This window comes from Mus caroli, unplaced genomic scaffold (assembly GCF_978045245.1).
Source record: "Mus caroli unplaced genomic scaffold, Mus_caroli_1 scaffold_13, whole genome shotgun sequence".
Classification (NCBI taxonomy): domain Eukaryota; kingdom Metazoa; phylum Chordata; class Mammalia; order Rodentia; family Muridae; genus Mus; species Mus caroli.
In genome coordinates, this window is record NW_028227268.1 from 46,704,987 (window position 1) to 46,953,879 (window position 248,893).

Below are 248,893 nucleotides of genomic sequence, written 5' to 3' on the forward strand. Positions count from 1 at the left end.
AGACAGACAGACAGACAGACATATGTGGAAGTATGTCCCCCTTCCCATTTAGTGGGCATGTGGGAATCACCAGTGAGGATGGGGCCATTTCACACAGGAACAGGACTGGAGGCCTAGGCTGTGTCTCCTCTCATATACGAGATGCCCCCATGTAAAAGCCAAACAAGAACAGTTGGTTGTATAAGGCTGGTTGTATTGCTGTGGTGGTGGGGGGTGGGGGAGGCCATGTGAGAGACCTAGGAAATAAAACTTTAAGGAAACTGGCAAGAAATCACTCCTTAGTACAACCCAAGTACCAGTTTGAAGTACCACCAGCACCCGATAGAAGCCTTGCATCTTGGAGGAGGAAAAACCTTTGCGGCTAAAGCACTGACTAAATTAAAGCAAGGCAATGGGGGTAATCAACCAATTTCTCACGGCCCATTTTCCAAAGAGAGGCTGGGCACCCCCAGAAACTAGTGCGCTGTAACAGGCTAGGCATGCTGTACTATGAGGGACTCCTAAAAGGGAGCTTGTGGGTGGACAGGTAGCCCTGAATCCTTGAGATCTGAGGATTAGGGAAATGACAGGATGGAGGCGATGACGGTTACTAACTCCCACTATTGACCCTTACAATGAGCCAGCTGTTAGGGGCTTCCCCCGCATTCGGTTCTCATTCTCTCCCTCCTCAAGAGAAGACAGAAGCTCGGGCTTCACCGCCTGATACAGAGTGGCAGTTTATATTAAGTCAAATTAAACGAAGTAACACATCCAGTCCCTTGTTCCTAGTGGCTAGGGCAGCCATGCAACATCTCTGTACTACAGGAAGTTTCCTGGCAGGTCGCACAGATTCACACAAGATCGCATTTCCCATAGGGGAAGATCTGAGTCCAGATGAAAGTCGATATGACCTAGGGACTAATCGGGGCTGCTGAGTTAACATGACAACCAGGAATCCCAGGCTTTTCACCTGGCTACTGATGTCTAAGGCCATCTCAGGATTTTTTTTTTTTTTTTCCTTAAACATTTAGTCTGAGGGGCTGGAGAGATATCTCCACTCCGCTTGGATGCATATGCACCATTCAGGCGTACAGCGGCTGGAAATGAATACAACTTGATTCATTTAGAACTGGCAGTCAAGACAAAGCAGACAAGAGCTTAGGCTCTGGGCGGCTGCTTCCTTTGCAGACTGTAGCATCCATTCGCCTCCTCCAGTCATTTATTCCACAAACACACACTGAGCACCAGCTAGTGTTAGGTTTCCAGAAGCCCTATCTTTTGCCTCCTGGGGTTGCTAAGAAGAGGCTTGAAGCTCCTTAAAGAAAAGACGGAGCTGTTCGTTATCTGTAACTAAAAGGAGCCCTCGAGATCCACTCCGTGCCAAGAAGAGCCATCGAAAGGGGGATGGCGCCTATCAGATGGCCTCAGGCCAGAGCTCTTCAGCTGGCAGGAACAGGTCCCAGGTCAGAGAGGGGCGGACCGGGGCGGGGCGCGCGCCGGGTACCTGAGGTGGCCGCCAGAGGGCAGCCAGGGAGCGCGCCCGGCCGGGGCGAAGCCCCAGGTAAGTGTAGCTAAAGTGGGGCCACCCCCCTTTTCTAGGGCCCAGTCTCTCGGGGCCCCGGTGTGTGTGTGTTTGGCTCCAAGATGGGGGCCAGAGCGCGTGCACGCGATGGTCCGGGAGCTAGGGCTCAGATCCTGTAGATGTTGGAACCTGGGGTGGGGACCGTTCCTGAGCACCGTTGGGGCTTGGGCAGGGCCTGGCGCCCAGCTGCCCTCCTGGGTTTGCCCGCCCTCTATCTCTCTCCGTTGCCGGAGACTCCGGGCTGCAGGAGAGCTGTCCCGGGACAGCGCCGCGGTCCGCTCCGCCGGCGCGCTCTTACTCCGGGATTTAGCCCACAGCCCGGAGCGGAGGTTGTACCTCGCGCGGCCCCGGGTGTGTCCCGGGCGCGGAGTGGCGCCGGGCGCGGGCGGCCGGTGGGGGAGGGGCGCGGGAGGTGCGGACGGCAGGCGGCGCTGGGGCGAGCGCGCCCGCGAGTGAGTCAACAAGTGCGGAGCCCAGCGAGCGCGCGCTGGCGGCGGGAGGGGCCTGCAGGTGGTGGCCGGTGTCCCGTCCCGGTCTCTCAGTGCCCGGCCGGGGTAGGGTGGACAATATCCAGTGTTTTCGGTGACTGGCGTTTGTGTGTGGGTTGTCCTTGGCCCTGGGCGCTGGGCTCAAACCGGCTGGCTGGCGTTCAGGAGTGGGAACTCGAAAGCACGTGGAGCCCTTGGGTGTGCAGGTGGAGGGTGTCCTCCGAGTCAGCCGGTTCTGCCCCTGGAAGACCCCTCCCCGCGGTCAGACAGGTTTGGGGAAGTGTTTCAATCCACTCGGGGCGCCGCCGGGAGCTCAGGATGGCGACCCTCCCTGCCTGCTCCCAGGGGTCTCCGGCCGTCTGCGAATTCCGAGGTGGAGCAGGGCAAAGCGATTCGATTTTCCACCTGTGTGTCTGATAAACCTTAGCGGTTCCCTTGGGGGAAAGGTGGGGGATGCTGAAAGTGGAAACCCGAGCTCAGTGAGACTTGAGTCAGTGGGATCCAGGTGAAAAGTCGCTGTCAGTCGGGTTGTGCAGCCCGCAAGCTCCGGGCAGCAGAGGGCAGGGGAGGGAAAGGGGCATCCCTGAGGCCCCAGAGCAACTCGAAAGTCTCCTGGAGAAGCCAGTCCCTATAGTTCAGGCTCTGTCTCGTCCCCACCGGGAGAGATTGCGCCTTCCATCGCTGCCTCTGGGGGCCACTTGGCTCCCAACTGAAAAAAAGCAGAAACACGAGGTGAGCTGTAAGCTTTGCTCACCGCCACATTTCCCACAAGTGCTCTGCACCTGCTGCTGTCCTCTTCCCTAACCCTGCAGCCCAGACTGCTGAACTGCCACTCAGCAGAGGCTAACTGGCTTTCCAGCGAGCCTCCCTCGCTCCCTCCTATACCCACTCCCTACCCATCGCGGAGGGGGAGGCGTCTATTTTTGCAGCCTTCCCTTCCAGGTGGTCTTTATTTCTAGCCAGGCCCCCTCCCTTTTGTTCTAACCCCAGTTGTTCCTTTCTCAGCCCCTCTTTTCTTGCTTCTGCTTTCTAGGCCCAGTTTATGGCTTCTCACGCAGTGGTCTTGGGTCACTCCTGTCCAGGCTTTCTTTGGGGTGCCCCATAGTCACTCAAAGATAGTCTGAGTCTGAACGGGTGTCTCAGTCAGGAGCCCTTCTCATTCTATAGACTACATTTGCCTCTGAGGGGTCTGGCATCTCCCCCCTGGGATCAGCTGGCCCTGACCTGGAACAGTGTAGGCTAGAATCAGACTCCTGCTGCAGCATACAATCTGACATGTCACCTCTAGAAGGAGTGGCTCTTGACCAAATAATTGACCCCTAAGAAATCCTTAGAGTCTTCGGTTTTCCTCAGGCCTTTCGGGGCCAGCTCCTTTGCTGGGTTCTCAGCCTTTCAGTCCTGGGCTATGTTCACACTGGTTTCCAAACCTGAATCTTCTCTCTCTCTCCTCAGGGTCAGTCACCCTTGTCCCTCCCTGTACTACTTGGCTCAGGTGCTGTTGCCTAAGAAAGCTTGATCCTCCTGCCTAGAATCCCACTGGTCCAGGACCTCTTTCCTAACTCTGCATCCTTAGCCACAACTGTCATGCTGATGGCATGCCTGATGGCAGCCTCTCAGTACCCCCCCCCCAATACTGCACATCCTGGAGGTGTTCAGTGAACTGCCCCCAAGTTTTTGAGAACTTCCCATCCCATGCCTGGAGCCCTGCTCAAACTAGATCTCTGAATGGCTTGGTTGCATTGTGTTCTATGCCAAGCTGAACATTCTCTGCTGTTGCCTTCTTAACCAAGAGTGGGCATTCTGTGTCCCGAGTTGGGCGGTGTTCCAAGGGGTTCAGGCCTTCACTGGTTTTTAGGTTCTTGAAGCACTCAGAGAGGTAGGCATCAAGATTATTGTCTCCACTCTGCCCATTGGGAAGCAAGCTCAGAGAGGGCCAGGGACCTGTCTGACTCACACAGCTTGTGTGCGGGTGGGCAGAGCAGAGGTGGAATTCAGTCCTGTGGGCTCCAAGCTGTCATTACATACAAAGATGTGTTGTTTGCCCTGAAGGTGTATGTGTCCCACATCTCCAGCGTCCCCTCAGTATTTGGCCCTGGTGTGCAGGGCATACTGGTGGTGTGGGACTCTTCTGGACTCTAGGGAAAGGACTTGATCAGACAGATGGGGAATAGGATCCTTGACTCGAGAGGTTGTAACATCAGTCAGGGAGGCCCTGGAAACAAGCTGTTTCTGATCTGGCTTTAGAAATGTGGAGTAAAGAGCTCTGCGGGGTGGGGGTGAGGGGGTGGAGGTCCTCAGGTCTGCCCTTCCAGCGTTCCCTAAGTGCCCATCCCTGAGGGACACTTTCAGTCCCCCTTTTGTGCCTTCAAATAAGTTTCTTTAGGAGGCCCCCTTCCCTTCTCTTGCAGGCCACTGTCAGAGGAAAATGAGCTCCTGCTGTGAAATCCTGTTACCATAGCAACCGGTAGTGTGAGGCCCAAGTCTCCTCCCTGCTCCTAGGTCTCCTGCGCTATGTGCTTGGAGGGGCTTTTTCTGTGTTTGCTGCCTGAAGAAATGAAATATTCCGCTTCGCTTTCCTTTTGTGTGGATATTAAATTCTTTTGTTTCTTCAAACCAGTGACTTCTGGGTACTGTTTGTGTCCCAGCAGGTTGTCGCCAGGCAGCTGGCGCACCATTAGTCATGACCCCAGGGTGATGACCCTGGTTTAGGTCACATTTATGAGTGACACCCAGTGCTCCATGGGTAAAAGCTATGCTGTCTTGAATGCTTGTCAGGAAAGAGGTGCAGCAAGCACTCCGGGGTGGGCAAGCCAGTTTCCTTCAGCTGCTGTCAATAGACCTTGTCCATGGACACCACCCAGAACAGGGCACAGAGGACGTGTGAGGAAGACAAGGATGCCATGGGCAGTGATCACAAGCTATTAATATGGGCCAGAGGTGGGTAGGGGTGGAGAGACAGCTCAGCGGTTAGAAGCACTGGATGCTCTTCCAGAGGTCCCTGGTTCAATTTCCAGCACGCATATGGGAGCTCACAACTGTCTGTAAATCCAGTTCCAGGGTGTGGCATACATACACACACACACACACACACACAGGCAAAACATCAATGCATAAAAAAATAAATAAGTCATAAAAAACTTTAAACAAACAAAAGAAAAGAAAAGAAAAAGAAGGAAAAGCAAGAAATATGGACCAAGTGCTCTCAGATCAGATGCAGTTTCCTTTTATTTAATTCTCTGCCAAGGGAAGTTAGAACTATTAGCGTTATCCCCATTTTGCAGGTAAGAAACTGATGCCCCAGAGAAGTTAAGCATTTGCCAGATAACACACAGCAAGTACCTGGAATGACTGTCCTTGTGGCTAAGACTCTATGTGCTGCCGTATGGTCAATGGAAGGGCTATGATTTAAGACTGAAATGGTGAACAGGGAGGCTGAACAGACCGGCTGCTCTAAGATTCAAGGTGTAGAGCAGTCATTTTCAACAGTGTATCAATGCCTCACAGTGGAAAGGCATGTTCTGAGAGGGTTCAGACTGACATTGGTAAATAACCAATTAAACCAGAAAGGACTCAGAGTCCTTAGAAACCAGGGCAACTGTAGACACTAGAACACCATTGCAGGTGAGAATGAGCAGTTAATGGCTGCATGAGTCACACAAGCAGAAATCAGAGCGAGCTACAAGCTAGTATAGTGCTACCCCAGAGGCAGGAGGATAGTATAGTGCTACCCCAGAGGCAGGGCCTGCTATGTAGTCCAGGCTGACCCTAAATTTGTGTTCAAGAGATCCCCCTGCCATGGCCTCATCAGACTTTTTTTTAAAATTTATTTGATTGGTCAAGCATTGTTTTTTTGTTTTTTTTTTTTTTTTTTTTTTTTTTTTTTGGTTTTTTCGAGACAGGGTTTCTCTGTGTAGCCCTGGCTGTCCTGGCACTCACTTTGTAGACCAGGCTGGCCTCGAACTCAGAAATCCGCCTGCCTCTGCCTCCCGAGTGCTGGGATCAAAGGCGTGCGCCACCACGCCCGGCTCCAAGCATTGTGTTTATACTGTTAGAATTTATTAATTCCCCACCCCGTTACTGAGGACAGAACTCAGGGTCTTATGCGTGGAAGCAAAGACTCAACAACCGAGCTATGCCCTAAACCCAGGATTCACTTGTGTGTCCTTTCGTGTATATAGTATACTTCAATAAAATAAAGCAGAAAAGGGGCCACAGTGAGTGTAACCTTAGGATGTGAGAGCACAACTCATACAGAAGAGCCAAGCCTTTCACCTCACTGACTTCACCTTCAACCTTGGCTTTTGGTGACACATAGGAGGTGATATGAGAGTGGACTTCCATCTTCTAGAAGGAGTTGGCTTGGGGATGGGGTGCAGGGAGAGCCAGGCTTAGCTCTGCTTGTACCCTTTGCACAGCACTGGCTCTGTCTATAGGGGAGATCACTTATCTAGCAGGTGGCTACTTGGCATGGACACTACCCCATCCTCCTCCCATGATGGGCCAGGGGCAAACGGGTGAGGGTGCATAGATCCACACTGGTTGGGTCTTCCTGGAGAAACTGCAGGATCTGGACGTTCTAGGGGCCCGCCCAGACCTCAATCCTCAGAGTGAGCTGTCAGCAAGAGAGCATTGCAAGGCCGGTGGCAGGCTGCAGAGCCCAGCTGTGCTTCAAGAGCGCCCCTCTGTTCACACTGCATTTCCACGCTGCTAAAAATACCCGAGTGTCTTATGTAAGACTGCAGGTACCATGTGGACGCCTTACGTAAAAGTACTCCCTAGACCCTGGACAGTCAGTCACATGTCCCCATGACCGTTGTGGCACAGTTATGAAGCTGCTGGTGTTTGCCTGTCAAGGAAGAGAGCTGTAGTTGGTGCCCTGTCTTGTCAATAGTGGTTTTTGCCTCCTTCACCTGTTAGTGTGGTTTCGTCTTCGGGCATGGCCCATCTGAGCAGTTGAGTTGATGCTAGGCTTTGTGAGACTTGCTCTTCTGCTGGTCCCAAGTCACTGACAATGGATTCTCTGCTTCACCAAGATGCAGCATCTCAGAGTTAAAGAGCCTCCTGCATCCTTCAGGAGTCCCCTGCTTCCTGACAAGGTGACCATTCGATTTGGCTTGAGTGCTCACGGTGATGGGACAGCCCATCTCATTGGTGGGCTACAATTTAATGGGAAAAATGAACAATGAAAATGAAGGCATACAGTACAGGCTGAAACCAAGGAGAAATTTCACAGGGACCTGGGCTGTACATCCGTGGGTTCTGAGGCTTAGAAAGGATGATCACTGTGGATGCGGTGTGTGTGTGTGTGTGTGTGTGTGTGTGTGTCTTTCTCTCTCTGTCTCTGTCTCTCTGTCTCTCTGTCTCTCTCTCTGTCTCTCTCTCTCTCTCTCCTCTGGTTATAAAGCAAACCCAGCACCTTGGGCATGCCAGGTAAGTACTCTATAATTGTCAGTCTCTGAGATAAATGTATTACAAAGTTCATTCTTTTTTTTTTTTAAGTAAAAGTTTATCCATTTTAAGAGCATGTCTTAGTTAGAGTTTCTATTGCTGTGAAGAGACACCATGACCATGGCAACTCTTATGAAGAAAAACATTTAACTGGGGCTGGCTTACCTTTCAGAGGTTGACCGTTCAGAGGTTTAGTCCATTATTGTCATGGCGGGGATCATGGCAGCTTGTAAGCAGATGTGGTGTTGGAGAGGTAGCTGAGAGTTCTACGTCCAGATCTGCAGGCAGCAGGAAGAGCAAGCCAATAAGCCTGGCTTGAGCTTCTGAAACCTCAAAGCCCCACCCCTAGTGACACACCTCCTCCAACAAAGCCACACCTATTCCAACAAGGCCAGTTTCCCAATAGTGCCACTCCTTATGACCCCATAGGGGCTGTTTTCATTCAAACCACAGCAGAGCATAATCTGTTTTAATTTTTTCCTCTTTTTGTAGCGCTAGGGATTACCTATAGGCTTCCCAGGCTAGGCAAGCACTGGACCATAGAGCTGTAATCCAGCCCTGTATTTTGTTTGTTGTTTTTGTTTTTGAGGCAGGGTCTTACTGTATATCCCTGGATGGCCCAGAACTCACTGTGTAGACCCTATCATAAGTCTTGCCTGTTCCACACAGAAAGATCTCATGGGTTCAGGATCCTTTCTGGAATTCAACTTTTCCATTCTTTTTTGAGTTCCTCTCCAGTCTTATCTGATTTTATTTTGGTTTAGGATGGGAGGTAAGATGCTTGATTTTATTAGTGGCCTAACTTTTAGTACTGGTTTTCTGTACCGATTACTTTTCTGGTTGCTTCAGTGAAATACCTACAAGGCAACCTAAGGAAGGAAGGACTTAATTGTCTCACAGTTTGAGTTTACAGTCCTCATTGGCAGGGAGGGCGTGGCCGAAGGAGCAGGAAGCAGATGGTCATGTGACATTTGCAAGCAGGAAACAAGATGACTGCTGGTACTCAGCTAGCTTTCTCTTATGCACCCCAGGAACAGAGCATGGGGAACGGCACTGCCCACGTTTAAGAAGGATCTTTTTACCTCAGTTAACCCAGTCAAGGTAATCTTTCACAGATGTGCCCAAACTACACAGCCATTATAGCCATAGTATTAAAAATTCAAGGGCTGGTGAGATGGCTCAGTGGGTAAGAGCACCCGACTGCTCTTCGAAGGTCCAGAGTTCAAATCCCAGCAACCACATGGTGGCTCACAACCATCCGCAACGAGATCTGGCGCCCTCTTCTGGAGTGTCTGAAGACAGCTACAGTGTACTTTGCATATAATATATAAATAAATCTTTTAAAAAAAAAATTCAAGTAAGGACTGGAGAGATGGCTCAGAGGTTAAGAGCACTGACTGCTCTTCCAGAGGTCCTGAGTTCAATTCCCAGCAACCACATGGTGGCTCACAACCATCTGTAATGGGATCTGATATTCTCTTCTGGTGTGTCTGAAGAGAGCAACAGTGTGCTCACATACACAAATATTTTTTTTAAAAAAATCAATTATAAAAAGCAGATGTTGAGAGCTCCCTCCCTCCCTCCCTCCCTCCCACACCTCTCAGCCGTCAGTCAGGTGCACTAACCAGAGTTACTAGATTTGATGGGTGCTTTCTTCCTTCTTTTGACGGATGTAGAATGCCAGCTTTGCTATAGTATACAAACATGCAAGATTCCAAGTTTTCTGGGTTTGGTTTTTTTTTTTTTTTTTTTTTTTTTTCCCTGAATCTATTGTTTTTCCTCCTCGGTTACTTTATCTTTTGTTGTTGGTTTTTTTTTTTTGTTTTGAGACAGTGCCTCACTATGTAGCCCAGGATGGCCTGGAATTCACTGTGTAACAGAGGATGGCTCTCAGCTCTTTATCCCCCTGGGTCCACCTCCTGTGCTGGGATCACAGACACACACCGCTATGTCTTGCTTAGCTCACATTTCCATCATGACTTTATGTTAATGTCTGGACGAGCAAGCCCTTGTTCCTAATTTCCTTGGTGATGCTTGCCTATGTCTTCATTACTCTTTATGAAGTCTATGATCATTTCATTGCGTTTTCTGCACGTGTCATTAACATTCCATTTGGGACTGCATTTATGCAGTAATAAATAGATGGAGTTTTCCAGCCTGAGATATGGTCTTCCTTGTGGTTCAGTTTTGATTTCTACCATCTCCTGTCAGAGCACCCAGTTAAGTTTCATGGTTGCCTTTTAAAGGGGGTGGTGCACATTTCCTCTTAGGTGTTTTGTGTTTTGAAGACAATTTTTAAAGTGTGTGTTCATTTAGTGTGTGAATATGGACGTGATTCTTTCCTTCTATCACATGGGTCCCGGGGACCCAGCTCGGGCTTGGTGGCTCATTGAGCCATCCTGCCAGCCTCGCGTTTATAGCTTTTGTTGCTCCTAGGAATACAGTCCTTTTCTCCAGCTAGCCCTCCATTTTTCCCTTCTTCTTGCTCTCTCTCCCTTCCCCCTCTCTCCCTCCTCCTCTCTCCCTTCTCCCTCTACTTTTTCCTCCCTCCCTCCCTCCCTCCCTCCTTCCCTCCCTCCTCCCCTTCTCATCTGAGAAACGGGAGGCCTCCCCTTGGTATCCTCCAACCCAGGCAGATCAGGTCACTGCAGACTAGGCGCATCCTTTCCCACTGAGGCAAGACAAGGCAGCCCAGTTAGAGGAATGGGATCCACAGTTAGGCAACAGATTCAGGGGTAGCCCTCACTCCAGTTGTTGGGGACCCACATGAAGACCAAGCTGTACAACTGCTACATATGTGTGGGAAGGGGGTACTGGATCCGACCCACACTTACTCTTTGGTGAGTGGTTTAGTTTCTGAGAACCCCCAAGGGTCCAGATTAGTTAATTCTGTTGGTCTTCCTATGGAGTTCCTATCCCCCTGGGTCCCGCAATCCTCCCCCCCCCAACTCTTTCACAAGACTCCCCAAGCTCCATCTAATATTTGGCTGTGGGTCTCTGCATCAACTGCTGAGTGGAGCCTCTTAGAGAACAATCATGCTAGCCAGGGTCCTATCGGTAAGTATAACAGAGTATCATTAATAGTGTCCGGTATTGGTTTTTGTCCATAGGATGGGTCCCAATTTGAGCCAGTCATTGGTTGGCCATTCCCTCAGTCTCTGCTCTATCTTTTTTCCCTGAGCATCTTGTAGGTAGGACACATTTTGGGTCGAAGGTTTCGTGAACGGGTTGCTGTTCTTATCCCTCTACTGGGCATCCTGTCTGCCTGCAGGATGTTGAGCCACTTAAGGGTCCATATCCCTCCACTGCTAGGAGTCTTAGCTGGAGTTACCCCACAGACTCCCTGCCCCCATACCCCGATCTCTGGCACATCCTAGAGATGCCTCCCCCCCCCCATCACCAGTTTTTGTCCCCTCTCCCCTGCTCTGCCTACACCTGATCCCCCTGCCCTGTTCCCATCCCCCTACCCTCTCCCATCCGGTTCCCTTCCTCCATTCACCTCTGATATCTATTTTATTTCCCCTTCTGAGAAAGATTCAAGCATCCTCCCTTAGACCCTCCTTGCTATTTGGCTTCTTTGGGTCTGTGGATTGTAGCATGGTTGTCCTAAGCTTTATGGCTAATATCCACTTAAGACTACATACTATGCATGCATGTCTTTTTGGGTCTAGGTTACCTCAGACAGGATGATATTTTCTAGTTCCATCCATTTGCCTGCCAAATTCATAATGTCTTTGTTTTTTAATAGCCGAGTAGTATTCCATTTACACACCGATTTTATGCCTCTCCTTAAACAGATCTATCCACCCTGCCCCCAGGGGACATGCTGACCAGAATGATATATATAATCATTAACTGCTCTTTACAGTTTAACTACATAGGTTTATAGCTTTAATGTAGTCTGGTTTTGCATGCATATGAGCTTTTGTAAGTAGAGTCAGATGTATTCCACTTATTTAACAGTCACCTTGCTGTGCGTGTGCGTGCGTACCTGCATGTATGTATGTATGTGTGTGTTCTATTCTTGCCTGTGGCTGTAGTCTCTTTTTTATGACTGTAAGTAAAACGCCCACCTCATTTGTCCCTCCCGTTTGCAGATGGGCTCTGGGCGTTTTGCATCTTCCTAGGCTGGGGCCAGCACCTTTCCAGGTACAAGTTTCTCTGGGTTGTTGTCCCCAAGAGTGGAAGAGCAGTCTGAAGCTCTGTGTGTTCCTTCCAGAGGGCCTGCTGCCCCCTCTCATGTCATCCACACTTTGAGTTTATGCCGCCTGGATAGAGTGCACGGATCTCTCGTTGTGGTTTATACTGGCAGTACATGGGTTTTCATGGCGTCGTGGTGTTTGGGGGGGGGTCAGCGTTTATGGGTTGCTTGCGTTTCCTCTTTTACTCTCCTGTACTTTCCTTTACCTCCTCCCTACCCGCTTTGGATTCTCACCGATTCACAGCAGATCTTCACGCATTCCTGTGGTGGCGATAATCTAACACCTCCTGGGTTGTGAATTCTTCTCTGGGATGTGGCTTTTCACTGTCTTAATAGCATCTTTTGAAGAATAAAATAGTTGGATTCCTCAGTGAGCCTGCACCAGCTAAAATCCAGTGTTTGTTTCCGGTCCTGTTCTTTTGCAGTTTGAGGCCCAGACCACCTCATTCATACGACGACGTACATCCGATGACTAGAACCAAAGACAGTGAAACTGTGCTTCTCACATGGCTAAGCACCAACTATAAATCAGTGTCCAATGGTTACTGCCACACCCAAGGTTTTTTATAGGATCCTTTTTAGTCTCTCTGTGTGGTTTCTGTCTGTTTTGCTGTTTTGATGCTAGGGAGTGAACCTAGGACCTTCTTCATGCTAGCTTAGTGCTCTGTCACTGAGCTGGATCTAGAGACCTGTGATGACTCTATTTAGACAGTTGTACTCTTGCTCTGACTAGCTAAACTCTCAAGGAGGCAATTAGTTAACTGGAAGGACTAGAGAGATTTTTCTGTGGTTAGGGCAGATGTTACTGTTGCAGAGGACCTGGGTTCAATTCCTAGCACATGGTGACTTGCAACTATTTGTAACTCAGTTCCAGGCCATTTGACACCCTCTTCTGACCTCTACGGATATTATATACACATGTGGTGCATAGACATACACAGAGACAAAACACTGATACACATAAAATAAAATAAATAAGAAAAGAGTTAACCGGCAGCTGGTTTTGAATGGCGGTACACACCTTTAATCCAGAGCACACCTTTAATCCAGGAGTAGAGAGGCAGAGGCAGGTGGATTTCTGAAAGACAGCCTGGTCCACACGGTGACTTTTCAGCCAGTTGGGGTTACCTAGAGAGACCCTGTCCCAGCTCCCAGGCCACCTGTAACTCCAATTCCAGAGACCTGACACCCTCTTCTTTCCTCTGTGGGCACCTGCACATACATACACAGGACAGACGCTCACACAGGCATTCAAATAAAATGAAATCTTTTTAAAAAGAACGTTAGCTGGAAAAATTTGCAACCAGCTAGGAATGAATTGGTGGATGTGCTTGTGTTGTGTGTACAAGCCCCTGGGTTTGATCTTAGTCTTTCTCCAGGGATTCCAAAAGTTAGTGGCAAGCCAGGCGTGGTGGCGCATGCCTTTAATCCCAGCACTTGGGAGGCAGACACAGGCAGGTTTCTGAGTTCGAGGTCAACCTGGTCTACAAAGTGAGTTCCAGGATAGCCAGGGTTATACAGCGAAACCCTGTCTCGAAAAACCAAAAGCAACAACAACAAAAAAAAAACCCCAAATGTTAGTGGCAAACTGTTTAAACTGCTTTAAACATCTGGTCTTGGTGGAGTCTTTTTTGTTTTTGTTTTTTGTTTTTTTCCTTACTTAGTTTAAATTCAGTTTTGAATTTTAAAACAATTTTCTCTCAGTCCCCCGTGGCAAGCTAATGAAGAACACTGGCTTAATTTAGAAGGAGACGTGCAGAAGTGACTGTCATCTCCCACAGTTCATTTTGGGAATCTAAATTCACCCTTCTCTCTCCTTAATGGACAGCATATCAGATGAGGGGGTGTTGGGGTCAGGGGTCAGAGCCAGGGTTCCAGCAAAAGCAGTCCTCCTGGGGATTGTGTGCTCTAGAAGACTCCTGTCTAAATCGCTGGGCTCTGAGCAGTGTCTTCTAAAAGTAAAAAAGGAAATGAATTCTCTTCTGGTTTCTTCCTTCCTTTTCTTTTTAATGTCATCAAATCACACGGGTTAGTGACAGGGAACGACCCAATTTCAACTGGTTTCTGACTTGTCACAGTGCTTGTCCTGGTTAATGTCAAGGTCCGGGAGAGTATTTGATCAAGAGCAAGGGACCGTGGGTGAGACTGGCAAAGGAAAGGTCAGAGATGAATATGAAATTATCCCAAGCCCCTGTGGTAAACCGCCGGGGTTGTCTTGTAGCTCACACAGATGGCCGTGTTGTTCCACTGTCCATTCATCAGATTCTCTGTCTGCTCTTCCAGAGTGTTCCCTGAGCCTTCTCTGAGTCTTCCCTGAGCCTTAGGTGGGGGAGTGTTGGAGCCGTATCTGCTAGGACTGGGATCCACAACTCAGCATTTGGATTGGTTGTGGTTTTCTACAAGTTTCCTTGATGGTGAGTGAAGACTACACTTATCTGTGGACATACAGACTAAATGCTTAGACTGTAGTTACGTTTAGTAAAGTAGTGGTTGTAGGTTCTTCTCCAGGATCCATGACTTATCTAGCCCTTTGAGGTTGAGCTAGGTTCCCAGTACTAGGCATGATTGAGCCTGTTGTAAAGTAGGTCTTTTTTTTTTTTTTTAAAGATTTATTTATTTATTTTGCATATCTGAATACACTGTCACTGTCTTCAGGCACACCAGAAGAGGGCATCAGGTCCCATTACAGATGGTTGTGAGCTACCATGTGGTTGCTGGGAATTGAACTTGGGACCTCTGGAAGAGCAGTCAGTGCTCTTAACCTCTGAGCCATCGCTCCAGCCTGTTGAGCAGGTCTTAAGTCCAATTGTAGAGTTGTTGCTTACCACCAAGGTACGTGCACCACTGCTGCACCCTTAGAGTTATCATGGGTTGTTGTGATTCGTATGAGTTAGAGCTGGGTGGGACGGTTGCTTGCTTCCCCGCTTTAGAAGCTTGCACGGCACCTACTTGTACCATGAAGCTAGTTTTAAGGTCAATTTCAGCTCAGGAAGCTCTGAAGCGTTGTATCTGAAGTCGCATGGTAGGGACTTAGCTTCCACTTCTGAGGGATAGCCAAGGGCAATAGCAATAGGTGATATAAGGAATCATACTACCAACCATCTAACTTAAAAAAAAAGCTATAATATATCTAATTCTATGTATATATATATATATATATATATATATATATATATATATATATAATTCAAATGAAATTTTCTCGTCTCGGCTGACAGTGTTCCTTCCACCTAACAGAACCCCCAATGCCAGGCGTAAGAAGCTGCCTTTTGAGTTGTTGGTTAGGTTGCCCAAGAGACTCTCCAAAATCTTAGTCTTGATATGGGGGTCTCTCGCTGAACCTGGAGCTTGTTGATTTTGCTAGACTATTGGCTAACAACTTCCAGCTATCCTCCTGTCTCTGCATTCGCCAGCAGAGGGATTATAGTTGGGCTCCACAACTCTCCTCTTTTCTTTCATGGGAGCTTGGGATCCAAATTCAGGTTATCATGCTTGCGGGCGGGGTGAGCACTTTGCCAGTTGAGTGTCTCCCTATCTCCTGGGGCATCTTTTATAGGATCATTAATCTCATCGATGAGGACCTGATCACTCCCCAAGACCCAATGTCACCTTAGGGGTTCGGATTTCAATGTTACCCAATCCTAGCTGTCCCTCAGGTACCACTGAATAGGTTTCTGCTGTGAACATCTTGCTTAGCTGTTGCTGGTTGTGGACATGGTGGGTTCATCAAAGTCCCTTCTATAGTTCATGCGGAAGACAGCTTTGGGCTGAGTGCTTTATGGTGGCAGTTTGCTAACAAAGGATGTAAAGCATTTTGTTTTAACTGTTCCAGTGTTCTGTGATGATAGATGGTTTCCCTTTTGTTTTGGGGAACCAGGATCTTGCTGTGAGTCAGGCTGGCCTGAAATTTATCATCTTCCTCAACCTCCCTAGTGCAGGGGTTATAGGGATCTGTTACCTGCCTGGATATTACTATGGTTTCTAAGTTGCTGGCAAGGAGATGTGCCCATTGAAACATCCTTTATGGTCATGTGCAGAGGTGCCCTGTGGGCTGGGCTGGCCTTAGACTTCTCTGACTTCATCCTCAGGTTCTGGTGTCAAGGGAAAGTGAGTCACCATTGGTAGATGGATCCAGAAATACTAATAGCTTAGCAGATTGGAATAGCTGGGAATTTAAAGGTTCCAGAGGAAATTGCAGCTGCCATTGCAGACTTGAAAGTCCTCATCCAGCTCTCACAGAGAGTTCAGGGTAGAAAGAATAGGCCAGGGACAGCTAGGATGTAACTGCGTGCCGACCCTGCACTTTGAGGACCTGATGTCCAGTGTGATATAGCTCAGGGAACAGTTAGAGACTTGCTCTATGGAGTCTATGGCCTTGAAGAAAGATCACTGTGTGATAGTCTCAGGTGTGAGCTCTAACAGATGCAGAGCAGGGACCCTTGGGGTGCTGGCTTTGGCCTGGGGAACAGACAGCACATGGAAATAAGTCAGGAGAAGGCTCAGCTGGAAGTGGAACTTGCTTGGGGTGTGCAAGTCAAGACAAGACTTGCTGTAAGTTGCAACCACGGCAGGTGGGAATCCCTGCAGGCTGTTCACAGCAGGCCACCAGAAGGTAACAGGATCCTGACCTATAGGCCAGTAATGGCCAACTCAGGATAGATCTTTAGGAGTGAAGAGAATTAAGCCTCTGTAGGGGGAGGGCTGGACCAGAGGGGGCCTGGTCCTCTGGTCTGAGGATGTGGGCCAGTGGGAGCATAGCTAAGCTAAGCTAAGCAGTTCACAGAAAGATGGCTCCGGCTGGAGATTTCATCCTGATTCTATTGCTTCCATTCTCAGGGGCCCTCCATGATAGTTTCATCTAATTTCCTCATCTGTAAACTGGCTATCTATGGTATTGGCACAGCCATCATGAGAAGTCATATACAACACAGTCAGAAGTGTCCTCTGCCCATGGGGATGGCTTATGTTCATATTAGGGTGTTCCCACTTTGCCCTAGGGGTATCCTTTTGCACCTGGAATCACTGTGAATGGGGTTCACATTCAGAACCACCATTGTCTGATTGTAAGTGGCATCTCATGGCCTCAGTGCTCACCTCATTTCTGGGGCAGCTGAGTGCCGAGTCAGACTTGATGTTCAACTTAATCATGGTGTCTTCGGAGACATCTCTTTGGCTTGGTCCCTGTTTTCTTTGATCCTTGTTTGTTTATTTTTTTTTTCATAGCATTTAGCCCCTGAATTGCTTCCAGCCCTCCTTGACGCGATATATACATAAGTGTCGTCTGCCTGGATCCTGTTACTCTGAGGTATAAGCAGAGGCAGTAAAAGGTCTGTCTTGACTGGATGAGGATGCAAAACACTCCCCAGCCACACAGCAGAACTGCAGGCAGTGTGTGTGTGTGTGTGTGTGTGTGCGTGTGTGTTCTGCGGTTCTGAGTTTCAAACCTTCAGTCTTGTGCATTCTGTGCAAACTTTCAACCACTGAGCTCTGTCCCCAGTGGTGGCCACCTTTCTGATGGAGAGACTGTCCATCAAAAGTCTTACATCCTGAAAGGCTGTCTTTCAGAAGGGGTTGGAGAGGTTGCTCAGTGGTTAGGGTTACTGACTGATCTTCCAGAGAACACTGATTCTAGTCCCAGACCCACGTGATGACTCACAACCATAAGTAACTCTGGATCCAGAGGATCTGACACCTTCTTCTGACCTCTGCTGGCACCAGATCCACATATGATACACAGACATTTGTGGAGGCAAAGCACCATCACATAAAATAAAAAATATAAATACGGAAATTAATGAAGGAGAAACAAAACATTTCAGATAAGTTATTTTCTTTTGAAAAAAGAATTGGCAGGGTGGTGGGGGCACACACCTTTAATCCTAGTACCTAGAGGCAGAAGCAGGCAGATCTCGGGGCCAGCCTGGGCTATAGAGCAAGTTCCAGGATAGTCAAGGCCTCACAGAGAAGCCCTACCTTTAAAAAACAAAAACAAAAAAGGGGAAATTTGGGGCTGGAGAGATGGCTTAGCGGTTAAGAGAATTGACTGCTCTTCCAGAGGTCCTGAGTTCAATTCCCAGCAACCACATGGTGGCTCACAACCATCTGTAATGGGATCTGATGACCTCTTCTGGTGTGTCTGAAGACAGCTATGGTGTACTCATATACATAAAAATAAATAAATGAATCTGTAAAAAAAAAAACAAGGGGGGAAATTTGTCAAGAGCAGATATTCTAAGAAATTCTGAAATGAATCTAGGACTATACTGTAAAGGATGCCACAGAGTGACTCACGCCCGAGTGAGAATTCAGAAGCACCTGGCAAGGCATACGTACGTTTTGTTTATGCTTCTTCTGATTAGTAAGGCTACTGTATAAAGAAGTAATTATAAAACTGCTACTAGACTTATGCCATACAAAGATAATTTATATGACAGTAATGGGCCAGAAGAGAGAGGAGGGAAGAAAGTTGAGTAACGTTTCACTTATCAGGTCAGGCTCTGAGAGGACCATAGTGTGACAGTTTATCACTTTCTGGACAGCATAGAGTGTACACAAGCTGAGGTCACTGTGCTCTTACTAGGGGATACAGTTTTAGGGGACTGCAGCTGCATATGGTCCCTGTGGACTGAAGCAACATTGTGGCGCACATGACTGTGTAGCAGAGCAAAGCTCTTGTATCTTATTGAGACTAAGTCAGTGTTAATCTCAGCTGCATGGTTTTAAATTAAAAAATTAATTGAGTGGGCTGGGGATGTGGCTCAGTGATAGAGAATTTGCCTAACACACGTACAGCCTGGGTTTGATCCCTACCATCACACACACACACACACACACACACACACACACACACACTGTGATTAACTTATAATCTGTAATTATAATCTCTGAGGTAACCAGTTAGGAATTAGCTTAAAATGTAATAGAAGATTAATGATGAATGAAAAGTTATATTAAAAATATTAACACAAGGGGCCCAGTTAGATGGCCACTGATAAAAGCACTCGCCTCAAAGGCTGACCACCTCAGTTAAGCCTCCACTGGTGGAAGGAGAGGAACAATTCCTGACAGATGTCCTCTGCCCAACTTCCACACACATGCCATGGGATGCACACATTCCTGTGCATACAGGTACACACATACACACACACGCACACTCATATATACAATAGTTGTAAAAGAGAGTGGAAATATCTATTAGATATCAGATAGAATAGACTTTAAGACAAACCTGTGCCTGGGAACGCAGTTCAGTGGTGGGGTGCTTGCCTGGTGCAAAGATGGGGGTTTGATTTCACTCCCCAGAACCCATGTAAAGGCTGGGCATGGCTATGCATGCCTATAACCCCAGTGCTGGGTGGCAGAGAAAGGAAGATCTTGGGAGTTTACTGCCCCTACATCCTCGCCTAAATGGGGTGTCAGGTTCGGTAAGAGACCTTCAGCCTCAAGGGTACAAAGTGGAGGACAGGAGAAGTTACCTGATGTCATCTATTAGACTCCCCATGTACGCACAGAGACTTGTGCACACACACACTTTATTGAAATGAGTGAGGACATTTGAGATGCTAAAGAGCCAACTCATCAGGAAATGATAACAATTATAAATATATTTACCTAGTAACAGACCCCCCAAACTACACAGAGCAAAACCTGCAGTAATGATGGGAAAGCTGGGATTCAGCAATGAGAGTTGCAGACTTCCCTCTTTTGCTTTATTTCTAATTATTTATTTTAATTTTGAGACAGGGTTTTTACTCGGTAGCCTTCACTGGCCTGGAACACCCCTAGTAGATCAAGTTGGACTCAAACTCACAGAGATCCACTTGCTTCTGACTTTAGAGGGCTGGGATTGAAGGTAGGATTAGTTTTTGGAACAAGGTCTTGTTGTGTGGCACAGGGCAGCCTTGGGGTTGCAATCCATGCCACCATTCCTGGATTCTAGGTCTCGTTTGCAATGATGGATGCATATGTAGGCAGGGGCTCAATAAGGAAATAAAAGACATGACATTATAAACCAATGAGGCTTAACAGACATCTATAAAGTATTCCACCTCAGGGCCCAGCCTGAGGGGAGAAAGGGGACAGAGGCAGAGAGCAACAGAATGACCTCTGGAGCTGCATTGAGATAGGGCTTCTTTATTGATTAAGAGATAGGGTATCTAAGGGCTCTTTTAGGAGTCCAGGTGGAAAGGGCTAATTGGTTATGGTGTCAAGTGAAGGAAGGCTAAGGAAGGGTGGATTGGTTATAGTACAGCACCTAATTATCATGGGGGCAGTAGCCAGAGTGGGACGTGTATGCTGAATCATGCAGCCTTGCAGAGAGCTCTGTACAAGGTCACTTTTCAGACAAGGCCAGCCACCTGTGTTCAGGGACACTCTCCAGACAAAGGCAGGCAGAGACAGGGAAGCCCTGCTAAGAAAAGGAGTCCCCCATTTTGCACAAAGCCCAGAAAGCCATTTGGTCATGGGGAGCTGTTACCTTAATAGTAAGGTTCCCCAGTGTCACCTGACAGCACGGACATGAAGCATTGTCCCCAAGAGACTACATGTGAGACTGGAAAACATGTCTCAATAAGTTTAAAGGGATTGAAGTCATACAAAGTATGTTCTTTAGCTATGCTGGAATGTAAGTTAGAACTCCAACGCTGCAGGAAAATGGGGGGAATTCACAAATAGATAGAAAGTCATTTCTTCCAAATACCAAAAGAAGAACTCCCAAGTGAAATTAGAAAGTGCTTTGAGACAAAGAAAGTGTAACATTTTAAAGCTTATGGAAGGCTGGAGAGGTGGCTCTGCAGTTTGGAGCGCTTGCTGCTCTTCCATGGGACTGGGGTTCAGTTCCTAGCACCCATGCTAGGCAGCGCACAAGTGCCTGGAACTCCAGCTCCAGGGGATCTGATGCTCCTGGCCTCCCTAGGCATCTGCACACACGTGCGAGCACGCGCGCGCGCGCGCACACACACACACACACACACAAACTTAAAAATGAAGAAGTCTTTAAGGCTTACAGAATGTATAATTGTGGGCATCTATATCAAAAACGAGGAAAGGCCTCAGGTCAATAATCTTCTGCTGTGAGAAACCAGGAAAGGAACAGAAATCTAAACCCAAAGCAAGCAAAGGAGAGAAGTCATAAAGATTAGGACAGGAAAAAAAAAATGAGAGAAGAATATAAAGGTCATGTATTGTATGACTCCATTTATATGCAGCACCTAGAATATGCAAATCTACAAGACAGAAAGTAGATCAGCCTTTTCCAGGGGCTGAGAAGGGAGACTGGAGTGACTGCTAATGCTTGCTTTCTGGGGCGCTGAAAATGCCCTGAAACCCAGCACTGGAGACATCTGCACAGCTCAGTGACTGTGCAGAAACCCACTGGGCTGTAAACTTCAAACGGGCGAGTTTTATGATTTGTGAATTGTATCTCCATAATGGTGCTAAAAACAACAACAAAAAATTAACAGAGATAATTAGGTGAACAAGATTGTATCAGGGACCCTGGAGGCCCAAGGGAGGAATGTGACGTTAAAGGACATACAGAGGCCCCAAGTGTGTAGGAAATTTTTGGTTTTATAGAAACAGCAATAGGAAGCGACTGGGGCCATTTCAAGCCCATAACTGCATGTTGGGACCAGCCTTTTGGGACGCTCATTGAGCCGGTAGCCAGGATGACTGGTTGGCTGCTGGGGGTGCAGAGGAGGATCTGGGGAGGCAGCTGCAGCCCAAACACTTTAAAAAGCTGCACTTCAGAAGGTTTGGTGTTCAAGGTCACCTTGCTAGTGGAGACAGACCTGCCTGGCAGCCGGCCTGGTACACAAATCCTCTGCTCCCTCTAGTGCTGGTCTGAACACCCCCAGGTCATCTTTACTCCGGGTTGCAGGGGCAGCAGGGAACAGTGTGTCATATGAAGCAGGCTGCTAGGTACCTGTGGCTGGCCTAGGCTGGTTACACATGGTGACAATTGAACAAAAAGAAGGATGGCAGGCACTGGAACAACTTACAAAGCTGAGGTTGCTCTGTACACCCAGACCATAGAGGACTGAATGGGGCATGTGTTCTAGAGAGAAGCCAGGTGTCTGCTTCCTGTCTGTTTCATCTCTGGATTGGCTCCCTTCCCTCTTAACCCTGCAGACCCTGTTTGTCATGGCTGAACATATGGTTCAGTGTCAACTCATCCCCCATAGCCCCAGGTCTTTGCTGCAGGAGATCTAACCTAGGACTTCATGCTCGCTCATAATGTGCTACCACTAAACTGCATCCTAGCCCCCACTGTCACCCCACAAGTTCTCAGGTTAATAAGGGAGGGACTTAGATATCTAATTTGGCCTGGGTATGGCCTGAGGGGGCTGGGTAGTCACAGTGTAAACTCAGAGCTTCTGAGGCTGTGCCTGGTGGTGGCTAAGCCATCAGACCCTATACGAGGTTCCCCCTTACCCCTACTTGATAAACTCAGCATTTCCTTTAGTCTTGCTCTGAGGGACTAACTACACAAGGTTCTGTCACTTGAATCCATTCGCAGACACAACCTTCCCTCTCCCCTTCTCCTCTTTTTGGCCCTTTACCGGGAAGGTAAGATTCTAGAAAGTCTGACTACCTCTGCAAATTGTTAGTTACTACAGAAAAGAAACGCCTGGCCTGTGTGTCCTCCTGAAAATTTTATTGAAAAGGCCCGCAGTCCGGCCATTGTCTCCTTTTCGCCTGCTGTTTGAAATGCAGAGCCCTGGTGATCTTGGAATAAAATAGGCTTATAACTGGGGACTGAAGGGGATGGGAACCGGCTGTGAAGTCTGTGGGAGGCTGTGTGAGGGGCACCTGCTGGCACTGCCCTGCTGCTTCCTGCCCTGGCTCATCCTCCTCTTTCAGCTGGCCCACCGGGGCCACACACTGTGGCACTCTTTCTGTGGGTACACCGGGGTCAGGAGGCTGCCAGGATGAGCCCATCATGCTGGGGGCCGAGTCTCTGGTCCTGAGCAGTGTGATTGATCTTAGCTGGGGTTTCCTTTCTCGCTGGGAGAAGCGAGGCACAGGAGTTCTCCAGTCTGTGGCTGCTCTCAGACATCAGAGGGGGACAGGGCCAGTCTGAATGCAGACGCAGGTTGGGGGCTCTCTTCACTTAGAATTCTGGCAGCATCTATAAGGAGTCTGCATAGTTTGCTGTCTCATTATTCATGGCCCGGTGCTGTTGTCTTTCTAGAATGTTGCTTCCAATACTAATTGTCAGCCCTGTGCAGGGAGCTGGTGCAGACTCGCAGTCACCAACCTCTGCATTTAATTTGCTGCCGCTGAGTGGAAGGGATGGGGGCAGGCTGTGTTAGAGGGTTGATAAAACCTCAGAGTGCCTGGGTGGGGAGGGGTGGCTATGTGGGTCGTTTCCTGCTCCCAGTAAAGTAGCTGACAAGCTCCTTATGACTAGCCTGGCATCTGACCACTGGTACCCTGTTCTTCCCTGAACCCAACTGCACTCTGACATTTTCAAGCAAAGACGGTGCCTTCTATTTTGCTGTTTTTCCCATTATCCATTTATATACATCTCTATCCACTCAGTACTCCATCATGTTGCATGTAAAAACTGAGAATGCCCAGAGAATATATGTTTTGTTTCTCCATGTGTCATATATAAGAAATATACAAATATGTATTTATAAAAAAAATAAGATAAAGTTGATGCTATGTATCAGACCTGGGTATAGAGTATAGATAATAGTATGCGCACAGACACATTTATATTATCTGATTCTGTGAGGTTATGTAATTAAATAGAAGCCCATAAAAATCAGAAAAAAATAGAGATTAACCAAATGTCAAAAGCAGGGGAGACTTAGAATATATATGTTTATATGTGTATATATGTGTGTGTGTGTGTGTGTGTGTATATATATATATATATATATATATATATATATACTGAGAGAAAGACAGAGACAGAGAGACAGAGAATCAGGCCATGGCATTTAATACATTTTACTATGAGTCAGACTTTTAACCCTGATGGGTAATCAAGGCAGGAAGAAAACATCCGTGATGCAGTTTGTGTGATCTGTAAGGAGAGAGACCCCAGACACATTAGATCTGAAGGCAATCTCTCACCTGGCCCTCAGTGAGGAGTGAAATGTGTGGCAGAAAACATGGAAAGCATGTGGTATGCAGGCGCCATGCTTTCCTCTGGCACCCACGGTGGACAACACTAACTGTCCATTTCCACTATGAAATAAGGGCTGCTCCACTGTCCTAAGCGTAACGCTCCAGGCAGACATTATTATTTATTTAGGATGTACATGCTACATGAAACCCTGTAGCTGATCTTCAACTCCTTTGTGGGTTCTTCTTTCGTCCTCCCTTTTCCATCCCTTTTCTTCCACCCTTTCTACCACCTAACACTAGATAAGAGAGAAACAAAGGATATGGAAGAAAGGGAAGACCCCCTGAATAAAGCCAGGGCCTGGGAAAGGGGACGACGTTATCCTTAGACTACATCCTGCTGATTAGAGATGTTGAGTTCCTTGGGGAAAGTTTGATATTTCACATCAGAACATCTAATTTCTTCTTCTTGTTTCTTCTTCGTGTACAATCACTTAAACTGTGACCAATAGTGACTAACCAACAACCCACCTTCTGGGGCCTTAGAATTTACAGACTCTCTGAAAAGTTCCCAGAATTTCAAATAGCAATCGCAGAAACTATCTACAGCTGGCAAAATCATAGACCCCCCCTTCCAGAGCACGAGGCCAAATCATAGCCGCTGTGGACAATCCGAGGCAGCCCCACACCCCACACCCCACACCCGGGATTAAAATGAAAACATATACTATATCTGTGTTTTTTTTAAGGAAAAAAACCCAAAATTCCTACTTGCTCTTCTAGTGTGAGCAATGGTGGCAGAATCAGGGATTGCCCCAGCAGAAGACACAGCATCTTGACCCCCCCCCCGTACCCACTGGCCTGAGGAGCAACCCCACCCACAGCAGCTCTAGCCCTGCCATGCCAACCACTGTCCCACTGACCCAGACTACCCCTAAGAAGGACATTGTACAAGTAAGTCACAGAGTAACACTGCATGTGTAACACAAGCGTGTGTTTGTAACATGCCTTCACCAAGGTTTCTTCTAATGCTTTTGTTTTGCAATTGTGGCTGTTTTCATTTCCCTCCTTGGATCTTTTTGTTTTCCTTTTATCTTCTCTCTCTTCCTCTTCCTTCCTCTCTCCCTCCCTTTCTTTCTACACAATAGAGTCTCATGTAGCCCAGGCTGGCTTTGAACTAACCCTGTAGCAAAGAATGACCTTTGAACTCCCAATCCTCATGCCTCTACCTCCCTAGTGCTGGGATTACAGGCGTGCACCACCACACTCGGTTCTCTTGGGCTTTTGTCTGTGTGCACACTCATTTGTGTGGCATGCATGTGGCGCTCACAGGGACAGCCTTGGGTATCAGACTTCACTCACTTTCTGCCTTGTTAGAAAAGGTCCTCTCTTGTCTTTCTGCTTCTACCCCAGGCTAGAGTGCACCAGGTTAGAGGACTTGTGAGCTTCCTGAGTTTGATGTTGAGTTGTGATTGTCAACTTGGCAAGATTTGGAATCACAGAAGAGACATACCTTCAGGCTCACCTGGGGGGAACTAGTTAGATTTAGTCTCTGACCATGCTTATGAGATTAGTTTATATAAATTTACATAGATTATAAATCTATATAAATTTATATATTAATTTAATTGAGATGGGAAGAACCCTCCAAGTAGTGAATAACACTATTCCATGGGCTTGGGTCCTGGATCATATAAAGAGAGCAGAGCTAACTGGAAGTTAGCCCTCATCCTTCTCCACTTCCTGACCATAGATGCAACATGACCAGGTGCCTCAAGTCCATGATGGTCTGTAACTGTCAACTGTGAGCCGGAAGAAATCTTTCCTTCTGTAAGTTGCTTTTTTGTCAGAATTTTAGTGTCCTGCTTTTCTACTGTGATAAGACTCCATGGCCAAGGCAACTTATAGAAGAAAGAGTTTATTGGGGCTTACAGTTTCAGAGGGTGAGTCTGTGGCCACTGTGGCTCAGAGCATGGCAGCAGGCAAGCAGGCATGGCCCTGGAGCACTAGCTGAGAGATTATATCCTTATCTGCAGGCAGGATGCAGAGAGAGAGAGAGAGAGAGAGAGAGAGAGAGAGAGAGAGAGAGAGAGAGAGAGCTAATTTGGAATGTCATGGGTTTTTGAAACCTCTGTTCCCTCCACCCCCACCAGGACACACTTTGTCTAATAAGGCCACACCTCCTAATTCTTCCCAAACAGTTCCACCAAACCAAAATCAGGCATCATCCCATATATGAGCCTTTGGGGGCTGTTCTCATTCAAAGTATCACAGGAATTTCATTGTAGCATTGAGATAAGTAACTAAGATTTGACAGGGGTTGGGTGGGGGTTGGGGGGAGGTCTCCCATCTCTGCTTCCCATTTCTCCTTAGAAGCTCTGAGGTTATAGATGGTTGCATTTCTGTATCTGGCCTTTACGTGGATTCTGGGGATTCAAACTCAGGTCCCCTTGCCGGCATGGTGAGTGATTTTCACTTCCTGAGCCATCTTCCAAGCATTTTCTTGAGCTTTTTAAAGTGTCATAGTCTATAAGTTAACAACTTCACTCCTTACGTGTATTAATTGTCAAATTAGTTTTTTTTTTCTATGTGAATTGCTGTTTATCATCTTTGCCTCCTTTTTGCAAACTTGGCGTGTTCGGGGATTAAGCATTTTAGCATTTGCTCTTCTATTTAGAGACTGAGCAAGCAGTGATGGTGGAGTCCTGTGCTGGTGATTGCATTTTGGGCTGGGAAGAGAATTCTACCTTTAGCAAAGCAAGGCCATGGCCTCTGCTGTCAGTATGTGATGGACGTCCATTCTGACTGTCTAGCTTCCTTCCTCAGGTGTAAGCAATCATGTCACCCTCCTGGAGAAGATAAATTGGCCCCTGCCTCCTCCTCAGGAAAGGACTGGCAGGTGCTTAAGCCAGTGTGTTAAGCCAGGAGCACTCAGAATCCTGTCAGCAACCCTGCTTCTTTGTCAAGATCATGCTAAGTGCACTTTCCGGAAGACGAGGGGTGGTCAGAGGGATGACACAGTCTCCACGTACAACCTTGGAGATAGGCCAGGGTCTGGGATGAGCCTGGGACAGGATCTCTCTTGGGGATCATTGGAGACATAGGTGTAATTTGAAGAGAGAGGGTCATACTATCCAGGAGCTGGAGCTCTCTTTGGGCCCCATAGCTACAGCAGAAGAGCAAAGTCAGCCAAAGAATGAGCACTGGAGATTGGAAGGCAGGTGATCTCTGCCATGGCATCTCAGAGGACAGTCAGCTGCAGGAGCAGACAGCTCTCCCCAGAGCTGAATCAATTTAGCATGTGTATGAGTTCTGCTGCCTTCTCAATTCTTCCTAGGTGATTTTCTCAGAGTTCATGATCAATCACAAATACGACTCCAGCTCAAACTACCTGAAGCAAAAATGGGACTCTGTGAGTCTGGCAACCAGGGAACCATAAAAGTGGGTCAGGCTTGGCTGCACCCAGTGACTGACAATATCTTCAGGCGTATTCGCCTCCTTCTGTTGACTTCTCTAAGCATTGTTTCCAGCCTGGCTGTTTCTGAGAGGCAGCAAGATGGCCGCAGGGTTTCCCACACCAGCACCATCAGCACTGTTTGCTTCCCACACTGCCACCTATCCACTGCTCACCTCCCACGTGGACACTACACACCAAGATGCTGTCTGTACCGCAGCTCACTGTCACAAAAGGTACACTTTCCAGTAACCCAGGGAAGACACACCTTGGCCTAGGTCACGTATACAGCCTTGAGCCAGCCACTCTCCAGGAAGTGGAGGAGGGTGATGGATATCTTAATAGGTCCCTCAGTCATGTCCACCCCCAAGGAGGAAGAAGCAGGGGACAGTTTCTCTTCTCCAGGAGGTCGACATGGTTACTTAAACCTAAAGAAGGAAGCTGGGCAGGCAAGATGGATCTCCATCACCTAGAGCTAGCAGAGGCCTCTGCCCTTTGCTCTGCTAAAGTAGAGTTGTCTTTCCAGCCTAAGATGCACACAGTTGTCTGGATCTTGGTGCTTGTCTTAGTCAGGGTTTCTATTCCTGCACAAACAATCATGACCAAGATGCAAGTTGGGGAGGAAAGGGTTTATTCAGCTTACACTTCCACACTGCTGTTCATCACCAAAAGATGTCAGGACTGGAACTCAAGCAGGTCAGTAAGCAGGAGCTGATGCAGAGGCCATGGAGGGGTGTTACTTACTGGCTTGCTTCCTCTGCCTTGCTCAGCTTGTTTTCTTATAGAACCCAAGACTGCTAGCCCAGGGATGGCACCACCCACAGTGGGCCTTGTGGGACTGAGCAACTGCTAGATCCTTGAACTTCCATTCACAGCTGCTGCTCACCATTGTTGGGGAGTTGGACTGTAACTCATCAACAAATTCCCTTACTATATAGAGACTACCCATAAATTCTGTGACTCTAGAGAACCCTGACTAATAAAGTGCTGTAGCATTAAATTAAGGTTGTCATCTGCTTAGCATTGCCACAGTTCTGGGGTATACAGTGTGAACCCTAGCAATCTTCAAGCCTTCTTGTGAGGGGCATCGTAGGCCTTCTCATGGAGGCTTCCCACCACCCTGTGTGGGCAATCCCTCACATGGAACCTTCACAAGCAGTAAGCAGCTATGCTTGGGGGAAATAGCTTTTCCCTAACATGCTTGTGTCCCAGGATGCTGGCCCCTAGCACCACTTGCTGTAACAAATACCCAAGAAAGACAAAGAGGGGGAGAGTCTATTTGTGCTCCTGGTTTCAGAGATTTCGGTGGGCCATTTGGCCCCATGGATGGAGCATCGTGGCAGGGGAAGCACATGGAAAAAGCTTTCTTTACACATGAGGGGAAGCTCTTTCTAAAGCACAGAGGGAAAGGTAATGTAGGAAGGGCTCAGGGAAAGATATAGCCCCCAGGACATAGCCTCTGTGAACTGCTTCCTCTAGTAAGGCCCCACCCTCCTACTTTGCCATCTTGCTATAATGCCATCGTATTTCGAATCTATGGAGGGATGAATCCGTCAGTAAGTGAGAAACCTGCAGATCTAAGCTCTCCAGGAAAGCCATCAGAGGCGCACCAGAGGAGGGAGGTGTGCCTTCCTAACCCTGCTTCTTAATCCACCGCTCAACAACTGAGACTATCACCATGCTTTCTGATTTTCTGTCTGGAAATGGAACTCGGAGTCTCTGTGTACCAGGGAAAGGCTCTGCCAGGAGCTACATCCCAACCCACTGAGATGCATTTTAAGATCTGGACTCTCTTCTTCGAGTGGAGTCTTATCTGGAAAGCTGAACTGGCTGGGTTGTTTCTTTGGTTTTTACTTTGTTTTATTTTTAGGACAAGGTCTCACTACACAGCCTGAAGACTCGGAGTGTATAACAGGATGACTTCAAACTCACAGAAATCTATCTGCTTTCTGTCTCTCAAGTGCTGGGATTGGACATGTACCACCATACATGGCCCCGCGGTTTGGTTGGGAAGCTGCCCACTCCCTTCACAGCACCCCCAGATCTTATCAGTGTCCCTGGGTTCTCTGTCTTAGTTAGGGTTTCTATTGTGATGAAACACCACGAACCAAAAGCAGGTTGGGGAGGAAAGGGTGTATTCAGCTTACACTTCCTCATTGCTGTTCATCACCAAAGGAAGTCAGGACAGGAATGCACACAGGGTAGGGACCTGGAGACGGGAAGCTGATACAGAGGCCATGGAGAGGTGCTGGTCACTGGCTTGACCATCATGGCTTGCTGAGTCTGCTTTCTTAAAGAAGCCAGGACAACCATCCCAGGGATGGCCCCACCCACCATGAGCTGGGCCCTCCCACACTGATCACCAATTGAGAGAATATCTTACAGCTGGATCTCAGGGAGGCATTTCCTCAACCAAGGCTGGTTTGTAGCTCCCTGATGACTCTAACTTGTGTCAAGTTGACACAAAGCCTGTCAGCACAGGCTCCCCGGAACCCCGATTGAGAAGCGCTGGGTGGCTATGCTCACTGGTCTCTCAGAATCGTTTTTACCTCCCTGGGGATAAGGTTGCTGGAAAACATTTTCTTCCTTCACTAGATTGTCTGTTATGAAAAGGTCAGTTGTGATCTCCTTGTCATCCTCCAGACTCAAACGTAGACATCACGGCAGGATCACACTCTGGCTGGAACAGGCTGCCTCGCTGCCCCTGTGCTGGGCTAGCTGCCTTTGGGGATTTATTCTTCTACTGTACTGCTCAAATGATCAGGGTCTCAGTTTCCCTTCTTCCCAAGAAGCCACAGCCAGAGGCTCCACTGCAGGCGACTCTGGGAAGCTCTGTGATGCTCACGACTTGGGCCCTGCCAGGACAGATAATAACTTTTGAGAAATGTCTAAAAGCTAAGTCCTTTCTAACAACAACAGACAAACCCTTCAGTGCTGGCAGGTCGCACATGTTTATAATTCCAATCACTGTGAAGGATGAAGCAGTAAGATCCTGGGTTCTAGGCCAGCCTGGGCTATTCAGCAAGATCCTGTCTCAAGAAATGACAAATGTTTCCAATTTGTATGTGTCCAGACTGAGAACACATCTGCCAGGGTATGTAAGCTGTCCTGGAAGGTCCTGCCTTGGGTAGGAAACACCCCACAATTGTCTGTTAGCTGCTGCCACTGTGGGACTTGGTCTCCAGTACAATAGTGCTGGGGTGGCTTGGCCCGGCTTCCCTGCACTAGGGAGAGAGAATCCAGGCCTGGGTTTGGCTCCAACTGGGCTTTGCAGGGCTGTTACTTATTGAGTTAAGTCAGAGTGGCTCAAATGTTGATGTGCAGCACCTGGGTCGCCCTTGGCAACCACCATACAAGGGAGGCCCTCCTTTGGCTGGGGCTCCCTGGAACCCTCTCTCAGCTGGGCCCATTGCTTCCTGGTAGGTGCTTCTGATTCTCCTAGTACTAAGGACCCTGAAGCTATCTTTGTGTGCCTGCCTGTCTAGTGCCTGCAGGGGCTTTTCCAGACTCTGCTGTGGGGAAGGGGTGTGCCAGGCTGGGAAAGTGTTTGGTAAATGGTTCACAGAGACTTGCCTGGCAGTCGAAAGGCGGTGGGCTGGAGGAGAGCCAGGAGCCTCCGCCTCAGACACTGTATTCTATCTGTCCCATCCTTTACACTCCCGTGGACAGGACAGATGTGAGGTCCTGGGTGGATGGCTTCTGAGTTCTGGTGGAAAGTTGAACAGCAGGTAGACCGAGGGCCAGGCGGAGAAGGGGGCTGTGCAGCTGGCAATCCAGACTCGTCTGTTGGATGCATGTTTGTGTGTGACAAGCTGAGCCCTGTGTAGGAGTGAGAGACGGGTTAGAATGTGTGTGCCTGGTGTTCACTTTTGAGGTCAGCTATCATAAAACTGAAGAAAAAAAACCAAACAACAACAACAACAACAACAACAAAAAACAACAACAAAAACACCTACGCCCAGAGAACCATGAGACAGGGCCAAGGGTCACAAAAACAAAAAGAAATATTCAAGGACAGCCGTGTTTATTACAATACAACTAAGTTTGAAGCACCAGGGAGATGGGCTGTTTGTTTTCGAGACAGGGTTTCTCTGTGTAGCCCTGGCTGTCCTGGAACTCACTCTCTAGACCAGGCTGGCCTCGAAGTCAGAAATCCGCCTGCCTCTGCCTGGGCTTTTAAGGTGTTTTACTGATCATTTGCCCCTGTGGGCATTTTGTTTTGCCCCGCTGAGATTTAAACCCAGGACCTTGTATTTTAATGGAATTAGAACCTTCTGATAGCCTTTTCTTTATGCAAATGATGTAGTTTTCTACTTATAGTGGAGAAGAAAAGTTTCCTTTGAAAAGTTTCACTCAAACAAATTTGAGTAAAAGTATGAATTGACTTAAAGGAAAATATGAAATGAAGAATAATAATAGCATTGGACCCTCCAAAGGCTTGGCAGCAGCCTTCTAGAACGAAGCAAAAAGCAAAGGGCCTGTGGAATAGTGAGGTGGCCCGAAGAGAGGCAGGACAATGAGGGGGAGCTGGTAGGGGAGAAAGACTGGGTTCCTAGGTCCAGAGAAGTGGCCACAGGTGTAGTCCATTTGAATTGTAATGGATAAGACTGGTAGGGACTGGAGGGTGAATTGACCTGTATTATAAAGAGCTACCGGTCTCTGGGTGTAGCCTCTCCAGGCGGCATCAGGAGCCACTGAAGGAGTTTGAAGAGAAGACTGGTTCATGATTATCCTTGAAGAGTCTCGTTGTGAGGACTTGGAGTCAGTCCTGGGTGACAGGCTGGGGTTCATGTAAAAAGTACTTTTATAAGGCCAAGCTAGGGCCGTATTCCCTCAGTTCATCTCCTGCTGACTCTGGCTTGCAGCCAGAAGTATTGGACAGAGTCAGGTCTGAGGCAGATGAGACCAGCCTTGGTCTGTGGGTTACAAAGCATGCTGAGCATGGTGGCAGACCAGAAGCCTGGGGCTGGGTGGGGGTGGGGGGGGCTGTCTGGGATGACCTGTTCTGGATGTCCAGGGAAAAGGATAGGGAAGGAGGGACCCAGTGACAGCTCCTGGTGCCTCCAGGCCTGGCACAGAATGTTCTGGAATGCTGTGAGGGAAGTGGGTGGGGTGAGCTGAAGGAAGCTTTTCTGTGGCTAGACCAGGAAGTGTGCAGTTTCCTGCCTGGGTTTGGTTCGGACGACAGCCCTGCCTGGCTCAGAGCCCAGGGTCAGGAGGATTTCATTCATCAGCAGGGCCTGTGTGCACCACGGTCACCTTTTATTTGTTCATTGCTGTCCCAGTTCTTCCTCTCCATGTGAGGAGTCCCTCAATTCAGGCACCAGCTTTAAAATCCCCTGGCGTTCACCCTTTCCCCTTGAGGGTCTTCTCTGTGCCAGGCAGCAAGGGGAGGCCTGCCTGGTCCTGGTGATAGTGTCGCCTGTGTCGTCCCTAGTAGCCAGACCATGGGCAAATCTTCTACCCGGGAACATAAATCGTTCTGTTCTTCTGTGAATGTGGGGGCTGCCACTGCAGGATGCAGGGCTGTGAGATGCAGGCACTGTCCGTCCCGGGTGGAAACTGTTTGGCGGGCTGACTTGACTGGTGCTGTAGGTAAAATGTAAGGGTGGTGCCAGCCTGGGCTCGCCTCAGGCCTGACTGGAAGATATTTCTGGGAGTGGATACGTTAGGGTGGGAAAACAGCAACATCATTATCAATCATCATTTTGGTTTTTCAAGATAGGGTTTCATTGTGTAGTTCTGGCTGTCCTAGAACTCACTCTGTAGACCAGACTCAGAGATCCACCTGCCTCTGCCACTGGAGTACTGGGGTTAAAGGCCTGTGCCCCCTCCATTTGGCTGGAAAAGCATTATTTTAATTTTTAAAATAATCCCAGCATCTAAGGGATTGGTGTAGACATTTGCCTTTTGTGATGGCTTGTGATGGAGCTGATGGCTTGGCCGCCCTCTGTGACCTGGATGTTGAAAAGAGTGCACGGTGGGCCGCATCTTCTCTTATGTGCAGCCTGACTTCTGGGGAAGCTTGAGAGTTGAGGTAGCCTTGCTGTTTTCATGGCTTTCTGGAGCCCCTGCTCTGCCCAGAGTTGGTGCCAAGAGCCTGGTGAACTCAGGCTGGTGCAGACACTCCCCTGCCAACAGGTTTTCCTCATCCCCGCCAGTCTAGTTCTCTGCATCCCTTTCTGGCTCACAAGCAAGCTCCAACCACCATCCTCCAGCCCCTGGGAAGCTAGCTACCTAACCCCCAGAAGGCCAGCCCACTGCCAGATGTCTAGCAGGCTCCTCCACTTTGAGAAAGCCCTCCTCCTCCCCTTCTCCCTCCTCCTCCTCTTCCTCCTCCTCATCTTCCTCCTCCTCTTCCTCCTCCTCCTCCTTTTCCTCCTCCTCCTCTTCTTCCTCCTCCCCTTCCTCCTCCCCACCCCTGTAGATCCTGGGACTGCAGCAAGGTGGGGTCTTCTGTCACTGTGCCTTCCCTGTGCCCTAGACCACACAGCCCCGGGCATTTATCCACATTATTGTCTAGTTCATTCCAGACTCATCCCGTGCTCCTTGGCACACATACTAATGTTCAGAGTGGACACAATAGAGGTGACCCTTCTCTCGGAGACCTTGTGGAACTTAGCAAGTAAGCAAAGAAATACATCTCTGCGTCCCCAGGGAGGACATGGTGGGGACTCAGAGGACTTTAGAGAAAGACACAAAGCACTCTGTGTCTAGGGTGATGAGGGCCCTTGTCCATCAACATAAAAGGTCTCAGAATGGGGTGACAGTGTGGAGATACGTGTTGACAGCAGACAGGACACTTCCCGATGGGGAAGATTTTTGTGTTTGTTGTTGTGGTTTGCAGTGGGGTTTTTGTTTTGTTTTGGTTTGGTTTCTGTTTTTTAATCTGTGGAGCAGGAAAAACAAGTTTTTGGTTAGCAAAGTTTAAAGTTTATTTGCTTTCTTAAGAACAGATTTCCTATAGGCCAAGCCGGCCTGGAAGTTACTAGGTATCCCAAGCTGGCCCTGAATTGTCGATCTTCCTGTTTCTGCCTCAGGACTGCTGGGATTACAGTCATATGTCACCATGCCTGACTGTATGATATGGTAAGATCCGTACAAGGACACCTGCTATATTGTTAAAAGTGGTTACTTAATAAAAAAAAATGACTTCCAGGAATAGAGTAAGTTAAAGTGAAAGATACATTGAAGATGGCAATCATCTCATTTTTCAAAAGCTTGGGACAGAGACCAGGTCACCCCGCTGGGAGAGCCTCAGAAGTTACAAATGTGTTCTAGCTCTAACATTTCACAAGGAACTGTTTTGCTAGCATGGAGGCTCCTGTCTGCGGAAGGCATGAGGTGTAGGTGGGCTTTGTAAGGGAAAAGGTAAACGCTATTAGGCTATCATCTGGCACACCCCCGCATGGGCTTGCCCAGTAGAGCCATGGCACTCAGCTCCTAAGGCTTGCCCAGTAGAGCCATGGCACTCAGCTCCTAAGGCTGTGCGCCTGATTTACTGACAAGCTTCCTAGGAAAACCTGTGCTAAAAGCAAGACAGGAGCCTGTAGGTTCTGATCCAGGAGCCCACAGGGTCTGATCCAGATCTAAGGCCTCTGACAGCATGGAAGGACTATGAGTGTCCATGGAAAGAGGAGCCTGTGACTCAGAAACAGACTGTGGCTCCCTTCCAGAGCAGGACTCAACCCTCTAGAGAGGATCACATGTAACATGGAGAGAAGTGGCTTGCTACTTCTCCCTAGGATGCTGCGGGATAAAGACCAAAGAGTAAAAACTAAAGACTTAGGGAATGATACTCAAGTGGACTTTGAGAGATAGGTGCACTACAGGTAGCCCTCCCAAATGTGATGGAGGCAGTGATTAGCATGTGTAGGGTTGCAGTGATTGGCATGTGGGGGGGGGAGTTGCAGTGACTGGCATGTCTGGGGGGTACAGTGATTGGCATGTGGGGGGGGAGTTGCAGTGACTGGCATGTCTGGGGGGTACAGTGATTGGCATGTGTAGGGGTTGCAGTGATTGGCATGTGTGGGGGTTGCAGTGATTGACATGTATGGCAGTTGAGAATGGGAGGTAGGAAAAATCTAGTGACCACTGCTGGACATGGATGAAGCAGCTGTCCTTAATCTTAGGGGGTTCAGATGAAACACATGTGGGCATGTTCAATTGAAGTGACCTGCTGTTCATTTCCAGGTAAAATTCTTGTTTGTGTGTGCTGCTTAGAGCATTTGTTTGGTATGTGTAGGGCCTTGAACATGCTAAGCAAATATTTTACCCTTGCCACATTTGGGTGGGGGGCAAACTTACTTTTGTTTGCAGAGCTGGGGATTGAATTCAGGGTGCTGACACGCTAGGCATGTCCTCTTTACCCCTTTAGCTTTCACTTAGAGGCAGGGTGTCTTGAAGCTGCTCAGGCTGGCCTTGAACTCAATGCATAACCCAGGTTGCCTCTGCTCATGCACTCTTTTATTTTTCTTTTTAATAGACAGGGTCTCTTTACATATAGCCCTGGTGGTCCTGGAACTAACTATGTAGACCAGGCTGGACGAGAACTCAGAGAGATCGACCCACCTCAGCCTCCCAAGTGCCAGAATCTCAAGTGTGTGCCACCATGCCTGACTAACTCTTTCAAATAAACTAGTCTGATCTGCATTTATGCTATGCTGAATCTCTTCCCACAAAGGTTTTTTTTCTCCGGTTGCTTCTGGTTGAACCCAGGGCCCTACACATACCAAACAAATGCTCTATCACTGGGGCACCTTGTACTTTGAAAACTATAAAAAAACATCCCTTACAATGAAAAAAAAATGTTGATTGCTACAGGAAGCGAACTGGTTACTTGCGTTTAATGTTCCCCATTTGGGAAGAAGGATTTTGCAGTAGGAGTTTCCGTGAATGATGGTTGTTCATTGTAGAGTCGGGGAAATGAGATGAAATCAGTACAGGGTGTAATGTTCCACGTTTCCCTTGGTGCCTTAGCTCCAGAGTGGCCGGGAGGGACGAAGAGGTCTGGTTTCCAGTCCCTGCACAGGAGATGCAGTGGCAGGTGGGCCTCAGCCAGTGTGGCCAGCTCCCCCTCCCACTTACAGCTCACTGGAGGGCTAGGCCATGGTTTATTTACCTATTTGAAGGCTATCTTGGTTGTTTTCAAATTCAGAGTAAAGCTTTTATATAGATCAGTGTGGTGTGGGCCTAATTTTCTATTTATTTGTATAAATACCACAAAGTACAATAAAGCTGTAACCTCCTAGTGTTGTCCACAGGCTGCCTCAGCATTCTCAGTTACCACTGGTGAACCAAAAGGGGAAGGAAAATATACCCTTTATTACATACATTATTATAATTTTATTTTAAAATATTTTAAGATTTATTTTTATTTGTGTGTGTGTGTGTGAGAGAGAGAGAGAGAGAGAGACAGACAGACAGACAGACAGACTTGTGCAAGTGCTTGTGAAGTCTAGAAGGGGATGTCCCATCTTCTGGAGAAGGAGGTACAGGCAGGTGTGAGGGCTGGGGACTGAATTTGGGTCCCCCCCGGAGTCCTCTGGAAGAGTAGCAAATGAATGTTCTTAGCCACTGAGCTGTCTCTTCAGCCTGTATTGTTTTTAAATGCCTGTGTCTGAGCAGTGTGCATGTGGAGGCTGGACATTGACATCAATGCCTTCCTCAACCACCTTTCCCTTTGGTTTACTGAGGCAGTTTCTCAATGAACTGAAAGTCCATCGGTTCTGATCGCCCTCCCTCAGGCAGCTCTCTGTCAGCTGAGAACTAGGCTAACAGGTGGCTCTCTGTACCCGGTTAGATTTTTACGTGGGCTCTCAGAATCTAAACTGCAGTCTTCATACATGCTTAGCAAACAGTTTATGTACTGCGCTACCTCCTCAGCCCAGGATGGTCTATGTATTGATAATAATTATGGTTAACCTTGCCCCCCTCCCCCAACATGGTTTCACTATGGAGTCCAGGCTGGCCTTGAACTTTCAAACCTCAGCCTCCCAGGTGCTGGGATTATAGATGTGTGTGACCTTACCTGGCTTGTTGTTAATCTCTTACTGGGCCTAATTTTTAAATAAACTTTATCATCAGTTGGTCTATCTAGGAATAAAAGCAGCACGTACAGAGTTTGACTCTGGATTCAGGCATTACCAAGGGTTGGGGAGTGTTTGATGCTGTCTGTGGGTTCAGGCGTCCGAGTCAGGACTGGAAACATTTCTCGTGCAGAGTAATTACTGTGTGTTTAATTTTGTAAGAAACACCTTTCCAAATTGGTTGTACCTGTGGGGAGCGGAGGATGCTCTGAGTGAATGAGTATTGTTAACACGGACACAGCCATGTCAAGGACCTGTGAGAGTTGCAAAGCCTCCCCCATCCTCCTATTTATCACCCGAAGGCTGCTCAGTAGAGACTTCTACTGAGCTTATCTAAGCCTGCCCCCTCGATCTACCTATGCACCATAAACTTCTCCTCCTTGTTCACCTGCACGTACTAGTCCTGCCGCCCGATGCATCTGTTCAACACTCTATGTGACGCTCCCAGGGTGCTGCAGTCACTCCATCAGAGGACTCAGGTCACCTGATTCCAGCTCTCTGTCCATGTTGTCTGACTTGCTGACTTCATTCCCCCAGCACCCCAGCAGGCCCGTCCCTGGAGCCTTGCTAAACAGCACATACAATCTAACAGTAAGTGAGAGAGTTGCTCAATCTCCTCGCTAGCATTTGGTGTCAATTTGGGGATTTTGGCTGTTCAAATGTCATCCTTGTGGTTGTGATTTGTAATTCTCTAACAAGATAATATGATGCTGAACATCTTTTCATGTGCTCATGGGTCATTGCACTGCTTTTTATAATCACTAACAGCTAGGTATGGTGATCCATGCCTTTAATCCCAGCACTCAGGAGGCAGAGGCAGGCAGATCTCTGAGTTTGAGGTCAGGCTGGTCTTCAGAGTGAGCCAGGGTTACACAGAGAAACCGTGTCTTGAAAAAAAAAAAAGAATAATTTTTAAAAATCATCTTTATTCTTGTAGAGTAGAGAGAGCAGGTGCGCCCTGTAGTGGGTGTATGTGGAAGTCAGAGGACAAACTTGGGAGTTGGCTCTCACCTTTCACTATTAGGGCTTTGGGGATCCAACTCAGGTGGCCAGGCTTGCCAGCTGCAACCTTTACTTGCTGAGCCATATCCCAAGCCCTTACTCTAATAATAATAATATAATTATGTATTAGATACTAAATATTATATAATTATATAATATTGCGTATATTAAATTATATAATATAAAATATATAAAGATATTTACTATTGTTATTACTATTATTATTATTGTATGTGTGTATGCACAATGTCAGGGCAGGGGCATGTGTGTCATGGTGCATATGTGAAAGTCGAAGGACAACCTTGTGGAGTCAGGTCTGTCTTCCTTTTTGTGAGCTGTGAGGATTGACCCACAAGCATCTTTTCACCCTCTGCACCATCCCAGGGCTCTCGGTCATACATTTTTTTAGGTGTTCAGATCTTTTCAGCATCTTTGCTTTGTTTTACTGGGGGTGAGGGGTGGTGGTTTCAACACCTCAAGGAAGCTAGCCCTGCTTAGATCTTATGCCCACTTTTAGCTGGGTTGTGTGTTCCTAATTTTTAAAAATTGTATTCTGCATTTAATATTTATAGAGTAAAAGAGAGAGAGAGAGAGAGAGAGAGAGAGTATGTGTGGGGTGAGTGGGTTGAGATAAGTCCCCAAAAGATATGTAGTTTTTTTTTTCAAGCTTACATTAATTGCTCTGTGTGTAATCCAAGTAGATTTTTGCTTGTGTTTCTACATTTACTTAATGTGTTCATGCACGTGGGGGTGTGTGCACACAGGCCCTCTAGCAGGTAGTGCTGAATTCCAATGCTCCCAATGGTTAAGAGGTTGAACTGAGAGTTCACATCTTGCCATTCACCACTGTGTGCCTTTGGTAAGCACTTGGCCTCTGAGCTCAGCTTGCCAAGCTATCAAGAGGAGATGCTGTAAGAGCCCATCTCAGAGGTTGCTTTAAAATGTAAAGGAGGTGTTTATCTAAAGCTCTTGGCCCTGAGCTTGGTACAGAGTAAGCATTGATGAATGGCAGGTTTTCTAGCCAATAGCAGGCACACCTTTGGTGCCCCTCCCTGTGATGTTCTGTGTTCTAGTTGTGTGCTAATCTTGGAGCCTCAGCCACTGTCTGGGGCAAGTGGGTGAGACACCCCTGCTCAACCTTGCACTGTCGTGATCCTCCAGGGCTGACTGCTCAGGACCAAGGGTTCACTGAGCAAACTTCTAGTGGTAGTGAGAGACTCAAGAGAAGCCAGAAAGTGACTAGGTAGACAGAGTCCTCTTCAAAATAGCTCTAGATGTTCCGATTCCTGGCACCTTTGGAGACAAGCCTAGAGATAGGCTTGATTGAGATAGGCTCTCACTAGGCCCAGGTTAGCCTAGACATTGCAGCCCCGTCACCTCAGCCTCCTGAATCCTTGAATTATACCTGTATCTCCCTGCCCACCCAGGGGTTTAATTTATTTTTTAACTCTGTTGTGTATATGTGGGGGTGGAGAGCACACATGAGTGCAGGTGCCAGTAGAGGCATCTGATCCCCTGGAACTGGAGTTATAGACAGTTGTGAGCCACGTGGGTGTCAGGGCTCAGAAGACTCAGGTCTTCCGTAAGAACCAGACAGACTCTCAACTGCTGAGCCATCATCTCTCCAGCTCCAACAATTGGCTTTTTGATGTGGCCTTGCATCAAATCCCTTGACCCTTTAAGGAAGGTCATATGGCCTGGCCTTTTAGCTAATTCCTCTTCCAGTATATATGAAATGCCCCTCTCTGGGAAACTCCTAAAAGTGGAAAGGGAAAGCCTAGGAACTGGGTGCTTGGAGCTGGGCACCCAGGTCACCCTGTGAAGTCCCTTGTGCGGTAGTCAGAGGTACAGCCCCAGCTGATGTTATATCTCCAGTTTGCAAATGTTTTTTCCCGTTCTGGGAGGTCGCTAGTCACCTTCGATACTGTTGCACAGGTTTTTCATTCTGATAAAGTTCAATCGTCTTTCTGCTAATGCGCATGTTCTCAGTGTCACATGTGAGGCAGTGAGTGTGGGGTAGTGGGAGGCACCGTCTGGGGCACAGGGCATGATGCCAGCTGTTCCTGTGTAGAGATAGGCACAGAGGGGGGTGGGGCCTAGGGGTGGCTGTGAACTCCCAGATGAGGACACTGGGCTTGATCCTAAACTGTCTGAGCATAGGGGAGGCCCTCCAGAGGCTGGCTGCAAAGGATAATTGGTTGACCCACGTCTAGAGAAGCGGTAGTCTGCTCAGACTTATTTCTGGGCCCAAGAGGGACAGCTACAGCATTGTTGCAAGCTCGCAAAGGTCCCTGCTGCCTGACTGGTGGGGCTGACTCCTCTCAGCCACTTGCAAGTTGAGACTGCCTACCTCCTCAGTAACATTTTCAGTCTGGCCTGGCCTTTGGCCACTTCCTGCCCCCACTTGGGTTCTGAGCACCCCTGGCAGAGCATTCGGACAGTGTTTGTCAAGTCCCTCCCTCCTCGCTCTCAGGTTTATTACCCTTGTTAGGAACCACCTGCCAGCAGGCAGGTCTTCCTGGAGCAGGGGTGTGGGGGAAGCCCCAGGGCTCAGCCTAGTTCAAATCAAATTAGACCACTGTGGCAGCTATGTGGAACTAAGCAGGTGGCGGCAGCTCTCTGGACTTGGTTTCTTTGTAAGAGAACAGTCACCTTGTCCTCCCCATGGGCATATGTGAGGGCCAGCTATCAGCCTGTGGCAAATGCCCAGTGGACAGGCAGCACCTGAAAGGCTGGCCGCCTTGCCTTCCTTCTTTGGTAGCTCAGGGTTGCGTTGAACCTGTGCATGTGGTTTTTACTTCGTGGGAGCTTGTTAAAAACCTCAAAGACTCCCGGCTAGGTGCCACTGGTTTTGTCTGGACCCTCCCTCTAACCATCCAAGTTCTATTCTGGGGTAGCCACCACTGTTGTATGGAGCCGAGGAGGCTGACCCTGCGGATGTCCGTGGCGGGCACCTTTGTTTATTTGGGGTCCTAGGTGACCCGCAAAGAGGTAGACAGCTGGCTCCTCGGCAGCATGGCACTTAACCTTGGATCTGGAACAGAGAAACATGTTTGTGTTTCCAGGAATGAGAGGGGACAGCTGGCCCCTGATAGCAGGCTAGGTCAGCTGAGGGTTGCCTTGGCGGCTGGCTTTAAGCAAACAGCCAGAGCCAGGAGCTTGGGCGGAAGAAGGATGGAGAAGTGCCTGGTGGGACTGAGAACAACGTGAGAGCTAGTTTCTAGCCTGGGCTCCTCAGAGGCTGCTCAGAAAGGTGTAGGTGAGGCTACTCAGGGACCTGGGAACCACCCAACAAGCTGCTGGCCTCCACCTGGCAGGTAAGGAGAGAGGGCTTTCTTTCAGGGGTTTTTGTCTCCTGCTGAGTTCTGTTTGGCTCCTTCAATAAGCAGTACCCAGGTGGGAACTAAAATCAGATTTCCTTTGCAGAAATTATGTTGGCCTGAGGGTTTCCAGGTCCCATAACTCACATAAGTGGAAGCAGGTTATATTTCTGCATGAAGAGTCCCAGGTGTGGTGGCTTATGTCTGCAATCCTAGTACCGAGGAAGATCAGGCAGGAGGATTGTAGAAAGTTTCAGACTCATAGATTACATGGTAAAACTGGAGATAGACACAGAGACAGAGACAGAGAGGAGACACATACACACAGAGGGGAAGATGCACACAGAGAGGGACACACAGAAGACACACACAGGACATACACACACAGAGAGAGAGAGAGAGAGAGAGAGAGAGAGAAGACAGATGGGATGGGAGGGACAGAGAGACACAGACATTACATACACAGAGACACACACTTACACAGAGACAGATACACACAAAAAGACACACAGACACACACATAGATAGAGACTTGTACAAACACACACACACAGACACACACACAACCAAAGACACACACACAGAGAGAAACACAGACACACACACACACAGCATTAGTACACTTCAGTGCATGTCTCAGGCCAGATTTTGGTAGCCCCTGGGAGGGCCTAGCATTTTCTGGACAGAGGCTTGCTTTCCCTGACAGCATGATGTTATTCCCATAACTGTTGAGCCAAATTCCAATTCCATTTACATATTTATGTATGCTACTTCTTGACTGTCTGGTTAATTAATGTTCTTACTTTGTTTACTGGGGCCTTTTCAAATTCTATTTGTTCATTCAGTGTGTGTGGGCATGCCACGGTACGTGGCTGGGTTAGAGGACAACCTACAGAAATATTTTCCCTCTCTGCATCATGTGAATCCCTGGGATTGAACCTAGGTCATCAGGCTTGGCCTCAAGTCACCTAACTCACTGGTCCATCATGCAGGCTGTGGTGTGTGTGTGTGTGGGTGTGTGTGTGTATAAACAGGTTTCTTTGTTCTTTTATCGTGAGAAAAAAATAGGAAATACTGGGATTTAGGAGTCTACCACTGCACCAGACTAAAATAATGGCTTATAGGCTCAGGAAGGAAAGTGGCTGTGTTAGCTTACAGATCAGAATGGGTGTGGAGCCTTGTGCTGTGGTGATCCGCAAGCTATTTTGCTGATGCATGAAGGAAACAGCTTTTCAGTGAGATCAAACCATTGTTGTAATGTGTATGTATGTGTGTTCAAATGAGTGTGTGTACATGTATGTTACGTGTGTGTGCCTGCAGAGCCCAGAATTCATCGTCCAGTGTCTTCCTTGTTTCTCCTTATTCTTTAAGGCAGGCAGGATGTTGGCTAGCCAGTGTGCTCTGGGGGGGTCGGTCGGCCCTCTCGCCTGCTCTGCCAGCACAGTGGCTATAGATCCGTGTGCTGCTATTGATGTCACACACCCTGCTTCCTAAGTGTGTGCTGGAGATGTGAAGTTGGGGCCTCCTGCTTCTGCAGCAGTCCCTGTACAGCCTTCCCCCAACCCCTGCAACTTCAAGCAACGCAGAGTGAGTGCATTTTGAGATATCCTGCAGCTCTCTATTGTGTTGGGAAAATACCTGAGTTTATGGTTAAGACACAGCAAATGTGGCGGTGACACGCCATCTACGTTCACAATGCAGGTTAATAGAACACTCGGTTGTAAGTTAATGAAACTTTTTTTTTTTCTAATTCAAATTCGCAGATCCTTCTTTAATGCTCAGGGGGATGCAATGACCGAAGGTGGTGGTTTCATGTTCCCTCCCTCCCTGTCCCTGCCTTTCTCCTCTTGTCAGATCCTCTCCCTGCATGGGACTTTCTTTCCTTTGGAGGCAGTGCTACTGAGTAGCCCAGGTTAGCTTCAAACTTGTCATCTCCCTGCTCCCGTCTCCTGAGGGCTGGGGTTATAGCTGTGTACCCTCTTTGTCCCAGAAGTCAGAGCCCTCCTTGGCCCTTAGTACTCCAGGAGATCAAGAGACACTGTAGAACACCTTCTACACATAGTCAAGAGGACCCATGGTACCCCGGGTCCTCACCCCCACAACAAGATTGAGATCTGTTATTCTAATGTGCTGTTGGTGGAACTGTGCCCCTCAAAAGGAGGCATTGATGTCCTACCTTTCAGTGCCTCTGAGTGTGGCTTGTTCCAGTTGTAATTACTAGACTGAAATCCTGGAGCAAGATGCTGATTCCACTGTACTGTAATCCCAGTACTCAGGAGATGTAAGGAAGGAGGAACGTGGGTTCTGGGCCATATGAGAGCAAGCTCCTGCCTCCAAAACAAGAACAAAACCAGAGTGCAGAAATAGGACAGCTGTATGAAGACAGGTGGGAGAGGCTGGACAGACAAGAGCCCCTTGCAGTGCAGACAGAACTCAGAGGCTTGCAGCTTCAGGCACCCGTAGGGGACATGTTCTGCCCCTGAGATTGCACACACACACACACACACACACACACACACACACACACACACTCTATAGCAGTGCTTTGACCTCACTGCAAAGCTGTTCCTCCATGCCTTAGCAAAGCAGCTTACAGAACATCACAGCACGTCTACGACCCATTCTGATCTATAAGCTAACTCAGCCCTACCCATACCCTGCTTTTAGACTTGCCGTAGCAACCCTAGGACACAGCTATGGTCTGATGCCAGCAGGAACAAGTGCGACTTTGGGGCTGGAAGGTGGCCTACACTGGCCAGCACTGGCCGGTACAGCTTCCCTCCTGTACCGTCACAGGTGATTCTTGCCCAAGGAGTGAGGTTATTGTGATTGCTGTGTTCCTTCCTACCTGCCCCATGTCAGGCTTTTTAGAAATGGCAAAAGTAAGCGGCACCTCTTGGGGTGGGGGGAGACACGCGGGCAGAGCTTGTGGCTTGAAAGGAGAAGGAAGAAGGAAATTTCCTCACATTTCACTCAGAGGAAGCTTTTCACTCTGGGAAGAAAGCGTTTGTTTCAAGTTAGACCAAGAGGAAGGCTAGGACTTAGGGTCACTGGCCTGGGCATCCCAGCTCCTTAGAGAATCCAAGGATTAAATAATAATAATAAAAAAAAACATATTAAGGTGCCTTGTGAGTACACCGTGGGAGGCTTGCGGGACTTCGAGAAAAGCCACCTTTGCCAGGCCCCCAGGAACTGAGCTGCTGCTGAGGCCTGGTGCATACTCAGCCTCAGGGAGTCGGTAGGGCAGGGCGGATGGTGCAGGGGCCACATGCAGCTCTGTATTGTTTGGGTGAGAGGACAGTGGTGGGCCCTTTGCTTTCTGACTAAGTAGGGATGGGTCCAGCACTTACTGCTCCCCAAAGGCCACAGGCAGAAAGGCACAGGAGCCCAGCCCTGGCTGAGGCAGGTAAGGAGTGTCTGCCTGAAAGACTCTGAGCAGGGCCCTTGAGGACAGGTAGGGCACTCTCATCTGTTTACCTGCCCTAAGTCTTCCTTCAGAGGTGATTGGAGAACCGAATTCCCTCTTGAGAAACCTGTGTCCAGGCTGGTATAGTCCGCCATCATTCTTGTATCTGTCTCCTCTCTTCATATCTGTGCTTAAATACATTAAAATATTTAAAGCCAGAAAATTTTTTTTTGTTTTTGAGGCAGTGTCTCACTGTGTGGCATTGGCTGACCTGGAACTCACAATGTAAACCAGGCTGTCCATGAATCCACAGAAATCTACCTGCCTTTGCCTGCCATGTCATAGCGTTAAAGTTGTGTATTATTGCACCTGGCCGTAAAATTTTTTTAAAAATCATACTTATTGCATGAGCACACAATGAGGCACATATTCAAGAGCATTTATGTGGCGGTCCTAGGGTAACATGAAGGAATCAGTCCTCTCCTTCCTGCATGTAGGGGTGGGGATCAAATTCAGGTCATCAGGCTTGACAGAAAGTGCCTCTACCCACTGATCCGTCTGGGCAGCCGATTAAACCCTTTCTTTTAAACGTTAGGAGTTAACTCATGCCTGTAAACCCAGTACTTGAGCGAGGAAGATTGCCATGAGTTTGAGGCTAGCTTGTATTGTAGCCTGAGCTATAGGGAGAGACCTTGTCTCAAAGAAAGGGGCTGGGGTAGGAAGGGAAGGCAAATTTTAAAAAAAGCAATAAGAAGTGTCCTTGTCTATAAACACCAACTTTTCTTCATTAGATTGAAAACAGGTCACTAATAATTCCAAATGGCACCTGCCGCTTTAACAGCGAGTGTTCCATGTCGCACCACACATACACACACACACCTCTGCCTGAGTTTGGTTTCTCTTCTGCCGCTAGCCTTTCTGTGTTCCCTTTTCCAGGTCATCTGTCATTTTGACATTAACTGTGACCTTGTGCCTGGATGTATTATTGATCATTCTTCAAGTGTCTGGGTCCTTTCTTCGTTTCTAGTTGGTGTGAACCACCTTGCCACGTGGCCAGAGGCAGGACAAGAGAGACCAGTTCAGAACTGAGTCTAAGCAGGGGGTGGGGTGAGGAAATACACAGACAGACAGACACAGACACACACACAGAGACAGACAGACACACACACACACACACAAACACGACTGGATGGATGGGAGGTGAAGTGTCTGTCCAGGCCTTGCTTGGTGGGCTGCAGTGTATTGGGTCTTTGATTGTGTGCCAAACACTCATTATGTTCGGATACTATGCTAGTCCAGGGACACTGAGGTCATCTCCAGAGATGTCTTCATAGGGACAGCAGAGACAAAGAACCTGGAGGAGACAGATGGCAAGATGGAGTCAGTACAAATGTCAGATAGAGAGAGGCTAAAGAATTCCCACTGGAGGCGGGGCTGGGTATCTGTAGGGACACAATAGGAAGACAGTGTCCCAGGGGAGGGTAAAGTTGAATACTGTACAGCTCAGGCAACTTTCAATCTCTGCCCACTCCACACAGAGAGAGAGAGACAGACTGACAGACAGACACACAGAGAAAGATATAAAAACTTTAAAACATGAGCCTGGGAGATGGCTCAGTGGCTAAGCACCTGCTATCTAAGTGTGTGATTTGAATTCAGATCCCCAGAACCCATATATATGCCAAATGGATACGGAGCCCCACCCACACCCCACACCCGTACTTCTAGCCTCTGAAGATGGAGACAGGTGGCCCCCAGAGCAAGTTGTCTAGAGAGACCAGGGATATTTGATGAGCTCTGGGCTTGAGGGATATAAGAGCAATAGAGTATGACTCCTAACACCAACCTTGGCCTCCACATGCATATACAGTTTCGTATACATCATTCACGCCTACCCACATACATGCATTCTCCATGTGCACACTACACCCACTAATTGAGGGGAAGAGGGCTGGTAAGAAGGCTTAGTAGGTAAAGGTGCTTGTTGCCAAGCCTGATGATCTGAGGTCAGACACACTGGGTGGAAGCAGACAGTTGACCACAAGTAGCCCTCTGACCTCCACAAGCGTACTGTGGCATATACACGAGCCCACATGTGTATGTGCACATATACTATAAATAAGTGAATATATTTTAAGTCTGGGTGTGGTGGCATATACTCTTATCCCGGCATTTGGGAGGTAGAGGCAGGCAGATCTCTGAGTTTGAAGTCAACCTAGTCTGACTGAGTGAGTTCTAAGCCAACCTTGTCTTGAAACAACAAAAAAAAGTTCCAGGTGAAAGATTGGGGGTGAGGGGGGTTGGGAGGCAGGGGACAAGTCTGAGCACCTGGAATGTGTCTGGATTCTAGTGTCTAAGATGTGATTTGGGGTTTTGGTTTTGATTTTGGAGGCAAGGTTTCTCTGTGTAGCCCTGGCTGTCCTGGAATTTGCTCTGTAGACCAGGCTGGACTCAAACTCTCAGAGATCTATCTGCCTCTGGCTCCCAAGTGAAGGGATTAAAGGCATGCACCACTACGCCCAGCTTAAATCTTGATTTTTTTTTTAAAAAGGTAAAACTGCAGGTGTATTCTGGCCTAGATCATGGAGACTTTTGCGTGCAGCTTGGGCTTTTTACCCTCTGGTAGTGTGGAGCCACAGAAGTTTTGATCACACTCTGTCCTATGCTACTAAGGAAGATCTTTGTGGTACAACGTGAAGGGTCTGGATGCGAGCTCCAGGAGGCCTAAAGTCTGATCAAACATTACTACAGTCTTAGCAAAAGGAGGGGGGTGGTGCATCTGAAGCTAGGAGGAAGAAGAGAGTTTACCGGAGTGAGCAGGCAGATCTGGCCGGAAGCATAATGATAGGGCACAGTTTAGGGGCTTTGGCCAGGTCAGACATCGGCCTCCCTGTGGCTTTTGCCTCATCTTGAATCTTTCCTGTTATTCCAGGGTGCTTGAGTGAGCAGCGCTTTGGGATTCAGGATGAGCCTTGGAGGCTACCTGTATGAATCTTCCTTCTACCCAGTGTAGCATGACAGGTGGGGATGCTGGTGTTTGAACTCACCTTATCTCAAACCTATTCCCATTTCCCGGTATCATAGTAACAGAGCAGATGTTAGGGCCAGTTGCTAAGGATTTCTGCCTATGTACAGCAATCTATCTTAGGGGTGACAGACTTGATAACAGCAAATGTGCTACCACTCTCCCTCCCACACCAGGGCAGACATGACTAATGGATCACAGCATTCTTCCTATGGGGGCTGGATGGGGTCTACAACAACTCTTCACCACGCAGCTCTCTGGGCTCTGATTTTGGACTCAGGATGAAGTCTCTTTCCCAGTCTTTCAAAAGCTACCACTTGGTCTCTAGCCCTCCTACCTACTTCTTAAGGTCAGTCCTTTGTCACGTAATGGGGATGGGCCTTTGTCTCACATTTACTTCCTGCACCCAGACCTTTGATTTTTCCACAAGTGGAAAATCAAACCTGACCTGGTAAGAGGTTTGGTTGATGGTCAAGATCAAGGTGAATGGTTTTATTTGCCAAATGCTACTTGTGTGAGTTATGACGCGTTGCCACGTTAATCTGCAAAATGACCATTCCTAGGTTCCGTGGTTCAACACAGCCAGACACAGCCTTCCCTGGACCTGTCATCTGGGTAGATCTACCACCCTTGGCCGGGTCACGTGTTTCATTTAAAGCATCACAATTCAGTTATTCAAACTTCTCTCTTTGTGAGGCTGTTAGGAGGCTGGGCCTGTGCTGGATGGTGACTTCCGACCAGCTTTTCTGTTTGAGTGTATAGGGTTTGCGTTCCTCTTCCCCCGTGCCTGCCTCTTTCTGGTTCCCCCTGTATAGTTTTCCTTTCTTCTCACATAGAGATGATAAGGCCCAATGTGGGGATATGTCTCTTCACTTGTGATGCCATCCGAGGCACAGATCCTGGCCAAGCATATCAGCTGGTCGTGGGCTCAGAGTCTGTCCCTTGCTAGAGTTTGCTGAACATTCTGGAATACATAAGTTTGATTGTGTCAGCTGAAAACCCCCTGGGAAGAAACCAAGGAGCTGAGCACTGCAGGTTGAGAGTGAGCATTCTGCCTCTGCTTGTCCTGTGACCTTCCCGGCCTGATAGGGCCGGGCCTCCGTGAGTGTGTCTTGCTTCTGGAAGGGCAGGCTGTCTTGCTCTCCAGGTATGATACGTGTCAGAGACAGCTGCTGATGGGTGGTTTCCACTCTGACCTAGCTCTAGTGAGTTAGGAGATTGAGGGGGTCATCAGAACCCCAGGACCAGTGGTGGGAAGGGCTTTTTTTAAGACAGGGTCAGCCCCCCCCCCTTTTATATGAGTTTTTTCCTCTTGGTCTGCCTGCTTGTTTTTATGGTGCTGGGAGTTAAACAAGGGTCTTATTCCTGTGTTTTACCATTGAGCCACACCCCTAGTCTGAACTCCTTTTTATAGACCACCCTTCTGGCTAGCTGTTACAGTACCTGCCAAGGCCCATTCAACCACGAAGATGCTCAAGCCAGCACTGGTACTGCCAACTCTGAGTGTAACAGACAGAAACCTTTATAGTAGATGCAAAGATTTTGCAGAGAGGACTTTGGGCCAGGGGGTAGTGTGATAAGTGATTGGAATTATATACTGTTGAACCCAACTAATTGAAGATCTATAGCTAGTTCTTTCAAAAACCACAACATTGACGTTAGGCTGACAGGACCCAGCTGCCTCCAACAGATATTTTTTTCCTGATGAACAATTCTAGACTCACTTTAGAGAGAGCAGGCAAGAGGCCCACAGCTCACAGCTTTGAGTGGCTGAGAACACTCCCGTAGCAGAGCTGACTCAAAATGTGTTTCCCAAAAATGCACACTCTACATCTCTTTTGAGAATTTCTCCTAAGGAAGTTACCAGAAATGGGTACCAAGAGGGATCTCGAAGGATAGCCATTTTTGTGTTGAGTATGTAAGAAAACTCAGAAGTACCGGTGATGAACTATGTGTACAATCCAATCCAATCCAATCATAAAGTCACAGCGCTAAGGAATTTGGGGAAGCACAGGATAATGGTAGCCCGAATAAGCCTGGAGGGCGGTAAGGACCCAGTTAACACCTGTGTGTAAGTCCCTAGGGAAACTCCTGACTCCGTTCAGATGTGAGCAGCATCCTGGGGGAGGGGTGACGATGGAGTTGGTGGTGCTGTAACTTTTGTGTGTTCTGAGGGGAGTGAGCCTGTTGTGGCATGCACATGCGATGGTCAGAGGACAACTTTTGGGAATTGGTGCTCTGCACTGTGTAAATCCTGGGTATCAAACTCAGGTTGTCAGAACTAGAGGCAAACACCTTTACCCACGGAACCAACTCTCTGGTGCTTGCTTTTCCCATGCAGTCCAGGGCATGAGGTTCTCCGTGGGGACTTGGGCAGTGAGCACCTGAGAGGGCCGGCTCTTTCACTTTGGAGAGAGCCTGATATCTCAGCAGCAAAGCATTTGCTCAGCCTTGCCAGGGGCTCATGAACATTCTGCCCCCTAGGAATCTTCTCAAGAAGTTGGCATAAGCCTCTCCTGCCCCTGCCTGCCTTCAGCACCCACAGCCTCCACTGAAGGGCCCCTCAGTGCGTCTACTAGACGCAGCCTCTGCTCAGCTTGTCTCTCCCAGCAGGGGATGAGAGACACCAGGTGGCAGCTGCTTCCCCACAAAGGGCCCCTGGGTGCTCCAACCCCTCCAGGGAAATCAGCTGAGCTGTCAGACAGAGGCACTCACTGCCACACAGATGACCTATGGGGGGCGGGGATCTTGAGGAACAAACTGCCTATGAACCAACCCGTCACAGAGCCTGGCCTGTCTGCTCTTGGCATATCTGATTTTCTGGTTAAAGGCCTTTTATTTGGGAAGAGCTGTCCCATAAAACACAGCTCAGCTTACCAGATAATCCCTACCCTGGGCAACAAGGTATAGAGAGGAGAGAACACAAGCCCCTCCCCAGGAGCCACAGTGTAGAGGGAACCAGGATAGAAATACCACTGTAAGGTCCAGCAAGGACCCCTGAGCTAATCTCCAGGGTTGAGGGGTATGCCCCACCCCAGCACTCTTGGCTTGGGTTCATCTAACATACACTGACTGCTACTATGCACGTGACACTCACTGAAACGTGCCTCTTGCCTGTCATAGCTAAGACGATCTTAGAGATCCTGTGTGCCACCTCTCTGGTTAATAGAGGAAGTGACCAGAGCCCCATACAGTCATCTTTCTGTGTACCCATAGGTGGGCTCACCTTCGTGTTTCCTCGTCTTCTATGAACATTTGTTCCCTCATAAATTATTAACAAATAGGCAAGGCACTCATTTAACACACACAGTACTGTTGATGGAAGCTGGGAGGCCCCAATTCCATGCTTGCATGCACGCGTATGTGTGTGTGTGTATGGGGGGTATGGTGTGGTATGTATATGTCTGTGTGTGTTTTTGAGATAGGGTCTTTCTAAAGTAGCTCAGACTTGTCTTTAACTCTTAAGATGTGTGGGCTGTAGCTCTCCCTCAATGGGGACCAAGGCAGGTATGTTGGGTGGTGTATATACAATTTCACTGAGGGACACTTAGATGGCGAATGAGTGGCATGGTGAGGCTCTAACCAGCTGCCAAGTCAGAGAGATGGCCGCCAGCTAAGCCCAAAGAGGTTTGGCAAACCCAAGCTGGCTCTGTGGCAGGTTCCTAAAGTGGGTCTCCTTGATGTCCCCCATCTGTCCTGAGGCTGCTCTGTGTGGAGGATGGACAGCTGTGCTTTCAGAGGTGCCAGCCACAGCTTCAGTTGGGAGCCATAGTCCCTGTGTTCTTGGCTCTGACCTTCATTCTGAGCACCTCTGTGGATACTCAGCTGTGGATTTACCATCCAAATGTCCCTGCCCAGTCCGTGCCATGATTCCAAGAGCCCCTCCCCAGGAGCCACAGTGGCCTAGAAATGACAGTCCTCCATCTCTCCTGATCTCCCCCCTAGTGTTTTATTTGATTATAGATGTCTGTCCTGCCGAGGGTCCCATCTCTTCATCCTGTAGACTGGAGAAACCCCTAGCCTTCCTCCCTTGGAAACAGAGCCCCAGGGAGGTTACTGGCTTGTCCTGGAAATTTAGTAAATTTGCACAAACAACCATTGTTTTTGGGTTTTAGGGGGTTTGTTCTTTTGTTTGGTTTTAGTTTTTGTTTGTTGTTTTTGGTTTTGTTTTTATTTTTTCCTTCTGTGAGCTTTTGGCCCTAACCTTCCTCACTGCCATGAAGGCTGCCTGCCCTCTGTGCTTAGATGGAAGGTGACAGGAGGCAGGGAAGCTGTGCTACCTGAGCACTGGCACACGAGCACAGGCAGCAGTGTGGTCCTTTCATAGCCTCTTAACCCATCTTCTAATGGAAAGAGTCATGAGTCTACGAGGAAGGACAGAACAGAATAGCCCAGACTGTGTAGACACGGGTCAGAGGACAGAGGACGCCAGTCTAAGGGTTCCCTGGCTTGTGACCTAAAACTGTGGCTCTAGGAAGTGACGTGGAGGGAGGCAGAGCATTTGTTCTTAGAGATGCTTTGGGGGTGGGCTGGCTTGAAGCTCTGAGGAGCGTCTTCACCTTCTCCTGACTCCCTTTCATTCTCTGCCATCATGGAGGTAAGGCTTCAATGCTAAGGCCCTTCCCCCTTTCCCCTGCTTCTCCTCCCACCTCAGCCTCTCACAGCCTTCAGTTTGGAAGCTTCTACAGAAGATAAGTGCATAGCCCCAACGTGCCCTGGCTTGTTCCTTGTCTTCCAGGGTCACCCCAATTACTATTCTGCTTCTGTAGAGTGGACAGCAGAGCACAGAGGCTACCTCCCTTCTGTATCCAGCCATAGAGGAACTGGGTTGTCAGGCTCAGGGCTTGCCACCCTGGACACATTGATCTGGGCACAGCACCCCCTGCAGGTCAGGGGCAGAATTGTACACAGGGCCCGTGTAGAACCTGTCTGCTGGGATCATACAGCCCTTCCATTTCTTGACACTCCCAGAACGTTAGAAAGGAAAAAGAGTGTATGAGTTGCATGTTTCAAATATTTACTTGGAGCAGAGTAACGCATTTCACACTCTGGTAGCAGTGTGACCACACTGTTCACAAGCTAGCAGAAACTGAAACGAAAACAAGCCCACAGTGCACCAGAGGCTGGGCACAAGTTTACGTTTTTAATGGACATGGCTCTCTTAATTTTGTATTTGATTGGCTTATTTGGGGCAGCAGCACATGCTGGGGCACACGTGTCAAGGTCAGAGGATAACCTGAAGGGGTTGGTTCTCTCCTCCCATCACATGATCGTGGGAACCAAACTCTGGCCGTCAGGCATGGCCATCGACACCTTGATGCAATAAGCCATGCCTTCATCCTTGAGCCAGTCGGTTTTGCATCTGCCTGGTTTTCACGACTATATTTGCATCCGTTGGGAGAAGGTACAGAGGTTCCTGGCTTGCCAACAGAGCCTCTGCGCCTGGCTGGTTGGGGGTTCTTTACCAAAGTGTGGAGCATGGTGGGAATGTCAAGTTCAGCTGGGAAGCTCAGCTCCCTGAATGTACCTGCGAGATGACAGTGGGGTCTGGGCTTGGACAGCATGGCCAGTTAGCTCCGGCCCACACACTGCCCCCTGGTGGTCATAATGGACATGGGCCACATTGGTCCGGAAGAGTTTCTTAAGCACGACTCAGGGATCCCTGAGACCCTCAGAGATCTCCAAAATCAAAACTGTTTTCCACAGTCTAAGACTCTTGGCCTCTTTCACAAACATGGAAACTGGAAAGTACTCAGATGTAGCTTCAGACGCTGTGCTGGAACTAGTTTTTAAGATAGTGCCATCTGTTGAGTTTTGGTGCAGAAAAACACACACCATTATCTGGGCAAGCTATTAGAATACTCCTCCGCCTTCCATCCATCCTCCACATCCGTGAGAGCCTGGACCCCTTCCACGTATTCACTGGAACAGCATCTCCAAAGGTCGAAAGAAAAGTCAGACAAGAACGCCCAGCTGTCTTCAGTTAACTCCCGAAGCAAATTGCAAAAATATAAAAACAATCCCGGGCCTCACATTGTCTTTGTTTTGAAAACACGTGTTTTTCTCATAAAAAAATATAAATTATGTGAATACTTAATAGGCCTAGTATCTGTAATGGGAGTTTTCAGATTTCTCAGCAAAATATCAATAGCTATAACGCATATATTTTGGAATGCTCACAATTGTCTTTCTCACCGTATGTGTAAGATGGTGATCCTATGTATGGCACATATGCGGTCAGAGGACAACTTGGGCGTTGCGTCTCTTCATCCACCTTTATGTAGGTCTTGGAAATGAACTTGGTTCGTAGGCTTGCAGAGGAAGCTCTTTACCTGCCAAGCCATCTGCCAACCCCAAAAGATTTTTTAATAACATCTAATGAGCTGGAACCCACATGTTGTTAGCATCACCCCTATCTAATTCCAGAATATTTCCATCAGTTCATAAAGAAACCCTAAAGCCATTAGCCGTCACTGTCGTCCTGTGCCAATTAATGGCCATTAGTCTACCTCTGTGGCTTTGCCATTCTGGACATTTCTATAGGCAGCATCAGATCATACGTGATCTGTACAAGCTTGGCTTTTTCTCTTAGTATAACATTTGGGCTATTGGGAATAACAGTGACTTAAGAATATTTGTACAGAGGTCTATGAGGACGTATGTTTTAGTCCTCTGGTGGTTGATACCTAGGACAACTGAGTTTCTGGGACATATGGCAAGTATGTGGTTAACATTTTGAGAGAATAGCAAACAAATTTCCAGCCTCAATGTTTTGTTGTTTTTTTTTTAAATTATTTTCATGTATATGTGTGTTTTGCTTGTGTGGATCTATGTGCATTTATGCAGTCCCTATGGAGACCAGAAGAGGGCACCAGAACCCCTGGGACTGGAATTCCAGGTGTCTGTAAACCACCTTGAGGGTGCTGGGAATCAAACCTGGGTCCTCTGGAAGCGCAGCCAATGCTTTTAACCACTGAATCATATCACCAGCTTTCTCCATCAATGTTCTTTTGTAGAATATAAAGAGGCTCTGAATTTTCAATCCACTGGACTGGATTGGATGAAATCAAAGGCTGTCCTTATGCACACTGACCCAAGTCTCTTTTTCTTCCCAACACATGTACACTGTACACATGTCACAAACATGCATGCACTCGTACCGCATGCACACACACACTCCATTTAGAAGGCACAAGCAGCGCCTTTGTAATAGGCAGCCTGAGGTAGCCCTTGGCTCAGTAACACACAGAAAGCCAGCTAAGCTGCACTACTTACGTTGAGCCATCAGGTTCTAAAGAAGGTCCCTTCCTGCAGGGTTTGCAAGATAGCCCTTGTGGACGATGACTTTTTAAAGTGCCTAGTGGAGGTACTGGCTGCCACCCCATGCCTTGTCCTCTGGAGAACACCCTAGGGTCTCTTATGGAGCAGAGCACAGGCCTGTAAGCTTCCACTCTGGTCCAGTGAAGGTTGAGGAGATTGAGGGGACTCATGAGCTTGTGTCTCTCTCTGGGATGTCCTCAGGGCAGTGGGGCTGTGTGGGGAAGGGCAGAGGCTGATGTTCTGCAGGGCTTGCCAGCTGAGTTGAAAGTTGCTGAGATGGTGCCTTCTCTCCCTTCTGATTCTCACCCTCTGATGTCATGTCTACTCTGGTCACTTAGCGATGTGATGCACCTAGCCACCTGTCCCAAGATCCCGAGCCTTTGGAAAAGGAGCTCTGAGTGAGGCTTTTGCTGGAGGAGTTAAGAGTGTAGCATCGCTGGGCAGTGGTGGTGCATGCCTTTAATCCCAGTACTTGGGAAACAGAGGCAGGAGGAATTCTGAGTTCAAGGCCAGCCTGGTTTACAGAGTGAGTTCCAGGACAGCCAGGGCTACACAGAGAAACCCTGTCTTGAAAAGCCTTAAAAAAAAAAAAAAAAAGAGTGTAGCATCAATGGTCAGCAGGGATCAGGATTCATGCCAACACCCCAGTCACTAACATGCGCTTCCCTTGTCCTCCTGCCTCAGATGTGACTCCTGCCCTGGGCTGTGCTCCCCGTCATGGCTGACACCATCTTCAGCAGTGGAAATGATCAGTGGGTTTGCCCCAACGATCGGCAGCTTGCTCTGAGAGCCAAGTAAGCACCTGTGGCCTGCTGGAGTGGCCCTTCCCTCCCTCTCCACCTGCTGCCCTCTTCCCCTCTTCCCAGGCTTTTGCAAGCTTTGCTCCCCAGGGAGGAATTTGGAGAGAGGCGGCTGTCAAATACACACCACTCTCGGCCCATGTTTATGTATTACTCACCATGAACTAACGTGTTCCTATTTCTCAGATTAGGAAAGTGAGGCCTGCACTCCTTGCCCGTGTCCCTTGTCAGGGCTGGAACCTACATCCAAGTCCAGCTGACTCCCACACCTGTGCTCTTTCACAACAACCCACAGGGAGCAAGGCTTCCCCGTTGGGCCTGCTCTTGTCCCTGAGCCTGGCATAGAGGGGCAATACAGAGCACAGGCCTGTTCCCTGAATGAACAGCTCCCTTCAGCAGAGACCACCACTGGCTACAGCATCTTTCCTACGCCCTTAGTGGGGTCTGTGTCCTTCTGTGGTTCCCTTGTGTCTTTGGAGGTCTTCATTTTCCTATTACCCCTCACACTAGTGACCCTTCAGTTTTGGTTGGGCCTGGCCTCCCCGCCCACCCCCCCCACACACACACACAGTGTCCTTGTGGCTGAGCCTCTCAGATGCCCCTCATGCCCTCTAATCTGTTCCAGCTCTCTGGTGGGTGCCATCCCTGGCTCTGATAGGACAGGAACATCCCTGCAGCTATCAGACGGTGTTGGCATCAGGAGCCAGCATTTCCCAACTGGGACCAAGCTTAAGAAACTTGCAATTAGACGTTAGAAGCCTGTGGGAGTCAGGGCTGAGACATCAAAGGTGGATAGAAAAATCCATCTGAAACGCTCGGGAAGAATGGCGTCTCATGTGACGTGTGAGCATCCTTGCTCCCTTCCATCTGGGTGCCTCAGCCCCCCCTCACCCCACCCCTGCAGGGAGAAAGACTCGGGATGAGATTGGTCCCACTCACCATCTCTGATGCCAGGCCAATGTGGTGCCCTCTCTGGCAGGGTGCACATTGCTGGGAGACCTCAGCTCTTGGACCTTGTCCAAGAGCCCAGCTGTCCCTTGACCTTCCAGCATCCCCTTCATTCCCAACTTTGTCTCTCATTCACCAGCTGCTGAAGCTGTCCTAGCCTCTCAGAAGAGCCAGTGTGTCTCCTCCCAGGTGTGTGTCTGAGAGACAGATGCCCGCTGCAGGGCTAGACATCGAGTCCAGTAGACTCCCTAGGAAACATGGAGAGTTTTCCAACCCACATTCTTCCTTCCAAGCACCCAGGTGTCTCTGGACATTCCTAAACTCAATTGGTCTTTCATATTAAAGCAGGGATGGGGAGAGGTCAAAGTTTTATGGATACTTAAAGATGTGAATTCTGTTGTTGATGATGACTGGCAGTGGGTAGGGGTGGGGTACTAACTGGGTCCGGGACCAAGACCTCCTTTTACATACGTATGATTCTTCTCTTGACCCAGAGAGGTAAATGTTACATGGAAATATGGAGAAAGTTCTAAGCATATGAAAAAGCATGTGCAAAGGTCCTGGGGTAGAAGGAACATGGCATACAGAGAGGCCTAACAAAAGGCTGGTATGGTTTAAGTGCAGAGTGTGAAGGGTACACAGTGTAAAAGGCCAAGAGAGGACCAGTCAGAGTAGGGCCTGGCTCTCCAAGACATTCCTCCTAGCCAGGAAAACTGTGGGTCCCACATTGCCCTCTAGCAATGACACTCAGTGATGGATACACACACAAACCATCTAGAAACGTTTATCATGGACTCCGGACCACAGTGTCCAGGCTGTGCCTGCAGCACTCTGACGAGGGTTTTGTGGGTACACTGGGTTACGGCTGTCGTGGGCTGTCGTCTCACCTGCAACCATACTACTCTCTCCCCAGGCTGCAGACGGGCTGGTCTGTGCACACGTACCAGACGGAGAAGCAGAGGAGGAGCCAGTGCCTGAGCCCCGGAGAGCTGGAGATCATCCTTCAGGTCATTCAGAGAGCAGAGAGGCTAGACATCCTGGAGCAGCAGAGGATCGGGTAAGCAGAGCCCAGGCACTGAGCAGGGAGTCTGCAGGGGGCCGGCCGGTCTGCAAAGAGTCCATCGCCGCCCCCTGGGATGTAGGCAGCTGTGAGCTGGGGACTGCATTGATTCAAGACCCCAGACAGGTGTGCAGGGAATAGTGAGCCCAGGAACATTTTGGATTTGGGCTCTGAGTACCCTCCTGCAGCTCAGGCAAGGAATGGACTCAAGAGGAGACCGACTGGTCAGTGAATTGGCCCCCCCACCTGAGGCCCCAACAGGAGGCGCCCTCCAGTGGGTTTTCAGCTTCTCTCCTGGTCTCTCACATCCAGGGCCGGGCCATCCAACATGATGGTGTGTGCCTTTTTCCTGTCGTAGGTTGATTTGGACAAGCTCAGATAGGGGAGCTTGGTTGTACTGGGTTCGGCTGCTTTGCGTAGGAACTCCGCTCGTTCTGATCTTGTTATTTTTCTGCTCGTCTTTTCCCATTAGTTCCAGGATCATTTTTTAAAAGTCAGACACAGCAGAAAGGCAGCTTTAGGAGGCGATGGCTCCACTAGAAAGATGACTGCTGCGCCAACGGCCTCTTGTATGAGCCTCAATCATACAGACAGGTCATTATCTTGTCAGTATAAACAGGGCTCATGGCAGAACGGCTGGGTTTTTCTTTTTTTTTTTTTTCCCATCTAGCCTGGCTTCTTGCAGATCTCCTCCCCAAGGGCCTGGCCAGGTTCTGGGCTAACCTTGAATGCTGGTGATCGACAACCACCCTCCCCCCAACACACACCCCTACTCTGTGCCCCACACCCAGGATGGTGAGCAGGGAGTGGGTTGCACGAGCCTTGGTGGAAGCGCTTTTGGACACCCTCAGCCAGTGCTGCCTCAGGAAGTCCTTTCTGTGATCTGATGACACCCCGAGTCCCGAGCAGCAGGGAACAGACGGACCCAGAAGCAGTAATTGTTCACATGAAGGAAGCATGTCCTCTACATGATGTGTAGAAACATGACATGGATTGACAGAGCGGGTTCCTGGGAGCAACCGAGCCACACTGGGCTAGAACTGGGTTTGCCCCTGAGCCCTACAGATGGACAGCAGTGTCAATGTGTGGAAAACGGAAGGGTTCACCGCAGAGCATACAGGAGGAAGTAGCTCCCCTGATGAGCTAACTATCCCTTGTCCCCCTTAGCAACAGCCTGTTGCCTCAGGAAAGTGAGAGCCTGGGGGGATCCCCATACCAGGCAAGTTTAGAAGTGGGGACCCTGGCTCTACTTCTTGGGAGCTTCATCCCTCAGCAAGTCACTTCCTGTTTCCCCAGCTCCAGTCCTCTCTAAAACAGGAAGTGTGGCTCCTTTCCCCATGGGAGGGGCTGATGTGGCCACATGCTACTCTGCATCCATTCAAGATGCTCTTACTGAGCATCCACTGGGTACCAGAAGCAGAGAGACTGACAAACCAAACAGTTGGTTATATAGCAGGAGGTGGAGGATGGAGAGGGCATCTCCAGTGGGAAGGGCTATCGATCCCAGGCCGGGCACCTGTGCAGGCTCAGCTGGGTTCCTGCGTGCTCAGCATCCGGCAGTCTCAAAGAAGAGTTGATTTTTCTCTTCTGTTGCCAGCTTCTCACCTGCCCAGATGCTCTGACCCAAAGCCTACCAGACTTTCAGTACTGTCCTCTGGGACGCAGTTCGAGGCCTCCAGCCTGCTTTGGAGAGAGGGTCCCACGTCCTCTTGGCTTCTTCCTTTCCCCTCTCCTCATTATTCCAGATTTCCACAAGAGCTTAGAAAAATGTCACGTAAATCAAATCGCCTTCAAACTCTCCAGTGACTCCAGATTGAAATGAGACTCCGGCCTGTGATCTGTAAATCTCTGGGATCTGCCTTAGCCACAGGCCCTTCTCTGGCATATGGGACATTGCTCAGCACCCTGTCGCATGTCTTCAAAGTGTCTTCCCAGGCTTCCACTGACCTCGCCTTATCTGACCCTTCTTGTCCCCTCACTCTTGGCTTGTTTTCTTGTTCATGAATCTTCCTCTTTGTTGAACCTAAATTCCAAGAGAGCTGGGACCGTGTGTGTATCCGGCCTATTAGTTACACTGTTTCCAGTGTGCAGAACACCTGAGCTGCTCAGCTAACAGCAAGTGAACAGTGACTGGGAGGCAGCCAGGGGAAGGGGCGAGGTGAGGTGAGCGTGTATGCTTAGACTCCCACCGCAGTCCTCTGAAGCACCTTCCCTCTGACATCCTGTCCTGTGCTGCAGGCGGCTGGTGGAGCGGCTGGAGACAATGCAGAGGAACGTGATGGGCAACGGTCTCTCCCAGTGTCTGCTCTGCGGGGAGATGCTGGGATTCCTGGGCAGCTCCTCCGTATTCTGCAAAGACTGCAGGAAGGTAAGCCCAGCTCTGGCCTCACCATTCAGCTCCCCGGAATGGGTCAGAACTGCAGCCCTGTGGCTTTGCACCCCAGTTTCTAGGACAGTGTATGCACACGTATGTGCATGTGCACATTTATGTATGTGGTGCTAGCGTCTGCTCTTTGGCAAGAAGGCCCTGAAGATGGATGCTGTGGCTTCTAGAGCTAGCCCTGGCAAGGAGATTGAGAACCTGGTTGTGAATCCACAGAAAACTGGTCTAGTATATGATGCCTCACTTTCTCGGTCTGAAAAATGGGAGCAACTATCACATGTACTCAGACACATTGAGTGCAGAGCTCACACAGCCTTATCCAGCACACAGGTGCTCAGTAACTGTTAGGCAAGCACTGTTTCCTGAGGGCCAAGTCGTGTGCTAGGCTTGTGCTGCGTGCTTCTGTTCTGCTGTCTGCTCTCTTGACGCCAGGGAGAATGGCCTTTGCGAGACCAAACGGGTTTTTGTCTTTTCTTATACTAAACTGCCCTGTGTTAAAGCATTTCCAGACCTTACTCGTTGACTTTGTTTAGTTTACTATTTCCCAGAGAATAATGTGCCTGGCAAGGTTTGCGTTTATTTAGGATCTCAGACTTGCTCATCGTATGGAGCCTGTGGTGTTATTTTTCTTCCTAGAAGAAACTCTTCTAGATTATTCCACTTCCAGCCATGACTATGTGCTGTGCAGTGAAACTCCCCTCTGCAGCCTCCCGTGGTCAGAGACACTGTCACCCCAACATCGTTTTTGGTTTCACCCTAGTTTTGCCGGAACCTATCCTCAAACAGCTTCCAGGCCTGCCGTTTTTAAGCTTGAAGTTCGTTCTTTCTTAACTTTAATGCGCATTGGTGTTTTCCATGTATGTATGTATGTATGTATGTATGTATGTATGTATGTGTATACACACACACACACACACACACACATACATATCTGTCTGAAAGTGTTGGAGCTCCTGGAACTTAATAGACAATTGTGAACTGCCATGTGGGTGCTGGGAATTGAACCTGGGACTTCTGGAAGCACAGACCATGCTCTTAACTGCTGAGCCATCTCTCTAGCCCCAAGCTTGGAGTTCTTAAAGTGAACAAGACAGAAAGAAAAACATCTTCTCTCTTAAGATAACAAGAGATGACAAGCCATAATCAACTAAGATGTTTTCAGAGATTTACCAATTCTGGGAAGAAATAACAGAGCCTCGGATGGGGTGGGCGATCTGCACTGAGAGGGCCATAGAGGTGGACCTGCTGGAGGAGTACATGTGGGCTTGACACCTGAGGCTTTTGCAGCCTTGGCAAGGACATCATGTGAGGAAATCCAAAGCTAAACATTAACCAAGACGAATAAGCAGGAAACCCAGGATCTGAGGCACAGCCTTTTCTCCTTTCTATCGCATGAGGTAATTCCACTCTAAAGGCTATGAACTGATCATCGAGGCACAGCAGAGGGCGATGGGGGCCTGTAGGGCCTGCTGGCTGGTTCCTCTTTCAGCCCAGAACTAGAGCCTACCTAGGTGGAGGGTATAGGAACGTGGGGATGCTTTGCTCCCAGGAATGGGACAGGTGGCTGATGTTTTGTGCCTTCTACTTTCTGTCCCTGTGGCTGCAGCAGCCTGTTTGCTCCTCCTGCCTCTCCAGTTCACCACTACTCTAAAGAGTTCAGGATTGTAGGACCACGAAAGGCTGTCTCTTAGCTCCTCCCACGGGACCGGTCCCCTGTCATCGAGTGAGCTGCTGACCCTGGTTATCAAAGAGTTAATACCAGCTGCTCCTCAGAGAGCCATTGCCTAGGCAACGGACTGGCCCAGGGGAGGGCCTCAGCTGGGTGACCACTGTGGGGGAGATGTTCTTGTAGACTTGTCTCCCCCCCACTGCCCAGGGCCCTGGAGCTGGGCTGGTGGCTGGTTGGAGGACATTTCTATGATGTGTTCTTTCTAGGCCAGGGGGAAGGAGACTGAATGCTGGCCTGGCAGAAACTTGTCAGGACAAAGGTGGAAGGGGAGGGAGTACTGTTTAGATGAGGGCATTGGGGGGCTGGCAGGGTTGTCTTCATGTGTCCTTAGACTGTTACCCAGTCATAAGTAACCACTCTCCCCCCCCCCCAGGTTTTTCTAGATAGGGTGTCTCTGAATAGCTTTGGCTGTCCTGGAACTCACTCTATAGACCAGGGTGGCTTCCAGCACACAAAGATCCACCTGCCTCTGCCTTCTGAGTTCTGGAATTAAAGGCATACGCCACCACACCCTACTTGCCATTCTTTAAGTAGAAGGTCCACTGTGTGCAGGCTGGTTCCAGGGGAATAGAAAAAAAAAAATCCTTGCTCTCGTTGACGCTGTTTTCCAGGGATAGCAGAGAAGGAACAGCAAGCAAATTTTAAATGAGTAAACACAAAATAATGCCAGGAAGACTTAGCACTTTGTTCAGAGTGGAGTCTTGGTAAAGGGAGGCAGGCCTCTCTGAACTGAGTCTGGATACAAGCAACAGTCAGCCTTGGGGAGGATCCAGGTGGAAATATGTTCTGGGCAGAGGCACTGTTCTCAGGCACGAAGACTCTGAGGTAGAACCAGCTGGGCCTAAGAGCTAACAGAAGTATCTGGAACAGAGGGAGCGAGGGATGACCTTGGGCCAGGTTCCACAGAGCCTCATAACTCCAAGTCAGAAACTGGAATTTCATTGTGTGTTTAGGAGGATGCCATGGAGACTGGGCATGGCATGGGGTACTGAGAAAGAACAGGATACAGTTTGTTTTGTGGTTGTAATATTGGGTGTTTTTCCTTTTCTGCATGTCTGTGCACTCTGTGAGTGCAGTGCCTGCATCAGCCAGAAGAGGGCAGCATATCCTCTGAAGCTGGAGTTGCCCTTGTGAGCCACCACGTAGTTGCTAGGACTTGAACCCTGCCCTGCGGAAGAGCAGCCAGTGCTCTTACCCACTGAACCACCTCTCCAGCCCCTGCTGTGTGTTTTCAAGGGGTGGCTCTAGCTGTTGCAGGTCAAATAAGCTGTTGGGAGAAACAGTATGCAAGTGGGAGGCAAGCTTGGTGGTGATGGCTGCCATTAGAAGAATGAAGGCCTGGAGAACAAGGCATCATGGGGATGGAAGCCCTATGCTAATAGAGCATCAGTGCCTTCTGTGTGTTCTGATCAAATGGGGAAGAGTTAAAGGTTGTAAGTGAGAGTCCCTGATGAAGAGCCCTGGCCAGGAGAAAGCCAAAGTGAGAGGCCACTTGGCCCCCCTGCATCTCAGAATGGCTAGTATACTGTTCCCACACTAGCCCTGGGAAGTTCCTGCAACTCCTGACTGACTGCCTGTGGACACAAATTGAAGGGTGCTTCTCTCTTCCTCGAAGCAGGAACAGAGGTACAGAGGTACCCACAGCTGTAGGACTGGCTTGGGTCCCGTTCCCATATTGCTTCTGTGGAGGGCTCTGGTGAAACTCACTCCGCCTCTCTCAGCCTTCATTCCTTTATCTGTAAGACAAGGTCAAAAGGCAGCCATCAGCACCAGGTGGATGTGAGGGATGGATTAGCTGGTGCAAGGAAGCCCTTCACAGCCTGCTCCATCACTAGCTCCTAGCAAAGGCAGGGGCACCCTGTCACTGTCATGGTGACTGGGCCACCCCAGGGGCTCCCTGCTCAGAGGTTTGCCACAGAGCATGGACCTGACCATCACGATCACAGGAGACACAGAGTGAGGCACAGATCAGCCAGCCAGGGCAAGGTGCCCTAACAACAGACCTTTATTTCCCTGTGGTTTGTGACTGGGAAGTCCAAGGCAAGTCGACGTCTCCCTGGCCTGCCTCATGGATGGCTTTTTCCTCATGCAGCACCAGGCAGGAGCCCTGCTGCCTCTTCCTCTACAGACATTAATCACATCAGATATGGCCTCACACTTCGGCTCCCATTTAACCTGAGCGCTTTACTTGCAGACGGCCCTCTCTCCCAAGACAGTCACAACGGGACTTGGAGTTCAACACACTAAACTTTTGAGAGACCCAATTTAGTGTATTGTACCCCATATTTTCCTTATTAGAATTCATGTTATGGTTTCTTGTTTGCTTTTTTTCTTGGGTTCTCTCCCTCTCTCTCTCCCTTTGTCTGTCAGTCTGTCTGTCTGTCTGTCTCTCTCTCTCTCTCTCTCTCTCTCTCTCTCACACACACACACACACACACACACACGCTCTGTGTATGTCTCTATCTCTTTAAAATGGAGTCTCCTATCTAGCCCATTGTAGCCTCCAGTTCAGCGCTTCTGCCCTTGCCTTTGGAATGCCGGGATTGCAGATGGGTACCACCATGCCTGGAAGCACTGGTGCTTTCTTGAGCTTCATATTGAAGCTGCCACCATCATTAGTCTTTTCTTTTCCAAGAGTTATGTAACTAAATTAAGGACTTGGATACCTTTGCAGTTCTCAATATTGGTGTCGAGCTGGCAGGGCCCCATGAGTGTGCAGGTGCCAATGGTTCATCCAGGCACAGTCTGGGGTGAGGGGAATCTAGAAGAGAGGGAATTCTTCCCTTAGGTCCTGACTGTCAAGGTGGATGGGCAACATTCTCTAGAGTGACACCCATTGCTATAGGGGCCTAGGTTCCCAGGACTTAGCAACCTGGAGAGCTTTGTGGAAGAGCGAGTCTCCCAAGACCAGAAGGTGTGTGTTTAAATAGGCTGCAGAGAAAGGATACTGGGAAGACCCTTGGCATTGGAAGGGTCCAAGCCAGACCTGTGTGGGCGGTGGACAAATCCTCAGGTGCTCCTGGGGACACTGATGTCCCTCCAGCAAGATCCCTGCCAGTGTCTGTCAGCCATAAGCTAATGAACGTGCAGGTGGAATGCACTGCAGTCCTGGAGCTGTGGCCCTCTGTAATTGGGTCTGCGTGCGTACACACACACACACACACACACACACACACACACACACACACACACCGGCTGCCTGGCCTCATTTCCCTGGCAGTAGTGAAAAGGGAGAGGAGCTGACTGGTTAATTAAAGAGGCCTGGTACTTCTAATTGCCTCCGATCCGAGCCAGCCAGCAGCTTCGCAGCCATGGGAGGCTGTGCCCGGTTGCAGGATGACCATCTGAGCTCCAGGACAGCACTGTCACCAGTCTAAGGAAGCAGTTGGAGCTTTTCCTGGTCTCAACCAAATGGATCTCACAGTGCAGGCCCAGGAGAGGCAGCGTGACATAACTTAGACCTTGTGTGCTGAGCTCCCAGAAGCAGAGGGGCTGAGGTTAGCCCGCAGTTTTCTCCAGGTCCTTAGCAAAAGTTCTGTGGGGGCCTCATGGCCCCAGCCCCAGCATGGGGGAAAACTGTAGGGCAGGGGCTGGTCCATACCTGATCTCTCCTGCCACGGGCTCCAGACCATTTTGCTCTAAGGATCTGTTTCTTGCTGCAGAGAGTGGCAGTAACCCCAGGCTAGAAAGAGGCTGTGTCTTTCCTCCTGAACCCTAGGCAGACTCCATTCTGCTCAGGGTGAGGGATTTGTGGCTGCTGAGCAATGGGTCGGGCGGGGTGAGGGGAGCATATAGCACTTGGTTGTTACCCACCTGCCTGCCACACCTGGGCAATCTGAGGAAAGAGAGTCCCCTCCCCATCACTATCTCACACTTGTCCCCAGCTTTGGAGCCGCTGGCTGGAGCACTTCCTAGAAAGCCTGCTGATTCTGAACAGAGATCTCATCTGCTCCCTGTGAGGATCTGGGAGTACTCATCAGCTAGTCCTCAGAGACTACCTCCTGCAGATGGAGACACCAGAGGAGTCAAAGAACTCAAGTGCCAGCTACACAAAGTATAGACGGAGGACCAAAGGCACAGACATCCTTCAGTGCTGGCTGGAAGAGCAGATTCTCAGGCCCCCTTGAACCTCCTGAGCCAGAGTCTGCATTTCATCAGATTCATTAGGGTGATGTCTTCAAGTGCCATCCTCTCCTTTATGAAGGGACTAACATTTCAAGGTGACTATTTGACCATACTTCTGCTGGTCTGCTAATCTGTGATGGACACCCCGAGCGCTCCCACAATTTAGCTCTTGTAAACCGTGTGACTGTATGTGCTGTTGTGCAGATCTCTCTGAGGTCCTGCTTCCAATTCCCTGGGAGTAAATGCCCAGCAGTGGCATAGCTGCATCCCACAGTAGTTCAGCATGACTTTGTGAGGAGCCGCCATACCGTTGTGCACAGGGGCTGAATAATTTTACATTGCTGCCACCAATGTGCAAGAGTCAGGAGGTGGTGGTTTTTTTTTTTTTTTTGGGGGCAGGGAATTGGAATATGCCGGAAGTCCTTAATGGCTCCCATCCTGACCTCCCTTTCCAAGCCTGATCTTAAGCACCTCAGCTCCTGGAGGAGAGGGGAGAGAAAGCATAGAGATAGCAGCCAGCCACCTTGAGTGATAGCATATTTATCCTAGCTGCCTCCGAATTGGCCTCGCTGCATCCTTTGTCCTCCTCGGCCTAATTTGATGTGGAAGACGTGTGTTTGTGCCTTATTACAAAGATGGATTTTTTTTTCGTTCTGCTACTGATGTTTCCTAAATTCCCGGAAAGAGTCACTTAATTCCTCTGCCCTGAGGGGCCCGCTCCGGCAGCTCGCCTGTCACCAAGGCTGTTTGGCAGGAATTGACTTGGCTCCTGTTGTTAGGATCAGAGGATTGGACCAGACACCAAGCTATATCTTGGAACATCCACCTCGCCTGGGGTTGGCAAGCAGAACATCTCCATTAAGGCACACGAGCCCTGCTGCCTAGAACCCACAGACAGCCTTTCTTCCCCCAAATAAAGAAACTGCCACTCCACGCAGTTGCCAGTCCATCCTGTTCACTTGGAGTCATCTGGATAGAAGAAGGTGGGCTATGGCCCACTTGGCCAGTGGTGCCCTTAGCTCAGTGGACTGATTCTCCATCCCTGACCTTCTTGTCAGTTCTGCAGCTCTGGACATTGTGCCCACCTGACTCCCAAGGGATGCCAGGCTTACATGTACATAGGTCTCGGATAGGAGAAGGAGTTTTGTAGGAGAGCTGAAAGAGGCCCCAGAACAGATAACAATGGGGGATGCTGGGCAGCCTCTGTTCATGGGGAGCAATGTTGGAGGGATGAAAATGTGCCCATCGGGACATGGCTAGAGCAGATGTGGCTCTGCAGAGGCACAGGGCTGTTAAGCACTTGGGTATATGGGAGACTGAGATGAGGAGAGGGAGAAAGGCAGACTAAGGAGAGAGGAAGACAAGAAGGGACTTCAAGGCCAGGCTGAGCATCACTAGAGTTACCCAATAGAGCTGAGCAGTCCTGAGATCTGTGAGACAGGCAAAGTCCACACAGATGTCTCAGGGAGACCTGGGGGCACTGTGGTAGGTTGGCAGGAATACACTGACACCTGAACTGTCCATGTAGCAGGGACCAGGGTTGGTGGCACACACCTGTCATCCAACCGTTTTGGAGGCTGAAAAAAAGATGATTCAGAGTTCCTGGCTAGCCTGGGCTACAAAGACTGGATTGTGTCCCAAAGGGAAAGAGTAGCCAGGGCCTAGATTAGGCAGGAAACCAGGATATTATTCAGAAACAAGGAAGAGAAATTAATGAAACAAGTTTGAGTTATTGGGGGCTGGGGCTATGGCTCGATTGGCAGAGTTCTTGAGTAGTTTGAAGCTCTGGGTTTGATGAAAGCATCACATAAACTTTGGGGTGGTGGTGCACACCCCAAGGCCATCTTCAACAAGTTCAAGGACAGTCTGGGCTATATAAGACCCCGACTTTTAAAAAGGTTTCTAGTAATTGACAGCTGCCTCCATTGCCAGGCCCCTTGTCCTCTTTGTCACCAAAGCCGCCATGGGAACCGGCCAGCCATACTTTTCAGGTGAGGAAAGGGACACAAAGCAGGGGACGAAGTCCTTCCCCAAGTGGAGTCTTAATGGCCTTAACCAGCAGGCTGTGTCTCAGAACATGAGAACTATGAAAAGACCAGTGCAAAAGGAGTAGGTGAGGGCGTGGCCTGTCGGGTGACGTTAGCATGGCCTACCATCTTGCTGTTCAGTGTTGGCTTCTCTATGCAGTCAGTGAGCAAGGACCAGATGCTGGGTGCCTGTTGTGTGTGGCCAGGCCATCCAGGCTGAGGGTAGCACAAAACTAAGGAACCACCTCGTGACCCCACAATGCTGTCCAGTGGGGCGTGAGGAACAGAGGGATAAGAGGAACATGAAGAGAATATGAGCTGAGCCTTCTTCCCTGCCTAACTCCTCAGCATTCCAGAGCCATCTTCAACAGCAGAGCATAGACTGCCCCAGGCTCAGCCACTAAGACCTAAGGGCAGGATCTTACCCCAGGACGAGCTTTCAGCCCCAGCCCCAGCCAGCCGCAGTGTGTATACTCCAGCTTCAACCCCAATTCCAAAACCTGAGATATCTCCCTGGCTATATGCCGGTTACTCTGGAGTCTGCATGAGCACGCTGGCAGACCTAGTCCTCCCTCCACCAGGAGCTAGGTCAGGGGTCTCCCCTGCTTTGGACAACCCATGAGCTAGAGTGGATTTTTAACAAGGACTGAAATACAAAGAGAAGCTTCTAATGGGTAAAAATTGTAGGGATTACAAGTTGACTATCCATAATGGTTTATCAGAGCTCGGGCGTGTCCACAACTTGCATCCTTTCCGGCCTGGCATCATGGTGGTAGAACTGAGCAGGGACACAGCTTGTTTTCTGGCCCTCCCTTTCTTAGCCTAAAGCACCCGATGGCTCCAGAGGGTAAGAAGGGGGCTAGAGATATGGCTTAGTGGGAAAGCTTGGCCAGCACGAGGCTCTGGCTTCATCCCCAGTACCACAGATGTGAACAGGAAGGAGAACTTCTTCTCCCATGGTTATGCCATTAACCAGTAAGCAAGAGGTCCGAGGTTGGGTCTTAAAGACCCAGCAAGACTTAACCTTGAGACTCGTCTCTCCCTGGATGTATGTATTATGCAGGATGTGGGCACAGGACCTCAAGCATGCTAGGCAAGTGCTCTGTCACAGAGCTACCCTCCTGGCCATCTCTTGGACTCTTAAAAGATAATAGATTCTAGTGCCAAGTGGTCTCCAGAACTGCATTCAGTTGCCTATGTTCTCCTGCCTCAATTTTCCTGACCTGGAAATTGGAGATAATCAAAGTTTTCCTGCCTTGGAGTGTGGTTGTGAGGATAGAAATGAGTTAGGCATGTGATACTCTCTTAGAGATGGTGCCTTGTGTACAGTGACTGCTGGAGAATTATAGTTTATACAAATGTAGGTAAAACATTTACCCAGCCCTAACCCTAAGAGTTTGGGTGTTTTTCCTTCTAAACTCTCCTCTCATGTCCAAGTGTCTACAGATGTATATGTTGTTTGTATACTGAGGGTATATGTTGTCTACTGATGTATATGTTATTTGTATACTGAGGGTATATGTTGTCTACAGATGTATTTGTTGTTTGTATACTGAGGGTATATGTTGTCTACTGATGTATATGTTATTTGTATACTGAGGGTATATGTTGTCTACTGATGTATATGTTGTTTGTATACTGAGGGTATATGTTGTCTACAGATGTATATGTTGTTTGTATACTGAGGGTATATGTTGTCTACTGATGTATATGTTGTTTGTATACTGAGGGTATATGTTGTCTACAGATGTATATGTTGTTTGTATACTGAGGGTATATGTTGTCTACTGATGTATATGTTATTTGTATACTGAGGGTATATGTTGGGAGAAGGTTGTTCTCAAGACAGGGTCTTGCAAAGTAACCCTGGCTGGCCTGAAACCTGCTGTGTAGCTGCGATAGTCTTGATTTTCTAGTCTTTCCACCCTTGCCCCCCAAGCAATGGGTTCCCAGACCTCCACCGACCTCTATGCCAGTGCCTGGTGATATCCGTGTATTTTCTTGATGAGCCTAAATATATTTCTTATTCTGTAGTTTCTTTTGTTTATGTTTTCACTTCATATCACATCAGAATCAACACCCCACACCCACACGCATGCAAAACAATGCAATTCTGTTTTTAGGAACTATGTGATAATATAAGGGGATTTCCACACTTCTCTGCAGCCCTTCTTCCCAGGTTACTCACAGCCTGCAGGGGCCACAGCTGGAGTGAGGTGAACGGATGCCTGCCCCCTTAGACAGCAGACATCTTCCATCCCATTCCTTAGTCTGCCTTCCTCCTGAGATCCCCTGCAATTTGCCTCTGCACACAACCATGCCTACCCGTGTCTGAAATCTAGGTGGGACAGTTCAAGCTTATTTCCAGAAGGCTCCTTGGTCTTTCTGTGGGGTGTGTGGGAATCCTGTTATCTAAGGCCATCCATATCTGCCCTCCTACACCCACTATAATAGGGCCACACAGCCCTGTCCCTCTGATGAATGTGACCTTGAATAAAAAAAATCACCCCTCCTCCACACACACACTTTATCCCCCCACTCCCTCGAGGCCTGTGTGAGAGGAAAGGGTTGAACTAGACAGTATTGTAGGCTCTTCTGAGCGGTTTCATCTTGAGTGCTCAGGCCCATCCAGTTTCCATTCACAGATCTGGGGGGTCAGTGTGAGGTAGATTCAGCGAGGAGCTAAAGCAGCCTCCCCGATGTAACCGCTGTGCCTGCCTGAGCGTTCTTCTGGGGCTTTTTGTGGATGCTGCTGCTGTTTATGATTTTCCAAGTTATGGTTTCTCTAGCCATTCTTGAACTCTATATAGGCCAGGCTGGCCTTGAACTCACAGAGATCTGCCTGCCTCTGCCTTCTGAGGGCTGGAATTAAAGGCGTGTGCCACCACTGCCAGGCTCTTTTCGAGGAGGCTTTAAAGCCACTCTAAGCCGGGCGTGGTGGCGCACGCCTTTAATCCCAGCACTCGGGAGGCAGAGGCAGGTGGATTTCTGAGTTCGAGGCCAGCCTGGTCTACAAAGTGAGTTCCAGGACAGCCAGGGCTATACAGAGAAACCCTGTCTCGAAAAACCAAAAAAAAAAAAAAAAAAAAAGCCACTCTAGTTTGCTTCCTAGCCCTCTTGAGCTCAGGAATCGTGTTCTTGGGTCAGGAGGAAGCCCACACAGATTGGCTTGCTCTGAGAGTCCCTCTGTCCTGAGTCCCCACAGCCCACCACTGTTCAGTGATAGTCAAAAAGCAATGTGTTTAGACCATTTTCTAGATGGAGAAATAGAAGCTTGGAGATGCAGCTCACTGGTGGTAGCTCAACCTAGTTCAGATATTATCTCCATACCTTATGATAAAGGAAGAGAGCTGAAAATATTCAGGAGACCTCTCCCAAAAGGAGGAGACCCAGATGTCACCTTATGGATGGGGTGCCCCAATGCCAGAAGCAACTCCCCAGTGCCCATGGCAGATTACAGAATGGGGATCGGCCGCCAGCATTGGCTCCCTGAGGCAGTTGTCACAGTCTGGCCTGGTTTGTCATGATCTGGAGATGTCTGGACAGACACCAGGAGTTTGCAGGGGTCTGGTTTGAGTCTCCCTGAGGCTAATTGCCTAATTGAGTGAATAAGAGCTCCTATCTCCCAAGGGTGGGAAGCAAACCTGCCCAGGCTCTGTGCTTGCCCAGGGTGGGTCACAGTGACACACCTTCCCCGCCTCAACCATGTGTGCCCACCACCCACCTTCCCCTAAGGTCCCTGGCTGCTGAAGTTGCAGCTCCTTCCTCCTAGTCTGGTGGGTAGAGCTGTGCCAGGCTCCGGCAGCAGGAAGTGCCGCTGGGCAATCTGTTTAGTGGCTCGCTCTTACCAGAGGTAATCCTGTGGACTCACTTGTCCTCTGCCGTGGTAAATAGCAGATAATGACATTTCCAGTCCACGGTGTGGCTCAGCACCATGTGCTACCCCTCTCCTGCTGCCCTGCCAGCTGCCACACTTCAGCAGGCCTGCGACTCTTCCTTGCTCTCACATCACCTCTTTATTGCTGGAGAGTTTTCCCCAGGGCTGTCAGTTGCTCACTGACCACAGCTCAGGGTGTGGGTAGTCAGTCCTTCTGCACCCCGGGGGCACGGGAACAGCTCTGCTGATGGAGAGCAGAGAGCAAGGGCGGGGTGGCGGAGGGGAGAACTGGCTCTCTTCTTCCAGGCTCCCAGTTCCCCCAGCCTCAGAATCAGATAAGGTCAGGTGCATTCGGAATGGTATAGCTGAAAATTCCAGCCTCAAAGGACCAAGGGCTAGGGACTTAATGGTAGATTACTTTCCTAGATTATAAGAGGTCCTAGGTTCCATCCATAATCCCCCCTAAAAATAAATAATTATGGCTTTATTGGATGCTTTGGTGGAGGGGGAAGGTCTCTAGCCCCATTCCATTGAAATTTGTTTCTCCTTTTTTATCTACCTCCAAGGAGAGAGACATGTCTTCTTAGAAACCACGTTCAAAAACAGACAAGAGGGCTGGTGAGATGGCTCAGTGGGTAGGAGCACCCGACTGCTCTTCCGAAGGTCCAGAGTTCAAATCCCAGCAACCACATGGTGGCTCACAACCATCCGTAAGGAGATCTGACTCCCTCTTCTAGAGTGTCTGAAGACAGCTACAGTGTACTTACATATAATAAATAAATAAATCTTTAAAAAAAAAAAAAAAACAGACAAGAACTGGGTAGTACTCGGAGACAGAGGCAGGTGAACATCAGAGTTTGAGGCTAGCAGAGAACAGAGCCAGTTCTGGGGCAGCCAGGGCTGCACAGAAAAATCCTAACTCGAACACCACCACCACCACCATGCAGACAGGAGTGTAGTTGGTCCTATAGGGTATGAGACCCACTCCCCTGGGTGCAGGGAAAGGGCTGAGCTGTTTGGCTCTACTTTCCGGCTCATTCTCTGCTCCTGCCCTCTTACATCTTGCTCTGCTCACACCATTCTCCGAGTCTCCCTGAAGCCTTCCGTGGCTCCCTACTGTATGTAGGACAAAGTCTAAAATCCTCTACATGGTGCCGGGGCCTCTGCCTCCTTCTCTGGGGGCAGTGGGAGCTGCGTGTTGACTTTCTAGCATAATTGGCACTAACTCCACCCAGCGGGTCTGTCTCCACCTGACCCTGTCTTGTCATTGTTTCCCACAGAGCTTCAGGCCTGCCATCACCAGGGTCCCTAATTAGCCATTAGCACCATTGCCCAGACTGTTAGAAGCTCTGGGATGTTTGTCTGGGCTGCTGAATTTTTTTTTTTCCAAATGAAAACAAAACAGTTCAAAAAGGAACCTACTGGTTATGTCTGAATAGCTGGAAAGAGGGGGATGGGGCTAATGTAATCCTTGAAGGCCAGAGGGGCCCTTGATGTTCTTCTAGAACAAGGTAGAGCTGACAAAGTACAGGTGCCAAGCTTGGGGAGGTGGGGAGAGTCTGGGGGGCTGGGGGCAACCTACTGACTTTGGCTAGGGGTCTGTGTGGACTGGTGTTTTGGGGGGTGCTGTGGACTGGCCACTTTGACCCATAGCTACACCAAGCCTCCCGACTCCTCATTTTGCTTCCTGTGGTCCAGCCTCTCAGGCCCAGCAGCCTCTGGCTGCCTGACTGGGCCCTGGGCCCAAGGATAGTGGTCCTTCCTCTTTGTACGTTGTCCATTCTGTCATCCTGTCCATCCTACCTATTACATCACTGCTTCCTTGGGTCTGAGACCTCCCCACTCAAGGCCCCTTCCTGATCAGCTGACTGCTGGTGCCCAGTGAGCCTCTGAGCTGTGCCTTCTCCCATCTTACCTGTACCAGGCCCTGCCACCAAGCCTTTCTGCCACTTCTTCCTGAGCCTCAGGGTGCTACCTCCCCCGGGTCTGCCATTAACTGGCTCTTACTGTTTTCTTTCCTTCACATAAGTACTTATGGGCTCTGTAAATAAGGGCAAAGCCTGGCGCCTCCCACATGTTTAATCAACAGTACAATATTACTCCCCAATATTAAAAGGACGCTGAGCTCAAAGCCTTCCCACCCCACCCCCTAGTTTTGATACTTCTGTAATACAGTCCGTGTATCATCCCTTGCCCTAGTGTCTGCTGCCCTGATCTTTCTTCCAGACCTTCCCTATGTAACTGTGATGAACAGTCCTTCCAAGGGATTTTAGGAACAAAGACTGAAATACCAAAGCCTATACCCTATCTCCTCCTTCCTCCCTCCAAACTGCTGGTCAGGCCTCTGAATGAGCCTTCTTTGCCTTCCTGCCTTCTAAACCCACAGAGATCCAGGAATTCTGCAAGTTTCTGGAAATGTTTCAGGAGATATTCACCATTATACCATCAACATACCCTGGAGAAAGAAGTTCTAAGAATACAGAGGCCAGATTACAGAGCTGGAAGAATGATTGAGTCTCTGAAGTCACATTTCTCCCCTCTTTAAATGCTCCATAGGCCACCTGAGGCTCCAGGCACAGAGGGAGCTCACCCTGTATCATCTTGTGCTTAGCACTTAACCTCCCCTCCTGTGACAGACAAGTCTGTTCCAGGCTCTTGCTGAGCACTGGGAATCAACTATGAACAATGTGAGTTGGGAGCGTGGTTCAGGAATAGAGGACTTGCCTAGCACCTGCAGAGCCTTGGGTTTGACTCCCTGGTATTCACAGGAGCCATAGTCTCAGGGGAGCTGGTCAGGAAGGAGGCTATCCAGTGTGATGTGGTCAGCACTGCTTTGGAGATGGCCTCACACCTGAAAGGGGACCAGGGAAGACATTATTGTCTCTTGGAGGAGCTCAAGGAAGGAGCCAGGGAGGAGGAGACTTTCAGATGTGTCATAAGGGTGTGAAGATGTTTGCCAGGCATGAGGCTCAGCCTGGACAAAACCCTTGGAGACAGGAGAGTCTCCACAGAGATGGAAGTAGATGATAAACCATGAGGCTAGTGTGACGGGCTTGGTGAGCTGAGAGAGAGACAAGGCTGGGGAGAGAAAGCAGGGCCAAACAGGGAGAGTCTCTCTCCTCCTCCCAGTCCCCTGTCTACATGTCTAGAAGTCTACTGTCTCTCTCCCCAGCAGTCAGTGAACCTTATTGTGTCCCTTCTGTTTAATCTGGAGCCTCAATGTCATTGTCCCTGAGCTCAAGTGATACCATTATCCCAATTCCGGGTGTAGATGGCGAGAGTTAGCACAGGCTCCTATTCCACCCTCACACGACGACCATGAAGCTGCCAAAAGCAAGCTGGGTGTCCCTGTTCTGGGGATCAGGCCCTAACACAAGCAAGGGTGATCCCTAAAATGTGCGGGGATCAGCTGGGCAGCAGATCCTCTGGTTGAGAGATCTCCATCAGTCAGGTCCCGCAGGTAAGGGCTCAGTTTGCACAAAGCTCACTTCAGATCAGTGCTGGTGAGAAGCTCGGCTGTGGAGCACCAGGCCACCAGCCATGTGGCTCTCTTGGACTAGACTGGCTCGTGGAGATGGCTCACAGAGTTCAGGGAGACACCCTCCTGGTTTGTTAGAAAGGACAGTCGGATGGAAAGGTGTGTGGGGTGAGGGTGGGGTGGGTGGAAGCCTCTGTGTAAGGACCTCCTTAAGTTTTACTGTCCTGGAACCTATCCTGCGGGTTCTAATGGAGGCTGACACGAGACTGGCCATGACTCCCGACTCTCTCCTCTCTGGGGTTAAGGAGTGAATCGTTTAAGCACACCTTGGTCTTTTTGTTGACCAGCCCATTCCCTAGCTGTCTTACACATCACCAGCCTTTTTAGCATATGAAAACTTTTTCCTCTCATTTCCTTTTTCCTTATTACAGTATTGTTGCTTCAAACCCTCTATGCTGTGCTGGGATTAAGCCTGGGTGTCCCACCATGCCTGATCTTGGGCTGCAGTGGTGGCTCAGCGTGTAAAAGCCTTTCATGCAAATCTGACAATCTGAGACCAGCTCCACAGGACCCACGATAAAAACCAGGTGCAGTAGACCGTATCTGTAATCCCAATACCTGCAGTGAGATATAGGGGCGGGGAGAGACTCTTAGTGAGAGATTATCTGTGGGAGGCCTGATTAAGATCACATTCTGTTGTGGCCAGCTTTTTTTGTCTGGGAAGTTTACCTTCAAGGAATGATAGCTCTATCCACTTGTGTTCCCTGACTCCCTAAGAACCAGTTTGGGAGCCTAGAAGCATCCTTCTTAATGTGCAGGCACTAGAACTCAGGTGAGGGGCAAGATGGGGAGGGAAACTTTACCTGTCACTTCCTAACCTGTGTGAGCCTGAGAAGTGTCCTAGCACCTGGACATCAGTTCCATAATCCATGTTGATCTGGGTCCAGCACAAATCACATCTTATGTGAGTACTCTACCCCCAACCCCTGTATACTGGTGCACATTTTCCAGTGCTGAATCAAATCAGGGTTTTACACCAGGATCTCAGGGTCCCAATCTAGTTTCATCCTCTCTTCCATGTGTGACTTTGAGCAGCCCCCAGTCTCGGGACCTTCAGCTCCTCGTTCAGCTCATTAAGCCTTCCTGGCAGGGTTGTTGTGAAAATCACTGAGATTAAATTTGATAATGATAATGTATGCTGAGCGCCGGAATGCCATGGAATATCTGCTCAATAAGTGGCGGCTATTATCACTGTTGCGAGTTGTAACTCTAAGCAACCACACAGCAAGCAGCAAGACTGATGGGAGTTCAGCTGTTGTCTCTACCACCTGGGTCTTCCTGCACCCTCACTGCCTGCGGGCCTGGAAGTGATTTGATTTGCAAAAGTGAAACTGGGTGAAAGAGCCCCTGCCACTGCTGGTCCATAGCAGTAACTGGCCTGAGCCTTAGTCCTCTGGTGATTAAGACAAGGGTATTTGTTAGAGGCAGGCAGATTTCTGAGTTCGAGGCCAGCCTGGTCTACAAAGTGAGTTCCAGGACAGCCAGGGCTACACAGAGAAACCCTGTCTTGAAAAAACCAAAAACCAAAACAAAACATAACAAAACAAAAAAGACAGGGTATTTGTGGCTCACGTCCTCACAGTTCTCAGGGCCTTGGCTAGCAAGTCCAGTGTAGAAGCAAGAAGCGGCCTTTGGAACTGGAAGGAGCTGATATGGCCTCCAGGGAGGATTTGCCTTACCCAGGATGGTTGGTCAGGCACAGGGAGGGCCTGAGGGACTCTGGGAGGATTGCATTCAGGAATCAGGATGGCTTAGTCCTAAATGTATATACATATGCACATATGCACACATGCATGCGCCCCCCCCCACACACACATGTATATGTTGATTTCCAGTCCTTGGCGCCCCTGGGGAGAGTCAGAATCATTGCTTGTCTCCCCACTACATACTCTGTGAGACTCAGGCTTATCACTTTGATGGTTAAAGCGCATGAGTCCCTCCCTCTACAGTCTCTTCACCAGGAGCTAGTGAACCCCTTTTCCTTCTGGGAGGCTTTGGAGCAGTTGTTTAACTGCACAAACCACAAATGGGGTCCCTGTGAGTGCAGGAACCTTCTATATTCTTTCTCTGTACTGTTTGAAATTTAAAAATGTTGTTGTTGGAAATAGATACCGCCTGTTGATTGTGATTTTCCCACTGCACATTGCCACATCCTGTGGGCACGAGGTTCTGATGGCCCTCTGATAGGTGGACGCCACATGGGGTGACAGACTGGCAGCCATGGTAGGGCCCTGGTAGAAAGAGGCACGCAGGGACTTCCCAGCACTTCAGGGCTGACATCCATCTTTATCAGGGATGGCTAGTTCAGGAAGCCGCCCCTGGCTGTTCCCTGTGCCCTCTGTGATTATGTGTGTCATTCCTCTCTGCTATGTGTTCCTGTGAATCTCCCTGTGGGCTTGGTCACACCTGCTGCTCTGTCCACACCCAGGCCAGGATTTCTGTGCCTGTAGCCTGGAACTGTGCCAGGTACCACATCGTCCTGGGGTCTCAGGGCTGTGCTGGGCACATTGTCTCAGTTGTCTTTAGTACTATAGTCACCCCCTGCCCCCGCCCTTCTCCCCCAGCTGCTTCCTCTTCCTTTCCTCCTCCTCCTCCTCCTCCTCCTCCTCATTGCTTTTAGGTCTTCTTTGACACAGGGTCTCACTGTGTAGCTCAGGCTGACCTAGAACTCACAATCCACCTGCCTCAGTCTTCCGAGTTTTGAGATTACACACCTACACCATGGACACTTTGTTGTTGTTTAAATTTTAAAATTACATTTACTGGGTGTGGGTGTGGGTGTGGGTGTGTGTCACTGCACACCAGTCACAGCACGTGTGTGGAGGTCAGAGGACAGCATTGGAAAGCCAGTTCTCTCCTTCCACCACGTGGGTCTCAGGGATTGAACCCAGGTTTGGTGGCAGATGCCTTTACACTGTCCCATGTGGTATGCTTTTAGTACCTCATGCTGGGCACACACCTAACACCCTTCCCCAACAAACACCCATCCTGTTGAGTGCATCACCTGGGACCATAAGCCCTGTGCCTTGCATCCTGGTTAACTGCCCAGAATTAGGTTTTCTGTTGTTTTAGTCTTCCAGCTTCTGACTGGATGACACGCCCCTCTTTGCCCAAGTTCTTGTTGAAACCAGCTCTGCCTGCACTGTGCTCCTAGACCCACACTGCACACCTCTGTCCCCTGGCCTCCTGTGTCCCTGCCCCTCACTGCACACACACCCATTTCTATGGCTCATTGGAAAGAAGACAGAAACTCCCAAGTTCAATCTGAGTCTGGAGTGGGATGAGGAGGTCCATTAGGACTAGAAAGGGTTAAAAAGAGGGACTACTGGGCACTGTCCTTGGTGCCCAAATCAGGCAGGGCCTCACCTCAATGTCCTGATCAGATGTCCAGCGACACAGAAATGATGCGAAACCACATTCCGGCCATGGTCTCCTCTACAGGCCGTGTGAGTGTTAGGAATCAAGAGCTGCTGCCTTTGCCTTCTTTAACCCTCCCCTCTGCTGGGACACTTTGGTGACCGTGTGAGTGGCAGGTGGCGGGAGGTGTTTTGGATATGAAGGTGGTGTCATTTAACGGGGGTGGTGGGGAGGGAGGGCTGGCACAGGTCTGAGGCTTGCTCGTGGTCCCTATGATACCAGTGGCTCAGATGGAGGGAGCCGGGCAGATGTTCCTGGCTGATGCTCCTGGCTGAAGATGGGTTGGGACTGCAAGTTCCCTGGTGGGACATCAGGGTGGGAAGTCCTTCTGTAGGGCAGCTCAGCCGCCTCCTAGCTTCTGTCTTAGGCCAAGCAGTGATGGCTGTGTCCTTTGGGAGCCTGTTTGTGACAGTATTTGAATGTGGTCAGGATAACGGCTAGAACCTAAGGGTTCTTTGGGCTTGCTGGCTGCCTGGGCTATGTCCTAATGCTTGGGAAGGCAGGGCTAGGCTGTGCCCTCTCCCTTGTGAGGCTCCACCTTGTTTGGACCTCTGGATGAGGTGTAGGGTCCAGGGACCCATCCCTACCATCACACTGGGTGGAGAGGGTGAAATTGGGTCCATGTTAAAAAAAAAAAGTGCTTTACCCAAATAGTTCTGTCAGCTGCAGCCAAAACCAACGTCTGTGTTTCTGACAGGACAAGGTTCACACTCTAGCTCCCATGGCCAAGTTATCCAGATCTCTAATTCATAAGACAGAACCCCAAATCCCTACTTCACCGAGATTTGTCTCCATAAAGCAGTGCCTTTGGTGCCTGGTACAGTATTAGCACCACATAAACTGTTTAAATATTTACAACACGTACATCAATATCTGAACTGTATGTATTAATTTGCTTGGCAGTGGAGCCTGGGGTCCCAGTACTGAATCTATGGCAACAAGACTGTTCTCAGTTCCTCTGCCTAATAGGGCAGGTGGCCCAGCTGCAGGCACAGCTGGTAATGTCTTAGGGATCAAGCAAGGCTGAGCCTGCGGTCAGTGGGTTTGGTGACCCAGTGACTCCTCATCCCACCCAGTTGATCTGTAAACCAGTGTCCCACTGCCATGTGCTGTCAGTTTCACCTGGCCTGCAGAAGTCCAGATCTAATCCAGTAAAATCCAGATCTTTCCCAACGTGTTCAGCGTAGACTTCTTTAAATAGGGATTCTGGGGTCAGGGCTGCCACTCGGTGATACAGCACTTACCGCTACAGCATCCATGAGATCCTGGGCTCTATCCCCAGCACAGAATGAAAGGAGGGAGGGAGAAGGGAGGAGGGAGTAAAGGAGAGGAATTCTGCTTCTTCTGGTGCTAGGGACTGAACTCAGGGCATCACACATGCTGGGCAAGTGCTCTGCACTTGGCTGTAGCCCCAGCCCTTACTGCTTATTTATTTAAAACAGATTTTGAGGACCAGCAAAATGGCTCAGTAGATAAAGGCACTTACCATCATACCTGATGATATGATGATATGATGATACCATCATGCCTGATGATGATGATCATGCCATGTGAGTCATAGAATCCACATGGTAGAAGGAAAGAACTGACTCCCACAAGTTGTCCTCTGACCTCCACACATGTTGGGTGGTTCACATGCATACACAGACACAGAGACACACAGTCACACACAGACACAGACACACAGACACACACACACACACACACAGACACACACACCCCTACTCCCTCAATGTAAAATAAAGTAGGTTTTGACTTAGCAGTATTTGATTTACATTTTGGCTGCTACCTTCCCAGAAATCCTCCATGTGTAGAGAGACCTCTGAATCCATTGCGTGCACATACATATTTATACGGTAGCTTGCCGACTTCAGACTACGCAGACTGTTTAAGAGCTATTGCTTTTATATGCATTGTGTCCATCCCCCCTCTTGTTACCTGTACAGCTTCGCCGGTATTTTTGTCACCTTTTCCATTTACGTCGTCATCATTTTTATTGCTGGTATAGCTTTTTCCTCACAGCATGATGTGATTTTGCCATGGCTTTGCTTCCAAGCCTCAGGCCCAGCGTGTGGGATAAGCAGACACTCGGGGGTCCTGCCTCATAGGCCTGTGCGTGTGCTGAGACCGTGCTGTGTAGCCTCTGCATTTCCCTGCTTCATTGCGGAGGACAGACAGCCCCTCTATCGGTGTCACCTGCAGCGTAGCTCCTATGGAGAAAGTCTCACCCATCAGCTTCAATGCATTGGACCTTTTAGGAGATGAGTGTGACCCGTTTTGTAGCATCGTGTGTTGGGGTGCTTGTACAGGTGGGTGGATACTTGTACCACAACATGGGGGAGGAGAGTGTCAGAGAACAGCTTGTCAGGATTGTTTCTCTCTTCCCACCATGTGGGTGCTGAGACTGTATAGCTCTTAGGTCGCCTTAGCCTAAAACATGCCTACGTGTACTATTAATTGTATATGGAAGCACAAAATACTTTTCAATAACTATTCTAAGTAGTTTGTACCTGTAGTCTCAGCTGCTCTTGAGGCTGACATAGATTTGGGTACAGCTTAGGCAACCAAGCAAGATCTTATCTCTAAAAAAATGAATAAGTACATAGCTACTGGTCCCACCCCTGATGTAGCACAGTTTAGGTTGCTGGGGCCTGCTGGTGTAGAGAGTCTCTGAAGGTGACCTCCCCTCTTGGGTTGACAAAGTGCTGTGAGCTTGAATCTCCAGGTGGTGAATGACAGTCCTGAGAAGCCCCAGGGTTTTTCCAGGTGTAGGTGGCCATTTGCCCCAGATGGTTGTCCTGAGAGATGGCAGGCCTGCTCTCACGACTGTGCCTTTTCCTTTAAGCCCCCTCGAGATCCTCACTTGAAGCAACTTCTGAAGCAGCTAGGTGAGTGTCCTGCAGAGTGAGGTGGGATTGGTGTGGCGGGGGAGCCCATGGAGAACTCGTGGGGAGTTAGGCAAAGGCACCTGGGTTTTGATCTCCCTGGCTTTAAGAGTCTTTTAATTTATACATTTATTTGTGAGACCCAGTCTTGTGTGGCCTGAGTCGCCTTACCATGTAGCTGAAGATTCTCCTAAGTCCCCAGTTCCCTGCCTCTGTTTGCCGAGAGCTGAATTACCAGAGTGGTCCACTCCCCCTGGATTATGCAGTGCGGGATGGAATCCAAGGCTCTGCCAATCGAACTCCATTGCCTGCCCCTTGGGGGCTTTTTGTCAGGCTCTCGGGCTCTTGGCTGTGGTCTGGGTAGGGGACATGTGGCCTTGGCTTCCTGAGCAGCATAACTGAAGTAGGTGTTACAAGGACATTTTGGGGGACACTAGATCCAGCCTTAAAAGAGGTATTCCATACACAGACAGCCTACAGGATGTACCCCAGGGGTGCTCATGTGAGGGTAAGATGGACATCTCTGCTGCCTGCCTTTATCAAAGGATGTTTTATGTCATTTCTGAGGCCTGCCCTGCTGGCCCCGTGCTTCATTCCTTAAGAATAAGCACCTCCCCAAGCCAGTAGTACGAACTCCTCTGGGGACCCCACACTATGCACTGTGTATGCCTCTCTGCAGTCTAACCTCCGTCCCACCATCCCACTCATCAGAACCACTTGGCATGGACCAGGCTCATGCTGCTAAGTGTGTGTCTGTGTGTTACCTCCCAGCACTTGGACACATTCCAAGGGGAACACGTCTCACCTTTTTTGGTTATAGTACTAGACAGGGCTCCCCTTTCTTCCTTTATGGTTTCTGCTGATAATCATAATGGGCACCAAGAAGAGGAAAGCGGGCAACAACAGACATGGCCTCTGCCCTGCTGACAGCCTGGTGGGGACAGTGGCCGTGGTCCTTCACATGCATCAGAGGACCAAAACATAACCTGGACAGTCGGGAAGAAGAGGCAAGTGCCTGCAATTGAAGTGGCTACTGGGTAAGGCAAGAGAAGCCTGCCTTAAAGAAGTGGCACTTCTGCCTCGAGTCTAAAGGACATCTAGGCCAGTGAGGAAGACCCCGTGGTCAGATGCGTCCCAGTAAGGCTACAGCACAGTGGGATCCTGGGACAGAGACAGAGCAAGGACTGGGCTCCAGTGGAAATCCAATGTGGCTGAACTGTGGAGGTGGAGAAAGCAAGGCTGCGGAGCAGGAGACAGGGAAGAACAGAGGCCAGTGGGGGTGAGGGGGTCCATCCTGAGCACCCTTCACTGTGCAAAACGGGGTGGTCTTCATCCAGATGCAACGGGAGGTTTCTGAAGTCTCTTAAGCTGGCAGATGTAAGAGCAATGGCATCTCTTGGAGTTCAGGAGGCTGTATGTCATGAACCAATTGGGGGTCTGGCTGTACAAGGGACACAGGCTGTGGGGCCCATGGTATAGACTAAGGCATGGTGGTGACTGTGGCTTAGAGTTCCTATGGAGGAATTATTGAGTTGGGGGTTGGGGAGTAAGGAGGTAGGATCAGGATGCCTGCTGGGTTGGGGCAGTACTAAAGGAACTTATGTTATTTACTGAGGAAGATGTGCTGGCAAAGGGCTCCATCATACATTGTGGGAATAACCTTCCTCGTTCCCCACAACAGGGCACAGGTTATCTGTTGCCACTGACGTAGAGGGAGAAAAAGTAGAGCTTAGAAGAAGTGCAAGTCCAAGGCTGCTTCTGAAGGGCACAATCTGCATCTGGCCCGTGTGCTACTGTCTGGCTCCTTTCCTGGGTTCTCGGGGCTGGACCTCACATCTGCAAAGGGATAAACGAATGGGTTAAGAATAGCGACACAAGGCACACAGCCTGGAGGCTTCGTGTGACTTTGTTAGTGCTCAGATGTATTTTCAGGCTGCCAGGTACATGGGCAGCGGGGACCCCAGAAGCCAGCATCCCACTGCAGAAGGCCATACTACCCGTGGGAAGCCAATGGCTTCCCCCAGGCCTAAGGTCTTCTTGCCAGGTGGAGAGGCCGGCTTGCTCTTTCATGCACAACCTTTCCCTCGTTCTTCCTTTTAAATACTGGCTGCTTAATTTTCTGTATTGGAAATCCGAAAACAAAGACCAAACTCATAAAGGAAGATGGAAATGTCTCATTATTTCCCTCTTGATCTGAGATTTAATAGAGCAGCAATTCTGTACTATTTGAAGTGGAGCATCTTATCTTTCCGTAGCCCCAGGCTCTGGAGAATACCCGGCTCCCTGACAGCTAGGCGTGCTCCAAGCTTGTGAATATGGCCGGGTGGTGCCTGCGACTCACTGTAGCTTCGTCAGTGGTGGCTGTAGTTTGGTAGGGCAATAGGGTTGTGCACACATGGGTGGGAGTGTCACATCCTGCCACCTTTCTGATGCCCTACCGAAAACTCTAAAAGGCAAAGAGTCAGGGAGACAAACACCAAGATGGTGCTCACTGTCGCCCTTTCTACCTGAAGGAGGATGGGAGTGGCTTTATCTCCACCTGCCTACCCACAGTTCTGGTTTGAACCTAGGGAGCAGGCAGCACTGAGTTCTCTGCTGTGGAGAAGCAGGGATCCCATACCCCAGCACGGATGGGCCATCTGCCCCTCTTTCCTCCCCCTACACCGGGCTGGAGCACATCTACCGTCTTCAGCCTCGCCATGGAGGGGGACTGCATGCCACATCTGTCCAAGTTTTCCCTATTTCCCCCTCCCCCGCCTGGCCCCACAGCATGGACGCCACCAACCATCCGATGATTTACTAGGACATGCAAACCCCACCCTCTCAAACCCCAATTTAGGGGCCAGTGAGATGGCTCAGTCAGTAAAGGTGCTTGCTGCAAGCCTGGTGACCTTGAGTTCAGTCCCTGGAACCCACATCGTGGAAGGTAAAGTTCTCCTCTGACCTCCACACACAGTAAAGAAGTGTTAAAATGGCTTTTTTTTTTTATCTCACTTAAAGCCCCACCCCACCCCGACACACACACTGATTGGTGCAGCTAAACCACCCTCACCTTTGGCATGGTGACTCCTGGGGAAGCCATAACTCATCATCAGGTTCACAGTGCTACCTGGCCCTGCCTGTCCATGTGTGGCATCCAACGACCTGTGCTCTGTTCTAAGGGCATCGCATACTCGGTGGGCACAAGGATGGGCAAATTTTGCTGAGCAAATATTCTATCACTGAGCCTCTTCTCTGGTCCCTAATCTCCCTTTACATTATCATCCATGACTGCTAGATACTCCACCAAATGATGCGGAGCTTGAGGAGACTCGCATAGGCTTTTAGAGCAGGATGCAACAGGTGCCGCTAATAAAACAGTGCCGGGCGTCGGCTGAGTGCCTTTTATATACTGCTTGCTTTTCATGTGAATCTCAAGTTAATCTTCAAAAGGATGAATGGTGAACTCATCTTAGACATAAGAACATCTGAGGTTTGGACCGGATCAGGTAGTCCCTCCCATCCAAGGGTTTACCCCAGTTTGCCCCAATCAAAGCTTATGTCCCAGCATCATGGCTCACTGACTGCAGGAACCAGGATCAGGGTTACATGGACATCAAGTTGGTGGCTGGGTGGTATAGGATGGAGCATAGATGACTCCCAGAAATACCAAGGGTCCTCACCAATGCAACAGCAGAGAGAGACCCATGGTGGGAAGCCACTATGGACCAAATATTTGTGTCCCCTAAACCTATATTCTGATGCCCACACCCAATAGGATACTTGGAGGTATGGTCTTTGGAAAGTGACTTGAGTTAGAAGCAGTCACAGGGTTGGGCCCATACAATGTGACCGGAAACTTCATAAGAAGAGGAAGTGGCCAGAGCTCTGTCATCTGTCACACGGGAATATTCTAGAAGGCTGCCATCCGTTGGCCTTTCAGGCCTCCAGCACTATGAAAATCAGTTCCTGTAGCTTTAGTCAAGAACTATGGTCTTTTCATCATATCGAACTGATCCAACCTAGATAGGGCCTGATGCTGCACTATTCCCTTCCCCTAGGGACAGTGACCATTGGGCTGCTGGGTGTTTTGCAGGGTGCTAGTGGAGGCTGCTAGGCTGAGAGAGAACTCAGGATAGAACCAGACTGGCCAAGAATCAGTGTTGGGGCATGTGTAAGTGTGTCCCAGCTATACCCCCATCCTCAGGGGACCCTGCTCTCAGAATCAGTCTGTGCTGTGTCACTGGCCAGCTACTTAGAGCCTTCAGTCATGTCCTAGGTCCCTGCCGGAACAGAACCAGCCCTCTGTTGCTGTGGGTAGCATGGGGCACCTGGGGAAACGGCTCAATTGTTCTGCTGAACTCTGGAAGGTGACCCCATTTGGTGACTCTCAAGCTGAGCAGTCTGCAGGATCTCGGAGTCTCAATTGCTCCATGTTTTCACAGAGATCACGTCACACACATCACCCACCTCCTCCACACACTGTTGCTGGGGTCACTGTACCTGGCACACATGATTGCTCCATAAATGGTGGCCACTGGTATTTTCATCACACTTGATTTTCAAGAGCAGGGTCTCATTCAACAGCCTTGGGGGAGCAGAGTGCTCTGTGTTACAGGGCAAAATGTAAAAAAGGCAGTAGGAACCTCTGGCCTCTCTGAGGCCTACACCAGAGGTGGTGGGTGGCCTATAGTCTAGGAGATGAGCTGCCAATTTCTGGGGAGGCTTACTATGCCCTACCTGTAAACGGTCCCAAGGCAGGGCTAACAGTTTGGTAGCTGCCTCTTCCTTCAAAAGGCCCAGAGAACTGAGAGCACTCCCAGGGAACATCTCCAAGGAGCAATGGGCAGCTCTGAGAGGACACTCCCTTACGTGCTTGGCCACAAACACCGAGAACCTAGCTAGGACTTTCCAGTAAGGAACCCCCTGTGCTGCCTGGAACCTGAGAAGGGACCTTGCTGCCAGCTCCAAGAAACAGGGCCTTAGAGCAGATTCCACTTTGTTTAGAAAACCAGAGAAGTGACTTTGGATGGTGGCCAACCCCTGCCCACACACACGCATCATTGCTTCCCTTCTGAGTGTGCCGGCTCCCGCCATTCCTGCAGAGCACAGGCTTGGCCGCCCAACCAGGCTGGTGATACACGCCTGGGAAAGCCAAGTTGGTGACATTTCTCTCTCCACGGAGAGATGTGTCTCTTGCTCAGTTGGCAGTCTGCAGCAAAGGCCAAATAACAGATCCATCCTTCCCTTGGTCCCTGTAGGGACAGGAGCTTCTGTAAACCCCTCAGGAAAAGCCACCATTTTTCAATCACATGCCCCTGGTAGGCTGAGAACCAGTCTCAGCCCCAACAAATCCACCTCTGCTTCCCAGTGTTTATCCTGGCCTTTCTTGCCATTGCTTGTTGCTGTGCCTCTAGGGAAAGCAAAATATCTGTTTAGATGTTAAGAACTTAAACAATTGAGTAGGAGGAGAAACACTGGAGTCCGTGATCTGGCTATTTATGTCTGGAAGGGAAAGGGGGGTGGGGGTGCAACAGAATCATTGCTTAACCAGTTCTCCCTTGCCTCAGACCCTGGGTAAGGTCTCAGGTCTCTCCACACAGTTCATTCCCGACCTGTGCTGGGGGCTTACCACCTTACTGATAAGGTCCTGGAATCCTTGCTTGAGAAATGTGGTACCAAGCACGAGCTTAGGCAGCCGTTCATGTGTCTCTCCATGGCTCCTAACCTGTCAGGCACGTGTGGGAGTGTTTCTGGCCTGCTCCTAAGCAAGTGTATACTTTCTTTGGGAGAGGATCGCATTTTCCGCCCACATCTGCAGGTAGCCAGCAGTCCTCTGCTGGAAGGCAGCGTCTTTGATGTTGGCTTGGATTCTCCCCAGGTATTAGGCATTTGGGTGATTTCCAGTTCTTTGCTGCTGAACATGCTGGTGCTATGGAGCTGACTAGCTGATATTTTTCCCCCGTTAGCTGATTTTGATGTGATCCTTACAGGACAGAATTATGGGATGTGCAATCTGTAACATGGAGATCCATGCAACTAGATTGCAAAGCCATCCAAAGGTTCCTAGGAACCTCCGGGAGCCCTGTCCTTAACTCAAAACAGAAACTGTCCTCTTAGAAGGTGCCAAAGTAGCTCTTGTGGCTCACTGCCCTGCCTCTGCAGCCTAGGAGAAAGCAACCGAAATACTGGCACTCATGTGTCTCCTCTCTCTCGTAGAAAGTCTGCACCAAGTGTGGGATCGAGGCTTCCCCCGGCCAGAAGCGGCCCCTGTGGCTGTGTAAGATCTGCAGTGAGCAGAGAGAGGTAGGGATCCTGAAGTGGCTTGGGCTTGGGTGGGGCAGGGTGGATGGACCAGGGTGGAGCCAGGTCCACTAGCATTGGGTGCTGACAGGAACTTCTCCGGAGGGAAGGTCACAAGGAGGACTACCCCAGGGAAATAGGGTAGAAAGAAAACCTCCCGGCCTTCCGGTCCCTTGCTGGTATAGAGGTGAGCTCTGTAGAGTAAGCTCTGGTTTTGCGCTTTAGGGGCCTGTGGTTTCCATGGGTAGCCTCCCCGTGAGTAATAATAACCCCTGAGTTAAGTGTCCTCTGAGCATGTGACACTACAACAAACTGCTTACCTCTGCTCATCCATTTCCCCTTTGACGTCTCCCTCTGGTGGGTGTCACCCCTCCTTACGCCTCATGGGGAAACACCTAAGGCTAGATAACCTGTGTATACTGAGCTAAGGGTGAAGGAGGTGGGCTGACAACCAAGTGAAGACAGAGCCTGCCATGATGCTGCCACCCAGAGTCCTTCCTAGTGCCAATGTTCTGTGGGTCCAGTTTGGCCCCTTTCTGGGGGAAATAACTCAATCTTGGGGGTTGATAAAGCCTGTGGGATGGCAGCAGATTTGTGGACAGAGCCTAGAACTGCTTCTCCTTACACCAAGCAGGCCAAGGCAGGCAGCATCAGGGGAGCCAGGGTAGGCAACAGGAGCAGCAGGACAGAGGGAGCCATTAGCTTACAGAGACAGCCTTGCTTTTAGTTATTCTGCCTGGTATTTCTCATGTGTTTTTCATACAATGCTTTCTATTCTGGAAAATTTCATCCCATCCCATCCCATCCCATCCCATCTTCCTCCTGGGCATCTTATATTTTAAAACTCCCCCAGGCCATCCTCTGTTGCACTCACTGGTTCTTTGGGAATTCCTTTCACTGGATCCCTGAGTTCCTCAGGGCAGGGCCAGGCATCCTGGGTGTGTGGCGAGCCTGGGAACACACCCCAGTCCTGCTGTGTGTGCAGCTGTTCACTCCCCTCAAACACACACTCTCTCTCTCACATGTTCCTGCCTTGGGACCAGGTCCTGCTGTGTGCACCCCCCTCTCCCAGGTGAGAAACCCTCTCTCTAGTTTCAGTTTTTAGTGATTTGGCTGTCTGGTCTAGACTAGTCTGTGGTCCTCTACCTCCTGTGGGATGCTTTAAGTTCTCATATATAGAAAGACTAATCTCCCAGCTGTCTCCACCTACTGCTGGGCACTGAGCTCCACCGGTAGCGCATTTGGATGCTCAAAATAGTTAAGTAGCTAGGCACATTGACACACACCTGTGATCCTAACACTCAGGAAGAGGCAAGAGGATAGCAAGGTGGAGGCTAACCTAGACCACCTAGCAAGCTTTGTGTGGTGTGTGTAATGTGGTGTGGGGGTGTGTGTGTGTTTTGGTGTGTGTGGTGTGGTATGTGTGGTGTGGTGTGTGTGTGTGTGTGTGTGTGTGTGTGTGTGTGTATTTTAAGAGTAAGTAGTTTGAACCTCTGATCTACTGAAGTATACATCTTGGTTTTGAGTGCAGTCAAGCTTACATGTTGTTTTTAAAATATTTCCATCTGTCATTGCTGTGTGTCATTTAGATGACAGAGGCAAGGCCTTGAAGTGTCATTTAGACCTGCCTGGAGGGCCCTTGTCCCCACACGGTAATAATGATGGCCCTTCATAGACTAGGTGGGAGGTTGGGGGGTGGCAAGCGTACGACCGCCTCACACTACATAAGTGTTAGAGGCTGTCCCTTCCTTACAGCCCACTCTTTAGCTGAGGTCTCTCTTGTCACCAAGGGACCCCTTTTAAGGTACAGATAAGTAGCTGGGTGGTGGTGGCACACCCCTTTAGTCCCAGCACTGGGAGGCAGAGGCAGGCTGCTCGGTGAGTTTGAGGCCAGACAGATTTAAAGACAGACCAGGACAGCCAGCAAATGGTGAGACCTTGGAGAGGGAGACAGAGAGACAGAGGGACAGAGACAGAGAGAGGGAGCAAGAGCACTCAGATATAAGCAAGGAGGACATTTTTCTACATCGTCTGATGAAGAACTTCTCAGGATGAAATACCGCTCACACGTGAACCGGGATGCTAGAGGTCAAGGGAAAGAAAAAGGAAAGAAAGTGGATGGAAGAAAGGAAGATCCCACCACCGGGATCAGCACACGCCTTAAAAGTCGGGAGCTCCGGGACTTAGGGAGGGCCTCTACCAGCCCATTCTAATCTCTAGAGTGTCCCATTTCCAGAAAAGTCTGAAATAGCTTCAGATGAATTTTCTTATCTTTCCTAAGGCAAAGAATGCAAGGCTGTGCTTTATGCTATCAACTTGTCCTTGAATCTTTAGGAGCCGATAAAGCTTAGCAAGATCAAAAAGGTCCCCCTCTGTGGCTCCAGGCAGCGATTGCAAGGCTGGCCGCTTGCTGCACTCAGACAGGGTCCTGAACATGAACGCGGTTCACCATCTGTGGGTGCCACGCCCATATGCTGGAGTCTGTTGTCTGCTTGGGCAGGGAGTGGGGGCAGGGCAACTGGTTTCCTAATGCCTTTTTTTTTCTCTTCAAGAAATATCTAATCATAACAGAGAGATAGTGAGGGAGAAAGGACATTTAATGTGCCATGTTTTAAGCACTGAGCATAGCTGATTTGGAGATTCTGAGGGGAATTTGGAGTTGTGTCTCACGTCGGAGAGCAGATCGTGACAGAAGAACTTGGGTTGCTGATGGACACTCTTGTGCCGCTACCTCCCCCCTGCCCCCCGGGCACTCATCTCCTCCTGGCTAGCTTCCATCAGCCCTGGCTGTAATTGCAAGTCATTTCTCTCAAGTGGGTCGAATGTGGGCAGAATGTCCTAGAGTGAGCAGCTCGGTGTTACTGTCTGTCTGACGCAGTGAGTGGCAATGTGAATCTCAGGCTGTCAGATTTTGAGTTTACAACCTAATCCACTCATTTGTTTGGGCATTTGGTGTATATTTATTAAACATCTTCTATGGGCCAGGTTAGACAGCTCTTATACTGAAAAAGTGGATGGGGGGTGGGGCAGTGTGAGGGAGCCATAAACACAGGAAGGTATATCTTGTGACCTCAGATGGGGATAATGTGATCCATCTGAGACGTTTCAGACTAAGGGTGTCCAAGGAAACGGGGAAAGAGATGCTGGGAACAGTGGCTCCGATTCACTACAGTGGCCAGGGAGGGGACCACTGATAAAATGACATTTGAGCGAAGAACTGAGGAATACTCTGCGGCCATGGAGGGGAAGTGTTGCAGAGTGTCGGGAGATGCTTGTGTGCAAAGGCCCTGAGGGTGGATGTGTGTTGAGTGGGGAGACCAAGGGGCCAGGAGCTGGGTCAAGATTGAAGAGAGGAGGTTAAAGATGCAGAGGGAGGTCAGACTGTGGTAGCTTTTTCCACCATTGCAGAGACTTGGGCTGCTGTAGTCAGAACAACGGTGAGTCTTGGAGGATCTTGATTATTTCAGAGTGACGTGTTCTGACCTCCTTTAAGGGATATTCTGGCTGCTGTGGTATATGAATTGTAGGCTACAGGAGTGGTTTGTTCTCTGTTTTTAATATTGCTCAGGGTGTCCAAGCTATCTTAGTAGCCTTACAAGTTTTCATGTGTGTATACACAAACCATATATACACACACACATACGCACATACACACATACACATACACACACAACCCAGGCCATGCACTAGCTATGGTGGCACACACCTGTGATCCCAGCACTTGAGAAGTGGAGGCAGGGGGATCAGAATTGAAGGCCAGACTAGGCTTTATGAAGCCCTGTCTCAAAAAAAAAAAATACATTTTACTGTTTTAAAATAGCAAGTCATTGGGTAATTACGGGATACTGACAGTCGAGGCGTATAAAGAAACACATAGAAAGTTGTATCCCAACTCTCTAGGAACAGCTACCACTAACATTTGGGATATTACTTCTAATCTTCTCCCTGTTTTTGTCTGTTTGTTTTCCCCTCTAGTCTATTGAAACTGTGTTTTAAATTAACATTCTATTCTAAGTTATTTCACAGTGTAATCAGAAGCTCTGTAGAGATTCTGTCAAGTAGCTGCCCCTCCAATTTAAGGTATGTGAGTTTTGGTTTGGTTTGATTTCTGGGTTGGGTGTTTTGAGGCAGTATCTCATGTAGCCCAGGCTAGATTCAAATACTCCACATGGCTGGAATTAAGGATAACCTGGGGCATCTGATCCTGCTGCCTCCACCCGTGAATGGTTCCCGTGTTTTTCTCGAGCTAGTAACTGTGTGTTGCCCTTTGCCTACATGCTGTCACAGCGTGGGATAGATCTCCAGCCTTACTGCATGGGAAGCCAAGAGTCCACCACTACCCAGGACCCTGCCTGCAGTGTAGACTACAGATCACAGTGGATTCCTAGGCCCAGAGAGATGGCCCAAGGGATGAGAGGGCTCTACACAGCTGGGGCATGGCTCTCTAGACTTGACTATTAGTAGGGAAAAGACAGAAGCCACACTGAAAAAGCAGGGGAAAGTACAGGCCAAGTGGAAACGGATCTAAGTGAAAGGTATTGTTAAAGTATTATTAGTCATCTATAAAGTCCAGCTAAACCCTAGTCAGTAAGCTGGCAGGCCCCAAAGGTGGCCACAGTGGTTACCTTGTTCATTCTACATAGATTTTTTTTAATATTATTATCTCCTAGTTGGTACTTCTAATCAGTTTCAACCATCACTTGAGATTGTCCTGCCTCAGCCTCCCAAGCACTTGGGTTTTGCATGTAACTAACTGGCTGTATAGCCCAGCCATCCCTCCCAGGTCTCCAGTCCCCCATGCTCTGGCAAGCTGGTCTCCATGATAACAAGTGGACAGACTCTGAAGAGTGTGAAGATTTAAAGAAACTAAAAAAGACCAAGCCCTTGTGCACTTAATGGCTTGTGGGATGCACTCAGGAAGGGAGGTAGAGGCATACAGTCCAAGGATGGACAGAGTGTGGCAAGCTGAGTGTGGCTGTCCCATGCATAGGAAGAGGAAACGGGATGAGATTCAGTGTATGTCGTGAAGTAGTCTCCAAGCTGGACAGGAGAAGGCTGCTGCAGGCAGTGCGGTCATTCTGCTTCAAAAGCCGGTTGAAGCTTTACTGTATTTGGCAATTAAAGTTTTTATCTGGCAGAACTGGGGGACAGCTCAGTGGCTAATAAGATTGCTGCACAAGCTCGAGGGCCCGAGTTCAGGGCCCGAGTTCAGGGCCCGAGTTCAGATCCCTAGCATGCATGTGAGAAGCTTGGCCTGTTGCTGCCTTAGCTCCAGTGCTGGGGCAGGGAAAAGGATTCCTAGAGCTCACTGGTCAGCTGGCTCGGCAGTCAGTGAGCTCCAGGTTCAAGGAGAGACTCTTTTTAAAAAACAAGGTGGAGAGAGAAGGGGAGAGCGTCTCAGAGGAGGAGAGGCAAGATGCCTGCGGACATGTACCCACGTGGCGTTTTCCAGAGACAAGTAGTTATGATTTCACAAGGTTAGAAATATTGGGATAAAGCTTCTATCATTATCAATTGACTCTGAAATTATTGTATTGGCATCTTGTAAATTGAGCTGTTATAGATACATAAATCTGATTGGTTAATTAAAACAACAACAAAAAAAGGAAAAAAAAGGGTGGAGAACAATAGATGAAGACATCTAATGTTGACCTCTGACCTCTTTGTGCATTCGTAGTCTCACACACATGCATACTCACACACACACACACACACACACACACCTACACACACGTGCATGAGCACTTTCGTATTTGGATATCTGACCCAGGAAGGAGTCTCTGTTGCATGTTTGGTTCCTGCCTTATGCCCACCACTTCTTTCAACTCATGTTTCCCTCCATCCTGGAAAACCTTAAAGCTTTTCACCCATGATACTGATTTTTCTTTTTAATATCTGATTTAAGTACTTTGCTAGTTTTTATATCAGTACAAGTGCATGAACAGCCAAAAGGGAAAGAGTCTTGAGGCTGGAGATGTAGCTCAAGTGATAGACACTTAATAACAGCCCATTCTAAGTCCTGGGTTCAATGCCCACACTGCAAACAAATATACATGCATGCATGCATGCATGCATACATACATACATACATACATACATACATGGATACACACATTAAAACAGAGATACACTAGGGCTGGAAAGATGGCTCATTGGTTAAGAGTATGTGGGGGCTACTTTTGCAGAGAACCCAAGTTCAATTCCCAGACCCAGGATGGGCAGTTCAAAATCATTTTTATTTAATATGCATTAGTGTTTTGCCTGGATGTATGTCTGTGCAAGAATGTCAGATCTTTGAGTTACAGTTGTGAGCTGCCATTTCTGGGTGCTGGGAGTTGACCCCAGGTCCTCTGGAAGAGCAGACAGTGCTCTTAACTGCCAAGCATCTCTGCATCCCAGTTCACAACCTTTTGTAACCCAGGCTCCTGGGGATTCTGACGTCTCTAGCATTTGCAGGCACTTGTGCTGTGTGTGCATACCCGTACTCAATGCATAGTTCAAGATAAAAACAATTCTGGGAATCTTGACATCTATGAAGAAAGATGGTCACAACGGCATGCACCCATACCATAGCCACTCAGGCGCTTAAGTCTAGAAGCTAAAGCCTTTCTTGAGCATAGCAAGATTCCATCTCAAAAACAATTTCTACAGCCATGTGTGCCTGAAGGGTCATAATAGAACTGATAGGAACTAGCCAGTACCTAAGTCAAGCGTGTGGTCAGGACACATCTGCCTTTGAGTGCAGCGTCCTGCCTTCACTTTCTGAGCTGGCTGCTCTAATTCAATGTTGTGATTCTGAAACCGAGCATGTCAATGCATGCATATGTGTTTGTCCTGCCTGTCTCTATTTCCCTGCTGTGGACGCTCTCCCCTGCAATCTCCCTCTAGTCCTTTTTCTCCCATTGGTGATTTCAGGGTCTCTGTTCCTTTGCTGTGAGTTGGTGTCTCTAGAATTGTCCCTACCCTGCCCGCGTCTACGGCAGTTTTCCCAGGTTCAAGGTTCCCCTGGTCATTAGTCTTCTGATGCATAGAGCCCAGTAGACCAAGGTTGACCTGGAAACAGTAGGAAGAAAACTTCTCACATCCCCTTCTCTGCTAGGAACTTTTACCTGTGTCATTCTACGTCTCAGAAGCAGCGCCTGTGATTCTCTGTGGCCATTAGAAAGGGGTCAGGCCTTAAGGACATTAGCCCCTCTTTGTGCCATCTCCTCTGCACCCTCTGGCTCTGCTCCCCTGGGTGGGAGCCCGACTGAGGTAAATCCCAGATGCAATTTACATTGCCAGCCCGGCTGTGTCTGAGAATCTCATCTCTTGAGGATGGTAGCAGGGATGAAAGACAAAGGATAGCTCTATGTGCCACAGACCACTCTGCTAGGCCAGGCCTGAGTGTGACATCACACACTTAATCCCTTCCATCACATGTTGGGCAGGCAGGCCTGGCTACAGCCTCATCCCTGCTTGCGGTCTTCAGTTCCACCTCTCACAGGTCTCCATCGGTATGTCACTTGGGGTTGGAGGAGACCCCACTGGAGGCTCTAAACTTGACACTAAAGGTAGCAAACTGAAAAAATTCATTTACTGTGTAGCCTTTCTTCCCCATCCATTAAAAAGCAAAAGCAAAAAAACCAAAAGCCATGATTCACCCAAAGCTGTCCTGCAATCAGTGGAAAGGTTAATTAGAATCTAGATCCCCCTGCATTCTTGGAACCATTCCCCCAGCCTCTAAAAGGTAGAAGGTAAAGCTGCAGGCTTTGTTATCCAAGGGGATGAGCTAAGAAGGGGAGAACAGCAATTTGTAAGTAATTGAAAGCTGATTAATACAATTAGAGCGCTCTTCTTTACCCTGGCAGTCTCCTGTGCTTTCACACACACAATCCTGATTAGACCCAGGCAGAGCCTGCACCCGCTGACAGTACTGCGGCTTCCCGCAGCGGTTTGCACAGAAAGGTGTTTAAGAAATGCTTTTTGATCCAAAGGGGAATTGGCAAAGAGAAGTGCCTGCTCTGACCATTTCATAGCCTCTTGCCCGAAACATGCCTATCTGCTTCCCAGTCTTATCACTAGAGATCCTGACTAGGGGCCCATGGGCCCACTGAAGCTGGGGTATACCCACTTCCCCTCACTCACTCTCCACAGAATAGGGAAAGTGAAGATAGGAAAGTGCCTTTTGTTTAAGCCCACCCAGACTGAAGGTGAGTGGTACTCCAATAGGGTCATCCACCGGCAGAGCTGTCCCTCACCTGGGCTTCACAGCCTGAAGATGAACGGGAGAGTCCGGGACAGCCCCCCACTCCCATCCCCATCCAATTGCCTGTGACTGCTGGGCCCAGCACCTCAGCACCTGCCTCCCTGGCTGGCAGCCTGTGTCACTGCAGGCTGCCATCTGCCTCACCATGCTGAATGTCTCCATCGCTTGCAGTTTGGATTCTTGCTGCAAACAGCTTTGCCTGAGGGCCCCTTTCACAGGCCCATGAGTGCACTGAGGAGTGGGTGGCTTTGTGGGGACAGGTGGCTGCCTGAGTACCCTACCATCTGTCCCTGGCTTGCTCTCAGCTGCTGTAGCGACATTCCTGGGGGACCTGGGTGGCCACACTTCCTCAGTGTGTTGTTGGTCACCTCCCACGCTGCCGCGGCTCTGTCAAACAGCCCCCGGTCGCAGCTATCTCCTGGCCTCCTACACAGGCACAAGTGGCAGCAGGAGGAGGCTCCTGGCACCCACCAGGTCCCAGAGCAGTTTGCCTATCTGGACGCCCCCACCAGTAGCATCCTCGAAGACAGACTGACCCACTCCCACCTTCCTGTCACTTGTTTGAAGTGCCAGTCTGAGCCCCCGCAATAGGAAGTTTTACCCTGAGATGCCAACAGATCCCAAAGGGAAAAACTTCACCACAACCCCAACATAGTCCTCTGTGGTAACTGTACACACACACACACACATACACACATACACACACACACACAGACACACACACATACACACACACACACACACACACACACACCAGAAAGGCTAATAATGACAATAGATGTTGGTCACATCCATCTTCCTCACAGAAGCCCAGCAAGGGACTCAGGATTTTGTCCCCATGACAGAAGGAATAGCTGAGGCTCAAAGAAAGGTCACTTGCCCAAAGGAGTGATTAATGGAGCCAGGAGTTAAAGCTAGCTGTGTCTTCTTCCAAAATGCACTCTAACAAGACCGCCTTGTAGCCATTCATTCATTCATTCATTTGCTCCTTCCTTCCTTCCTAACTCCCTTGGGTATTTCCTATGTGCCTATACTGTTTCAGGCTCTTAGAAAACAGTAATGAGCAAAGCATCCAAATGTCCCTTTCCTGAGCTCTCATTTAGCACAGGTGAGAAACTTACAGTACAGCGTGAGCAAGCTAGGAAGGAAGGAAGAAGGTTGTCAGGGGCTGCTATTGCTGTAATGGAACACCATGACCAAGCAAGCTGACGGGAAAGGGTTTCTGTGGCTTACGCTTCCAAATCACTGTTTATCATCAAAGGAAGTCAGGATAGGAACTCAAGCAGGTCAGGAACCTGGAGGCAGGAGCTGATACAGAGGCCATGGAGGGATGCTGCTTACTGGCTTGCTTCACATGGCTTGTTAGCCTGCTATCTTATAGCTTACAGGACCTCCAGCCCAGGAATGGTACCACCCATAATGGGTTGGGCCCTCCCTCATCAATCACTAAGAAAATGCCCTACAAGTTTGCCTAAAGTCTGATCTTTATGGAGGCATTTTCTCAGTTGAGACTCCCTCTTCTTTGATGACTCTAGCTTGTGTCAAGTTGACATAACCAGCTAGCACAAATGGCATCATCTGTTGGATACTGAAAAGGAAGCTAGAACAAGGTGGAGGGAGCAGAACTGAAGAGGATGTCACCGTGTCACGCCCATCAGGGTGGCTGTCCTAAAGCAAGCAGTGTTGTTGAGGATGTGGTAAACCTGGACCCAGTCCACCGTGCACTGCTGACAAAAATACAGAACAGTGGGGCTGCTGTAGAGAAGAGTGTGGCAGGTATTTCTGTAGAACTACCCCATTATCTAGCATTCTAGATGATGGGTATTTGCAGCCACTTATTTAGCTGAAATGTCAAGGGTTAAAAGCAGGGGCTCGCACAGATACTGCACGCACATATGCATGGCAGTAGCGTTCGCCGGGGCTGAAGGAGAAGACCACCCAAGTGCCTACAGGACAAGTGGCTAAGTGAAATGCGCTACACACACCACTCGCTTCATGTGGCCTCCCGAGGGAACGACATTGTCACACAGCCTACCACATGGATGAACCTTGAGGTTAGGTGCTGGGTGACAGAAACCCAGTCACACCAGGACAAACACTGGGGGATTGCTCTTAAGAGAGATAGAGCTATCCAGGGAGATGGGAGGGGGATGGCAGGTACCGGTGCTGGGGGCGGAGGGGGGGGTGAGGCAGGGAAGGGGGGTTGATTGGCGTGACATGGGGCGGAGCTTCAGTTTGGGAGGTGACTGGAGCCCTGTGGATGGAGGGTGGAGGTGCAACAGTGTGCTTGCAGTTAACAGTGCTGAACTGTAAGGCTAAAACTGGTTATGGTTGTAGATTTTGTTACCACAGTTGAGAAATAACTGGGCAGGCCAATGTATGTGCCATTTTACTTTTAATGTAGTCATATCCGTGACTACAAAAGCAACTCCCCAAAGTAAAGGGGGTCATTTTGTCTCACCATTTGAAGGTACGCTGTCCATCTTGGCATGGGGGGGTGAGGGGGGAACAGGGGAGGGAGGAGGCAAGGTGGATAGAATTCGAGGTGGCTGGTCACGCTATGTCTGTAGTCAAGAAGCGAAAGAATTCTGGTAGCACCCAGTATTTTTATCAACTTGGACAGCACTGCTTGCATTTAGGATGGGTCTTCCTTTTCAGTTAAGCCTCCCTAGAAAACTCTCGTGGATACATCCCCAGCTGCATCTCCTAGGGGACTCCAAATCCAGTTAAGGTGACAGGGAAGGCAAATGTCACTGGGTCCTTTCCAGAAGGCTGGGTTTCAGCATGGACTTGAGGCAGGTATAATGGGGAGGCTAAAAGGCATCTAAGCAAAGACCAGAACAACACAGTGGAAATCCTTAGTCACATATCATGTCCACAGACCTGAGGCTCCCGACCTTGTAGTGCTGGGGTCTCCTGAGGCAAATACTAGAGCATGGTCCCCAAAGCCTCAGCACTCAGTAGGTCAGCATCGTCCTTTCTGGAGGGGGGTCTCTGGCCCACAAGTCTTCAATTAGTTGTGTCATTTACTGAGTGCTTCAAGTTATTAAAGCAAGCAGTGTTGTCGAGGATGTGGTAAACCTGGACCCAGTCCACCGTGCACCCTTAGGAATACACTCAGGAGCGAACATCACTGGGGACCCTATCATCTGTGAGATTTACCTTGACTACACCAGGGTACATGGTACCTACGTTCCTGGCTGGTGTGACTTCATCCTGATGGTGCATCCCTTCTGGTCCCTCCCACTCTGTCTGTCAGGCCTGTGTGGTCATGGTTTGGCTTTGTCATACCTGTACCTCTAGGGAGTGTCTGAATTTGGTCTCTCTCTTGCACTAATTTGAATAAAACGTGATCCAAGCTTCCAGCTTGTTTTTCAGATGCCAAATGCCGCTGGCTGGCACAGTTGTGCCCCTCCTGCTGGCCAGCTGTCTCACAAATGGGGACTAGGGAGTTGAGGGTAGACCCTTGCTTTAGGAAGTATTTATTGATTTCCTAGTTGGTGCCTAGCCCTGAAGTGACGCCCCATTTCCTTTCCTAAATAAACAATTTGAAACATACACCCCATAGGGCTGCCAAAAAGTCCTTGTGGCCCAGGAAAGCAGCCTTTGCTACGTTCTTCTTGCAGGGTTGACACAAGGCTCAGAGGTGATTATTAGTGTCCCCATTTTGCAACTAGGTGAAGGATCTGGGCCTTTGGTGACAAGTCTAAGGTGGCGCTACCAGGACCAGGGAGCTGTGGTGTGACCCTGGGATGCCTGGTATTGCTCTCCCATCCAGGGGCTTCCTCAATCCAGTAATACTTGGCAAGTTTATATGAAGATGGTTCTGAATTGTGCTGTGTACAAAATAAACTCTGCGTGCATGTTAGATGTCACCAGTACACATCTAAAGACAACCTGAAATTCCCCAAGTTAGACAAAATAGGAAGCTTGAATTAGTGACCCAGAGAAGTCTATAAGATCTTCTAAGGAAAAAAAAAAATGGGATTAAAAAAAAAAGAAGAAGAAATAACCTAATAGAATGAGGGAACAATGAGTAAGGAAGATAGAGGGGCCTCAGAATTAGAGGTTTTCCCAAAAGAAACAAAACAGATTGAAAATGAAGCTTTCACCACACGCACCGTTGAGAAGCATGTCCCAGCATTTAAGACCCCGGTCCTCCCCCACTTGAGAGCTTGGCCACCCAGGGGCCAGTAGTGTCGCTTTGGCTGGGACTGTGTTTAAACACTGGCATATTTGTTGTTCTGGGAATTGAATCAAGATTGAGAAGCTTCTCCGAGAAGACCTGGCTTGCTATAATTGGCCTGTGCAATTTTCTGCTCACAGCCTCTATTCATTTCCTGTGTGCAGCCCACTCCATCTGGGGCCAGAGCACAGCTTCCCCGCCAAACACCACCTGAGCATGCTCCCCGAGACCTGTGGCAGAAATGGGAGGGGAGGTCAGAGCGGATTCAGAGAGATTTAACGATGCTTATGGTTTCAGAGTAAGGGGAAGCATTTTCGAAGTGTTGCCAATCCATGGTATAGGAGACGCTGCGAGTCTTATCCCTGTGGGTTTGCTGAGCTGGTAGGGAACAGCCAAGGAGCATGGAGACAGGCCTCTGGGCCAGAGGGAGGAGATGGTCCTTGCATAGGGGAGGGGCTTACAAGGACCTTCTCACATTCCAGACAGCATGGGCAACAAGGCTACAGAGAAATAGGGCTAGAGTCAGGTCCAGCAAGCCTACCCCTAATGCAGGGGTATAGCCTTTTAGGCTACCACCTTGTGACATTGGCAAGCTCCCCTTGTTTATTATGGGTGGATAATTGTTATAGAAACGGCCCCTCGGCCCCTCGCCAGAGGCTGCTTCATGGAAGCTGGAGCGAGCCTTCTCTCTGGTTCTGAAATAATCCAGCCACAGGGTTTGAATCAGACAGCACCCTCACAGTGCATTTTTTCCCCCTCACTTCAGCAACTGTGCTGGCAGTTGCTAGTCTCCCAGGCTGCTCTGGTTGCTCAGAACCCACTTGAATTGAAGAGGAGGATTGCTCAGACCCTGGGAATTCAGGGCTCCAGGGTGCTGAGCTCAGCTTCCTGCACTCAGGGCCCAGAGGGCAGAGCATCCTTGGGGGGGGGCGAGGGGGAAGTGTCTGCCTTAGTTCCCAGTGTCCTAGTGAAGTTGGGGGCTTTGCAGAGCAGGCATAGAGTGTAAGGAGCCCTGAGTAGAGAGAGATAGCTATCCATCAGGAAGACCCAGGGGGCAGGAGAGCCTGCATCCCAGATGGCTGAACTGGGGTTCAGGGAAGGCAGCAGCATGGTGGAGTGAGTTCTCTTCCTGACTCACCAACAACACATGCAAGCACACAGTGAGTTTTAAACTATTATCCTCCAGACTGAAGGGAAAGGATGGCTCAGTGGTCGAGCCCTTGCCTGGCTTGCCTCAGACACAGAGCTTCATCCCCAGCACCACCAATAAAGGGAAAGAAAGAAAGTGTTAGTCTTCAAAATGCAAATGTGCTAATGGCCCCTGGGAGGGGTCTCAGCCTCTGGTTAACACCTCAGGAGCTGACACTTTTTGGAAGCTGAGAGCTACTGAGTTGTCTAGGGAGGGAGGGAACCAGTCAGGGGAAGGGAGCTGACAGCTCTGCCCAGTGGCCCTGGTTCTCCCACACCCCTCCCGTGGGTACAGACTCCAGTTTGTGCCGGAACACTGAGGACCCTGCGCAGGAGGGAAGGCTCACTTGGGAGGGGGGAAGCAGCCTGTCTCCGAGAACACTTGGTTTTTGCCACCCCCCTGCCCAGCTCAGTCTGAACACACAAGAGGTGGTTGATAAATGCTATCTGAATAATACCAACTGCTCCCTCTCTAGAGGCAAGAAAGCAAGCAGCAAGAAAAGATGGCTACCTTCACTCTATCCAAACAAACAAGCTACAACAGAGTGCAGCTTAAAGGTGGAGGGCTGGGAGAGAGTCCCTGCCTGGCGCACATAAGGACCCATGCAAAACAAACAGGGTAGAATGACTTATAATCCCAGGGCAGGAGAGGCAGAGACAGGAGAATCCCTGGGGCTCACTGGCCAGCCAGTGGGGGAACTCTGTTTCACAAAACAAAACAAAACAAAACAGGGTGGCCAGAGCCAGCAAGATGGCTCAACGCGTAAAAGCACTTGCTGCCAAGTCTGCCCATTCAAGTTCAAATCCCCAAACCCACATGGTATAGGGAGAGAACTGACACCTGCAAGTTGTCCTCTGACCTCCACAGGTGTGCTGTCACAATAAATGTTTTAAGAAAGGCAGCCAGTTCCCTGGGAACGGTATCACACCTGGGGTTGGCCCTCTGACCTCCATGCACACATGCACATCTGCAAACACAAGTGCACCCATACATACGTGTACACGCACACAGTCACACAGACCCAAGTCTGGAGGTGGGAGAGAAAACAACAGGGTGCTTGTGACATTGGCAAGCTCCCCTTGTTTATTATGGGTGGATAATTCCCAGCACCCACAACAACAGGATGGACAGCCAGGGCTACATATGAGGCCTTGTCTTTTTTTTTTTTTTTTGAGACAGGGTCTCACTGTATAGCTCTGGCTGACCTGGAACTCATTATGTAGACCAGGCTACTCTCAAACTCAGAAATCTGCCTGCCTCTGCCTCCCTAGTGCTGGGATTAAAGGCATATTCCCCATTGAGATAGTGTCTTTAAAAAAAAAAAAAAAGAAAAGAAAAATGAAAAAGAAAAGCAAGACAATTAAGTATGCAAAAATGGCAAACCCACAGGGTTTTAATTTTCTTAGTTGTTGCAGATAGATGATTGACTGACTCACTGATTGATACAAATTATATACGTATAACTTTTTGAATATTCAGAGCAATTTTGTTTTATCACTTACATTATAATAGAAAAATCCATCACCATGAGGAATGACGTTTTATTTGTAGCTGTTTAGTTTTCACTGATACAGCCTGGATCTTTGGATTCAAGTTTCCCCGTTGTTTTATAGCTACTGTTTAAACGTAATTTCTTTTATATTATTATATTTTGTAGCTCTGTTCATGTCTGCGATGTAAACTGAACCCTGCCTTTTTTTCTCTTTGAGCACTGAGTTTGCTGGCACCACAGTCCCCTCCCCCACCCTCTAGCTCTGGAGCCTTTTATTTGAATCCCTGGGCCAGCTGAGCTACCCCAGATTTGAGCTGTGTTTTTCTCTTGCTGATTGGTCCATGGCTTCTGCTCGGATGGAATCACAGCCCCACTGAGTGAAGAACAGAGAGGATGCCATACAGACCCTAAGAAGGGCAGATCCAACCTCTTCCACATGTGGTTCTGTGGTCCCAAATTCGGCCACCAGGCCACATGCCCGACTTTATACTCTTGCTCGGAGTGGGGGTGGGGGGAGAAGCCCTGAGCAAGATCCAACAAGATGGCTCAGCTGGCAAAGGTACTTGACACTACTCCCGATGATCTGAGTTCCATCCCTGGAACTCACATCATATAAAGAAAGAACTGACTCTTGCATTTGGGCCTCTGTCTTCCACACTCAAGCTGTGGCACACCCTGTGATACATAAAATAAATAATGAAGGTGTGGTTTTAATTTTTTAAAAGGAGATCCTGAGGGGCTAGAGAAATAGTTCCATGATTAAAAGCACTTTGAACCTGGTCTACAGAGTGAGTTCCAGGACAGCCAGGGCTACATAGAGAAACCCTGTCTCGAAAAACCAAAACCAAAACAAAACAAAAAAGCACTTTGTACTTTTACAGAGGACCTGAGTTCAGTTCCCAGCACCCACATCAGGCAAGTCACAGTCATCTCTAGGGGATCCAACACCCCTTTCTGGCCTCCAGGAGCACCTACACTCACATGCCCACATGCATGCATGTGCAGTCGGGCATGCACACATACAGAATATGTGAGTTAAAATACATCTTTAGCCAGGCGTGGTGGCGCACACCTTTAATCCCAGCACTTGGGAGGCAGAGGCAGGCGGATTTCTGAGTTCAATTAGAGACCAGCCTGGTCTACAGAGTGAGTTCCAGAACAGCCAGAGCTATACAGAGAAACCCTGTCTTGAAAAAAAAAATCTTTAAAAAAAACTGAGCAATTCTGTTAAAACCCACCCCACAGTGTCCCCTTAGGAAATCAGAGTCTCTGTCTGACTTGAACAAGCCTGAAGGCTCGTGGGACAGCAGGTAATTCAGCTGTTGGGACTGTGGGGTTGGGGGGGCCTGGCCTGATTTGAGTGACAGAGGATTTCTAGCAGAAGAGAACTGAAAACAGATGTGTCCTTCCCATCAGCCCACCCCCACATGGGCCGCCATGGTAGCCAGCTTCCCGTTACTATAACAAATAGGTGCTGTGATCACCCTGGGAGGAAGGAAGATTCGCAGTGGCTCGCCATTGTGATCTCAGGCTGTGATCAGACAGCCCTGTTGCCTTTATGCCTCTGAGCAGGAAGTGATAGAAAATGAGAGAGAAAGGGGCTGCAGACCCACTATCCGCTCACCCTACTGATCTGAAGACCACCTACTAGGCCCCACCTCTTAAAACTCCCCCCACTTCCTAATGGCACTGTGGGCTGGGAGACCAAGCCTTTTAGCTCGTGAGTCCTTGAAGGGCATCCAAATCCAGATGGCAGCAGGCCCAACTTGACACTCTTTTTTTCTCTTTTTTTTTTTTTTTTGCTTGTTTTGTTTGTGCTCTTGATACTCAGCAATTAGTTCTCATCCATGCTGATGCCCCAAGATTTTGCACGTGGAAGCAGGGACACAGGTGCATTGTAGAGCACGCTCAGTGTCTCCTCAGACTTGCGGCCTTTTCTGGACAGGTGCACACAGGAACGACATGGAACGCACCTTGTTGTTCTCCGTGTGTGCTCTGTGGTTCCATCTCTGTGGCAGGTTTCTCTGAGTGCCTGGGGTGCTTCCAGAAGCCCCATCCCCAGGTGAGCGGTCACGGTCACTTGTGAATGGTCATGGCATGTTCTGACATAACGCCCATGTTGATGGCAAGTACAACTTCTGGGTCACCTCGTTGGGAGAAGGGGCCGGGTTCACCATGAGCAGCTTTGCCTTTTTAAGGTTCGTTTCTCTCTATTTGTGTGCATCGTGTGTGCATCTGTGAGTTTATATATACCATGTGTGTGCAGGAGTCCCAGGAGGTTAATGGGTGTTGGATCCCTTGGAACTGGAGTTACAGGCAGTCTTGAGCCACCTGAGAACCAAAACTTGGTCCTCTGCAAGAGCGGTATCTGCTCTTAACTTCTGAGCCATCTCTTTAGCCCCTCCCTATGGCTTTTCATATTCAGTTTATCAGCACAGAAACCTGGCCAGAAGACACTACCCAGCAGCCTCAGGAATAGTGTGCCCTCTCCAGCTGTGGGATGCCCCGGGCCTTGCTCCTCCTCCCTCTAGCCTCTGCTTAGCTCACCGGCATCTCTGTGCTTCCTTCTATCAAAGTTCCTGGCTCCTGGTGGCTGGATGGGAACGGCAGTGTGCCAGGGGTTCACATCTTCTCCTATCTTGTTCTGCTTACAAAAAACCATTTCAATTACTGCATCCCTCCCCTCTCCTGCTCTATTAGCTTCTCTCCCTGAAGCCACATCCAGATTCCGTATTCTGGGCCAGACACTCCAGCTCCCCACATGTGACCTGCCATGCAGCCCAAGGATTGAATAACATCAACATTCAATTACAGGCCCGTTATGCTTTCGCTTTAATCAGAGGAATGCATGTGGTTTAGAAGAGAGAGAGAGAGAAAAAAAAATTCCAATTGTTTGGCCAAGTGTCAGCCAGTAGAGGAAGCCGCCCACCAGGCCTCCCTCACCTAGCCCGCGGTAGCTGGCTGGTGTTCACGTGCTGGGTCTTGTCATGTTCCTTGTGATTCATCAACACAAGATGCCCGATCTTGACTCACGCTGTGAGGGGTGAGGAGTCGCCTGGCTTCGACTGCTCTGTTTCCTCTCTCGCCTCCTAATTTTTGATCACTTTAATATTTTTAGCACTTTAATTACATTTGTAATTTTCTGTGATATTGCCTCCCCACCCCCACTTCCATATCTTGTATCCCCACCTTGGCCCTGGGAGCTTTGGCCGTGGATTCTCCCATCCCTCCCTCCCCATTGCTCACGTACCTGCTGTTAATCTTCCAAGCTCAATGACTTGTACCCAGGTCCTAATTTACAGAGGTGCCTGAGTGATGCCATGCAAAGATAGATTTATTCCTTACAGATTGTGAGGGATGGGGCCATCAGGCTGCCCAGGGGAGGTGCTGGCCACAGTGGTTTGGCTAGCTTGAGTATTCCCAGCAGACCTTAGGCCTTCACATGGGCTTCTTGTCTGGCACCTGGGTGGAAGACACTAAAGGAAGAGAAAACACGGGGTTGCTGCTCATGTAGTTCTCATCCTGAAGGTTTTGGGGGGTGGCTCCAGGTGGTTCCTGCTGTCTCAGAACTTCCACCCACCAGGAGACAGGCAGGTACAGAGGCGGTCATGGTGCGGCAAGGTTCTGCGTCTTGCAGTGGAAAGAGATGAGGCTTGCTTTCTCTGGAAAGTTCTAGATAGAAGTGATTTCCCGCTAGTGAAATAAGAGCTCACTGGGAAAAGGGAAGAGGAATGTCTACAGAGATTTGAAGGTAAAAAATAGAAGAGTTTAGGATGTGCAAAGTAGGGAAAACAGCTGTGTTTGGCTGCTAGGTATGGGGAGGGTGCAGGAGGCAGGGCTGGAAAGATTAGCTTGTCAGGTAGCTCCTGGGGAACCAGAGCTCACTCAATCACTTGCTTGCTCACTGTCTGTCTCTGTGTCTGTCTGTCTGTCTGTCTCTCCCTTTGTGTATATATGTATGTATGTACATGTGTGTATATGTGTGTATGTATGTATATATGTATATGCATGCATATGTATGTTCAAGTCAGATTAGGGCAAGCCAACTCTCCTCCACCATAGCAGGTAGACCTTTAAAGTGAACACAGCATAGAAAGGGCCATATTGTCACAGGTCATTTCCTGTTGCTTTCGAGGCTGAATCAGCCTGGAGCTTGTGCAGCAGGCAGAACATTCTCCTTGAAGGCCCATGCTTTGTTTGCTGTGCTTTATCTGTTCATTCTGTTGACCACTCACATAGTGGATTTCTCATTAGGTTTGGGGATGGCTCAGGCACAGCCTTGCCCTTGAAGAGCTCAGCGGCCCAGTCAAAGAATAGACAAAGCTGCACATGAAGGCACATACCTTTAATCGGCACACTCAGGAGGCTGAGGCAGGCAGATCTCGGAGTTTGAGGCCAGCCTGGTCTCGATAGCAAGTTCCTGGCCAGAGAGCTACACAGTGAGACCTATCTATTCCTTTGTCTCAAAGGAATAGAGACAAAGACAGAGACAGACACACAGGGCATCAGGGGTCGGGGGCCGGGGGCAGACAGGCAAACAATAGACAAGTGTGAACTCCAGCCTAGTGATGACCTGTCCCAGTGGTATCCTACTGCCTTGGAAGCAGAGCAAAGGGGCCTTGATTCTGCAAGATCTGGCATGAATGACTTCCCAGGGGAATGTGGATGCCTTATGGGAGGGAGACCTGGTTGCAGGTACTACAACTGTTAGGAACAGCATATGCAAAGGCCAGATGGCCATCCCCTTTATTTGTGGTGAGGCGCAGAGAGTATGGGCAAGCCAGTGAAGTCAGTGAGACACAACAGGAACACCGAGATATGTAACCCAGGTCATACCAGTGAAGGGCTAAGCAATGGGCAGCCCGGAGTTCTCAGCCTCCCTTCTTCCATCCTTGCCAACAGTCACTTCCCTAGACTGTCCCCTTCCTTCCACCAGAGCCTGGGCAATTACCACCTGCTCCTGCCACTGCTGTTTAGGAAATGCTGTGATTAGCGATTGTTATTGTGGTAATTAAAATTCCCTGGGAACATCTTGGCTAATATCCATCAATATCTGCAGTCAGGTTGGCTGTGAGCTGAAACAGTAACGAAAACCTAGAAACCCAGCACAAAGCAGTGGTACCAGGGAGCATTAAATGCAGCCAGACTCCCCCCCCCCCCCCCACACACACACCCAACACACACACATGAGCACCATGGCAGCAGCGTGGGTCTTTTCTCATTAAATGGCATATTCAAGGCTGGCTGCTTTGCTGGCCTTATCATGGCAAACCACACATGGAGAACAGAGTGCAGCTGTACAGCACTCTCAGCTTCCCAAGAGGGGTGAGGGTTAGACTTCGAGAAGGGCTTGTCCTGCCCCTATCCTTGGGGAGGGGCCAAGTGGCGGTGCAGTGAGTGATGGGCATGGGCAGAAGTCACATGATTGGAAGCCATTGTTGGGCAGGTTGTAGAGTCAGGCTGCACCAAGGCAAGAGAAGGACAGGATGTGCATGGTGAGGCACGGATGCAACCTCACCACTCACCTCGCCAGGCCTGCTCAGCCGTGTGGAAGGTGATTCTCAAAACCCTGACAATGTGTTTGGTGGACATGTGTGCAGGCACACCTCCTGTGCTGAGTAACAAACCTGTGTGGACCCTCTGGGGAGGGGAGCTCAGGAATTGCCTCTCCCCACACTAGTCCAGTATCCCAACCATTCTGAGTGGCAGGATAAGCCATGGGACCATCCACCTGGATGACAGAATCTCTCAGGAATGACGTCCCATTGGCTGGCCTAGAGGGTTGTGCGTGTGGGCATAGATGCTGGGAAAAAGTTGATATAAGGTTTATACAGAGTTTGGGGGGAGTTGAATAACCCCCCCCCCAAAGACCCCTGACACCCGCTACTCAGCTCTGTACTTTGGATCCTGTGTCCTTCATCACGTCTTCACAAAGCGCTCTGCTGATGAGAGTATGTCGGCAGGGAGGTGGAGTGGAGATTCAGAATTGTGGTGGATGGTACGGCCGAAGCATGGGTTCTGGTGGCTGTACTGTGCCAGGGAAGAGAAAGGGAAGGAGCGGGCACCGTCAGGGAGATGCCTGGGGGCTTGATCTCCATCAGCACACTTGCTTGACACTTTCCCTAATCGCTCTTTGAATTTGAAATAACAAGCCCATTTGCCCAACGAGGACAATAAGAAACTACCAGGCCACTTCCTAGTCTGGGAACATGGCACAATGACAGAGCACTTATCCAGCATACCAGACCACTTCCTCAGGAAGGTGACTGGCCCTGTAGGTTAGGATATGTTCCAGAAAAGTACTCACACCACCAATTTCCTTGTTTAACTGAGTAGCAGCTATTCAGTATTAATGTGTGTTAGGAGCTTGAAGGACCAGTGGTGAGCAGATGGCCATGGCTCTCCTTCCTGGATGATAGAACCTGGTGGGGGGGGAGACAGTTGCAAATTAAGGACCAGCCAAGGGGTACAGGCAACCCAAGTGTCTATGGACAGATGAGCATTCGCTATACAGAATGCTGTGGGATACAGACACACAGTGGGACCATCACAATCCTCAAATGGAATGCTGCAGCGTGCACAGGCTAGCTAGCTTCTAGATGCTTCCACTAACAGGAGGTAGCTGAAAGAAGCAGACTCCGGGAGAGGAAGTAAAGGCTGGCTGCCAGGGGCTCGAAGGCAAAGAGAGGGACAGCAGGGTGCCTCTGTTGTCCAACCTGCAGCACCTACATTTAGTGACCTCAGGACATGGCAAGTGTACAGACTCAGGGTACCTGACCCAAAGTCCTTGCCCTGAATGTTTCTGTGCACATGACAGGTGTTCTCCTTCCCGGGGCATCTCATCCGAATGTGTGTGCGTGCCTTAGATCTTGGAACATGATCTGAGGCTGTAGCCAACCAGTATCTGATGAGTGTATTGTGAAGAGACCTAGCCCTGCTCCCAGGAGTAAGACAGTGGGAACAGTCTCGGTACCCTCAGCAGGGGCTGGGTTCATCAGGCTAAACCTGAACACGGCCCACCGGCTTCTGGAGGAGGCAGACAGATGCTGTAGTGTTGGTGGGGACCATTTCTTTATTAACACAGAGTAATTGTTATGACACATGGTGGGGAAGGGACCAGCCTGGATACCCGAGACAGTCTGAAAAACAATACAATGTTGTGTTGACTTTAGGCGAGTAGCTGAACTTGTTGAAGCCTCGATTTTCCTATGTGGAAAATGGGGATTGATAACAAGCTTCCTCAAGGAACTGTTGGGCCATATGACCTGGGAGGGGGAAGACTTTCCATTCTTGCGTGTTGTGGATTAGACCAGTGTGTACATTACTGTTTTCTGTTATAAAATGCAGAGATTTCTTTGGCTCCCTTCTAGGAATTGGGAATTCCTAGAGCTACAGTGCCTGTGTCTGGTGAGGGCCTCCATGCTGTGCCATGGGGCAAGGTTTGTTTTTACATTTTTGTTTCTCTATTTTGTGTGCAGGATGCACAGAGAGGAAAGAGGGCCGCTTGTGTGAGTTGGTTCTCTCCTTCCATTGTGGGACAGGTTACAGGTGGTTGTGAGCCACCATGGGAATTGAACTGGAGTCTTCTGCCAGAGTAGGAAGTGCTCCCAACTGCTGAGCCATCTCGCCAGCCCCTGAGTTCTAAAATGGGGTGTGTGTGAACTCAGGTGCCACAGGGCATGTGGGGAAGTCAGCAGACAACCTTGTGGAGTCAGTTCTCTTCTTCTATCTCCTATGGGTTCCATGGATTGAACTCAGGTTCCAGCAAGGGTCTGTCTTTACCTCCTGAGCCATCTTACTAGACCAATACCAGACCCCTTTTTCTAGGGATGGGACCCAGAGCCTGGCAGATGCTTAGGGAAGCACTCTGCTGATGAGAAATAGCTTCAGCCCTCTTTTTGGTTTTTGTTGTTGTTGTTATTGCTGCTGTTGCTGCTGCTGTTTTGTTTGAAACAAAGTCTCACTAAGTTACCCAGGCTAGCCTTGAACTCACTCTAGCTTAGACAGGCCTTGACCTAGAGATCTTCCTGCCTCAGGCTCCTGAGTTACTAGGATCACAGGCCTGTGATCAGACTCAGCTGCCTCCTTTTATAAAGCCACCAATGCCACCATGGAGGACATACCCTTAGGACCTCATCTGATCCTAATTGTTTCCCAAAGACCCCTCCACCAAATGCCAGCCACAGAGATCAAATCTTTCTTCTAAAGGAATTCAAACCACAGTGGTTTCCAGTCTAGAAAAATCAAAATTCAGGTGTTCTCATGGGGCTCCATAGAACATCCCTCCCTGTCTCTGTGCTGTGTAAGAGACTGAGCTAGTGTTATACCCAGTTCTTGCCCAGCATACTTAAGGCCTTGGGTTACAGCTCCAGGCACCACCTAGGAAACAAAACCACAGCAGAGCCATCCAAAGCCAGGCCTTTCTGCCCTATAGTGGTGGTGGTGGTAGGCAGTAGTTGAGTGATGCACACAAGGCTTATGCTGTGGAATCAGAAGTCCTATGGCCCACTCTCCAGAGCATAAGGAGACCCCTTGTCTACCTGGAGAACTAACTGTACTTCCTTCAGCAAGAACAGGATGTGGTCAGCCTATTATTGGAGTTGAATTTCTGCAGCAGACGCCAGGGTGGGAAGGGAAGAGGGTGGGTGGGTGAAGTGGGATGGGGAGTGAGGGAGTACAGGGTAAGAATGGGGTAGGGTAGCCGGGCATGGTGGCTCACACCTTTAATCCCAGCACTTGGGAGGCAGAGGCAGGTGGATTTCTGAGTTCGAGGCCAGCCTGGTCTACAGAGTGAGTTCCAGGACAGCCAGGGCTACACAGAGAAACCCTGTCTCAAAAAACCAACCCCCCCAAAAAGGGGGGGTAAGGTGCAGGGTAAAGATGGGATTAGGATACAGTGTGTGTGTGTGTGTGCGTGCGCGCACCTGTGTATGTATGTGTGTGTGATGTGCACACATGCCCATTCATGTGCAGAGAGGGGTGGCCAGGCAGATTCTAAGTAGGTAACATGGTGTGGGTTTTGCCCTACTGGAGAATTCTGTGCACATTTGTACTTAAAAGTTCAGAGAAGTCCTACCATGACACCTTAGTTCATCTTAGGGCTTCCCAGATGTACATGATCTGGGATGGCGTGCTTGCTCTCTGCCTCTCTCCCTTTCCTCCTTCCCTGTCTTCATGGTCAGCTGACACTGGGATTTGGGTTCTTCATTGTAAATAGGATATTTGGCCCATAGATGATAGCTCTATTTATGCTTGTCACATAGGGTTACAGTAGTGATTGCAGCCATGGCACATATGGATGGCTGTCTTGTACCTAGTACAATGCAAGGCTTTGAGGTTTTAAGTCCACTCATGGGTCTGATCCTCCTGGCCACTCTGTGAAACAGCACCATCCCAGACATACCTGGTGGTGGGGAAACTGAAGGTCCAGGAGACCTGTGTGTCCACATCACACAACACCTGCGCAATGGCCCCAGGATTGACTCTGAATGTCTGTGTGGCACCTACCAAGACTGAATTATCTCTCAGAAGGTGACCCCAGCCCTCCCTCACTCCCCCATCTCCTTACTCAATACCCTGAGCACATTCCCTTCCTAGGAAAAAAGATTATACAGCCCTTGGCTGTTTCTGAAGTAGGCATTAAGGGTTTGGGGGTCTTATCTCAGCTACTGCTCTGAATTCTAATCTGAGGCTCTCGGAGATTCCAGTGTTTTCCACGTCTGCATAGAAACCCTCCAGGGAAAGCTCCTAGATCTTGTGATATGGCCTAGTCTGGCTGTTCCTTAAGCCCCCTGCCACCCTTCCAGATACTATGATATGGCCTAGTCTAGCAGTTCCTTAAGCCCCTCTCACCCTTCCCAGAGCTCGAGGGGAAGGCCCCTACTGCATGCTGGACCCGGCGCTGGGCACTCCCAGCCCACGGAAATGATTTTGTTTCAACCAATGAAACAAGCAAAGCTCAGAGAGGCTTATGTTCACCCAGCACTCCACAGCCAGTGCACATGGAAGCCGCAGTTGGTTCTGCCTTGATCAAACAGCAACTTGATTCATTTGATTCTTCTGCCCTTGATTCTTCCAATGGGGAGCAAGAAGAGAGAGCCAGGGTGGCCATCCTGGAAATGACAGGGCGCAGAGGGATTCCCAGAGGGTTCCTGGCTGTCATTCCTATCCTGGACAAGAGTGGGTATCCTCAACTTCTAGGGATCCACCCAGCTTTCTGGGGGTACCCTTCTCAACCAACCCCAGGGTGATCTTGTCACGTCTTCCTATATCAAATCTTCAAGGGGAAGAGATAGGACCCAGCCAGTGTCATCTGCTCTTCTCCTGCACCAGCTCTGAGAGGCCATGACGACTGTGTGGAATAGAGGGCTCTCGTGGGAAGACCAGGGCCTCAAAAGCACAAAACTGAGGCAGAGAAGAAGGAAGAGACACTGGTTGTACTCTGGAGGCAACCACACCAAGCCCGAGGCACTGTAGTATTACTGGGCCTCTCTGCTGAGGGACAGTGATAGGAGCCAGAGGGACGATGGCTTAAAATAGTGAGGGACCAAGAACATTCTCCTTGAGAAACTGGGACCTGGGCATAGGATCATGGGAGGCTCCAGGACTGGCAGGCCCTGGATGAGCTGCTCACAGCTGCTTGAGACTGGATAGGTCTGTCCTGTTCAGCCTCAACCTCCATAGACAGAGAAGATGCAGGTGAGGCAGCTGGCAAAGAGATCCCAGCCCAGGTGAATGGGAATGGTCAGCTGCTGAGCATCTGTGTGCTGGAGGTGGGAAAGGGTCAGGCTGGGCAGGAGGTAGCTAGGCAGACTCTTGGATTCTGGTGGGTGATGGGCCAGACACAGGAGTGATAGATGGACGGGTGGGTGGATGATGTTCATAACATTCCCTACAGGCTCTAAGGTGCTACCCTGCTGTGATCACACTGTGCAGAGAGAAGCAAGAGAAGGTGATAAAATAGATGTGGAGGTGAGCTAGGCTTGGCAATACACACACAGGTCTTATAGAACTTGTGAAGTGAAAGCAAGAGAATACCTCGGACGGACGGATGGATGCATGAATGGATGGATGGGTGGATGAATGATGGGTGGATGGGTGGATAGATGATGGGTGGATGGATAGATGGGTGGGTGGGTGGATGGATGGATATATGGATGGATGCAGAGTTCACAGGACTTACTGCAATGTGTCCATTCTCGATCAACTCTAGCCCATTGACTGACTAAGGAGAATTCTCATTTGTACTCTGTCCCACATCTCACTTTCCTGTCCCCATCACATCACTGATAAGCAGGAAATGAGGAACGGTAGGCCTGCATGGAGAGAACCACACAGGGAAGGGGGGCGGTGCAACTTCCTGTACTCTAAGCACATGTCTCTCCTTCACAGGTCTGGAAGAGGTCAGGGGCCTGGTTCTACAAAGGGCTCCCCAAGTACATCTTGCCCCTGAAGACCCCTGGCCGGGCTGATGATCCCCACTTCCGACCTCTGCCTGTGGAGCCCACCGAAACACAGCCTCCGAGTGCTGAAACCAGCCGTGTCTACACATGGGCCCGAGGGAGAGGTAAGAACCCTGTGCCCTCCATGGGACTCCTGTAGTCCTCAGCCCCAACGTGTTCCCGAGCAGAGAGCATCTCTGACCTCAAACACAAAGTGATGGCTCACTCTACAGAGACACAGCCACAGGGCCCTTTGGGAACAGCTTGCCCAGCAGGACAGTAACTGGGGGTGGGGAGGCAGGAGCAGCACCGTGGCTCTGTGTGGATAGGATGCCTTTTGTCTGCTTGTAGTGCTGAGGATGGAACTTGGGTCCTTGCGCTAGGCAAGCATCTTCCAGTGAGCTGTCCCCAACCCTCGGTCAGTTGGCAAGGGTTTTCAGATCATCTCTCTCATGCAGGCCCGAGGCACATCTTTACCCCACCTGTTTCATTTCTCAGGAATGGGAGATCCTGGGTCCTAATGAACAGGGTGACTTGGTATCTGTAGTGACTATCCAGAGATGGGTGTGTGCCCCTCTCTGACTGGCAGCCACGGCCTGTGCCACTGCGATAGAGGCTCTGTGTAGCTCTGTGCTGCTCCTGTTTCTGGTTTTCATTGCAAATTTCCTGGTCTCACACAAGCAGCAGGGGGTTCTGAGTGGATGGATATTCAATAGCAGCATCTTAAAGCCACATAGCCTGAGGCCCAGGGTGCAAGCCAGAGCTGGGCTCCAGACCGGGCCCTTCCCCTTGGGTCTGGCTTCTTCTGCCCTGTAGGGGCCACACTTCACAGGGCCAGAAGGGTGAGGGGACACCTGCTGGTGGCTTGTCGCAGAAGAGGTAGCTCAAGATCACAGGCCTGGCAGCAGCTTTGGAAGGGCTTCGGGAGGTGACCCGACTCTCTTCATGTCGTGTGCTGTTTTTTTTCCTTATCAAAAGGGTAACACATGTTTGTGATAGAAAATTAAAGGTCACCAAACAGCAGGTCCCAGGAGATGAGACCCCTGTGAGTCACCCTTGCAAACAGCCATGTTAGGTACTGGCTGTCCCTTCTCAGGTAATTTTCGTCCTCGTGTCACTTGGCGCTTTCACAGCTGTCCCTCCTTGCAGCTGTGCCTCCCTCCATCCTGATGCCTGCAGCTCTTCCTGGCATGACTCAGACCCATGTCTAGCTTTCCCTGACATCACAAACAAGTGTGGGGGGTGCAGGGCTGAATGCAGGTGGACCTGGCCTGTGGAGTCCTTATAGGTAGGGGGTCCGAGGGGAACAGCCCAGTTGGGACACTGCCTCACAGGGAGGTCATAGCCACTGAGCCTGACCATCTTCCATCCTGTCCCTGTCTCTGGGGACATCCTTATCCCACAGTCTAAAGAAAGTCTGAGGTCTGTGAACAGACGCTAATGGACCAGCAGGTTCAGATGGTTGCTATGGGTGCCTATGAAAAGGCCCGAGGGACCCAAGTGCCCATTGTCCTCACTACCCACCTGCTCCCAATCAGCACACACACACACACACACACACACATTGCTCATAAACATCCACAGGCACACACATGCCTACATGCGTGTAGATTGGCACATATGTTCACACACACACTCACTAGCAGACCTGTACCCTGGGCACACAGTACTCCTGGCACATCCTCAGCTGTGGAGACGCACAGGGGAGGAGGCCAGTGTCCCCACACACTTGGAATTGGCAGGCAGCCTAGAAGCTCTTCCTCTGAGATAACGAGGTGCAGAGCCTTTAGGCTGCTACATCAGGCCTGTTGGAGGCCTATGGTTCCTGAGTGACTTGATGCAGGGAGGGACAGCTGCTAGTGATCGCATCTATGCCCGCACTGAGAGAGGCCACTGGGGTATGTGGTGCCAGGGTGGACAGAGCTAAGCTCCGAAGATGAGCTAAGTGGCTGCAACAAAGGAGGAGAGCCCAAGAAAGAAGGACAATGGAGAGTAGAGTCATGTCAGTGCAGAAACCACAGGGCAGGGCTGCAAAGAACCTGATAGCATGTGTTCTTCAGCCGCCATGGCCTGTTGCTGGGCAGCTTCTGGGCCCTCTCAAGTCAGTCTCTGCTTTCCAGCTGAGGGCAGTCTCCTGGCTGCCTCAGGTCTGACCATGTCCTCACAGGGCACAGCTCTGGCTACTTTACCTGTGTGAGGCTAGACCAGCTCATGTGTGGGAACCATCCTTACCTAGTCTTGAGCTATGGCCAGTGATAAGGGACTTTCCAATCCCTCCCTACATGGTAGCTCATGTAGCCTCAAGGTCCATGGTAGCCTGTGGTCAGGGCTCTATCACACCTGCCTCAGGGAATCCTGGGAGCTGGCAGAGGCTGCTGATCTGGCCCCTGTGTAGCTGTTGACTCAGTAGGCAGCTGTGAGAGTATACTGAGGCCTGTCTCCATGTCCAGTCCTCTGATGACTGGATCCCCTTGGCACTTTCCAGCCCTGAAAGTAACTTCCCCTCCCCCACCCTCACCCACTGCCATCAAGTGCCCAGGGGCTCAGCAGCTAGCTATGCTCACGGCTGTGGCGGTGACCCAGGACAAGCTAGAGCATGTAGCTGTCCAGCACACAGTTGGGCTCACTGAGCTCAGGGGTCAGAGTAGCCATCATGAGGGTACCATTCCTACAGTGTCCTGTGGCAGGGCCGCATCTGTCCTCAGCAGGCCAGTACCTTAGCACATAGCACTCTGAGTAGCACAGAGGAGATGCTCCACAGATATTTGAGCAAGTGAGTGAGCCATGCCTGATTCTGAGACTACAAAAGAGGCTGGCAGGAGCTTGGGGTGGGGTCATCACATCACAGTGCCTCTGGTTCATGAGATGCTAGATGGACCCAAGAGATGTTGGGTGGCTGATAAAACCAACTACCCTCACAAGGAAGCTCTCTTCCTGGCCCCGGGGCTTCAGGAACTCCAGGTCACTGTCCCCTCCTGCCCACAGTTCTTCCCACAGGCATGGAGCTGAGGCTAGCACCATGTCACCCATGTGACCCTCTTCCCTACCCTTATTCCATCCCCACACCCCAAGCCTTGGGCTCTAGCACTTAGTCCTCCCTCATTTCCTTTCTTGTGGCCTGTTGGAAATGTAGGGGTAAGCAATAGATTATATATATAATGATTCTGTTTCAATTTGTGCGCGGGTCTATGTGTATGTTCTTTGTGTGTGTAGGCACACACATGCCAGGAAGGCTAGAGGTCTACTTTGCGGTGGGTTCTCTCCTCCCACATTTATGTGAGAGGTTGAACTCAAGTCACCAGGCCTGTGAAGCAAGGCACTGAGATACCTCACTGGCCCCAAGCTATGAACTTTTCAATATACACAGGGATCTAGGAGTTAATTGATGTTTGCAAGATAGGCGCCTTCCCATCTTCCTCCATGTTTCTCTTTATTAATTTTTAATAATATAAGAACACAAGTTAAATAATTCAGTGAGGAATGAAAACCAGTAACCTCTTCGATTTGTCCTTACACCATAGCCCTTGACCAAATGCCCACTGAAGTTAGGCATTTAAATTTGCTTTGCAACAAATATAAACAGGCTCTTGCCTGTGGACCTGCCATTTTTTGCAATTTTGTTTGTTTGTTTGGAGACAGTCCTACTATGTGGCCCTGCTTGGCCTGGAACTCTTTGTGTAGACCAGGCTAGCCTAGAAATCACAGAGGTTCGACTGCCTCTGTCTCAGATGACAGGGGCAGCCACACAGGGGCCAGATGTGCCAGGCCCTGTTGGAAAAATGCTGTAGGGTCCTTCCAGGCCATTGGATCTAGATTGTGTTTCACTTCAGTGGATGAATAAAATCCCCTGAACATTATTGGATCATGTTTTCGTTGCTCTTTATCAACAGACTTTAGTGTTGTTTCTGGATTTTGCCTAGAAATAAATATTCTTTAGACCTGTAATCTGCAAACTGAAGCTCCTATGTCTGGGGGTCAGGCCATGTAATGACCTAGTCACACCTAGTCATTTCCACTGTGGGCACTCTGGCCAGACTCTTTGCTGCCTGTGATGCTGTTGACGGTTATAACCATGGCCAGTCTCCAGGGAGGAAAAAGTCATTTTACTGTTTCTATGCCCACGTCTGAGTATGTCTTCCTATGTCTATTATTTATTGATTTTAATTCAGATGTCCTGTTTTCCACATTGTTTGTTGAAATGCTTTCATTATGCCACAGATGCCTCTGGCCCAGGAGCTGCTAGGCAGGGGTTCTCAACCTGTGGGTTACTACCCGGGGGTGGGGGGGAGGTCACCTAAGACCATTGGAAAACACAGATACATACATTATGATTTATAACAGTTGCAAAAACATAGTTATGAAGCAGCAAAAAAAATGTTGGGGGTCACTACAGCATAAGGAACCATACGTATTAAAGAGTTTGCCGAATCAGGGAGGTTGTATCAGAGGGCCCTAGCACTTGGGAGGTAGAGGCAGGAGGCTTCTGAATTTCAAGGCTGGTCTCAGTTTTGTATGAACTTCTAGTGAGCTCCAGACTAGCCTGAGCTACAGAGTAAGCCCCTGTCTCAGAACAGTAACAAAAGAAAACCATAATAACAGAAAGCCCTGAAGCCATGTCCTGAAAACTGAAAGCAACAATCTCCTTAGTCCAATGATAGTTGGTAGTTGAGCTTGGTTCAGTTACATTGTGTCCTGCTGGTGCTGAGGATAGCCCAGGCCCTTGAGTGAGCTAGGCACACCCTCTACCACTCACTGTGCACCAGCCATTATTAGACCTTTTCCTTTCAGATTTATTCTATGTGTCTGAGTGGTTTGCCTACATGTATATCTGTGCACCGTGAGTGTGCCTGATGCCCACAGAGGTAAGAGCGGGTGTTAGATCCCAAGTACCTGGAGTTACAGACAGTTGTGAGCCATCATGCAGGTGCTGGGAACTGAATCCAAGTCCTCTGCGTGAGCAGCCAGTGCTCTTAACCATCTCTCTGACCCCCTTATTAGTTTTTAATTGGCACAGAAAAAGCAAGACATAAAGAGCCATTTCTGAATATCAGAAAAGAACAAAAGGAATCGATCCTCTTTGCAGTTGGTGTGTACACCAAGAATTCAACCACGAGGCACTGGAATTTATAGAGAAATTTAGAAACTGACAAGATTTCAGATAAAGTAATTTAGCTGGGCAGTGGTGACACACACCTTTAGTCCCAATACTCAGGAGGCAGAGACAGTCAGATCTCTTAAGTTTGAGGCCAGCCTGACCTGCAAGTCCCCGGACAGCCAGAGCTACACAGAGAAACCCTGTCTTGAAAAACCAAAAAGAAAAATCAATTAAAAAAAATCAATAGCTTTAATCCGTACTGACTAATTGAAGGTGGAAGTGAGAAGACCTATTTGTGATGGCAATAAAAAAGTATTTCATGCCTGGAAGGAAACTTTAAATGGAAATTATAGGGAGCAGCACGAAGAGAATTAAAGTCTCATTGTATTAGTATGCTTGAGCTGCCATGGCAAAACACCCGGACCGCGTGGCCTGTGCTTCAGAGACTGATTTATCCCAGGTCTGGCTGGTAGAGCAAGATCAAGGTGCTGGCAAGCCGCGTCTGGTGAGGGTTTCCCTCTGTGGTGCAGTGGGCGGCCCCCCAGGACTATACTCATCTGTTAACCAAGGCTTCATGTAATTCTTCCAAATACCTGGAGTTTAGGACACCAACATGAATTAAGGTTGGGGACACAAACTTTCAACCCACAACACTTTACCAAGGAATAAACAAGTCCTGGGCAGAAAAGTAGGTAGAACCTTCAGGCCTACCTGGATTGCGGTGGTGCTGCCTTTAATGCCAGCATTTGGGAGGCCTCTGTGAGTTCAAGGCCAGCCTGGTCTATATAGCAAGTTCCAAACCAGCTAGGGATACACTGTCTCAAAAAGGAAAAAAAAATCTTAATACTTCCATTTTTGTAGTTATATATTAATATCTGTCTGATTCCCTTTTTTGTGTGTGGAGTCCGAGAGACAGATGAATGAATGAATGAATATGTGTGTGTGTGTACTATGACGTGGGTAGGCCTGGAAAACTTCATATTAAGCAAAGGAAGCCAGAGTCAAAAGCTACATATTGTATGATCCCTTTCATAAAAAAAATATCTAGCTAGGCAGGCCCATAGACAGATGCATGTGCCGGGGTGGGGAGCATGGGGGAGGGGAGGAACTGCCAGCGAGGACAGTGTACGAAAATGTTCTGAAATTGAATAGTGGTGGCAGTTGCCCAGTGTGATGACTGTAGTAAAAAGCACTGTCTTGTATTCCCCCTAAAGAGTGAATTTCATAGGATATGAGTTATGTGTCTCAGTTTTAAGGCTTGTGAGGAGCTTAGAGAGGCTATTACGGGATCCTCAAGTCGATGACTGGATGGAAATTGAAGCACAGTTGTCCCAAGAACTTATGGTAGCTGAACATAGGGATTTGTCAACTCAGTGGGAGAAGGCATGTTGATTTAATAACCAGAGCCAGTGTGGTTCTGCTTCCGTGTGAGTCCAGAAACACATTATAGCCCGAAATGCTGAGCGAAACAAGGAGCAGGGTGGTGTGGCCTGTGCCTTTAACTCCTGGGTACTCAGAAGGCTGGGCCGAGAGGATCATTTGAGCATAGAGTTCAAGGCCAGTCTGAGCACCACAGTGAAATCAAACCAGTCAGTCCGTCGTTGGAAATATTAAAGATGGAGGAGGTGTGGCCCTGCCCTCTGGATTCCTAAGGAGAACTGTGGGATAGGTAGGCTCACCGCCTCAGCTTGCTCCATTCTTGCTCCTCTGGGTCTGAGGTACTTATTTATGGCAAGGATGCCAGTTAGTGACCCCAGGTAGGCCCATCCACAGTGAGACTCTGGCTCTCATACCAGGAGGAGGCTTCAAGGAAGCCTCAGGGTCAGGTAAGGCCAGCCTTGTGTGCCACCTGGTTTCAAGTGGCACACCAATACTGAGGGCTCGTGGCTCACTGACCCCTTATCAGGGCCTACCCTTCTCCCCCACCTACAGTGTATACATACCTCCACCTCTTCATCCCCTTAGAGATGGCAGACATCAGAAAGGCCAGGGCTTGGTGCAGCTGCAGCTGCCTCAAGCTCTCTGAAGCTCAGAGGCTAATATGTCCCCTCTCTAGAAAGCCTAGGTCACAGCCTGTCCCTCCAGTCTTCTGCCACTTCCTTCTTCCTGCCCTGGTCCTCCTAAGCTGGGTATTTCTTCGTAGATGATACCTTCAAGATCTTAGATACACTAGTTACCTTCAGGATCTGCCCCAGAAAGTACTTCAGGGTTTTGGATTTGTTACATTTGGGTAACTGCAAGAAAAAAAAAAAAAAATTGGGATTTCGATACCACTTCACCGGCTACTAGGTTTTAAGCAATGTTTTCAAGATCCTGACCTAAACAGGGAAGGCTCTGCCGCCCTGTGGAAGCAAGCATTGGGGTTCCATTGGGGTTCCAGTCTGGCTCAGCTGCACTGCAGAGGCTTATCAGGGGTTGCCCTTACTGAGTTATCCCCACCTGACCTAGCCTCCCCCAGGGGGCCAGCACCTCCTAGAGAAGCCGAGTCATTGGAGCTGCACTGGCTGGTCCAGGGCACCCTGTGATTCATGGTCATTATCTCATTTGAAGCTCAGGGCAGCTGCAGACGGTGAAATTGACTCTTCGTGATGGATGAGACGGGAAAGCTGTACAAGGTCACGTAGGCTGCCGTAGGCTGCCGGCTGCACTGAGGGCTGTGGACCCAGGCTCTTCCTCACGAGTGGAGCACATGGCTGACCCTTGTCTCCATCACCACATGGCTGGCTTGGCCCTGTCTGGTAGTTCAGGGGATTTTTCAAGTGAGGGGGTTGTTGCCAGGCTGCTGAAGAAGGGGGTTCTTGTGGCAAAGGAAGGGTGGCCGGAGCTATTCTGCCTATCTGTACTCTTGGCTCCCTCTGCCTGCTGGGCAGCTTGCATCAGGCTGAGACTGCATGGCCTGTGTTGCTGCACCTGTTTCCACCCCATCCACACTCTTAGGACCCACCATCAGCAGGGTCCCCCATCTCTGCTCAGAGCAAACTTTTAGCATCCAGCCACCATTAGACATAATGGATGACCCAGCCAGTGTCTTCCAATTAATTACCATCCAGCCACAGAGCTGAGTACTTTGTGTCTGACAGGGGAATGAGTTTCCTGTCAGTGAGGGCATTCAAGTGGAGGCTGGGTATTACAGTGTGTGTGGGGGGGCGGGTCTTCTGCATCAGAAACTGGGAGACGCTAACCATGGGCTGCCGGTGTGTTTGTTGTTATGCCCCCATGTTAGCGCCTGTCTTGGGGTGGGAGGTCACTGTGGCCTGAGGCTGGGAAAGCCACAAGGCCCATGCAGACTTTGAACCTGTGACCTGTGTCTTGTTAGCACAGAGCTGCAGCCGACTAGGCTAATAAGCAGGCTCCATAGCCACTGATTTTCCATCAAGTGCATATGCCGTTTCCTGACTTCTTAACGCAGCAAGCTATTTATACCCGCCAATCCATTCATTCTTAATGAGCCTCGGTTGTGGATTGTAAAATGTTTTATTTTCAGACAGGATTGCTCACTGCCCAGAGCCAGCTGTTGCTATGCCTCCTTCTTCCATTCTCTGTGCCTGAGAAATTAGCGTTTTGGAAGCTTAGGGCACACACACACACACACACACTTCCTCCTTGGACTCTGAATTGTCCGTTTTTTGTCACATCAGCTGGTCCTGGTACCTGAGTCCCCCACAGCATTCAGAGAACCCAGGAGGATGTGTTGGGTGCTGGGGTCCCGGCTGGCTATAGCAACTGAAAGAAGGCAAGGCAGAGCAGACGGGTGTCCATGTCAGGAGGGAGGATGCCACCTGTCCTTGGGGGCTGAGACTCTGCCTATTGATAGGTCACAATCTGGTGAAGCAGGTGACCCGATCTGGCTGGCTGCTTAAAATTCACTGTCACTTTTTTTTTTTTAACTGCAAAGAACCCTCACTCTGAAAAGAAAATGGAGTTCTTGCTTCTCTCTTAAAAATCAGAAGGTCTGCCAATACCGCCCTCTCAGATAGCAGTGGCTTCCCGTTTCACTGATGGAGTGTTCTCTGGTTTGCCACAGTCCCCAGCCTTCCCTGTTGTCTCTCACAGTCTTTCAGTGTTGCTGTATGTAATTACTAAGGAGGACGATCTGGGCACAACACAGTGGTCAGCTGCTTACCTTGCATGCACCAGACCTAAGCTTCTATCCACACACCACAAAGGAAAGTTCTTCTGGTCCACATCTCTCTGAAAAGAGAAAACACAGAAGAATGGCTATGGAGAGGCTACTTGTTGCAAGAAAAATGAGCAGACTTCCTGGGGCTCCTCATGTAGACCACCTAGCTTGCTGTGGTGGAAGGCAGGGCCCTTGCCTATTGGTGGCCCTGTGCCTGCTGTGAGCACAGAGGAGACCACATAGCCACCTCCCTGGCTTTCCAGGCCAGGCTCCCCCAGCTGGCCTGAAGACACAGCTCTTGGGGCCTTTGGGGCTCAGAGGAATGAAAGCCTTGTTGTGGAATAGTGTGTTCCCATCCCATGAGGGTGACGGGGGAGGGGCTGGAACAGTGAGTGTCCTTTTTCTCCCAGTCATCCTATCTTGGAGTTCAAGGACCCCTCCAAAGGAAGGAGCCCCAACAGAGGAATTTTGAACAGGTAGCAGAGCAATGTGCAAATAGTTCAGGGAGGCCAGCTACACAGCAAAGACCAGCCCCTCTCCCTCTCCCCTCCCTTTCTCCCCTACCATGGGTACACATACACACACACTCCCCACCCACCCCCATACTGCCCCCAAAGCCTAATCAGATTGCCCAGCTCCATCTCACACTGTGCTAAGTGCTCAGAACACTCTGTCCTGCAGTCCCATTACAACATCGTCTTCTGTTCGTCTTGCCACGTCCCATCTTTGCTAATTCTACTCCTCGCAGGGGCTTTACGATCTTAAGATGCTGTGGAAGGTAACTAGGGCTTTTTTTTTTTTAATGTAAAGATAGTAGAAGCCACCAAGCATACACAAAGGCACCCAGCCCAAGAAGGATAATTAGAGAGAGGACCAAGAGTCAGCGTGAGCCACCTGAGAAGTCCCCATTGGTCCCACAAGCACCTTCATGTCTTTGACCCTGGTCTTCACAGTGCAGGGCCACCACCTGGGTAAAGAAAATAAGTGCAAGAAAGTCGGTTTGTCTGGGCTGTGAGAGAACTTGGGTGTCAGAGGCTAGGAAAGAGGCTGTGTGTGTGTGTGTGCGCACGCGCGCTATGGTTCTCCAGTCCACTGTGGCTACCTTTCACCAGGCCCAGCAAAGGATCGTTAGCCTTTGTCCTGTGCATGTAGGAGGGACAGAGGGGTCTTGCACCCCTCCTTAGTTCCCAGTGGTAGCTGCTGCAGAGTCAGGGTTTACAATGTGCGGTGGGGTCTGTGTGGGACTCATGAGCTGATTACCCAACAGAGTGCTGCACTTGCCCATTTACAAAAGGGGTCACAGGGTACAGAGCCCAAATAGTGTGTGTAGTAGTCTTAACAGAGAGGGGACAAGAAATGCCTGCAGTGTTCCAGAAACTCTGCCTCCTGTAGCTCTCAGAGATACAGCTGTGGTCCTGCATTAAAAGGAAAGCCCACGCATGTGGCCTCATCCTGCCTTTATGCCCTGGGTTATGCTAAGCAGCAGTCTCAAAGCAGGAGCCTTAAACAGGGGAGAGTCCCACTCCACACCTTCCCCTTCCCACAGAAGCCCCTGCCTGTCTGTGCTGGCTTAGAAATTGATTTCCCAGAGCAGAAGGCCCTCATTAGCCACACTAGGAAGGTTAGGGGCATGGCTGTCATCTCTAATTTGCCCAAACCCAATGACAGCCTCAGGGGATTAGTCAATCCCATATGCAAGGTGAGGTCTTGAGGTGCCTTGCCCTCCTGGAAGCTGTGTCTGGCTCAAGTGCAGCCAAGGGGGCTCAGAGCTGCCCCTGGGGCCAGCTGGGCTGAGCTCGCTGCACAGAGCACAGCATAATCCTCTGCAGCTGCACACCTGCCTTGCTGGCCAAACCTACAACTTCATCCCACACACTCTGGACTGAATGGCCTTTGGGAATAGGAGTGAAGTGGGCAGAACTGGACCTCCCACTCCTCCTGGTTCCAGGAAAGCGCTGGGGGTCAGAGTGCCGGCTCCACCTTACACAGCTCTCCTTTTGGACTGTCTGTCCATGCCAGGGCAAGGTTGACATTGCAGAAGGTTCCAGCTTGATTCCTCAGTCTTCCCAAGGGCATGACAGGGATGAGGGCCTATCAGAGCCAGGCAGGCAGGTAGCCCATCCTCTTGCCAGTCTCTGAACACAGACACCTGGATCTGAGGCTCCTCTAGGTGGAAAACTATGACAGAGAAACTGGGAGGGAAGGAGACAGAAACTGTGGCCTAGGGGGATGCCCAACACATGGGAGACCAGAAGAAAGACAAAAGGACAAGCCTCAGGCACACAGACGTGCACGCCTGCGATCCCAGCTCTTAGGAACCAAGGCAGGAGGATTTCAAGTAGATTGAGTCACATCCCAAGATCCAGATTTCTTGATCCTTATTATATTTATTTCAGGGGGTGGGTTCAGGCGGCGGTCAGAGGACAACTTGCAGGAGTGGGTTCTCTTCTTCTAACTCAGACCGGCAGGTTAGTGGCAAGCACCTTTAATCCACTGAGCCATCCTACCAGTGAAACAGGCACAAGTTCAAGTCCGGAAGAAACAAAGACTCATGCCACCTGCCAGCCAAGGAGTGCAGGACAGATAGGCTCCCTCTTTTGGGTCTGCCAGAAGCCAGAGCCACCATGTGCAGCCTAACAATATAGAACATACCCAAACCAGTTCATCCCCTTTCCCCCACAGGACATTCATCCAGAGTGTCCTGATCCTCCAAAGGAGGATCATTGCTTAGCTTCAGCTTTCCCTAGACTTTTCGGAATGCCTGGCATACCCCAGGCCTACTTTTGTACCTGCTTAAATGGTGTTTATTTGTAAGTCCCTCCTCTTCCAGGAAGCCCTCTCTGATCTCTCCCCCACTGTCCTACTCTACCCCATTCTGTATATCCTGTTCTCTCTGGGGGAGCAGTTCTTAACATCCACCCTCCTCCTCCTATCCAGAGCTCCTCATTTGAGGTCGGAGGACCAGAGGGTTTTCACACCAGCAACCACATCTCTATTGATCTGTGGATTTGTCTTCATTAGCTGGTGCCTCCTATCTGTCTGTGAGCCCAAAGGAGAGAGAAAATTAAAATCGATGCTCATGAATAAGCCAGCACTGGGACCCCTCCTAGCCTCAGATCTGACCTATCAGTCAGTGCTGTGCCTCTCTGCTGCCCAGGGTCATTCTCAGAGCCTCTAGGGGCAGCCTTGAAGGGTGTCAGGGAAGGAACACACCAAGCTCCTATGGCTCTCTGTCCCTGGCTGCACACTAGGACAGGTTGGAAGCGTACCATGACTCCTGCCTGTCACCTGGTCCCAGGGAAGGACAGGCAGACACTGAGCCTCTTCTGGATGCCAGTGGGCCCATTCCTGGGAGGACAGGTTCCCCTAGCCTTGGGCCATCCTCTTTCCTGGATGGAACCCTGGGGACAAACCAGAGGAAGAGGCCACTGCTCCCCTCCCCCACCCCTAAGAGCAGCTTGCTTCCCTCAGGGGCCATTCATCCCATTCCATGGGAACTTCCCATCCTCCACCCCAGTCCCTGCCCAGGCTGAGGTTATCTGAGTGTCCTTCCGGGAAAAGAGATGAGAGGTGCTCTGCCGTCACCTGTCCTGCTGGCCTGGTGAACTACCTACCTTATCTCTTGCAGACCCTACTGCCCTGCACAGCTCAGAACACAGTTATCAAGTGGCTTTATCTAGGGCCAGGCAGGCTCAGGGAAGGGAGATGGATTTGGGTCACAAGGTGGCCTTCCCCTGGGTTGCTCCAGGCAGGGTAAGGTCAAAGCAGGAAAAACAGGAAGTGGAGGTGGCCGGGTGAGTTCCCTCTGTTCCTGGGGCAGAGGACTCTGGGCAGAAGAAACACATTGAAGAGACTCCTGGGCACTGCATTGAACTCTGAGTTTTAAAACTCTTATCAGCTTGTGTAGTGTTTAGTCTTTTTCTCTGTTGGATCTCATCTTGCTGGGCGTGTTTCTGTCTCGCTCCCCTCCTTCCTGTCCATTTCACAGATGAGACAAATTGAGGCCTAGGGTATGGTATTTGCCCAGGTGCATCCAAGCAGAATCAGGGTTCAAGCCAAGGCAGTGGGCATCCGTGAAACAGCCTCCCTGACGCAGGGCCCATGAGAGGGATGAGTCAGCTGCCTGGAGAGTTTTCCTGAGAGTTTGGAGTCTTTGGGTGAGACAGGGGCATGGATGCCAGTATACTCTGGGCAAGGTGGGAAAACAAGGCTTGCAGCCAAAGATGGGCATGGGTTTGAATGCCAGCCCAGCCTCTAGCCATGCTCTGAGGGGGATCCTGCTCTCTCCTTACCCTGTGAAACATGGCTGGAGCATCCGCACTCCCTCAGAACAGCCAGCCTCCCCTGTGAGGTGGGTTGGGCCCAGAGCATAGAAACATGCACCATGCTAGAGGACGTGAGCCCATGATGTATGTCCCTGGGCTTTGTTGAATGCTCATAGCCACTAGAGAGGGATCCATCCTTCACCCACTGAGCATAGACAGGGAAAGAAAACAGCCTAAGGGGGCACAGCTGGAAAATGACACAAACCCAAGTTAAGGGCACCTCATCACCATGCCATGACTCCCACCTGCTGCCACCCAGACAGGGACAGGGACACACACACCCCATAGCATACACCTATTCTCGAGTATGAGAGCTAAGCCGTGATGGCAGGGCCAACTGCATCTGTGCTGTGCCAGTCTGATGGCCCAGGAAGGTTCATTGCCCTCCCCAAGGCCTAACTGTCTTTCCTTTACGTTAAAAATATTTTTTGTTGTTTTTAGTATGCAAAATTTCCCACCATCTGCTGCTTCTTGGCAGGATGTTAGAAATATCTCCGTACTTCCCTAACTCCCAGAGCTTCCGGAGACTTTGGGCTCCTTGGAGCAGAGCAGCCACTATTCCCCAGGGTCTCCCAAGCTCGCAGCCTGCCGCCATCTTTGCACTGGGCAGGTGGATGTGGCATGGCTCGGGACGGGAGGATAGTTTCCTGGTTTTTTCAATAGTCAGGGACAGCAGCAGCCTGTCCACTACTGAGCTGACCTCACACTACGTCTACACAGGCAGCTGCTGGGTCAGCCTCTTGGGTTTTGCCATGAATCTTGAAGAGGTGCCTAGGATCATGGAGAAAAGGCAATGGCTAAGCAGAGCCTGGAGACAGGTTCTAGTCCGCCATCCCTGTCCCCTGAGGGATGCATCTAGTCCATTGCAGCTGGGTCGGCAGCTGCCACATGTGTCCTGTGAGGCATCAAGGGAGATTTTCCAAAAAGGAAGAGTTCCCACCCCACCCCACCCCCAACCCGCCTCATGTACCAAAGCTCAAGAGTTTCCATGGTGACAGTCAAATTGCAAATCCATCCTCCAAGAATGAACTAGAGAGGGGAAAAAAACCTGCCCATCCCCAGAGAAACGGCCGGGCTAGCTCTAAGCTCCCCAGCCACTGCTGAGGTTGAGGGCCCAGCATGATGGGAAAATCTCAGGGACATCAGGCCCTCCAACCAGTGGACCAGGAAGTCGGGTAGCCAGCTGTGAAGGCTCCCCCTCCTGCCTCATGGTGGGGCCCTATGAGACTGGGTAAGAATACTTTTCTCCTTCAGGCTTTCAGACCAGGGTCTCCCAGGGTTTTCCTACCTCTGTCTAAAAGCCAAAGCAGAGGCAGAAAACGAGCGCTCACTCCCTGACCTGTGGCAGATGCTACCTCCAGACATGCCTCTCGACCCTGGAAGATTTCTAGTCCTGGTCACCGTGCAGAGGGAAAGCAACATCAGTGGCACTCTACCCCAGGTTTGGGGTTTACAGAGACAGGAAAGAGAAAAGGCTGCTTCCGTGACCACTGCGACTTGGTGACATATTTTCAAGGCCCACATGACATGCAGCCTCCTCTCTGTCTTTGCCCCAGTGACTGTAAGTGGCCACCTGCTAGCCAACACTGCCTTCTTTTGCTTTACAAGAGCAGATTGGAAATGGAATTTGAGTCTTCAGCACATAGACCTGATGGCTATGGCCGAGTCCCAGCTTAAATTCCCCCAGGCATGAGGCTGGGCAGATGGTTCTGACAGCAGTGTGTTTGCGGTACAGGCTTGAGGACGGAGGTCTCTCCCCGGCAGCCATGTGAAAAGTTGACACAGTGGTGCACACCTGTAAACCTAGCACTGGGATGGGGGAGACAGAGAGGTCCAGGGTTTACTGGTCTGATAGCCTTGCTCAACTGATTAGTTCCTGAGTCTCAAAAAAGATGTAGTGATAGAGGAATACACTCAACACCAACCTCAGGCTTCTATGTATGCACATCACATATGTAAGCGCATACACACATGCACACTCACACATATATACGCACAATACCCAAGCCTGGCCCAGCTTAAAACTCTGGATACAAAGAGGCCAGGCAAGGGACAGTATGTCTGAAAGAAATGAGTACTTCTCAGCTGGTCCCTGTTTTGTGATCCCATTGTGAGATTGTCACCAGAGGCTGTTCCCCCTTTTCCATGGCTGAACCTTTGGGCTCTGTCACAGGGAACAAGTCAAATGACGGTAGCTGGAGGAAGCTTTCCAGAATTTCTGTGATTTCTTTTAACCCTTGTACAGCACAGCCATCCTTGACATCCAAGTGATATGGCACCCGACCCTCACTCCAGGGCTGTGCCCTCTCTGTAGACCCTGCCTAGCAATTTAAGCCTGCTCCCAGGCCCCCTCTTAGACCATGTACAATAGATGACAGAATGCAAGGGGTTACACTGTAACCAACTCCTGGGACATCGGACCCCACTGTCCCTGCCCCTGGGCATTTGTTCACTGGCTCTAACGGATGCAGGTGTCACTGAGCATCTTAGAGCCCTGTGCCAAGTCCCCAGATCAGCCACAAGGAAGATGGAATATTCCAGGTCAGGAAGCAATGATAGATCATCGTGAACGCCTCTGCCGAGAGATGGAGAGACCAAGGTGGAGGTTAGTCACCAACTCCTCACAGGGACTGTCCTACCCCTATTAGCGTTAGCTAGCTGCCATCCTGTGTTCCTGTATTGCCCCAGTGGGGGGGGGGGCATGGAAAGCTACTTGCTCCAGGTGTCTTAACAAGCAGCCCCACTTCCTGCCCACCCACCCCCACCTCCTGTGTCTGAGGACCCATGGGGTTAGTGTTTAGTCAGCCCAGCAATGAGTCAAAAAAAAAAAATGACATAAGTGTTTGTAGCAGTGATGCCCATAGGGTCTGATCTCTGAGGATTCACGTTCAGTCTAGACCTGGAAAAGGAACTACAAAAAAGCAAGTCAGGTTCTTACCTACAATTCTCATGAACTGGGAAGGGCACACGAACCCAGCCCCATCCCTCTTCTTCTTGGTTCTGTGTCATCAACGGCCAAATCGGGAGTCTTGCCAGTGGCATATGAGAGGAGGACCAAGAACAGAAAAGGGTAAGAGGCTGAAGCAGAGGAGGACAAGCCAGGGACAGACACATTCATCACTCAGAAACAGGAAGTCCACACAAGCCTTCTCTTGGTGGACAGGGGTGTGGGTGTGGCCCTCTCGCTGATGGGAGCCTTTCTATGTCAGCTGGAACACCCTGATGGTTCATGGGGAAAGCTGACAGAAGCACCCACAGGAGGAGACTGCCACCGTCATCCTGGTGGGATAAGGGACGGTCTTGGAGAGAGGAGGGGCATCTAGTACTCATGGTGAGGAGGTAACAGGTTCAGCTTCTATTGAAGGAGGCTAGTGAGGTTACCCAACTGGTGGGTGCTTGCCCGGCATGCACAGAGACCTGGATATGAGCCCCAGCATCATGAAACTCGGCATGGTTGTGGGCTGGAGAGATGGCTTTGTGTTAAGCCTGCATAGAGCTCTGGTAGAGGACCCAAGACCACCTTGGGTGGCTCACGACATCCCATAACTCCAGCTCTGGGGGAGGGGGGGTGTCTAATGCCTCTGACCTTCACGGGCACCTGCATTCATGTGCATACACACACACACACACACACACACAAAAAATAAATCTTCAAACAGAAATCTAGGCATACTCAAATTCCCAGCATGCAAGTGGTAGGGGCAGGTGGATTAAAAATTCAACCATCCTTGGCAATTCAAGGCCCCCCATCTCAAAAAAAAAAAAAAGAAAAGAAAAAAATCCACTTGGGTAGTAAAAGTAACAGGGCATGAAGACCAAATCAAGGCCAACACTATATCATTATCAGAGCTCATTAAGCACTTACTATGTGCGGGCTACTTGGCTTTGAAGAGCCCAGAGCTAAGACTCTTAAGGTTGAGGTGTTTTGCCAGCTCCAACTTTGACTCCTTGTTTTTTGTGACCTGAGTCCCTCAGCCAAAAGGTGGCATAAGCTAAGACACAAAGATTCTCTAGAAGGTTCTGGATCTAGGGTACCAGGTGGAAAACCCATTTCTCCTACCTTTACCTACAGTCAGTTTTCCTAAGTGATCAGCACTTCCTCTGGTGGTGCCGCAGCAATCTCAGTTGACAGAACACTGCTGCAGAAAGTGCTTGGCGCTCAGGACCCTAACCCCAGCCTTGATAGCATGTGTGTATGTGTGTGTGTGTGTGTGTGTGTTCTGTTCTCACCTTCCCACAGATGGGACCTCTGGCTCCTTAGTCAGAGGAGAAAAATGCTCTTGCTGAGAGCCTGGTAAAGCACTCTGTGAAGACCTCACCCACCACCTCCCTCAAAACCACACTTTGCATTTGAAAGGAGAGCCGAGAGCCGGGGCTCTGAACCTCCTGCTCTGTGATCGAAGTCAGTCAGGTTACCTTTGACCCCACATCTACTTATTATCTTTATTATAACTTAGTTACATGCTATGTAAATTAATCAAGAGAGTTAAAAAAGACGCCAGAGCTGTTTCATTAAAACCAAGATTTCATAAAAGTCTTGAAGGAGCAACTTGCCTTTTTTTTTTTTAATCTATTGAATTAGGCGTGGGCAGGCCAACTGCAAAAAGCAGAAGGAAGATATGAAAAAAAAACCCAAAAACCAAAAACCTAGTAAGATTCTGCTCTCTGTTCTATTTCCCAGGGACTTTAGTCTCCACTGATGAGAACGTGAGCCAGGATCACAGGCCATGATACAGGTTGGGCCAAATGGGCCCTTTTCAGAGAAGCACCCGGGGCTGCCTCAGAAGGTTGGCACACGGATGTACGTCCCTGCTTAAAATTAAAATAGAACGTTTGAAGGATGAATATATCCTGTATTATGACGCCCACGGTCGATGAACCAGCCAAATATGGTGTTGAGTGCAGAAATGAGAGTGTTCACTGAGAGCTTCCTCCGAGCCCTCAAGCCCTCACTCCTTGTGGTTCATGACACCCCACTGTGCATGGCTGAAGAGGATGCAAGTTGGCTCCCTACCAGGGCTCCTGATGAAGGAGAGTTAAGTGGTTAGGAACCTCAGCTAGTCTTCCAGTGTTAGGAGTCCATCATCACTGACTGCCATGGGTCCACGCCCCGCTCTCCTGCCTGTGAGACAGAGGAGGACTATTTCCTACCAATCTGAAGCTTTTGTGAATTCAGTTTCTTCTCCATGAAGCCATGGGCCGTGTGTTCAGTGCGGCCAGGCAGAGACCTCAGAGTCCCTGTGCCAAAGGTGGTCATCCATTCCAACCAAGGAAAAGGGATCCAGCCTACAAGGAGGCCACGATGCGTGAAGATGGCTGGTTAAGGAGCGAGCCTTCACTAATGGTGCTGGCCATGTGTGGAGTCCATCCTCCTTAACTGGTGGGAAGGAGCCTCTGGCCCTTCCATTGTTTCTCATGCCCCAGACAAAAGGGCTAACTGAAATTCTTGGCCACTTGGTGGTGGCAAGAGGGAGGCCTGTCCTGCCCCACTGTCTAAGCACAAAAAAATAATCATAACTTCCTCTGCTCTGTCTGTCTGTTCCAGTGGTTTCCAGTGACAGTGACAGTGACTCAGATCTCAGCTCCTCCAGCCTGGAGGACAAACCCTTGCCCTCTGGGGTCAAGGGCACAAAAGGTGACAAGCCTAGAGGGGACTCAGGTAAGCGTGAGGAGAAATTGGCTGTTTGTTTCCAGAGCCTGAGGTGCTGAGTGGTGTTTTGGTTTCTTTGGTGGCAGCTTCTCCACTGGTATCTGTAAAGTGTCCCTAGAAAGGAGTGAGTCCGGTGGCTCAGCAGAACCAGAGAGACCAGGCCCCTCTGTATGCGAGGGATAAGACAGGGCCAGCAGGTTAACCTGGGCAGTGAGGTAGAAGCTGAGAGAGGGGAAATGGAAGGCTTTTCCTCTCTCTAAGCACAAGAATGGTCTTCTGAGAAAAGCACCCGCTTCCTTCATGTCCCCCTGGGTCAGAACTAGGACCTTCGAAGGAAGTTCCACGGAGGCTGATTTTACAGAAGTGCCAAATGCCTGGCATGCACACCATACCATCTCTCCATCCTGTGCCACTGCAGACATTACTAGTTGATTGTGGTGCTCTTTCCCACAGAGCCCTGATGCACCTTCAGAATCCTCCTTCATAGTTTCCCAAGTGCTGAAAACTACTCCTAGACTTGGCATTGGCATCCCCAAGACCTCGGTTTCAGGACAAGGTGCTTCCGCCGCCTCCTCCATGATGGCTTCAGTCCCCTCCCACCATATCAACTCTCAGCTGGGTAGAACCATCTTGAATAAAGTGTAGGTTTGATGGTGCCACCCTCACACATATATGCCTTGTGATCTCCTCCCTCCCTCCAGTTAGTACTTCTGTTTGGAGGCCACCAGTGCATGTGCAAACAACTTAAAGGAGTCAGTTCTCTCTGTCCACCACGTGGGACTAGGGATCAAACCACACATACACACATATATATAGAATTTAAGAGTCAGTAGTTAAAGGTGGCATCTTATTACCATGTTCTCCACATTACCAGACACAACCATTCCTTCTCCCCACCCCTCACTCTGTGAAGGCAGGAAAAGCTATTGATTGCCAATTTTCTTATCAGTAATTAGTTAGGGGAAGAACCCATTCTGTTGCTCTAGTGTGTTTTGGGTCAATCAGCAGAGAGCAGAGGGCTGACTACAACAGACAGGTGTGTGGGTGGGGGCCGCTAGGCAGACAGTCCACATTTACCACCCACAATTCCAGAGACGATTTGGCCAGCTTTTTGCTGGACTGAGCTCAATGCATCTCCATCCACATTCATGAATGGTCCCCTTGCAGGTGGCAGCATGGAGTCACCCAGGCTGGGGCCTGCCCGTCCACCCAGCCATCTCTCGGGCAGTCAGAGCAGCCTGGGCAGTGAGGCTGGGACAGGTGCTACAGAGCCACAGGGAGGTACCCCAGCCCGGCCTGAGCCCAGGGTACCCGGTGAGTACCGCCTTGGTTCTGTTTGTCCAGCAGCAGCTTCATCCCGTCCTCCCTCCCCTAGTGGCTGGTGACATTTTCAATTCTTCATATTTACTGAGCTTTGTGCCAGGCAGTAGGGAGCAAAGGTCAGCCAGACCCATCTCGACCTGCTTTGACCAGAGGGACTCAGAACAGTACCATCTCCACTCCTGGATCACTCGTCTGTCTTCCCTGACTCCTAACAGTCGCAGGCAGTTCTCACTGGGCCCAGTTGGGTCTGTCCTCCTTCTCCAGACTCCTGCTCCATGGCCGAGCAAGCCGATGCCAGCCTGAATCCTGAGAGGGAGATTTGGGGATGTGTGGAGTCTACCACCCCCAAGGGTGGCTTTCTGGGAGCTTTGGTGTTCCCGTGGGACAGGTGTCCCTTGGCTGGTGCTCACAGGCCCAGCATGGGAGCATCACAAGGTGTTTGTCATTCGCAAACCAGAAAAGGCACAGACTCCTTTAAAGACCTGTCCCAGCTAGTCTGGGCCACCCTGGCCAGAGGCCCATAGACACGTACATGAAACAGCATCTGATACACCCCTCAAGCGGTCTGTGTCTACCCCATTAGCCAATGGGAAGGAGACAACAGTAGTCAGGCCTGGGGAGTGGACCCTCTCTACAAACCCAGGTTGCATTCCAGTTTCAGCCCTGACACTGAGCTGTGTGCATCTGGCACACCAGCACTAAACCTATGCGGTGATAAAGGGCAAAAATAGTCAGACATTGGCCATGAAGTTGCTGCAGTCCGCTCTCACAGAAGTGTCCCTCACAGGCTGGCAGGAGCCCTTTGCCCTGTCCAGTAACAATAGTGGGGTTATATGCCCCAGAGAATGGACAAGGGAGTGTTTCTTCCTGGGTCCAAGGCTCCTCCTGGCATACTGAGTTCACTGTGTTGAAGACACCTGTGTTTGGACAGACAGACTGAAGCCCACGGGTGCAGAGAACAAGCTTGAGAGCACACAGCACAGTGGAACAGTGCTGGCTGGTATGCAGGCTCTCTCTGCCCCGGGCCAGCCCTCGACCCTCCCTAGTGCTCAGTCATGGGTGCAAGAAGGCCCTGCCTTGTCACATCTATTTCATCCCAAAGCTGGGCTGTCACCACTGGGGAAGAAGCCACCTCTACTTACTCACTACTCAGTGGTCTTTCTCTTTCTCTCCCAAAGGCAAAAGGCACACATGGGCAACTCCCCGCTACTGAAGTGGCCAGCTGATATCTCCAGGCTGAGGCAGACTCCTCCAGAGGAAGATTCAGAGAGGGACAATGGGGCCAGCCTCGCAGAGCCCCTCTCTGAAGGTTCTTGAGGCTTCCCAAGCTCCTTGATACCTTGACGTGCAACTTAACAAGCCAGTGTTTGGGGACTGAGCATGCTTGCCCCCACCCTGTCGTGCCTTACCGACTATCTCACTCAGCACCCCACCTTTATTTATTGCTCTTCTCCCATCCCAGTCACATCTCTATTTGCTTGGGTCTTGGGTTGGGCTGAGAAGGCCTTCCTATATGCACTGAAGTTTGGGTGGGACCACGCAGGGCTTTCTACTAATGATGAGAAACCTAGCCCTCAGTGTGATCCTGTAGAGCTGAGCAACCTACCCCAACCCCCACCCCCAGTGTTAGCCTGGAGCACCGCCCCTGCCCCTTTCCCTCTTCCTTCAACTGTTGGAGGCCAGAACAGGGTCCTATTTGCCCTGAGGCTCGTCCAGGAGCTGAGTTAAATCCAGCTTTGAGGTTTCCCCGAAGCCCCCTATTGGCCTCTGGATTTTTGTTCCACCCTGAAACACAGCTTCCTCTAAGACATTAAAGCGCTTTTTGTTCTTCAGTGGAAAACAAGGCTCCCACCCTGCCTCATGCTTGCTGGCCCAGCCTGGGAGTTTCAAATTCTAAAAAACCAGAGAAATCTGAAAAAATACTCAAAATACAGAAAAATACAGATGCCTCTGGGAAACCCCTCCCTGGGGTAGGGGTGGGGAGGTGTCCTATGCCCTTCCTTCCCTGAGTCCAGTTCCATCCCTCCCGACCAGTCCCTTTGTCCTTGGAGGGCTTTCTCTCCAAGCCCACCACCGTTAACCTTTTGCCTGTTGCTGCTGGCAGAAGACAAACTTACCATGTCCCTGTGACACGTAACCCGTCAGCACTAACATTATAAACATTCCCTGTGACATGTAACCCATCAGCACTAACATAATAAACACGAGAATTTTCACACGGAGTCAGTCTCTCTCTTCCAAAGACCACAATCCCCACACTCCGACCTGTGTTGGAATAGCGGTGGATGGACTGAAATAGGTAGCGCCAATTCACTGAGACCCTTCTAAAGCCCGAGCAAGAGAAACCAGCCAGATCAGTGTCTCGGTGCACCTCCCAACCCTAACACTAAATCAAGCCCATCTATACAGAAAAACTAACCAAAATGGGTCCTAAATAAACCTACTTCTGGCTACATGTGATAGACTGGGCGCAAGAGTCGTTTCTTCTGTCCCATGCAACACAGATATGAAGGGATGAGAGCTATTTGGAAAACTAAAAAGACGGGACAGGAAGATGCGTTCACTGTCAGCAGCCCTAACTCCCAAGATTCACTTGGGAAGAACTGATCACAAACCTGCCCACTCATCTGCATCTTCCCTGGAAAACTCAGAACTTGGAGGGATCTGGAAGTTCACTAAGGGTCTCAGAAGTACTGGGTTTATTTTGTTTTTAAGAATTGGCCACAGGGCCTGTGGTTGTAGCTCAGTGATAAAGTGCTTACCTAGCATGTAGGAGGCATTCAACCCCCAACACTGCAAAAAGGAATGGAGAATGAGCCCCGGCCTCCTTCCCTTCATGCTCTTCCCCATACTTGCCCCATGGACTCCTGACCCACATGCCCTGGTCACTGTCCTTCCTGACCCTGGTAACAGGTTCAACTGCTAGCCAGAGTTGAGCTAGAAATATAGTTTAGAGGATGAAACACAGTCAGAGGCTGGGTAAGGTCCCTTGCTGAAACCTACAATGGCCAGAAAACAGCCTTGACAGCCAGGCCTACTTGTCACCCTCCCTCTCCCAAAGCAAGACACTTGAGTTTCTATAGCCATCCAATATGGATCCTGATACTAAGGAGTCAACAGACAGCGAGTCTCTACTATTCCCTAGTGGGAAGAACCCAGTCTGTAGGCCATATCCACGTGCAGGGAGCAGCCAGCCAGCCTTGGTTTTCACATGTTAGGAACAGGTAAAGGCTCCCAGAGCCTGGCTAACCAAACCAAACAAAACCCTAGATAGTGCCAGTTCATAGGAGGAAAAACTTAGATCCTCTGAAGATAGTACTGTAAGAAACAAGAAAAAGCAGAAGGAGCCCGGAGGCAGGCGCTCATGTGCGTTTATCCCTCGTGCTACCAAAAGTGGAAGATTCGTGGCAATAAGGATATGTTTAGAAAAGTTAATGTTCTTCAACATTAAAAATATCATAGTGGAGGATCTGGGAAGAGGATTTGGTCACTACCATGCCACAAGAAGGGGGACCGGACCCCAGTTTGATCTCCAGAACCCATGTGAAATAGCTGAGCACAGTAGCATTATAACCCCAGCGCAGTGAGTCAGAGACAGGCACCCCCCTAAGGCTTGCTAGTGCCTGCTAGCCTAGCCTGCTTACCAAATCCCAGGCCAAATGATGGGATAGAGCCCAGCTGGTAGAAATCCCTAGCACTGGGTCAAACTAGGCATGGTAGTACACACCTATGACCCCACCTCTTGGGAAGTAGAGGCAGGAGGAGATGTTCAGGCCCATCCTTAGCTACATAGCAAGTATGAGAACAGACTGGGCCACATGGTAGGGATAAAGGGGCTAACAGAAAACTCCAGCAATAGAGAAGGCCCAACTTCCAGCTAAGGGAACTTTCAAACCCCACCCCCCCAAAAAAAAGGGCAGAATTGTTGAGAGGACCCTGAGTATTAGGGGCTGGATGGATGGCTCTGAAATTCAGAGCCCTTGTAGCTTTTACAAAGGACCTGAGTTCGGTTCCCAGCACTCTTGGGAAGCAGCTCATAACCTTCAGCTCCTGGGGATCGATGCTCGACGCCCGACGCCCTCTCTGGCCACTGTGAACATCCTCATGCAGTGAGGCATACGCACGTAAATAAAAGTAACTCAAAAAAGAAAAACCAGAGAAGAGAGAAAATGACTCGAGGACTTGGAGCGTTTCCTAGCTGGCCACAGAAAATGGTGAACTACAAGAGGGAGCCTTGGCTGCCTCTGCACAGCAGGGAGACTGCAGAGGAGCCCCACAGTTCAAAAGGCTAGAGGAATACTCTCATCACTGGGAGATGGTGAGGGGGCTGAAGCAATGGCTCAGCCGCTCCTGCTCTTCTAGAAGATCAAGTTTGAGTCCCACCACCATGTCAGGTGGCTCACAACCGCCTGCAACTCCAGCTCCAGGAGATGCAACCCTACAGCGCCTACGTTTGCATGCATGCACATTCTCTCTCTCTCTCTCTCACACACACACACACACACACACTCACGCACACTCACGCACACGCACGAACTCCCCCAGCTGAAAATGAAGGCTGGAGAGATGACTCCACTGTTTAAAAGCACTGGCTGTACTTGTTGAGGACCTGGGTTCAGTTCCCAGCAGTCCCATCGTGACTCATAAAATCTGTAACTCCAGTTCCAGGAGATCCAATGTCCTCTCCTGGCTTCTGTAGACACTGCATATGCGTAGTGCACAGATAAGATATAAAACACCCGTATGTATAAAGTAAAACAAAAACCAAAAAACTTAAAGTAAAAAAAAAAAAACAAAACAAAAACCTTTTTTTTGTGGCAGGGTTTCACTATGTAACTCTGGCTGTCCTAGAACTTTCTCTGTAGTTCAGGCTGACCTCAAACTCACAGAGATCCAACTACCTCTGCCTCCTAAGTGCTGGGATTAAAGGTGTGAGCCACTACATCCACCTAAATTTAAAAAAAATAATAATTTTTTAAAAATATTTACCATTTTTTTAAAAAATTGGTAAAGGGCGAAAAGTAGACATATTTAACCTGATTTAACCATATTTAAACCATATTTAACCTGATTTAAACATTTGCACAGCATAACTGATGTTGAAATATCATATGGAACACCACGAGTACATATTAATTCTTATGTTTTTATGTATCTGTTAAAAAATAAATTTTAGAAGTCACCTGGGTAGTGAGGCTGTAGCTTGGTGACAGGACGCCTACCACACCTGAGGCCCTGGCTTTAACCCTCAGCATGGCATGAGTAACTTTTCTCTTACTGCTGGGACCAAAAATACCAACAGAAGCTAACTTGATGGAAGGAAGGAAAGATGGTCTCCAGAGATTTCGGTCTACGAAAACAGGAAGGCACGCTGGCAGCCTGGAACCAGGAACCCAGTTGTAATCTTCAGGAACAGGGGACAGACAGACACACGCATGCACACACACATGCCCCCACACACACACACACACAAGATGTAGGGAAGGGGAAGGAGATGGGAGAGAATAATGCGGCAATATTATCCAAGTGTATTATGTGTATATATATATATATATATGTGTGTGTGTGTGTGTGTGTATATATATATATATATAAAATATGAAAATGTGAAATAATATTTAAAAATTTGAAGCCAGACACAAAGAAGCCATGTTGTGAATGCTTGAGAGGAAGCAGTTTCTGATCTAGACATATCTAGCCAACGTCTGCCAAGCGTGAGGGGAGAACGAAGGGATTTTCAGGCATGCGTGGTTTCATTTTTTCACCTTTTACACACTCTCAGCGACTGCAGGATACACTCCAACCAGACAGAGAAAACCAGAAAAGAGGATGCGGGGGACACAGGAGAGAGGTGAAGAATCCCTAGGGTCATCACGGAGCCACGTGATGGATTGGATTGGAACATGAAGGCAGGAGTATGAAACACGCCAGAGTGTGGAGGGGTTGTCCATGTGTGCTAAAGTATGACATGCACGTGTAAAATGGAAAATCCAAAATTAAACTAGTGCACACAAAGGAGCCAAAAGTCCCCAAGGTTACCTCGGGCCCTGGGACGGACAGGGATCATCATTTATTCAGCAAGCGTCACGGGACACCTGAAACCCTGGCATCTTTGAGTAAATATGACGGGGTGGTGCATACGCCTCAGCACACGAGGAGGTCAGAAGACGACTCTGTGTAGTCTACTTTTATAAGTATAGAAGATCAAACTCAAGCCACTGCTGGCACCGCAAGGGCTTCACCCACTCAGCCATCTTGCTGGCCCTAGAGTCTTTGACGCGGAATACCTAACAAACCCAGGGAGAGTGGCTGGCAGCAGTGAGGCGCTCTCAGACTATAGCAGAGGTGCTGCAGCCTCCCCTGCAGACCTCCTAGACTTAGTGCCCTCAATTCAGGACTGAGCACAGGTGCAAAAGCAGCCTATATTCACAGAGACCGTTATACAAATTATGCCAGTCTCACAGAGACAGCCGCTGTCTTAGGGTTTTACTGCTGTAAACAGACACCATGACCAAAGCAACTCTCCCCACCCCCAACCCCCCAGACAGGGTTTCTCTGTGTAGCCCTGGCTGTCCTGGAACTCACTCTGTAGACCAGGCTGGCCTCGAACTCAGAAATCCACCTGCCTCTGCCTCCCAAGTGCTGGGATTAAAGGTGTGAGCTACTACTACCTGGCTTTTTTGTTTTGTTTTGTTTTTTTGTTTTTTGTTTTATTTATTTTTAATTTTTTAATTTTTTTTGACCAAGGCAACTCTTATAAGGACATTTAATTGGGGCTGCCTTACAGGTTCAGATGTTCAGTCCATTACCACCTAGGTGGGAGCATGGCAGCATCCAGGCAGACATGGTGCAGGAAGAGCTGAGGTCTTTATCTGAAGGCTGCTAGGAGTAGATTGACTCCTCAGGCAGCTAGGAGGAGGGTCTTAAAGCCACACACCCACAGTGACACACCTCCTCCAAGGCCACAAGGCCACACCTTCTAATAGTGCCCCTTCCTGGGCCAAGCATACACAAACCACCACAGACGCCATATATATTCTCTCATTGTGGTTCTTAGATTTTTATAAAGTCACACAAAACCCATGTGTGTACATGGTAATACAAGAAGTAGGATTGTCTAAGCCAGTAGTTCTCAACCTGTGGGTTGCAACCCCTTTAAAGGATCAAATGACCCTTTCACAGGGGTTGCCTAAGATATGACAGCTAAGGGATCGCATATCAGATATTCACATTACAATTTATGTCAGTAGCAAAATTACAGTTATAAAGTAGCCACAAAAATAATTTTATAGTTAGAGATCACCTCAACATGAGGAATTATATTAAAGGGTCGCAGAATTAGGAAGGTTGAGAACCACTGGCCCAAGGGAACAGAAGAGACTAATGGAAAAGGAAGGGAAAGAAAGGGAAAAATGAGTGCTGGTGAGATGGCTCAGTGGTTAAGAGCACAGGCTACTCTTCCAGAGGTCATGAGTTCAATTCCCAGCAACCACGGGGAGACTTGCAACCATGTATAGGGGGATCTGATGCCCTCTTCATTCAGGCAGATTTATATGGAGCAGAGCACTCATACATTTAATAAAGTTTAAAGAGAGAGAGAGAGCAAGCGCGCACGCGGAGATGAAGAAGGGAAGGTAGATCTGTTCAACATACAAGAGGGTTAGCAGCTAAGACACCATTGCCAGAGGACCTGAGTTCAGTTCCCAGTACATACATCAAGAGGCTCACAGCCACCTGTAACTTTAACTTCAGCTCCAGGAGGGCTCAGCCTCCTACAGCACCAGTGTTCATATTACACATACCTACCTACACGTGCGTGCAAACTAAAAATAAAAACAACATACACTTGTAAGAAAAAGTTTCACCTTAGGATACTTCATCTTAGGATGGGCTTATAGGAACAGAATCCATCCTGCAATTAAACCACAGCCTGTAGTTGCCTGTCCCTCCAGCCCCACCCTAAGATATAGGGTTTCTTCCCATGCCTATAATGACCAAAGCCTTCCCAACCCCATGGCAGCACACATGCCCCCCCAGAACCCAGGCCTGGGTTCCCCAGCACCCTACTCCCTGTGGCTCCTAAAGCAAACTACAAATGTGCTCCCTGCAGACAGTTGAGATGGAATCCAAACCCTTCTATAAGGTCAGGGCCTGCTCCTGAACCCAGAGTCCTCTAAACTGCTATAGAACCAATAAAGCATGTCTTTGCAGAATGCGTTCAGGGTCCCAAGCGACTAACTTACCATTTGGCACTGAACTTTTCATGGTGATGAGTGGAGAGTGATCTACAATGTCCGTCAAAATCCAGAAGCACAGAAGCACCTCAGACAGCAAGCAACCTGGTGGTCTTGGAAAGAGAAAGCAGGTAGAACGCTCATGGACTTGGGACACCTAGTTTCCAATCTCAGCTCCACTACGTAGCACCTGAGTTCATAGTTGACCTCTGTGCTGTGCCTCAGTTTTCTCATCTATAAAATGGGGAGATTTCCTTCACAGGACATCTGTGGGCACTTAAAGCATAAGAGACCCTGTGAGTTCCTACCAACATGTTAGTCCCAGCAAGATTCAAGCATGATACCAGCCTCAGTCATTCAGATGCCGTTTGAGTACAATGCATAGTGATGTAGCACAAAATATGTCCCTACTCTGCCCTTTGGAGCTTTGGAACAGTGAGGCTCACCGCCCTGGTCTGGCCATCAGCCACTTGCCAGGCAGCTGCTGGGACCAGGGGCAGTCAGAGGTTGGGGCTCAGTAGGGCACAAAAACAGACATGGTCTCTACCCTCGGCTGCCCCTGATTTGCCCAACAGACTGTTCAAACTGGGAGCTCTCCACACAGTCCCTGGGTTAGAGACTGTCAACAGAACTCTTTCTCTGGCTACCCACTCCTCACAGAGCACCAAAGACAAAGTATGATTCCCCCAAAATCCAACATGGGGAACCCATGAGTTTATTGGGCTTACTTACCCAAGCAGAGGTGATCCCAAAGCATTTGTGCATAACTACAGAGATGGAGTCTCGCCTTCAGTTATCCTTCGGCTCTCTGTACCCACTGGAGCCTCCCCAGATCCCTCGTGGACATTTAGGACCAAACCACATACAGCTGGCTAGGAAGCACAAGAGGGCATGGATAGAATCTCAGGTGAGGCTCCAATGGCCCTCCCTACTCCCTCCAGTGAGGGAGCATCCAGAATCAACAGGCCCCACTTGTAGGGTCTCCTGCAAGGAATCACAGCTGCCCAGGTGATAATCACTGGTATTCTCCCCCAGGGAGGGGCTGGGGAGGGGGCTGAGGGGGTGATTTTCATACTCCCAGGGCTAGAAGATCTCCCTCTTGGGAACTTCACTTTGAAGCCCACTGAGCCCCTGCAGGGTCTACCTGAAGGGCTGGCAGCTCTAGTTCCATGCTCCCTAGGGGACCTGGCACAGGAGATGAGACCAAGCCAGCAGAGAAAATGTACCTCCCTCAGAGGTCCTGGAGGGTACCTGGCTTCAGCTAGCTCCTCAGCATCCACCCTAGCTGGTGCAGCCCTGGTACAAACGACCATCAACGGTAGAGTTCCCTCAGACATGCTCAGCACATTTGAGCCATTTCCATTCCCCCGAAATGGGGGCCGGTGTCCTTCCCTAAAGCAAACACACACACACACAGTGTCTGAAATCGTATCTGCAGGTTCTCTGGAGCCTACGCTATCTGTGTCTGCCCCTCACGTGAACCGGTGCTGCATTCTGGCCGAGTGCACCCAGCTGAAGCTACAGCACTTGGAGCAATGGAGGCCAGCGTCAAGTTCTCCAGGCAGCGCCCTCCCTCGCTCCCCGTCCTCTCACCCTGCCTCCTCCCAGGCTGCGCTTTGTTTGCTGACAACAAACAGCTCTCAATTCCACAGAGCCAAGGCCAGAGAGACATGAAGCATTTTGCTTTGAGGGAAAGATAATAACTATTATGGCCACCATTTGTTGAGTCGGACACCTGCTGCCAGCTACAGGGGGCCATCATCCACCTAGGAGAACATCACTGTTCCCATTGTACAGAGGAGGAGAGCAGAGACCTCAGGAGAGCCTGCAGATGCACACGGTGAACAGATGCCCAAGACTGTGCTGTGCTGTGTGGTGAGGCTGCAGTGGGGACCCAGGATTAGTGGGAACAAATCCGGATTCTGAGAGTAGCAGAAACGGTGCAGAACAGTCTGGCCATGTAAGCAACACAGGTGGAAACTTCTAGGTGGAAGGGAACAAAGTCAGCCCCTTGTCCCCTTGGAGGATTTCCTACTGCTGATGTTGAGATGCCAAAGCTTTTAAACTCAGACTCCATTTTAGAGAACCTGACCTAAGTGACCTAAGTTTGAACTCAGGTAGACTAACAGGCTGGTATAGCATTAGTTTCCAAGTTGCCCCCCAACAGAATCTGAGCCTAGCTCCACTCTCTAAGCTAATCCCCAACAAGATCAGTGTCTCCAGGTTATTCCCCCAACAAACCTGCGCCCCCAGGTTACAAGCCCACCTTCTACCGAACGAACACCAATGCAGAGGGAGCAGAAGTTAAGTTTATGATCTGACTCCCAGCACCAGCCAATTATGTTAAAGGCCACAGCAGCTTCCAATTAGATGCTTGCACACATACTCCCTGCTGGCTGCTTACTACAAAGCCTTGCCCTGATAGGCATTCGGGGCTCCTCCACCACCAAAACTGTCCTGCATGACATTGGTGTGTTGGGGCGGGGGGGGGGGGGTGTGTGCTAGCTCAAATAGAATAAAGACCCTGCTGTGAGTTGCATCCAATTGGCTCCTGTGTGTGTTTTGGGAGATCACTAACATTTCCCTGGCACAGCAGTGTGGCAAATAAAGCCCAATCACTACACACAGGCTTCGCCCACCTGCTGGAAACCGCCTGATGCCCTTGGCCTAGGATGCTGAGAGATCCCGGTACTAACATCCATCTTTGTTCACTGGGCTGGACCTAGTGAAGCAGCCGTTCTCCCCCTTCATGCCAGGGTTTAGTGCAGGGTGGGTTTGACTTCGAGGGCTTCTAGGAACTGCTATCAATGAAGCATCTCCTCCAGGCTTTCAATGCCTCAAACCTGAGCACTCACCCACAGCCCAGAGGTATGACCAGGACACAGGGGTGACCCTTGAACTCCAAGAGAGCATAGTTCCACAGACCCCAACTCATCTACAAGTCCCCACAGGCACCCCATTCTCCCATAGTCACTTACTTACTTGCTGTGTGTGTGTCTGGTGTTGACTTTTACACAGACTTTGCCATTTTAACCATCTTGGGAACTCAGGCCAGTGGCACCCATTCATGATACTGCATAACCACCACTACGACTCATTGTCAAACCTCTGTCATCACCTGAAACTGAAGCTCTGTACACGGTAAGCAACAGCCCCACACACGTCCCCACTGCCAACCACCATCTATTGTCTCTGGTCTTTGACTACACTAGATTCCCCGGTTAAGTGTTATCCTATAATACATGCCCACTCTGCTGACTTCACTCTCGATACTGTCTTCAAGGTCCTTCATGTTGTGGCATGTATCATTTCAGGTCTCGGATGTCAGCTGAGTGATATCCCACTGCACGATCCACGACGAGGTGCCAGCCCAGTCATCTCTCTACAGGCGTTGGCTCACGTCTACCTTTTAGCTACAGGAATATGCTGCCAGGACCACAGGGCTCTGAGTGTGTGTCCAAGCCCCACCCAAACCCTGCTTCGATGCTTTTGTAATGGTGGTGCTGGTGGTGATCCAGCTCATGCCCTGGCACAGAAATCCTGGAAACAATTAGCATTACATAGTTTCTAATTCCAAGTGGGAAAAGCCAGGGCACAATCAGAAAGAGCAAATAGCGTAAACAACCCTTAGGGGAGTCTTTGCCTCCCTCTGAAACTTCACGGGCCACCCTGTCAGTCACGGTGGGTTCTTCCTCCTCGAAGGTTTGAATCTGGCATCTATCACATACTTACTTATGTGGCTCAAAGATGAGCAAGCTGCAGGCTTTGGGGGTTTCCAGGAGTTAGCCTGGGGATTAGTATCACCTAACCAGTTACATGCAGCTTGTGGTCCTTCTAGACTCAGTCAGGAAGGTTTCAGATTCAGGCTGGTACTTATGCACACTTTTTTCAGCAGGAACTTGCTATCCAAACCCCGATTCCGCAATACATCTCACTACACAGGGGGCTGGAGAGATGCTCAGAGGCTAAGAGCACTGGCTATTCTGCCACAGGACCTGGATTCACTTCCCAGCACTCACGTGGCAGCTCATAACTGTCTGTAACTCCTGTTTCAGGGGATGCAACACCCCCACACAGACATACATGCAGGTAAAACACCAATGTACATAAAAAATTAATTTAAAAAATTTCACTACCTAAACAGGAGGCCAAGGTCTCAGGCTTACAGCAAGTAGCACCTGCAACATGGGATATAGAAGAAAATGTTGAAGGCTCAATAGGGAGATGCCTAAAGGAGGGGGCCATTCCTGGTTGGGCAGGGGGTGTCTCCTCTGGATAACTGACTGACATGAGCACCTGTATCCTCTCCTTCCTCGTTAGTGACCCTGAAAGAAGGAGGAACCTCTATGCTGTCATCATGGGTAGACTCTTGACACCCAAGACCTTAATGAATATCTAATCTGATCTATGTAAAAACCACCATTCAAAAAAACTTGACATAAATATTCCCTTTGGCCCATTTTTTTATACACTCGGTAAATAATTTGCCCAAACTCTAGAATCTAGAGAATATGGGATGCTTTTTCTTTAGCCTGTTGATGTCACTGCAACTGGAAGTTAATAAGCAGGTGCCCAGGGTACAGGGGGGCAGAAAAAAAAAAGAGCAGGCAGCAAAGAAAGAAAGAACCGAGAAAAATGTGGAATTGGAGAGGTCGTGCAGAAAAAGCAGGCATTAAGACCCTGCGGAATCTCCATCTCCAGCCTCCCACCAAGCGAGCTGATCTGTCTTTGCCTCTACCTGGTAGCTCCCAGAAAGCTATGCTGCCAAGGCAAAGGGCCCTGCCTGTCTTCACTATCAGCTGACCATTGCAGTAGCACGGATTGAACCCAAGTGTATTTAGGCAAATCCTTCTACTGCTGAGCCCCACCCACAAACCCCACTCCCGCCCCCCAAGCCAGCGCTCCACCATTTCCTTCCCTGTTCCTCCATCAGCCTGGGGTCCTCCACAGCCCATGTCTCCTCAAAGGTCAGCAAAGAGCTCTTCACATTCATTAGGGACATGAGGGAGCCTGGGCTGGAGAGGGTGTGTGTGGAAGGGGTATTTACAAGGTCAAAGATGTGTCAGCTACCCAAAGTCCAGCTAAGGGAGACCCTGATCCTGCTACCCCATCTCCTGACTAAGAGCTGACATATAGTGACAGCTTCTTGAGGCAGGATATTCTTAACTCACCTCCTGAGAGCTTCAAGGAGGGACAAAGGCAAGCCTCCAGTAGCCATGCTGGCTCCAGATAAACAGCCAGACCTCCTCGGAGATGCCTGCGCCCTCCCGAGGAAGCTCTCCTCCACAGAGACAGAACTTCCCCTCCCTGGCTCACACACAGCCTCCATTTTGAGTTCAGGCACCCCAGAAAGCTGGTATCACTTTCTTTACAACAGCTCCAGAATCAGAAAGCTGAGCGGGGGGGCCTTCAGTTTCCCGCAGGCAGCCCACACACAGGTGCCTGCACTCGGCTGTTCACAGCTCAAGGGCCAAATATCTGAGTGTGGGGTGGCGAAGCGATCAAGCAGGAGTGGCCTTGCCCGTGGACCTTTCCAGGTACTGCACGGGGAGTCTGCCTCTCCCACTCTTCCACCCTGGGAAATCACCCGTTCCTTCAGTTCCTTCGGGTTTCGTTTGCCCTGGAGTAGGAATGGGATCACCAGACTCCAGCTTAGTTCCCAAGGGAGAAATCTCCTTCCTGCTGTAAAAGATGGAAGTCCAAGGCTCTGCTATCCCTGTTCTCCACAGAGGTGGGGGCTGACTGGGAGTCCCACTGTGTTAGTCATAGTGGAAGAGGTCCCCTCCCTAGAAACAGAGAGAAAGAGAGAGAAAGAGAGAGAGAGAGAGAGAGACCTTTGAGTTCTTCCCTGCTATTCACAGGCATACAATATTGAATAAAGGGCTTCTTGAGTCAGGGAGAAGAAGCCCCAAAACTGTTACTGAAATGCTGGCAGGCAACTGGAGGGCCGCTGAGTTTGTTTTCTGACCTAAACAAAGAATTGAAGATCCAGGAAAGACAGAATACCAAGCTGCAGGGAAAGAGAAAGTGAACAGCCTCAGTCACTGGGGATGGGAGTCACTGCAGGCTAAGTCAGCTAAACCCTAGGGCACTGGCTTAGATACTTTATAGCCACCCTGAGCCCTCCCCTTCCCCCACGGTCCAGTTGAGAAACCTACCCACCCCCACATTGCCTCTAAAGTTTCTTCTGGGAACAAAAAGGGGCCACTTTCTCTTGCCTAGTCTAAGTTCCTCTAAATCTCCTTCACTTTCAGATATAAAGCCAAGAGTAAAATCAGTATAGTATATCATTCTATATACGTAGGATATAGCCCAAGCTGGCCTGCAGCTTGCAATCCTCCTGCCTCTGCTTCCTCAGAGCTGGGATTTCAGGCTGGCTTTCCTGAATTTAATGTCTGGGGCCTACCATGCACCACTTTGCTTGACTCTGCTTTTCAACTCTGACACAGGGTGCTTTCCCCTTGAGTCTCATCACTAGCCCCCAGCGCCAGCCTCCAGTGGCCCACAGTGGTGGGAACTGGGAACGGGTAGCTACCAGGAGCCTGGGCTACTATGCAGATGGCTGGCATGCTGATGGCCCTGGTGCTGGCTGCACAGGCACACTGCTGCTTATGTGTCCCCCTAGGGACCTCTATAGTGTTCGGTTTGCTCTGTCTCTTGGCGTAGGAATGGCAGCATCAGCCTCCACCTTCATTCTCAAGGGAGAAATCTCCTTCCTGCTGTAAAAGGGAGCCCAAGCCTCTGCTACCATCTGGAAATGCTTAATGATTTTTGAAGAAGGGACCCTGGGCTCTGCAAATGATAGAGTGGGTCCTGGCAGATGCAGTAAACTTGCAGAGTCTGTAAATAAAGCCCAGCAATAGCCATAGCTTTCCAGAAGAGTCTTTGAACTCTCCGCTGAGGGGCAGCCTCATTTCCTTAGGCAGGCTCCTGAGTCGCATGAAAAGTACATTCACTGCATGTGTTATGCTCTTCTCTTGTTAATCTGAGTTTTGGTGCAGGAGCCCCAGCCAATGAACTAAGGTGGGCAGAAAGAAAAGGGAATGTTGTACCTCTAAGTTCAGGCTCCAAGCAGGCAGGAAGGTGAGCCCAGGCTAGATCCTCTACCCCACACTGCCCCAGCATTCACTCAACATCAGGGGACCACATGGAAGCCCCACCTATTGCAGAGATGCCCCAGCTACCAGCTAGAAATAGTGTGGAAAAGGCCTTCACTGGGAGCCACCACATATACAAAGTTGCATACATACACACATGCATATGCACAGACATGCAGCATACACATATGTGTACATAGATATACAAATACATGTTAGAACATATTAATGCAGGAAAATTCAACTGTTTGCAAAATAATATGACCAATGAGTCAAACTGCTCCTCTGAATGCTAGCCAGAGTGCCATGTACAGAGATAGCCCAGACCACACAGGGAGAAAGACCCATCAGGTCCACTGGCAGACACACACACACACACACACACACACACACTACTGGATCCTAAACACTGCTGCAGGAAAAGACCTAGAAGCTCCAGTTTCCTCTTCTACCCTCCTCTGGAGCTGGTATGAGGCTCTGCCAATGGTCAGGGCCCCAGACTGCATAGCAGCCCCAGCCCTGGGCTGTCTTCTGCAGGTAGCAAAGCATAATCTCTTTCTGTGTCTCTGTCTCTGTCTCTGTCTCTGTCTCTCTGTCTCTCTGTCTCTCTCTCTCACACACACACACACACACACACACACACACACAGTACCTTAAGGAGAGGGGAGGAGAATGGCAGAGAGTGGTAGGTGGGCGTTCCAGGAGCCTTGGGGGCCCACACCCACACCCACACTGGAGCTGCCAGCCTACAGGAAGCAGGTGAAACTCTGAACCTTTTGATGCAGACCCCAGGATGTCTGCAGCTTCTTTGCTGCCAATTCCCGGGGAAATCATTCAGCGTGCTCACCCCCTGCATCTCAGCAGACACTCTTGGGGGACATTTTAAGCCTGACTGTACCTGCTGAGCAGCTGACAAATGAGAACTCCCTCTCTCCCCTTCTCCTCTCCAGCTACTCAATCCTTCCTCTGTTTGCTTTTTAAGGCTAGGGATGGGAAGGGCTCAAAGTGGAAGGAGTTGGTTTGTCCCTTAAATCTCCTGCCTGGGCTGTACTTCTACAATGTGCTGGAACAGACCTGTGCTCCTTAGGGACCATATCTTTCACTTCCTCCTTAAAGGCATAAGCCAGGTCTTAAGCCTCTGGTTAGCAATCAAGAAGTAGGGATGGACTGGGCGGTGGTATCACACACTTTTAATCGCAGCACTTGGGAGGCAGAGGCAGGCAGATTTCTGAGTTCGAGGCCAGCCTGGTCTACAGAGTGAGTTCCAGGACAGCCAGGGACCCTGTCTCGAAAAACAAAAACAAAAAGAAGAAGAAGAAGAAGAAGGAGGAGGAGGAGGAGGAGGAGGAGGAGGAGGAGGAGGAGGAAGAGGAGGAAGGATGGGGTGAGGGTGGAGAGATGGCTTAAGGGTTAAGAGCACTGATTGCGCTTCCAGAGGGCCCAGGATCAATTCCCAGCACCCACAAGGTAACTCATAACCATCTGTAACTCGCATTCCAAGGGAGAATGACACTCTGATCTGCTTCAGACAGGAGCCTAGCATAACTGTCTCCTGAGAGGCTTCATCTAGAATCGCATGGAAACAGATGCAGAGACCCACAGCCAAACATCAGGCAGAGCTCAGGAGGTCTTGTGGAAGGGTGGGGGATAGGATTGAGGGGGGCTGAAGGGGGCAAAGACACCACATGAAGACCTACAGAGTCAACTAACCTGGCCCCATGGGGGCCCACAGAGACAGAACCACCAACCAAAGAGCACACAGGGGCTGGACCCCTCCACATCTGTAGCAGATGTGTAGCTTGGTCTTCATGTGGGTCCCCTAACAATTGGAGCAGGAGCTGTCTGTCTCTGACTCTGTTGCCTACCACTGGATCCCCTTCCCCTAGTTGGATTCCTGGTCCAGCCTCAGTGGGAGAGGATATGCCTAGTCCTGCTTCAACTTGATGCCTCAGGGTGGGGTGGTACCCAAGGGTGGCTTCCTCAAAGGAGGTAATAAGAGAGGGGTCTGTGAGGGGGTGGCTGGAGGTGCTGTGATCTGGATGCAAAATAAATAAATAAATGAAAAATTCCAAGGGGGATTCAACACCTTCTTCTGACTTTTATGGGTGTGTACACACACACACATACACACACACACACACACACACACGCATACACACACACATACACACAATACACACACATACACACACATATACACACACACACAATACACACACATACACACACACTACACACACACATACACACACACTACACACACACATACACACACACATACACACACATAAACACACACATACACACACACTACACACACACATACACACATAATACACACACATACACACACACATAAACACACACATACACACATACTACACACACAGATACACACACACATACACACACATACACACACTACACACACACATACACACACACATATACACATATACACACACATACACACACATACACACACACCACACACACACACACTACACACACATACACATACACACACATATATACACACACACACATACACACACACACACATACACACACACACAAGCAAAAACACCCATACACATAAAATAAAAGTAAGTAAATCTTTTTAAAGAAAAAAATATGGATGGATGAACTGATGGATGACAAGTGACCAACATTGAGCAGATGGATGAAGAGAACCGTGGTGGATATTTTGTGTAAACCAGTGCACTGACAGACATCTGAGAGAATAGACAGGAGAAATGTCATCCCATTGGAAGGAAGGGTGAATGCACAGACAGATGTGTAGACCAACAGAAAAACGCCCACATTCTGGCCAAGCTGTTTACCCCGTCTAGGGGAAAGCCAGATTGTGAGCCCTAACCTGCACTTCCCATAAGCTCTGGGTCCCCAGTCCTAGGTTCACTGAATTCAAAAAAAGCCAACAGTAGCCCCAAGAAAGAGCTGGTCTTGAAGAAAGCTCCATGGACATTAAAGACTTGGTCCCTTGGCCTCAGTGAGCAGCTAGTCAAGGGAACTAGGCCAAGTCTCCAAAGCAGCCCCGGCCAGAGCAGGAGTAACAGCTCTGGCCTGATTGCACTGAAACTGCCCACCAACCCAGCCTGGCCTCTCTCTGAGCTGGGACAAAGCTGAGGGGTTCCCCATAGTGCTGTGGAAGGTGTGGGGCCAGCCTTATGCCTCATCTACCCTCCCTTCATTCCTCTTGATAATGACTAGCCCTGGCTGATTTCACAGTGAGGATTAATTTGTTTACTTCACATATGAGCTAGCCAACCCTAAACATAATTGCAGATCTGAACACAAATTCATTCAGCAGACACATAGTCAAGCCAGTTACTCAAACGTGCTGTAGCTGCTCCTTCCCCACGAGTGCTCTACAGCCAAGTGGCCTGTGACCTTGGGTTTCCTGTTAAATGAAGGAAACCCTAGCCCTGCATAAGTGGGGCTTTGGAGTATCCCACCCTCAAGCTAGAGGGAGGATGCTGTCTGATCCCCTCAGGGGCAAGAATGGAGGAAAATCCCTTCAGCCAAGCCCTGCCGCATCACCATAGATCTTCGTGCTGAGTTGGGACCCACTCTGGAGGGAAATCAACCAGACTTTGTGTGTGTGTGGTGTGGTGTGTGTGTGTGTGTACATATACATGTGTGTGCTCATGTACGCCGATGACCACACATCAGAGCACATGCACATGTGAAGGATCTGCATCCATGAGGATGACACTTGGTGTCTTCCTCCATTTGTGTGTGTGTGTGTGTGTGTATGTGTGTGTTCATGTATGCCAATGACCACATGCCAGAGCACATGCACATGTGAAGGATTTGCATCCGTGAGGATGATGCTTGGTGTCTTCCTCCATTGCTCTCCACCTTATTTTTGAGGAGTCTCTCTCTAAACCTGCAACTCACCAGGCTCGGCTCCCTGGCTAGCTAGCAATCCCCAGGGGTCCTCCTGTTTCTGCCTCTTTAGCACTGGAATTACAAGCACGTGCCACCACACCCAACTTTTACATGTGTTCTAGGGTTCAACCCAAGTCTTCATGCTTTCATGCCTCATTGCCAAACGAGCCTTCTCTCTAACCCTGCCAGCCAGACTTTTTAATAAAGACTTAAGATTTATTGGCACAAGCATGCACACAGATCTGTGCCCACATGTGAAGGCAGAAGTGGATATCCTCTATCTCTGTGCGCCTAGTCCTTTGAGGCAGAGTCTCTCTGTAAACCTGGGCCTCTCATTTCCTTGAGTAGGCTGGAAACCAGTAAATCCCAGTGATCCTCCAGGCTCCACCCTGCTCAGAGCTGGAGGTACAGAGTGGACTCCAGCACCCCTCCAATAACCTAACTTGCTCTTAGTAGTTCCATTACCTGGACACCAAGCCTTCAACATCAACTTTTGGGAGGAACACTTAAGAGTCAAGCCATAATACTCATCTTCGCCATCTCCTGAAGGTTCTAAACTTGTCAGACACTGAGCTTAACCTCCTTAGCCTTGCTCAGTTCACTGGTCCAGTGTCTGGGCTAGAGTCCTCTAGCCTTCTGGAACCTTCTCCCCATTCTTGCCAACGGCTTTGCCTTCCTTGGACACAATCTTCCCTCACACGCAGCTGTCGATCCCAGCAGCTCATTGTCACCCCTGCCTCCACCAATCCATCAGAGGGAGCCCTGTGGATCTCCACTGTACACCTACCTCCCACCACACATCTGCTGGCCACATCTCCCACTTACCTAGGTTCCTTTTAGGGCAGGAAATACTACTGCCAGGCCTGGGGATTGCCAAGCTGAAAATTCAAACAGCTAGGGATGGAATGGGCTCCAACAGTGTCAGCTAATGGAAATAACAGGATGATAAATAAGTCCAGGGGAAGAGTGATTTCCTTATAGCCTGCTTGGCTCAGAAAACACTGACTGTAGTAGAAATTGGAGGAGTCAGAGCCGAAACCTAGGAAAAGAAACACAAGCTTCCAGCCTGCCACTGGTATTGTGGTCTCCAGACATGAATGACAGAGTATTGGGGGAGCCCAGGCTGAGTGCACAGCTGGCCCCAAGGAGACATGTTCCCCCTCAGAGTCCCAGGCTACCGGCTAAGTAATGAGACTGCAGGTCACGGGCAGAAGCCGTGGCCCCAGTCAAGACAGCTCACACATGGCTCTTCTCCCCAGCTCAGAGAATGACTCAACGTCAGACAAGTAACTTAACCTCTCAGAGCTCAGCTTTCCAGAAATAACAATAGTGAGGGCGACGTGAAGTAACCCATGACACACACTCAGGGTGGCACACAGGAATGACAGCTGTCGGGCTGCCCAGCCTCGACACCCTCTCCATCTGTGCCTGCTCCCATAAGCAGAGGGCACAGAACAGCTGTTGGGGCCTAGTGCACCACAGCTGGAGGTGCCGGGCACTGCAGCGGGAATAGGAATTGAATGCAGGACCCTGAGAACACTTAGGACGCCAGGCCTGTCTTAGAAGGACAGCTCAGAGTCATACAAAGCATTCATTCGGGTGGGGACTCAGCCTGACCCCCTGCCTCTCCCCAGCCTGGCCTCGAACTCAGAAATCTGCCTGCCTCTACCTCCCAGGTGCCGGGATTAAAGGCGTGCGCCACCACGACCGGCCTGATTCCTTTTTAAAAACTATTTATATATATTTGTAGTGTGTGTGTGTGAGAGAGAGAGAGAGAGAGAGAGAGAAAGAGAGAGAGAGAGAGAAAGAAAGAGAGAGACAGACAGAGAGAGACAGAGTGAGAGAGACAGAGTGAAAGAAAGAGAGAGAGATACCACTATAACACTATGACAGTCAGAGAACAAGTTGCAGGAGTCTGTTGGCTCCTTCTACCACATGGGATTTGGAGATCAGGTTTGGCAGCAATACTCTTTCTCTGCTGAGCCATCTCACCAGCCCCTCTGACTGCTTTTTAGGTTGTTTTATTGAAGAACACTTCTTTCTTTTTGTGCTGAGATTGTGCCCAAGGTCTTGTATGCACTCAGCCCTGATCTGCACCCCAGGCCTTCTTAGGAAGCTTTCAAGGATGAACAAGGAACACTATTTTTCCAGTGAATATGTGTCTTGTAAATTTTGAGTTCTTTTCCAAGGTGCTTTGGAAGGAAGGAGGCCTCTTTGTACACACACACACACACACACACACACACTAGCCCCAGGGAGGTGGAGTCTCAGCAAGCTCCTAAATGGAAGCACCAGAGGCCAGGAGCAGAGGGCTTCACTGCTCTTCAGAAGCCAGGACCCCTGGGGAGGCCAGGACACTGGTGGATCAGAAATAATCAGGTCTGGCCAGGCCACTGCCCTCTGTGCTTGCAGCAAGGCCACATGCTGCAGGCTGCACCGAGCTCCTTCTGAAGCTAGCTCTGACTGCTTACAGGCCTTGATTCCTTCATTCCCAGCAATTGGCTGGCTTCCCGGGGCTGGAGCGGCCTTGAAGTTGACTGCTAGATAAGAAAAAGAGCTTTGCTCACTTTTGTTGTTGACTCAATCCAGTCAGAGCCAATAGCATGAAGACTTCAAACCTCCAAGGAAGTCTCCCTCAACTGTGTTGTGTGGGCAAATTCAGGGCTGGATTACAGAGGCAAATGAAGTCCCAGCCATACTGAGTCTCCCAGGGAGAGCTGGATTGCAGAGGTGAGGTCCCAGCCATACTGAGTCCCAGGGCTGGATTGCAGAGGGGAGGTCCTAGCCATACTGAGTCCCAAGGCTGGATTGCTCACACTTTACCTTGTCAACTAACAGCTGGTGAGATGGCACAGTGGGTAAAGGCTCTTGCCACCAAGCCCAAAGACCTCAATTGATTCCCCAGAACCCAAAGCTCACATGGTTGTAATAGAGAATAGATTCCTAAAAGTTGTCCTCTGACCTTCACATGTCCCCAAGTATGCTGTGCACACACAACAAACTAACTTTCACAAGTTAACTTGCCAACTAAGAATATAAAAATACCTACCAGGTGTGGTGAAACAGACCTATAATCTCATGATTTGAGAAGTCAGGCAGGAAAATCTTGAGTTCAAAGCCAGCCTGGGATGCATAGTAAAGACCTTGTCTAAAAACAGGTGAGGAGAGAAGAATATAAAACCATGACTATATATAAAGCCAACCTCATTTCAGGGAAAGGGGGATCAATTTGTGAAAACGGCTGTCTTTGTCTCTAATGTGCTCCACTTTCCTATGCTTTTGCACCTGCATCTGGGTTGAGTGACAAGGTCTCATCAGAACCCTGTCAGCTTGGCCCAACCTCCCTGGGCAGAACCATGCCTTGGGAACCAGATGCCGGAATTCCTGGGTTCCAGGCTTGGGGTAACCCATTGCCCAGTCTGGGCAAGGTCCCTGTCCATACACAGCCTGGTTTTGAACCTACTCTTTCTGGAACAGGATGCTATCGATGTCTCTGTGCCTCAGTTTCCCCCATCCTGGCATGTGCAGCAATCACTACGCTTACCCCCATGGACTCTAGGGCAGACTGTGTGTGCTCACTCCATGCCTGAGGTTGCGTTTCAGCTCGGCCCCTCCAGCCTTCTGCAGCTCTTCGGAGTTCAGAGTCCACTGATAGGACTGGGTGGAAACGTGCAGGCCAGCTGAAGAGTAGCTGGATCCCATTTCTGAGAGTGTAGAACCAGCCAGTCCTGAGATCATGCCAAACTCTGTTTCCAAAGCGCGTGAGCAGAAGCTGGGACCTTGAGGCCCAGCCCCACAGATGGAAGGCACCCCTCATGTAAAGACCCTATCAGAGCTCCACCACAGGACCCCATCACCTACTTACCACCCACTGTCTCAGACATACATGGATCCATACATATGCTTAAGCGTATGCAAGCACACACACAAAGAACAAAGAAGCTCTCAACACCAACTCTCACTAGTTTGAGTGTTTACAGAATAATGTGTGTATAGCTGAGTGCATGCCTGTGCCTATGTGGGCACATTTGTGTGGATGCGCATCTATATGGCTATATGTACCTATATTACATATGTGTCCATGTGTGTTTACACACATTTACATGCAGACCTGATATGCCTCTTCCCATCCCTTGACACTCATCTCACCATACTTTCTTTGCCTGTTTCCTTCTCTGCCACAAAAAAGGCAAGTGGGCCAAACATGGTGGCATATATGTGAGACTGAGCTGAAAGGACCATAAGTTCAAAGCCAGCCTGGGCCACATATATATTCCATGTTTGCTTGGGCTATAATACTATGTCTCAAATAAATAAATAAATAAATAAATAAATAAATAAACAAATAAATAAAACAAAAGGGCCAAGCAGAGTGGTACACACCTATAATTCCAGCACTTGGAAGGCTGAGACAAGAGGATTACTATGAGTTCAAAGCCAGCCTGGGCTGCATAGCAAATACCAAGCCAATTAGGGACACAGAGCAAAACCCTCGGGGCGAGGGAGAAAAACAAAACAAAATAAAAACAAAACAAAACAAAACCAGAAAGTAAGAAGGAAGCAAAGGATTCCAGCCAGGGGTTAGCCATGCTTGTGAGTCACACAGGTTTGGTCCAAGTCCCAGCTCTGCCACTGTCTGTCCCTGGGGTCTCCAGCAGCCACACAACTATTTAAACCCATTTATCATTTGAGTGGGCTCACAGCATTTGCAGGGCCCCTACTCCAGCAGTAACAATCTGTAGTCCCAGGGCTGAGTTGCCGATGGGCTGGGCTAGGGCTCAGCCTGTGTGTGGTGGTATCTGGGTGACCTTCGGCAGCTTCTTGTCCTCCTCTATGCCTTCGTCATTGTCTCCAAAATGCGCTGTTTCCGAGCTGTCCTGAGGACTAACTGAAGTAACACAATGTCCCCAAAGCATGGGGTGGCACCCACCAGGGGCTTCCTGAGGGACAGGAATCAAAATCTGTCCAAAAAGCACTTGAAGCCCAAGGGAGAAAAATGGAATGCATCTGGCCGCCTTGGGAGGGATGGGGATGTTCTAAAACCGGATTCTGCTGATGGATGCTCAGCTCTGAACGCTTACCCAAAGTAAGCGCTTGGTTGTATACTTGGCTTATGGTGCATAAATTACACCTCAGTAGGGCAGCTTTTAAAAGACCATCTAGAGATGGGTAAAAAACTCAATGTGCAGAGTAATAGGTCTAGGAGTCCTGTCGTTTATGCAAAGTTTTAAACTATAAAAAATAAATTTACATGTTAAAAATACACAGCTTGGCCTGGCATGTTCTATGTGAGTTCAATTAATGGGCCTGCCTCCTGGAGTGGGGCTGGAACACAAGAAGGGAAATTTTTATCTGTAGTACTTTATTGTATTTATATTTGAATTTATTTCATTTTAAACCAAATATTCACTTTAATTTTTTAATTCTCTGGCTTGCTGTGTGTGTGTGTCTATACACTTTGTGTGTGTGGGGGGGGGGAGGTGTATGTATACATTTGTGTGGGTGGGTGTCTACAGAGGCCAGAAGAGGGCATCAGATTCCCTAAAGCTGGAGCTATAGGTACTTGTGAGGCCCCTGAAGTGAGTGCTTGGAACTGAACCTGGGTCTTCTGGAAGAAGAGCAAGTGTTCTTCATCCTCATCGCCATCTCCCTGGGTTGGTTGGTTGGTTTCTATTTTGTATGCTTCTGTAAGGTCAGGAGCAGGGCTGGAAAGATGGTTCTACACATATGGACTGTGCTTGTAAAGACCTGAGTTTGGTTCCCAGCACCCACTTCAGATAGCTCACAACTGTCTGTCACTCCAGGAGATCCGATGCCCTTCTGACCTCTGAGGGCACCCACCCACTGCACATAGCCACAGATATATCCACATAATTAAAAATAAAAATAAATCTTACTTAAAAAAAAAAAAAAAGAGGCCGGACGTGGTGGCTCACGCCTTTAATCCTAGCACTCGGGAGGCAGAGACAGACGGATTTCTGAGTTCGAGGTCAGTCTGGTCTACAAAGTGAGTTCCAGGACAGCCAGGGCTATACAGAGAAACCCTGTCTCGAAAAGGAGAAGAAGAAGAAGAAGAAGAAGAAGAAGAAGAAGAAGAAGAAGAAGAAGAAGAAGAAGAAGAAGAAGAAGAAGAAGAAGAAGAAGAAGACCAGGGATGCCAGGCAGAGGTATCATAAAGATCAGAGTATAATGTGAGAGACTAGCCCAGGAGAGGTACCCAGGGGACTCATCTCATGCCTGGGAGTCAGGACACTGATGTGCACTGTGCTGGGGATGGAACCCAGGGTCTATGGATGCTAAGCACACATTCTGCCGCTGAGCTAGCTATCAGCTTCACACTCACAACGTCTTATGTTTAAAAAAAAAAAAAAAATCTCTAAAAAAGATGAAAATACTGATTTTGGTGGCTAGGTTTTTGAGTTTACTATGTCAGTGTACTCCTGCATATCAAAATTCAAAATAATTCAAACAAAATAATTGCCTTCTGAGAGAGGATGAAGGCTCCAGATGGAATCTGCCAGCTTTGGGAGATTTATATGTTCTTTTTTTTTTTCTTTTTAATTTTTAATATTTTTTTTTTTTTTTTGGTTTTTCGAGACAGGGCTTCTCTGTTTAGCCCTGGCTGTCCTGGAACTCACTTTGTAGACCAGGCTGGCCTTGAACTCAGAAATCCGCCTGCCTCTGCCTCCCAAGTGCTGGGATTAAAGGCGTGCGCCACCACGCCCGGCTTTTTTAATATTTTTATTACATATTTTCCTCAATTACATTTCCAATGCTATCCCAAAAGTCCCCCATAGCGCCCCCCACTTCCCTACCCACCCATTCCCATTCTTTTGGCCCTGGCATTCCCCTATATTGGGGCATATAAAGTTTGCAAGTCCAATGGGCCTCTCTTTCCATTGATGGCCGACTAGGTCATCTTTCGATACATATGCAGCTAGAGACAAGAGCTCCGGGGTTCTGGTTAGTACATCATGTTGTTCCAACAATAGGGTTGCAGATCCCTTTAGCTCCTTGGGTACTTTCTCTAGCTTCTCCATTGGGAGCCCTGTGATACATCCAATAGCTGACTATGAACATCCACTCCTGTGTTTGCTGATTTATATGTTCTTAAATGTTTTATTGTGAAGTAAATATCTGGGTTGAAAAGGAAGGTAATGATCGAGAAGCCCTGACTAGCTCTCCCACCACCATGATCCTGGTGCTACCCTGGCTCTCTCCAGTGCCCAGGGACAGCCCGCCTGCCCCTTAGGCTCTCAGATGATGGTGAGTGCCAGGCAGATGCTGCTAAGGGGCCTCAGACAGCCTCTCTGACTTCGCAGGCTCTCCATGTCTCGCCTGAAGGATGACCCTCCACTCTGCCTCCTCCTCCCTCTAAATGCTGCTGTCTCCAAGGCCACCTGCTGGAGTGGGAGAGAGCTGGTGCGGGCAGGGAGGAGCAGGGCTGGTTCAGGGCTGGGGACTCTGCAGGCTTCTCCTCCCAGATGCCCATCTGTAAGCCTGTGGCCAGGAGCAGCTGCCTCCTATCACTGTGAGTCGAGTGCCCATCAGCTGGGAGACAGCCAGTGCTAAGTTCCTGTCTCCAAGAAGCTTGCAGACATTAAGCAATAAACAGGAGGGAACACAGCTGCTTTCTACGGCTGTCTCTGGCATCTCTAGGAGCTGGCCTTGAGCTAAGACCCACAAAATGAAAAAGGGACGTCTTGAGGTGACTTGACGGGAGGATGTCCCAGGAGTGGGGAATTCGATGGCATGAAGGCCCTGAGATATGTCTGGGTTTCAGTAGTGTGCAGGCTTAAGGCACGAGATGGAGGTTAGGACAAAAAATAAACAGAGTTAGAGTCTTTCTAAGGACTAAGCATTCTCTGGTTCTGTCAGAGGTGGCTACAAGAACCAAGGGGCCAAGGGAACAACCCCCGAAAGACCCCTCTGTGGCCTGGATGGGGTGGACTTCAAGCCCTGAGCCAGATATGGCCAGAAGTAGCGCTGCTGTAGGGTCCTGTGGCAGTAGGTGAAGAGGCAGAAGTGCCAGCATCATGAGGCCTAGGTCTACAGCTGCAAGCTGGCCATCAAGAGCACACAGGTGCTGCACAGAGGGAATGGGACATCAGTGGCAGCTGATGTGCAGGGTGCAGCATCCGAGTGGAGCTTCCGGGGTAAGTGAGGGAACTGCATGGTGACAACAGAGGGCAGAATAGGTCTGGGTTGGGTAAAAGGAAAAGGTGGTAAAAACCAGTTCATCTTGGATCTGTACACAGAGGAGCAGGACCTCAGGTGAGAGCAGGCCTGAGAGCAGCAGACGGGAGAGCCCAGCCTTTCCTTGGACAGTCCCGAGGAGCCTAGGCAGAGAGCTAGAATCTCTCCCCTGTGGGAGGACCCCGGGAAACAAAAGCATGGGGCATCCTACCAGAGGCCAGCATCCTGGGCCCTGACCTCCTCCATCCCAGCTGCCAGCGGGACACCCTAACTCAAGGGACTGCAGATCAAGTGATTGACATGTTAAAATACTGTTTTTCAAATGATACAACTAAAATTTTTTGTGGGTGGCGGACTTTTTCCTACTTCTTTTTGTTTGTTTGTTTGTTAGTTTTTTTGAGACAGGGTTTCTCTGTATAGCCCTGGCTGTCCTGGAACTCACTCTGTAGACCAGGCTGGCCTTGAATTCAGAAATCCACCTGCCTCTGCCTCCCAGGTGCCGGGATTAAAGGCGTGTGCCACCACGCCTGGCTCCTACTTCTTTTCTTAATTGTGGTAAAACAGGTACAGCATAAACTGTGTGTAATGGCTCAAACCTGCAAACCCAGCACTCAGAGGGCTAAGTGAGGTGAGGTGAGGTGAGGTGAGGTGAGGTTAGGCGGGGGCGGGGGGGGGGGGTTAAACAAACAAATGGGATAACACAGAATGTACAATTGAAACCATTTTTTTAAAGCTTGAGGATGATTGTATTTGTTTGTCTGTCTGTTGCTTTATGTGTATGCATGTTTGCCTGCATGAGATCGTGTACCATACATGCAGGAGCCCATCAGAGCCCCTGGAACTGGAGCGAAGAATTTGAAAGAAAACAGGTAGTGCGTGCTTTTAATCCCAGCACTCAGGAGGCAGAGGCAAGTGGATCTCTAAGTTTCAGGCCAGCCTAGTCTACAGAGTGAGTTCCAGGATAGCCAGGGCAACAGAGAGAAACCTGGTCTCAGGAAGGAAAAAAAAAAAAAAAGAAAGGAAGGAAGAAGGGAGGGAGGGAGGGAGGGGGAGGAGAGGGAGAGGGAAAAGGAGAGAGGGAGAGAAAGGGAGAGAGAAAATAGGCAGGCAAACCTTTGAGCTGGCATGGAAATCACGAAGCAACCACAAGGCAAAAGTGAGGGTAGCTTCAGGGACGAGGGAGACAGCCCAAAGTGCTAAAGGAAACATGCATAGGTTTTGGCCAGTTTCTGAAAGAAAGAGATAAAGAAAAAATACCTTTCTGAAAAGCAGGATGACTCAAAAGCTCTGTGTGGCCAGTGCTGACTCTGTAAGCGGTTGCCCATCACAGCCATTTAATGTGAAGAGACCAGTGTGCTCCCAGTGCTGCTGTGTCGTCAGCATTATCCATTTCCAGAACCTTCAGGAACCTTGCACTCATGAAGCCCTTGGGATACGATTTGGACTTATGTTTGTTAATCAGATAATGCATGCACGTGGTGAAAATGGACCCCACAAAAATATCCCTACACCCCAGTTCCCTCCCAAATGAATGACTCTTTAGTTTCCTATCAATTCTTTCGGAGCTGGCCTCTCCATGTATAGAAGAGTAGGTGTATGGGTCATCCTTTTTGTATACCCAAAGGAAACACTGTTTATGCCGCTTACTTGTTTTTATTTACTAGTAAATTTGGGGGCCAGTGATACGGCCTAGCAGACAAGAAGCTTGTCGCCAAGCCTAGTGACCAGAGTTCAGACCCCAGAACCCACATGGTGTAAGAGAGGACTCCCCCAGGTTGTCTTCCCAAACACACACTCACACGCACACACACACATTAAATTAAATTAAAATGTGGTTAAATGTTTTAAAATAGTAAATCTGAGCAAATAACAAACTGTTAGAACATCAGAACTTTGGGCTGAAGAGATGGCTCAGTGGTTAAGAGCACCAACTGCTCTTCCAGAGGTCCTGAATTCAATTCTCAGCGACCTCGTGGTGGCTCACAACCATCTGTAATGGGACCTGATGCCCTCTTCTGGTGTGTGTCTGAAGACGGCTACAGTGTACTCATATACATAAACCGAATAAATAAATCTTTAAAAACTTTTGAAAAAAAAAAAGAGCATCAGAACTTCAGTGTAGCTAACGTATCAGCCTACACAGACCTACTTCACTCTTTAAAGATACTTTTTGTATTTCTTTTCATTTATTTGTTAAAGGAGCTCATTTGAGCTGCAGCATGCATGCGACGGTCAGAGGATAACCTGGGTACGTGGGTTCTCTCCTTCCACCATGTGGGTTCTAGGGATAGAGTTCAGATCGTCAGCCCTGCTTCTTCATCCTGAAGGCTGTCTGATGCTCCTTCCATACAGGAGAATGATAGATACTGTTGAGTGAGACCTGCGATGACTTCCAACTTGAGACATTCATCTATTGGTGCCACATACCCACCATCAGCAGCAGACATGAACTAGCATGAGTTAAAAGGGCAAATCAAGCATCCGTAAAAAACTCATGAATATCTCCTGGACCAATGAAAATCCAAGTCTGAAACTACAAGTGTTTAGGAGGACCTGGAGTGAATGACCGGTAGGAGTAGAAGTCATTGTAGTCATTTTGGAGAGCAGTTTGGCAATATATAATCAATCAATGATCCTGAGCTGGCAAAATAGCACAGTGGGTAGACACGCTTGTCAAGCAAGCTTATGACCTGAGTTCAATTCCTGAAACCCACACGGTTGATGAACCAACCTCACAGAGTTTTCCCCTGACTTCCACATGCATGCCATGGTATGCGTGCTCGCTCTCTCTCTCTCTTTCACACACACACACACACACATACACACACACACACACCATGATGTGTACATTATAATAAATAAACACACTAATAATTTATTAAAAGCCACACAATCCTAGAGCTTAACAATCATCTATTTGGGAAATTTGAAAGAAATATCTTTATATGGAACCAAGAAACAGGACTGGAGGTGTTTAGCACGCTCCAGGGCTTGGGTTTGGTTCTTCAGCTCCACAGAAAGAAAAGGAAAAAGAAATGAATAGGGATAAGCATTATAAAGTATTGGTGATAGTCAAGCAAAGAGATCAGCTTAACTGCTCAAAAACAGAAGAAAGGAGAAAGATCGTATACTGTGTTCACCTTGTGGGACAATTTGTAGTGGTGAGAGCAAACTGTAGCTATATATAAATATATATATATATATATATATATATATATATATATATATATATATATACATAGCTGGAATAAATCTTAGGAACAGTGATGAAATAGTAAGAAAATGAACTAAGGCTGGGTGTGGTGGCACATGCCTTTAATCCCAGCACTCAGCAGGCTGTGGTGGCACATGCCTTTAATCCCAGCACTCAGCAGGCTGTGGTGGCACATGCCTTTAATCCCAGCACTCAGCAGGCTGTGGTGGCACATGCCTTTAATCCCAGCACTCAGCAGGCTGTGGTGGCACATGCCTTTAATCCCAGCACTCAGCAGGCAGAGGTGCGTGGATCTCAATGGGCTCAAGGCCAGCCTGGTCAACATAAAAGTTCTCACTAAATAACCAGGCTATATAGAGACATCCTGTCAAAAGAAAGGAAGGAAGGAAAAAAAGGGCCAGTGAGATGGCTTAGCAGGTAATGGAGCTTGCTCTCAAGCCTGACAATGTGAGTTCAATTCCCTAGAACCCACACAGTAAAGGGAGAGAATCAATCCCTGAATGTTGTCTCTCACTTCATATGCATCACAGTACACACGCCCACACATACACACAAACAAATAAATGTAAGAATAAATAATTAAAGTCCAGGCACCGGTGGCACATAGCCATTGTAAAGTGCATTACATTGGCAAATTATCAAGTGTTTAAGCTCACTGGGAAGGAAACATTAAGCTCTGGAAACAAGGTTTGCCTAACTCCACTTAAGACCTAAGCCATGTTTGCGCCAAAGTATCCTTCAATGTCTTGACAGGAAAATGGGATGAAGAAGGAATACTATACCAAGACTTTAAATACATATGTAGTTATTCTTAAGTATATAAAATATAGAATGTATCATTTTAATCACCTCAGTGGGTTGCTGTGGGTCAAAGCCAGGACCTACTGAATGTCAGGCCCATCCTCTGACAGTGGTTCTTGTCACCACCCTCCATTTTAACATAGGTGTGTGTTTCAATCGTGCTAACCAGGATCAAAGGTTGTGCAACTGTCATTATTATCTGTGGAACTTTTTTCTTCAGCACCTTGAAGTTCTGTACCACTTAACAATAACTCCCCTTGGTGGCTTGAAGGAATTGGAGCCATAGACCTATCGGGAGTGGCATTATTGGGGGTGAGGCCTTGTTGGAGTGGGTGTGGCCTTTTGGAGGAAGTGTGTCACAAGGAGTAGCCTCGGGGGTTTCAGAAACTCAAGCCAGGCCCAGTGTCTCTCTTCCTGCTGCCTTTGGATCCAAACGTAGAACTCCAGCTACCTCTCCAGCACCGTGTCTGCCTGCATGCCACCGTGCTTCCTGCATGATGATAATGAACTAAACCTCTGAATGTAAGCCAGCACCAATTAGATGTCCTTTATAAGACTTGCCATGGTCTTGGTGTCTCTTCAAAGCAATAAAATCCTAACAAAAACATTCCCCGTTCTCATCATTTAAAACCAAACAAAAAACAGGATCTCATAGCTCTGGCTGGCCTCCAGCTTGATACATAGCCTTTAACTCCCTGGCCCTCCTGCCCCCACATCCTTAGTGCTGGGATTACTGGCATGAGCCCGCACACCCAGTGCATTTGCAGCTGCTAAAGACAGGTCTTTCTGTATTACCCAAACTGGCCTTGAACTCCTGGGCTCAAGCAATTCTCCAGCCTCAGCCACTGGGTGCCTGAAACGACAGCCATGTGCCATCACCACAGGCTGCTTCCTGTGTTTAATTTTCCAAGGAACTAGAACAATTTATTTTAAAGGTGGCTGATGGGCACAGACATTCTTTCCTTTAGATCCAGGTGTTTTTGTATGAGGGAAGCATTCTTTAAACGTAAGAAGTGAAGTGAGCTATAATTGAAAATCCTTGCTTGCATTGTTAATACTCCTGAATTGCATCATTAATCTGAAGCCATTTGCCTTGGGTTTCAAAATTATTAGTTTGGTTTTCTTCCTGCCCCTCCCCCACCCAGTACTGGAGAATCAAACCCTTCACACATTCTAGGCAAACGCCCTGCCTATGAGCCACACCCTCAGACCCATGTGCCTGCCATTCCAACCCATTTACAATACTGCAATGTTTAGTCCCATGAGGAAGATTCCTTAAACCAAAGCCCTGAACCCTTGAACCCTCTAACTGGAATGATGACTCATGGGTGCTGTCCCAACCTAAGGCTCAGACCACACCTTCCCAACCACCATGGGTCATATCTGGGGGTTCCCAACGACATAACATTGTGTCTTGTGGGCCATCTGATCTCCCATAAAGATGGTCTGACCTCAAGCTGTCTCTTCTGGCAGGTGAACCCGCCTCTGTCCAGCCTGGCCGCCTGTGGTCTGGCCAGAGCAGAGGAACAGAGTCTGGATCCTGGCCAGTGTAGAGGGACAGAGCCCAGTTCTGGCTAGTATAGAGGGACAGGGTCTAGTCCTCCACCTCCAATGTGCGGGGTCCAAATATCAATAAACTTGACTGTTGAGTCCCAGGTCTGCCTTGTGGAACATGGAGCCAGGCCCTCCATCTCTCTAGGCCTCAAGTTCTAGAGAACAAAGCGGGTGAGGGGCTTGAAGACGCACACTCTACAGGTGTTGTAGGAGAAAGGGAAGACAAAGCCCCTCTCTGGGCTATTTAGCTCATTACCAACGCTCCTGAGCATTCAACATCTGCAAAACCTCATTAGGTAAATGCTAACTCGTCCCTTCTGCTAGGCCTAGCACTCATAAATGTACTGTGACGAGGGCAGTGTGTTTATGAGAACAGAATATACATGATAAATTAGCCGGCATTTTAATATTGCTTAGCACATCGTTTGCCCTGCAGCAGACGCCATCTATATGGCAAACACTGACGTTGACTGGCTTGGGTCGGCACTCAGGTCAGTGTAGGTGAAGGTACAAAGAAGAGAGGTGTCCCTAGAGTGCCTGACTCCCACCCCTCCTGATTTACCCTCCACAGTCCAGAATCTAAAGAGATGCGGGGCTTCATTTCCGTGGCAGCCCCCTGAAGACTGCAGTGCAGAGCTATTGCAGAGGACATACTGGGTAAACATTTGTAGAAGTGTGGAGTCATGAATAAATGAACGAACAAGAACCCCTGGATGGTGCCTCTCCACCAACCAGCAACGGTGTTTGGAGTTGCTCTGCCGGACTCTCCTTTGGGTTAAAATTCCCCATTCATACAAAGAAAGTTCTGTCAGCACAGCCTTGCAAGAGTTCCTTCAGTAATCAGAGAAAGAAGAGCAAGCTGTGGGTGTGGGGAGTGGGCAGGAACCAGCAACAGCCTTCCCTCCCCCATGTACACAAATACTAGCTAGGGACGCCAATCAAAGATGTCCAGCCAACTGCTGAGTAGAGGCGGTTTCCTCAATCATGCATCCTGTGATCCCAGCACTAGAGAGGCAGAAGCAGAAGGATCAGCTCAGCTACATTGTGAATTCCAGGCTTTCCAGGACGACCTGAGACTCTGCCTCAAAAAAGGAAAGGAAACAAAAAAAAGTGCAACAGTGGTGACGGACAACTTTTAATCCCAGCAGTCGAGAGGCAGAGGCAGGCAGATCTCTGAGTTCAAGGCCAGCCTGGTCTACAGAGTGTGTTCAGGATAGCCAGGGCTACACAGAGAAACGCTGTCTCAAAAAACAAAAACAAAAAAAAGGAAGAGGGGGAGGAGGAGGAGGAGAGAGAGAAAGAGAGAGGAAGAGAGGAAGAAAGACAGACATATTGTCTACTAAAAGGAAATGTATTCACTGTTCAGTCTGGACCAAAAAGAAGGCCAAATCAGACTCCCAACTCTGACATTGCCAAATCTTTCTAGAAATGCCCCCACAATTCCTGGTAGGCACCTATTTCCTCAGGTCAGAGTTGCTAAACACTGAGAGATGCTCTCAGTGGTGTGTGTGACAGGTGTGAACCGTGATGGGGGGCCACGTGCAGCTTGGGCATCGTGGTATCAAGCCATTAGCACCTTTTAACCCAGCAATTCCCAGCCTTGGCTGTGCGTAAAAATAATCTAGAGGTGTTTGTTTAGACACATTTGAAAGTGCACTCGCCTATTCTGGGTCAGTGGGTGTGAGGTGGGGCCCCGGAATCTGCATTATTCATAACCATTCGTCAAGGTGGGACAGACAGCCCAGCCATCCTTTGTGAAGTCTATTTTATTGGTAGAGGGCCTTTGAGAGAGTCTGCAGGGGAGAGAAGACTGTACCCACTGAACCTTGCCGGGGGAGGGGGGAAGTTCTGCTGTGGAGCTGCCCACCCCAGCAGCATGATTGATTAAACTTAGACATATCCAGCTGCGTGGAGATCCCCACTCCTCCACCCCACCCCCACCACCTCCCGCCAGCTGGTACTCGGCATTGGCAAGAACATTCGCTTCTCAGTAGGTTTCTAGTCTATGTCCTCACCTGGTCCTGGCAACAGACAGAGCAGTTGACTGCATTCACCCAAGAGAGAAACTGAGGCAGGCAGGAGCATAGGATGGTGTATGCACGGGAGGGACAGGGCAAGCGTGCCGACTGCCTGCCAGGTAGTGTGCTAGGCATCTTCTATCCAGATTCCTTCTAAACCTCGGACTGAAGCCAATCACACAAAGTCAGACACAGTCAAGGGCCGGAAGACCAGAGCTTTCAACTCCAAGTCTGTCTCAGTTCTAACCCTTGGTCTTTCCAGAAAATGGACTTTTCTCTGGATGACAGTACTTCCGCACCTCCCTCTGTGGGGTCCCACCCCACGTCAGCAGAGTTCATGAGTGATCAAACTCGGTCTCAGAAAGGGCCTTCAGCTACCAGAGCCTGGCCCACACACCATCTCTCCAGCGGGTATCTTAGGGTTCCCTGGCTCAAAGCTAAGACCTTTTCCCCCACTTCTTCTAGATTTTTCCTAAGAGCTAGCTCCTACAGGGCTGAGAATTGTGAGCTGCTCTTCCAGAAAGCCACTTTTGGTCAGCCTCTCCTCCACCCCACTCTCCCCATGAGCCCATGAGTCGGACTTAAAAACAACATAGGGTCAGGAGTTGGTATAACCAGACTCCTATATCCAGTCCCAGTTGCCAGACACTTGATCACTTGAAGCCTCAGTGTCCCTATTTGCAAGATGGTACCACCTCTTCTTGTCCCCACCCACCCAAGGACATGTGGAGACTGTCTGCTGTTTTTGATACCCATGTCACAGCATCATCATTTTATGATGTAGACACGTCTGACATAGGAAAAGTCACAGTGTGTGTGTGTGTGTGTGTGTGTGTGTGTAAGGTCTAAGCCCCTTCGGTCCTCCTACAATGACAGCCTCTGAGACGAGGTTCTTATCTCTCTCCTTAGACTCAGACCCTCAAGAAGGCTGAGTGGGCTCCCCTAGCAGCCAGACTACCAGGTCAGCTCATTCTCCTGTAATCCCTGAAGCTTGGCCCCTCAACCCCTACCCCCACTCCATCTGGCTGTCCCCATCCAAGAAGCCTCATGGGGATCCTTGAGAACAAGGCTTCACCTGGGCAGCCAGCTCCACTCTGAGTCACTTCAGTTCTGCAGGGGTGAGGAAGGAAAGGCAAGGGAAGGGAGAATGGAAACATGGGTTGCGGAAGTGGTTGTTTGAGATGGGGTCTTGATGTCTAGCCCTGATTGGTCTAGAACTCACTGTGTAGACCAGGCTACCCTCAGACATGAGGCAATCCTTCTGCCGTTGTTTCCTGAGTGCTAGAATTTGCCATCATATCCAGTCCTCTGTTAGGTCTTAATTGCAGTTCTCAGCAACCAACAGTCACCCTGATTTGTTCTCTGTGCCTGGGCCTCAATTTCCTGAGCTGTGAAATGGGAACAAGAATCTCTGGCTCCACGATGGGCAGTAAAAGAATGCAAGAAAAGGGGCTGGTGAGATGGCTCAGTGGGTAAGAGCACCCGACTGCTCTTCCGAAGGTCCAGAGTTCAAATCCCAGCAACCACATGGTGGCTCACAACCATCTGTAACGAGATCTGACTCCCTCTTCTGGTGTGTCTGAAGACAGCTACAGTGTACTTACATATAATAAGTAAATAAATTTATTTTAAAAAAAAAAGAATGCAAGAAAAGATGGCAGAGGAGGACATGGTTTTCAAAGATAGGCAAAGATAGGCATGATCACTCAAGCACGAAAGGCAGGCCCATGGGAGCAGGCTGTAATCCAGTCTGCAAGAGGTCTAAGCAGAGGGGTTAGAGGTTGAAGGTCAGCCTGAGTTAGGGTGAGTCCAAGGCCAGCATGAGCAAATTGGTGAAACCTTGTCTCAAAATAAGAAATCTAAAGGGGACTAGATACAGATTCAAGATCAACCTCAGAACGAGTTCAAGGCCCTCTGGACAACTCAGTGCAATCCTTTCTCAGAATAAAAACTACAGAGGGCTGGGGTGTCCAGCTCAGTGGTTAGAGTGTGCCTAATGTGTGTGAGAGAGCCCAGGTTCCACTCACAGTCCCACAAAGAAAACAGGAAAACCTAAAAGAAGGGAAAGAAACCACATAATTCTCCATTTCTTCTCAGTGAGTCTAGTCTCCAACAGGAAGGAAGAATCATGAAGAAGTCATGTCATCTTGTCATACTCAAGGCTCATGGAGGGCCTCCCCACACCCACACTGCTGGGAAATCAGAATTAGTCCCATTTGACAGATGAGAAAACTGAGACACAGGGGCTCCAATGACCCTGTTGAGAACCACAGGGAAGGCCCTCTCCTCTCCTAGCTCCAGCCCTCACCTTGCATCAGTCATCACCCCAGGAGATCCCTGTCCTGGCCTGCTTCCCTCTGTCCATCCTGACCATGCCCCAGTCCAAGTCCTCACCCAGCCTGTTCTTCTGGGTTGACACTCTCATATTAGACTCAGTAGAGCAGTAGTTCTCAACCTTCCTAATGCTGCGACCCTTCAATACAGTTCCTCGTGTTGTGGTGACCCCCAACTGTAAAATTATTCTCATTGCCACTTCATAAGCGTAAGTTTCCTACTGTTATAAATTGCCATGTAAATCTCTGTGTTTTCCCATGGTCGAAATCGACCCCTGTGAAAGGGTCCGCCAAGGGGTCAGGGCCCATGGGTTGAGAACCTTGACAAAAGAGGGACACAGCCAAAAATGATAAGCCTCTCCCATGCGTCAGTGAAAATCAGAGTAAACAGGGTTCCATCCAGGCCGGCCCAGGGCTTACTAGAGACGCACCTGTACACGCAGCAGCCTGCTCCCAGCACAGCTGTTCCCTGAACGGCGGCAGGGTTTTGCCTGGCATGGGAGGCACAACTGTGGGCCAGGCGGCACCTTGCCTTTACACCAGAACTCAGTCATCACCCCAGGAGATCCCTGGCCTGGCCTGCTTCCCTCTATCCATCCTGACCATGTCCCGGTCCAAGTCCTCACCCAGCCTGTTCTTCTGGGTCTTTTAAGCCACTCAGGGACTGAGTGAGGAGCCTGGCCCAGGTCATAGACGCTCCTGTTTACATGTGACCTGAGAGGAAGTAAGCAGACTGTCCCAGCAGTGTCCTGGGACAGCCCAGGGTACACTTGTCCTGCTAGGAAGTAAACAGCCTGTTCCCTGGCAGGGTAATCCTGTGGCCTGCCTACCTGCCTCTACAAAGGAGGGGATATTTTAAGGAGTTCCTATCCACATCCCCAAATGGCTTCTATGGCTATGGGTTCTGTGAGTTGAGCCCAGCACAGAAGACTGCCCTGGGCATCCTTGCGAACATGTGTCTCGTGTGTGTGTGTTTTGCATGCTGGGGAGGTGCACCGTGCCTTAGCATCCACCAGTGCATATGTCTGTAGCCTGGAGCCCGGAATGGGTGATCTTTTCCACTGAGTGTCTCTACACACATTTGTGTGTCTGTGTGTGTCTGTAAGTGTGTGTGTGTGTGTGTGTTTGCAATGCCCCACACACCTGAGCCTGTCCCACGAGAGTGAATGCAGCCCCTCATGGGCTGGCACCCGGCGGAAGGAGTGAGCACGCGGGGCCCAGTCTGCGAGCCTAAGTGAGGCAAAGGCTCCGAGTGGCCCTGCGCGTCTCCCGCGTGTGTGAGCGCGCCGTGTGTGCGCGAGGAAGTGGTTGCTCTCCTGGCTCGCTCGCTCCCTCGCTCCCTCCGTGCCCGCCAGCCCGCCCGCCCGCGCGCGCAGCCCGCACACTCACCGCTTGGTTGCTGCCGGGTGACGCGGGCTGGGCCCGCCCCCTGCTGCCGGCCCCGCACTCACTCGCACCGGCCGCCGCCGAGCAGGCAGCAGCCGCGTCAGGGCCGTCCGGGGGCCACGCTGGCGATGCCCGCAGTCCCCGCAGCGCCCCGCGGGACCCGCTGACTTGCCCCCGGGCCGGGGTCACACCGGGCCGGGCCGGGCCGCGCGCCGCGGCGCTGCCTGCATGACCCTCCGGCGGCGCGGGGAGAAGGCGACCATCAGCATCCAGGAGCATATGGCCATCGACGTGTGTCCCGGCCCCATTCGGCCTATCAAGCAGATCTCCGATTATTTCCCCCGCTTCCCGCGGGGCCTCCCCACCGCCGCCGCACCCCGCGCCCCCGCGCCCCCGGACGCCCCCGCGCGCTCTCCCGCAGCCAGTGCCGGCCCCCGCAGCCCCTCCGACGGCGCCCGCGACGACGACGAAGATGTGGACCAGCTCTTCGGAGCCTACGGTGCCAGCCCCGGCCCCAGCCCCGGCCCCAGCCCCGCGAGGCCGCCCGCCAAGCCCCCCGAGGACGAGCCGGACGTCGACGGCTACGAGTCAGACGACTGCAGTAAGTTTCCCAGTCGCGGGCCGCTCGCCCCCTCCCCGCACCCGGGTCCCCGCAGGGCAAGCGCCGCCGCCGCCCGGAACAACCGCACGGGAGAGCTGGGAAGTTTGGGGGCGTCCTCTGGGGGCGCCCCGTTTCCAGGCCTCCGCTCCCCGAGGCGCGCCCCGCACCCCTTCTCGGCCCGCGCGCCAGGAGCTCCAGCGCGGGCGGCGGCTTTTGTTCCCGGGAAGGGCGGAGCTGCGCCCCGGAGAGACACCAGTTGCTGCGGGCCGCGCGGTTGCGCCAGGCCCCAGAGCCCTGTGCGGGCTGTCCCGGGGTGGCCACCCGGAGAGCTGGGGACCCTGCGGTAGCTGGGGCGGGCCCGGCGGCCCGCACCGCGCCACGGCTCTGCTGGTGCGCGGGCCGAGGACCAGGACCGCGGGGCCGCTTGTCCTTTGGAAAAACCTTGGTGGTTCCTCCTCCCGCATCCGCGGACCCCGCCGGCCCTGGCCGCGGACCTTCGCCCACCTGTTACGCCGGCTTCCCCGGTCAGGAGGGTCCCCAGCCGCGCCCCCTCCTCTCGGACTCAGCCCCAGGGAGACAACAGACACCAGGGTCTCCCGAGACAGGCCAGGACCTCTCCTGGTGGCTTGTGTGGTCCCTGAGGATGCCTGACCCTGCCCACCAGGGACCATCCAGGAAGCCAAGGAGGGAAGAAGTCATATCACCTGTCCTGTGAATTTGCTGGGGGCTGTGGCTGCGGCTGGGGTGACTACATGGAAGGGCCCCAGCCCAGCTGTCACCCTGTTTCACTTAGAAAAAAAAAAACAGAGCCAGCCTCAGAACCTAGTCATGGATGCCATGGGACCATGGGATTGGGGGGACCCATCCCAGCTTCCCCAAGGCAAAAGCAGCCCCTCCTCCGTGCAACATTGGTAGTTATGCCTTGTCTGGGCGTTCCCCAGGGCCTCTGGGCTAGGGGCTGAATGTTCCCCAGCATACCATGTGCCTCTGGACGCTAAGGATGGGAGTTCACAGTGTCACCCTGGGAACAGACTCCACGTTTCACTTTAGAGAGCCCATCAACAGAGGTGGATCAAGCCTGAGCTGGAATACTGCCTTTTGTGTGTGTTCTAGACCTGGACCCCCTAACTCAGGGCATATCGAGACCCTACCCACAAGCATAAAGGCTGGGGAGCACGCCTTGCCCTCTGCTGTCCTGCAGGTTGAGGGAAACTAGGTGGGCTGAATTTATTAAAATCTTCAGAGCTGCGCCCTGGATTTACTTTCTGCCCAATTCCTGGCACTCTGTGCAAGGATCCAGGCTGGCTGCCCTCTAGGGAGACTCTAAGTAAGACCACAGTTAGCCCCCTTGGGGGATCCAGAGTCATCCTGGGAAGAAAGGATAGAAGTGGTTCCCATTTCCAACATTCTTTCTGCAGCCGAGGGAGTGAGCAGGTGGACAAAGATTGTGCCATAGCAGCTCAAGGGATGACATAAGACCAAGAGGGAGGAAACCCGCGAAAAAGAATAAAGCAAGCCAGAAGCCCCACCTCCTGTCTGTCAACTCCGGTGTTTTCAGGACACTCTTTGAACAGCTGGGAGTGGGGCAAACAGAACCATGCTGTGTCCCTGGGCTCAGGCCACAGGTGTCCTCCCTGGAGACAGGTTCACATGAGTTGGATCCTAGATACAGCTTTCTCAACTGAAACTGGGGGCTGGCCACACCCAGACGACTATGCTACACTAACAAGTGTGGAGAAGAGGCCTGGAGCTTGCAGAGCTGGGGAAGTGGGTATGAAGCTGGGCATCTCATTGGGGCTAAGAGCACGAGGATTGTAGCTCTCACAGGTCAGGAGACCCTGAGCAGGACCACCCTGCACCTGGCACCCAAGGCTGTGCACCCTCTGAGCTCTGACAACCAGATCTCTTAGAATAAGCCTAAGTGATTCAAGCCAGATGGTTCATTATGGCTTTAGCCAGGGTTATGCTATTTGCTGCTCTAATTATTGGATTATCTGTTCGGACAAAAAGAAATGAGGGCGGTTGCTCTGTTGTCCAAGCAGAGGCGCAAAAACAGCCTGTTTGCTTAGCCTTGTTCTCCTCTTTAAAGCCCCTCCCTTGCCTGTCACCACAAAGTATGCAAGTATGGGCACATGAACACACACACACACACACACACACACCATTCCCTACTGAGCTTAGGAGGCCAGGGAAGAACACACAGCATCACTCAAGGCCCCAGCTCCCAGGTATCCCAAGCTACCTGCTGCCCATGTGCAGAGGGAATGCAGACCCCAAAGCTGCAATGACTAAGAGGCTTTGGACTGCAAGTACCATGAAATCAATTCAAAGTAGCTCACGCCAGCAGAGCGGCAAAGGTCCTGCTGCAGACACCATGGTAACCTGGAGCAGCCCTCCAGCATCCCTGGTGATGAGGCTTCTGTCAGTCCTTCCTCTCAGCCAGCTCTTTCCCTCTTGGGCTGAAAACCAGGGCAGGTTCTCTATTCCCAAGGGCATATGGATAAGGAACATCAAATGCAGAACCTAGTCACAGTGATGCTCTCAGACTCCATCAGCTAAGCGGGACCCTCAGGATCCAAGGTGGCTGCTGTGGGTCCAGGCATCACATATATAGAAGATCTTAGATTTGATTAAAACAAAATATGTTCTATTCTCATGTCTAGAATCCAGAAAATCTCTTAGAAGTTCCCAGGAGGCTTGTCCTTTTGTCTCATTGGCTAGAAGTGCATCACGTGCCCATGTTCCCAAATGACTCACTCAGCTAGGTCAGGACGGGAGCCCAGGGAGGTCTGGAGCAAGGGTGAAGTGGGAAACCATTGTCGGGTCTTCCTAAAAGGTTCTCCTGGGCATGGCAGGTCATAGCTACTGAAGTACGTACCTCTTCCTTCACCCAGAATGCCTTTGGGCCTCCATCATATTCTATCATATTCAACAATATAATGCCAATTGTGTGTCAGGACACCATCCAGGCATGGGCTGGACCACAGTGTCTGGTCTTAGGACACTCACAGAAATTCAGCAAGAGGCCCAACATGAAGGATGGGGAGGCAGACATCCTCAGAGGCCTCAGCTCTGAGGCAGGGGAAGGGGAAAAAAGGCTGGCAGAGTTAAGGGGAGATGGGGGGTGGGGAGAGCAGCAGAAGAATGGAAATGTCAGAAGCACAGACCAATGGAGGCATGGTTGAAGGAGCAAGTGTCTAAGGCAAAGGGGAGGGGCTGATGAGGTCACAGTGATCATATAGAAAGGTGTAAATGCCAAAATAAGGATGTCTCAACGCCATGGACTTTTGAACGACTTGAAGCAGGGAGTGGGGGTGGGGGGGATAAAGGAGCTAAAGTCTCAGCTCTGTCTCTAGACTCCACAAAGTAGAGATGTATCACTCATTCCTCGCATCACTCATTCCTCGCACCCTCCCCCACGGTGCCAACCTAGTTCAGGGTCTCAGTCTCCCCACTTATGAAGTGCTTTCAAGTCAGGCGTGATAATTTTCCTATGCGTTCTTGCCAATTTAAAAAAAAACATTTTTATTGTACTTTTTATCGTGTGTATGTGTGAAAGGGTGCGCGTGTGCCACGGCACACATGTGGAGGTCAGAAGACAAGTCTATGGAGTCGGTTCTCTCCCTCCACGTTTATGTGCATCCCGGGGATTGAACTCAGGTCACCAGGCTTGCCAGCAAGCACCTTTACCCACTGAGCCATCTCATCAGCCCCAGTGAAACTATTTTAGAGGCTGATTTTTTTTCTTCCAAATACAAACAAAAAGGACGGATTTCTGATTCCCAGGGTGGACGGGTCAAGGGAGTTCAAGTGCAGACCAAGGTCACCGCCAGCTGCCTGTCTGCACTGGCCCTGTTGGGGAACGCTCAGCCTCAGAGGAAGCAACAGGGCCTTGTGCTTCATTCTCTCTGAATTAGCCCCATTAAAGCGCTATAATTATCAGCAAGTCAGTGACAACTCTCAGAGGCCCATTAGTGACCAACCTTCATTATTTTTCCAAAGATGTAAACTTTCATCAGGGCCTGTGATCTGAGTGGCTCTAAGGGCAAGGCCCTCGAGATCCTGGGGCTTGCAGAGAGGCACGCTCTCTTGTCCTTTGGGCCCTGCCATTGCCACCACCACTGTCACCACCACTCTGCTCAGGCCCTCAGATCAGTGGTGAGTCCCCATCCCTGCCCTGCCCCAGTGCTGAAGCTCAAACCCAGGGGCCTGGTCATATGAGGTAAGGGCTTTACTGCTGAGCCATGTCCCCAGCCCTTCTTCTTCTCCTCCTCCTCCTCCTCCTCCTCCTCCTTCTCTTCCTTCTCCTCCTCCTCCTCCTCCTCCTCTTCCTCCTTCTTCTCCTCCTCCTCCTTCTCTTCCTCCTCCTCTTCTTCCTCCTCCTTCTCTTCCTTTTCTTCTTCCTCTTCCTCCTCCTCTTCTTCCTCCTCCTTCTCTTCCTTTTCTTCTTCCTCTTCCTCCTCCTCTTCTTTCTCTCTCTCTGTCTTCTTTTTTTTTTTCTTTTTTTTTTTTGAGGCCAGGTTTGCCTGTATAGCCCTGGCTGTCCTGGAACTCACTGTGTAGACCAGGCTGGCCTCGAACTCAGAAATCCGTCTGCCTCTGCCTCCCAAGTGCTGGGATTAAAGGCGTGCGCCACCACGCTCAGTCTCTCTGTCTTCTTTCTTTCTTTCTTTCTTTCTTTCTTTCTTTCTTTCTTTCTTTCTAGCTGCATCTTCAGGACTTGAGTTACCCAAAATGGGGAAGAAAAACTTTCAGGGAGCCACTAGGCTTTAAGACAGGGCTTTAAGCTGGGCAGTGGTGGCACACGCCTTTAATCCCAGCACTTGGGAGGCAGAGGCAGGTGGATTTCTGAGTTCGAGGCCAACCTGGTCTACAAAGTGAGTTCCCAGACAGCCAGGGCTATACAGAGAAACCCTGTCTCAGAAAAAAAAAAAAAAAAAAAAGACAGGGCTTTAACTCCAGCCCTTCAGGGCTACCTCACTTGGCTACCTCCCCTCTCTGAGCCTCATTTCTACAAATGGAAAGGGCAAACTTTGGGTCACATGTCCCTTAAGACAGCTCCTCCACACATGCAGTCTCTCCAAATGGTGACCAAGCTTTTGGTGACAAGATAGAATTTTTTTTAAAGATTTATTTATTTATTCTATGTAAGTACACTGTAGCTGTCTTCAGACACTCCAGAAGAGGGCGTCAGATCTCATTACGGATGGTTGTGAGCCACCATGTGGTTGCTGGGATTTGAACTCAGGACCTTGGAAGAGCAGTCAGTGCTCTTACCTGCTGAGCCATCTCGCCAGCCCCGATAGAATTTCTTCTAGGTCTTCGGTGGTGCTAGACATCCGTCAGCCCTTTCTGGCCACACACTGGGAACACTGTTCCTTCCCAGGTGGTGGTAACAGATGTTAGTGTTTCAAGAGGCAGCCCCCGTGTTCCCTGTCTTGTCCTCTGGGGTTAGGACACAAGCAGACATCATGGAGTGTGTGCTGTTACATGTGGAATCACACCAAATCCCTCCTCCTGGGAAATGACTGGACTGCAATGCCATTTGAACAGCTCCACCATGAGCACTGACCATCTGCTGCTTGCTGGTCCCCCCGGGTACCTGAGGCAGCATCCAATCCTCATAGGGTGAGGTCTTCAGGGAGCTGGTAGCCTGAGCTGGACATCATAGAAACTGATTATAATGCAAAGCCATCACCTCTGCAGAATGATGTTGCAGAAGCCCAGCTCGGTGGCTGCTAATAAGGTGACAGTGCTTTGCAGTATCCTTACCCTCAGCATCCTCGCCTGCAGCTAGCTCCCTCAGCATCCTCTCCCATCTTCATGCTCAGCATCTTCTTTCACAGTATCCTCACCTGCAGCATCCTCACCCTCAGTATCCTCTCCCACAGCATCATCATCCACAGCATCCTCTCTCTCAGCATCCTCTTTGTCCCAGAGCATCCTCTGCTGTAGCCTTCTCACCCCTAGTATCCTCACCTGCACACCTGTTGGAAGGGGAAAGGATGCTGCAGCAAAGAACCCAGTGTGGTCATCACTAGTGAATGCATTTTTCACTAGGGGAAGATACTTACAGCTCACTACACATCTGTCGACTTAATCTGAACACAGATCTAACAAGTATTACCTGGTTTATGCAAGAAATAGCTGTTTGTGCTTCCAGAGGAACCCCCAAAGGAGCAATCACCTCACACCTCTTCTGTCTGGCTGTGATTATGACCCACCGCAGAATCGTGGTAGTCATAGCTATGACTCTGCTTATGTGTCAAGTTTGCAAAGGCAGGGAGAGGGTGATCAAGCTTAAAGCAGTCCCTTCCAGGAAGTCCTTAGAAGGGCAAACTCAGTGCGCAAGAACCATCATTAAAGCGTGTCTGCTGTTCCTACAGTTCCCTGAGGAGCCCCATGTGCTGGGAGGTGGTTATAGTTATCTCCGGTTACAGATGGGGAAACTGAGGTGAAGTCACGCAACAAGAACATGCTGAGCTGGGATTTGAACCTGTGGAGTGCAACAACAAATGTCATTCTCCACACTCACAACTGCCCTCCAGAAAGAGACAAAAACACCCCCCTGTTGGGATGGGAGAACCCAATCCATTTCCACATGTCTCTCAGAACAAAGAGCACAGCCCTTGCTGTACACAGAAGACTGTTATGATGCGGCCCTGCCTTTGTTAGTAAAGGCAGGCACAGCTTGGAGTCCAGCACAGAACCCTGATGGGAACAGAGGCTCAGCCCAGCCCGTCACCCATCCCAGCACCCCTTCAGCCATCATTCCCCCATCACAGACGCCTGTGGTTATGATGTCCCTCTGAGTCCCTCATACCATTGGCCAACTACTATCTGTTGATTCCTCCAAGAAGCCTCCCCTAGTAGCCCAATTTACACTGAGGCCCAGAGACCCTCTTGAAGCTCTCCTGGCTCTTGGCTTACCAGGCAAATGTGGGACCTGACCAGCAGTTAGGAGCAGATCGGAATGTTAAAGATATTAAAGAATGCGTCCCTTGCTGTCTGGGGACTTCAGAGGTCTCCCTTGCTCACACCCTGGCTCTTTTCCTTAGGAACCCTTGGGACATGGCAGGACACAGCTGTAGCAAGTGACTGTTCCTAAGGTGGCAGCTGAACCCAATTATTTGCTGCGTCCTCTGCCCGGCCCTCGGGACTTACCGATGCCTTTGAAGACTTGGAGGCAGCAGCATGAGGACCCAGCTGGCTTGTCACTGCCCACTTACGATCTCTAAGGGCCCTGGAGACTAGGGAGCTGTGGTGTCCCTTGTCACCTGGGGGCTCAATCAACAGTCAGCCACTCAGGCTGGTCAGGTCCTGCATCCTCTCAGAGCCTGACCTCTGCCTTCTCACACCATTGTGTGTCATTGCCTGGGGGAGGGGAGAGGGGGCACTGAAGCAAGGGTACCCAAGCTGTCTGGTACACAATAGCACCACCGTGGGACAGGACAGACAGAAGGAAGGTCTGAGAGCCCCTTTCTGGGCCGCCTACCTGGTTAAGATCAGGTTACCACATATGGGACTTAAGTAATGAACCCAGAACCTGTGGGCCTCCTCATCTGGTAGTGACAGGAACCATCCCTCCCAGGGTTGAGTGTTTCAGTGGGAGAGAGAAAGAGGCTGCCACATTGTAGCTGCTCAGCTGTCGCAGTACCAGACACTGAGCTGGAAACAGTAACATTCTTTATTGGCAACCTTTCTTTCTGGGAATTGAACCTGGGGCCTCTACTCCTAAGTTAGATCCCCAGGCCAGAAGTCAGTGAATGGCACACCCAAGGCCTGTGATGAGCACATTTGCCCCGTGGGTCTTCTTACACCCTTAAACCTTCCCCTGTTACCTGGGAAGAAGGGTATGCTGTTAACACAGGTAGACTTTTACTCTGTCTTTACTAGAGCTTGAAGTGTTGGGTTTATCTTTTAGTGCTGTGGGTCTAACCAAAGGCCCAGCACAGGCTAGGCCATTGATCTGCTCCTGGACCACACTCTTGTCAACAGCTTTGCTTTATTCCGAGACCTGTAGATTGGGCTGGTGATGGTGACTTTGAACTTGTGCCTCCCCCCTAGGTCAGCTGCCACTGGGCCTCAGCACTGTGCATCTGTCCACTTCCTTAATCTCCATATGAAAGTCATCTGTGTCATTTAAAATGGCTTTAGTGCCATCCCCAGGTGGGCTCACTAAGTCTTATTGTAACCACATTTTGCTTGCTCTAGCTAATTTCAGCCATTTAGAAGCAAAAGTGATTTTACATTTTAGTTTGTCCAGCAGCCTGAAGACAGAAGCTGCTGGGGACAGCTAGTGTCCATAGGGGCAGAGACTGTCATTGTGCACCATGGGGGCATGCCAGGAAGCCAGCTCATCTGCAGATTCGTGCTCACATAGTCTTTTTTTTTTAATTACTTATTTACTTATTTATTTCAGGTGTATGGGTATTTTGTCTGCATGTGGTACGGGTGCCCATAGAAGCCAAAAGAGACTGTTAGATCCCCAGAATTGGAGTTACAGATAATTGTGAGCCACCATGTGGATGCTTAGAATAGAATCTGGGACCTCTGGAAGAGCAGCCAGTGCTCGTAACCACTGAGCCATCTTGCCAGCCCCCCATGTTCACATATTCTGAGGACTGTGATGGACACATTTGCCCTATGGTTTTTCCAAATACATTTTATTTATTTATCTATTTATGTATTTATTCTTGAGACAGGATCTTGCTTTGTAGCTCTGGCTAACCCTGAACTCAGTTTGTAGACCAAGCTGACTTTAGACACACAGGGCTCCACCTTACTCTGCCTCTAGAGTGCTGGAATTGAAAGCAGGCACCACCAAATAGAATCTGTTCATCTTGAAAACAGTGTGATGTACCAGGAGGCAGTGGTGGCACACACCTTTAAATGCCAGTACTCAGGAGGTGGAAGCAGGCTCTTGATCTCTATGAGTTCAAAGCCAGCCTGGTCTACAGAGCAAGTTCCAGGAAAGCCAGGGAGGAGGTGGGAGTGGAGGGAAGAAGGGAGAAGACAGTGTAGCCAGTGAGATGATCCAGCAGCCGAGTCTGAAGACCCAAGTTAAAGTCCCATAACCACCATGGTGGAAGGAGAAAGCTGACTCCTGCAAGTTGTCCTCTGGCCTCCACAGGGAATGCCCTGGCACATGTATGTGCACACATCTGTACAAACAAATGTAATAATAATGTGGCTGTCGGAGCCACCCAGGAGATTGCATCCCTGCTCCCATGCAGCCAGCATGTGACCCCTCCTCCTCCTCTTCCCACAGCTGCCCTGGGTACGCTGGACTTCAGTCTGCTCTATGACCAGGAGAACAACGCACTGCACTGCACTATCAGCAAGGCCAAGGTAGGCTCTGCACCAGCCTCAGCTCGGGGTTCAGGAAGGAGGCAGGGTCCTGCCCGTCCATCTGTCCAGACTTCCCTGGTGTCCCCGCTATATAGAGTGCAGCTGCCTGCTTTCCAGATTGGCCAGAGTGGGATAGGGTGGGATTACAGAAAGCCAAGCAGCTTTTGGAGCCTGGGAAGGGTCGCTAAGGAAGGGGGAGATATGGAGAATGTTTTGCGGGGGTGGGGGGAGACAAAGGAGGTTGGATTCCACTGTCCCTGGGTCTTTCCAGGTTCCAGCTGCTAGGCTCCCTAGAGTCCCTAAGAAGTTTCTATGCTGGAAGTCACAGGTATTACTGAAGAAGCTAGGCTCTAGGCAGGGTGGTAGCCAGTGGGTCTGAACCCCAGAGGTCCTCTAAGCCTTTCTGTGGAGAGTTGTGGACATCTATAGACCTAGAGAGACTGGTCAGACCCTATTCCCTGTGTTCCTCTGTGGCTCTGCATTGAACCTGTGTCTGTTCCATGGTCTCAACCATACCGTTCCCTTCACACTGCTCCCTCTGGGAGAAAGGTGCCAAAGCTGATGTTTTCCAGAAAGGTAAGGGCCTGTGTGGCCATTAGAGAGCCTTGTAGGGCTGTGGAAAGGCCTGGGCCAGCCCAGCACACATGGAATAGCTTCCAAGTGCTGCCTGGCCTAGGCCTCACTTAGCACCCCCAACCTGCCTTTTTCTCTGACCCACCTTGCCACTGAGGGGCTGCCCTTGGCTCTGTGCCTAGAGGGACACCCCATGCCATATCTCTACCCAGTCTGGGTCACTCATGTGAATTGCCATGGGCAGTCATGAGAACCATCTACATTGGGCTCAGGGCCCAGGCTGGGTACTTGAAGGCCCTGCCACTCCATCCTGCATCCCTGCTCACTCCTGATATCTTTTTAGACTGTGATAGCCCAATAGAGCTGAGCACCTGGTGACCCCAACCTGGCAAGGGAGAGGCAGACTGCAGGGCCAGGCAGAGCCCACCCTACCCTTCCTCCTGGCTTAGCAGAGCTTGTCCAGCTTGGGGACCAGCTGTCAGATCACTCTGGTAGAGCCCAGTTTCCCCTGCCCCATCTCAGAGCCCGGGGTTCCTGCTGTCTTCTCCCTGTTCCAGGTGTGTGTGTGTGTGTGTGTGTGTGTGTGTGTGTGTGTGTGTGTATCTGTGCCTGTGTGCACAGATCATCACAGGTACTGGTGTACACGGAGGTGAGGACCAGAGGCCTATGAACCATGGTGACCCTGTTCTTCTCTGTAAGTGTCTACAAAAAGGAAGACAGGCCTGGGAAATACTGAGGCCCCAGAGGGGAGCCACAGAGTTTAAAATGAAGCGGAGCAGGGTTCACACACAGAGCCTCATGGGAATTCATGGTATATGGACTTCCTAGGCTGCCCTCTGACTTGGTGTCTTAGTTAATTTTCTGTTGCTATGATAAAACACTGACCAAAAGCAACTTGGGAAGGAAAGGGCTTGTTTTTATCTTCCATCTTGTATCTTCATCATGCAGGGAACTCAGGGCAAGTACCTGGAGACAGGAGCTGATGTAGAGGCCAGTGAGGAGTGCTGCTTACTGCCTTGCTCCTCATGGCTTGATTTCTTCTTAAACATGCCCAGGACCATCAGCCCAGGGGTATCACTGCCCACAGTAACTGGGTCTTCCTACAACGACATCAAGAAAATGCATCATGGTCTTGTACATAAGCCAACCTACGGGGAAAATTTTTCTCTTCTCAAATGACCCCACCTTGCATCAGGTTGACATAAAACTAACCAGGTCATTTGGTCACTGTCACCCCCCAGGAGAAGATGTATCTCAGTTGGTTATCTGTAACAGAACTCACCTCACACCGGGTGTGGCCGGTGAGCCAGGTAGAAATAATACACTTGGCACCCAGCACTTTGTCTAACACTGTCTTACAGGGTACTGCCAGGGGACACATCTACCCACAGGTAAACTTAAGGCTCACCATTCCAAGCAGTGCCCAGGAGAACCCCAACAGAGCCACAGCACTGGGAGACCAGGGTTACTTCTTAACTGTGATAAAATATCACACACAGGAAACTTAGCAGCGGAATGCTGGCCCCACTCCAGTGGCTGTATTCCATCACGGCTGGCCATCCCCGAGTCTCTGAGCCTGCCAAGCTGAAACGCCTTGCCCTCAGAACAGCTGCCTATCTCCCCTTGCCACTCCTCACTGGCCCAAGCTGCCCTTCCCCATTGTCTGCAGGGACCTTGCAGGGACAAAGTCATGCAGTTTCTGTCCCTGTGCACCAGGCCATCTCACCTTATGGTGTCTCTCTAGGCTGAGCACTAGGAGCCCCAGCTTTGACTACCCAAAAAGGTCCAGTCCCTAATACCTAGCGAACAGTAGTCCCTGGGCAGTGCAAGGACGGCAAGAACTTGGCTGGGGGGAGTCTATCCTCTATAAGCCAGGTCCTTCCTCTCCTCTCAGTGCTAGTAGTATGGCCCCATATAGCATCTCCCTGTCCATCTCTGAGACAGTGACACCTACTTTTATCGCTTGGCAACACGAAAAGCTGATGGGATCTGCCTGAGATAATCCCTTTCCTAACTGTGGCCGAGCACAGCCTCCTTCCCCTCTCCTGGATTCAGTCAGTTCCTGGGGGCTATCCATGTAGGCCCCTGCAGGGCAGACCCCAGACTCAGGGACAGGGATGCTGCCTGAGCTAGCATCACTGTGTGAACCCAGCCTCTGGCTGAACCCATCATCCCTTACTTCTTCTACCCCAGTGTGTGGTGCTCTGGGATGCCCAGGGACCTGCTAGGTAGACGGGTGTGAAAGTAACATCAGGGACCACACCATAGACTAGGGAGCCAACGGGCAGAGCCTATCTCATTGCCAGCTTAGCATGACAGCTGCCCCTGTCCCAGCCAGCCCTTGTGGATGCCCCGGAGCCTCAGAAGTTGGACTCATATGGATTTGCACTATCTCTGGTCAGTCTCCTGCCTCAAAGATCTACAAGGGCAAAGAGAAACCCGTGAAAGTGTTGTAAACATAAGCAAATGTGCAAGAAGTAGAAATGAAACAGGAACCCACTCTTGTCCCCTACTCAAGCTGGGCCCCCAGATCCCCCCGGCCCCCCAGGGCAGCTGCCCTTGCTCCCTGAGGGTGAGGAGCTGGCAGGGGGTGTGAGTGGCCACTATTATCAAGATATACAGACTGCCTCCAGGTCAAGCCCCAGTAGCTCTGAGCCTAGCTTAAATCCCTACCCTTACCCCAGCTACTTCTCTGATACCCCCTGAGAGCCTGGAAAGGGGAGGGGAGTCGCACCCATTCGCCCCACACCTGCATTCCTCCTTGTTCTGTTCCACTCAGACTGTGGGAATGAGTAACGCTTTCCCCGTGATAAAGCTGAGACTACTGTGTCTAACTAGGAAGTTCAGGGGCCTGGGGCCACACAGAAGAGAAATGATGGGTGGGTGGGTGCCCCACCTGAGAGCTCCTCCAAGCCCATAGAGCTGGACCTGGAAGAGATCTGGGGCACAGTCTTGGGGTTTTATGGCTGTGAACGGGCGCCATGACCAAGGCAACTCTTATAAAGCACAACACATAATTGGAGTTGGCTTACAGGTTCAGAGGTTCAGTCCATTATCATCAAGGTGGGAGCATAGCAGCATCCAGGCAGATGTGGGGCTGGAGGAACTGAGAGTTCCACCTCTTGTTCTGAAGGCAGCTAGATTAAGACTGGTCTTAAAGCCCACACCCACAGTGACACACTTTCTCCAGCAAGGCCACACCCACTCCAACAAGGCCACATCTCCATATAGTGTCACTCTTTGGGCCAATCATATTCAAACTACCACAGGCATCTGGCCAGGAATGGAACCATTCCAGACGTGTGCATCTGGAATGTAGTCCACGTACACCTCTGCTGCCTCCCTATTCCCCACCTCCATAGGCCTTCAGCACCAGAAAGGAGTAAACTTAATTCACAGGCTAGCTGAGCCCTTGTGAGTCCCCTACCCTAAGCTGTACATTCCTGGGCTGGCATAAGAAACTGAAGTCAAAGTTATCAAGGGGTGCCATCTTGTGGAAGGACACTCCATGGCAGGTAGCTGGTGACTTCTAGGGACACCAACCAGCAAATGCAGAACAGCAAACGCAGAAGGAAATGGCAGCTGACCTCCCAGACTTGGACCGAAGTGCCTTCCCAGCATCCACAGGAATGTAGGGATGAGTGTACAGCCAATCATGGAGACTTGGGGTCAGAGAGGGAAGACCCAACAAGGAGTGGTGTCTAGAAAGTGGGGAGAGAGACAGGCCTCCCCAAGTTTAGAGTGAGGTGTGTCTTCTGGGTTCAGTTTGTCAAAAAAGTAAGAAGTGAAAGGCCCCAGGGGCCAGAGTGTGGGAGAGGGAAGCCACCCCAGCACTGTTAGGCCTTATCTTCAGGGAGACTGGAAATGTCAGAGAGGAGGCCCTGCTCAGCAGGCCTCTTGTTTCCCCTCTCTCAACTCACACCCTCTCTGGTCTCTGCTCAGGGCCTGAAGCCGATGGACCACAATGGACTGGCTGATCCCTACGTCAAACTACATCTGCTGCCTGGAGCCAGCAAGGTGAGGGTTTCTGCCCCAGGCATGGCCCTGGCTTGGCACTCATGGTCTCCCTGGAACCTCACAAGTCCATTACCTATCTGCCCCAGAGAATGTCCCACTTACATTTCCTATGAAGCCATTTTATCCTGGGGTTCATATTACACACAAAAAAAGAAAAGAACTCCCTGGGGTCAGATGTAACAACGCATGCCTTTCATATAGCACTCAGAAGGAGAGGCAATAGATAGAGTCCCGTGTATTAAAGGTCAGACTGGCCAACATACATAGTGAAGCTCAGGCCAGCCCGGGATGCAGGGGTGCACAGCGCCTGCCTGCAGGACCTTCAGTGTGTTGATGGACTTCAGTGTGTTGTGGCTTCACAATGAAGACTGCGTGGGAGGCGTTAGCCTGGTTTATTTGACACAGAACCCCTGTTCCTGCTCCCCTGCCGGGTGACCCAGCACAGAGGCAGCATTTCACCCATAAGGCGTTCACTAGGAAAGCATGGGTTGCAGGCAGAGTGAAGACCCTGAGTAAAGGGGAGGGGAACGAAGGTGATCCAGGAAAGTGGTCCAGTTGTGCCACTGGCTTTGGGGACACTGCCAGTCTTGATATGGAACTCTCTTATAACAGTGGGGAAGAGGGCCGGGGCTGCAGTCTTGTGTCAGGCTGATGCCTGTTAAGTGGGACATTTCAACTTTCCAGTTGGAATGAGTTACAGAGCAACCTCCCATTCCCTCCAGGACCACCCCATAGCCACCACCTCTGTCCTGCTACTGTTGCCAGAGTCTGGGGGCAGGATGCTTCTCACATTAATTTTCTGTGGTTACCTCAACAAGTTCCCACCGCTTGACCATTTAAACATGCCCATCGCCTGCCTCCCTGGTCTGCTGGTCATCAGCCAGGCAGGTTGCACTGACTGACTGGACCAGACGTCAAGATGCCAGCAGGACTGTGTCCACTCTGGGGACAGTCATTCCCTCTCCTGTCCAAATAGAGGCTGCACACTTCCCCAGCTGAGCAAGTCCTGTCTCTCCTGACTCTTCTTTTGCTGCTAGTGACCTTGTGACCACAGGGCTATTTGAATGCCTCCAATAAGCTTGCTGGATTTAAGTCAGCTAAATAACAGTGTCGGTTTCACCTTCTGCCCTCAGGTCCCCTCCCCTGTGTCAGATAGTGCCTCTGTGAATGGAAGGACCAGGCCTGCCACCTTTGAGGCCACACTCATTCAGGATCAAAATAAGACCACTCTGTCTTTTTCCAGGCGAATAAGCTCAGAACAAAAACCCTCCGGAACACTCTGAACCCCTCGTGGAACGAGACCCTCACTTATTACGGAATCACGGACGAGGACATGGTCCGAAAGACCCTGAGGTGGGTGAGGGCCCCTGTGCCTACACCCCACCCGGGGAAGCCCTACCGCTTGTGAATTCCCACTGACTGTGGAAGCCCATCGCCCCCAGGATCTCCGTGTGTGATGAGGACAAATTCCGCCACAATGAGTTCATTGGAGAGACTCGGGTGCCCCTGAAGAAGCTGAAGCCTAATCACACCAAGACGTTCAGCATCTGCCTGGAGAAGCAGCTGCCGGTGAGTGGAAGAAGGCTCTGACACCCCAGCCATGCAGGAGTTTACTGAGCAGCTACTATGTGCCAATACTGTGTTCCAGGCACAGTTGCAGGGAGATGGAAGGAACTTGCTTCCTGTTGATGGCACAGGAGTGGGGATAATTCATGGAGCAGAGAGCATAGTGGAGGGGGCAAGTCTAGGAGGGGACATCACAGAAGTGGCAGGGGAATCATGGCACCTTCCACAAGTAACAAGGTAACAATTCTTGTGGCGCTGAGGACTAAATCTAAGACCTGAGTGATTAAGAAGCGCTCTTCCACTGAGCTGCGTTCCAGCCCTTCTAAAGTTTTACTTTTAGAAAAATTTTAAATGTTCTAAATGTGTATGTAATGTAGTGTGTATGAATATATATGTATGTGTGTAGTCTATGTGAGTGTGTGTGCGGTGGGTAGATGTGTGACTATGTAGGCTTGTATGTAACATAATATCATAATGTGTATGAGTATACTCAGGTGTGTGTGTTTGTGTAATCTATGTGAGTGTGTGCTTGTATGTAATGTGGTGTGTGTGCATGTGTGTGTGTGTGTAGTCTATGTGAGTGTGTGTGCAGTGGGTAGATGTGTGAATATATAGGCTTGTATGTAACATAATGTGAATGAGTATGTGCGGGGGGGTGTGCGCACACACACGCGTGTATGGTCTATGTGAATATGTGTGCAGTGGGCAGATGTGTGAATGTGTAGACTTGTATGTAACAGTGTTATGAGTGTATTCATGTGTGTTCACATGTGGGGGGGGGGCGTCTATGTGAGTGTGTGTGCAGTAGGCAAATGTGTGAATGTGTAGACCTGCCATCAACACAAGAGTGTCTTCTTTAACGGCTCTCCTCCTCACTTTTTGAGACAGGTTCCCACTGAGCCCAGCGCTCACTAACTACTCTTACTAGCCAGTGATCTTGGACTCTCCTGTGTCCACCTCCCCCAGTGCTAGGATTTCAGATTTGAGCCACCAAGCCCAGCTTCCCAGTGATGCTAAGGACCCACTCTTACATGGCAGGCACTTGGCTGACTGAGCCATGCCACCTACCCACCCCCAAACAGAATCTTGCTAAATTCCCCAAACTAGCCTTGAGCTTCCTCTACAGCTCAGATTGGCAGTAAACTCTTTTTTGTTCTGTTGTTTGTTTGTTTTTTATATTTAAGTCATGATTTCTCTGTGTAGCCCTGGCTGTCATGGAACTCACCCGGTACACCAGGCTGGCCTTGAATTCAGAAATCTGTCTGCTTCTGGGATAAAGGTGGGTGGCTTTCTCCACCACCTGGCTGACAGTAAACTCTTGATTCTCCTGTCTCAGCTTCCTCAGTAACTAAGAGTGGCTCAAGGCAGGGCATGGTGTTATTTTAACAGGCTCCCTGCCTGGTGGGCTCAGAATGGCCAAAAGCAGAGGAAGGCGAGTGTTGAGCCAAGAACCAGATACAATGGGCTGGATGGAGACAAAGGCCTGCCGCCAGGGCAATTCCAGGTCTGGGGAGCCTTCACTAAGGACAACTCAATTGGAGCTTGTTAGGCCAGGAGAGCCATGAGATGCCCAGAGGAGACAGCACATAATTCTCTCTGAGACCTTGTAATTGTTCAGCATGATGTCATGACAAATTTGACCCCCAGTTGTCTTCAGCAGTTGAGCCCTCCCAGAGCCTTGGTGCCTGTTCCTTTTCAATCACTTTCTTGTCTGCCTTCTCACTTCATCTCTCCTTCCTCTGGTTTATAGGGCAGAGGGTCTAAGGAGCCCCAGTGCTCAAGGCTAAAGACAGGCTAAGCCCTTTATCTCCCAATGTCAGGACATGGCTGTTTCCTCAAAGCCTAAGCCAAACAGAGGAAGCCCAGCATTTAATCCCTGTGTGCCAGGCCTGGCAGGACTAGACCCTGGAACATGGCTCCTCCAAAAGCTGGACCCAAGTCCAGCCCTTAGAATCCAGTCAGCAGCTGAGACAGTGCCTTTGTGCGTGGATTTCTCAGACTGTATTCTCATGTCACATTCTCCCCACTGGGGTGCATGCGTGATGGGTAGAACCTTCCATGTCACTTGACAGAGGTGACCCAAATTTTCCAAATTGTGTACACCTTTCAGGAGGGCACTTCCGGCTCCCATATCCAAGTTCTGACCTCAGATTAAACAAAACTCTGTGCGTGTGAATGCATGAATGCTCATGGAGTATATGTGCATATTGCACTGTGTATACATGTATGTGGGTAAGCATGCATGAGTATGAGTTGAGTATTCCAGAGGCATCTCTGGCCATTGCTGAGCCTCCCTTGAATTTGCTCCTTGCTCATTGGCCAGTTTGTGAGCACACAGGGACCACAGGGGTGGCATTTGGGATGACCACTTTGGTTGTAAGGGCACAGTTTTGTGTTTTAGATTTTATACTCTATTATATTACTTGTTCTAAGTAAGTACCTGGCTCAATGGCTGTCATGTGAAACAGTCCAGAGTATGGTAGTGTCATCTGCCTTTGAAAATCTCTGCTCATATACACTACATGCAGAGCCTAGAACCCCACACCTGTACCATTGGTCATGACTGACTGAGTATTGGGTTTAGAAGGATGCCAAGGTTGTATTTGAATTCAGGGTGAGTGCTGGGATCAATTAGCCATGTCTACTCTGCACATGGACCTTGGAGAAAGGCCTGTGGGTAACAGGCATCCCTTCCTCACCTCTCAGGACTCCCATCTCCAGGAAGGTTTGGACATGACCACATGGGAACTCAGGTCAGTCCCAAGCAGAGCACAGTTGCAAGCAAAGGCTCAGGCTGTCAAAGAGGGGTCTAGTGAACCCTGAGGAGGGATGCTCAGCTGAACGTGAGGGGAGGAGATTAGGGGCAGCCTCACTGTCTGCTTAGCTAGGAAGGTGGAAGCAGACAAGAACAGCAGAGTGACCACCCTCTCCTGCAGGTGGACAAGGCAGAGGACAAGTCCCTGGAAGAGCGAGGCCGCATCCTCATCTCCCTCAAGTACAGCTCACAGAAGCAGGGCCTGCTGGTGGGCATTGTGCGCTGTGCACACCTGGCTGCCATGGATGCTAACGGCTACTCGGACCCCTATGTGAAAACGTGAGTGTGCGACCAGGCCTGCGCTTGACTCCCCTGCTCACCTGGGAGAACCAGAGTCCTGTATGGCTGGAGCCAGAGCCCAGCATGAGAGGCACTAAGGGGGTTTCCTCAGAGCAACCAGCTTTGTCCACCAGGGCATTTTCTTCTGGGTTCCTTTTGTGATTCTGGGGTTAAGGAAAGCCGTCTCATTTCATAGATGGGGGAACTGAAGCCTGCAGAACGGTCACCCAGTGGGAGAGGGAATAGTTATCTCTTTTTGGACATAGGGGACATGGTCACATGTATTCCAGGCTGCCCTTGAATTTACTGCGTAGCCAAATTCAAGTTACATGATCTTCAGATGCTGCTGCCTCAAATGCGATCGCTGCAGCTGATGACGTGAACTGCCACACATGGGCCTCCAGCGCTGGAGAGCAAACCTGGGTCCAGCGACACAAGGTCACTGGTAGCTCAAGCAAGTTCTAGGAAGAGGCAGGCCCAGTGCCAGGAGCCAGGAGGCTTGGGGAACTGGCAGGAGACCTTTGCCAAGTCTTCCTGTGTGCCCAGGCCCCATGTCTCCTCTCCCTACCACTGATCGAAAAGTTACAAATAGACACTGGCTAAGAGTGGTACCAGTGGCCTGGGCCCCACAAGAGTAGATCTGGACCGGGTTAGGCTGCTTCTAGAGATCCCGGGGGTAGATAGAAGGAGGTGGCCTTTTGGAGAAGAAGGGGGCAAGTGCCACATAGCCTACCCTTAGTGCTTGGCACAACTCACAATAGTGTCAATGCCATCTGCGTTCACAGGGATCGTCTCCTGAGAAGAGCCTTGGGAAGAATTCAGCTTGACTCGCAGCTACCTGTAACTTCAGTTGCCAGAGGCTCTGGTGCCACCTTCTGGTCTCAGAGGGGACCAGGCGTATACAGGGTGCACATAGACACATGCAGGTGCTCACACATGCACATGAAATAAGAATTTAAAAATCTAAAAGAAAAAAAGCTTTCTTCTGAGCATGTGCAGACTCTTCCTTGCCATTAGTCCCTAAGCTACAGAGTAACGGTCATGTGTGCAGCATTTGCAGTGGCTGAGTTATCATACAGGGTCTAGAGGGGACTTAGCAGGCCGTGGAGGGTTCTGTGCAGATGCCAGCTCATTTTATGTAAGGCATCTATAGCTATAGCTGCACCATCATCCATAGGCACCAAGGACCATGCAGAGCACTCCTGAGTGGAGACAGGGAGGCAAAGAACAGCAGCGTTGGAAGGTCACCAGGTGTGTCACCTCCACCTGTCACACTGCATTTCTCTTCAGACAGAATTGAGATGTGGAACCAACATTTTGAAATCATGTTCAGTGCCAATCTGCTGGATGAACTCCAACTCCAGGTCATGGAGGGGTGACCCAGAACCCAGGGTCTCCCTTGGTGCTGATGTGCACAAGCAAGCTGGCTGGAGTGCTAGCAGGAGGCTTTCGCAGCTTGGGGCTCCTCCCTTCCATGGGGAATATGTCAACATGCTATCTGTCCTCTGAGTAAAGATGGAGAAAGGCCTCAGAGGCGCAGTACAGGTTTCCTCCTACTTTGCAGGGACAGGGGCTGAGGCAGGATCTCACTGTGTCCCCAGGCAAGCCCTAAACCTGTGATCTCCCCGCCTCAACCTTCCAAGAGCTGGAATTGCAGGCATGCGCCACCAAATCCAGCCCTCGCCTGGTTGAATCTAAGGGTCTAGGACCAGCGGATACAAAAAGCCAGATGTTTTGCTCTTACCCAGAATTCCCTTAGCTCCAGGTATCCTCTGGCCTGTTGTCTATCCCAGTAGCATCGCCTTTTCCAGATTTCACATCAAGCATCTTATGGATGCTGCTTAGTTGAGCTTCTCTCCTGCAATGAATGATTTGACTAAGGTTCACCCACACAGTATATACACTGGGGATGCCATCTTTGATTGGCTGCGTAGCTTTCGGTATGTGCAGACAACATGAATTGCTAATCAGTTTACCAGTTGAAGAGCACACAGACTGTTACAATTTTGGATGACGGTGTAGATTGGCCACTACCCGGTATTGTGTAAGCCGGGATCAGCAATGCGCACATGGTCACTTAAGAGGTAGAGGCAGAAGGATGGAGTGTAAAAGGCCAGTCTGGACTACACACTGAGAACCAGGGAGACTAACTGTGTCACAAATACAAAACAACCCCACAAGTGTCATACACATCTTCATTACATACCCTTTGTCATCACCGTTTGCTCACACAGCCTTCCTAATGTTTGTTTTAACAAACCAGGATCATTCATATAACAGAGCGTCAACTCGAAACTGGATGGTCATGTCTGTAATCCTAGCACTTAGAAAGTAGAGGCAGGGGGCTGGTGAGATGGCTCAGTGGGTAAGAGCACCCGACTGCTCTTCCGAAGGTCCAGAGTTCAAATCCCAGCAACCACATGGTGGCTCACAACCATCCGTAACAAGATCTGGCGCCCTCTTCTGGAGTGTCTGAAGACAGCTACAGTGTACTTACATTAAATAAATAAATCTCTTAAAAAGAAAGTAGAGGCAGGAGGATCAGGAGTCAGGGTCATCCTAGCCACCTAGGAGACTGAAGAGTGCTGTGTGCTTGTGGAGGTCAGAGGACAACTCGTAGGGGTCCTTTCTCTCCTTCTACCACGTGCACTTGCAGGGCGTTGAACTCGTGAGCTCCCATGGGCAGGCTTCAGCCGTGAGTGTGTGACGCCCACAGCAACCTGCTGGGCCCGCAGTCAGGATTTTTTGGACAGTAGCACTCAGCTTTTCCAAGGGCAACATTTGGCAAAAACCAGGCAAGAAGCTTGATTCTGGGCAATAAACCTTTGGGCATGTTAACCCAACAGAAACAAGGCATTTGTCACACAATTGTCTGGGCAGGGACAGGGTGGGAGGTTCTGCACAAGAGAATTCACCTGTGAATGACTTCCTATCACCACTTCATTGTTTGTTGCATTTGTTTGTTGAGACAGGGTTTCTCTGTGTGGCCCTGGCTATCCTGGATCTCACTTGGTAGACCAGGTGGATTTTATGGTGTGTGAATTCTTAATAAATCTAGGGTGTGTGTGTGTGTGTGTGTGTGTGTGTGTGTGTGTGTGTGTGTGTAAGCTCTTAGCTCGTGGGACTGGTGCTAAAATCAGTTTGTAGAGCATTTGCCTTGCATGTGTGAGATTTTGGGTTCAGTATCCAGCACTGTAATAACCCCAATCCCCCTCCCAAAAAAACAATGACAATTCCTGAACAAGGGACAAACTCTGGTTTATAAAACTGGCTATCCTATGGGAGGCACGAGCTTTGTAAAGATCCTATTTCCAAAGCATAGAAACATTCTCTTCTGGGGACGCAGGTATGCCTGGGGAACCCTGCAGGTGCCTTAGCGTTCCCCACAGGTCGGCAAGCCAGGGTCTCCGGGTTAGGACAAAGGTGACCAGGGACGCATCTCCAGGGTAGAACCCCATAGCTTTCTGCTAGCACCATCTGCAGCTCACAGCTCACAGGGCCTCTGATTGTCCTCAATTATCATTCCAGATATCTGAAGCCAGATGTAGACAAGAAATCCAAGCATAAGACAGCAGTGAAGAAGAAAACACTAAACCCAGAATTCAATGAGGTATGGCCAGGCTCCACTGGGCTTCATGAGAGCTGTGGGGCTAGCCTGGGCTGGGTGGAGGTCTGGAGGGGCTTGGTCTTCAAAGGGGTACTGTGGGGAACTGGGAAGCAGTAAGAGAGGGTAGGGAACAGTTGCCTCGGCCATGGTAGGTAAGGCTCTACCAGTCTGCTTGGCAATAGGGAAGCTCGTGGGACTAAGGAACCTTCTAGAAGGTTGATATTGAATCAGGTAGGGGTGGAAAGAGAGAATGTTCAGCAGCGTGTGAGTGACCTTCTAGATGACAGGGTTGAGAAGAGAGATGTGGACAGAATGAGGAGACACTCTGGGTAGGCTGTGGAGACTCAAGACACCCCAGCAGGCGTGTCAAGATGACTCTGGACACAGTGAATACCATAAGCTTACTACGGGACAACTTTGCAATTTCTGTAACTCAATTGCACAGGTCTCAAACACGAACTTGTAGATGAGAAGGTCTGAAGTGAAGGCATACCCGCTAGGGCCATTGGCAGAACAGGACAGTGGGTGCCCAGGTCCTCAGAGCAGAGGGTGGGTCACAGACCTGGGGGTCTTCCACTGAATAAGTTGGAAGAGGAGCAGAACACCTGGGGCCTGATTCACGGCCATGGATTCACAGGCAGAGGTGACAGCAGGTGCTTGGGAAGCAAGGCCAGCCCCAGAGGATGACAAAGACTTCACTAGACAGTTCATCGCAGCCAGGGTCTTTGCAGCATCTGGGAGCAGCTTGAGGGAGACAGAAGGGCACGAGGGTGGAGGCAGGGGCCTGCTCAGCCTCCCTTCGGGAAGAAGTAGGCAGCTTGGCTAGAGTGACCCCCACATTGACCACCTTGAGGCTCGAGCACATGACAGACCTCTCAGCCAAGTGGCCTTGGCTTTAACACCCTCTTCTGGCCAGCAGGAGTTCTGTTACGAGATCAAGCATGGAGACCTGGCCAAAAAGACTCTGGAGGTCACTGTCTGGGATTATGACATTGGAAAATCCAATGATTTCATCGGTAAGGTATATGAAGGGAAGGCCACTTAGCTGTGTGCCTGTCCAAGAACCACTTTACCCCTAGTGAATGGGATCTCAGGCACTCTCCAACTATAACCATGTGACAGAAGAGAGGCCCAGGGACGGGAGGAAGCCTGGGAAGACCTCACAGCATCTGTGGTGACATAGAATGATGGTCAGCTCCCGAGTGGGTCAGCACTCAGAGCCCATGCGACCACAAGTTTCTGGTGGGCATGACATTGGTACACAGTGGGCTACTGTAGCCCTTCCTCCCCCTTTTCACTCCCTACTATGTGCCATGGAACCCTGCCCCACACTGTTCTGGTCCCTGGTAGAGGAAAAACATGACATCAAACACTGGGTCAAGTGGGCAGGGTGTGGCTGGAAGGTAGGGGCTGTCCACACACAAATAGGTCTGGACGCTGGGGGCACTGAAATCCCTAGCTGCCCCTCTGGTCTCTTCCGCAGGTGGTGTGGTTCTGGGCATCAACGCCAAGGGCGAGCGCCTGAAGCACTGGTTTGACTGCCTGAAGAACAAGGACAAGAGGATTGAGCGTTGGCACACGCTCACCAATGAGCTCCCAGGGGCTGTACTCAGCGACTGACTGTCCCATCTGCTGCCACCCACCCTTGCCACCCGGCCCACACAGGTCCAACCCTGGGCTTTCTCAGCTGCCGCCAAGGGCTGTGGCCCTCACAATGGGCAAGATCCAGGTTGTCTGCTCGGACATAGACAGTGCAGCCCCTGCTAGGAGGCCAAGAGCACCCAGCCTCCCTCAGAGGGACAGGAAAACACAACATGATACCTGTTCTAGCTCCCTGGGCACCCAAGCTGGCCAGAGCTGAGGGAATCCTCAGCCTCAGCTCCGTCCAGAGGAAGGGCTATCTACAGTGAGGACCTATTGGAGGTGAGGGGTGGAGCCCTGCTGCAAGCCCAGAAATGGGGGTACTCTGGCTGCCTGGAGACCACAGGGAGGACGATAGGCAGGCAGAGCCCAGGACTCCAGGACAGACAATGTAGCCAGCCAGAGCTTCCAACTTGCTTGTGCCTGGCATTGAGGGGCAGATAGACTCCGTGAGCCTCTGGGACGGGGATTCCCAGTCTAGCAGGGCATCTGGGTGCACATATTGCTACAAAGGGGTGCAGCATACCAGAACCAGCCAGTTGTGTGCAGGGGCTGTGGGTACTGCTGACTGCTGAAGGGTGGAGGGCAAGGAAGGCATCCCGTGAGAGTCAGGGCTCAGCACAGTCTTGAAAACCCGGCTGTGGCTTGAAAGCTAGGGGAAAACCAAATACAGACAAGAGGAGGCCTGAAAGAGGGTACCAGGGGACAGGGAGCCATGGGGGCCTAGTGTTGCGCTGGGGCAGCATTGGGCTTTTAGGCAGGAGCTAGGCTTGGGGATGTCTACAAGCACTTGGGAAACAATGTTCAAACCCAAGCTCTCCCATTTGATCTTGCTCCCAAGGGGCCTCAATCCACACTGCTCCTGTTCTCAGCGTAAATGTCCAGTCAGCTTCAGGGGAAAGAGAAAAGGAGCCCTACTAATGTGGAAAGAGGCAAGCGTCCCTCCTGCCCACCTGTCCCTTCCTGCCTCATCCCCTCAGCTCAGGCTGGTTTTAGGTCCCTCACGGCTACCAATGGCATCCTGGCCCTATCAAGACAGTCAGGACCAGCAGTGGAAAAAAGAAAGCCTTGTTTGGGGGAAGGTGGAGGGATGGGGGTTCTGCCCTCAGGAGCTGAGAACTCTGGCCTCACTTTCTAGGAAAGGGTAGGACACTGGTCAGTCTTGAAGCTCCCAACTGCCTCCTGCCAACTGGGATTTAGGAGCACAGGGGGAACAGGGAACCAAGGAGTTCCACCACCATCTCAGAGCCCCATTTTCCTCAATCCATCACTGAGTGATAAGACATCGGGGTCCTGCCCTAAGCCTGGAACCCTCCTACAGCTGAAATAAGGACTCGGGGCCCCAGGACATGATTCCAATCCAGAGCGCTCACCAGCCTTCCCTAGTTGGCAGGGAAAATAGGTCTCTAGCCCTCCACAGCCACCTGTTGCTCGTAAGAGACTGGGTTTCCCTCTTAAAAAGGTGCCGCCTGTTACTGAATTGGCAAACGCCTTCTTATTGAATCTTCACCATCCTGTGTGGTGGGAGGCATGGTCAACCCATTTTATAAATGAAATGGCTCCAGAGTTGTTGATAAACTTCCAGGGCCACCAAGGTGTGAAGGGCTGAAGCAAAAACTCCAAGCCTTTTGACTATCTGAGGACAAGGACTCTCAGGTCCCTCTCTCCGGAGTTAATGGGGCTTAGTGAGGTCTGTTACAGAGAAGTCTTGTTATTGTCAGCCACCTCACCCTCTAGCTAGCTTTGAAATCATCTGTGCCATTTAGGATTTGCCAAAGGCCACAGCCAAGCCTTGGAACTCAGCTGTCCCACCCCCAGCTTGAGGTCAAGGGACTTGGGGGACGGGCCTGATGTTTTCCCCATACAGCTAGAAACAGGAGCAGGTATTTAAGTGCACCTGGTTGAGCTCTGAGTAACTCAGATTTTGCCTTTTGGGATGCTTTGTTCAGAGAGGAATCTAGAAACCCCCTGACGATACAGAAATGTTTATTATACCTAAATGTTTATTATGCCCGAGGTGACTGAAGCTCATCAAAAGAACAGGTGGCTCAGGTGGACAAGAACCCTGGATCCCTGTTGCACCAGGCAGTAAGTGGGTTTGGGCCTCAATGATGAGCCTTGCCAATCCCAGGGACAGGCAGGGTGGGAAGCAGGGCTTCTAGCCACCTAAAAAGTGATGGCCACTAAAGTGATGGAACTTTCCCGGATCCTGGAACGTTTCTAAATCCCCAGTACATTACATCTCTACTAAAGGGAAAAAGCCCTTTGAGAAGTTGCAGAATCAGTTCAGGCTTTCATTCCAAACGAGTATCTTCCTTCTGGCTCATCAGCGTTGCAAAGAGGAAATTTGATACCAAAAACAAAGGTCATTCCAAAGTACTGTCAGTAACCAGAGCCTCTTGATGCCCATCATCCACCTCGCGTCCTGGTCTCTGCCCCGCCCTCCACCACCGTTAGCCAATCCCCGAACGGTCCCGTCTTCCAACCCAGAGTCAGTGACCTCCTGACCTCTAGTGGCAAAAAAGAGGAACTGCACCTCCGTGGCCCGCCCGCCCGCCCGCTGAGCTCGGGCCAAGCATGTCCTGCCCTCCGTCCTTCTCCAGCCAAGTGAATCTCCCGATGCATGGACTCTGGCTGTCCTCGACACGGACTCGTGCACTGCTTACAGTTTTGCTGCCACGTGACGGCTGCAGAATACATCCTCAAACTGCAGCGCCACGACACAATTTTTGTAATCTTGTCTGACCTTCCCAAAGGTGTCCTTTTTAAGTCTTATTTGTTAATATTTATAACGATATATAATTCAAAGTAAATGAGAACGTCGTACTGAGGTCGCACTAGCTTGGGAAACTCCTTGGAAGATCTTGGGGGTAACAAGCGAAAGACAACTGGGGCTTATATGTGGCGTTTACTTTTGTTTTTTGAAATGCATTTGTAAACCAATCTAGCATCCAACTTGTGATGATCCTCCTGCCTCTCATTTACAACTCTCCATTTGAAACAGGCTCCTAGGTTACTTTATGGAAAAACAGGCTCAGAAGTTTGAATATGTGAGACTGATCAGATACACCTGCCACACAAGCCTCAGGATCTAAGCGTGATCCTTGGAAGACAAAAAGGCAAGACTCTTTCTGGTGTGGCCCACACCTTTATAATCCCAGCACTTGGGAGGCAAAGGCAGATGGATCTGAGTTGGAGGCCAGCCTGGTCTACATACCCAGTTCCAGGACAGCCAGGGCTACACAAAGAAACCCTGTCTCAACAAACAAAAAAAGTCAGGATATGCAGGTGGTGAAGGCCAAGGCCATAAGTTCCAGCACTCAGAGACAGGCAGATCTGAGTTTGAAGCCAGCCTGGTCTACAAGTTGTAGAACAGCCAAGGCTACGCAAACCATTTCAAACACACACACACACACACACATCAGGATGTGATGTGACATTAATAATCCCAGCAATCCCAGGGACCATATGGGAAGTTGGGATTGGGGAGTTGCCCAGAGCCCTCCTGCCAACTAACCTAGAATAAACACCCAAAAAAAAAAAAAAAAAAAAAAAAGAGCATCCCTGCATCAAGCTTTAAGGTGTAAACAGTTATCCTCTGACCTCCATACAATTGAACCAGCTTGCACGCTCAGTATCTCAGCCTCCCTCGATTCCCCTCCCTGTCCCTCACTTATACACACAATAAAATGTTAAAATGAGTTAAATTTGTACACAGGGCTCACACAGGGCTCAAGCCTGGATCTCCACGATTAGTGCTGACCTGGGGCGGATTTCTCCACGGACAGACATGAGTTTGAGGAGGCCAGAGAGGGCACTGGGATGGAATACTTGAGGTTATGTTCTAGGTGGAGGGAACAGATGTGGCCTCTTGGAACAGGGGCAGGCTTGGTATGGCTCAAGAACCTCAAGGAGCCCAGTGTGGCTAAGTGGGATGGGCAAGGAATGAGAGCCAAGTACTAACAAAACACCAGGGCACATAAGAGATTTCAAATGTAAGTTTATTTTTTACTCAACCCAAATGTTCTGGGGATGCTACTAAATCAGCTCACACACTTCAGGGGACAGGGACACTCTGCCTTGCAATGGAGTACCAACTGTCCTTGCAGGGCGAATCACCTTCACAGCCTTTCTTGCTTTTAGCAGCTCTAAAACTCTGAAAAGCCCCCTCTTGACTTTAGCAGATTTCTCCATGAACTCATGGAGTAAAGGTGGGCCTTCGACTCCTGATCCGTACTTCCTGAAGTTCTAGACAGGTTGTGTTTTTTTTTTTTTTTTTTTTTTTTCCCAGTATCAAATTTGCTTGGATATGCTCATGAAGCACTGGGTGGAGATGTGTTGCAGTTTACAGAACTATTGCTCTTACACAAGACCTGACTTCTGTTTAACTACATGGCAGCTCACAATGCCTGTAACTTCAGTTCGAAGGGATCAGATTCTTCAGGGAGGAACACTTGCGTACATACCTGTTGCACATACATAATCACATGCAGGAAAAACACATAATACTCTGCACTTGGAAGACAGAGGCAGGCAGATCTCCGAGGCTGAGGCCAGCCAACTGGCCTCAGAGTTCCTCCAAGACAGCCAGGGCTAAGAAGAAAAACCCTGTCTCTGGAAGACAAAAAGAGAGTCATTGTTTATTACTTAGGTTTGCTGGCTGCACAGAAGTCCATTCTGGACAAGCCAACTTGACAGTGACATCTGTACGGCCAGGCTTGGAGTAAAAGCTCAGTTGGTACAACGCTGCTCAGTAAATAAGCTCCAGGTTTTGTCCTCAAGTACACACCTGTCCTCCCAGCACCCGGGAGATGGAGGAAAGAACTTGAAAGCCATCCTGGGCTGAATTCCCAGGCCAGCCTGAGTAATATGAGACCCAACCTCACAACAAAACAGAATTAGGTATTACTTCACAGTAAGGATGAACTCAGCATCAGGCTCTCAAGGCTGGATGGCCAAAGGGTTTTTTTTTTGTTTTAAATATTTCTAATTCATTGTTTTTGCTTTTTTGAGACAGGGTTTGTGTGTGTAGCCCTGTCTGTCCTGGAACTCATATGTTGACCTGGCTGACCTTGAACTCAAAGAGACTCACCTGCATCTGCCAGAATTTTTTATTTTGGGTTTTTGGAGTTTTTAGCTTCACTATTAAAAAAAATGTTTTTGCCTGAATATATACTCATGTTTGCTGGTACTTGTGGAGGCCAGGTGTCAACTCTGCTAGAACTGGAGTTACAGGCAATGAGGAATGACTCAACTGAGTTCTGGGAACAAGTCCACTGTAGTGTGCTCTTACTGACTGGACCATTATCCCTTCCAGCCCTACGTCCACTACCTGGATCAAGTCCACCAATAAGCTAGTGTTTGGTACAGTAACACTGCGAACAACTGCGTTTCCCGAGTGGCTTTACAAATGGTGTCTTATGAGTCTGATATTGGCCTTAACTATCTGGAAACTTTATGCTAGATATAAAGCAATCATCGGAAACCCCTTTATGACACTGAAGACAACTGTCTTCTATCAATTTGATGAAAAAGAAATTCACAAAAAGCATTATTTCACATGGTAGCCTGTGCTAGAGATAAGAGTCAGCTAGTCTGTGTGACTGGACCTTGTATAACAATCATGGCCTACCCCAGATTACAGCAGTGTGGTACTTTTACAAAAAGTCAACTGCTAATTGTTTTCTAATAGACATTTCCAACCCCAGCATTGCACAAGGAATGTTTTCTGACTCGGGGATATTTACAAATACACCATGCTACTCTACCCACAAACACCTCAGCACCCACCAGTATCTTATTTACTGCAGCACCTTCATTAACAGCAAGACTGGATGCGCCTTATGAGTTGTTCTGAGGAACTCGGGCGTTTACCTGCACTCACACTACCACATGACCTGCTTCTGAAGAAATTATGCACATGGTGTAGCTGTTTCTGTTAACAGGGGATATTGACAAGGGATTCAACCAATACTGTTCTTGCCGCTGACTTATACAGTGAGAAGTGTAATTCTACTTTAGATCAAGGATTATTTCAACACACTGAGCCTTATCTAATTGCAGAAGTCAAAATTACACATTAGAAAATGATCCATAGTTACACCTGTGTTAAATGACTGATGTACTTTAATGATAAATTTAAACATAAATATTGTGTTGCTAACTGGTTTGAAAGACAGGACAATTACTTAGTTGTTCAACACCAGATTACAAGCAATCCTCCCTTCCCCCAAAATATACATCATTGGAAAACAAATGATTTTTGGGATAAAATGGGGGATATTTCACATTCAGACAAACAATACTGTCAAATATGTCTGGACTAGAGATTTTATTTTAGAAGTATAAAGGATGGAGGCATGATATATTTGGCATTTTTAATTTAGGTTTGTTTTATTTAAGTTTAATGTTAATTCCATGCTGTGTTTCAGTAAGAACAATACAGATCTGTATCTGTGGCTCCAGTCAGATATCCAGTAGTACAAATTAGCTTCAAGTTACACATACTGAACAAAAGAGGTTGAGCGAGCGAAGGAGGAAGGAGGAGGGAGGCCGAGGAGGAGGGAGGAGGAACAGAGTTGAACTCGCATGCAGGCTTCCATACCACCTTCAATGCTAACCTGCTTCAGAGGGGGAGGAGTCGGCAAGAATGAGCAGCCACGGATTGTTGAACTGTTACCAGCACCATGCTTTTCAGCAACACTTCAGCAGAGTTCCAAACACAGTTTACAGCAAAACCATTACAACAAACTCCCCCAAAACACCTCAAGCTAACACCCAATTTAAGTTTAAACATTGGTATAAAATTCAATTTAACAATTAAAAAAAGGAAAAATGACAGCGCATATGCCTCTATTGTGTGATTAATCTTTCTTAGATGCATCACCTAGAAGTCTAATGCCTTTCAAATGTCATTTCCATTTCTAATGATGATCTTGCCACGTGTGGCCGGAGACAATACAGTAATGCTGAAAAAGCCTCTATGCAGTCCTGTTAGTGTCGTAAAGAACCTAAAGCTGGGACCAGTAAAATCCACAGAAATTCACTCTTGCCTTAAGAACTTCTGAAAACTGTTGGTTTGTTTGTTTGTTTGTTTGTTTGTTTTAAAAAAGGGGAGGGGAGAAAAAAAAGAAAAAGAAAGAAAAACAACAGGGCAGGAACCTAAATTCTGAGACCAAATGTGAAAGTCAAATTTGGTGGTTCTCAGTGACAATGGGGAACTTCCGAGGAGAGGGAGGGGGTGGGGTAGTCAGAGATGGTTTCTCTTGTTGGCTTTTATTATGTCTCACTGATTCTCATCTTCCACATCCTGCAGCGCTTCTTTATTCTGCTCTTCACCTGTAAGGAACAAGGCACAGTTACTGTCATATGCTCACATATGGTCACAAAGATATCATTCCAAGCTAAGGGTCCCTAGTTTCACTACAACTGTTAGCAAACATCAGCAGGCAAAAGGTCTTCTAATCCTCACAGCTGAGGCGCTTAAACCAGAGCTACCAACCACAGTCCTGAAATAATCAAGTGTTATAGGACGATATAATTAAAAATTTTAAAGGCTCAGAAATCAAGTGTCTCTGGTAAACAAGCCTTTCAAGAGCACATACAAATACTACTCTTAAAATCCTCTTTCTGTGTTTCCAGGGTCAAATCCTCTTTCTCAGTAACCTCACCTCTTCAAGAGCCACCAGGACCTTGCTTTGGACCTTGAGGTGGGAGGTATTTGCCCACAAGCTCAACATCAGCTACCCTTCCAGGGGATGTAAGTTCTACAGAGTTCTATGGTGTTTGGGGAAGATGTGCTACTGTATATGAATATTTCTCTTATGGTAGCCAGTTAGGCCAAAGAGCAGATTCTTTTCTTCGGAGTGAAACCCTTGGTCATGGAGGGTATTACTGAAGGGCATTTAGACAACTCTCATGCTATTTCTCTTTACTCTTTGAACATGACAATCAGCCTGCAGTGCTAACATGCAAGAGAAAGCCAACTCTATTCACTGGAGGGCCATCTACCTACTTATAAGCATGAATCCAGTCAGCCACAGTTTAGAAAACATGCAAAGCTTTTGCCAAAAAAAAAAAAAAAAAAAGGTAAAAACTGTATCCTTTTTGTATGTTATAGTTTTGGGAGAATTATTACTTTGAATCAAAAAAACTTCAACTAGCCTGAGGGTGGGGGTTGGGGAATGGTAATACAGCATGTACTTAGCATGCATAAGGCTCTATGTTCAATTCCCAACAATACATAAAAATAAGAACACACGTAAACACACACTCAGTTAAGTGCTACTGAACCAATTTTTAAAATGCTACTAACTATTCAACAAAGAAAAGCAGTCTGACAAGAGAATAGCTTAGATGACAAGATGTATAAAGCTTACACGTGTAGCATTTATACTGAAGCCTCACAACAGCAATAAGCATCAAGGAAAGTACTCTCAAGTTTCTTGTGGTGAGAAAGTTTTGACATTGATGTGTAATTAATAAGTTACATAAATAAGGCCAAGCCTTTATCACAGCACAAGGGTTTAAGGCCAGTATGAACTACACATTAAGATGCTGTCTCAAAAATGAAAGTTGCTTAGAGCACATGGAGGGCTTAACTTGTAAAATGGCAAAGACATAGCCGGGCATGGTGTCGCACACCTTTAATCCCAGCACTCGGAAGGCAGAGGCAGGCGGATTTCTGAGTTCAAGGCCAGCCTCATTTACAGAGTAAGTTCCAGGACAGCCAGGACTATACAGAGAAACCCTGTCTCGAAAAACCAAAAAAAAAAAAAAAAAAGATGGGAAAGACATGCAAAGACAAACGTAACCAACTCCTGGGGAAATAGAGAGGCCAACCCTCCAGAGCAATGCATTCACTCAGGAGCTTGCATGTTCAGGCTCTCATTTGTAAAAGGAACACGCTGGAAAGTGCGCTAACAGACCAAAGGAGCACACACAAGCAACAGGTAAACATGGCAAGAATCCCAGGCACTCAGACACAAGACATCAAAGTCACACATATAAGCCACACTCAACTAGCCAAGGAAGGTAGCAGGCCATGGTTGTCTGCAGACTTAGCACCTGAGAAGGTAGCCAGCCAACCAGGTGAGTCTGTAGGGACAGGTGCTCACAGGCAAGCATTATTAATGAGAACCAAACAGCAGAACTCCCTGCAACACAACAACGACTTACAACGCAGTTTTAAGGGAAGGAAGAGTTGGGTTTTCCTTTAGGAATCTACAGTCAAGGAGAGAGGGAGGGCGATCAGGAAAATATAACGCACATTACACATTACAGGAAAATAAACCACAACAGGACAAAGGGAACATCAGGAGTAAACTCTGGTCTTTGTATTTGAATAAACCTCAAGAAATAAATAATCGGGCGTGGTGGCACACACCTTTAATCCCAGCACTTGGGAGGCAGAGGCAGGCGGATTTCTGAGTTCGAGGCCAGCCTGGTCTACAAAGTGAGTGCCAGGACAGCCAAGGCTACACAGAGAAACCCTGTCTCAGAAAACCAAATAAATAAATAAATAACCTGTCCAATTTTTTCCTTTACTCCCAAGAAACTCTTTGGAGGTTCACAAATGGGGAGGAGTCCACTGACACATGTATTTTACCCACTTCAGGATTAGGAAAAGGCAGAGCATACACAATTCCTCTCTAAGAAACCAGTCCTCTTAAGACTTAAGAGAAACGGACTGAAGACCATGGGAAACAGCAGTTAGGTGGTGGTGGCAGGATGCCTTTTATCCCAAAAGAGACAAAGACAGACAAATCTCTGAGTTCAAGGCTAGGCTAGTCTAGAGAGTGAGTTCCAGGACAGCCAGAGCTACACAGAGAAACCCTGTCTTGAAAAACCAAAACCGTGGGGAAAACAACAGAGCCAGGGAAACAGCATGATCAGAGAATCAGAGAATCAAAGAATCTCTGTCCTCCACAGACACACAAATGAATTACAACATTATCACACACCTTTAATCCCAGCACTCGGGAAGCAGAGGCAGGTGGATTTCTGAATTCAAGGCCAACCTGGTCTATATACCAGGATAGCCAGGGCTACACGGAGAAACCCTGTCTTGAACCCCCACCCCCAAGAAAAAAAATTGGTGTCACCAAACCCAGTCTAGAATGGCATTATAATCCAGTAATAGTTTTAAAATGTAATGTCCTAGAGATTTGAAAGGTAGAGTGGTCAATACTGCTCACCAAGCTCTCTTTGTCCTTTAGTCCTTCTAACATAAGAGCTACTAGCCAGGGGCTGGTGAAATGGCTCAGGGGTTAAGAGCACCAACTGCTCTTCCAAAGGTCCTGAGTTCAAATCCCATCAACCACATGGTGGCTCACAACCATCTGTAATGAGATCTGATGCCCTCTTCTGGTTTGTCTGAAGACAGCTACAGTGTACTTACATATAACAATAAATAAATCTTTAAAAAAAAAAAAAAGAGGGGGCTGGTGAGATGGCTCAGTGGGTAAGAGCACCCGACTGCTCTTCCGAAGGTCCAGAGTTCAAATCCCAGCAACCACATGGTGGCTCACAACCATCCGTAACGAGATCTGGCGCCCTCTTCTGGAGTGTCTGAAGACAGCTACAGTGTACTTACATATAATAAAATAAATAAATCTTTAAAAAAAAAAAAAAGAGAGAGAGAGAGAGAGCTACTAGCCCTCTGTAAGCTATGGAACACTGTGTAAAATGCAGCTGAATACAGTCATTCTGCAAACTTATTGTTAAAACACAACATTTGGGCTGGAGAGATAGCTCAGCAGTTAAGAGCACTGACTCTTCTTCCGGAGGTCCTGAGTTCAAATCCCAGCAACCACATGGTGGCTCACAACCATCCATGCATGATGAGATCCGATGCCCTCTTCTGGGGTGTCTGAAGACAGCTACAGTGTACTTATGTATAATATAATAATAAGACAGCTACTAGTGTACTTACATATAAATAAATCTTTTTTTAAAAAATACAACAACATTTAATGCTAGCAAGGTCATGGTCATCAGTTCTTTTTTCTTTTCTTTTTTTTTTTTTGAGACAGGGTTTTTTTGGGGGGGGGTGGGGAGGGGGTGTTCGAGACAGGGTTTCTCTGTGTAGCCCTGGCTGTCCTGGAACTCAGAAATCCGCCTGTCTCTGCCTCACAAGTGCTGGGATTAAAGGGGTTCACCACTGCCCGGCTTCCATCAGTTCTCCTTAAGGCTGACAGAGGCTGCGTTAAGTGCTGTGTGGAAAGGTATGCCATGGCTCTCTCAGGGCTGGCAAAGTAAGAAGTTCACACCATGTATCTCATTACAACACTCGTCATAGAATATATAAATACTTGATGACCTAGTGAGCTTTCAGAAGCTGACCAAGCAAGTTCTCACATAGGTAGGAAAAATAAAGTAAAAAAAAAAAATCAAACTCAATTTTGCCAGAAAAGGGAAGTGGATACCATTCGTAACTCATGCACTCTGATTTACAGTGCAAATTCCAGGATAGCCAGACTACATACAGAGAAACACTGTCTCGAAAACCAAATAATAAAACCCACACACTTGGGCTAGAGAAATGGCTCAGCAATTAAGAGCACGGGCTGATCTTCCAGAAGTCTTGAGTTCAATTCCCAGCAACCACATAGTAGCCCACAGCTGTACAGTTCTAGGGAATATCACAACCTCTACTGTCCTCTGAAGTATCAGGTACACATGTGGTGCACAATCATATACGGAGGCAAGACACCCACACATATACATAAAATAACTGTTTAAAAATTAATCTTATTTTAAAAAGCTTGTTTTCAATCCCCCACCACCAACGGTATAAAATTACCTCATAATAGATCAATCCCATATAAAATTGATCTTTAGATGTACAGTTACTAACATGCACAAGGGTCTAAATTCTACCCTACACGCACGCACACGCATGCACACACACACACACACCTCTACCATAAAAACAAATGTGACCAACTTCAACTTTTATATCTAAAGTTAAAATTTACCCACACATCTCCTAAACAATTACTTCTGCAAAAAATAGTTAACTCTGTAAATGAAAATCCAAAACCAGACAATACCAGAACTCATGAGCATGGACCTAAGGACAGATCATCTTATTCCTCATAGAACCCTAGAGGAAAATTCTACACAGGCACCAGAATACAGCCAGAGATGAAGTATATACCTGGAAAACACAGGCCTAGGCTTTGAAAAGGGACCCCACACACAGAAACAAGATGTTTCATTAATACCTACTAATGCCTCTGTCACTCCCTCCCAAACAAATTTTGAGACTATAAAAGGAAATGGGGCCTGGAGAGATGGATCCGTGCTTAAGACTGCTCTGTTCTTCCAAGGACCTAAGTTCAATCCCAAACACCCACTTAGAAACATCTGTAACTTCAGTTCTAGGAGATCCATTGCTGCCTCTGACCTCGGAGGACATTCATGCAGTACACAGACATATATGAAGCCAAAACACAAAAGATAAAATACAAGTTTATAAATAAAAAAGGAAATGATGGTTTCCTGTCATTTTGCCCCTATAGTGACTAAAGCAGTATGAGTACTAACACAATGTCACTAAAGGCAAAACTTTTACATTTTTGAATATTAGCATAAGATTTATCACAGATGAAATTGTCAAATAGGCCTTTTACTTTCACTATCAAGGCCTAAATGGCACTCAGACACCATTTCCTATAGAAGGAATAAAATAAACATAGCAGACAGGCTATGAGTCTGAATTGCAGACCAAGATTAAAAAAACAGCAGAAGAATTTAGAAGAGGAAACCAAAGAGAAGACATGAGGGGGCTTCCTCACCATCGCCCTGCATGTCTGAGGTCCACAGCGTCAGGTTATCACGTAGCAGCTGCATGATGAGCGTAGAGTCCTTATAGCTTTCTTCACTCAGCGTGTCCAGTTCTGCAATTGCGTCATCAAAAGCTGCTTTTGCCAACCTGAAATGAATGCACTATCATTAGTCCACCAGACTCAATGATATAAAAGCTGATATAAACTGCTAAAAGATAACTCTGAATAAAAATATGTATGAGCCTATATTTTTGTCTAGTTTGTTTTTAGTAATTAAAAAAAACCTTTAAGAGCCGGGCGTGCTGGCATACGCCTTTAATCCCAGCACTCGGGAGACAGAGGCAGGCAGATTTCTGAGTTCAAGGCCAACCTGGTCTACAAAGTGAGTTCCAGGACAGCCAGGGCTATACAGAGAAACCTTGTCTTGAAAAACCAAAACCAAAACAAAACAAAACAAACCAACCAACCAAACAAACAAACAAACAAACAAACAACACCCTTTAAAATATGTATTTCTAGAAATCTGTATCGCTCCACCTGTCATAGTTGCCTCTGTCTCCACCACATTTATCCTAAGAATCAAACTCTGGATATGAGGCACCCCTACCTACTCAGCCATCTAACACTTTCCTATATATAAACCAAGGCTGGCCTTGGAATCCCAACCCTAGCCAAGAGTGCTAGCACATTACTAACTTCTGCACTCAGGAAGGGAGTGAGATCTAGTTCCATGGCAGCTGGAATGACACAGTGAGAACCTATCTCAAAGCAATTATATAAACCACCTTAGCCTCTCACATGGGATGATTATTACAGCCCTGTACAACCTCACCCAGATGGCTCACAACCATCTGTAAAGGAATCCGATGCCCTCTTCTGGTGTGTCTGAAGAGAGTTATAGTGTACTCATATACATAAAACTTTTTAAAATAAATAAATAAATAAAACAGTAAGCCATCTCCCTAGTCACAAGGCACTAATTATTAATGATTTATACAAACTATTACAAATAGGCTAGACTAAAGAAGATCTATACACTCCACCCCAAACTGCCATAAAAATCCATGTGTGATAAAGATATTTTCCTGAGTTCTCTAAGATTTGATGAAAGAGAAAATTTTGGATGCACAATAGTATAAGTCAATACAATATTGGGCTATGTGAGCTAATTTACTAATGAGCTATAGCCCAAGTCCCATTTGCTACACCTTAAAAAAAAAAGAAAATGGAATCTACACTTAGCAAAGGCAAAGAGGCATCAACCTAGAGCTATGTATGAGGAAACAAAAGTGAAAGAGTCAACACTAACAGGTTAGATTAACAGGTATAAGAAACTACCTCAACCTTGTCCTCTGACAGACAAACAGACAGACAGACAGACTTTTTATTTTGCATTGTGGGTGGGTATGTGGGTCCTGGAGGTGACTCAGCCTGGCAAGCTTCCTATCAAGCATTTTTACCTGCTGAGCTACCTCCCTGGCCCATACATTAAAAAATAATAATAATTTAAGAGGTGCAAAGTGAAAAAAGCAACCAATGTCCACTTTCCAGTTCTATGTACCTAAATGTACATAAACACAAACATATATACACAATAAAACACAAAGACCTTGGATTCAATATTCTGCACTAAAAACAGAGGAAACAGTTCATACACCAATGTACTTTACTAAAGGTAAAAGGAAGCCGGGCGTGGTGGCGCACACCTTTAATCCCAGCACTCGGGAGGCAGAGGCAGGCAGATTTCTGAGTTTGAGGCCAGCCTGGTCTACAGGGCTATACAGAGAAACCCTGTCTCGGAAAAAAGAAAAGAAACAACAACACAGTTAAAAGGAGGGCTGGAGAGATGGCTCAGTGGTTAAGAGCACTGACTACTCTTCTAGAGGTCTAGAGTTCAATTCCCAACAGCCACATGATGGCTCACAATCATCCGTAATGGGATACAATGCCCTCTGAAGGTAGCTACAGTGTACTCATATAAATAAATAAATCATTTTTTTTAAAAAAGGTAAAAGGACGCATGTGATTTCACACTGTAACCAAGGCAAGTGCACTTATCCTCCTGCCTCAGTCTCCTGAGAACTGGGATTACAGGCATAAACCACCAGCCCTGGATAAGACAGATCTATAGATACTGTTACCAAGAAATTAAAACAATTTTACTTATGTAGACGCCAAGAACAAGAAAACTGAGAGACAGTGAAACGGGTTAGGGGAGACTGGGTAAGAGAGTCACACTTAAACTTAGGCTGGGTGGAATGATGAAAATGTTTTTAAATAGCTAATGCTGATGGTTCTAAAACACGATTTACAAACCAGAAACAAGCTGAAATAAAAATGAGAGAAAAGAAGGTTGGAGAGATGACTCAGTGGTTAAATACATTAGCTGTCCTTCCACAGGATCTATGTTCAGTCCCCAGCACTTACAAGGGCTCACAACTAGTAAGGCCATGATTTGAGTCCTAAGGCCATCATAGTAGAAAGAGAACCAATTACCTCAAGTTGTCCTCTGACCTTCATCTGCCATGCCATGGGTACATACATGTGTACACACACACACACAAATGTACCAAAAACTTAAAAGAGTGACAATAGTTTCATATCACCAATGAGACCGAAAACAAAACTGTTCATATTAAACAGAAAACATTTTTTCACTAAGAGTATTAAAAACATTCCCAGGCCCGGGCTTGGTGGCTCACGCCTTTAATCCCAGCACTCAGGAGGCAGAGGCAGGCAGATTTCTGAGTTCAAGGCCAGCCTGGTCTACAAAGTGAGTTCCAGGACAGCCAGGGGTACACAGAGGAACCCTGTCTCGAAAAACCAAAAAGAAAAAAAAAGCATTCCCAGGATGTTGAGGTGGTAAACATTTATAATCCATTCAAGACTGGGCTAGGCTAGGCTAGGCTAGGCGAGGCGAGGCGAGGCGAGGCGAGGCGAGGCGAGGCGAGGCGAGGCGAGGCGAGGCGAGGCGAGGCGAGGCGAGGCGAGGCGAGGCGAGGCGAGGCGAGGCGAGGCGAGGCGAGGCGAGGCGAGGCGAGGCGAGGCGAGGCGAGGCGAGGCGAGGCGAGGCGAGGCGAGGCGAGGCGAGGCGAGGCGAGGCGAGGCGAGGCGAGGCGAGGTGAGGTGAGGCGAGGCTAGGTTAGATATCTAGTACCAAGACCCTGCCTCAAACAAAGCAAGCAACCCCAAACTTTATGTCAAGAGAATCCTGTGACAACCACAAGAAAACAGAAGGTAGCTCCCTCCTCTAGAACGCTTTCACTCCACACTGGGAACTTTCGTCCACTACTTACCTGCAGGCACGGTCGGGGGAATTAAGAATTTCATAGTAGAATACGGAAAAGTTGAGAGCAAGACCTAAACGAATGGGGTGCGTTGGAGGAAGTTCTGTCATCGCAATGTCACTAGCAGCTTTGTAAGCCACGAGGCTGTTCTCTGCTGCCTCCTTCCTGTCATTTCCTGTGGCAAACTCAGCCAGATACCTGTGGTAGTCCCCTTTCCTACAATACAATAGTAGACAAAAAACACAATTAGAAAATAGTCCTTACAGCATGGAAATTTTCTCTACCATGTAGTACATAACAAAATACAGTTAACACTTAAGATATAGATTTTTTTTAGAAACTTTACAAACGACATATATTTTTAAAAAACTTTACAAAATTCAGTATCCATCAGGTTGGAAATCCTTCTTTCTTAAGGACTTCCTGGGTTTTTTTTGTTGTTGTTGTTTTTGCTTTTTTGTTTTTTTGGTTTTTTTCAAGACAGGGTTTCTCTGTGTAGCCATGGCTGTCCTGGAACTCACTCTGCAGACCAGGCTGGCCTCGCACTCAGAAATCCACCTGTCTCTGCCTCCCAAGTGCTGGGAATAAAGGTGTGTGCCATCACTGCCCGGCCGGAATTCCTGTTTTAAATTATTGACAAACTACCTCAGAAAATAACTGGGAAAAAAAAATGAAAATCACCTGACTGGTACACAAATGTCTCCGAAGAAGAGCATACACTTTTTCTGCCATCACTTCAGTTCCCAGAACCCAGAAGCCCTGAGCACGCTGAGCCCTGTTATTCCTGAGTTACTCTCAGCCTTATTTCTCTACAGAAAGTTAAGATTATACTGTAAAATGGGAAACTTTAGCTAAGAAGGAAGCCACAAAAACCAAAAACCCAGGCAGGGTGTGGTAACATATAATCCTAGCACTTTGGAAGTTAACAGGATCACCCCAAATCTGAGATGATCCCAATCTACAGAGTTCCAGGCCAATCAGAAATACAAAGACCTCTTCTCAAATAAACCAGACAACCTTAATTACACTCAGGAAGCTGGCAGATCTCTAAATTCTAGGCTAGCATGGTCTGCCATTATTGAGTTCCAGGACAGCCGAGGATGGACAATGGGTGGGGGAAAGGAGGGTCAGCTCAACAATGAAAAGCTGGGTATTTTGTACAGGTACTTTGCACAACAGTCAGACAATCTCAAATACAATTAATTCTTCATTAGTATTGTTTTTTCAACTAATTAAAACTCTAAAGTTCTGATAACTAACCCTCCATTCTCAGCTATTTTTAAATAAAAGTTGAAAATCTACATTTAAAAAGTTATGGTTCTAAAGCCAACTTTAAATCTTACATTTTCCCTTCTAGTATAGAACCTACATTTTATAATAGAAAACCTTGGACTCGCCAGTGTTAGCTGCTGGAATGAGGTGTTTGTCCAGTACATCCAGAATGTCACAACAGATTAACTTGAGCTCAGTTTCAACCTAGGGAGGGAAAACATCCAATTAACTTTGGCAATTCAAAAGTCTTTATTATATTCTAAATATAATAATATCTCAAGAACCTAGTCTTAAAGCACATATGTCTTAGACTGCTACAAGGTGAAGAGGCGTGGGCGCTGGTTTATCCTCTGTAAGACCAACCCCAAGCATAAACAGCTACAAATGTAGCCCTTGTCTTCAAGCAGTGTCCATGGAAAATTCATTTCACCTTATCAGAGAAAAATAAACGTTAAGCATTCTGTAAAAAAAAAAAAAAAAAAAGCACATATGTCTCCAAATCCTTAGACCTAGTCCTTAAAAGTTGATAGAAAACTGGTAAGAGTATAGAAAGCCTCTTCTTTAAAGCATACACAACCCCCCACAGTTCACCTAAAGACTAACCATGCACTTACATGAACTAATTCCCATTGTAAGGTACCAACTGTGATGGCTACTCTTGGTTGTCCGATTGACTATACTTGGAAGTAACAGCAGCCAACTTGAGGTGGGAAACCCATCCCAAATCGTGTGGAGTTAGAGATTCACCTAAACCTGGGCCACCCCTTCTGGCGGCAGCTCATTTAAGACAAGAATGAAGAAGGATGTTGCTTTCTCTGCCCCCACTCTCACTGGCAACTTCATCTATCCTGAACCATTTCTTCCTGGTGTTAGAACGCACGCTCTGATGTTCCAATGTGGACTGAAAACTGGCAGCTCTCTACACCTCCCAGAGACTCCAGGACTAGATTGGGACTGCTGAAACATCTAGTCTCAAAACAACTACTAGATCCTTGGCCACTCTGTCAGAAGACAGGGATTATTGGACTACTTGGGCTACTATTTATTTTAAAGATAGAACATTTGCCCAAAGGCATAAACTTGCAAGAACTTTAAAAAAATAAAAAAAGAATGAATGGATCAATCCCAGCACCACAACAAATATGTAAGGTGACAGGACTTGAGCCAAAGCAGTTCCAAGACCAAAAAAAAAAAAACCCCCAAAAAACAAAAACAAAACTCAAATCCATTTTGTCTTCAATCAGTATGCTCCAACAATCACTCTACTGTAGAGATCAAGAACCAGTTACAACAGCAAAACAAATTAAACATTGTCAAGTGTCCTCTAAAGCACATGGTATCCCTGAACACATGTTGGAGTTTGACTTAAGGTTATGTGAGTATATAATGGATCTGTGACACGGCCATGGGAATAACCGATGTTATATTTCTCAAGAAGGAAATGTGGAATGCCAACAAATTTGAGAAGGAACACAGGGAACACCCATGACCTTCCCCAATTTCTACAAAAGAATTAGGGTAAATGGCGTTCCCATACCTCAGACTTTTTCTGAAGATATTGTTATGCCTTATATAACATATATATATATATATATATATATATATATATGTATATATATATATATATATATATAAACATGCTGGCCTGTGCAGCTGAACCATAAGCTCCTACGTGTTATAATAATATGTAATAAATAAATACAATAAAAAAATGAGCCTTGTACAAATTGCACTGGATAGTCAGGATACCTGGAGGCTCCTAATTTCCAGATTACATTTTCTCCAGCATTAGTCAGGAAAGGTGATTTGGCTAACTTCTCACAAACATCTTCATCTTGCTCTCCATTTTCAATGAATTCACAAACATTTTAAAAGTTTCCCATTTTTAAAATTCTCCATTTTTCTTCTATAATCTTGTCCTTAACTAGCAAGACTACCTGCATCTGTCTTGTGGCTTTTTAACAAAGACCAAGTCACTGTTACATTCTCCTCGATCCTTACTAGCTACAGTCACTCCAAAGCTCTCCTTGAAACCTCATACTCAGCTTTGACATCACTGCATGCCACCATGCCTTTCTCCCTTGTTCACAAAATAACTAGTTCATCTCTCCAGGTACCTGACACATCACCACGGTGTAAAGAAACCACTAATCTATAATCTTCCTCACCTGCCATGTTTCAACAGCCCTAACCCTACCCTAGGCAATCAATCAGTCCTTGGCCTCCTCCTTCTGCTCGAGTTTTAGTCCACTGAGAGGTTTATTAAGACTTCAGACTACTGATTTCACCTCCCAATTGACCAGTTACTTCCCCTGTCTCCTGATCACATCCTCACAGTCTTAAACCACACTTTTTCTTAGTTTTCTCACGCCTGAGGAACACCAAATTGTCAATCTATATTCTTTGTTCTAAAAGTATCTGAAGGTAATGACAACTCCAACTTATTTCCAAAAAACCTCTGGCACGTTCCTTAAGCCAGTTATATCTCCATTTTCATCATCTATAAATTAGGATAATAGCTACCTTCCCAGGGTTAATTAACTAACTTCTAATGTTGTTAAGGTTAAACCCAAAGCCTTATTCATGCTGGGCAAAAGTTCTACCCTGCACTAGCAAGCCCCCATTTTGGAATATACATACACTTACAGCCCATCTGAAACAACTTCAGAAATTCTTTCTTTAGAGAAAGTTAAAAGTCCCCATTGCATACACTAGCAAGTGTTTGCTGAAAGGACCCTGATATAGCTGTCTCTTCTGAGACTAGGCCAGGGCCTAGCAAACACATAAGTGGATGCTCACAGTCAGCTATTGGATGGATCACAAGGCCCCCAATGGAGGAGCTAGAAAAAGTATCCAAGGAGCTACAGAGATCTGCAACCCTACAGGTGCAACAACATTATGAACTAACCAGTACCCCCGGAGCTCTTGACTCTAGCTGCATATGTATCAAAAGATGGCCTAGTCGGCCATCACTGGAAAGAGAGGCCCATTGGACACGCAAACTTTATATGCCCCAGTACAGGGGAATGCCAGGGCCAAAAAGTGGGAATGGGTGGGTCGGGGAGTGCGGGGGAGGGCATTGGGGACTTTTGGGCTAGCATTGAAAATGTAATTGAGGAAAATACGTAATAAAAAAAAAAAGGAAAAAAAAGTCCAAATAATAGTCATTATTAAAAAACAAAAAAAAACAGAATGAGTCTCCATAAAGACAGTAATTCAGCTTCATTAGTATTTATACCCCATTATTTATTACAGAAGCACACAAATTGGGAAGATGGCTCAGTGGGTAGGGTGTTTATGGCCAAGGCGTCAGTTCAAGCTCTGAGACGCACATAATATAGAAAGACCAACTCCCACAGTTGTCCTCATCTCCACATGTGCACAATGGCAAACAAATGTACATACACAAACAAATGTAAAACCTGAAGTTGTCCTATGTGTTCACTGCAAGTAGACAATGAAGTACTTTACAATAGCCAAAGAAAAAGCGACAGTTCCATTTGTTCTTTATGTGTTGTTCAAAACTCAGCTGAGTTGAATACAGCTCAGTGGCAGTGTGCACCCCAAGCCTAATCCTGAGTACTGCACCTCCCTGTGGGATATCTTCCACCTGTGCAACTTCTAAAACAAGCAGTTCTTTGCTTATATCCCAAAATACTCTCTAGACTGTAATTTCTAATCAAGATTAAATAAAAGCTAAAAATACAAAATACATTTACATATATACTTATGTAGCTTGTATTAAGTGGTGACCTAAAATTATAAAGTTATAAAATTATAAAAGCCTGTGATTTTGCCAGATACTCACAAGAAACAAGTCTCCTTTCTCCACCAGGTATTAGATATGAACATAAAAAGCAACAATTCAGGTAAAAACCACCCTGTTACTTCTGACACAACTCTTGCTGTTTCTGGACACTACTTTGGCTTGGATGTCTTCTATGCTTCCTAGCTCAACATAAAAGCAGTTTTGCTATCAGACATGTACCCGTCACTGCCATTCAAAATGCCCAATAAGAGATTCAATATCACGTCAATCCTATGAGCAAAAGAAACCTGTTCTCTATGTAAGTTAATCAGTTTTAACAGAGATGCAGAAATGAATGGTACTAAAACTGCAAATTAACTCAATGCCACCTGTATTTGACAAGTAGTCAACCACCTCTATTTCCAGTACTAGAGATCTGACACCTTCTTCTGGCTTTCAAGGGTACCAGGCACACACGATACAGAGATAGGTAAGACAAAATGCCCATATATATTCAACAAAACAAAACAAAACACAGTACCATATCAAAACGGTTAACAATCTCACCATTTGCCGGTACTCCCGAATCATCTTTAATTTGTCCTCTCCTCCCTTGTTTTCTTCCTTCTGTTCAATGCTGCTGATTATTCTCCAGGATGCTCTTCTGGCTCCAATCACATTTTTATATGCAACAGATAAAAGGTTTCGTTCTTCAACTGTCAGCTCCACGTCCATCCCTGCTACTTTCTTCATTGATTCCACCATTTCTATGCAGGAAATGGTAAAAGGAGACTATAGATTTAACAAGTTTTGTAGACCCATCCCTTTCATGGTTATCTTTTCCCCCTGCAAAGCTAATAGAAAACAAGAGATAATTAGGGGCTAGATATCCAGAGGTGGGAGGCTGATGCAGGAAGACTGCCTTAAGTTCAAAATCCACTATGAGCTACAAAAGCATGGGACCAACCAAAGCTACATAGGAAGATCCTGTCTGGCCCAGCTAGAACACAAAAGCCCTGGGTTTAATCTGGAGCACATATCCTTTCCAATTAAAAATAACTTTATAATCATCAAATGAGTCAAGTCAAGCAATGGGGAGGGGAGAGTGCATATGCATGCCTGCAATCTCAGAAGGCAAAGCCATCAAAGAGATGCCAGGGAACCTAGTCTAAATTAAATAAGCCATGGAACAGTGGCTCTTGCCTCAAACAGGATTTCTCTAAGTTTGAGGACCGCCTATATTGGGGGGAGGGGGTGAAATGACCCATTCTGAATTCCTCTGCTGCTATAAATTTGAGCAACTATTATTTGTTACCACTAGATGGCAAGCAAAGAAAAGGGGCCCAATAATCTGAGATATTCTAAGTGTAGCCAAAAAAAATAAATAACAGTTTATGAATAACAATGGAAAAACTGAAAACGTAGTAAATATACTGAGTACCTACGATAAGAGGGAAAAAGTGGTTTTACAAAGGTCTATCTATTACCAACTCGATCTTTAGATTTACTGATTCAGAATCCCTAGTGTTAAGAAGCAAGAACCTATACTTTAACAAGCAGAGGCGTACAGAAATACCCTGAGAGTAAGTATACATTAGTGAACAGCTATCACACAGTGAATTAAGCTATATTAAGCCAAATGCAATAGTTCATGCTGCAATTTGTAACCACTGCAACTAGAAATGCTAGTTAGAAGCTATCTCATGAAAATTAGTGAGCTTTCCAAACTAGTAACCTGAGTTTTATGTTTCAAAATCTACCTCTTTACAGTTGCTGAAATGACTGGGCCCAGGTCAGTTAAGCTAGATAAGCACTCAACCTTTAAGCTATGCCCAACTCAGCTCCCTGCTGTGATTTTGGTCTGCATTTCCATTCATCTTCTTTCTAGTTGCTTTTTAATTGTTCTGACTGCCCTCTGGTGGGATAAACTGTAATCAGATATTTGGTGGAACCACCTAATTCGTAAATGACCAGTATGAGTCACTTATTTTTTTTTTTAAAGATTTATTTATTTATTTTATGTAAGTACACTGTAGCTGTCTTCAGACACTCCAGAAGAGGGCGCCAGATCTCGTTACGGATGGTTGTGAGCCACCATGTGGTTGCTGGGATTTGAACTTTGGACCTTCGGAAGAGCAGTCGGGTGCTCTTACCCACTGAGCCATCTCACCAGCCCCGAGTCACTTATTTTTAAAATCCCAAAAAATTCAGGCCCTTCATCTTTAAAATTTTCTATTCCTTTATGCAACAGACTAAGGGACAGCAAGCAGCATCATGAATCCAAGGCCTAATCTCCTCTGAATGTCTACAGTGCGTTATTGAAGCCCTCATTATTCTCTTAATATCACCAATGGAAGCATAACCCTAACTAGGGTTCCTCAAAGCTTTGCACAAAAGCTGCCTGATCCAATTCTGGACCAACACGGTCATTCAAGGACTCCCACTAATCTGGTAACATAAAATTCTTCACTAAACGTCTAACATTTCATGAAATCTTTGCAGCAGACGTGACCAAAATGCCAGGACATCCAAGGCTGGCTATGCAGAGAAGCACTGTCTCAAAAAAACAAAACAAAAATCCAAAGCACAGACAGAACATTAATATGACTTTAAATAGAATTTTGACTGGTTATGGGGTTTTTTGTAATTCCTATGATTAATGGTAAATAATAATGTATCAACTTGAAAAAGGAACTTAGATGCTTTTCAAAAAAAGCTCCTGTACTCACTTAAACCTATTAGATAGTAACTGCAATTGGGATGAGGACTGGCAAGATAGCTCCTTGGGTAACAGCACTGCCACAGATGCCTGGCAACCTGATCTCTAGAAGCCATGGTAAAGGTGGTAAAAGTTGTCTGACATCTCCATGCACACGTTCACACACGCATCCACACCCTAAAGAAACTAAAACCAGGATCAAAGCCTGACTTTGTCCATCAGTATGTCTCCTTCACTTGGGAGAAAGCAAGGATTAAGTAACTGTCAATCTGCATTCACCTTGGAAATCAGGGAGAACAAAACCTCAGAACACCCCCTCCTCAAACCTCCAAACCAAATGAGAGCACCCTGTAACATAGCCAATAATCACATTGTATAAATCAGTCTGAGCCCCTTGATGATGAAAGATTGTTCCAGACCAACTTGCAAACCACAAAGCTCAACCAGACCACACCCCAACCAGGTTATGCCTTACTCTAATTCTTCCTCTATTTAAAATGCCTATCAGTAAACCGGGTGTGGTGACGCACTTCTTTAATCCCAGCACTCGGGAGGCAGAGGCAGGCGGATTTCTGAGTTTGAGGCCAGCCTGGTCTACAAAGTGAGTTCCAGGACAGCCAGGGCTATACAGAGAAACCGAAAACCAAAAAAAAAAAAAAAGCCTATCAGTACTTCAATGGGAGTGGTCTTGAGGTCACTGGACACTACATGTCCCTTTTTCCAATATGAATTTCGGGGAAAAGGGGAAAAAATATTTTGCCTGGCATACTGGGGATGGATGACCAAATAAGCCTCTGCAGGTCAGAGCTTGATTTATGCCCCACACACTCCAGTTAAAGTTCAACTATGTTGATTGTATGACTGAGGAGGCATGTAAATGTTAGTGCAAAATAAGGCATTCATACAAGGTGAACCTTTAAGAGGAGTAATTAGAAAATGTTTGCTGAGAGTTCCACATGAGCAGCAGCCTTCAAATGGATTCTACAGAAAGTTACTAAGCCCCCAGGTGGTGTTGAGTTGCTTTCAAATAATTCCATGAAATTCACACAAACTGAAAGAAACCAATACAATGATCAGATAGGCAAAATTAGAACTATTACTAAATATAGTAAACTCATCAATAATTTAATAACAATACTAAGCTTTATGGAGTTTTATGCTGTAAGGTCTTATGTTCCCCTAGGCAGGCTTCCAACTCCTTTTTTTTTTTTTTTTTTTTTTTTTTTTTTTTTTTTTTTTTTTTTTTTTGGTTTTTCGAGACAGGGTTTCTCTGTATAGCCCTGGCTGTCCTGGAACTCACTCTGTAGACCAGGCTGGCCTCGAACTCAGAAATCCGCCTGCCTCTGCCTCCCGAGTACTGGGATTAAAGGCGTGCGCCACCACCGCCCGGCTGCGCCACCACCGCCCGGCAGGCTTCCAACTCCTTATCCTTCTTCTCTTCACCTCCCAAATGCTAGAAATAGATATAGGTATGCACCACCACAGGCAGCTTGAATTATAAACAAACCAGTCTTCTAAGTGAAGAGGTCATGCTGCTGTTGATATCTAGGACAGAAATAAAGCAACTGCTTTTTCACCTAAAGCATCCAGCACCTCCTATATCACACTGACAAATACTCTAGTGAGGCAACAAGTATTCACCATAACACATACAAAAGAAATCCAAAGTCTGGAGAGATGGCTCAGAAATCAAAAGCACTGGCTGTTCCTCCAGAGGGCCAGAGTTCAGTTCCTAGTACACCATGGCAGCTCACAGCAGACACAGATGTGGTGGATAGATATGTGGGCAAAACATCTGTACACATAAAACAGTAATAAATTTTAACAAAAATGCAACCTACCAGGAAGCAGAGGTGGGTGGGTTGGGGAACAGGGCAGGGGGAGGGTATAGGGGGCTTTGGGAATAGCATTTGAAATGTAAATAAAGAAAATATCTAATAAAATAAAATGCAACATGAGCACTGGAGAGATGGCTCAGTGGTTAGGAGCACTGTCTGCTCTTTCAGGCCCTGAGTTTAACCCTGGTGGCTCACAACCATCTGTAATGAGATCTGATGCCCTCTTCTGATGCAGCTAAGGTGTGCTCACATACATAAAATAAATGAATACATCTTTTAAAAAAGAGAGAGAGAAACGCAACCTGAATCCCACCACTTCAATGCTGGCACAAAGATGATCAGATAAATAAATGTTTAAAAAATTAATAAAGGCAAGTACATAATAATCAACTGGTAAACTCAGGCTAAAGCGGAAGGAGAGACTCCACAGGTTCGCACCACAGCAAGTGTTCTGAGCATTGACAACATGCCTGCTAAATGCAACCCTTAGAAGTTAGGTATAACAATGTTCTGTGTATACTCTGGTTCCAGTTTTCTAACACACACTATGCTGAGGTCCAGTGCACAGCCCTGGATCAGTACCTCTGATGATAAACAGAAAAGACCTTCTGACTTTAACATCCTCATTCCCTGCCTGTGGTTTTCTTTTGTTGAGACAAGGTATCCTGCTGCCCAGGCTGGCCTCAAACTCATTTTGCACTATGATGGATGACCACTGATCCTCCTGAGTGCACATAGCTCTCTGCTGGGCTTGCGCAGTCCTGGAGATTGAACAGTTTCATGCGCGTCAGGCAAGCACTCTACCACCCGAGCTATAACTTTAGTCCCACCATTCTTGTTTTCAGCTACATTTCCTTCCTAACTACACTACTTGACAGCTGACATGGTGCTGTACCTGTAACTTCAAGACTTGAGACTGTAGGTGCAGGTGGATCAGTTCAATGTTACCTCCAGCTACAGAGGGCATTTGATGTCAGCTTGAGCTACATGAAATCCTATCTTTAAAAAAAAAAAAACAAAAAACTGGAAGAAAGCTCAAAGGTTAAGAACACAGATTATTCTTACAGATTGGGCAGCTCACAACTACCTGTAACCACAGCTCCAGGGAATCCAATACCCATCTGAGCTCCTTGGTCACCTGCATATACACATAAATAATATTAAAAAAAAAACAACAAAAAAACTGCTTTGGCAAGATACCCATGAACTGACTCCCATAAGGTGTCCTCTGGTCTCTACATGACATTATGGCACAACAGCAGCCACACGTGCACACGCATACAAAAATCATCTTAATAAATAGAAACTAGGACTGGGGAGATTGCTTAGCAGTTAAAAAGCACTGACTGCTCTTCCAGAGGTCCTGAGTTCAATTCCCAGCAACCACATGGTGGCTCACAACCACCTGTAATGAGATCAGATGCCCTCTTCTGGTGTGTCTAAAGACAGCAACAGTATACTCATACATAAAATAAGTAATTCTTAAAAAAAAAAAGTTAGCCGGGCGTGGTGGCGCACGCCTTTAATCCCAGCACTCTGGAGGCAGAGGCAGGTGGATTTCTGAGTTCGAGGCCAGCCTGGTCTACAAAGTGAGTTCCAGGACAGCCAGGGCTATACAGAAAAACCCTGTCTCGAAAAAAAAAAAAAAAAAGTTAATACCCACTGACCAAAAAGTGCATGATAAAGCCATGTGTAGTAGATCATGCCTATAACCCCAACATTATGAAACTAAGGCAGAAAGATTGACACGAGTTCAAAGCCAGTCTGGGCTACTCCATAAATTCCAGAACAGTCAGGACTATTAAAAAATGGATGCCAGCCGGGCGTGGTGGCGCACGCCTTTAATCCCAGCACTCGGGAGGCAGAGGCAGGCGGATTTCTGAGTTCGAGGCCAGCCTGGTCTACAAAGTGAGTGCCAGGACAGCCAGGGCTACACAGAGAAACCCTGTCTCGAAAAACCAAAAAAAAAAATGAAAAAAAAAAAAAAATGGATGCCAGCTGGGCGTGCTAATGCACACCTTTAATCCCAGCACTCGGGAGAGGCAGGCAGATTTCTGAGTTCAAGGCCAGCCTGGTCTACAAAATGAGTTCCAGGACAGCCAGGGCTATACAGAGAAACCCTGTCTCCAAAAACAAAACAAAACAAAACAACAACAACAAAAAAAAAAAGCATGCTATCTCAAAAAAATTTGAAAAAAATTTTTTTTAAAAACTGAAAAACATTCGAGGCCAGCCTGGTCTACAGAGTGAGTTCCAGGACAGCCAGGACTGTTACACATATAAACCATGTCTGGAAAAACAAAAACTACTGAAAAACAACTGGGTGGTGGTGGCAAACACCTTTAATACAGGCCCTAGGGAAGCAGAGGCAGGTTGAACTGGAGTTCAAGGACAGCCTGGTTTCAGGTGAGCCAAGATTACAAAGAAACCTTGGTCTCAAGAAATAAATAAAAATAAAAAATAAAAACTTAAAAACAAAACTGGGGGCTAGGCATGGTAGCACATGCCTTTAATCCCAGAACAAGTAGACAGAAGCAGATGGATCCAGCTAAGGCTATAGCAAGAGCCTGTCTCAAACAAACAAAAACATGTTTAGAAGGTCAGGTAGGAAGGAATTTAGAAACTATCAACTAACAGAAATGTAGAGGCAGACACAGAAAGAATGATAGGCATCAACCAGCTACAGTGAAGAGAAAATTAGTATAAAGTCTGTAAGGTATACAAAATAAAAACAAATAGCTGGTTCTGAAGAAAAGTTCCAGAGGCTAAAGCAGCTGGGTGTGGTAGTACACAGCTGAAATCCCTCCAGTACTCCAGTATTAGCAAATGCAGTAGGAGGACTTAAGTGCAGCCTGTGCTCCAGGAGACAGTCTCAAAAGGAAGATCACCAGCTTATAGTCACCAAAAGGGTAAAAAGTCACCTGGTACAATCAACTGCATATCCACAAATAAAGTAAGTTTAGATGCTGATCAAATCCCAGAGTTTAATAAGTGATGTATCTGGGTCTTGACTCCAGGAAAGTTTTCTTTAGGGTAAAACATCAAAGTATTCTTAAATACTATTCTTACTCTTGGTAAAACTGGAGAGACAGGTCTGTGGTTAAGAAGCATTCCCTGCTCTTCCAGAGTTCTGTTCCCAGCACCTACATCAAGCAGTTTACAAGTGCAGTAATTTCAGCTTCAGGAGATCCAACACCAACCCCTTCTGGCCTTATGGACACACACAGTACATACATGCAAGTAAAGTTTAAATTCTCTTGATATACTAAATTGCTGAATACTGTTATGAAAACATTGTGTGCATATAGCATCTATTTTAGTAAGCTTTTTCATTTGCTAATCTTGACTTGCTGGCAGCTACCCTCAAATAGCTGCCAAATATTTCATCTGTATACTAAGACATACAAAAGTAAAATAAATAGCTAAACACTATCACTAATAACCAACATTTAATTCTAGGTCTTCAGATGAAGGAAAGAAAATTGGAAGGTCGTTATTTATGTCACTTGTGATATGACAAGATAAAATGTTAAACAAAACAGGCTAAGAAAAATATTGGCAGCATTCTGAAATGAAGGTAAGTCAGGGTCATTAAGAAAAATGCAACAGGGCTGGTGAGATGGCTCAGTGGGTAAGAGCACCCGACTGCTCTTCCGAAGGTCCAGAGTTCAAATCCCAGCAACCACATGGTGGCTTACAACCATCTGTAATGAGATCTGGCGCCCTCTTCTGGAGTGTCTGAAGACAGCTACAGTGTACTTACATATAATAAATAAATCTTTAAAAAAAAAAAAAAAAGAGGGGCTGGTGAGATGGCTCAGCAGGTAAGAGCACCCAACTGCTCTTCCAAAGGTCCTTAGTTCAAATACCAGCAACCACATGGTGGCTCACCACCATTCGTAACAAGATCTGACTCCCTCTTCTGGTGTGTCTGACGACAGCTACAGTGTACTTACTATAATCAATAAATAAATAAATCTTTAAAAAAAAAGAAAAAAGAAAAATGCAACACAGCCCAGCAGTTAGGCAGAGGCATGTAGATCTCTGAATCTGAGGCCAGCCTGGTCTAGAGTGAGTTCCAAGACAGTCAGGGCTACACAGAGATACCCTGGGGGGGGAGGAGGGGAGTGAGAGAGAAGAAAGGAAAAAGATTCTATAACCTCTGTTCACCTATTCACACATCTCAAAACTACACGCCAAAGCTATCTATTGCAAAGGGCTGGAGAAGTGATGCAGAAATTAAGAGCAGTTGTCCTTGCAAAAGACTCAGGTTCAGTTCCCAGCACCTACATGGCAGCTCAGACATTCCCTAACTTCAAGGGATCCTAACAATCTTCTGACCTCCAAAGATACAAGGCACAAGCGGCTGGCACGCACGCGCGTGCACGCACGCACGCACGCACACACGCGCGCGCACACACACACACACACACCCCGTAATATAGCTATGAGAATCAATTAAGTTCCTGGAGCTTAATTCTAGCCATGTATCTGTTGTTTGAGATGTTGTTGGATAACTTGGGTTAGCTTTGAATTCTGCTATCTAGTAGAATCTGGCCTCTTGCACCTACAAAGTGCTAGGATTACAAGCATGCCTGGTACCCAAGGATGAGTTCCAAAGAGGGCACAGAATCCCCTGCAACTGAAGTTATAGATGGTTTTAAGCCTCTACAAGAGTGCTGGTTTTATCAATAATCCTGGGTCTTCCACAAAAGCATTAAGTGCTCTTAACTGCAGAGCCACCTCTCCAGTCTATTTGTTTATTTTTTTTTCCTTTCCTTTTTCTTTTTTCTTTTTTTATTTTTTATTTTTATTTTTTTTTTAATTTTTCGAGACAGGGTTTTTTTCTCTGTGCAGCCCTGGCCATCCTAGAACTCACTCTGTAAACCAGGCTGAGAAATCCGCCAGGCTCTGCCTCCCAAGTGCTGGGATTAAAGGTGTGTGCCACCACTGCTAGGCCCAGTTGTATATTTTTGAGTCAGGTGCTGGGTAGCCTAGAATTTTCTATGCAGCCAAGGATGACACTGATTCCTGACCCTTTGCCTCCACCTCCTGAGTCGACTTTTATAAAGCTTTAAGTTCGGCCGGCATAATAGCACAAGTGAGGCAGAGGTATCCCAATTTGCAAGTCCAAAAAAAAAAAGAAAAGAAAAAAATTCAACCTGGGCTTATTGAACCTAGTTCAATTTCCACAACCCACATGGAAGAAGGAAAGACCTTCCACAAGCTGTCCTGAGTTCCCTATGTTTACCATCATTATTGTGAGAGTATTCATCATACACATATTCACAAAAAAAGAAAAATGTTTGATTATCTTTAATTTTTTTTGTTTTTCTAGACAGTTTTTCTGTGTAGCCCTGTAAGTTCCTATCCAGGAACTTACTCTGTAGACCAGGTTAGCCTTGAATTCAGAGATCTGCCTGCCTCTGCCTCCCAAAGACATGCACTACCACCCAGCTCCACCTTGGGTTTTTAAAACAACTTCTCTAAGTGGTAAGGTTCAACAATTAGGCTATGACAACTGGTTAGAGAGCCCCAGGGATTCATCAGTCCCTGCCTCCCAAGAGAGGATTACAAACATGCTGGAATGACAAGCAACAATAGAGTTTTTAACTGGATGCTGGGATTTAAACTCAGTGTCTGTGATTGTATGACAAGCACTTGACAGACTGATCTATCTCCCCAGGCCCCCAAAGCAATTTCCACATTATAAAATTAAAGACTAAGAATAGAGCTTCAGTGAGAAGACCAGCAGTTCAAGGCTGACTAGGTTATGAAGCAAGTTCAAGGGTAGCCTGAGTGTGCTCCATGAGACCTTGTCTTGAACCTCCGGAGTGAAGGGGGAAGGAAAGGACTAATATTTACAATACTGCACAAACACCAAGTGTGAAGTGCAAGTTACAACACGCCTGACTAAATACCGTAATTTGTCCTCACTTAACTCTTTTATTTATTTTTTGGCTTTAAGTGTATGTTTTTTAAAATACGTATTTACTGTATGTATTCTCCAATGTATGTATGTGGACCCAATGCACCTAGGTGTCTGTGGAGACCAGAAGAGAATGTCAGACTCCCTACAACTGGACTAGCAGGCAGCTGTGAGTTGCTTCATGGATGCTGGGAACCAAGCCTGGACCCTCTGCAAGAGCAACAAACATTCTTAGCTGCTGTGCCATGTCCCCAGCCTAGTCTTCATTTAATATTTATCTGGAAAATGAGTAGTGCCTGCTTTGCAGGGTCGTTTCTTTTTTCTTGAGGTCAGATCTCACTATGCAGCCCCAGCAGGCTTAGAACTTGCTGTTTGTTTAAACCAGGCTGCCCTCCAACCTAGAGATTCCCCCAATCTCTAATTCCAAAGTGTTTTGATTAAAGGCATGTGCCATCAGCCAAACCATGTTGAGGCATGACAGAATAACACTTAAGAATGGTACTTAGGGGGCTGGTGAGATGGCTCAGTGGGTAAGAGCACCCGACTGCTCTTCCGAAGGTCCGGAGTTCAAATCCCAGCAACCACAGGGTGGCTCACAACCATCTGTAACAAGATCTGACTCCCTCTTCTGGAGTGTCTGAAGACGGCTACAGTGTACTTACATATAATAAATAAATAAATCTTTAAAAAAAAAAAAAGAATGGTACTTAGGAAACAGAGAATTAAGTTATTTTAAAGATGGTAGTCAACAGTTGTCTTTTTTTTTTTTTTTTTTTTTGGTTTTTTCAAGACAGGGTTTCTCTGTATAGCTCTGGCTGTCCTGGAACTCACTTTGTAGACCAGGCTGGCCTCGAACTCAGAAATCCGCCTGCCTCTGCCTCCCAAGTGCTGGAGTTAAAGGTGTGTGCCACCACGCCCGGCTAACAGTTGTCTTTTAAGACAGTTTGTGACAAGATCAGACTATGTAGCCCAGGCTGGCCTTCAATTCAGAATTCTCCTGCCTAAACATCACAAATGCTAGAATTACAGGTATAGTGCAACATAACTGGCTGAAAATGACTGTCTTTTTGTTTTGGGGTTCTTTCTGGTTTTGTTTCATTCTTGTGGTGGTGGTGATGATGGGTTTGTTTGTTTTTGAATCAGTCAGTCTCAGGCTGGCCTGCCTTTAACTTACTATGTAGTAGTGATTATCCTCCTGCCTGAGTGCTGGAATTACAAGTATGTGCTACCATGCCCATTTTATGTGGTGCAGGGCATCAGCTGGGCAAACACTACCAAGGTTTTGTTAGTAGAGTGGCATCTTATGTCACTACCAACTAGGAGAACCAACAGGGAACACACTACCCTGCCATTCTATTACCCTGCACAGAGCAGAGACCACTGTCAATAATTAGGGACAAGGTCTCTCTGTGTAATTCTGGCTGTCCTCCAATTCACTATGAAAACCAAGCTGATCTTAAACCCAAAAGTCTGCCTGTGTCTGCCTCCTGGGTGTTAGGCTGTAAAAACTGCACCACCACACACAGCTTCAGACTGACTCTACACATACTAAAAGTAAATCCAGTCAGATGTGGTGATCAGGAGAAAGATATCTGAGTTCAATGTCATTCTGGGCTCCAGGGGAAAAAAAAAAGGTTGTGGTAAAAGATATGAGCTCTAGAAACAACATGATAAAAGAGAACAAAGAGAAGTTACCTGACCACTACACTCTGATACATATGCCCATCTCCACAAAAATTAATGTAATTTTAAAAGGTTAAATTTCCCCTGGCGGTGGTGGCGCACGCCTTTAACTCCAGCACTTGGAAGGCAGAGGGAGGCAGATTTCTGAGTTCGAGACAGCCTGGTCTACAAAGTGAGTGCCAGGATAGCCAGGGCTACACAGAGATACCCTGTCTGGAAAAAAACCAAAAAAAAAAAAAAAAAGGTTAAATTTCAAGGTCATAAACCAGGAAACATATGTTGATGATTAAATGGCTGAGCCAGAGTATGTAGCCATATGTGAAGGTCTAGCATATGTGAAGGTTCAATCCTCAACACAGAGGAAGAGAGGAAGATGTGGAAGAGGAGGAAAAAAATAAGAAACATCATGGTAATTCTGTTTTCTACATAAAATCTGATGGTTTGTTAACTTAATTATATCCATGTTCATTTGTATTTTGCCTGCACGTATGTCTGTGTGTGAGGGTGTCAGAGCCTTGAAATTGGAGTTACAGATATGAGCTGCCATGTCGTTGCTGAGAATTGAACCCAAGTCTTCTAAAAGAGCAGCCAATGCTCTTAACTGCTAAACCAACTCTCCAGGCCCAAAATCTGGTATTTTTGACAGCATAGTACAAGAAAGTCGACAAATGTTTATGGGCAAAGTTCTAAACTTTGTACTGCTGCCACCTCTAACCAGCTCAAAGCAGACAAAATAAAACAGCATATTTGACTCCAATACCATAATAGAGCTAGGCATACCAGCTAGCTCTATTATCAGCAGCTACCATATCCCTGACTTTTCCCATTCCCACTTAAAGAGTGAGACAGCTTCCAGAGCTTCAATTACCCTTTAGTCGATCTTATTTTCTACCAAATGCAAAATCTGAAGAAAGCCAAAGTTCTCAGGACACAGACCTACAATATCTGTGGTGAGAGAACAAAGCTTAGGAAATTTTCTTTAAGTGAGGAAACTAACCTGGGTATGGTAGCATATGCATGGAAACAAGACCCATGTCTCAAAATAAAAATTAGGCCAGGCATAGTGGCAGATGACAGCAGAGACAGATGGAGCTGTGAACTGAAGGCCAGCCAGGGGTACACAGTAAGACCCTGTCTTAAAGAGAAACTAGCTGGGTATGGTAGAATATGTGTCATTTTCCACTGCTTGAGGCTAAGTGACAGAATAATTCAAGTTTGAAGCCACCCAGGACCACAAAGCAAGTTGCAGGCCAGCCAAGGATACAGAGACCCCCTGTCATCACCAGACATAAAAACAGACTGGGAAGTCAACTTAGTTCATCAAGTACCTAAGGTACAAATGTATGGACTTGAGTTCTATCTCCAAAACTTAAAACACACACACACAAAAACTGGTAATATCAAATGGCAAGTTCATGCCAACTTCTGGATTTCATGATAAATTTTGAGGACCCCTTTGTCATAACTTGCTTCTATTTAGTGAGCTTAAACAAGCCCCTGGAACTGTTCCAATGGGCCTTGTTTAGTGTTTAGTTACAGTATGAGCTCAGTCTATAAAGGTTATGTGGGCAACTCCACCCACCAAATTGGATATAACAGTACTTAACTGTAGCAAACTAGCCACATTGTGGTGCTGCTATTCACTACCCACTGATAGATTCTACTTTACAGTTATCTGGGCTATCTGAAATACTAATTACATGCCCACCAGTGCCCCTCCAAAAATGTTCCACATGTTATTTAAGGACATTTCTATAAATGAAAGGATTGGGGGGGGGGGAGTATTTTAGAAATACTGTTTTAATGTGTGACATTCGCCACAGTCCAGAGACACTGATATTATAAGATTTTAAATGATGAGCTGGGCATGGTGGTGCACACCTTTAATCCCAGCACTCAGAAGCCTGGGATTAAATCCGCGGATTTCTGAGTTCAAGGCCAGCCTGGTCTACAAAGTGAGTTCCAGGACAGCCAGGGTTACACAGAGAAAACCTGTCTTGAACCCCTCCCCCCCAAAAAAAACACGAAACAAGCATGCTATACACATACTCTATACCTCCTTAGTCAACTACATGTGTTTTTTGTGAGGGTTGAGGAGAACACACTGAATGCTGGGTCTATAGATCTGTACCAGCACCCTATCATGTACCCCAAAATAACTTTTCTAAGTGTTAAGGGGAGGTGACATTCTATTGGTCAATATTGTTATGAAAGGCCTGTAAGCCTGTACTGATTATGCTTTTACTTCCTCGGGCAGTGAATGAACACAGTCACTCACTCATCACTTAGTTAACATACTCAAGCCCTGTTTCTACTTTAAGGCAAAGACTGGTTTAATTGCAAAATTTACATCCTCCTGCCTCAAACTCCTACCAGAATTAGTCATGAGCCCTAGTGCCCTTCTACTAAGGTGAAGAGGTTGGCTCAGTGATTAAGAGCATTTGTTCTTGCAGAAGATCCAGGTTTGACTCCCAGCACACACACACATGGTCATGGCTCACAACTACCTATAAGTCCAGTTCCAGGGGATCCAACATCCTCTTCTGACTTCTGCAGGCATCAGACATTCATGCATGTGGTCCAAAGACATACTGGAAGGCAAAACCCTCATACAGAAAATAAAAGCAGTTCTTAATTTAAGAAAGTGAAAAGAGGACCTGAGAGCTCAGGTGAAGACAGACACCTGTGTCAGAAATGACCACCGGAGTTCACTCTCCAGGACCTACTTGGTGGAAAGTTTTCCATCGGTTGTCCTTTGACCTCCACACATGTGCCACAGCGCACAACACACACATGCACAGCCAGGCATAGTGACCCACACCTTTTGATTCCAGCACTCAGGATATAGAGGCAGGTGGAACTCTGTGAGCTGAGCTCAAGGCCAGCCTGGTCTACAGACCGAGTTCCAGGACAGTCAGAGCTACATAGTGAGACCATGTCAAATAAAAATTTAAACAACAACAAACACAGAAAAACACACACACATCATACAAATGAAATTTAAAATGAGCATCCTTAGAGAACATCCACAGTAGTAAAAATCACTTCAAGTAACAGTGATTACTCATAGTATCCCCAAATTGTGGAACACAAAAGAACAATGCTGTACAAAAATCTAATGCACAGTATCCCTTTATTTTGGGACAGTGTCATGTAACCTCAAATTCACTACACACAGATGCAGTTAACCTTAAATCCTAGATTCTTGTCCTTTTGAGCACTGGGATTACAGTATGCACCACCCACCTTGTAAAGAGCATCCCTTGCAAACAAAGGCAGGGGTAGAAGTGACTGTGAGCACATTTAATCCCAGCACTTGGGAGGCACAGAAAAAGAGGGCCTCCTGAGTTCCAGGCCAATATTCAGAGACCCTGTCTGTGAATGAATGAGTGAGTGAGTGAGTGAGTGAGTGAGTGAGTGAATATGTGTTCCCCGTCCTTCCCTAACTAGTACAGTATGTTTTAGTAATGAGATTTTTGGTGTTTTAAAACAGCTCTCAAGCCAATGACTCAGAACAGACGAATTTCTGGTATTTCAGTATTCAGAGTGACAACCCAAGTGGTGGGGAGAAGGGATCTCAACAACACGCCACACCCCATAGAGCCAATTCTTTTCTTTTCTAGCCTAGAACTCAGACATTTGCCTGTATCTGCTTCCTGAGTGCAGAGACTGAAGGTATGTGTCATCCCACCTGGCTAATTTGTCTTTTTCAGACAGGATTTCATAACTCAGGCTAACCTGGAACTTGAGATCCTCTTGCCTTGTCTTCTAAGTGTAGTTTAAAGTAGTGTGCCACCGGGCTGGTGAGATGGCTCAGTGGTTAAGAGCACCTGACTGCTCTTCTGAAGGTCTGGAGTTCAAATCCCAGCACCCACATGGTGGCTTACAACCATCCGTAACGAGATCTGACTCTCTCTTTTGGAATGTCTGAAGACAGCTACAGTGTACTTACATATAATAAATAAATAAATCTTAAAAAAAAAAAAAAAAGGTAGTGTGCCACCATTCTAGACCCCACTGAACTAATCCGAGCAGGATGAAGTTTAGGAAAGACAAAAGCAGAAACACCACACGAGTCAAATATTACATATGTTGACCACTCCGATCCCAGAAAATGGGGGGGAACCTCCTTTTTTGAACAGGCCAAACTCAGCTGCTTGGGAGGCTGTCACTAGAGGGTGGTAATTTCAAGGCCAGTTCAAGGCTACCCTAGGTAAATTAGTGAGACCTTGTCTCAAAATACAGCTGGATCTAGTTCCATGGTAGATCACTTGCCTAGGATGCACAAGGCCCTCAGTTCAATTCCTAGCTATGCCCCACTTCCTTAACTTTTCTATACTAATGTGTTTTAAATGTATGAAAACTTATAATTTATTTGACTATGGTAACCTGATTAATATAGCTATAAATATACAAAAACCTATTTCTTAAGACTACTGACTTGTTGAATTACCAAACTAAACTGGGCATATTGCCGCACTCCCCAGCACTCATGAGGCAGAAGGAGGGTTTCTGAGTTTGAGGCCAGGCTGGTCTACAGTGAATTCTGGTTGAGCCAGGGGCTCTTTAGAGACAACCTGTCTCTGAATGAATGAATGAATGAATGAATGAGCAGGAGAGAGAGAGGGGGAATACTGACAATTAAAATGAACAGTCCTAGCCTCAAGCTTTAAATTTTCCTATATAAACTCCTAAACAGTTCTTTAAACTGTCCTAAAACTGTTCTTTAAAACGGCTTCTCACCTCCTTTTCTAAGACCATTAAATAATCTATATAAATTGTTTTCTATTACCTATGGGGAAAGTAAGATAATTCAGGCACTAGGTTCTACCCAGCATGCAAAATACAAGAGAAACCTATGACAGCAGCAGGAAGCAGGCAATTAAAAGCCAACATTTACATAGTATCTAAAACTCAGGGTTGCAATGCATTCTTTCACTATCCTTGGCATTTTATTTACTAAGTGGTTACTAGTATAATCAGTGACTATAATCAATTTTTGTTACACTAATAAACCTAAATTACCAGTCAGTAGCGTGATCACTTTCTGTGACTGCCTTCTTCCTCTCCCTTTCTACTGATTTCCTTTCTTAGGCCAAATCACAGGAGTGCTTCCAGTTTCCTTCCCTCATTAAGTACAGTCACCACATGGCTTTTCTAGAACACTGTACTCAATAGCCAACAAGGCCAAGCTTTGCTCAAAAATTCTCATCATTCAAACCCCAAGTATGATTTTAAAATTGTCATTTATTTGGAAGCTACAATCATACTTGCAAATCCCTTTTTAAAACGACGTTTAGAAACAAATCAGAAAGCTTCCCCTCATACCTCATTTTTGGGTGGAGGGAGGGTTATATTTACATAAAGCCTAAGTCACCAGTCCTCAAATTAATTTCATGCTTTCTCCCAAGGACAGATTAAGGGGGGGACCTCTTCTGGGATCAAGAGGGGAAACCTCCAGTACAGCTGACTCTCCAGGGACAGACAAGCTCTCCGGGAGCTGCACTCCTATTTCCCCATCCCATCTCCTCCAGCTCCCAAAAGGAGCCCAACTCACTACAAACTGAAATCTGCAAGACAAAATGTAGTTCAGTCTTTCCTAAATTGGAGGTTTTGAGGCCTGCTGTTCTACTTTCCAAATGCTGGGACTATGACTTTGGCAAAGACTAAGGACTGGTTCAAAAGCTTCCACAGGAGAAACTGCCATTCAAGGAAAAGGGTCTGACCTAACATTTGAAAAGCAAATGTTTTAACTAACATGGAAAAAACATTAAGAACACTTAATTCCAATCTTATCTCATTGGACCCTACCACTCCCAAAACATTGAACTCACAGGACCTAGCCTGCCTTAGTATTCATGCCTTTAATCTCAGCACACAGGGAGGCAGAGACAGATGGATCTCTGAGTTCAGGACCAGTATGGTCTACATAGTGTTTCAGAACAGCCAGAGCTACACCTGCAATTAATTAAATCACAGGAACCATGTGTGTGACTTTTCATTTTCAAATACTAGTTTAATGGCCTATTGCCTAACTCAAATATCTAGTTACACTTCACAAACAGATATGTCAATGAAATTCTCAAAAAAAAAAAACTAGACTGCAATTAGCAGGAGCTACGGATGCAGCTAAGTTGAGAATCTAGCACGTACTAGGGTCTAGGCTCCATCACCTGGAGGTGGGGGTGTGTGTCAAATTAACAAAGAGTAACTATTGAAATGTGTGTGTATATACATATATATAAATAAAAATAAAAAATAAAACCATTCACTTAAAATGAATAAAACAGAGTTGTGGTGTAGCACAGTATTTGAGCACTTGTCTTGCCTGCATGCAATCCTGGGTTTGAGCCCCAATCATGTAACAATGAAATCATAAAACAGAAAAACTACAATCTTCTACATTCCTAATTCAAACTCAAGCCTCAACTGAGTGCTCAAAATAGGTAAAGCTCCCCAAGCCAAGCAAGAGCATGCATTCCACCCGAACTTGGGTTGTCAACCCAAAGTGCTACTAAACATTATTTGAATTAACTATTTCTCAGCAGGTCTTTCCATACTTCATAATGACGAGTGTGAATAGTACAGTCGTCAATTTTACAAACGGGTAAACTGAGGCACTGACCCTGCAAAGGGAAATTCGTACTAAGGAATCCTGACAAGCCTGGTCTCCTGTATTCTAGCCATCAGAACTCCGTGCCTATTTAGGATGGGGACAGAAGGGGGGGGGGGACAAAAAACCCGCAGGAACTTTAGGATATCCTGGGTAAGAACAAACGGGGCAGGAGTGAGGTTCTGCACCTCCCCGGAAGAAGGCGAGGCTAAAAAGCCCCCCAAACCCTCAACTCCAAGGTGTGTCGGCCTGAGGGAAGAAATCCAATCGCAGCATCTCAGCTCGCCTCCACCCAAGGAGGCTCTGCAGTGATTTCCAAACACTCCACCCTCACCAGAAGACTCCTCTCCACCGCCAGCCCCGAGAAGCCGTCCGTTCCAGAGGCTTCTCCTTTGTGAGGCTCCACGGCCGCCGCCCCACACTGGGCCTCAGGGGAAAAGCCACCGCCCCCACCCGCCATATTTCCCCGAAAGGCGCCTAGCGCTACAGCTCCTCGATGCCGCCCTCTCCCGAGCGACCGGTACCGTTCCTCACATCGCCCCACCCAAGTGTCCTCCTCCACACCCCGCCGGGGTTCCCGAGGGCTCCCGTGGGGATCGCACGCCGGGAGCCGGCACCCGCCATCTCCTCCCCCTCCCCCGCCCGGGGACTCGCCCTCCCCCTCCAGCCGCCATTTTACAACCAACTCCTCCACCCTCCGCCCCGGCCTGCTGGCGGGCGAGCGCCTGTAAGCTAAGGACACCGGAGGGGTCAAATCCCTAGGCCCGGGGACTCCCACCGCGCCGGGAGCCCGCAGGCCACGGCCTGCTTCCCGACCCAGGTCCCAAGCCCGGCTCCGAGACGGCTCCGCCATTTTGTCTCCGGTTCCCGGCCTCTGTGGGCGGCGGCGGAGGGTCCGAGACTTCCAGCCCCCCGACACCCCCCCGACTCACCGTCGTATCGCTCGGCCTGCTCTGCCAGCTTCGCCTGGTACACCAGATCCTCCCGATCATCCATTGCGGCAGCGGCTCCGGCAGGGTCTGCGCGACGGATGGAAGCGGATAGCGTCTCCGACTCTCTCAGCTTCTCGCTCCGCGTCCGAGCAGGAAAAATGGCGGCGCCTCAATCCGGGACTTCCGCCTGCGCACGCGGACAACTGCTCAGCTCTATGGCAACCGCTCCCTGGCAACTGGCGCGGGGGGAGGGGGGGTGGGTCCCGGAATTCGGCGCCAGAAAAGGCTGGAACCAGCGCGACAGACGCCCCTCCTCCGTCGGCACAGCGGGCGGCCCTGCGGCGAGGCGGGAACTGCGACTGCGACGGAGAACGGCCCCTGGAGCGGCTGGAGGCGAGGTCGGCCTAGACTGCGGGAGGGGAGTTAGCCAGGAGCCTGTGCGGGGCGACCGCGGGCTGGCCTGGTGGGGGACAGAGCGACAGGCTTGATGGGTTCTTGCCACGGCAGACCTTCCTCATTGAGATCAACCTGCCCTGTGCATTCTAGCACATTTTTCTCATCCAATTTAAAGAACTGACAAGAAGGGAAAGCTCGAGTTTTCACGCATCATCATCATCTCCCTTGCTTCCATACTTTAAGCATTTTCTTCTCCTCCTCCAGCCATATTTTATCTCTTTGGCCTATCGTAGATAGGACTTTTGTTAAAAATCTCTGGTTTTGCTTCAAGCATAGGTGAGTGTGTTTAATTCCAACACTAGTGAGGTAGAGGCAGGAGGATCGAATTTGGATCAAGTCCCATCTACAATTCAAATTCCAGGTCAGCCAGGGCTACATTGTGAAACCCCCATCTCAAAAGAAGAAAAAAGAAAGAAAAAAGAAAAAGTGGTCAATCTCAGCTAGTTAAGGGAAACCCTCACTCGAGGGAAAAAGGAGACACAGTGGCTTGCCTCACCTTGAGTCCAAGGTGCACCTGAGGTGTGTAAGGGCAAATTGACATTGATGAGTTAGAAATAAATAATCCTCCATGGGGATTGCTTCACTTACAATGGACACGCCTAGTCTGCTTCCTTATGGATTTTCAACATCTTATACTCAATATCTGCTTGCTGCTGAGCCATGCAGAAAAAGGGCCTCAAAATGAGCATGAAATCAAAAGGTTGGGATCAAATTCTGATAGGCCTGAGGTCACACGCCCAGAGGTTTGCATCTTAGTCTGTGAACGGACAGGAATTGTTTTGACCAAGCGCTGGAGACTGACCCTCACAGCTTCCAGCGTGTGTTTTGCCACTGAGTTATAGTCCTATCTGGGCAAGCTGTTTTGATGATTCTGAGTGGAAGGTGACATCGTCATAATTGTACTTAAGAAAAGTATTCCATACTTACTGAAGCGGTGATTCGCGCCTGTAATTCCAGCACTGTGGAAGCAGAGACAAGGATTGCCACAAGTTCCAGGCCATCCTGGACTAAAAATACCCTACCTCAAAACACAAACACAGAAAGAAAGGAGTTTGTGGTGAGAGTTTTGGTTTCTTCAAAAACCCAGATGCGGTCTGTGAATGTGTTTGCGTTTTAACCCCAGGTATGGGATAAGAGGCGGCTTCACAGCAGGTGACTAGGATTTACCTTGTGCACTAGCAGGGCTGTGGTCTTGCCAGCTGCAGATAGTTTATGTTTGGAATTCTGAAGACTCTAGAGAGGAGATAAATAAATGCCAGAGCCCAGAGGGGCACAGGGGCACTCCAAAGAAGAAGGCTGCTGCTCCTGGTTGCTGTTGTTGCAGTTTGTCAAATGGCCATAAGCAAAGAGACAAGAAGTTAGAGATACCCTGACGACAAAGGTTAGACTTGCCCCAAGGACCCCAATGCCCCCAGTGAGCAGGAAGTAGCCTTTAGAGGTCTAGATTCCCTTTTCCCTTTCCCCTTCTTTCTCTCCTACCTAGTGTTGGGGGGTTGGAAGGGAGGTAGAGATATAAAAACCCAGTAAAATAGACAAAAAAATATGCCAACAGGAGAAAGAAAACATTGCATAGCAGTAATGAACAAGAATGGTAAATTATCATATTACAAAATATAAGCAAAAGTAATCGATACGAGCCTCTGGACAGAGAGGAGAGGACAGACAAGAATAGCATCACATCACGGAGAGGCCACAGGACTTTGTAGCTGACCAGCTATGGGAAATGAAACTTGACTTCCCACCTTCCCACCCTGTCAAAGGAATGAGGAACAGAACCAGTAACAAAAGAAATACAGAGCTGAATATGGTAACTCACACTTATAATCCCAGCACTGAGAGGCTGAGGCAGGAGGATTGCCATAAGCTTGAGGCCAGCCTTGGTTACATAGTTCCAGTTCCAGGCCAGCCCCAGAAAAAAGGATAAGACTGTGTCTTTAAAGCAAACAGGAAGGCCAGGGATAGCGGCACACTTGGGAGGCAAAAGCAGTTGGACCTCTGGAGTTTCAGGCCCAGCCACAGAGCAAGTTTCAGGACACCCAGTGCTACAGTGTGAGACCCTGCCTAAAAATACACACAAAAACCATGACAATAATAAAAAAAGAAACAGGAGTCCAGGAAGAGTTGCTGGCTAAGATAGAAAAATATGAACTCTAGTTAGCATGTGATGGTTCTGAGATTCCCCAAGCATTAGGCAGGTAGAATAGCAAACATGAAGTTGAAAGGGGGCTGATAAGCCTGGCATGGTGGTACATACCTGCAATCCCAGCACTGAAGACACTGGGACTGGAAGATTGGGAGTTCAAGGCCACTCTCAGCTACACATCAAGTACAAACCCTCCTGCCTTCCTAGTGCAGTGAATTAAGGTGTGTGTCACCACCTACTTTGTTCTTTGAGACTGCCTCTCTTTCTGGGACTTGGAACTCTCAGTAGCCTAGGATGGCTGCCCAAATAAACCCCAGAGTTCTACTTGTGTCCACTCTCTGCTGCAAAGTTCACGTGTGAGTTCTGCAGGCTGAACTTGCACTATCTACCCAGCCTCTCTAATAAACATTTTGTTAACACACATTACACAGAATGGCATTTTGGCATTTTTGTGCACGGACACAGTGTTTAGGTCCTGTTGCCCCCTTGCCTTCTCATCCCTCACACTGGCTGATCTCTTCCTGCTCACAACTGGTCTGTCTTACTTTCCTGTCCTTGTGTAGTGAGAATTTTGGTTTCTTTAAAAAGCCAGTTGTTCTGTAGCTATGTTTTTGTTTTAATCCTAGGTGTGGGATTAGAAACTGCTTCACAGCAGGGGACTAGGATTTGCCCAGGATTGCTCTAGCAGGGACCGGGGGTGGGGGGGGGGGGTGTTTGCCAGCTGCAGTTAGTTTCTTTGAATGCATGACATTTGGAATTCTGGGAACTTTTCAGAGGGTATAAACTACAGGGTTCCAAGAGGATCTGAGGGTTGACTCCAAGGAGGGTCCTGTTCCTCATCCTCCTGGTGCAGTTTATTAAGTGGTCCTAAGCAAAGAGTCAAGAAAAATAAATTGGATATCTTGTCCCAAGGAACTCAATGCCCCTAATCAGTAGGAAGTAGTCCAAAGATGTCTGCACCCTCTTTCCCCTCCAACCTTTCTCTCCTACCTAGTGTTGGAGAGTTAGAAGGGATTAGAGTGGAAAGGGTCAGAAGGGTATGGCTTAGTGGTTAAGAGCACTGACTGCTCTTCCAGAGGTCCTGAGTTCAATTCTCAGCAACCACATGGTGGCTCACAGCCATCTGTAATGGGATCTGATGCCCTCTTCTCGTGTGTCTGAAGACAGTAACAGTGTACTCACATACATAAAATAAATAAAGCTTTAAAAAAAAAAAACAATAAATAAAGAAACCCAAAAGAGCTGGGCGTGGTGGCGCACGCCTTTAATCCCAGCACTTGGGAGGCAGAGGCAGGCGGATTTCTGAGTTCAAGGCCAGCCTGGTCTACAAAGTGAGTTCCAGGACAGCCAGGGCTATACAGAGAAACCCTGTCTCGAAAAACCAAAAAAAAAAAAAAAGAAACCCAAAAGAATTGGGCTACATCCTTGTGTGTGTCAGTGTCAGTGAGTTTAGTTGGCACTGCTTTTTTTTTTTTTCTTTTCTTTTACATTTTATTTATTTTATGTATGTGAGTACACTATAGCTGTCTTCAGATACACCAGAAGAGGGCATCAGGCTACATTACAGATGGTTGTGAGCCACCATGTGGTTGCTGGGAATTGAACTCAGGACCTCTGGTAGAGCAGTCAGTGCTCTTAACCACTGAGCCATCTCTCCAGCCCTGGCTGGCACTGCTTACAGGAGCATGGGCACCTTACAAGTGGCTGGATCACTGAAGGAAGTATCACTACTTACCTATGCAGTATGGTTTTATGTCAACTTGACACAAGCTAAGAGCCTATCAGAGGAGGTAACAGAGTTCCAGGACAGCCAGGGCCCCACAGAGAAACCCTGACTCGAAAAAACCACCACCAACACCAACAATAATGACAAAAGTCCTCCATTTGGTGGCATATGCCTTTAATCCCAGCACTTGGGAGGCAGAGGCAGGCGAATTTCTGAGTTCGAGGCCAGCCTGGTCTACAGAGTGAGTTCCAGGACATCCAGTGCTACAGAGAAGCCCTGTCTTGACAAACGAACCAAAGCCAAAAAAAATTGCCCCATAAAATCAATTTGTAGGCAAGCCTGCAGGACATTTTCTTAATTAGTAATAGATCTGGGAGGGCCCAGCTCATTGTGGGTGATCCTGGAGCTGGTGGTTCTGGAGTCTATAAGAAAGCAGGCTGAGCAAGTCATGATGAGCAAGCCAGTAAGCAGCACCTCTCCATGGCCTCTGCATCAGCTCCTGCCTCCAGGTTGTTCCTGTGATGTTTCCGTTCCTGTGCTGACTTCCTTTGATGATGAACAGTGATATGGAAGTGTAGGCCAAAAAGACCCTTTCCTCCCCGACTTGCTTTCTGATGTTTCAACCCAGCAACAGAAACCTTAAGGTGCTGCCTATACATCCTTGGGAGGGGTGCAGCTTAGTCCAGGACTTTGAGTATGTGCATGTGTTTGTGTCTGTGAAAACCAGAGGTCTGCATCACATCCCATCGCACAATGGGAGCTATCTACCTTGTTTTTTGAGTTTTTGAGACAAGGTCTCTTTGTGTTTCCCTGGCTGTCCTGGAATTCACAGTGTAGACCAGGCTGGCCTCAAACTCAAACCTGCATCACCACTCCGGGACTATTTACTTTTTAAAGATTTGTTTTATGTATATGTGTGTGTTCATGAGAGGATGTACGTGCATACGTAGGTGTGCAGGAGGCCAAAGAGGCAAGAAGAAAACTGATTCTCTTGAAATGGAGTCATGGGTGATTGTGAGCTGCCCAATGTGGGTGCCTAGAACTGAAACTGAATCTGGGTACTCTCCAAGAGCAGCAAGTGCTCTTAACTACAGAGCCACCAGCCTCCCTGGTCTTTTAAAGACAGGATCTTTCATTGGGCTTGGGTCCCCTAATTAGGCTAGACTTGTTGACCAGTGAGTTAGAGGGATATGCCTGTCTCTTTCTCCCCAGGACCAGGATTACAACACATGCCACCAAATCGAACCTTTTTCTATGGGTTCTGAGATTGCCCAGTGGGAGCTTCACCAACTGCAGTGACTCTGCATCTGTATAGGCTTCTGCTTCTAGTAAGGAGGGCTTGGGCTCTGCTGCTTCCTCTTAACCCTTTTGTAGCTATTCCACAGCCTACGTGTAAACACCTATATAGGTATGATCGCAGGGTCCTGTGTAATCAACATTGGAATAAAAGAACCTGTATTTGCCAACAGCCAGCTATCAAGGGAAATCAGGGCCATCTGGCCAACTGCAATAATGAAATGTTTAGCCGGGAGTGGTGGCGCACACCTTTAATCCCAGCACTCGGGAGGCAGAGGCAGGCGGATTTCTGAGTTCGAGGCCAGCCTGGTCTACAAAGTGAGTTCCAGGACAGCCAGGACTATACAGAGAAACCCTGTCTCAAAAAAACCAAAAAAAAAAAAAATAATAATAATGAAACGTTTGAGTATTGCTTTTGAATTTATTAAGTAACTTCTGACACTGTGGAAATACATGGAAGTGTCCACCTGTTTCTGGTACAATCTGCTCACAATGTGCTCAGAAACATCTCAGAACTGGTGATGTAATCCAGGTCGGCTTTGAACTCACAGTAATTCTACTGCCTCTGCTTCCTGAGTACTGAAGTGCATATTGTATTTAATTTTTTTTTTTTTTTTTAGAGACAGTCTCACCATGGCCTCAAACTCATTAATCCAGCATCAGCTCCCTAGTGTATCCTCATACACACTGGGATTACAAGTGTGCATCACTCCTTTTGACTTGTTTAACTTCTAAGTTGTATACATACGCTGGCTTTAACTTTTTCTTTTTAGGTTAATTTTCTCTCTTTTTTTTTTTTTTAAGATTTATTTATTATATGTAAGTACACTGTAGCTGTCTTCAGACACTCCAGAAGAGGGCGCCAGATCTCGTTACGGATGGTTGTGAGCCACCATGTGGTTGCTGGGATTTGAACTCTGGACCTTCAGAAGAGCAGTCGGGTGCTCTTACCCACTGAGCCATCTCACCATTTTCTCTTATGTGCATAAGCACTTTGCCTTCGTATCTGTGCACCAAGTGCATGCCTGGTGCCCACAGAGGTCAGAAGAGGACACCAGATCCTCTGGAACTGGAAGTAAAGAGAGTCATGAGTTACCATGTGGGTGCTGGGAACTGAAACCAGGTCCTCTGCAAGAGCAAGCGCTCTCAACCACCTGGCTACAGCCTGGTTTTATAATTTTTCTTGTTGCTGTTTTAGGTTCTTTTAGATAATCTTACTATGTAGCCCTATCTCCTGGCAGCTTGCTGTGTAAATGCTGGCCTGAAACAGGTCTGTCCACCTGCCTCTGCTTCCTAAGATGAAATTTATGTGCCAGAGTGATTAAGAGAGACCAGAAGAGGTCATTGCATCACCTAGAACCAGAATTAACACTGGCTGTGCTGCCATGCCAAGAAATACAAGAAATACACGGTTGTTTTTTTTTTTTTTCCAGTTTAAAGTAGTTTATGGAAATAGTTAGACATGTGAAAATAATTTTTCAGTAATACTTTGGTGGCTGGAAAGATTGTTCAGTGACTAACAGTACTCGCCAGGTTAAGCAAGGCTCTACCACTCTCACAGTTAGGGTTTCCAATGCTATGGACAGACACCACGACCATGGCAACCCTATTTGTTTGTTTGTTTTTTGTTTGTTTTTCGAGACAGGGTTTTTCTGTATAGCCCTGGCTGTCCTGGAACCCACTTTGTAGACCAGGCTGGCCTCGAACTCAGAAATCCGGCTGCCGGGGACTGGAGAGATGGCTCAGTGGTTAAGAGCACTGACTGCTCTTCTGAAGCTCTTGAGTTCAAATCCCAGGAACCACATGGTGGCTTACAACCATCTTTAATGAGATCTGACTCCCTCTTCTGGTGTGTCTGAAGACAGCTACCGTGTACTTACATATAATAAATAAATAAATCTTTAAAAAAAAAAAAAAAGAAATCCGGCTGCCTCTGCCTCCCGAGTGCTGGGATTAAAGGCGTGAGCCACCACTACCCGGCCATGGCAACTCTTATAAGGGAAACATTTAGTTGGGCCTGGCCTCTAGTTTCAGGGATTTAGTCTGTTATCATCATGGTGGGGAGTATGGCAGCGTGCAGGCAGACATGGTGCTGGAGGAGCTGAGAGTTCTGCATCTGGATCTGAAGGCAGCCAGGAGGAACTCACAGAGATCCTCCTGCCTCTGCCTTCTGTGAGCTGGGATTAAAGGTGTGGCTCTTTTTATACTTTTATTTTTCATTAATGCTTTTATGTGCAGATCTGGTGCCCATAGAGGCCAGAAGAAGATACCAGATCCCCTGGAACTGGAATTAGACCGTTGGGAAGCACAATGTGGGAGCTGAAAACCAAACTCAGGTCCACCAGAATGTAGCCAGTGTTCTTAACCACTGCACCGTCTCTTCAGCCCAACCTTTACACAATCTTAAAGGAATCTGAATAGTTAAGATTTATTGTGGGTTCACAACAGTCTAATCCTAGTTAATATTTGTGGTATTCTTTTTTTGCAAGGGTGAGATCAAATGCGAGCCTCAGTGTACCTCTGAACTATAACCTAGCCCAGGCTTTCCTTTTTTGAACTACATTTTCTTTTTCAAATTATTTATTATGTGTGTCTTGTCTCCATACATGTAAGTGTACCATGTATTTACCTGGTGTCCTCATCAGATCCCTGGAACTGGCGTGATAAGATACAGATGGTTGTGAGCCCTCATGTTGGTGCTGGAAAGCAAATTCTCTGCAAAAACAAGTCCTTTTAACCACAGAGCCATCTCTCCATCCCTCGGTACTCTCTCTCCCTTCCTCTTCCCTCCCCCCTCTCTCCAAGTGTGTGTGTGTGTGTGTGTGTGTGAATGCACAAAGGGGTGTGTGCACATGTATATATGTGAAGTCAGAGGGTAACCTCAGGTGCTCCTTAGAAGCCATCAGTCTTGAAACGTGACTGGAACTCCCTAATTAGGATAGGCTTGGCTGGCCAGCAAACTCCAGGACATCACCTGTCTCTGTGTCTCCAGCTCATTATTGTACACCATCATGCTCAGCTTTTTAGGTGATGCTGGGGATTGAACTCAGGTCCTCATGATTGTGTTGCAGTTACTTTACTGACTAGGCCATCATCCCAGTCCCATTGTTGTTGTGCTTGCTTTGTTTATAAGAGTACGATGTACATGTGTGTGTGCATGTATATGTACACATGAGTGTGGTGTGTGGGTCTCACATGCCTGTAGAGACCTGAGATGAATGCTAGGTATTTTCTTAGGGTGTTATTTCTGTGAAGAGATACCATGACCAAGGCAGCATTATAAGGACAGCATTTAATTGGGGCTGGCTTACAGGTCCAGAGATTCAGTCCATTATCATTAAGGCAGGAGCATGACAGCATCCAGGCAGGCATGGTGCAGGCAGAGCTGAGAGTTCTACATCTTCATCTGAAGGCTTCTAGCAGAAGACTGACTTCCAGGCTGCTAGGACTAGGGTCTTAAGACCCACTCCCACAGTGGCACACCTACTCAACCAGGCCACACCCACTCCAACAAGGTCACACCTCCAAATAGTGTCACTCCCTGGGCCAAGCATATATAAACCATCATACTGGTATAAGGATATTTTATCAGCCGGGCAGTGGTGGCGCACGCCTTTAATCCCAGCACTCGGGAGGCAGAGGCAGGCAGATTTCTGAGTTCGAGGCCAGCCTGGTCTACAAAGTGAGTTCCAGGACAGCCAGGGCTATACAGAGAAACCCTGTCTCGAAAAACCAAA

The 248,893-nt window shown here is 48.6% G+C and overlaps 3 protein-coding genes and 1 long non-coding RNA gene across 7 annotated transcripts; 2 read left to right on the forward strand and 2 right to left on the reverse strand.

Annotated features, from left to right (window-relative positions):
* Nucleotides 1-1,332: 1,332 nt before the first annotated feature.
* Nucleotides 1,333-137,744, forward strand: Rph3al (rabphilin 3A like (without C2 domains)). 4 transcript variants are annotated; one of them, XM_021176264.2, is made up of 9 exons: nucleotides 1,345-1,540; nucleotides 56,073-56,182; nucleotides 58,050-58,193; nucleotides 60,435-60,564; nucleotides 88,376-88,462; nucleotides 114,966-115,140; nucleotides 134,101-134,214; nucleotides 135,373-135,519; nucleotides 136,707-137,744. In XM_021176264.2, exons 2-9 carry the CDS (start codon nucleotides 56,106-56,108, stop codon nucleotides 136,739-136,741), a joined length of 909 nt encoding a protein of 302 aa, XP_021031923.1. In that variant the 5' UTR covers nucleotides 1,345-1,540; nucleotides 56,073-56,105; the 3' UTR covers nucleotides 136,742-137,744. The 4 variants fall into 4 exon arrangements, with proteins under 4 accessions (XP_029339968.1, XP_021031923.1, XP_029339967.1 ...); XM_029484107.2 differs by lacking the exon at nucleotides 1,345-1,540 and adding an exon at nucleotides 30,548-30,646; XM_085829816.1 differs by lacking the exon at nucleotides 1,345-1,540 and adding an exon at nucleotides 41,606-41,634.
* On the reverse strand, nucleotides 123,732-145,737 carry LOC147001458 (uncharacterized). The gene is made up of 7 exons (XR_015045023.1): nucleotides 145,577-145,737; nucleotides 144,989-145,154; nucleotides 144,495-144,634; nucleotides 143,772-143,875; nucleotides 131,494-131,583; nucleotides 124,234-124,301; nucleotides 123,732-123,833 (listed from the first exon to the last, which is right to left on the reverse strand). It is a non-coding gene; the product is annotated as an uncharacterized LOC147001458 (long non-coding RNA).
* A 28,620-nt stretch (nucleotides 145,738-174,357) lies between these two features.
* On the forward strand, nucleotides 174,358-201,662 carry Doc2b (double C2 domain beta). The gene is made up of 9 exons (XM_021176263.2): nucleotides 174,358-174,874; nucleotides 184,146-184,225; nucleotides 188,741-188,815; nucleotides 190,059-190,168; nucleotides 190,258-190,384; nucleotides 193,318-193,475; nucleotides 197,004-197,085; nucleotides 198,002-198,098; nucleotides 198,566-201,662. Exons 1-9 carry the CDS (start codon nucleotides 174,502-174,504, stop codon nucleotides 198,700-198,702), a joined length of 1,239 nt encoding a protein of 412 aa, XP_021031922.1. The 5' UTR covers nucleotides 174,358-174,501; the 3' UTR covers nucleotides 198,703-201,662.
* A 3,428-nt stretch (nucleotides 201,663-205,090) lies between these two features.
* Ywhae (tyrosine 3-monooxygenase/tryptophan 5-monooxygenase activation protein epsilon) lies at nucleotides 205,091-239,767 on the reverse strand. Its single transcript, XM_021176760.3, has 6 exons — nucleotides 239,536-239,767; nucleotides 220,389-220,588; nucleotides 216,171-216,277; nucleotides 214,811-215,017; nucleotides 211,524-211,660; nucleotides 205,091-206,061 (listed from the first exon to the last, which is right to left on the reverse strand). Exons 1-6 carry the CDS (start codon nucleotides 239,597-239,599, stop codon nucleotides 206,009-206,011), a joined length of 768 nt encoding a protein of 255 aa, XP_021032419.1. The 5' UTR covers nucleotides 239,600-239,767; the 3' UTR covers nucleotides 205,091-206,008.
* Nucleotides 239,768-248,893: the final 9,126 nt, after the last annotated feature.

What these genes read in the sequence shown, in the direction of transcription:
- Doc2b (XM_021176263.2), top strand. Translation starts at nt 174,502, where the DNA reads ATGACCCTCCGGCGGCGCGGGGAGAAGGCGACCATCAGCATCCAGGAG. An exon ending in CTACGAGTCAGACGACTGCA is followed by an intron (nt 174,875 to 184,145) that starts GTAAGTTTCCCA and finishes CTCTTCCCACAG; the next exon opens with CTGCCCTGGGTACGCTGGAC. An exon ending in TCGGACCCCTATGTGAAAAC is followed by an intron (nt 193,476 to 197,003) that starts GTGAGTGTGCGA and finishes TTATCATTCCAG; the next exon opens with ATATCTGAAGCCAGATGTAG.
- Ywhae (XM_021176760.3), bottom strand. Translation starts at nt 239,599, where the DNA reads ATGGATGATCGGGAGGATCTGGTGTACCAGGCGAAGCTGGCAGAGCAG. An exon ending in GCAGGCCGAGCGATACGACG is followed by an intron (nt 220,589 to 239,535) that starts GTGAGTCGGGGG and finishes TTTCCTGCATAG; the next exon opens with AAATGGTGGAATCAATGAAG. An exon ending in TTCGGGAGTACCGGCAAATG is followed by an intron (nt 216,278 to 220,388) that starts GTGAGATTGTTA and finishes TTCCCTCCCTAG; the next exon opens with GTTGAAACTGAGCTCAAGTT.
- Rph3al (XM_021176264.2), top strand. Translation starts at nt 56,106, where the DNA reads ATGGCTGACACCATCTTCAGCAGTGGAAATGATCAGTGGGTTTGCCCC. An exon ending in CAGCTTGCTCTGAGAGCCAA is followed by an intron (nt 56,183 to 58,049) that starts GTAAGCACCTGT and finishes CTCTCTCCCCAG; the next exon opens with GCTGCAGACGGGCTGGTCTG. An exon ending in CACATGGGCCCGAGGGAGAG is followed by an intron (nt 115,141 to 134,100) that starts GTAAGAACCCTG and finishes TGTCTGTTCCAG; the next exon opens with TGGTTTCCAGTGACAGTGAC.